Source organism: Zingiber officinale, chromosome 3B (assembly GCF_018446385.1).
Source record: "Zingiber officinale cultivar Zhangliang chromosome 3B, Zo_v1.1, whole genome shotgun sequence".
NCBI lineage: Eukaryota > Viridiplantae > Streptophyta > Magnoliopsida > Zingiberales > Zingiberaceae > Zingiber > Zingiber officinale.
The window spans coordinates 7,065,055-7,349,707 of NC_055991.1; the positions used below are offsets into that span (position 1 = coordinate 7,065,055).

Consider the following 284,653-nt stretch of genomic DNA (forward strand, 5'->3'; position numbering starts at 1 on the left):
AGGACGTGAAGCCCTCAATTGCGTCGCTGGCTTGGCTGATGCGTGCAAGGTTTGCTTGTGGTGATTTAAACAAGGTCAGGAGGACAATGGTATGATACTGTGTCACATACTGAGAATATTTAAGTTGATGTGACCTTTTCTTCTTCAATTTCTTATTGATGTTTTGTTCTGTGTTTGTGGAGCTGAATCTTTGTTTCTACTTGCAGCGTTGTGGATGAAGGCAGGCTACATATTAAGTGGTTTTTATGGTTCAGATTGGGAGAAGAGGCTTGAGGTATAAAAGGCATTCCTTACTTTCTGCTATCTTGACTGAACAACTGGACACTGATTTTAGATTGTTCTCTTCTTGCACATATGGTTCCATATAGTCAAACCCCAGATGGTTGGAACTCATGTCTTGTTGTTGTTGTAGTTGGATAGGTGAAAGAGCTACAGGCAAACATTGGCCACTTATGTCTTCTTAGGCCTTAGCAGGTGCTCTTTCAATTTTACTTATATAGCGCAGCTTGTGCTTTTGGCTGTCAGTACAAGCATTACAAGATTATGTTTATGCAGCAACATTTGCTCTGCAACTATATAGCTGATAATCACCACTGACATTTTGCTTGTGGATAAAACTACAATATAGACAACTGTATTGGATCTGTGACAAGGAAACTTGGTATTGTTGACTCAACTGAATTGGATCTCAAAACACTAGTTGAAAACAAATTTATACATCACCATTAGCTCCTTTACATTACACGTTTATTAGTGACCAACTGATGAATAATAATATTATACAGAGCAATTTATTGTTGACAATTAAAAATAATGACTTAAAGAGTGGAGGATGAAGTACACTCACCCAAGGAAAAGAACTTGATGGCATCCTATCTTCCTGACATCAGATTGACTAGCGATTGGTTCGCGAAGGTGCCCATGTCCCAATCTTCGGTCGCCGAAGATAGTGTCATCAACGATACTACTATTTGTCTCATGCTTGGCCTCTGCAGGGGATTTTCTTGAGTGCAACACTTTGCGAGCCAGGCCATCTAGAATAAGTGAAGAGATCATAAATGACCTACTGTTTAAGAGATAAAGCTTACATCCCTTCACTGTGAAGGAGGCTTAAAATAAAAGCGGATAAATTTATTTGTGCCAATGTTAAAGCATTCTAATTTATTATTCTATTTGTACTACTAACAAGTAGGAGTCACCTAGGTTGTAGTATTTGGGTAAGCCTATTATTCATGCAGGAGACTTGGGTTTGATCCCTGGCAACATTAATTTATGCTTATATCATTTTTTTTTCAAAAAAATACAAATGGGCAGGTGTTTTGATTCTTGCATTAATTTTAACGATGTCTGTTTTTACCACTTGTAAGCAGGTGTCATAGTTATATTTATTTAGGTGCGCTATGGTTCCATTTAACTTGGCTACTGTTTAAGCATATATCTATGGTAAAAATAAAAAATAATACATTTCAGTTGTTTGGTGAAGGAAGGTTTCATATTATCTCCTATTTGAGTGGCCAGTTCCTCACCGCAAGAACAGAGTCGAGTGGATAGTCCTGACCGAGCCTCGGATCAACAAGCTTTTTCAGTTCTTCCTTTGGATCAGGTTTGCCAAGGGTCTCATCAAACTGCAGTATTTTGATATAAATGTAAACAAAATACTTTTTCTTAAAACTTCCTAAAGATCAAAATATGGATGTTACGGATAAAATGCTTAGGGAAGTGGAATACAACCAGAGCAACCAATCCCCTTGATTCTGTAGCCGAGCTATCGGTTTTCACAATTGCGTCTTTCGCAGAAATAAGTTCATAAAGAACAACTCCAAATGCATAGACATCCACCTTTGGAGAAACTTCACCATACTGTGCGTATCTACAAGGGAAACCAACCGTTGCAAATTAGTTATTTTATTTCTACATTATATACATGAATATGTGGTCAAATTGATAATAAAAAACAAAAACCAGACTGTCATTCATTCCTAAAGATGAAAATAGTGAAAGCAAATATGTATCTCAAAGTAGAGAAAGGCTTCCATGCTTCTTACTCTGGAGGCATATAACCAAATGTACCAACAAGCCTTGTTTGCAAAGATGCACCTACTTCAGTGAGTTTTGCTAAACCAAAATCTGCAACCTTCAAAATATGTGAATTATCAACGTTTGACGGGAGCATTTATCTTCCAACTCAACAACAAGGGCTACCTTTGCTCGGAAGTTCTTGTTTATCAAAATATTAGGTGATTTAATATCACGATGTATATACACTGGAACTGTATGCTCGTGGATATACTCCAGACCCCTGGCTGAATCAAGGGCAATTTGTACCCTTGTAAGCCATGGCAAAGGCTCTCGACTACCTACATGAAAATATATAAATATATGCAATGAAGATACTTCATCAAGGATTTTTTTTTCAAATTAATAAATTCAAGGTAGGTTTCGTGCTTTGAGTATACTCTTTACCTAGCCCACGCAAATGCTCACTTAAGTTACCATTTTCAATGAACTCGTAAACAAGGAACAAGGAAACCTCAGTACAGTATCCAATCAAACGCACCTGCATAACATGGCAACATATTCTAAAAAGTTAAATTATTTGACAAAGTGATTGTGAAGGATTTAGTTTATAAAACAGAAGTATTCTATCCACTTTAACAGTCCTAAACATTGTTTAAATTTTTAAATGCCGACTCGTGCAGGTCAGCACAGGCAGAATTTACCATTCCGCCCGCTGACTTGTGCAGCATCGTCGAACCATGAGATCCGCCACGACCTCACAGCCAGGGACAGATTTAGGAATTAAGATTTGGATGAGCTTGAAATTAATATAATAAATTATATATTATTATTTAAAAATTATAAAAAATTAAAAAATCACTACATTATATTATTGTATTGTTCAATAAAACAACTATAAAGATGAAAGGAAAAGAGAATGAAAATCTTATCCTCTTTTTCCAAGGTCTCGATAAAACAAGAATGACTCTTGTTGAAGAGGAAGGAGGACTAGTGTTTCTGTTGGTAGGCTAAAAAACAACAAAAGGAATGGAAGGAGGAGGATTGCTGCTCTTGAGAAGAGGAAGAAGAAACGAGAATTGCCCTTAAAGCGGTGGGAGCAAGGGTGCTGGGAGATAATAAAAGGAAAAGAGAGGACAAAAATAATCTTTTCAAAAATTTCTTAACTCAGTTTTAAATCGATTGAACGGACTTAAACCAATTAATCTTGGTTTGGTCATAACTTGACCAAATAAAATCCAAATCACCCCCGATTTGAATCAACATACTCCTTATCTTCGCACCTACCCATGGATTTTGTTTGACCTCAATCTAATTTTAAATTAACATCTTCATTTCGTGTTTGCTCATGTTAAATCAATTGAACTGACTTAAACCAATTAAACTTTGTTTGGTCATAACTTGACCAAATAAAATCCAAATCAACCCCGATTTGAACCAACATACACCTTATCTTCGCACCTACCCATGGATTTGTTTAACCCCAATCTAATTTTAAATTAACATCTTCATTTCGTGTTTGATGATTCGATTCAATTCATTTATTTATTTATTTTATTAAAAATTTAATACTTAATAAAATTTATGAATGAAAGGTCAAGGAAGGTGCAGCCACATAAGGGATGGGCAATAGCCCAGGACTGCCCTTACGTGACTCTGCTCACGGCGGATCACGGGGTCCGTCGCAACCTTGTCCTATTTATCTAAGATTAATTTTTTTCCTTCATGCTTCCACAAGGTAAACAACTTCCACAAGGTAAATAATGAAAAAGTTATTAGAAAAAGCTAAAAAAAATATAAAAAATTTCTAATCTTATCAAATATACTATTATTAATAAATTAAATTATTTTTTATATAAATTTAATTTAATTTTAAATTGATCAAAATAAATCCAAACTCAATCCAATCTAAATCTACTTAATCATGCCATAATTTACTTGGTGAACTTCATTTAACCCTAAATCAACTTTTACTCCATAAAGATCAAATATTTCACAAGACAATATCAAATCTAATTAAAAATAAACATCTATAGTAATCGAATATTCATAAAAATATTTCTAATTAATATATTTTATATTTAAAAAAGTACCAAAACCATCTTGGTATAACACGATACGGTACTGAAATCATATTATTCCGGTCATAAATCAAAACTCTGACACGACTTGAAATTTTAAACCTTGGTCCTAAATATAAAAAATTTATAACATATAAAGAAATGGTATGCAATCTCAGACTAACATGGGATCAAATTCCAAAATATATGCTTTTGGGAAAATAATGATGTGCTCAACTTAATGATTCCCTATGAATTCCCACAGAATTTACATTCAAATATTTGATTGCAAAAATAAACTTAAAATACTAAAGCTCATGAATTATGATTCTTAAAAACAATTATTTCTTCTCTATTTTATTCAATACATATTTTTATTCAATTTAACCCTTCCAAAAATATCTACTATGGATGTCGACCAGCACAGTGATAAAAAAGTGATCAGGCATGCCGAGGCATAAGATGGACTAAGAGAGTCAGACAGTCTGAACAAGCCTAGTGGGTTGAGCATGCTAGCTGAACCAGTTTGGTCGAGCACACCAATAATGTTCGGCATGCCAATGGTCTAGTAGGGCTAGGCACATTGGTCATGCCAAACCGATTAATTGGGACACTCATGTTGAGCAGGCCTCTGAGGTTAGATGAGTCAATCGGCCAAGAGGGCACCTGACTAGCTTAGATCATGCTAGCTGAGCGAGTCAAACAAAATATTTCAGGTGGAAATTTATTATTGTGAAAACAATCCCTTATCTATTCTACATAAGATTCATATTACTAACATAAGAATTGTTATTTTGTGTCTATTCCAATCCACGAACCAAACTAAGGTACTTAGTAAGTTCCTTGTCAATTCACTTTGGCAAACCATGCACACAAGTCTTTAGCTTACCATGATTTAAAAATAACGATACAGGGTGGGGGCATTCCAAATTCACCTTTTTTCTTTTTAAATTTTTTTTCAAAAGATGGAGTGAACCATAAGCCATTAACTGGAACAGGGGCATTTCAAATTCTACTTAATCAATGAGGTTATCTAAGGCTATTATTGAGTGGTGCCATATTATGTATTCGTTGCAACATGCTGGATAAAATAGAATACAAATAACAAGTAACTTAACTATTTCAAATATGTTGACAGGAAGTATCATGGGTTGGGCGGTAGAAACTTTTTTTGTGTCCAAAAAAAATAAAAACTTAAACATATAGATAATCCTTGGTGAGGGAAAAAACTTGCTGGAGGGTTGCAACTGTATAACTGGAGAAACTATATAAGGTAAATGTTCACCTGTTCAATATGACAGGTCAGCTTGGTAAAACAGGCAAACAAACATATTCCAACATTTAAAAACATAAGAAAAGTGTAGTTGAGTAAAAATACTTTTTAAACGTGGTTAATCTAGTCATACAGGTCAATCACTAGGATTCATATATGATTGGCTTCAGATGTATCCAGAATTTTTTAAAAGTCATGAAGCTAGAACCAATTGGTTTGATGAGATATCATATAAGTATGACAACTGACACTACTGAGGTTTCCAGCTGCTATTTAGGGCTAGCTATATCAATTTTATCCAACCATTGGAATAAAATAAAAGCCAATTTCAGAAATTGATTTATATCAAAATACTTCCGCAAGATTTGGCAACAATCAGGATCCCCAAGTGAAAAAATAACTCTCGAACTAGAAAATGGAAGATGAAAAAGGCCAAGCAAAATGTGTAAGTCAACGCATGTTGTATAGAATAATTTAAAACTTACCAAATTCAAGTGATGGACATTTGTTAAGACTTTCAATTCAGCAAGAAATTCATTAGTTGCCTGCATGTCCATTTTCTTGATTGCAGCTTTCTGCAGAAGGAAGATCAAAGATTAGGAGAAAGATTCTGTAATGAAGAACAAGATAAATTGAGTAGAGGAAAAGAAAAGTAAACATTCTTGAGGTGCGCTTACAGAGAAGTGATCTTAAGATAAAAACTTATTGGATAACAAATTACACTCTTAATAATCCAAAGCCCATACTCAACTTGTAGCCTTTTTCCTTCAAAACTCCTTAACAGAGTACTTTAACATATTCAATTTCCTAAGCTATAGGCATTATTACACAAACTTTCCATGGATGAGAATATCAGACAATCATTCAGTGTTGTTACGTAAAAGCAGTCCAAGAAATCTCTAATTCCCACCTCAAGAAGTTTCTGCTCACAACTAAAGAGTACATCTCTGACCTTGCAAGTTATATGGAGGTTGGTCCAGTAGTCCAACTATTGATGGTATAGTGAAACATATAAATAGCAGTTAATGAACTACTCTAAATAGTAAAAGTTGATCCCTCAAAGCTTTGTTATCAAAAAAAAAGATATTGAGTGACTAATAGCTACTCTTTTCATTGAATCTGAACAGAGAAAAGACATTATGACCCAACACCTCCTCTTGGCATATTCTTCCCAAACACATTAGCCCCTTTATAGTCCTTTCTATGAGAACATGGGGCAACTGGTACATCCTACAGGACCACATGACCCAAAGAAGAGCTAGACAAAACCTGAGAATAATACTCAAGACTCATAAGCATCTCCCAATACAGGAACAGATTTGCTACAGGTACCTGCACCCTCCAGCGTTTGTTATCATAATCATTAGCGAATCTAGTAGCCATGCTATAGAAAAAAAATAAACCAAATAAAGTGGTATAAATAAAATAATCTGACTTGGTTTTGTTGGTGGGTGTCACCCCACAACCTAGGGGATTCATTGATAAAAGCAGTTCAAATTCAATGGTATTGTAATTGCATCATGCAGCTAACCTCTCCTCTAAGCTCCGCATAATAAACAATTCCAAATCCACCCCCTCCAATTTTATTTGTCAGGCCAAAATCATCGGTAGCACTAGCAAGCTCTTCATAAGAGAATTCCACTGATCTGTCAACAGTAATGCCTGCAAATGGGGAACTATCCACACGGGATGTAACTCCTGCACTGTATATTGAAGCTTCTGCTTCAAAAAGAAAAAGGGTGTGTTAGCGACCAACAAAGTATTATGACCATACACTCTGAAGCAAAGTTAGAGATAATGAATTAATGGTCTTCATCACAAAGGAGTTTAGAAAGTTTTTCCAAGGTGGATAATCCAAAATTTAGAGACCTGAGTTAATTTCAGGATATTCAAATGTGATCATTCACAATCCCAACATAAACTAATCTCACCTATATTCATTTGACAGAAAGTTTCCAATTGAGGCAAGCTGACCAAGCTCATAATGATTCAAATAAGCCTCAGCCCTTCCATTAAGATTACAATATTTAATTATAATAATGGCTGGAGTATCAACTTAACTAGCTACGCTAACACTAGTTTTAACCTTACTAATTTTATATCCCCATTAAATGGAAATGGAAAATACATTGATTAGTTCTAGTAAGTTAACACTGATTTTATCTTTTATAGCCAATTTCTTACAGAGGATCGGTAACAGGAAATGCCTATTCCCCACCATTTTCTTAGCGCAAAATTGGCAGAATGGAAGCAATGTGCTGGGAAATGTTTGTGCAGCACATGCCCAAATCGAGCAAAAGAGATACTATGCAAACTTTGACCAGAGTCAAAATCTGACCAAAAACATTTTTTAAATCTGATAAATAAATTAAATTTTTACATTTTTAAACAATAAATTTTGTGAATCTAAACTTTCCCGCTATCTTTCTTTACTTCCAAGGAATCACAAATTAAGGAAAATTTTCTTTATTCATTTCCGCAAACTTTTTTTATTACCTACTTTCTTTCCCTAGCTTTTTTACCTCAATGTAGGGGACTGGCCCTAAAGTGATAGTATCTGATTGGTGATCCTAGCAAAGAAAAAATAGTATGTGCTTGAGCTATTGTTTCAGCTATTATTGCTAAATTATTTTCATCACTAATTCCTTTTCTTCCGTTGTTTTTACAATAAAATGCTCATCAGTAAAAATCTCTGATACTTCAGTTTGGAACTTCATCACTGCCGTTTACAAGGAGAATCCTTATATTAGATCAGAAGTTCAGAACCAGATGACATATGTCAAAAACCTCTCAGACTTCTACAACATACTATTGTTTGTAAAGAGAGTTCGATGCTTGCATTAGCTGCATCTCTGTCTAATCATTATGCAACTGTGTGGTATGTAGATTTGGGATCTTGACAAGAGGTCCAGAAGTACCAATAAATACTCCTTTGTATGCAGTACATAAATTATAATGTATCAATAATGTGCCGTAGATGTCTCAGTACATATAAAATATAGGTTAGACATCTTGTCACGATTGGGCATTCCATACCTGACCGCATCCATTTCCTATTTTGTTTGCATGCAAGTCCCCAAATAGTGACACATGGCAACAGCCTTTCGGGCAGCACATTCTATGATGCCATATTATGCATAAACCAAGAATTGATTTTTTTCAGTATCATAGTAAGCGTAAGGTGAAACAAACATTCCTTTATTTTCTTTTTTCTTTTAAATCATTGTTCTGCCATAAAAAACTGAACGAAATTGAAAATGTAGAAAACACCAACAACTCTGAATTTCCAATTCTAATGTAGTCTCAATATAGAATTATGATGGGCGTGTAGCATAAGATACCTTCTGTTGGTGACAGGAACAAGGCTTTCTTTGTCTTCTTTCTCCTTCGATGGTATATGTATAAACAAATTCCCAATAGTAATGCAACAATTACAGCTACAATAATCCCAGCAATAGCACCCCCAGAAATTCCTGTCGATTTTCACAACAGCAACAAAAACCTCCACATGAGTTAGTAATCCAAGGAGATTTACTTTTCCATGACAGATTTATACCCTTCTGCTACACAGATAAAAAATCTTTTAAGGTAGAACAGCTAAGAAGACCTATAACCTGCACTGAATAGCATAGTGCAAAATTTGTATTAGATTACATTTAGAACCGTGAAAGTCACTACCGGTGAACATCAATATTTACCTTGAGGAAAGAGGGCGATAGCTTCCAGTTGGGTCTGCAAAATCAAGTAACAAATATTGTAGTCAGTATAATGAAATGAAAATGAACAAAGAAAGATAAGAGCCTGCTACTCTGGAAAAGCAGATCTACAAAATGAAACACAGTTACACTTCATTAAAGTCAGTGGTATGGTTTAAGAAAAGCTACTCCAACAGCCAAATTTCCAACAGGGTCCAATAAGCTATATCCCAGTGCACTGAAAACCCTATGTTTGGCGGATGTGCTCAATCGGGTGTGAATTTTCTTACTGCCGGAGCACCCTAGACTTTGGAGCTTAAGAGGCACATTTGAGAGCATATGGTGGCTGTGAGAAAATAAGAGACCTGTAGAAAAAGAAATTTTCTTCTTGTGGAGAACTTTGTTGTTGTATAAAGAGCACTTGAAGTGAGGTTTTCCACTTTTCTGAACCAATGACGGAGAGAAGTCTAGGGTTGACCAAGAGCCGAGAGGGACATTATATAGGTTGTATAAGGTGGCATTGTTTTCTCTTTTCATGTATTATTATTCATATATTATAGTGTTGTATTCTACCCATCTTAAATTTCTCTTGTTTTGTTCATGTGTGTTTGTGTCCTACTAAGGAGATAAAGATTTCAACATATACCCTTGTGGTTTTTAGCATGTTTTTGAGGTTGTGATGAATATGCACATGGGGGTTGTGAATTTCTTATCTAAGAGAATTATGGATCCTAGGAGATGCTTTAAAGAGCATATAGAGATTATTAAAAACCAAGAGGCTTCTAAAGAAAAATGTACTTTCTTTCCATGGAGAGCTTTTCTTATGTATGAGGAACACTATAATTAAGGTTTTCGCCTTCTTCATCCTAAGAGACGCCTTAATGAAGTATTTTGTCTATTTTTCTAATATTAGTGCTCTCATATTATATAGACTTAGATTCATGGACTTCATGAATGTAGGCTTACACTGAACCATATTAAATTGCTTTTGTTCTCTTTTTATATGAATGTTCTATTTTACCAAGGGTTACAAAAATTACACTATGTGGCCTTGTGGTGAAGATTATTCTGCAACTTAGATATGCTAAATTTGGATTTATAAGTGTGCAATTTGAGGCAGTGCAAGTGACGTTAAAGCAGTCTTAAACTCTACATTGTGGTACTAAAGACATGCAATCCCATCAAGTAATGCCACTCAACAGTCATGAAGTTTCCATTAATTGAGTCAGTTCCTTGTTGAGGTTTAACAGATTGACAATCCACGTACATATTATTATTGTCACTTTTACCAGGGATATGTACTCAAACAGTGAACTTACTAAATTTCATCCACTCCTATGAAATTATAGAGGACCTAAAATCTTAGGCCTTGTTAACTATAAATTAGGAAATATAATCCAAGATTCCTATAAAAGTTTTAGGGATGCCCTAGTATTCATAAAACAATTTTGGCAAATCCAAAAAATAGGTATATTGTAGAGATACTTAGTTTAATTTCCAACACCATTAATTGATACCTTATACAATTATGCTTCATTAACTAGTCACGGAAAAATCATAATCATAATAGCATCTCTTAGATAGGTTCTTTAATCCCGCCACCTCATGAGATTTATAATTTTTTCAAGTCTCAGAGCATGCTAACCAAACATGGATTTTATTCCATCACATTAATAAAACTCTCAGACAGTAAATCATGCAGTGCTATCTCGTAGGAAGCAGGGTAGGTGATGAAGTCGATTAGGCAAACATTTTTTAAAAAAATGATTAAAAAAAATCCTACTTTCTTGCTCGAGCGAAGTTACTAAATGTCTAAATCGGAATCCAATTTTCTCCCAACATGAAAAGGCCTCACCTGTGGTTGGTATAAACACCGTTCCGGAAGTGAAATTTGACCCGGGGTTATAATTCTGCAGCAAAGCCTCCTGCGAGGTGAAGTTGTAAGCGGCGGCTATGGATGACAGGTTGTCCGGCGGGTGGATCGGGTAAGTCTCGAACAGGCCGTAGGCACTCGACACCGCCTTATCTCCACAAGAGCAATTGACAATCACATTGATGTTCGCCCCAGCCTGCACGTTATTCTCTGGGAAGCTGTTGAAATGGGAAAGCGCAGCCACCGTTGTCAGGCTGCCGTACACGTCGCTGGCGATGCTTGTGTAGGTATCCCCCGAGACGACTTGGTAGGAGAAATTGTGGCCCAGAAATTCGCCATTGATGCAATCGCAGCTGAAGAAGACATGCAGTCGGTTACCGCTCAGGATGCTGTTGAGGTCACGGACGCTGGGGTTGTAAGGTCCGAGATCGTTGAAGCCGGGGATGTCGAAGAGGGGTGCGATGTAGCTGGCGTTGACGTTGGGGGTTACGTAGTAGGCCCCGAGGGCGAGTTCGCAGCCGCTCCGACAGGCGGATTCCAACGAGGGAAGGAAAGGGGCGAAGGCGAGGATGAGGATGAATCCTAGCGAGCGAAAAGGCGCCATCTCGGAATGTACCTGGAGGAGGAGAACAGGGCCGATCGGAAACCCTAGCGAGTTTCCATGACGATGCTGCGCTGCTGCTTCCCGGGGACAGAGAGAAAGAGAGCGTGAGACGCAATCACGAAAGTCGTCAGCGGAAGTGAAGTCGTCGGTTGAAGATATTTTAAACTTGACAAATGAGAAACGGCCACCTACAGAGGGGGAACTCAGTACCTTGGTCCGATGGAGCACGGCAACGGATTTCTCGTGCCGGCGCGCGTCCTTTGCTTTGGCCGTCAAACGAAGTTAGTTGCCTTGACTGGTAAGCGTAGATTAGTAGCCGTCAGGAACTCGGACATATGGGCCCCATAGGCCAGCACCAATTATAAAAGGGTAAGAAGTATTGTATAGTGTTGGGTTCTGGTCGTTTTCAAAATATAATTCTAACTGAGGAGGTGAAGTAATTTTTTGGGGAAAAAAAATCATAAAATACACGGTTGCTAAATTGGGCTAAAAACAAAATTATTGATATAATAATTTTAGACTAAAATAATATTAAACTTTTATTATAAATCTAATCATAACTATGAAAAATTTAGATGAATGTAATATGTTTATAGGTAAAAATCAAAAGGGCTCATCCTTTTTTTCTATTAACAACTAATGATCGTCACATTTAAAGTAGACTATATAAAATATCTTTGAATTAGATTTTAATATTTAAATCGTAACAATAAGATGCACTGAGATAATTTTGATGTTCATCAATAAAATTAAGTTATGTTCTGTTAATTTGAAATCATATCAAATTCAACGTGGGATTTCGATCGATTTTAGTTGAAATCTATTAATCGATCTAAAAAGTTTTGATTGTGCTCATTTTAGGTCTTGTGAATTTTTTAGGTTGCAAAGAATCCAAATATATCCTTCATTATTTATTTCGATTTCTCCGAAGGTGGAATTTTATATCAGGCCTAATGTTTATGAGATATCAACCGATTCTTTCAATATCATTTTAATACCTTTGGAAAAACCGAAATAGCCAATGGATAATATATTTGAACTTCTTGCAACCTCAAAAATCCATAGAACCTGAAATAGATGCGATCAGAACTCTCTAGGTCAATTAGTGGGTTTTGATCGAAACTCACTGATTGACCTAGGGAGCTTCAATTGCACTCATTTCATATCCTGTAGATTTCTTAGGTGGTAAGGAGTTCAAACATGTTATCCATTATTATTTTTTGTCTTCCTTGGTGGGGATGTTTTGAAAAAAAAAAATTGAGTCAAATAAATCGATAGTTGAGAGAGATTAGCTTTCCACGAGTGGAGAGGGAAGGGAGAGAGAGATTGAGATTGCATGCAGTTGGCAAGAGGGGGTAGAATGAAAAAATTAAATAAATTAGTATATCTTTTGGTAATTACCAAAGTATAGTACGCTTTTGGTAAATTCAAAAAATTTGGTGCACCTTTTGATAAATTGCCACAGAAATAATATTTCTCATTTTAATACTATTTTATCATGAAAATAGGAAGTATGATAGGATTAAGGAAAAATATGTAGTGTATCATGCTAGAATTACCTTACCTAAGAATAGGAAGGTGGAAAATAATTTAGGTAAGAAATCTAAAAAAATAGATATTTGCCTAAAAAGAAAAATATCCAAGGATTTAAGGAAAAATCTAAATTTGAGTACTTAAACAGAGAAAATCAAATCTTAAAGTCAAGACTTGAAAAATTAGAAAGAACTCTTAAGAAAATGACAAATGGAGAAAAGGATCTAAGAACAAAAATCTAGGTTAAAATAGACAAGATCCATCAAATGGTTGTAGGGGTTTGGAATACAAACTTAATGCAAGAAGGATATACCTTCTTATCATAGAGTTCCATTTAGCTATGGAATCAACTCTATGTATAGAAGTCAAGTCAAAGTTACAAGGAAAGTTATCCCTAAAGTTGACTTTGAGGAGACTAGTGTGACTAAGACTTTAAAAAAGTTTAGGAAAGTCATTATGAAGGTTTCTAGGGAAATGATCCCTAGTAAGTACCTAGAACACCTAAGGAACATCAATAGATTTTGGATTGCTGAGAGTGTATTCTCTACACCCTAGATGAGTTTAAAGGATGTCAGTCCTAATTAGAAAGGTAGTTAACCTAACCACGAAAAAGTTGGCATCTAAAGGCATTTTCAAGGTGTTGTGACACTTTGAAAATAAAATTTTGATTTTTACTCTTGAAGAGTAAATGTATCAATTAAAATATTTGAGGAATTGAGTTTAATTAAATTAATATAATTAGGATAGAAGGTAAAATGTGCTAAGTTGGGATTTTAGCATATTTAATGAAAAGGGGGGCTTTTAGGTCAAATTATGCTTAGCTTAGTAAAAATGGGTCAAGGACAAAACTTAGATAAACGTCTAGGTATTCTTATTTATACTAAATTATCATGCTTTACTGACCCTATCACATGTCATGCTATTATGACATCATATTTAATATTCATACTTCATTATGAAAAATGTCATGATATTTTTGATACATCTCATATATATATCATTTCATTTATGATATATTTAGAGTGCATTTTTTGAAAGTATGCATATGATGTATATCATGAACATTTTCATGCATTATTTAAATTTTTTATAATTAAGGATAATGACATTAATTATCAAATGACATCCTAAGTGGATAATCAAAATTTTAAATACCTAGTTAAAAATGTATGATCCCTTAAATTAGGAAAAACCAATATTTACATCTCACAAGGGCAAAGTTGGCTTGTATGTATTTTGATGCGTATAGATACAAATGAGATGTTAGGAGGATGAATAAAACTCAAGATATTGAGTTATTGCATTTATTTGAGTTTTAGTTTCATCAAAACACATAAATTATGCGTTATTCAATTATGAGAAAAATAAGTATACAAGTCATATGCATTTAACCCAAAGATCATGGTTGGAAATTAGTTTTTGAAAACCTTAGTGAAGACTATTCATTGATAGTAATCACCATTGAATAGTTAGATACAAACTTAAAAGAAACATTGAAGTTTTCAATAATTTCTAATTACGTGTCAATCTTTAGAAATGAGGGTTATTATCATAGATTTTTTCCTTAATAGTATATGACATAAATAATGTCTACCCAAAGTTTCATGATTTTTAAAATTTTATAGAATTATTTATGTATTTTTGAAATTCAGTTTGAAATTGAAATCAGAAATTCAATTATGGTAATCGATTAGATCAATTAATTACCACACCCCTATCAATTAGGACAATCGATTAAAGTGAATTTTCGCGAGCACAAAGGCTCACGGAATCGATCAAGTGATCGATTAAGAGGTACTAATCAATTAGGTCAATTGATTAGAACTACGGTAATTGATTGAAACTCAACTTTAATATGTTCAGAGAGGTTATGATCAATTAGTATCTAAAATCAATCGATTAAGAATGTTAATTTTGGTTGAAATGATCTAATTTTAGTCCATTAAGTCATGTTTAGTCAAGTTAACCATCCCTAACTCTATGAAATATATTTGTAAGTATTTAAGGGAAATTTTCTTAATGAAAACAAGAACGAAATGGTTAAGGAAGACTAACTTGGAGTTTAGGAAGAGATGTAGTTTCAAAATTAAATTTTGAACCTCAAAATTTTAATTTTGGATTTCCTAAAGGTTTAGGAATTCTAAATTATTATTGGTACAATGATAGAAGTTTAGAACATGTTTTGAGGGGGAGTTTCTCTATAAAAGCATGATTTAGATGTTTTTTTAATGAAAAATTGGAAATCTTCATTAAAACGAATGAATGCTCTAGGGTGAACATACAATATATACTCAAGGGTGAATATAGGATAAAACGAAGGGTATGAGACTTTTATTGAGTTACTTTGACAAAATTGGCTCTTAAGGGAAATGGTTTTTGATGTTTGTCAAAGGGGAGAAAATGTAGGATTTAAGTTAGAAACTCACATTCATGCTTCGAGCATGGGATACAGTTGGAGTTGGGCTAATATGGGTTATCCTAACTTAAAATGTATTATTAAATATCAAAAGGAGGGAGATTGTTGATACAATTGTCCCTAAGTCAAAGTTGACCAATTTGACTCAAGCTTAAGTTTTAATGTTTGACAATATATGAAGATTGCAAGTGTAATTATCCATTTGAAAGATTATTGGTGCAATTTTCCACTGGTCAAAAGTTGATCAGTTTGATATGAGAGAGTAGTCAAGTAGGTCAAGGTCGACTAGATACTTGACTGGGAAAATCCTAATTGGAGGTTAAGGGCAAGTAAGGGCAAGACTGACGAGATGGTTAACAGAGTAAGTCAAGGTTGATTGGATACTTGACTGAGGAAGTTCTAACTAGAGGTTAGGCAAGGGCATGACTAACGGGATAGTTAGCAAAAGAAGAAAAACTAAGTGAGTTATGGATGATCGGACACTTGGTGTGAGAAGTCTTAATGAATGAAGTCGGGCAATGAAGAAAGTCTTAGTAAATAAAGTCAGGCAGATGGAAAGTCCTAGTGAGTGAAGTCAGACAATTAGGAAGTCCTGGTGAGTGAAGCCAGACAGATGAAAAGTCCCGGTGAGTGAAATAAGGTAATTGGAAAGTCTTGGTGAGTGAAGCTAGACAGTGAGAAAACCCTGGTGAGTGAAGCCAAGTGGAAAAATCCTAGTGATTGAAGCTAGGTGGGAAAAAGTTCTAGTGAGTGAAGTCAAACATTAGAAAATCTAGGTGGGTTAAAAGTTGATCGGACACCTAGTGTTTCGAAGTCCAAGTGGTTTATGGAGGACTGGACACTTGACACGAGAAGAAAAGTCCAGGTGGGTCAAAGGTTAATCAGACACCTGATATTTGGAAGTTCAAATGGGTCATTGAGGATCAAACATTTGGCACGAGGAGAAAAGTCCAAGTGAGTCAAAGAATTGACTGAATACTTGGTGGAGAAGTCTCAATAGGTCACAGTTGACCGAAGATTGGATAAGAGAACCCTAGACTTGGATTAAACAAGTTAGGGTTGGACAATCGATTGACCCTAAGTTAATCGATTAGGAGGTGTTGGTGTAGGTTGCATTAATAATCTGATTTTGATGTATGACAAATATGTTAAAGTTAGATGTAGTGTGTGTCTAACCTTTCTATCAAATGTGCAGGAGTTGACTGGTCTGAAGGACCTGACATCAGACTGAAATCCAGCTAGATCTGTGGAACCAGATAGCTGGTGTGAAGTCTAGATAGGTCAATGAGCTGACCTGACATCGGGCAAGAAGTCCGGTGGATAACCGACAGAAGTCCAGCTGGGTTTGTTGACCTGACAACTGACATGAAAATCTGGTGGGTCAAGAGGCTAGTCAAACCGACTGCAAGTTGGTAAGTAAAGGTAAGTTACTAGAGAAGAGTGACTCAGTGAGGACATGCCTCAGTTGAGGGACAGTAGGCGTCGATCCGGTTTAGGACCATTTCAGATCCTTAAACTGAAACCTTGACTAGATCCTGGTTTTAGGGAGACAAAGTCTAATTACTACTCAGTATTATTACGCCAACACTTGTCTTGCAGGTTATTATTTGATTTATTAGACTAACACACTCTGTTGGACAAGAAGAACGAAAAAAATCTTGGATGAATAATACCCGAGGCGCTTTCCAGAGGATGGAAGGCGCCTTCAAGCAGTGGAAGGCGCCTTCCACTGCTTGAAGGCGCCTTCAATAAGTGGAAGGTGCATTGGCACTATTCATAGAAGGCGCATTTAATTCTTTGAAGGTGCATTCCGCAAGATTAGTTTTGGACCTCGTCACAGATAAGGCGCAGCAAAGTCATTATAGAGTTTGTCATATTGAAGGCGCCTTCTACACCCTTTATAAGGGGGACTCAACCAAGCTTCAATATACAACACTCATACGATCATCTGCGCTTCCGATTGGACTTTTGAACGCTCCGGCTTTCTGCTACAACTCTGCTGCAACACTGCCACACTCGTATATTGCTAAGAAGCCGACCAAACACCGAGCTCAAGCCGACCCTATTGAAAGAGTGGTTGGTAATCTTTTTTCATTTGTGTACTTAATTACTACAAAGGGATAAGTGCAGTGTGTTTCACTTGTTCCGAATTCCTTTGTATTCAATTCCCTCTTCCGGAGGTATCGAAAGATGTATTTTAGTGAATTACCCATTGATAGATCTGCGGGACCTGGGTCTTGGAGTAGGAGTCATCGAAGGCTTCAAACCAAGTAAACCGACCGTGTCTGATTCTGAATTCTTACTTGTGTTTTCTTTTAAATTTTCGTGTCTTCCACTGCGTGTATTTTATTTTTCAAAATCAAAAAGAATGAGTTTTTCAAAACCATGTGATTCATCCCCTCTCACGTGCGACTCGATCTAACAGGAGGTTCTTGAGAGAACATAAAAAGAGCATGAATCAATTGGGGAGAGCCTAATTGATTAGGGCCAAGAGATTCATGAAAGAGGAATTTGTTAAAAATAAAGTTGAATCGATTGACCCAATCAATTCAACCCTAATTTTCAGCCACTTCTAATCGATTACAAAGTGCTTTGTCATGAGAAGAGGGAATCAATTAAGAAGACTTAATCAATTGGGCTAATCGATTAAGATTTTTTTTTTTAGTAAATAGAGAGTTGCGGAATTGATTTGGTAATCGATTAAGACTCTCTGAATCGATTGGAAAGACTCACCATTCAATTAGCTTTGAAAAAAGAGTCGTTATACAGGTTCTGAGCAGGTTGCTGATGTGATAATCGTTTAAGGAGAAGCTTAAGCGATTAAGACGACTGAGGTAACCCTAGAAAAGGGTTTTTCGTGACCGTTCTCCACAGAGCTTTTGACGCCAGTTCTTGAGATTTGGGGAAGATAAGTGCCATTGCATTTCCCACCTTCAAGAGGCATTCCAAGGCAAGAAAAGCTCAATCAAATCAAGGTTCAAAGTGCTAAGTCATGTTTCGATTTGCATTTGCATTTGTTTCCTTATTTTGAGTTATATTATTGTTCTTGAGCTTGTACGAGGCTTCTTCGCCTCCGGATTATTTCCAAGAATGAGCTCTTTCATAATGTATGTGTGAGAGAGAGCTGAATCCTCGGATTAGTCATCTCGAGAAGATGTATACCAAGTAAATTCTCGTATTAGCATTGAAGAGTTCTTCATTTTAAGTATTCCGCTGCAATTCATTTTCATCGAAGCGAGAAAAGCTATTCACCCCCCTCTCCTTGTAACTCTCCTTGGTCCCAACACTTTCAATCCGCCAAAATTAGAAAGATGTTGGCTATGATAAGGATGAAACTTATCCAACTAGAGGCACCTCCAAGTGCTCGAGGTCGATGTGTCATGTCAGCAAATAGTCACTTCAACTAATGACCTATAAATAGCATCCTAAAGTCAGTTATAAAAAATACATATGTACTTATTTTCTATAATTTTTTTTTGAACTTTCAACTACTATAAGGGGTTTATCTGTTTTGACCTTTGTTGAAAGAGTTAATTAGTGTACTTTTAAATTACCTTAAATTAACAACCATTTAGGTTATAACCAAGTAAAATCTTTATTTGTTTACTATTCTTTTTATGTTAATTGTTTTTAATAAATCAGCATGTCTTTACTAGCAAGTTAGCAAGAGAAATTTCAATTTTAATTGTAAGTCGTCTATTCACCCCTTCTAGTGTCATTATTTTATGTTGATTTTACTTATTAGAGTGCGATAATTTAGTTAAAATAATATTTCAATAAATGAGACAAATTAAAAGAGACTTCATGACATCTATTACATTTCAACTGAACATTATATGATTTTGATCAACTGTGTAGAAATTAACAAGTAGCTACTATGATGTGTCATGCATCAATTACTTGTTAGCTACTATAACAATACCATTATTTTATATTAATTTTGCTTAATTGAAAATAACAACTTTATTAAACTAATATTTTAAATTATAAAACAAATGAAAATGCTCCACAACATTGTAAGTAAATGTCATTTTTATTAAATATTATTTTAAAAAATAAAATAAAAGGGCACCTTTACTAGTGTTTTCACTAGGGTGTCCTTTTCAAAACTATATCCCAATGTATATCCAATATCAATTTTGATTAATTTTAAATTATTTTAACTAAATGGTTGAAGAGTTTATTCCATGTATATTAATTTGGATCAATTTTGATTAATTTTATTTTATGTCATAGTAATTATAATAACATTATTTTATTAGAATAAAATATTTCATAATTTATTTATCTGTATTTTATTGTGGGACTGATAATATGGACAGCTTGATGATATCATAATTTTATCTCATTAATAAAAATAGTTTTAATAAAAATAGTTTTTAATAAATAAAATGTTATTTTAATAATAAAAAGGTAACTTTTATTTTTATATATATTTTTAAAAATATTTAAAAATATAATATTTTTGCATGGCTCTTAGAGATGTAGAACCTTCTCTGACTAAGCCTTATGTGATGGTGCTATGTTATCATTAATAACTTTAATTCACAATTTTCATTTTACTCTCATAAATGCTTTCGTTTATTTTTTAAATAAAGCGCACTCTAATTTTCCACCAGGACGGGTTCGATTAGGCGTTTCAAGCACAGGTCGCACATGGCGGCGGAGGCGGAGGCCAGCGTGAGGAAGCGGAAGGCCGGCGAAGATGCCGACCACGGCAGCGGCGTCGACGTCCACGTCGAAGCAGTTGACTCGGCAACGGCGGAGCCGCCCTCGACGGAAGAGATTCCCAAATCATCGGACGATACGGCCTTCAATTCCAACCCTAACCCTAGCGAAAGCTTCCTCTTCGAGGACGATTACGGCTACTCCTGTTCGTGCGTCGACGATGGTGACATCATGAAGCAGTACACCGATATTCGCGCTGTGGAGGCCGCCAAGATCCCTTACCTCGGTGACAAGGTAGATCAACCTCTCTCGACCATATTGACATCGGGTTGCTTCTTTGAACTTTTGACTTTGGATTTGTACATCACGTTATTCTTCTTCTTTATTTCATAATTTTAGCTTTTTTAAGTATGCCTGTGTTTCTGTTGACACTATGGGAAAGAACTTTACCTTTCTTGGGAAGGGAATACTCTTTTTAGGAGAGCATCTGGAATGCAATTCCTGACTTTTTTGTTAACTTGAAATTGACTTCCACAAAGGTAAAAATTTTGCTATATCCTTCTTGTGATAAACTGGGCAGTTGAGAATTGCATTTAAAGCAATGAACTATTTTTTTTTCTTTCTGAGCTGCGCCACATGATACTGGAAAGCTTTGCAGTTGAATTAATATCACTACTATGGCCTTTTAACCTAGCTATGGATCTTTATACCCTGGCCTATTGAACACAGTGATTTTGTGACTTTTATTTCAAAGGAAAAATGAAACATGAAGAAATTTGTAACACCTAAGTTGCTTGTTAAGTTGACTTGAGAGTTTATTTCGAGAATACCTTATATTATGCTACATCTTCTATCTTAGTCCCGGAAAAATTAACAGTGGTATTTAGACCAGAAGGCTGGGTTTACTTGGATGAACTACTACTTAACTAGTAGGGGGGAGGGGGGAGCGAGGAAAAATATCACAAAATTCTATACAAGTGAAGAAGTGATCCATGATTATATGATCTTCTCCCTCACTTCCATCTCCTGTCATTTTTCTGCCTAAGTAAATCATGCCAAAGTGTACCTAAAACAGAAACATGGTTCTCATTTAGAATGCCGTACAAAGTTGAACGCACATGATTTTTTACTTTATTTAGTGAAGCCCACAAAATTGGCTAGAGTTTAAATTAATACCACTATCTGATAAACATAATTTTCTTGTATTGCACAACTACATTCACCATCCTGTAAATGGTCTTATCTTTTTCTAATTTCACAGGAACCCCTTTCCTCATTGGCTGCTGAGTTTCAATCTGGTAGTCCCATTCTTCAGGAAAAGATTAAGGTTTCAGTCGAGATGATATTTAACAATTCTGGTGTTAAAGTATTTTCTTTGCACCGACTTTATGTGAATATATGATTTCACTTGCAGCTCTTGGGCGAACAATATGCTGCAATACGACGAACACGAGGAGATGGAAATTGCTTCTATCGAGGTTTTATGTATTCCTACCTGGTAAATTTATGGTTCAATGGGCATTGTAATTGCTGTGTCCTAATTTCTGTGCATTAGTCAATGATATTTTTAAGATGTAAAACCAGGAACATATCCTTGACGCACAAGACAAGGCTGAAGTTGATCGTGTTCTTTCAAATATCGAACAGTGTAGGAAGACATTACAGTTCCTTGGTTATGCAGATTTTACCTTTGAGGACTTCTTCTCAGTAAGTTTTGTTACTTTGGTATTGGCTTGTGACATAATTTCCTGCTCCAGGCATGCGATTAATAAGCTAATTGCACTAAAGAAAATGGTGATTACTAGTGTTATTTTCATTTTTCATCTCAGATCTAATGGTGCACATCTCAAGATTGAGTGCTTTCATGAACTCTTTGTCTTCTCATTCAGACCTCCTTATTTTATTGTAAACAACTAAACATCTGTCTTCCATCTTTTTAACCAAGTCATCATGATAACCATGTGGCTTTTGAAAGATTGAGCTTGCAGATGCAAATGTGTTGGCCGTACTTTTTATGTAATTTTGAACAATCATGATCTACCAAAAATTGTTTCTTTAGTTAACTCGGGGATTTCCCTTTTCTCCCTTGCAGGTAGATTTTGCATATGCAAACACAGCCATTTAAATCTGCAACTAGCATTAGTAGAATTTGGCTCCACTGTGAATGAGCTCGTAGTTTGATGACCATTTAAAGACAATTAAACTGCTGCAAATAGTATATTTCTGCAGATGCTATTTGCAATTGACCAAATAATTCAAAAGTGTCAGACCTTTATGATATGGATTACTCTTTGGAGGTTTTCTGTTGTCACTTTGAATTCCAGCGAAGGATATGCTTAGAACCATCATAATGCATCATGGAAATAGAATAACTACAATAATTTATACTTTTATTTATTTTATTCATCCTTGGATGACTTTTTTTTTTTTTTTTTTTTTTTTCTATTTCACCTACTGCCCTTTGCAGCTCAGCTCTTTGATGGGCTGTGCCATCTTGCTTATCCTATATTTTGGTTCATAGGAACACCTATTCAATTCCAAATGGGATTTGATCAAATAGCTATTCTTATATTCAATATAATGGATAGATTTGGATTATGCTAGAATAATTTTTATTTTTAGTACAGCTTAGTTATTTATTCCTCCCATTAACCTAAGTAATTGTTAATCTGAGTTTTCTGGTGGAAATCAATACAAAGAGTAATCTCAGTATTCAAATACTGACAAAATATTTTTTATTTTTAATACAGCTTATTAAAAATAGGAATGAGAACAATACGAATGAGACCATGCTTATTTCTATTTTCATTACTACTATTCTCCATTCACCAAGTATATAACTATTCTTTTATTGTCATTTGATGAACTAGATATGGTGTTAGATTTTCAGTATCATCAACACAATGTTAATACAAGATCTAGAAGAAATTAAGCTTCATGGGCAATGATTCTAACCGAATCTGTTCTCCTGACTGTTACTTTAACTATTAGCTTATTATGTGTGATTATTGCTTTCAGTGCATTCATCCGTGGCCTTTTTCATGTTTACCGTAGCTTGTTTGAGTACCTTTAATGAACACAAATAATGCCTTTGCTGGGCTTGATAATATACCATCTGGGCTCGATAATATAGCCTAGAAGAAAATGCTCTTTATCCTGAAGCTATCCTGATGCTGTCTCAGATATTCATTGAGCAGCTGGAAAGTGTTCTGCAAGGAAGTGAAACCTCCATAAGGTATATTTTCAACAAGAACAATTTGTTCTGTATTTGCCACCAACTAACAATATCTTATCATGTTAACCATTGAGCATACTGTATATCAGCGCAACTAACATGCTTATCTTGCATATTAAGTCATGAAGAGCTTCTAAAGAGGAGCCGTGATCAATCAATCTCAGATTATGGTGAGATAAACTTCATCGTGTTTAATCCATACTTATCCTTGACAGAATAATTTCATCTAATGTTATTTCCTGTTCAGTCGTTATGTTCTTCAGATTTGTAACTGCCGGTGAAATACGCAGACGAGCAGAATTCTTTGAGCCATTTGTTGCTGGGTTGTCCAATATGAGTGTCAATCAGGTTGGTTCTGATTTCTGATCATTGATTGATTTTCCAAAATGGGTTTATTTGATATGGATCTCATCATGAGTAATATATTGAGAAACGAAACAGTTTACTCTTTCAACTAGTTCATACAAGCAACAGTCGGATTTCTTTGATGGGTTTTATTGTTTACAGTTCGTCAAAGCTTCTGTGGAGCCAATGGGGGAGGAAAGTGACCATGTGCACATTATAGCTCTATCCGATGCCTTAGGCGTGCCTATTCGTGTTGTCTACCTTGATCGAAGTTCATGCGATTCGAGTTCTCCAACCATAAACCATCACGACTTCATCCCTTCATCATCATCATCGTCTGCATCTGATCACCTGACAAAATCTCGAGTGACTTTGCTGTATCGGCCTGGTCATTACGATATTCTGTACCCTAATTAAAAATTCAAGTTGGGTTCTTTCTTGCAGTGTGTGAGTTCCTTACTTAAAATTGTTATTTGACTTCTGATCATTGACTTGCACTCACCAGCTATCTATAGTTCGGCACTAGTTGCTCATAATTGTGATTTGTCATCAATTGTCCGTAATGCACCTTTATGTTTTCATAGCAAGACTTTTGTGCCTTAGGGTTTTGGTTTCAGTACTTTAGGTGCTCGTGTTAACCATCCCGAATGCATGCTTCAAATCCTTATATACCACACTGAAGGGATATGAAGTTAGAATTTCAAAGAAATGTTAGGATGACTAAGAGGGGTTTCAATAATTCTATACAAGATTGATTTAGCTGATTAAGAGTAAGGCAGATCTAAAACAATAATATTTTCCCACCATGTTCTTTTTCTTTTTCTTTAAAACTGTCGTCGCTTTCAATCGCTGCTTTTGATCCCTTGCTAATCCCCTTAACAGTGGGAAGACAAGTTTTTGTTGGCTGGCTTTTGCCTTATTACATTGATTTAATCCTGTATATTGTGTATGCGTGTGTGTTTTTTTTAATGTTTGTTCTAAAAAATGAAAAATAAAATTTTATTAGCAGATGCCAATTAATCATCATTATCAAACTTTTTTTTATATAATATAAGTATTTACATCTTATGATTAGACTAATCTTTGTGATGATTGATTCGAGCTCATAATTTTTCATCGATTACTAAAGTAAATTTAGAAGTATAAATAATAATCCACATACAACGACTTTTGTCTTGTGATAACAGTATTGCAAATCGCAAGATCTCCAAATCGAGGAAGCTTCTTGAACTTTTCAATGTAAGAATGCAATGCTTACTTTGTTGGGAAGGAAGTGAGTGAATGAGTATGTGAGAGACTTTATTTATACATATGAAAGGGTATAAGAACCTCTTGGTTCAATTAGATCTCATCCATCAATTTCAAAATAGGTGATGTAGATCGCTTCCTTTCCTAAGAGGCATACTACCTCTGTTAGGATATATACTAAAAGTCTAGTTTTTGTATGAACATTTATTTTGAAATGAGAATCACTTTGATCAAATGTCTGCGTTTATATATTAAATACAGTTGTCTATTTAATTTATATTGTAGATAACATGGTGTATGGTGTCACACAGAAGATCATGTTATCGGTTCCTTATAAATTATAAATAACAGCTCACAATCAAGATGGATTGGGACAAATCATTGGAATAGTTGTAGTGTAATTTGGTATTAGTTTTCTTGACTATAAAATTACACTAGTACACTATGTGTGTATTGAGCAGGACCATTTGAGGTTGTTCCTTTTATACTGACCGCATAAATGAACAAAACTTCTGTTATTATGGATGTGCATACTCTTAATCCTGATATAATAACAAGCACATATACTTAGTATTTATTTATTTTATTTATCAATGGGTGAGATTTATTTCGTTAAATTAAGAGGCCCGATAAGTTGGGAAATAATATTATTTATATGGTGTATTGTTGATTATAAAATGAAATTATGTCTTAGTAATCTAAGTTGATGATGTCCCCTTAAGGAGCTCATAAGGATTGTCATGTAAACCCTGCAAGTGTGCTTAGTCTGACATGACAATAAAGTTGAGTAGTACTACTCTTGGAGCTAGATATTAATTAAGTGAGTTGTCAGTAACTTATTTAATTAATGGACATTCGACATCTTAAACACAGGGAGATTAATGCACTCATGATAAAAAGAAGCTCATAATGTAATATGAGATTGGTGCGGTAGTTCAATAATAGCTCTTTAGTGGTATGAGTTATTATTGATGAACTTAATTTGAGTGTTCGGGGCGAACACAGGAAGCTCAAGCTCATCAGGAGGTCAAAATCAATTCCTCCTCTAGGTCCTTGTTGTAGCCTTTTATTAAAAGTCTTTTTATCTACCCAAGCTCAACTTCTTACCCAAGCTTAGGGGTCGACCACATCCTTGCTTGGTGCCCAAGCAAGGGGGCCCACCAAGCCTTGCTTGGTGCCCAAGTTGTGGGCTGGCCAAGCCTTGCTTGGTACCCAAGCAAGGGGTCGACCAAATAAAAAGGGATTAAAAGTTTTTTTAATTTTTAAAATATTTCTTTTTGTAGACATCTACAAAGATTTAAAAGAGAGATTTTAAATTTTAAAAAGTTTCCTTTTTTGAAGGCATTCACATGGTTATTAAAAGAGAGTTTTAAATTTTAAAATCTTTTGTTTTTTTTTGCCATCTATAATGGTTTAAAAAGAGAGATTTTTAATTTTGATAAAACTTTCCTTTATGGTAACCATGATTAAAAGAGAAGTTTTAATTTTAATCTTTCCTTTTTTGTAGTCATCTACAATGTTTAAAAGAGAGATTAATTTTTAAAAGTTTCCTTTTGTAGTCATCCACAATAGGAAATTTAAAAGAGAGAGATTTTAATTAATTATTAAAATTTCCTTTTTTAAGAGCCGACCACAAATAAGGAAGTTTTATTTTTATTTAAAACTTTCCTTTTTAGCATTCACCAATGATTATAAAAGAGAGGTAGAGGGTGCCTCATGGGGTACAACCCAAGCCTTGCCTCCTCTTCTATTGTGGCCGAAACTCTTCTCTTTTCCTTGGTGGACGACCCCTCTCTTTTTCTCTTCTCCCTTTTGCTTTCTTCCCTTAAGGCCGGCGGCACATCAAGCTCCATCTTCTTGTGGCCGGTTTGCTTGGAGGGGAAGAAGAAGAGAAGGAAATTTCTTATTTTGGCATCCCTTGGTGGCCGAAACTTGTAAGCAAAAAAGAAGGTTCGGGTGGATTTCATCTTGGTAGATCGTCGTCCACACGACATCCAAGAGGAGGAGAGGAATACAACAGAAAATCAAGAGGTCTTTAAGCTACACAGAAATGTATAAATAATTATTTGTTTCCGCTGCATAATTAGTTCATGTTCTTTGTATGGATCCTGAAATACCAACACAAGAAGTTATCGATTTTGTGTTTCTATTGAGGTCTCTGTAGTTAAAACTAGGGTTACTGTAAGAAGTTTAAATATTTAATTTCTTTGAAATACTTTGTCTAGGAAGTGGTGGATGATCCCATACCCAAGAAGGCCTAGTGCCTCGTCATGTTTAACCTAGAAGTTAATCCTTGAAATAGATATTTAATCAACTTCTGTAATATGGTTTAACTTCTGAAGAACACATAGGTTGAATTTGGAGTAAAAATGTTAAGTTTGATTTCCAATCCAAGTTTAGCTTCTGAAGAACAACTTGGATTAAAAATATTAAGTTTCGTTTGCAATTCAAGTTTAACTTCAGTAGAGCACATGAGTTGCTAGGAAAAATTTTGTACTTGTACAAATTTTTGAACAGGGGAAACAAAACGGAATTCCAAGTAGCAACCAACAACCTCTTCATTAGATGCACCCTTTAATCATCCAAAAGGCATTTAAATATTTTTGATTATTTTTTCATTTATAATTTCTAACAATCTCTCACATAAATGAAAAATAATGCATGCATGTTATCACCTAAGGAGAGTTCAATCGATAAGTTAATGCATCGGGAGAGGTAGCTTGTGACTTTAAACCTTCCGTAGTGGAATGTTATCGAGCATACTAGGCTACGCAGTGACCTTGATGTCTTGAACTGCTCAGCTGTTTGTGTATACTAAGACAATAACACTCACACAAAGATTTATCTCACTTACTTTGGGTTCTTATGGTTGGCTCCGTTTTGGCCATGGATACCATCTTGGATTCATGAGTGTTTCATTGAAATGGCTAGTTTTCACACTCACATAGGTGACACTTCTATCAAGAGTATCGTACCATACTCCACCTTATAAAGGTATAGAAGTCATTAAAAGCATAAGTTTAACCTCACTACATGTGGTAGGACAACACAAGTTCATCATAGGATTGAGATAGAGATAATGATAATATATTTCGTGTGCTGTAATACAACTTCTGTAACTTCGTTGTCCTATTGAACCAAGATCTTGGGATCTCCAGTCAACAAGGTTGGGTTACCGCTACAGTCGTTTTTAGTTGTAGATTTTTAATCTCATTCCTCTCGATGAGCAATATACTTGATCTCAACTTAGCCCCTTCGTAAGAGGATCTGCCAAATTATCTTTGGACTTGACATAGTTGATTGTAATCACTTCGTTCGAGATCAACCGCCTAATGGTATTGTGTCTACGACGTATATGTCAAGACTTACCATTATACATACTACTCCATGCCTTTCCAATCGCCGATTGACTATCATAGTGTATAAGTATGGCGGGCACAGGTTTCGTCCAACTCAGAATATTTTCCAAGAAATTCCGCAGCCATTCAGTTTCTTCAGCTGCTTTGTCTAATGTTATAAACTCGGATTCCATAGTTGACCGAGCTATGCATGTCTGCTTTGTGGATTTCCAAGATACCGCTCCTCCACTGATCGTGAATACATACCCACTAGTGGATTTGGAATCTTTTGTATCTGATATCCAATTAGCATCACAATATTCCTCTAAGACAGCGGAATACTTTCTGTAATGTAATCCATAGTTCATAGTATATTTCAAATATTTAAGAACTCGCATCAGTGCTTTCCAATGGGTGTCGTTTGGATTACTCGTAAAACGACTCAGCTTGTTGACCGTACAGGTAATATCCGGACGTGTGCAGTTTGTGAGATACATCTAGTTGCCTATTATCCGAGAATATTCCAATTGCGATATGAGTTCACTATACTTTTTCGCTAAGTGTTGACTTAGCTTCCATAGATATTTTTACTATAGAGAAATCGTTCGCATTGAACCTTTTCAATACTGACTCGACATAAGAGCATCCCTCTCACCTTTTTGACATTGACTTGGTGCAAATGTATGGTGGCTGAGCTGTGGCTTTGGAGTATTCAAGATGATATAAGATGCCTATGTGACAAGATATGAATAAAGTATGTTTAACTTTGAAAAACTAGGATTAATGTGATAAGTTTTTAGGGTTTTCTGTAGATAAGTTGTGAACAAGTATAACATTCTAACCTTTACTATCATAAGTGGTTTAAGCAATAATACAACTGTTCTTTTCCACAAGATTACCAACTGAAGCATGCAACTTCTCGTGAGATAGCGAATCAATGTGCAAGGATATACATGCCATGTGCTGCATCACTAGTTGCTCCATCTAATTATTTATTAGTAATAATTAATGAAGTGTATCAATGGGTTAATACTAGAAAGGGGTAACTAAGTGGGTGATCATTTTGAGTCTGTGAATTGAAATGAGTTGTCTAATTACTTTCTTCAGTAATTACATTTGTCTTTCATATCTCCGTGCATGTTTAAATAGCTTATATTTTCACCAAACCATTGAGCAACAATTTAACATGTTAACTATCAAACTTAATATCCTTCGCCTCTCATTTGATTTATAGGGATTGCGATATTTAATTTGTAGCGGATGCTATTGCCTATAGCTGTAGTATATGTTATTATTCTATGTTGTTAGGATACTATGCACAAGCTAACTGTGTTGATGCTAAAATGATGTTGTATGAAACAAATGCAATGACTAAGAAGAGGAGGATTTACTTATGCTTGAAGAGAGGAGAATTTAAGGTGTCGGAGGCTGCAATTCGAGTGCAATGAGCATTGCTAATCCAAATGATGACAGACAAATTGTAGCATATATGATAAAGATAAGTGATAGTGATACCAACGATAAATTAAAAACACTATATATGTTTATCAAAGTGATTATATATATATATACACACTATTTTAAGTTATTAAAACAAATATATGTACTATTTCAAATTGTTAAATGCCACATATTTTTAGATTTCAAAAACAATACATTTGTAAATTTTGATAATTTCATTCTAAAAATGATTTAATTTTAAATTTTACAAAAAATTAAAATTATATATATATATATATAATTGATACCCTGCACACCCACGGTGCACCACAGTTAGGGCTGCAAATGAATCGAGCCGACTCGCGAGCTTTTCGAGCCGGCTCGAAAAATATTCGATTCGTATTCGAATTTATCGAATTCGAGCCGAACTCGAACATGTTCGAACTTTTTCTCGAGCCGAACTCGAACCCAAATTATATTGTTCGAGCCGCTCGCGAGCCGCTCACGAGCCTTAATATTTATTAATATAAGTTAAATATATATTAAATAAATAAATTTCGAGCCTTTCGAACCTATTTTCGAGTAATAATTCGAATAGTTCGCGAACATGTTCGAATATTTTGAGCCGAATTCGAACCCGAACCCTAATTCGAATCAAACTCGAACCAAACATTTTAAAATTTTCGAGCTTCGAATTGAGCTCGAACTCGAATATACCTATTTCGAGCCGAATTCGAGCCTTAAATTTTTCAGCATATTCGGCTCAATTCGATTTGTTTACACCCCTAACCACAGTTATGGATGATTGAGTGCACATTTGGACGCTTCGTATACTCAGTCGCTCATAGTGGGTGCACATCGTGGGTGTGTATATGTGTGAGATTTGTTATCTTGGACGACGCGCAGTGTGCACTTGTGCGTTGTCTATTTTTTAAAAAAGAATTTTGACTTGTGGTTAAGTCATTGAGGATTTTGTTTTTATGGTTAAGGTCGAGTTATAATATTAAATACTCACAAGGTGTATGACATAAGGTATGCGGGGTAACAAAACCTCTCTCTACCTATAGAGATAATGCCCTACACACACTCTTGTGTGCATGACTGAGGGCAGGTGCCACGTGGGCATCTTTTTTGGTGCTTGCCACGTGGGACTTGCTATCGGAAGATATCATTCCATTTAATGTAGTTCTATAAGCATGTGAAGCCAAAAAAGATTGACTATTTTAGTAAAAGAACTAGCCTGGGACAGGAAATCAAGTGATAAATATAGATCCGGAGATTCCCGAATAGGTCAATCTTTTGAACTATTGCTGAATTCATGGGCAATTAAGAGACAATCAACTAAAACATCTTAGTAGTTAGAGGAAAAGAAAATAAAAGCGATTCCTAGTAATAGCACCGAGCAAAATACCCATATTTCTTTTCAGGTCATATATAAAACTAACTCAAACAGTCAGGACCAGGCCGAGACAGTATTACAAACAGTGCCAACCATCAACCATATTGTTTACTTGTTTCCAGATAGACGAAGTCGTTAATGAACCATAAAAAACTTGAATTAAAGATATATAGTCCTATGTTTGAAAGGCACATACAAAAATATCAAATTAATAAACTAAGCTATTATTATATATTAAAATTTCATTGGTCACATTAAGATTAAGCATCCTAAACAATTCATACTTCAATACAAATTATTTTGCAGGTGACAAAATATATAGCACAAAAATATAGCATTTATCATGCATGTCAATTATGTAACACAAACAATACATATATCACAAAACTCATATCATTTAATAAACATGTCAACCAATCAACCAGCACATCTGAAGGAAAATTTACAGGATAAGATAACCAATACAACGAATTTAGATCTTGTTTATCAAGATGGCAAGTAATCAAGTCATTAACGTGGACATGACTTCCATTTTAATAAGATAGGGTTAATTTGGCTTGCATAATTCTTAAATGAGCATGAGAATAGGCAATGTGATACACTCATAGCCGATGCATCCATAGAAGTTGTTTTTGTGAAAGCATTTAAAATAGTAGATAGAAGAGAACAAAATAAAATATAACTCTAAATTACATTTCTCCTTTGGAAAATAAGGTAGTCTAGTTAATAGGAAGCAATTTGATACAAGGATTAAAAAAAATAACATAAAATAATAAATAGATCTTGTAACCTTTCTCAAATAAGAAATTCATGTCATTATTAGAGGTTTAGTGACACAATCCTGTTTCACAACCATCTGAAGATAAAAAAAACTCAAACTAACTGGAAAAACCATTGCATAGAAAGGAAATATGTTAATGAAACATATATCGGTATTAATTGTGGTTATATATTGCCTTGTAGCAGAAAGTGGGAAGATAAACAGTGGTCTTCAGGTGATGTTTCATGTCATTTTCCCCCCTTTGTGTGGAGCTCAACTAGGGGAGTTATATAATGGGATTCATCCTCTCAGCAATTGTCCATATTTAAGGATACATGGATAATTAGAATATATATGTCTGAGATGAATGCTTATGCAATGAAGTGACATTTCTTTGTTTATTCTTACCACTACATTTTGTGAATGTTAACATATTTTCACCATATATCATCAATACTAAGCATTATAACAATTAGGGATGAGCATTCGATTAATTCGGTCCATAAATTAATTGAATTAATCGAAAATCGATTTAGTGTTGGTTAACCGAATCAAATCAAAATTTTACTAAAACTGAATTAACCGAATTAACTATTTCAGTTAACACCGAATTAATTAAATTTGTTTAAAATAACAATAAAAAGAATTTATACAAAATTAATATCAAATTAATCGAATTAACCGAATATTCACCCCTAATAACAATAGAATAACTACATTTATTTTCAACCATAATAAAAAAAAAATCCTGAGAATTAGCAGGAACTTTACCTTTCCAATCATCATCAACTGAGTGACCGTATGAATCTGTTCTCTTATTTTCTGCACAACAGTAGCATAAATTACCAAGTGTTGCACTAAAATAGGCATAAAGATTGGTATATGGGACTCATAGCTACCATAGTAAGAAAACATATTTGACATATATATGATGATATGTCATCTTTATCTTCAGTTCTTTTCCTTTTTCTCCTATCCATGAAACTTTTCCAATTGTTTCGAGATGTGAAGGGCACTGATATAGAGATAAAATTATTCAACGATAATCTTTGACTGAAGTTCCTTTCCATGTTGTACATCGTAAGCTCCTTATCATACATTGAAGCTTGTGAGAAAAATTGTTTCATGCGTAACTCACTTTATTCTTCCTGGAAAGTTGCTTGTCATGTCAAATTTGTTTAATATTGGCCATTTCAAACAACAAATTCATTTAGGAAGTCAAGAGATATTTTAACCACTGAACAACATGCATAACTAATGGATTATATTGTCATGACCATCTTTGAGGAAATTAAAACTGAAGAATCCTGGGTTTATTATACAGACTTTTAATACTGAGCACAAAAATTTACTTCATATAGATTTATTTCAAGAAGGGAAACCTTTATGCAACGATAAAATTGTTTCAAGTCGTGGAAATACCCTTTTGTAATACAGGATAAGGTTACGTACAATAGACTTAATTAATATGGTCTGACCCTTCCCGGGGACTTCGTATTGACGGAAGCTTCATGTATCGTGTTGTCCTTTTATACAAGTTTACCACTAATCGACCTTAAGTTATCATTTTTCACATTGTTCAGCTTTGTAGTTGCATTTTCCATAGATTCTTTTCTATGACTACATGTATTTAGAATTTGTTTATTTGATATACTAAAAAAAAATGGTGCATTAACTTGTAGGAGTAAGAAGTGATAATTAATAAGTGAATTAGTATCTGAATGAATTCTAGAATGTTGATAGATCTGATAAAAATAGGTAGACTCATGGAATTTTTTCAATGAGCACTCACTTTTTTCTTCCAGGAAATTTATTGTCAAAGTTGATATAGGCCATATTTAAAAATAAAAAATCATTGTAAATGTGAAGAGTATCTTTAACCACTGAACAACAATCATTGCTAACTTATTCAAGTTATATTTGTGTGACCAGCTTTGTGGAAATTAGAACATGATCTTTTTTTTTTCTTTTTATAAGAAGTTAGTTCACATAGCTTATTCTCAGATCTAATTATTTAAAGTTATTTTTCCATCTCGTGTGTTTTTCAGACTTGTTTGGGTTAATATTTAGGGTAGTCATAAGAGCAAGGATGGAAATTGTGTTAATTAAGTGGGCCAAAATTTACAAGGAATGATAACCAACCTGAGTCAAAAGAAGTAAACAAGGTCAATCTCATCCCCTTGTGACTTCTGGTACCAACCCCATCTCACGAGGAAGCAGCAGTGATGAACAGTGGCGGATCTAGAGGGGAGCGGGGATGTGCTCCCCTTGTTCCCGGAAAATTTCATCAGTATACTGCAGTCCGAAGGGCAATGGAAAACTATATTTTTGTAACTATATATATATATATATATATATATATATAGAAACAACTCCTACACGCAGTCAAAGGAGTGTAGCATATCAGAGGAGGTCATTCAATCTCAACAATTAGGAAAGTTGCAAAATATCGAGATTGCATATAAATTGAATGGAAAAATTGATCTCAAGCGGTTCCAGCTTGTTCATACTAAAAGAAAAAGAAAAGCTAATTCCTCTTACAAGTATGGGGCTAAAATTTACAAAGATGATTTAACTTATACGATATATTCAATAATAATTTGCTAAGGATATAATTTGTTCACTATTAAAATTATATATATATATATTTTGAAAACTATCATCGAATACATATATATATATATTGAAAACTAGTGTCCACATCAAAAAATAATCAAAAGATATAACTAGTGTGATATATAACAATGTTAATGTTGGATAAAAAACCATTGACATCAAGTGTCCACATAGTCTTGGTCGATAATACATTACAATAGTAAAAGTGAAGATAATTATAAACCATTGACATTCAAAAGATCAAAACTTGAGATTATTTTACATCTTCTTTGATTTCAATGAAACAAATAACGGGCTATATTTCGATATTTTACTATGGTAGTTTGATTTCGATGAAACAAATAACGGACTATATTTCAATATTTTACTATGGTAGTCACAGAAGACACAAAATTATCCCATACTCTCTATCATAGCAAACCTTGTCCGGTGTCAACTATATCTCTAGAACAAATATTTAATTTCAAAGGTAGTATCTTAGATAAAAGGCAATCTACTTTTACTCCCAACTCTTTGAAAGCTTAAATGCAACTTGATTAGACGAAAGCTAAAAAAAAAACATAAATAAAAGGAATGCTACTTTCAAAGGGCGAAGTAAAAATATTTGATACAAAAGAAACTATCAAATTATGTGGCCTCTTAATAAGTGGATAGATAGTTAATTTAAATAAGTTCATTTATTTTATAAAAAAAAATCACACGCACATATATATATAATCTTGAACCGTAGTGAACTGAACCATAATCAGTGGTTCCAGACCATGAATCATAATCGAATCGTCGAACTGTCAGTATCAAACCGTGGTCGGATCTAATTTATGATGCATCTATTGCAAAAAGACACACTATTTGTGAGCAGTGTTGGGAACTTCATAGTAAATTGCACAATTGAGAGTGTGAACATATAGCGAATAAACAACATAATGAAGCAACACTAAAGGGGTCGATTGGACTCAATCAAATAAAAGTTGAGAGGTTGACATCCCTTATTGATAACCTTAAGAAGCTTCTAGGTTCTAATTTATTAGTGTAGTCAACTATGTTTCTAATCTCAAGTAGATTAAATGTTGTCCTTAGGGCGTAGCGTAGACGGTGGGCGCATGGTATCTCTGGCGTAATGGCCAGGGGTCGATTCTCAGAAACTGACGACCTGGGGTTTATCCCGCCATGCGTTTATGACCTATGTACCTGCATAAACCTCCCTCCATATCCGTGGGACCGGCACTAGGGGATCGTGGCCGGTAAGGTAACGGATCTACCTTTTCTAGTAGATTAAATGTCTTGAGTACAACCCTTTTCAACCCTTGAATCATCACATGACTCACACATCAAATATCTTTTCTGCATATTTCCCATGTCCAAGCAATAAGAAATTAGACACAACCGATGGTTCTTTGACTAATGTAGCAAGAGTAGATGTTAAAATAAGTCCATAATTTATGTACCCATATTATCCACAAACTTTATCTTTATTAAAAAGTTTGCTCTAGACTTATGTTGCAACGTGATCTTTCATTATAATTATCAAGTATTTCACACAAGGATTCAGGAAAGATGATTGTAATAAAGTACGAGATGGAGATCTACCATCTTGAGACATAGATTAGTCAAACATTACCAAAAAAAAGACAAGTTGCCTTCCTCTATAGTTTAAGAACTTTTTTATTTAATAATGATAAGATTTAGCTCATCATCAATGACATACATCCATCATTTACTACCATTTTTATGATCTAAAGCATAGATAAATGTTGAGAGTTTCCATTATAAAGTGTGTGACTTGCTAAACACAAACGTGTCTTTTCCATTAAGTAATAAAAGAAGCTCTTTTCTCTTTTATCTCATTTACAGTGATATTTGAAGTCTTACTACTAATGTTTCTAGGGCAAAATAGTTTGTATCATTCAATGATGATTGTACTTATATTACTTGGATTTTTTTACTTAAACATAAATCTGAGGTTAATAATGTTATTCCAATTTAGGTTCAATATCAAAATGTTTAAATAAGATAATACTAGATATTATCTCAATCATGTCCTAACTCCTCATTTTAAAAAAGAATGCATATTGCATGAGTCATCTTATGTCAATACAACACAACAACTCATAATTGTAGAAAGAAAAAATGGTCATTTCTTACGGGCAACTCAAGCCCTTTTATTCTTCAAAAATGTGCTTAAATCTCTTTAAGGGAAAGAAATTCTTACAATTGTTCATCTTATAATTTGTTTGCCTTCCAAAATCCAGGGATTCAAGAGTAATGGAAACATTTTCAACATTCTATCCAAACATACACACTAAAACTGTCCCTAGCATATTTGGATGTGTCATTTTTCATATGCATAGTTAAAATAGAGGGAATCTAGACACAAGAGCATTAAAATTTGTATTTGTAGGTCATTCCTCAACTCAAAACAGGTGTTATGATATCAATTAAAGAAGTTCCATGTGTTAACAAGCGTTCCACAAGCATCTTACTTTAGCACACTGCACCTTATCTTCAAGCTTATTTTCAAAGAGAGAATTTCATAATGAAAGATAAGGACACAAATTTCTATTATTATTTCCAACGTCTAAGTCAGTCTTAATATATATCAAATTCTGTGTAAATTTCTGTCAAATTCACTATGAACTTGTGTCTAAGTCTGTGCATGAAAATCCTCTTATCATTGAAAATCCTCAAGCCCTCTTATTGTTGTTTCGAAGAGGCAGATCGATGGTGTTGCTCAATTGCGATCCCAGGATTACAAACCGTTTGCTTTCCATTTTAATACATTTATATTAAATTTTAATTTTTCTTATCAAGTGAAATATATAAAGTAATATTACTTACCTCTTTTTATAAAAAAGATTTTAATTCTTAAACACTCTGTTAAATATATTGTTTAAGTCCCTCAAACTTAAAGTGAATATGCGACAGATCTTCTTGGTCTTCTCTTCGTTCTTTTAAATTTCTATATTGATGTTGAAAATAAGGATTATGGAGGTAAATTGACTAGATTACATTTTTTTTATTATTTCTGTGTTAGGATTTTATGTTACATTACTTTACTTATCTCTTTGCATTTTTGAGTTGAATTTTTTTTCATAATAATGTTCTTTTACTAAGAATTCATGATTGTTCTTTGTAAATACTTCTTTCATTCAGAATGAAATTGATTACAAATATAAATATTATTCATGGATGATTTAATAATGTAAGATGAAAAAAAAATTTATATCCATAGTTTTAAAGTTTTCATTCATATTTTTATGTTAAAATTATAGACAATTATGTATAAATAAAAAAGGGACAACAATAAAAAATTATTTTTACAACTAAAAGTCCAATTATACTTGCAAACCAAACATGTATTTAAATTTTTACATATACTTACTTTTAATTATTGATAAAAAATAATATTAAATCTATCACAAATAATGCAAACTCAAAGAAAGAAGTCGTACTCAGAAAATAAAATTAGAATATAATTTATAATTTCACCTAAACTAAAAGACTTGCTTTTTGTAACATGAATATTATTATAATGTGATTTAGAGAATTAAGTCTCAAAAATAATCTCATAGGTAAAATTACATATAATTGATAGACTTTTTGTTGAGATTGTCCATTGACAGCAGTTAAGTTCACGCTCTAACTCTCCCGTTACAATGTAACGATCTGATTTAAATTAATAAAAATAATAATAATTTCCCACCATTTTCTTTCTCTTTTTCCTTTGAACGGCGTCGCTGTCAATAGCTGCTTTTGTTCCCATGCTTACCCCTAAACAACATTGGGGAAAACAAATTTTTGTTGTCTAGCTTTTGCCTTGGGTGTTTTTGTCTTTTTTATTTTTTTAATATATCTTTGTTCTAAAATTTGAGAAAATAAAATTTGATTAGTCCTATCTGATTAAACCCATTAATCATCATGATAACTCAATAATGGAATAGAAAATGATAGTAAAAATTAGAATCTATCATTCTAATCTTTTTACATAATCAATTTCATAATTATTTGTGAAGAAATAAATTAAAAAATTATAGTTGGCCAGTATGAAAAAGGACTTTTTTTCCTCCTCCACACTGGTCAATTACAACTAGATCCTAATTAATTTGATTTGATAAAAATTAGTGGATTAGAAAATGAAGAAGGGAGAAAGAGAGGATTAATTTGATTTGATAGAAATTTTTATTGATCATCAGTATAAATCGAAAAGTACAGATAGATTCTTTCAAACAATTCAACATCATAAAATTTTTAAACTCCCTCCGAAAAATATATTCGGAATAAAATTCAAAAACTTATTGTCTAAGAAGTGTACCCTACCTCTTATCATTGAACTATAGCCCCGGGACATCATGACAAGGAGATGGCAATTAATCATCATTATCAAACATAATTGAGCTTTGATTATAATGATGAAGTTTATGATAAGGAGGATCCTTGGTAGGAAATCAAATGGAGCCCATCGAGTACAGATAAGGGTTCCCTTTCATCGATTTGATGGCTCCTTCATTAATTTGATAGGTTAAAGCTAATTTCAACCGGTTGTTCCATTGAACGGTAACGGAAAGAAATTAGGGCCCCGGATCCTCCTCGCTGCTTGAATTCCCCTCCAAATGCGGTCAATAATTTAATCGCGCTTGGATGAAAAAGGAGGACAATAACAAAAAAGAAAAAGGAGCTTCCTTTTTTTCCCCTTTCCTCCTCCTCCCTCCTCCTCCTCACCGTTTTCTTTGCGTCCTTTTTCCTCTCCTTCGTCCTCCCGATCTCTGCGATTCTTCCCTGGACCCGTCCCGCGGACGCAGTTTTGGTTCTGGATCGACGTCGTCGATCTCCTGCGACCGAGCAATTTGGCGGCGAAGGACCGGCGTGTTCGACTTCGTGGGGGACGGGGAAGGAAGCGGATTTGGTGGAGAAAATTAGAATTTTTTTTTATCTTTAGGTCATCTGCCGGGATCTCTGAACGCGTTCCGGTGGTAGCTCTTTCCTCATTTTGGAGAGCGTTTTTGTTCGATTTTGTGGTCTGCGGGAGAATGCCAGCGCGTGGCTCGGGTTGAGGGCGGGGTGGAGTGTGCGTCCGCGTTGATGAGGATTGACTCCGGGGAGGCAAGAAAGGTCAACGCTTCGCCATGTTCTTCGCCAAACTTGACGATTCTCCTATGTTCCGGGAGCAGGTGAGAGGCTTCTTAGCTGATTCGGTCTTGATTTTATGCAAGTTGTATGGGGATTGTGGTTGATTGACTCTTGGATTTGGGAAAGGTGATTACTTTCCGGATGAAATTCTGCAATGTGGCTACTTCGTTAACGCAATTTAGCAACTTCTTGGCATTTTAGATTCTTTTGCTTCGCCGAAGGTGAAAATTAACACCTGTAGTTTTCAGCAACTTGACTATGATCATTTGTGATCCAGCAGAAATGTGGTGTTTGAAGTCAAGTCTAATCACTCCATCACTGGGTCATAATTGTTTTCACTTTTCTTCAGGAGGGTTATTTTCTTCAAATTGAAGGGCTCTTGGGATAAGTCGTTCTATGTTCATCAAGTTTTGGGGAATCAAGCACAGGATCTCATACCGAGTACTTGGATAATTCAATATGGGTTCCATCTGAGTGGATGGAAATATGGTGAAAAAAAAATTAAAGGAATTGTAGATGCACATTGTGCATATGTCATAGTAATCTAGTTCCCCTTGAGGCAAAAAAATCCAGTGTGAAGGGTGACAAGAATACTCATTTAGTGCCTTAAGTAGAATTTGTTGATTAACTATCCTCGAACTGAAATTTAAGGTTCAGCCCAAGGAATGCACTGGTAGGGTACAAAGAATGTTTCAAAAATCCAACAGTGACAAAGACTCACTTAACACCATAAGTAGACTGTGGTGATTAACTATACTTGAACTGAATCCAGCTCAATTAATGCTGTGGTATGGTACAAAGTGAGCTCTTTAGTACTAAAAAATAAGTAAACTGTAGCTAGGTTTTTGAATTTTTCTTACATGTATTAAAATTTATTATATTTTCGTTTATTTTTGAATTTTTTTCATTGGTTCAAATAATACTGATTCGAATATCTTTTCAAGTGACCAATACCGATATGGCTACCATGATCTGATAATGGCACAACCTCATAGTTTTACAAGTGCGCCAAGCTCACTTCCACACTGCCCATTTTAAAATAAGTCTTGCTGCAGTTAGGTTTGATATATCTGATAATGAGCTTGGCTGAGAAAGAATTTGTTTGCCTTCTTGTGTTTTGCTTGCTTTGTTACAGTCCATAAACTAATTTTAGGACATAATAGGGAAAATTTACTTCTGTAACTGTTGCTCAATACAAATATTAGCTTTTGTGGTGCCTAGTCATAGCATGAATAGTAGACAACAAACAGTTCTTTGGGTTTCTGCTTTTCAATTTATTTCTTGTCTTTGTTATACTATTTACTGTTGCTCTTCTGCTTGACAGATTCAGTCACTCGAAGAAAGTGCTGAGTCATTGAGAGACAGGTGTCTAAAGTTTTACAAAGGCTGTCACAAATACACGTATGTTCATATTTACAGAAGTTGCAAGTGTCTTTTTTTAGCTGAAATTAATTAATTTTCTCAGAGTAAGAATACATTAGAAGTATACTTTATCACATTTTTCGGTCTTTGGTGTTCAAAATTTCTTGCTGGCAAAATAAATTGTAGGCCTTCCTGCCCATTTTTCTGATAGTTTCCTAAATTCACAAAGTTTGATGGCAATCCTTGTACCCAATTGAAGGCCTATCCTTACCAGGACATTTATCGACTAAAAACAAAGGTTGTATAATTGTATGTTATTTTTTTTTATCTGAGAACCTTCTAATCAAACTGGAAACCATCCAAAATATGATACCTATTTGACAGGCTGTCAAACTTAACCATCTGTGCCGAATGTAAAATAAATATATGTTATTTTCTCCATTTTTATCTTTGTACTATGACATTATTGGATTGCATGGCATAAAATTTTTTCTCTTATAACATTATTGGATTGCATGGCATCAATCCTTTCCTCCCATACAATGACAATGTTGGATCAGACAACAGTTGCAGTTCAACACTCAAGCCAAAGTCTTCACCATACTTTCATAGTGCCTTTTAGTTATTTTCATTCAAAATTGTTGTCTATTGCCTTGTAGTGAAGGACTTGGAGAAGGATACGATGGCGATATAGCTTTTGCAAGTTCTCTTGAAATGTTTGGAGGAGGCCATAATGACCCCATTAGTGTTGCTTTTGGAGGTCAGTATTTTAGTTGCATAATTTCCTCTTTTCTTTCATTTCTTTATTTTTCAATATTATGTGAACATTGATTGTTTTGGATATCACAAGGTGGTAGAGCTTTGCATACTGTTGAATGGAGGATAAAATCTATATAGCTAACTCCAAATACTTAGGGCTTGCTTGGTTTGATGACGGTGAAGATGATCATGATGTCCACATTAACGTTTCCATTCCAACTTATTTGAGCTTAAATCAGGGTCAGCCACAAGTGCTGTATTATAAAGATGTAAAATATGTAACAATATAGCCTTTTTATAGAGTTCAATTGATGGATAAAATCCATGTAGTTGATACCAAATAATTGGCACAAAGAAGGCTTGATGATGATGATGAGCAGGAAATATATATATTTTTAAAACATTTTTTCTTCTACAGAAAATTCTGTTTGCTTGACCTGTAATTTCCATCTTGAGGTTTTTATCTACTCTAACTTGTGAAAACTTAGCTTTGTAAGAGCTATTCGTAACTCCTAATTTAATCATCTGATTGCAGGCTTTTCATAAGTACATATTTTTTCATGCTTGGGAATCTGACTATTTAAACAATTATTTCCTTTCCTTTTCTTTTTTATCTATGATTTTAGTGTGGTATTTTAAAATAAGAATATCCTTGTTTACTTGTATGTTATATTATTTTCAGGGCCCGTCATGACCAAGTTTACTATTGCTCTGAGAGAAATAGGCACCTACAAGGAAGTATTACGTTCCCAGGTAACCTATCTGAATAATTTTATGCAAAATTTACTTATTTGATTGGTGGTGATTGGTTCATTGTCGTGTGGTCCTCATTTAGCAAAAACACAGCTTAGTTTCTGAATTCCACCAGGATGAAAAACTCCATTTTCCATTTCCCAAGTTTAGATTTACCAGGAAACCTTTTGATGCAATTGGAATATATTGAAAGTGGGGTAGAGCCCATTCTGTTCCAAAATGACTATCCATTTGGGAGGAGATGTCCCTCAATAGAATGCCATGAATTGGTACAGTTATTCAGTATTCACTTGGTACTAGGGCATCAAATGTTCAACATTAATTCATCCCCTCACGCCCATCATAGCTCAATTGTATGAGTCTGATTTTCGTACCATGTTGAGGCAGGAAGGTAGTCATTTGATCCAAATTTATAGCTACTTGGGAAGGGATATCCCTCAATATAAACACTATGGACCATATGGAGCTTTCAGATATCTTTAATCGTTAACTAAAAAATGGATCTCGTCAAAATAATGGAGACTATGTTTCTTGCAAAATTGTCAATCTTTAGGTTGAAGTCATTGAAATTTCTCTTTTAGGGGGAAAATGAAAGTTTGATCATCAAGTTAAGATTTATGAATGAAGGATAAAATCATTGAATTATCCCGTTTTGTAGGCATATATATGAATATGTGTAAGCAAACCCTACAATGTTGACCTAAGGTTTAATATGGTATTTGTTGTCCCCATGTTTTAATTGATTTTAGTATTTAGATTGATCATTTAAGCTATTATTATCCTAGTTACTCCATTTTCTATGTCTATGCTGATTACTTACTAATCAATGCTTATTTAGTTTATAGTTGGGGAGTAAGACGCACAGGAAAGGAAATGAGGGAAGAAAAAAAAAATTGGTTACATTTTGCATACGCTCTCTTCTAAAAGAAAAGGGAGAATTATACCATGGATACATTTCTTCGCAAGTGGAACTCTTTAATAGCATGTTAAAACTTAATTTTGCTTTCTTCTTCCTGGTATTGTATAGTTTAAGTATGACATTTATGGTTATCTACATTTAAGTGATTAGAGTATGAGGACCTTCTAATAAGAGGTTGAAGGAGACTAAGAAAACTCTAGTCAAGTCAATATAAATAAAATATGATTTAATTGATTTGAATATTTCAAGCGACTGTGATGTAGCTATAGATAGATAGAGGTAAGGTGCATGTAGCTATCTAAATTGTTGAAGCAAACTTGGTTTCATAATGTTTATGATTATCTATGAAAGTTTTTGTAGTATGCAAATGTGTTTGCCTGCTCTAAAAGTTCAATTTTTAGATCTATGTTTGATTTTTGTTCTAAGATGTGAAAATATTGACTTGACCTAACTTCATTTGAAAAAGTTAAAATGAGTTGTTTTAAAAATAATTCAAATGATTGTATTATGAATATGCAGCATTTTGTTTCTTCAGGTGTGCTTGTGTATGCACATGTAATCACATATTTCTGTAATCTTTAATTGGTTCACTCTACAAAGTCAATTGTTCACTTCAATGAATCTAACTTAATATGTTTGGAATAAATTAGAAAAGAAAATAGTTTTCTAGTTTTTTTGAAGAGTAGACAAGAAGGGAATACCAGATAGATTTTGATGAGTCAATGAAAAGAGATCCCTTACTTGAGATGCAATATTTAATGGAACTATTGTTTTATGGTTTACAATAAACTGAGACCATACTAGCATCTAGAGCCATTGAGCAACTAACTAATATATACTGGATTCACTCATTGATGCAAATAATGATGGATCTGTTCAAAATTTATTTTGCTTGGAAGCTTAAATTCTACAGACCAACATAATTTTGAAAAGTTGAGGTTGGGCCTGCTTGGAGTTACTTTAATTTGGATCAAATCTCTGATTTATCTTTCAAATGTGTTGGATATTTCTCCTATTAACACCTAATCTGTTCCATGATACTCTTAAGTGGTTGTTTACATGATTCATGATGCTCTCCTTTCTATAGATAGTGTGCATCTTCAGTGCGCTTGTATCTTTTTTAAGTCAGATATTTTTCTTCCCTTTGCTTTTGGATTTTTATGCATACATTGTATTTTATTTGCTTATCTTGTTGATCATTCCAGATTGAACATATATTAAATGACAGATTGCTGCAATTTGTTGAAATTGATTCACATTCAGTCAAGGTACAGTAATAGTCACTAGTTTCTGTGAATATATTGGTAAAATTTTCAAACCAATGTTTTCTGTACTGAAAATATCACCTGATGCAGGATGCTCGCAAGCTCTTTGACAAAGCTACCCTCCAGTATGATCAGGTTTCTTATAAGATTATGATTTGGTGTAATCATGTTGTGTTTTGTTGAGCATCATTACTTATTCCTGTGACTGCATTCAAGTATCCTTGATTTCTTTGACAGGATTAGATGGCAAATCACAATAGCCTTCTGAGTTATCAACCTTTAATCTTATTAAAGTTGTTTTTACAATGAATAATGTAGTTGTTGTACTTAATCTGGAACTGCTGCTTGGAAGTCCATAATATGTCATTGCTGTTGAATCAATTCAACAATCAAATTGCTGCAGATTAAAATGGTTACTTTATTGCAATTGGTAAACCTAAATGAAATTTTGGTTTACTTTGTTCCTATGAAGAGCAGGGAATTTACTAGTGCTCAATTTCTTATGAAAAGGAAAGAGTAGCGGTTATAGATCTACACAATAGAAGATATTGCCTGGACTTCTAATCTTAATAACAAGAATCAATAGATAAAGTCAGGCCAAAGCATAATACAGAAGAATAGAGTCTATATTGAGTAACCACAACTCTCAAAAGTTATGCACAAAGAATTTGACATCCATATCTGAAGATGCTTTGTAGAACTTCAGTAAGGAAGGGTGCATGCATGTTAACTATCATAAGATTGCAACAACATCCATGCATTTTGCTTAATAACTTGACTCCATTAATAATGATGATAACCATGCAAACCAATAAACATGATAAGTGCAAAACATCACAACTAATGTGATACATCCAGAACCACAAGTGCAACAATGGTATTGACAAAATGCAACATATCAACTACCAACAATTTAAAGGACAACACCTACAATAGTATAACCATATCAATAAATGAATAACACTGAGCAAAGAAAAAGTGGGATCAACACCCACAAATTTGAACCACAACTAAATATACAAACTCAGTTGTTGATTACAGTAAAACCACCCTAATACAAATTGGATGGATTCAATCTGAACAAGTTCTAAATCTCATATTGAAGAAGGTTCAATGAGCCACACTAAGACATCTTGTGAGATCATGGTGGATCAACAAAAAATGGCAGTATTCAAGTCCATCAAGAGCAATGCAAAGGTCGTATTTCTTAAGTCTTTCTGCTACCCTAGCTTTCAAAAAGTTTATGTAGGTAGTATACAATGGAGTCATTGTATAACACATGTGGTATGCTAACTAATATGGTCTAACATTTTTTTATTGAAAAAATACATTTATTATATGGCAATAATGTATAATATCATGTACTAAAAACTATGAGTTTATATATACGGTATTAGATAAATTAATCAACCTAAGCAATCAATTTATAAAATGCTCACATCTGTTGCTTTTCATTTAATTTAATCATCTTAAGAAAACAATAATCTCATATACAATATCTATATGAATCTAATCAAAAGCAATACATATAACAAAAAAATATATAACATTTAATTAATGATGTTCACCAACTGATGTGGCATAGATATATATATATATAATTTGACCTAATGAATACATAAAATTCCCATCTTCTTTTTTTATTACTTTATTATTCCTTTTAATCTAGCTTAGATATTCCTGCCATCAACATAAGATAGTTATTCTGAACTATCAAATTTGTTGTTTTTCAAAAATACTCCTTTGAGGTCACCCATCTTTTGCCTATTATTCACACAAAACCTGCAAACCAAAGATAAGAATTATGTTATTCCTGCTCAGTTCCATTTGCCGTTCCTAGCCAATTTCATTCCTTGAAATAAACATTAACTTATATCATTGCTACCATCACACCACCCTTAGTATTTGGTAAATGTCATCTTGATTTTGATTGTTTTCTTATGCACTTTTGATATGAAGAAAATTTTCTTGTCAATGTTCTTTCTCTGGTTTATTAGAAACTTTTATTTGTAGTAGAATATGTGATATTGATTTTTATAGAAATTATTCAATATGGCTTTCTCTATTTTCAATACTTAGTTTTTGTTGTTTTAATTTTTGCCACAGGCCCGTGAGAAGTATCTGTCATTGAAGAAAGGCACAAAAGCCGACATAGTGACTGTCTTAGAGGATGTAAAGACAAGACTTTACCTTATATATTTTTTTTGTATTAGTCAAATTGATTTACAGTCCTTTCATTACCCTTACCTTTCTCATAGTTATATCAAAACTTTTGAATCTAAATGTAGCTTATGTATTGTAGGAGCTCCATAATGCAAGGTCTTCATTTGAGAAGGCTCGTTTTAATCTGGTAAAAGCATGCCTGCTGATTTAGTAGTTCTCAAATTGACATTCACTTTGACTGTTCTCATGTGATATACTAAGTTACTAACTACTAAGTTGAGATCCTTGCTATGCTCAGGTTACTGCTCTTTTTACAATTGAGTCCAAAAAGAAATTTGAGTTTTTGGAAGCTGTTAGTGGAACAATGGAGGCTCATCTTCGCTATTTCAAACAAGTACTATCTGTTTGGCAATTTATTGTGTTAATCTTCTTTGTGGATCAGATTTGGACCTTTTTCACTGGCCACTTGTGCAGGGATATGAGTTGTTACGGCAGATGGAGCCATACATCCATCAGGTTCATTCTTTATTCTTAATAAACTAACTTATTTTGTTGGTTGCCTTTTCATCTCATACTTACAAACTCCTTGATATCCAAAGATATGTTTGTGGAACTAATAGCTAAATAGCTTTTAGCCTTTGTTTGACAGGAGAAATTCACTTCTACTTGCCTGACAATTTTATATGATGAATGATTCTTTTCATATTGGTAAATAATTATTTTGGCTTTTGTTTCAAGAACCATTTAATCAGAAGTTCTAGAAGATAACTTTATGATTTTGTCTTATATTGATTGAATTGTTGATCTGAAGGTAACAATACATCTTAATTATATATGTAAGTCTCGCTGAATCCCCTTGATGAAATGTCAGTGAGGGTACTAAGTGAAACACGGATTAGATAAGAAAAGGACTGTGAGTAATAAAAAGAAGTATGATTTTAATATGTAGGGATATTATTGGGCTTAGGGGCCCTTTGTCCCACTTGCATCATGTGTAGACATGAGAGCTCTATAGTGCCTTGAAAGAAACATGGTTATGCTTTTGGTTTCCTTATCAGCCCAGGCATTTGGAATGTTTTATTACTTGAAGGAGCACTATTGACATTTCTTTTTTTTGAATAAGTAAACATGTATTAACCAAATGTAATGTACAACATCAACCTTGAACATTTTATTACGTTTGACAAAATGCCCAATCTTAGTAGACGTTCAAGGTCCTGCATACATGAATCTGTATCGTTCTGAAGATACTCTCTACATCCATGAGCTCCCTCTAAATAAGACACCTGTTCCTGGTCATCCATGTATAATGTATCATGCATGGTGCTTTTGTCCAAAGTCAATTGTGTCAATAGTGTCTCTTAAAGACTCTGAACATTCTTCTATATTTCCTGCATCTCTAACCAACCTCTAACTTTCCTCCAAAGTACCCTGGGTTTCCTCCGCCACTGCAAAGAATGCATATTTTCTCTATAACATGTGGCAACCAGTCTCGAGTAGGTAGCCTCCCATGTGCAATCAGATATTACTCCTATTTTCAACCTAACATCGAGTGTATAACTCCTATTTTGCTATTGGTAATGGAGATGAAATGAAGCATGGGATTCTATTCCTAGATGATGACTGTGGCATTCATTTCTCAATCTGAATCCAACCAGATTGAATTTGTTTGGGTACTGTACAAAAAGCAAACAAAAATGAGTTCCTACAAAAAACAAAAAAAAACTAAACCCTTTGTCTTGCTGCTATTTTTCATTTGTTTTGGTTTTGAATTCGATTTGGGCTGATTCAGTTCTTTGGTTTGAACTGAATAATGGACTCTTCTAATGATGATAAATTAATGCCTTTTTTGTTTATATCTTGGCTTATGGTATGTGTCACTATGTAGATGGAATTATGATTCTAAAGATCGGGAGTCTTCAATTACTAGGCTTAAACTTTTGAACAAACCATGTTTCTAAGTTGGTCGCTATTCTTCTTAGTCTTACACAACATTCTTGCTATTATGCTTGAAATTTGAATCACAGCTATGATTTAATTATTCGATCCCTTGTTTCTTTCATTCCTCATCCAGGCTCATATTTGTTATGACTTTATCTGAAATTGTCATGCCACTCTTATTTGCCTTTCTGTTGAAGGTTCTGGCTTATGCACAACAATCAAGGGAACGGTCTAACTATGAGCATGCAGCTCTCATAGAAAGGATGCAAGAATTCAAGAGACAGATTGACCAAGAAAGTCAGTGGTCTCCAAATGGGTTAATGGATTCGTCTAATGTTGATGGTATGCAGGCCATTGCTAGAAGTTCTCACAAAATGATAGAGGCAGTGATGCAATCAGCTGCTGAGGGAAAGGTATATTGCTGGAAAAGTCCATTTTATGGCTCTAATTTATTAGCTACTTTTGTCCATATCATAAATAAGCTTAACTACAGTTATTAAACCAAACTGTTCTACTTTCAACTCTTTGTTTCTTAGTTTGCTTTCCTATTAAGCTTCTGAATATTATGTTTTTGTAGGTTCAAACAATTCGCCAAGGATATCTATCAAAACGGTCATCGAACCTGAGAGGTGATTGGAAAAGAAGGTTCTTTGTACTTGATAGTCAAGGAATGCTGTATTATTACCGGAAAGAGTGGAGTAGAGCCTCTGTAGGTCTTTAATCATGATTAATTGAGGTTTATTTTGTTAGATATGCATTTATTTCTAGGACTTTATGAGTTAGCCCTTTTTAAACCTATCTATCTTTGAACCTTGTTTGCACTTCAGGGAGGTAATAATTCCGTTCAAAGGGATCAGTCTGAACATGGTCCTGGATTGCTAAGCCGTTGGTTCTCTTCTCATTATCATAGCATACATGATGAGAAGTCTGTTCCGCGTCATACTGTGAATTTGCTGACGTCAACTATAAAGATTGATGCTGACCAGTCAGACTTGCGGTTTTGTTTCAGAATTATTTCTCCAACAAAGAATTACACTTTGCAGGTGATGTTACCATACTGAAAAACCATTGGTAGTTTCAAGGTCATTCATTGAATTTTTTTTATCACTAGATCTAAATTTTAGAGTTTTGCTGTTGGATATTTCTGTTGTTGACTATTGTCCCTCAGGATGTAAGACATCTCCAACTATCTTATGATATCAAATACTTGAATTAATATTTTACTAATGCAGGCAGAGAGTGCAAAGGATCAAATGGATTGGATTGAAAAAATTACAGGCGTTATTGCTTCTCTGCTTAATTCACAGTCACCTGAACAGGTCTGTAACTGAACCTTCATGAATCTTCTTGTCCTCAGAGTTTATAATAACACCTCCATATTATCTCCAGCACCTCGCTCAGCCTACAAATATTGGCTATCATCATTCATCTAGTAGAAGCAGCTCATTTGGTAATCTTGATGATGCTGTAAATGAAGAATTAACAATGGAGAAAAACTCTGCTAGCAGGAACTTTGGATTTCATGGTAGAAGCTCACAGAATCACAGGTTCAACTCAAAGCAAGAGAGGACAATTGATGTTCTAAGAAAAGTACATGGAAATAATGTTTGTGCTGAATGTAGTGCCCCTGATCCTGACTGGGCATCCCTGAATCTTGGAGTGCTTCTCTGCATTGAGTGCTCTGGGGTTCATCGCAATCTCGGTGTGCACATCTCTAAGGTAAGAATCACTGATAATGCATATTGCACACTATGAATAAGATGTTACATTCGAAGAACAACAATTATGCAACCAACCATGCAGCATGCTGAACATATTAGACTTGTTCTTCCAATTCTTGCAATTTATCGTGTTCCATTATGGTTTCTGCCAATATGCTGCCCCAACTACACTTTGATACTGTGACTGTGTTTTTGGTAAATGGATGATGCACAACTAGAGCTGTCTTTTTTCCATATTATGTTGGTGTGCTATTGGCACATTGTTGGTGCAACATAAATGTTCTTAATTCCAACCGCGTTTGCTGTTTTGACTGGGTAAGAAATATGATACTTAAAATAAGAGATCTATGGAAGACATATAAGCTTAAGGCAGAATATAGAGTTCAGAGGTAGAATTGGAAGTTCCTTTGCTGACCGAACTTCAACCGCATTTTTTTTACTCATCTGATTTTACTGTCTAAATGCGTATTATAACCCTGTATTTCTAGTCTTCTTTATTTTTTTGGCAGAGTTGGTGTACCTCAATTACGAAATATTTGAAAAGTCTTGCTAATATATTCACTTAAGCATGAGCATAAGGATTTGCATGTGTATTCACATAGAAGTGGCAGGTGTTCTACATCTGCGCTTAGGATAATTTTAAACTAATAATGGCCATGAACATTCAGTAGTATTGAGATTACTGTTCCATGCTTATTTTAATGAATTATCTTATAATTTGTTCTACAAAAATAAAATTCTTTAGTCCTGTGGGATTTTGCTTTGAAGTTTATGGGAAACCGTTCTTTGATCAGTGCCTACTGTGAAGAAATACTTTTACATTGACAAAATGTTCATTGATTGTGGTACAATTCTCTATGTTTTGTAGTTTTGGCATGCCTTTGCATATTATTATCATGTTTTATTTGTTCCAGGTGAGATCTTTGACCCTTGATGTGAGAGCATGGGATCCTTCAGTTATCAACCTGTTTCAATCGTTGGGCAACACATTTGCAAACTCCATCTGGGAGGAATTGTTGCCATCATCAAGGAATGGAACATGTGAGAATGATACTAGGTAAAATTTTATCTATAGAAAGGAGGGAAAACACACACAGGCACACTTGTATATCTACTAATGTAGATGCAAAATAGAGTATGGTTATGTCACACTTTCTGGATTAAAGATAATGAAATTCCATAATCATTCCATGTAGTTCCCTTGATATTGACAAGAACCAAGAGCACATACCTATTAGCAAGCCCAGGCACCTTGATCCTATTTCAGTGAAAGAGAAGTTCATTCATTTAAAGGTACGTTCTAATTTAATTTCTACATGCACATTATTTTGCAAAAGGTGAAATCCGTCATCCTTGAGGCCCCTCACAACTGCCCCCACATTATTGGAAGGGAGTAAATCAGGTACCGAGTAGGCCCCATGTGGGAGGGTATTTCCACGGCTTTCTCAGGATTCGACACTTGCTCAATTATGCAAATCTACCACATGGTTACCGGCTCGGCTATGTCCTGGGGCTGACATGCACATTATTGATTATATTATGGATTGATTGAAATTATCTTTTTATCATTCGATTCTTAACCTTTACATTTGGATTATCAAAATTATGAATTAGAAAAATTAGAGTCCATAGAGTACTTAAATTCTGATGAATATGTGGTTCTGGTGATGGTGGTAGTCAATATAACACTTAAATAATTACAACACAAGCATTCTATGTTGGAGATGTGCCAATAACAGTTAAGAGGATATTTATTTTAGATACAAGAATTCTATACTGTCGTACCTTGGACATAATCAGCAGTAACTGTAGATGATTATCTTCCTATCCCTAAATGTTTGAGATGTGCTTTGTGCTTATTATTGTTCTCTTTTGATCTCATGTCGCTATATTGAAGGGAAGCCTTGGCGCAACGGTGAAGTTGTTGCTTTGTGACCAAAATGTCATAGGTTCGAATCCTGAAAACAACCTCTTGTAACGAGATAGGATAAGGTTACGTACAATGGATCCTTCCCCCGGATCCCGCATGGCGGAAGCTTCGTGTATCGGACTGCTCTTTTTTTTTTTCTTTTTTTTTTTGATCTCATGTAGGCATTGTTTATATGCTAGTCCCTAGTTATAGCAGTCTTGTATCTTGCCAAAGATTCTGCAGCCATTTTGAACTGAAAATTCTGTGTTCCTTTTGATTTCTTGGTGCTTCGATTCTTCCAGTATGCAGACAAGTGTTTTGTCAGTAGACCAGACGCAAATCAGCTTCTAGTAGCACAACAGATGTGGGAGAGTGTCAATGCAAATGACAAGAAAGCAGTGTACCGCCTCATTGTAACTTTCAATGTTGATGTCAACATTACATATGAGCAAGCTTCTTTGAATTCAAGTTAAGTCCTGTGAATTTATGCTTCTGCGAGAGTGACCAACTGCATTGCTTGATTGAATATTATCTGTTTACTAGGTTATTCTCAGCAAAAGCCTTCCACCACAAGTGTTTTTAGTTCAACAAGCACAAACGATGACAGAAACGAGTTGGATGACTGTTTCCAAGGTTTCTCCCTACTTCACCTGGCTTGTTGGACAGCAGATATTGGAATGATAGAGCTCCTCATACAATATGGTGCAAACTCAAATTCTACCGACTCGAGAAGAAGGACGCCTCTTCATCATTGCATTCTCAAGGGCAGGCATTTGTTTGCTAAACTACTGCTTTCCAGGTGCTATGGCAATTCTGATTTCCTAGAATCTTGAAGTATTTCAAAGTATTTGAGATACTTCTAACTTTTCTATGTCTACTATGTTTAATGAATGATCATGATGCAGGGGAGCAGATCCACACGCGACTGACGACGATGATAAGACCCCCCTACAATATGCAATAGAAAGCGGCGACATTGACTATGAAGATCTCCTCGCCCTCTTGGATAGATAGTTCAATGGAAAGTTGCCAGACTTTCAGCTAGAAAAAGGATTTCCCAACAGCAGGTGAATTACTATCACTTGAAGCAATGCTCCGGCCTTGGAAATCTGGACATTGACTTGAATGTATACGGCGAACATATCGGCTACTGGCTTGGCCCTCCGTGCGTTAATTGTATGCAGAGTTTTTGAGTTTTGCGAATTTCATTCTTCTAATTGTATCGAACTACCTGGCCTCTTGTTCAAGATTATCGCGAAGTTTGTACATATTGTTATGATGGATTAGTACTAGTGTGAATGTGTTGTAATATCAATGCAAAGTCTATGTCGATTTCGTTTACTTTCTTGTGACTCGCTGTGTTTGTTTTGATGTCGAATGAGCTTGAATCTCGCAATTGAATATCTATGGCTAACAAGGCTTCATTCTCACAGGCTACAGAACTCCCTGAGCCAACCCAACTTACTCAGTCCGGCTGATACGATCGATCTATTTGGCTAACCTGATTAAGGATTGCTGGGTTCCTAAGCCACAAGTCAGACCAACCTGCTACTGAGTTTAATTGAATCAACTGACTTAAACCGCACCACTCAGCCCCGGCTAGCCTGATGAACTCAGCCAGATCAATCAACCTGCTTGAACGAGGATGAAAGATAGAGATTAGAAATTAGAAAATCGATCACCTACTTCAATCGTTATTGCAACCATAAGTCATTGCAACAATAGATTATATCATTCGAACTGACATCAAACAAGAAGAAAAAAAAAGTTGAGAAATGTTGTAAATCAGTTTACACTTGAAGAACCATTAGGACATGAATCTGCTTCCTCTACTTGCGATAAAAATCCATTCTCGAAAAATGCCAAATGCAAAGCTTCGGTACACTGCTTTGCCTCATTGTCATGAACTACCAAAGAAATGTTCACCTGTAAAAGAGACAGAATCGCAGCATCAGAAGGGACCACAGCACAAGTTAATAAATCACACAATCAAGACCAACAGGCCGGTCGGTTTCAACTCAGCCATAGGCCAACCCGATCCTGTTGACGTGGTAGAATACAGATTGTTGGTTAATACCTTCGATGCTCCCTGAGAGATCATTTGAACATTGATTCCGTTCTTGCGAAGAACATTGAACGCCTGAAGACCAAAAGCATTTCATTAATCTCTATCACTGGCATGATGATGAATTGACATAGAAATTGATCGGCAAGAAAGCAAGGGAGAGTCGATAGTAAAGAAAAATGAAAGTGCAAGTGTCTGCTTTAATCGATAAATGAGATCCAACTCGACCTTCTCTAGTACTAAGGAAGATCTCTGCACGTTCCCAATAAGAGAGATTATTGATCTGTGTTGAAGGAGACGAACCACAGCAATCTTCTCCAGCTCTTCGATCACATGATCAAGCTCCTGCATTTGGTTGTTCGAGATGCATAAAATTTTTGGTCAATCTCAAGTGTCTTATGATAATAAGTACAACTGTGTAAGGTTGAATGACTAGATATTGACAAACCAAAACAGTATCATTTGGCAAATGACTCCCGTAGACTTGGCAATAAACACACGGCAATATTTAGAGACGAGTTTCTTTTATAGTTCACTAGAGGCAAGTGAAGATTTTGATGGAAATCAAATTTCACAAACCTGTTGAATTAGTTCTCTACTCCATAGTTTCGAAGGATCTAACGTTAACGATATACTGACTTCGCTCGTGGCCACACAGTCGACAGAGATTTCCAAGTCTTCAAATATAGAGAAAACCTAAATGATATCATCAAAAAACAAGTGAAACTGTGATTCTACGATACCACTAAGCGAATGAAACGATCATAAACCTACCTTTGCTAGAAAACCGTACTGTCCAAGCATTTGAGTGCTGACAATATCCAACATGGTAACGTTCGACTTCAAAACAATGCTCGTCAATACAGCCTTAAATGTCCAAAATGAAGGTCATGTGTGAGGAACAAATCAAAAACCAATATCATTTCTTCAAATAATCGGTATTAAAAAAATATATATTTCACTACTGACCTTGCTCATGTCTCTCGCTTTAGTGATGACAGTTCCAGGAGCTTGAGAATTGTAGGAATTCTTGACCCTAACAGGTATATCACCTTCTCTGGCAGGCCGCATTGACTGGGGATGCAACACCTAAACTCGCAAAATGACTAGCATATTAGAAGATATATAACTAAACAGTCAAGTATAGAACATTGATTAAGGAACCAACACACAAACGGTTTCAAGCGTAAGAGGTAGCTAGGCTCTTGAACCATCAAATAATCTGATTTTCCTAAAATTTCTGAAGCAAACAAACCAGGAATATACCTGTGCTCCAAAATAAGCAAGCTCAGCTGCCTCTTCAAATGTCAAATGAGGAACAGGCTTCGCATTTGGACATATATTAGGATCGCATGTCAATACACCATCAACATCTTTCCAAACCTGTTGCATTATTTTTTAAAAAAATGATAGAAATGTGAGATATTCTGACACACACAAACCTGTCATGTATACAAATTGCTCGAGCAAGTAACATTAGAACTGACCTGGATTTCGCGTAAGCCCAATGCTTTACCTATTGCTGTTGCAGTCAAGTCACTTCCACCCCTGCCTAAGGTAGTGACCGCACCAGATTTCCACCCCTGTAGTTATCAAAATATGCACAAGCATTTCGGTGTTTCAGTGTCCAATTATAATATTATATCAGCAAAACTACAAGAAATTAGGAATATGTTAACGACCTTTCCAAGAAAGCCAGTGACAATGGGAATTGAAGGGTCGATGGCCCAATCCCCATGCAATCTCTTTGCAACAGCTGGATAAGTTGCTTCCAAAATATCCGCATTGGTAAAATCATCTGTCGTAATAAAGCCAATGTCGAATGCATCGTACTGCAAATGGTTTAAAGTCATGTAAATAGCAATTCATTACATTTCGAGTGACAATTCAAACAGGAGAGGTTGGTAATACAGGACTAGATGAAACACACATCATTTATTTTCCATCCTTATCACTTTTTCACTCGTCAAGAAAACTGTTTTTCCAAACATATGACCAACTGGGTTCGTGTGCACACAAGAATTTATGCTATAAGATCAAGGATTTCATTTGTCAGTGTGATTTTTCCATGTCAAGAATGCAGACAATCACATGGCGAAATAGCCACCAGAAAATCACTAGTAAAGTTGACACCAATTGTTTCTACGTTAATATATTGTTCATGAAATAAAAGCTATGTAAACGGCAAATTCACCATGTCAATATTCCAAAAACATGAACTAGTACACCATATTATCTAACATTACCTGTCGTGCTTTGATACCCATTTTGTTCAAATATGCAGCAAAAATCCGTGTAGACATACATTCACCAAAAGAAACTAGATAATCGCGTGTACGAGGTGTTAACTCTTTCATGATGGCAATGCCTTTCAAAAGTTGCTCTAGCTGAATCAAAAAACCTGCAACCATTTATTCAGATGCTTTTAAAAATAGATTACTCTGCATAAATCCCATTCTTTTATTGACACTGACTGGGAACTGACTATTCATGTATACAGAAAAAAAAATTAAAAGGAGAATGAGTGATAATTTAAGGATAGAGATTTTCACCCTAGGATCAATTCAAGGCATTGAAAATTTACTAACGCTACCATTGGTAGACTGAAACCAAGTACACCTCAACAGACCAGTTGGGTAATCGCTATCTCAGTAACTGCCATTTGGAAGTCTGAAGTAGCTGAAACAGGCAATTCCATTGTCATCATTGAAATACTTTTAGCCATTTCGTTTAACAAATAAAGCTACAAGCATTTTGCAAGCTTTGGATGGAGCAAGATTTGTGTCCCTATATACATTTTTACAATTTCGAAACTTATTTCTGAAATCACAGGACTCCTGACACCGAAGTTATGTAAATGAATGTGCAATGACAAATATATAGCCTGAACAAAGTGTATTTTGGATGATAGATCAAACTGTTTGTACACGCAAAGATGAAGTTGGTCTGGATATGGATAGGGAATTAGAACAGAAGTGCCAGGTTTCTCTCATAATATCACTACCAACATAACATCACTAAAAGGCGGTTCTTTGATCTTCAAAATAATAATGCTAACAAAATAATAAGAACATTTATGAGACTAAGGTTAATTTGATAATACTTGTCTCAAAAAGAGGTTGGCTTAATAATAAACTGTACAAACCTAACTAAGTGATAAGATAAAGCTTCATCCTAAGCAAAGATGAGGAGCCAAATTGATTATTTGTGAAACAATCAATGAACTCACCAGAAATAACCGATTTATCAAGTCCAAGTTCATCAACTGTTCTGGACCATAAAACAATATAATCATCAGAAGAAAATCTCTAGAGCAATTAAAAGAACCACTAGAATCTAAAGAATGCATAGGTTCATACTTGAGATGCAACTCTTGCACGTGAAGAAATTCACGCAACTCAGACACTTTAGAAACACCACAGCAGACAGCTTTTTCTCCAGCCTAAAAGCCAAAAAATATTTCAGAAGACGAGAAAAAAGATCAAGGCTCGGACCACAAGCACAAGAAAGGATAACTATATCACCAGAAGAAGATTGTTTGTTGTCTTGCCCATTGCGGATAGGACAATCACCGGCCGTTCCTCCGGAAAGCTGAGAATGAGACCAGCAATTTCTTTCATCCTCTCAGAAGAAGCCACGGACGACCCACCAAACTTCATCACGACGCTGAGCTGTGCGGCATTTCCAACAGCAAGCTCACTCAAGGAGGCATCTTTTTCCACAATGGCAGAAGTCCTTTTCTCGCAACTCACTTTCAAAGTTCTCCTTTTTCCAAAGCTCCTTTCATCGTTAAACCTCGAATACAGCTCAAATTCAACCTTACTGCGCAAGCTCGCCGACAAAGCGAAAGAAGTCGATAAATCCCTCTTAACTCCTGGGCAATAGGTTCGGCTACCAAACCGCGCTGTGGTCACTGCCATGGCTTAGTGAAAAAACAAATTTTTCAGGTGCTCCTGCAATCGAAACAACTCAATCCGTAAGAAAAAAGATTTAAGTATAGCTCAATCACACCTCAAAATCCATTTAGTTCCGATTTTAAAAATATAGACCAAAAAACGAACCTAAAAAACCTAAAATGAGATATAAAGAAAATGCATCGCATTGGAAACCCGTGAGGTAGGATGAGAAAACCTAATTTTTCATAGTGAGAACGATGATGATCAAGGAGGCAACAGAAAGCGAGAAAAAAACTTACTTTTTGAAGCAGAATCAGGAAGAGTGTGATCAAGGGATGAAAGGATTAAAGAGAATGGCTTCTTCCTCTTCCACTTCCTCTCCTCCCTCTCTTCTTGCTAGAGCGGGAGAGAAGTTGAGTGGGAAGGAAGCGCGGCGGCGGCGGCGAACGTGCTGTGTGACGAAGAAGCCTATTCAATATTCATTTCGAGAAAATTTCATTTCCCCCCCTAAATTTTAATTTATTTCACATACAATTTAAAAGCCTTCAGATCATTTTTTAAAGGCAAATTGCTCAAATTAAATGAATTTTTTATTTCAAAATTCAATTATTTGTATTTCCTTCTGTATTTTTCTCCCATGAAAATTATTTAATACTCAGAAAATCAATTTTTCTTTTTTTAAAAGAAATGTTTTCCAATTTGTTATAAAATATTCAAAACTGGTATTAGGGCAGCTTTGGGGTTTGGATTCTGATTATTACTGGTGAATATTAATATTAAATATTAAGGAAGTATTTAAATGAAAAACAGCAGAGATCTCATGCCAGTCAAAGTTTGCTAGCGAAGTCTATTTAAAAATACCTTTGATATTTAATAAATTTTAAGAATACTTTTACATTTTTAATTAATGATTAGAATACCTTTTCTAATTTTTATTTGAATAAAAATATTATTTAATGTCTATATTAAATCAATTCCACATATCAAAACAACTCTAAATTAGGGTTGTTGGGCCAGGACAAGTCCTCACAATTTTTTTTTTCTTAAAAAGAATGAGAGTCTGTCGTCCGATCGGTAAAGAGATACAAAGATAAAGATATTTCGAGATAGAGGATCTGTCAGATTCTTTGTCCCAAAATAATTCTGTTCTGTGTTCCTTTATTGATTGGACGATCATGATATTCTTAAGATGTGTGTGGTATCCTCCTGATGTGTAAAACATCCATAAAATGTAATCTGACACATCCGATCGATAAGAATACACTGGGACATAGATGTTTTGGTACATAGATAGAATCCGAATTCCTAGAAACCGCTAATATAATTAAAATTTCACAACTTAAATAATATAAATTTAGACATAGTTTTTTCTCTCTTTGTTTCTTTAAAAAAAACAGCATTTTAAAAAAAATATATATTAAAATATTTTATCATTTTTAAAATTATGAAATATTTTTATTAGTATTATTATAATAATTTTAAACAAAAGTATTATAATAATATTTAATTTAATTTAATTTAATCAAAATAATTTAAACTAAGTTAAAAAAATATTTTACTATAATAGTTTTTTATGGGTAATAATAATAATAATAATTAATAAGTAAGAGCAATTTTAATTTTTTATTAGAGTAGTTTTGGTTAAAATTATTAATATTTTTTAGTTGAAAAAATAAGTAGAGGTTTTGTTCTGATATTTTTATAAGTTAAGCCCACCAAAAGCCTACGTATCTCTCTCTCTCTCATGTGTATAATATAATACATTGAAATAGTCATGTGTATAATATAATACATTGAATTCATATTGACTCTTTATAATGAAATTATATTAATTAAAGTGTTTTAACATTAAAATATTAAAGTAGAGTCATTAAGGTAAATACATGACTTTTGAAAATCTGAATTATTTGGATCTTTAAAAATATAAATTGTTTGGATTTTCGAGTATTCACGACTTCCTATGAAAAAAATTAATTTAATTTAATATTATACTTATCTTAATAAAAAAAATTTAAAAATATATATTTTTTAACATTGTCAGCCTAAAATATTTATAGAAACTTTTTTAATCATAGTGTTGTCAATTCTAAGATGTGGGACTAAAAGAACTATATTTTTTTTATATAAAACAACCAGAGAAAATGATCACTGATTGTTTCACTTATGGAATTACTAATAAACTTTGGAATTACTTTTAATATGAATAGAAAAAAATGATATTAACTTAAATTCATTTTAGGCTCACCAAAATTAGTTAGTAAAATGAAAAGATTTTTAATAAAATATAATAATAATAATAATAAGATAAGATATATATAGAACACTCCAAGTATAAAAAAAAAATCCCTAAGAGACATTTTGGAAACACGGTATTACTATGTTGATAAAAGGTATCATTGTCGAGATCACAACACCTCAATAAACGGACTCCTTCAAAAAAGAATTTATTTATTACTAAAAAAACTCGAATCTGAAATTTAGATAACATGTATCTCTATATTTACCATTTGGAATAAGCCACTTCGACAATAATCCAAGTCTATCACAGTCTGACCATATATGTTACAGTCCGTCCACTCGATCCATCTGTTGCTTAACTTATTTAATGGGCAAATCAATTCGATCGACCCAATTTAAATACGACTCTAATGATATCACACCAGTCATCTTCTAACTTAGTTGGTGCACAAACACATGGATTTTGACTAGACATTTAATTGTCGGCCAACCTGAAACAAAAGTTAGTGGACGAATTGACCACCACATTCTCACTATAATAATAACAATAATAAAAATATATATATATTTTTCGAGAATGTAAATTGGAAAATCATAAATATATTTATAATCCAAATTCAACATTTTCAAAAAAATAATAATAAACTGAGTTTCATGGGCAACCTCATTTTCAGAAAGCTCCATTGAAAAAAATAATAATTAATTTACAATTGCAGAAAACCTGATTCATGTTCTTGCTGCAGAAAACCACTGTCCTCTGCTACACTCATCAGCTTCAAATTTACACAAATATTATGATGTAATATTCTGATTTATTTTGATGATTGATGAAAAATTTTCATGGATCCTTGGGTGAATCAAGAGGAAGGAACAGAAGAATCCAAAAGATTTAGCCACAGCCATGTGGTGGGAAGGCATCCATGTGCATGGTTTGTTCCCCCAGCATTATCTATCCTCCTCCCCTGTCTCATGCCTCATTTCAGATCTACTTTATAGCTAGCTCCATTTGTGTTGGAGATGCAGCACGAACAAGCTTTTCAAGCTTGTTTATGTTGAAGAATTAATCGCCATGAAGATCCTGTTCCAGTGCCCTTGCTGTTCCTGCTTCTGCTTCTTGGACAGAGACAGAGAAACAGAGGAGGAGGATCGATGAGGAGGAGAAGGAAGATCGAAATGATCGAGTGAGTTGCTGGCGTTTCTTCTTCTTCCTCTTCTTCATCTCCTCACCTCAACTCTCGCGTTCATCTGTAAAATGGTTGCAAATTAAATAAAGTTTGAATTGTTAAGAGATTATAGGCTTTGAATTTGTGTGAGATTGATGTGGAGTTTGCCCAACGCTAGCTAACTTTGACTTAATTAATAGGGGAAGAAGATAAAACTTAATCAATTTAAATCTAGATGGTAGAAATTTGAATAGAAAGTCGATGAGATGGATGCTGAGGATGTGATATTTTCGTTGACCTCCTCCGAACTTCGCTCCGATCTACCACATAAGTGGCGTCAGTGTCGAGTAAGGGAAGAGGTCTCCGATGATGACCCTCCGATATTCAAGTCAATCTCCGACGAAGAAGAAGAAGTAAATAGCGAAGCAACAAGAAAACGGTAGCGCAATAGTAAAATATCACATATTTTAACCGGTGCTTGAATTCCCCTTTATATACCACTAATGTAGCACGTGTGCATGCTTCCCAAGATAGGCGTGCATCCCCAAATTTTCCTTGAAAAAACTAGTCAATAAAGTATCCCTAACATAGTAATTTAACAGGTCGAGCATATATCTGAAGTGACAGTAGAAGCTTCCGCTACACGATCCTATGTCTGATCATGCTACCTGTCAGCGATACCAGCTCACAAAAAGATGTCAAAAGATATCCTGTTGTGTTTGTTGCTTGGCCGAGCAGAATAGCCGCTCGGTCGGAATTCCACCGTCCGCGTGTTATCTGTTGCTGGGCCGAGCGGGATAGCCGTTCGGTCGGAATTCCACTGTCCGCATGTTCTGTTGTTGGGTCAAGCGAGATAGTCGCTCGACTGGAAGTCTACTGTCCGCGTGCTCTATTGTTGGGCTGAGCGGGATAGTCGTTTGGCCAGAGATCCACTGTCTGCGTGCTCGGCTGATGTCGAATCTGCTGCTAGGTCAAGCGGAAGAGTTGCTCGGCCCGATTTCTGTATACTGCTCCCTTTGTCGTCCTCCTATTTGAGCGTCGGGTGCTCGGCTCATGGCCGAGTCAAAGGTGACATCGGATCGGACCTTTTCTTTTCCCGATCGGGACATGCTCATCCGATCGATAAATGACTTCTAAACATTGATCGTCTTAACTTTGACCTCCACATAATAACCATCCTTCGAGGGGTAGAGTCCCTCATCATCACCGCATCAAGTATTATCATAAAAACCTTAAAAATTATCTCCATATATTCATGCAGTTGATACTTAACCTGATAATTGCTCTAATAAATTTTAAAATTAAATTTTAACGGATACAAAATATTATAATTTATTCTCTTTCAGATAGCGTGAGAGCATTTTAAACGACCCGCTAAGTTGATGGTTCTGGATTTATCCGGAGACGAACCAAGAGGAGCTGTCTAAATGTAGGCACGAGGAAATAGTGTGGATATCTAGAATATGATCAATTTAAGTCAAACTAAAATCTTATCATTTTTTGACTTTGGTAACTGCTTTATCATGCATTTGCTTCTGAAAGAAACACAACGAGCAAGCCTTTTCATTTGTTTCAACTCATGATTCCATCGCTGTTTTTTTGTTTAACTAAAAAATAAGAAGAAGAAGAAACAGAATTTGCACGTTTACCACGAGGGATCCGATCCAATCCCTCCGAGACACGATATGGCTGAGTGAGTGGCCTTTCCCTTTCACAACTTGTCTTTTGTCTTCCCCTCCTTCATTCTTCTCGTGCCATATTTCTCTCGATATATATCTTCTTCTAAGAATGACAAAGAAGAAGAAGAAAAAGAAATAGTGATAGCATAATGGATTCTTCTACAGAGCACGATTTCTTAGGAGCGGAAATTAATGGAGGCCGGCCAAAGAAACCCATCATGGAGAGGAAGAAGTCCTTCAGAGGTACTTCATCAAATTCTTCTTTTTCTTCTTCTCTTCTTTACTAAGAATTTTTTTGACAAAAAGGAATTAATATCAAATATACAAAACTATTTCCGATAATATTCATGAAGAGATATCGAGGATGAGTCCCGAAATCATAAGAAGTGTGATGGCGACGACCTCTTCCTCCTCCCCAACAACAAGGAAGCCCGCACCACCTTTGCCACTTCTCACCTCCTCATCAAGGTACTAATCACCTTAATTATCTACTAAAGTAAACTCTTAATTATTTTAAAAACTTAATTAGCGATTAGTTGGCATTTAATTGAGTAGTCTTAATTGTAGATCAAAGAATGATAATATTTGGGGTCCAGTGGCTCCCTTCACCATATTCTACAATGGCTCTGTCTTAGCGTTCAATCTTCCACATGACAAGGTAGATAACTACTAATCACTGTTAATTAATTAATTAACTATCATTAATCCACTTTTGGGCATGTGTTTACTTTGACTTGTGTAGGCAGAAACCCTTCTGAAGCTGGTGGAGGGAGAGGAGATTGCAGGTCTGGTTGATGAAAGAAATAATTAGTTAGGGTGGTAAATGAGCTTAAGTTGTATGATGTTTAAATTTATTTGATAAGGTAATCGAGCCTGAAATAAATTAAGTTGTCGAAATGATTGTTCAAGTTTTGTTTAGTTATTTTTTTTATGAGTTTGAGCTTGATTCATTTACATGTTACTGAACTTTTCATTCAAGCTTGTTTGATTATATGTAATTTTGATATTTCTAAATTTATTTTATTAGTTAGTGAGTTTAATAATTAATATAAGTATTTTTTTGTTCATTTTAAAAATTTCTTTATTTATTTACTACGTCGATAAAATTTTTATTGATGAACATGATTCACAAATTTTTATTCATAAACATAAATGTGTTTAAACTCATTCGTTCAACCTTGTTCATTTAATTGACACTGTGTGTATTTATCAAACAAAAAATAAAATTTTATCAAATCGAATATCCAATTTATTCATGAACGCTTAATTCATTTACCGGCTTACAATTAGTAGCATTTTTAATTCATTAGAATTTGATTGTAATTTGCTTGAGTTGTGTTATTGCTCTCGAGTGACTAGGGTTGATTTAGTTGATCTAGTTGAATGGTTAGGTCGAGAACAAGCGGATCGTGTTAGATTATATATTTATTTGTTTATAATTTTTAGGACAATTTAATCCTTTTTCCTTTTATATTTAAAATTTAAGGTTTCTTAACTGAACTATATAAAATTTTATACTCTGTATTTTTAAGTATCAATTTTGAAATCAATAATATAGTTAGTTTTTTCCTTTTCTTAATTTCTACATGGTATCACAACGGTTCTCCTTCTCTGATCTAATTTTTTCTGCCGCCCTTGTTACTACTTTCTGTTGTCGCTGTCGTCTCCTACTGCTACTATCAATTCGGCGCCGACGCTCTTTTCTACCGATTTCGACGGTGATGCTCTTTTCTACCGATTTCGACGGTGACATTCTTTTCTACCGATTTCGGCACCGACGCTTTGTCCTGTCGATTTCAGCGTCGACGCCCTATCCTACCGATTTCGGCGTCGACGCTCTTTTCTGCCAATTTCGACATCGACGTTCTTTTTTGCCGATTTCAGCACCAACGTCCTATGTTGCCGATTTAAGTGCCGATATTCTTTTTTATCGATTTCGGTGTCGACACCTTGTGTTACCGATTTCGATGTCTTTTCTACTAATTTTGACACCGACGCCCAGTTATGTCGATTTCTACGTTTAACATCCTTTTCTGCCTCTGATTCTTTATATGACCACGGGTTATCCTGACACCAATTTTTACGGATCATACAAATGTATGTCTTTACAACTTGATTATCCTAAGCATTATTCGTTCTGTCATCATACCTAGTTGTGCATATGCTTCATGGAAATCTAATCCGTATATGTTGGAGTAGTTTCAACAATTCCTTGTTTCACAGCATTTTGTCATGTCAGCTTTCCCTTATATAGGTTTGTCATCATCTGGTATTTCAGGTATATCTTCATCCTTGTGGATTTTAGACTCTAGTGTCTTCCATCATATGTAATCTAATTTATCATCTTTTGTTTCTTTTTCTCCCCATTCTTATATATCTATTGTGACTGTTGATGATACTCCTATGTCATTAGTAGATATCGGTTCAATTGTTACATCTTGTTTATCTCTTACTGATGTTTATTATATTCCGAGTCTTACTTTAAATCTTGTTTCTGTTAGTCAATTATATGAGTCTGGATACCTAGTTTTTTTTCTTCATCCAATTGTTACGTTCAGGACCTACAATCTCAGAAGCTGATTAAGATAGGTCGTAGGCAAGGAGGACTCTATGTTTTAGATTAACTCAAAGTACCAAAAGTTGTAGCTTTGAGTATGGATTTATCATCTTTTCATCTGAGTCATTTATCTTCTAATTTTTATTTATGACATGCTCTTCTGCTCAATTTGATCTTATCCATTTTGATATGTAGGGACCCTCTCCTATTCCTACAAAAGGGGGGTCAAGGTGTTATGTTTCATTTATTGATGATTGCACTCGTTACTCTTAGGTCTACCTTATGAAACACGGGTATGATTATTTACCCTTTTCAACAACTTTAGAGCTCTTGTGAAAACTTAACATTCTCGTGTCATAAAGTATTTTCGTTATAATTTAGGGGTGAATATACTTTGAATCATTTTTCACATTTACTTATTTCTGATGGTAACATTTATTAAACCTCTTGTACAGATACTCCTGAACAGAATGGTATGGCTGAATGAAAATATATGCATCTTGTTGAAACAACCTATTCATTTTTATTGTCTGTTAGTGTTCCTAGTACCTTTTAGGGGGGGAGCAATTCTTACCGCTGCTCACGTGATTAATAGAATTCCAAATTCACATAATTCAGGCTTATCACCTTTTGAAAAATTGTATGGGCATGCTCCTCTCTATTCCTCTTTACGTCTTTTTGGTTGTATTTGCTTTGTCCTTTGTTCACATGTTGAGCTTAATAAATTAGTTTCTCGGTCTACTCTTTGTGTCTTTTTGAGTTATGATGTTACTCAAAAATGATATCATTGCTTTGATCCCATTAGTCAAAATTGTATGTCTCTCGTCATGTTGTGTTTCTTGAGCATATTCCATTCTTTTCTACTCCAACTAGTTCACATAATATGACAAAGTCAGATCTGCTTTACATTGATCTTTTCAATACTGACACCGAGGAAGTTTCACCCATGGCTCCTACTGGTAGTTTAATTGAATCTGGTACTTTGATTTCTGAGATATCCGCTCCACATGCTCCTCTTTCTACCACTACCCAATCATCTCTCGAGGTTGTGGATGATCCTTCTCTCTATCGTCGGCAATCCACTCGTGTTCATAAGTCTACTAAACTACCAGATTTTACTTATTCTTATTATTCTCATTCTTTGGTTCATTTATTGCATCTATTCATTATTTTTGGAGCTTGTATCCTATAGAGAAGTTGTTTGTTGTTGGTGCAACGGGCTGGCAAGAGGGGAGGGGTGAATTGCCTGAAACAAAAGAAAAATACCCTCCTCGCTCTTTCAACTCTTAAGATGCAACAATAATAAATAAAAATAAAAGAACAGAATTAAAGAAGAGACTCATGGATTGACTTGGTTGCAATCTAGGTGGTTGTTAATCCAAGGCGGTTGAAAAGCTCAGTCAGAATCTCTTTCTCTGAAGGCGGAGAAGCCTTTTACACAATAAAAGCTTAAGTAGTTGCTAGGAAGTTAGTACAAGAGTTGATGATTAATTTCCTAGCTCTATGGTCCTTTTTATAGGATCTGGAAACTCTATCTTCGGCTTGAGGGTGCCTCCCATAAGCATGGAGGCCGCCTCCAGCGTGGCATTTGGATAAAGTTTTATCCAAATGCGAAACGATCACTTTTGCTGGTTTAAGTCTATGGAGGGCGCCCTCAATTTGGAGGGTGCCCTCAATGCTGCAGCGTATAAATAGCTCCAGCTTTTCTTTGGATCTTCTGTTGCTCCGTTCGCTTGGATGATTGAAGCCAACCGAAATAAGGTTCACCCGAACCCAATTTCCGGCCTTCTCCTCGAGCAGGCTTCCGACTTCTCATCCCTCCAACATCGCGTACATTCTTCTCGTCCACCGGTGTACTCTTCCACAGCTCTTTGTCCCTCGGACGCACCAAGCCCGTCAGCTCCCTTCCCGTGCCGTTCTTCTCACCAGTTGCGTCTTCCGCTCGACTTCCTGCGTTCCTAAGCTCCTGCACACTTGGACACAGGGATTAAAATAAATCAAGACACAACCTAACTTGGTTGATCACATCAAAATAACCATGGGGTCCAACAATCTTCCCCTTTTTGATGTGCATCAACCCAAGTTCAAGTTAGGGTAAAACAACCAAGTAATCATTTAAAGAAATTACAATAAAAGAAATTGTAACATTTAAATTAAAAATTTTCTAAGCTAAAATAAAAATATTCTCTGAAGTTATAATAATTTTCTCTCCCTAAACTTGTACCTATTTCTCCCCCTTTGATCACATAAAAAAAATCAATGTACAAAATTTTAAAAATTTCGAATAAAAATTTTCAAGTTACAAATTTTCAAGTTAAACAAAATTTGAAACAATTTCCAAAAAGAATTTGAAACGTTTAAATAGTTGACAAGAATTTAAAAGCATTATCTTAATTGTTTATCAATTTGTCAATTAAATATTTAATTCGATAATCGGCTTCCAGACTGTGGCAAGGCACTAGGCCTTCTTGATTATTGGAGCATCACCACTTCTAGACAAAGCCTTTTAAGGAATTTAAACATTTAATTTCTTCTGAAAGCCTTGATTAACAGAAGGTTTAATCTAGATATGATTTTAGAACCCAATAGAGGTTCCTTCCTACTGGGTTAGTTAGATATCTGGGGGTACATATCCTTTAGATATTCTTCTAAGTTATCCTTGATGTTTTATAATGTACCAGTTTAATTTTCCATAAATCTTAAGTTTTGACTTTTGAAAATTGTTTGGTTTTTGACAACATGTATTTTTTTTCAAATTTTCAATTTGGAATTTAAATTTTTCATTTTCTGATTTTAAGTTATCTAACATTCTGTTTAACTCAACATTCTCTTTTTCTATTTTTACTAAATATTTTGAAAGTACTTTAATGAACTTAAAAGAGTGCTCAGGTGAAAGAGTACGTACCTCACTTACTGTAAGTGCTAATGCTCCCTCTTCATTACTACTTTCTTCTGATGATCCTCCCTCTTCTTCTATGCTCATCTTTGAGCTGGTCTCATCTTCTTCTTCATGGATTGCCATTAGGGCTAGTCTCGCGTATGCTTCGACTTCAGATTCGGAGGATGATGAATCATCCCACGTGGCTTTGAGGTTATGTTTGGACAAAGCTGGTTTCTTGTTCTTTTCCTTATCTTTGCTCTTCAATTTTGGGCAGTCGTCTTTGATATGTCCTTCTTCATTGTAATTGTAGCAACATACGATCTTTTTGTTTCGCTGATACCTTCTTGACTGTGATTTAAACTTATTAGACTTAAGAAATGTATTGAACCTTTTTACCAGTAGAGTCGTTTCGTCTTCATCGATGGATGTCTCATACTCTTGATCTTTCATTCTTGCCTTTAGGGCAATGTTGAGGTTTGTCTTTTCTATGTCTTTTAAATCAGTGATTTGAGATTCGTGAAGTTTGAAAGTAGAAAATAGATTTTCTAGTGTACTTACCTCAAAGTCCTTAGAGATGTAGTATGCATTTACTAAGGGCGCTCATTCTGAAGTTCTTGGAAAGGCGTTGAGTGCATACCGGATCGAATCTCGGTTTGTTACCAATTCTCCGAGATTGTTTAGCTGAGTTATCAGCTCCTTGATTCGTGCTTGGAATTGCGCTACCTTTTCTTCATTGTTTATCTGGAGATTTGTTAGTTGAGTTCGGAGAATGTCCCGGCTTGCTAACTTCATTTCTGAAGTACCTTCGTGGAGCTCCAGGAACTTCTCCCAGAGATCTTTAGCGGAGACGTAGCTGCCGATTCGATTGACCTCCTAGGGAGGAAGGACGCTGAGCAGATGGAACTCTGCTTTACCATTCGCCACGAAATCGACTTGCTCTTTCTTTGTCCACCGATGTTCTTCTTTCTCGGCTCCTTGCTAATCTGTAGGTGCTACAAAATAGTATTTTATTGTTAATAGAATATCGAAATCTGTTTTAAAAAATACCTCCATTTGGCATTTCCATGTTGCGAAGTCTCCGTCGAATTTTGGGGGGTGAATACTTGCATTGGCCATTGTCTTGATCTTTGTTGCTTCAAACGACAATTAGTCCTTCTGAGGTTGTTGGGCTCTGATACCACTTGTTGGCACAGCGAGCCGACAAGAGGGGAAGGGTGAATTACTTGAGACAAAAAAAAATCCTCCTCGTTCTTTCAACTCTTAAGGTGCAACAATAATAAATAAAAATAAAAGAACATAATTAAAGAAGAGACTCAGGGGTTGACTTGGTTACAGCCTAGGTTTTTGTTAATCCAAGGCGATTGAAAAAACTCAGTAAGAATCTCCTTCTCTAAAGGCGAAGAAGTCTTTTACACAATAAAAGCTTAAGTAGTTGCTAGAAAGTTAGTACAAGAGTTGATAATTAATTCCCTAGCTCCAGAGCCTTTTTTATAGGGTCTGGAAACTCTATCTTCGGCTTGAGGGCGCCTCTCATAAACATGGAGAGCGCCTCTAGCGTGATATTTGGATAAAGTTTTATCCAAATGCGAAACGGTCACTTTGATTGGTTCAACTCTATGGAGGGCACCCTCAATGTGGAGGGCGCCCTCAATGCTGCAGCGTATAAATAGTTCCAGTTTTCCTTTGGATCTTCTGCTGCTCCGTTTACTTGGGTATTGCGGCCAACCGAAATAGGGCTCACCCGAACCCAATTTTCGGCCTTCTCCTCGAGCAGGCTTCCACTCCGGCTTCTCGTCCCTCAAACGTCGCGTACATTCTTCTCGTCCACCAGTGTACTCTTCCATAGCTCTTTCGTCCCTCGGACACACCAAGCCCATCGGCTCTCTTCCTGTGCCGTCCTTCTCGCTAGTCGCGGCTTCCGCTCGACTTCCTGTGTTCCTAAACTCCTATACACTTAAACATAGGGATTAAAACAAAACATAACCCAACCTAACTTGGTTGATCACATCAAAATAACTACGAGGTCCAACATTTGTAACACATTTTGGCAGAGTGCTCTGGATGAGGAACTAACTGTTTTACATCAGACTCATATATGAGATTTGATTTCATTGCCACCAGGAAAATATACTATTAGTTCTCGTTGGGATATAAGATCAAAACTAAATCTGATGGATCTATCGAATGATACAAAGTTCATCTTATTGCTAAAGGTTATTCTCAAGAGTATGACATGGATTGTGAGGAAACATTTGCTCTTGTTGTAAAAATGACAACTGTTCGTACTCCGATTGCTATTATTTCTATTTGTCGATGGAAAATATCTCAATTGGATGTCAAGAATGCATTTTTTAAATGACGATCTTTATGAAAAAGTTTATATGACACCTCCTAGTATTTCACACCAACTTGGTGAAGTTTGCAGGCTTTGTAAAACACTTTATAGTCTTAAACAAGCATCTCGTGCTTGGTTTGAGAAGTTCTCTACATTAATTACTTCACTTGGTTTTCATCCTAGTAATCATGATTCAGTATTGTTTATCAGATGTATGAGTTCATGTCGTATTCTTTTATCATTATATATGGATGACATGATTATTACTGATGATAATTCTGATTGAATTGCTTCCCCGAAGTATGAGTTGACTCGTTGTTTTGTTATGAAAGACTTAGATATACTACGCTACTTTTTGAGCATTGAGGTTGGTTATTCCCCAAAATGTTATCTTTTATTCCTGTCAAGGTATATATTTGATCTGTTTAAGCGTACTCGTCTTACTGATAATAGAGTTGTTGATAGTCTTATTGAGACTAATGCTCGATATTCTCCATCTAATGATTCACCTTTGTCAGATTCTAGTTTGTATATAACTATTGTTGGAAGCTTGGTTTATCTCACCGTGACTCACCCAGATATTATGTATATTGTTTATGTGATTAATTAATTTGTCGATGCACCAGCTATAGTTCATTGGGTTGCTATTCTTCATATTCTCATATATCTTCGGGGCACTCAATTTCAAAGTCCTTTATTTCCTTCTACTTCATCTCCTGAGCTGCAAGTATACTCTGATGCGAATTAAGTTGGTGATCCTGTCTACCACTGACTTCTACATTTTTCTTGGTAATTTCCTCATTTCTTGGAAAAGTAAGAAATAAGATGTTATTTCTAGTTTTTCCACAGAAGCTGAGTATCGTGTCATGACCTCAACTACTTGTGAGATAGTTTGGCTGCGTTGGTTGTTTGCGGATATGGGTATCTCTTTTCATCAACCTACTCCGTTATATTGTGATAATCAAAGTGCTATTCAAATTACACGTAATTCAATTTTTTATGAGCGGGTGAAACATATTGAAATTAATTGTCACATTACTCTTCATCATCTTCAGATTGATACTATTACATTGTCTTTGTTCCTTCAAAGCTACAGATTGTTAATATATTTACCAAGTCGCATTCCGTAATTCAATGCTTCTAGTTGTAGCATCGTGAGTTTGAGGGGATATTAAATTATATATTTATTTGTTTATAGCTTTTAGGATAATTTGATGTTTTCCCCTTTTATATTTACAATTTAGGATTTCTTAATGACTTTATACTCTCGTCTTTCTAAATATTAATTTTGGAATCAATAATATAATTAATTTTTTTTTTCTAAATTTTTACAGATCGGATGGTTGATTTAGTGGATGCCATATAGAAATCGAACCATGTTAACTCGGTGGATCGAACCAGGTTTGATGGATCTAAGCAATTTGGCTAATTCAACTTTGCCGACCTGGATGGCAATTTGAAAAATAAGGCAAAGGACTAGGGTAAAATGAAAATTTACTTACCAAAAGAATCAAAGAGAGGATTGGAATTTTTTTTTTTAAAAAAAAAAAATCTCGAGCGGCTGCGTTCCTTCTCCTCTTACATCGCCTATCTGCTCCCAATTTCTGCACTCTCGCCTCTTCTCGCATCGCGCCGACTTCGATCTCGAGGTATTCTCTCGTTTTCCTCTTCTTTGTTCGTCCTGATTTTGTTCTATTTTGTTTTTTCCGTCTTTCGACGCCGCAAATCAAGGGTTTGAGATCACGTTGTTTTTCTTTGCTCCCTTGCCCTGTGTAAAAGGACAACCTTTGTTCGATCCTTGATCGATCGGATTGTTAGTTCTTGAAAAAAACGTTTTTTTTCCTTGAATGTGTGTTTATGCAATTATCATGATGTGATCCTCTTGTAGCTTCCACTCAGAGGAAGGATGTTGGGAATTGTCAGGCGCAAGGTTGGATGCGAGGTTTTCTCCGCGATGGTGAAGAAATTATTGTCGTTTTCCCCCTGTCTCATTTCTCAGCCTCTTTTCTCTCTCTCTTTTTTTTTTTTTTGCTGAAAAAAAAATCTGCCTTTTGAATGTTTTACTTTAGAAATTTTCCCTGGCGCTGCGGAAGGTTCTACCCACGGGATCAGCTCTGCCGATGAATTACTCGACAGCAACAAAAGAGGTGAATTTTTTTTACGCTTGTTTGTGGTTTAGGGCGACCAGGGAGAGAGAGAGAGAGATGGTATCTGCTGATAAAGATGCATGTCGTGGATATTGCTTTATATTTCAGCAATAATAATTAAAATTGTTTTTAAGACCATTACTTTAGGGCACTCTATGATCATGGCTGTGTTCAGATTAGACAATGTTGGGCCAATCCTTCTGATAAAGATGAACGGTAGCCTTTAGGCAATCCATCCAATCCAAATAAGTGTGTGAAATATTAGTGTCATTCTGGTTCTGTGTGTCTCTATTATTGAACATAATGTGGAGCTTAGTTTCATCTTTTTTTTGTTCTCAGATTACAGTGCGTGAAGCACTTAACTCTGCCCTGGACGAAGAGATGTCAGCAGATCCCAAAGTTTTCTTGATGGGTGAAGAGGTAACTTACTGAACATAATTGTTGAGGTATTACATATTTTGATTTTTTGCCTAATAGTATTCCAATTTGTTAGGTCGGAGAATACCAGGGTGCCTATAAGGTTAGAGATTCATGCATTTTGGGCTTGATTTAACTTGTGCAAATTCTTTTGTTCAAGTAGATTATCTTTTTGAGTGGTCCTTGCTTATAGATATCCAAGGGTCTTCTCGAGAAGTATGGTCCTGATAGAGTTCTTGATACCCCAATCACAGAGGTTTGTTTAATAATTATTTTTGCCTTTCTTTTTTAGAATTGGATGTTTTCGCCATGTAACCTTCTTCACTAAGTCTCTATCTTTTTTATTGCCAGCACCAATATGAAGTGTAAGATGTATAGTATCACTCTTCTACTTATCTCATGCATTTATTTGTGCTTTCAGGCTGGTTTTGCAGGGATTGGTGTTGGTGCTGCTTACTATGGCCTTCGGCCTGTTGTGGAGTTCATGACATTTAACTTCTCTTTGCAGGTTAGAGTTGTCATTCATCTTTTTATCAGCAGACTTTTTGTCAATGATTCTTTGTACATTATAATGGAATCTTCTTTAGGAGTAGATTCGCTAATCCAACAAATGTTAATCCTTATCTATTTTTACAAACCAGCTAGTGAATGAAAAAGAAGCACTATACAAAAAATGACAGTGTTTAACCTTGATGCCATAAACAAAAACAAAATTTGTCTATCAAATAATCTATCATGGTTTATTAAGTTATTCTATTCTAAAGTTAGAGAATAGTACTAGCAAAGTGGATGAATTGGGATAGTTGTGTTTGAGACAACCCAACAAGAAATGAGAGGAATGGGGTGAATGTCTTTACAAGCTCATGCACACCTGATGGTTTGAAAAATTAGTTCACCATTTCACATCAAATCATGGTTGTTTCTATTAAGTTCTGAATTGAGAATTGAGATGTAGCCTTATGCATTATCATTGGAAGTGTTTTGGTTGCAGAAGCTACCTTGAAGGAGCTGTCTTTCTTCCATTCCACGAGGACATTTGACAAAATGCTACAGTTAAAGGTTCCTGAATCATAATCTAATCATGAATGCCACACTTTGCCAGGGGACTTCCCATTAATTTGGAGGTCAACTGTATCATGTGACAAAATTTTCAAAAAAATGGTGAAAAAATAAATCCTTGTTTTAATGTGAAATCACATACATGTATAGTTTAATTGTTTACATAAATTTTACAAAAACATATATATCAGCAAGTAACGTCATGATATCAACACTGCAACTGCTTACAACTATTACTTCTGCATAAACCTTACAATCACACAAACTACCAACCATAATGTAGACATACACTAGAAAACAACAACGGAGGACAATTGTAGTACAAAATAATAGCATATACTGAAATTTGTAACTCAAGGAGCTCAAAGACATTGGTGTATCCATGAATGACCTTCTAATAATTACCAAAGCATCTATTGTTCTGCACTAGGTCACTATATGCAAAATGTTTGAGGCAACAACAAATGGGTTGGAAAAAAAACACTGAATAGGGATGCAACAAGTATGAATGCTTGCATATGGATAACAAAATTCAGTAATAAAAATATTAACCAAGTATCCCCTGATAAGTCATGGAAGCCTTTGCATTAGTATTATAATCATCCCATTTCATTTCTATAGAATAGAAGTGCCCCTTCTTCAAACTAGAGAAGAAAAACAGACGTGACAAAAATACCTACATTTGCTACTTGTACATAACTTGGGATCAGGATATGGGATAAATATCACTATTATAGTGGTTAATTCAACTGTCAGCATGTATCACATCACTATCAACATAATATCCTACCTGCATGTTGACTCTTATGTTGCTAGCATAGTAGAACCGAGGGTTTCTCCATCCTTCTTGCTGCTGATCGTGAGTGTTACTTCTACTCAAGCATGAGTTTGACTACTAGCCAACATAGTTAGAGATAGTTGTGTCCATCCCTTACACTCAAACTCTTAGAATGTGTTCCATTGTATCTTGCAACTTTGCAAATGGGCCAAATGATACCATATATAATCAACAGGAACTTTCTGACACTGCATTTCAACTTGCATTTAATGTTCAATGACATGAATAAAATTGCTATCATGTGCTATATTACAACGCATGCCATGTTTTATCTTGTACCAATGTTTGATTGCATGGATATTTACTTTGATTTAATGACTAGAGTAACATGCATTTACATGGTCATCAGTATTATTATCTAATCGGCACATTGTAAATGGTGCATCTAGGATATAAATCATCATGCAATATAAAAAAAAAAAAACGAACAATGCATGCCATTTTATACAACACACAATTAATAGGTATATTAATGGGCAACATAAGTAAATTAAACAAAAAATAGTAACTGAATTATCCAAGTTTATTCTTGGCTTAGTGGAAGTAACACTCACAATTATTCTTGATGTTCCAATGATACAGAGTTCTATAATTATAATATTATCATGGTAATTGTTGGTAGCTTCTAGGGATATATGTGGTTGGTTGGATAATATCACAATTCTCTTACCAATACACCTAAACTCTCTTTTCTATTTCCCCCTTCCTTTTGGAAGTTAAGTTTTTTGTTCTTTCTTTTTTCCATTAGCTTTTTGTAGATTGTACATTCTACTCAGAATTAAATCATTTGGGTTTAGGATCTGCTAACACTTTAAGCAACAATAACTTGCTATATCGGTATGCTGATTGTCTTCAAAATGTCCTTTATGATTTGTCATCTTATGTCAAAATTGTGTTTATTACAGGCAATTGATCATATTATCAATTCTGCTGCAAAATCAAACTACATGTCTGCAGGCCAGATATCTGTTCCTATAGTATTTAGAGGACCAAATGGTGCTGCTGCTGGAGTTGGTGCTCAACACTCACAGGTGACCTAAAGTCCTAGGTTTTGTTATTAGTTATTTCTTCTAATATTTTCATCAACACATTGAATAATCCACTGTTCATTGTTTAAAACATCTATTTATTTTCATCACAAAACATTTTACCATAGTGTGGGCTTCTTACTAATGCTATTGGATTACATCAAAAGGCAGTGATATTATTTGAAAGCCATCATCAATATACTGGATGTAGATGTTACTTTTACGTATTTTGAGATTTTGATTGCCGTCAATTAAGTTTGCCTCTGCAATATTATCTAGCACCTTAGCTACCAAGGAAAATCTATTAGCACATATCTTAGAACTAAAAAATTTTCCATCTCATTTCTTCATTCTTTTTTCCGTGAGATGGAATTGTGATTACCCCTAAACCTTCTTTCAAAGAGGAAAAGGACATGAACATGTGCTCTCGTTTGTCCTTTTTGCCCTTGCACTTTAAGTTCTTAGCAAGATTTTTTGACTTTATACAAAGTGATGCATGTCTTCCACCTTTTACTATATGCATCTAATTAGCAAGTCCATGCTGATATTCCATGGAAATAGTAGGTCATATGTTATTGAGGATCTGTCATCTCTTAGCTTTTTTTCAAAAGGGCGAATGCACCATAGAGCTCTTACATTATTGCAGACAAATAACTGCTTTGCACATAGATCATTTTAATCCTAATTTTCCTTTTTGCACTAATTTTAAATCAAGAGTGTCACTAGGGATTTTAATGATAGATTAAGTAGTATTTGAAATATTAAATTCTTAATTTGCGAATTCTTCAGTGTTTTGCAGCATGGTATGCCCATGTTCCTGGTTTAAAAGTGTTGACTCCATATTCGGCTGAGGATGCTCGAGGTTTACTAAAGGCTGCTATTAGGGATCCTGATCCAGTCGTTTTTCTCGAAAATGAGCTTCTGTATGTAGCGCCTATCAAATATTTACATTTTATTTTGAGCTTGGTAGTTGTATTTCACATTTTCTTTCATTTTTATTTTCAAGATATGGAGAGTCATTCCCTGTTTCTGCTGAAGTACTTGATTCTAGTTTTTGTCTTCCAATAGGCAAGGCTAAGGTATGAATTGCTATGCGTGTTAAAGTAATGGTCATTTTCCATGTTAAAAGGTCTATTTGAGTTGATTTTTAAGATCTACGTTTGACAGATTGAACGGGAAGGAAAACATGTAACAATCACTGCATACTCAAAAATGGTTGGGTATGCTCTGCAGGTGTGTAAATAACCAAATTTGATTGATTTAACTAATATTGATCTGCGATCTTATATTGTTAGACTTTGTTTTTCTATTCTCCTATTCATGCTCCATTGTCTTAATTTACCTAGCGCATGGTGAGATAAACAATGATTCTGCAGTTAATGACTCTTCATTTATCTACTTCTTTTGGTTTGTGGGGAATCTTTATTTTCTAAACATAAATCTATTTTCCTTTCGAATCATATTAAGGCTGCAGAGATACTTTCGAAGGAAGGAATCAGCGCTGAGGTAAACTGTCATTATGGAGTTCTGTCGTCCTTATAGTCCTTTAGTTCATCCTTCTATCTTGTCGAATTATCTAAGAAACGATATTACAGGTTATAAATCTCCGGTCAATTAGGCCGCTAGACAGGGCTACTATCAATGCTTCCGTCAGGAAAACAAACAGACTGGTTACAGTTGAAGAAGGTTTTCCTCAGCATGGTGTTGGTGCTGAAATAGGGTAAGCACTTCATCTCTCCCATTCATGTCTCGCTAATACATGCCTGACGACAATGTTATCCCGAGTAGCATGTCCGTGGTAGAGGAAAGCTTCGAGTACCTTGATGCGCCGGTAGAGAGGATCGCTGGAGCTGATGTTCCAATGCCCTACGCTGCAAATCTTGAGAGGATGGCGGTTCCACAGGTGATTGTGTAACACATCATATCAGAATTATCATATCCTTGTCGACAGTGTCTGAGAGACATGGTTTTCTTTTGCTTATAACAGGTAGACAACATCGTTCATGCAGCAAAGCGGGCATGCTATCGATCGGTTCCATTGGCTGCGACAGCGTAAACCCGAAGTTCCGAACTTCACTCTCACTTTTGCCCTTTTTAGCCGCGACAGCCTTGCCGCGAAATAGTGTTTCACTTCAATAATTTGGATATCGATATCACAGAATCAAATGTTGGTTTGTTGCTGAATGGCTTGAGCCACTAAATTTTTTCTCTCTTGACCATTTGCCATTTTTGAGTAGTTTGCTTAATAATGGAACCTTTGGGAAGTGGCTGCGTGCTTTTTTTAAAAAATATATTACTTAAATGTTCGAACTACCTTTCCTCTTAGTTCGTCTACTAAGTAAATTTAGAACATAATTTATGCATATTCAGAAGTCGAACTTTCGCATATTTGTTTCATTTGAGATTTGAATTTTGATTTTCTTATTGATGCAATGCACCTACTTTTGCACTTCACTACCAATCCAATAAGGGTGACGTTTGGTTAAATGATAGGAATGATTATGAGTATGAGGTTGATAGTAAGGTTGAATGAAAATGGGAATAGAAATGAAATTCATTTAGTTATATGGGTTTTATTGATTCCCATAAATCTAAAAATCATTTCCAAATTATTATTTTCAAATTCACAATCCAAACATTATCTTTTACTATCATTCTATTTCCTCATTCATAAATTCATCAATCAAATACCCCCTAAATTTTACGAAGGAATAGAGGATTTCACATCACATAAATGCAAATGCAACTACTCATCTATATAAAATCATCACTCTTTGTCATCATAAAATTATTATCGTGTGATGTTATGGTTATAGATTCAAGTCGCGAAAATAATTTTTTTGTGATGCTGCATTTTGATGGATAATTTTGTTGTGATGCTGTATTTTGATGGATAATCCAAAAGGTGGATGGTCTTCCTCTGATTGATCTATCAATAAATCGGGAAGCGTTCGTGACATTGGGCTGCTACTGTAGAATTGGCTCTCACGACCTTTTCTATCCCAATTAAGAATTGAACGACTGGGTATTGGAAGTTTTTTTTTAAGATGATTGATAAGACACATCTTGTCAATCAAATTGTCATTACCAATAAATAATTAAAATGCAATTTCTGTGAATGTGTCGCAAGATTTAATACCAAAAGGTTGGATTACCCATGAATCGGTTATTTATTTAATTTATTTTTTACTGGAAGCAATCGGCAAAAAAAGGAAAATTGGCTATATAACTGGTTCTTGCAGGGATGGGGAAAGGGTAGACGATGGAACGGGAAGAGAATCGATTTGATACGCAGTCTTCGGTCTCATCGGGGACTGATTCTTGCCACTTTTCGCTCTTGTTCGATCCAAATCAATAGAACAAGAACCAAACGATCCATTGTGAGCTACGTAGGTCCGTGAAACGCTCGGATCGCCCAGTTTGATTCGTTCACTTGCGCATTCTTGTTGATTTGTGCGTCCTCTCTTCAATCCCTCGGTTCTGCGTCAGATGAGCGGATAAAGATAGGATCTTGGGCAGAAAAATGTGATCCGTGAAACGGATGAATCGTCTTCTTCTTTTTTTTTTTTTTTGATCGGTTCTTGGCAAATGACTCTTCGATCTTTCTTTAAGTCACTTCTTTGTTTTTTCCCCCCTTGAAGCTATCGATCTTAGATTCTTGTAGGCGTTGCGGATTGCCTCTCCAGAGAGTTTCTCCCAATTTTTCTTTTGCTGGTTTACACTATCGTTTTGATTTCCGATGATGCCTCTTGAGGAGTTGCTTTTGGCTGTTCTTCAAGTTCTTGATAGTAGTAATAGTAAGTAATTGTGAAGAACATCGTCCTGGGAACAACAAACACCCAAATGACTGGAAAATAATTGTTCTTGAGAAGTTGGATTACTTATTGAAATGTTGGTTCTACAATCCATCAAAAGAAGATTGGATTTCTCCATACAAGTAATAAAAGATTCATCTGACTAAATCTTTCAGCTGATCTTATTACTTGTTGTTCATAATCCCCAGTTACTCGTTTATTGAATAGAAGAAGATTGTAATCTGAACTAAGTGATATGTTTCCCCTTACAGACCATTTCAAGTTACCCTCTAACATCTGAATCTATCTCTTTCAGGTTTGACATCTTGCTTGCTGCTTTGGGATACAATGCTGATCTTGAAGTTTGCATTTGCTTCTTCCACCGGTCCGCTATGGATTCGCAAATTTGGGAATTAAGAGCTTATCGTATAGCATATTATTTTGATGGTTTCTGGTCATATATCCTAAGTAATTTTGTTGTGCCCGATTAAATCCGTGATGATCCTATATGTATCACTTTGCCGAAGTGGGGATTGTAGATTTGGTGTGTGCCAGAATGGTAGGAGAAAACCATTTGCTTCAATTCGCTATAGGGGATCAGATATAGGATAGTCTATAAGCAACATAGTCCCAATTTTATAGGGAAAGTTTCGTTAGAAAATAGTTTGTAGTAGGATTTATAATTGTCCAAAAGTGGGAACTGTTATGAACAATAGTAGTGGTTAGGCAAAACAACACCCACATTGGAAATAATGGGGCTTTCCCAACTATCAGCTGAACTGCCTGATGAGTCAAAGGCAACATCGAATCCATTTTTAACCAATTCTCAATTTGATTATATTACTAGCTGCGCATCAGGTGTTCCACTTGAAGGAAACACTGCTAGTGGTAGTTCTCGTGCTTGTACATTCTCATCCATCGATGATTCTCAGAGAAAAACCATAATGGATCTTCCAAAGCTCACAGATGGCTTGTTCAAGTGTAGACGTGCCACCAATGCAGATATGGATATTGAATGCCTGAAATTTGATTTAACTGATGCGAATTTGCAGATGCCTATGAGATTGGATAACACTAGTCAGAGACCAGTGATGAGGATCGTTGGTTTTGAATCAAGTCGTTTAGTTTCATATGTAAATGGCTCTAATAATGTCATAGAAACTCAAACTTCTGATGCTCAAGATGATTATGTCACCTCAAGGCCTCAGTTGAGGAAAAGGATATTATCTCCTCAAAGTACCACAGTTAGTAAACACTTCCATAGTGATCCTATAGATGTTTCTTCTAGTAACTATCAAATTGATTCACATTGCTCAACTAGGAAATGTAGCTTCTTGTCGTTCCTAAATTCAAAGAAAACCAATTTGGAGTGTGTTGATGTGTTTCCAGTTTGGCCTGTTTCGAGTTTGACCAGCTCTTTAGAAACTAGTAAAGAGACTGCTGATGTTCTTGTTGATGGCCCCTTGTCTGATAAAAAGGTTCCATTTTTTCATTGTGCGAAGTTATCATCATGGGAAGCTAATCAAAGCAAAGAGACTACAGAGGTGAGAGTCGATGCTGGAGCTTACCAAGAAAATGCACCCTCAATACCACCAACCATGTCGCCTCTTGGACGTTTATGGTCTGAAAGAATGAAAACTCCAAGAGTTCATAGGAACATCTCAAAAGAGGATGAAAGTGACTTTTTAGATTGCAAGTCCTTCGAGGCATACAATGCTGTAAGTGTTTTGACATTATCATCTGAAGGAAAATGTAGCAGAGCGGATAGATGTCCACATGAAAAAACATCGCCTGATGGAATAGATATTAGTCCAATTAGAAGGTTCCAGACATCACAATGTTTGCGTCCTAGATCTGCCCCTACACCTCAATATATGAATCATGTTAAAAGCTTTAGAACGCCTCCTGTAAGGAGGTCTTTGGTTGGTTCCTTTGAAGAGTCTCTCCTATCTGGTCGATTTTCATCAGGAAAAACCGGTCAGGTGCGAATTGATTACTAATTTCACTTTTAGATGTTTTAGGTAATTTAGTTGTTGTTTTTCTTGGAATTTGACTATTCAGTTTATTTTTGCTTCTGCCTGTTTGCAGAGTTTTGATGGTTTTCTTGCCATACTAAATGTGACCGGTGGCAACTTCTCACCACCACCTCAGAGACTTCCTTTCGCAGCCACTAGTATAGATGATTACAACTCAATGCTGTACTATGCATCAATTGATCTTGCTGGAAACTTGCCATCAAACAAGGGAAGAGGCCCCAAGTTAAAACGAAGTTTGAGCAGTAATGAAGATTCTCAGGCAGCCAAAGGCCGCTTGCGTATACCTATGAAAGGCCGAATACAACTGGTACTAGATTTTTTAGCCTCCAAAAATTGATTTCTGATCAAGTAAGTTTACACCTTGTATCTTGTTTATGTGCCAATGGGTCCTACACTTGTTTCAGGGGCATTGAATACCCACATAAATATGAAGTTACATTAGCAATATCGTAGGAATTTGTTTCTTTGCATGTAATATATATTAAGGTTCCAGTTTGTCAGTGGATATCTGTAGTTGCTTCAAATGTTCATTATCACTCGGACAGAGTTGTCAAACATCATGTTTGTTTGTTTGTTGCACCTGTCATTTTTATTTCATTGGCCTCTAAGGTGTTTGTTGCTAAACTCACCAATCTGTTGCTTCTGATAGGTTCTCAGCAACCCTGAGATGACTCCTCTTCACACATTTTTTTGCAACTATGATTTGAGTGACATGCCTGCTGGTACAAAGGTACAACCATTCTCCAACTTCTTTAAAGATATGAAGCTCTTTTTCCTTTAATTTTGTATGGGTTTGACATTCGATTATTACCATCCATTAAACAAGTTGACATGATGTTAAGATGAAGGGCTTTACTGATCTTCTTTAATCCTCACACAATTTGTGATACAATGATTTTCTAAGCCATAAACTGTACTCTTGATGACTTAGTATTGATACTGCAAAGATCTTCCCATTGTTTAAGTTGGCACTAACTATACTTCGAATTTTACATTTCATATTCCAGAGTTATTTCTATATATACTTAACGATACATTTTTTGCTGATTACACGACGATTTTCAGTGGTAGATACAAAGAAAAACCATATATTCATGCTTGCCATAGCATGAGGAAGGCCCGTGATATTTTGATGAGTTTCTTAAAGACTTTGTCAACACCGTATAGCTCCTTAATTTAAGATTTGTTTGGAGAACCCATCCAGTATACTGTTCAAAAAATCAAAATCTCATTTTGCTCAGGTTGTCATGGTCAATTGTTGGTTGATGCTTATTGCCTTTGGTCATGAATTCCTGTACTGTTTTGCAAGAGTGAAATCTACATCAGCTATATCTTTATCAGCCATTGCCTTCCTGCTCCATCTATACCATCATTGAACACAAGAGAGGATTTAAGAATGTAAAACTAAACTGAATGCTTCCTGTAAGCATAAACTTTGGGACAAGCAGTCATCGTTACTTAATAGGTTTAACCCTTTCTCAACCACAGAACAACCAATGATGATGATGAATTTTTTTGTCGTCAAACTGACATTAATATTGGGTTCAATGAATATGCTTTTGTCTGAAATGACATGAGGTTGTAGCATAACTATTTTGAGTTCATGATCAATTCCAGAGTAAATGATTAATTTTGATCTCATTATTATTTTTTTTAGTATTTTGATGAACACTGTAATGATTTGTTCTGCAATTAAATGAACCAGACATTCGTTCGTCAGAAGGTCACACTGGCTTCTCATACATCCTCATCTACTTCGAAAAAAGGAAGAGGAGTTGCTGAAGTCAAACTTCACTGTAAGATTACACCAGCTTCTGTAGAAGTCAATTCTATTGATTGTTCGATAAATCTGCTAAGCATGGTAAATCTTTTAGCGCCGATAGAAATCTGGTTGCTTTGAATTTTCAGGCTGTTTTCATGGTAACAATGATCAGCCGAATGAGATGGCAAACAAATCAAATGGCAGATGGGAGATTGACTCCAAGTATCTATTATCTGATAGCCATTCGAGACTATTGAATCAGTTTGATTCGGTAATGAGTGACAATCGTTTTGAGGACGATGGCAAGTTGACACCTTGTCGAATGGATATCTCTAGTTTAGCGAGAACCGAATCTGCTCATAGCTCTCCCAAGATCAACAACAGGGGCACTGGTGCTCTTCGTTATGCAATGCACCTACGCTTCCTGTGCTCCCCTTACAGGAAAGAGTTGAAACTAATACATAGATGTAAATCTGATCCTTCCTCACTTCCTGGTTGCGGCAGAAGCACTTCCAATCATGATGAACGTCGCCACTTCTACCTCTATAATGATCTTAGAGTTGTTTTCCCTCAGAGGCATGCAGACGCAGACGAGGGTGAGGTATGGAACTTAGCGAAATGCACATTCTTTTCCTTGACACATTCTACTCTAATTAGGCAGACACTATGTATATTGTTAGTACGATTACGAACAGATCTAAGGCTGTGTTACTTGTCCAAGCGCTCGAGTACTTGTATGCATTAGTATTCAGATTCATTAGGTAGGTTATGAGCAAACCTCAATTGTTTCCCTGATCTCCTAGAAAGATTTCTCTAACATTCTTTGGCAAAATTATTTGTTCTTGCAATCATAAAAAATTCAGAACTAACCACATCTACTATCTCAATGCCTGATGTCATTTTAAGTCTGCTTGCTGCTGTTTGATGCTCTTCTCTGTGCAAAACTTTGATCATTTGTTTACTGATGGAACATTGGCAGCTGAGGGTGGAGCACCATTTTCCAGCCAACCCAAAGTATTTTGACATCGGCAACTGATAAGGTTCAGCATTTGCCATCTCAGTTAAGTTCGATATCGCCGTGCCCTTGTTCATCCTGAATCAACAGCTCCTTTCTTTGTATTTTGTTGTTGTTGTTGTTGTTTATCATCCTTCCTATTTGTACAGAAACTTGTTCATTTATTTATGAAATTTTCATTCCATCTGCTTGATGGTTGTTGATCCCAGTGGTTGACTTTATATAGTTCTGAATCCTCTAAATAATAATTTTAAATAATTTAAATTAATAATTTTGTAAAATTTCAGCTTTATTATTAATATATAGTTTCATTTTTTTTAAACTCTAAGGTAATTATAATTTCATAACATTTTAATCAAATATTCTTTTTAAAAACTAATTTTTTTTATACCAACCCTTTTTTTTATCTAAAAAATTAATTGTTATAGTAAAATTATTATCGCGTGACTTACAAATCATAGGTTCGAGTTTCATGCACCGAATTGTTCTTTTAAAAATTCTTTTTAATATTCAGCTAATTATAATTCATATTTATATTTAAAAAGATCTTTAAACTATAATTTAAAATACTATTAAATTTAGAATCCTAAAATATATTTTAAATTCAAAATTAAATTTCTCAATTTTTTTACCTTTAATAATAATTCAATCTATTCTGTGGTATTATTTTTCTATGTTAAATGATATTAAAATTTGTGTTATCTATCATTCTACTTTCTTCTTTCTGTTCTGCCATCAATCAAATAATTCCATTTTTTTTCTTGAAAAATTCACCCCAAAATTGTAAATGAAATAATTTATTTTTAAGTCAGAATTATTATTCAAACATTGCATCTCGATAGCTATAGATAGCTAAGACTAAACATGCATAAACACAATTTGATTTCACAAATCAATCTGTGCAATGTATAGTTAAACCTCATAATCTATTAATCCAATTTCATTACAATGAATAAACCAATCAAACAATATCAAACATTAAGAAAATGGCAATGAAGGACGACCTCAAACTCAAAGCCTTCCAAACAAAACACATGTTGCTAAAACACATCCATATAAAATGAAACAAGAACCACTAAATGTTAACCTATGACAATCAAGTAAGCTTGGACTAGCTGTCCCGATTCGATATAAGAAGAAGTCGAGATGTCGAGCCAGACTACTTAAGAGGCTTTTCCAACTACAAGGCTTGGGCAATCCGTGGCATGAGGAGTTTTTCTTAATACTCTCAATTTCTTCCCTTTCTTTTCTTTTCCTTGACTAGTATCAGAGTCCTGATATCCAAATAAAAGAAAGAGGAAAAAAAAACGATTTTAAAATATGTTTCTGGTGTTATTGATGTTAGAAGCATAAATTAATTGCTGGAAATGCATAATAATAATAATAATAATAATACTAGTAAAGTTTTATTTGTCGGTACCTTGCTTGTTGTTCCATCCACAGTTTGCTTATGTTTCTCAGTGTTCTCTGCACATTTTGAAGCCCCTTATTGACAAAATAGTCCCTATTTAAAATGTCTACTTTTTTATTTAAAATTTTTTAAAATAAGAGTACCTTTTTGGAAGATTTCGGAGCCGTCGTCGGATTCGTCGGCGTCGGTGGATCCGGCGAAGTAAAACCTAAAACTCGGCGATCCGGGAAGCTGCTCGTCCCCGGCGACTCGCTGCCACAATCGCCTCCCCTTCTCCTCCGGAAACTCCTCCACCGCCGCTAACTTCTCGACTCCATGCTCGCCGTCCGCGTCCGAGGAGCGGAGCAGCTCAGTGGTGGAGACGGTGCTCAGGCGGCGCCCCCGCCGCGGGGGCCGCTTCACCTCCATGATCTTGCGCTGGACCGAGTAGGGCCCCGGCCGCAAATCCTCCCCCTCCAGCTTCGACGCGGCGCAGCCCATGGAATGGAACGAAACGAATCGAGGTCGGTAGCGATGCGATGCGACGCGCCTCTCCCTCTCTTGCTGAGGCCTCTGCTTGATTTCTCGCGAGAGAGAGGAGGAGAAGGAGAAGGGGGAGGGACAGGTGTTAGGTTTTGAAGGCGGCGGAGCAGGCGGCGGAGAGAGTTTTCAGGTGGCCATTTGCCATTATTAGAGCTACTCCCCGCTCGCCGTCGCGACAGGGTGGCGCCGCGCGATCACGTTGGCATGGTGGCGGAATGGGAATGTCTTCTGGGCATCTGTTTGGGCCGAACTGGATATCCCGCGACTCGGCTACCAGGATTCGACACGTGTCAAGTTGATCATTTATTTATTTCTCCATTGCCCGCCTGCGATGGATGAAATTCAATCCGTCCAATAATAGATAACTATCAATCGACTTTGATGTCGCACCAAAGGGGAAATGGGCAAGATTCAAAGTAAGATCCCACAATATGTTTATACGACTTACTACAAAATTTCGTTACAATTTAATTTAAGAAATGACAGTGGAGAATTAGGAATTATCTTTGAGCATCAATGACAGGCCAAGTAGCTCAAGTCACATAGAGATGATCTTTGCGCAAGAGAGGATGCTGATGTGCATAAGGATGTGCAAAGAGTGCTAGTTAGGTCACGCGGATAAGAAGAACAACCATGAAGAAAACGCAAGTCATCACGAAAATCACAATCCAAGTGAAGCAAGAAGTCTTGAAACTCTCTGAGTACACCTCCATGGCTCGTTTATTAGCACGGCTAGTGCTCGCCAAGCTATGCTCCACAGCATTTTCTGTTGAATCCAGAATCTGCGAGGACAATAGGCAAAGTTTAAGGTTTTGTTAGTTGAACAAACATGAGCAACTCATGAAGGTCAAATGCAATTTTTGTGAAATCCAAAGAAACTGACGAAAATGTAATTTCTCAGGAGTAACACCACGCGAAAATGAAGCCATGACTCGAATCAAAACATTTTGAATAAATCAACCTATCGAAACTTTAGCACTTCAGTTTATAGTACAATGCATTATATATCGGCATTAATTGATAAAACACAATCAGCATACAGAAACGTGAAGTGGATCTATTTATATCATAATGCGGGAATATCAAGCTCATCTAAATCCTTTAAACTTGTAAAAGCATTTTACATAAAACCCAATTGTCAGTCTGATGGCAGAGCTTTTGATCCACTTTTTAACCCAGCATTTTCACCAGAGTTGTGGCATAACTCATGGCACTTTAGAAGTTGAGCTAGTTTTATAACTTGTATGGTTAAAAATCCTCTTTCACAACATTATGAAATTTTTTACATTGATGGTGAAGGCCTAATACACATTCCAACTTCACCTCCGCTGATGAAGGTGAATATTGTCTATTGTCCAAACAGCTAAGATTCAGATTTTCTCCCCATGATAGAATATCCAATACATTCTTACATTAAGTACTAGATCTATTTGTGAGCTTTGTAACAAAGTTGGCAGAACAGAATGAAGGAAAACTAAAGAATTGACTTGCCTTCTCCGTATCTTGCAAAGATTTATTCATCAACAAACTGCTTTCCTTGAGCTGCCGAGCTAACCCAACCATTTCATCGGTCAGATCTTCTTGAAGTTTTCTGTTTTATTAAAGAAGATTAGTGAAAATACAAGAGTATTTTTCACTAGGTGAATGGTTCCCTCAATGGCAAGATATTAAAATGACACTTTGGAAAGTCTACTATAGAAGTAGCATGAGCCAGCATCTTTATTGGCTAGAAATTAACATTACATTACAGAAACTATGTCAATCGGTTTGGGTGTGTCTGATTTTACTTGACTACATCAACTGTGAGATAAATTAGGGATCATATCTTCATACCTACTAAATGGTAACAACATCTATTTACTTCTAAACTATATACTAGTAGAGTTGAGGGGGGGGGGAAGGGCAAGCAAAAGCTATGTATGACCAATTTAGAAACTGAGATTGTGGATGGCAAAATCAGACAATCAGCATGAACTTCAAAATGGGTTATTATGAAGTCAAACAAAAAAATGGAAGAATTGAGAGATGAAAAAATTACTATAAATATGTATAAGAGAACTTGACAAACAGTAAATAGAAAGGGGAAAAAAGTGAAGATGCTTATAAAAACTAATATATAATAAAGTACCATTTTATGGTTAGAGATGTATGCCTAGCTCAAGATTTTTGTGCCTCATTTACTTCATTACGGTGAGACTTTAAATGGTAAGCTTTACAACACATGGAAAGGCTCCTGGCAGAGAAGTGACAAAAACCTACACACGGCAACTGAGTGACTCCCCAGTCAACTACCATACTCATGGAATATAAATTGATCCTTGTAGCAAAATTGTTAGTGTTTTTCATTCAACTAGGCACTGACAATGATATTCCAGGTCAGCCAGACTTTTGAACATGAAAAGCATGATTCATAACTTGTTTGAGCACATCAAGGGCCAGATGACTCAAGGCATTTTTGTATGTCTGGTACAGAATGACTAGATCATACTATTTTGGTGGGATTATTTAATAATCTATGAAAATGATAATGAGGCCAAAAGATCAAAATGGTAAGGCAACTACAATAAGGATGAGCAGAACACAACATTACCAGTCTATGTAATACAAATACAAATAAACAAATACAAGTTGATGCATTATATATGCATAATACAATAAACAAACCCATTTATGACATAACATATATTTATAAACAAGCATAAAGCATACCTATGTTTCTCAATATGAGCTATAGCTGGTGCATCCAACTTAACTGGTTCTGTTGAATCCCTCTCCTTAGCTTCATCTCTGCTTTCCTTGCTTTCTAACCGTGCTCTATTAAGCATTTGAGATGTCATCCAAGTCAAAAATTACAGTTGAAATGTCAGATACAGGATTGTCAGACACCTACGTAGGAGATTTGTCCAACTCCTGAATTACTTTTGTGGTCCTTCTCCTCAATACAGAAGAAGAGCTAGTGTGGTTCGCAACCTCATGTGTTCCAGAAGAAGCCTCCTCAGATACATGAGAAACCTCTTCAGTTTCTACCTGATCAGTGCATTAATCACTAAAATCCATTAAGGGAAGGATATATGGAACAGTGAATGCCAAAAAATAATAATAATAATAGTTGCAGAGGATCTATGAAATTCTTGGAAAAACAGGGTATATATCAGAAAATTTGCTCAACAAGAGGGAAAAGGTAAAGAACACTAATTGGGGAGCTAGATATTGGAAACATAATTTTTTTTTCCATAAACCTGCCCTTGAGAAACACTGATTTAGCCAATTCATGGTAGCACCATGGCATAGTTCTATGCTAAAACTGAGCTAGAATTACATGTAGGATATGAGCATGTATAAAGTAATAGCAGGAAAGAGTTCTTAAATACACCCATGTCCCTGACGTTAGCACTACATGCATGGGCATGAACACATCCGCAATCCATCACTCTTTCGATGATAGAAATCCATACAATTTAATACCATCATCAAGATGGATTCACCCAGAACTCCTAATAATCCATTTTTATTTAGGCCATTGAATATAGGGAGTATATTATGACCTCATTTTCAGAAGTACCATATATCTGCAGTTAACTATAAAGCTTTCTTTTACAGCTTCTAATTCAAATATAGTATCCATATTAAATCATATTTCTAATTCAGAGAAGAAAACACACTTACCAAAGGAGCAGCTAACTTGGCAGCAAGGGCTTCAATCTTTTCTGAATATTCATTCAATTTTGCTTTTGAAATGCTGGGAGGAGATTATAGTAGATCGGAAGTGACAAAGATGAAATATGATGACAAAACCACAAAGCATCCTACTTTATAGCAAATTAAGTAGTGTAGAGTTGATTGGTTTGGCATTAATACATATAACTGAGATCTTTATTAGTGGAATTGAACCACAAAAAAATCATATAACTGAGTCTATTGGCTTGGCATTAATACATACAACTGTGAAAGACCACGTTGCAACTTTACCAAATTATACTTGAATAAATTATGGAACTACAATCCTCAAGACTGAATCCAGGTTAAGTTGGGAATTGACACAAAAGATAGCAGTTTGCACTTGACACAAAATGATTCAACAAGTTCATCCTTCTAGCTTGTGTTTAAAATTTCGTGGATCATCCATGCCATGCTGAACTTCCTGAGTAAGATTAGTTGCTGATCAATGAAGGTTTTCAGTCTTACACAACTTGCACGAGTACCAAACTATTTGGCAAGAAAATGCAAGACAAATATTAGATGGTATGACAAGTTTTGTTTTCCATAAATGATGCTTGGTTGAGAGACTAAAAACTTAAACAAAACCTCTCCTCATTGCCAACAAAACAACTCCTTTTATCTCCTTTTTATGATAATTTCCCCACTAGCATTCCCGCTTTACTCAAGACATAATGGATGACTTGCACTATTTTCCCAAAAAAATATTTGTTTTCGATCAAATATTTTCAAGATGAAAAAAAAGAATTGAAAAGACCACAACAAACCTGTGCGTTCCATTCGGTGTAGTCTCGGCACTTAATTGCTCTAATTGTTCCCTTAATGTTGTGATATACTGTCAAATGTCATAAATTGACGACTTTGTGAATTGAAAAATAATAAAAAACGTAGTAATACAAAATTCTTTAATCATCAATTTATGGAAGCAGAAACAAATTAATGAAGTTCATATAGATTTCTACCAAACTGAAAAGCCTCAGATATGATAACAACTGCATGTAGCGTAAGTTGTGGCGGTTTCCGAAGAATTACAAACTTTCAAAATAGTCAAAGGAAAATACTAGGGAATAAGAAAACAGTGGAAGAATATCAACTTGCAAGGAATGCGTGAGTATCTGGTTTTTGCCTTTAATGTCTTAGTGATAGTTTTATCTTCTAACCAAGCTATGTGAACATAATTATGTGAATATAAAGATGTGCATAAAGTAGGGGTAATCCTGAATCTAAAACTTTTTCTGTCATTAGACCAGCTACTCAGTTGCTGACTTTTTACTGGGCAGAAAAAAAACCTAATTATATTTGACTTTTAAACCAAAAATAGTTGTGGAAGTATAGAGCCATCAAAGGAGAGCATATGCAGCTACCTAATGAAAGCAAAATCATAGCTAAAGGTGCTATCATGGAAGACTACTACAGCCAAATACATGCAGAATTCTTAGTAATGAAGGCATGACTCAAGGGTTATTGTAGGAACTGAGATCCCCTACTCCAGATCTATTCCAAAGTCTGTACCAAGACATAGTGGGAGCCAGTCTCTTCTGTGGGGATCAATCTAAATTGTGGTACGGTCAGTTTAGTAGATTTCTGTTCAATGGAAGAGCTACCTGATTTTTGATGCCTATCATGTTCCAAAAGGAAAGAACCATGTATCTAGCAAACTCCAAACACTCCCTGATTTGGTACACTATTATAATCATCGTGGTTGTTAAAATAAATTCAGTATGTTTCTTTTGCTGTTATAAATACACATAACTTACAGAATAACAGGGAACAAACAGCACGCACTGTTGATGCCAGAATTGTGAAGAAACAAGAAAGCATCAATCAAGGTCCCCCTTTAAGCAGGATAATGAACCATGAAATTCACTAAACTACAGGAGAAGATGCAGAGTGAAATGCTCCTCAGGTTACATAGTACACTTACATGTATGAGTTTTGTTTTATTCTGCTGCCTCGGAGCCGCTTCCAACAATCTTCTCAAATTGACTTCAGTCTTACTGAGACCCATTGCTGGCACATAAAGATAAAGAAACAAAACTTCATGAAACAAGTTAAAGTCCAATTGTTCATCTGGTGCTCTGAAATAAGGAAAGAAATATAACACCACACATTCAAACCATTTCAAGACAAATACGAACAAAGTGATTCCCTTTGAATAGAGCATCAAACGAGGGAAATCGTTTTTTTCTATCAGTTGAGGATCTCTTCGGATCCGTCGACGGAGATACCTTCTATTGATCCTCACCGATCAACTAACGAGCTCCGATTCAATACTAGAGGAGTGTTAGGGTGTACATACAGAGGAAAAAAGCCGTTCGTCGCCGCCCAAAGAATCGTCGGAGATAGCGTTGCGGTAGCGCAGCTTTCTGGACACTAGATCCTTGCTTCCGCCTCACCAAATCGTCGCCGGAGGAGAGCCGCAGAAGGATTCACCGTGGAACCGTCGAGCGGATTGAGATCCCATTTTTCCCTGTGTCGCGGTGTCCAAACGACAGCACACGGCCCAGCCCGGCCCGGTCCATGATGTGAAGTTAGGCTTAGGCGCGTGCTTGGCGCCGTTAGGCTTAATATCTATAAAATAATATGTAAATAATTTAAAAGCTAAAAAATAGTTAAGAATCTGAAAATTCAAAAAATAAAAAATAAAAAATAAAAAATTGTAAAATAGAGGAACAAAAAATCATAAATAGAAAGTAAAAAAAGACAAATATATTTAAAATTTTGATAATTTTTAATTTTAATTTAAGCTTTATTAACATGTTAGGAAAATTTTAAAGCTTTTCTATAATTATTTTTGGATCAAATTAATAATTTAGATGACCCCAAACAAATATTTAAAATAAATAGACATTTTGTTTGTTTATAGAATTTCATTCTTAGTATTTATCCCTTTTCTCTAAAGTTTCACTCTAATCGACCATCACGCATACACACACGCACACGTCTGCACATGCACATGTAATATTACTATTCATCAAATCTCACATATAGATACTCTTAAACAGAATGGTATGACTGAATGGAAACATAAGTATCTTGTTGAAACAACTCATTCATTTTTACTGCTTCTTGTTGTTGTTGTCATCTCCTACTATTGTTGTCGATTTCGGCGTTGACATCTTTTTCTGTCGATTTCGGCGTCGACGTCTTGTGCTACTGATTTTGGCACCGACGTTTTTTTTCTACCTATTTCGGGGCCAACGACTTGTGATGTTGTTTTCTGTAGCAACGCTCTTTTCTGTTGATTTCGGTGTCGACCTCCTGTGCTGTTGATTTCTACGCCGATGTCCTTTTCTACCTTGGATTCTTTGTGTGACTACGGATCATTCTGAAACTAGTTTTTACGAATCGTACATATGTGTGTCATTACAGTTTAGTTATTCTGAGCATTATTCGTTCTGTTATCGTACTTGATCGTACAAATGCTTCATGGAAATTTGATCCGTATATATTAGAGAAATTTCAACAGTTCCTTGATTTACAGTCTTCTACCATGTCAGTTTCCTCTCATATAGGTTTGTCATCGTCTGGTATTTCAGGTATATCTTCATCCTTGTGAATTTTGGACTCTGATGTCTCTCATCATATGTCATCTAATTTATCATCTTTTATTTTTTTTTCTCCCAATTCATCTATATCTTTTGTGACTACTGATAGTACTCCTATGTCATTAGTAGGTATTGCTTTAATTGTTACATCTTGTTTATCTCTTACTAATGTTTATTATATTTCAAGTTTTACTTTAAATTTTATTTCTGTTAGTTAATTATGTGAGTCTGGATACTTAATCTTTTTTTCTTCATCTAATAGTTATGTTCTTGACCCGTAATCTTAAAGGTTGATTGGGACAGGTCATAGGTAAGGACTCTATGTTTTAGATCAACTCAAAGTACCAGAAGTTGTAGCTTCAAGTGTGGATTTATCATCTTTTCATCTTAGTCATTTATCTTCTGATTTTTATTTATGACACTCTCGTTTAGGTCATGTTTCAACGTCTCGTTTGTAGTTTTTAACTTCTACAAGAGTATTAGAACCTTTAAAAAATTCTGATATTTCTTATTATAGTGGTTGTAAATTGGCCAAATTTTCTGCCTTATCATTTTCTAAAAAATTTTCTTTTTTCTTCTGCTCTATTTGAACTTATCCATTCTGATATGTGGGGACCCTTTCCTATTCCTACAAAAGTGGGGTCAAGGTATTATGTTTCGTTTACTGATAATTGCACTCATTACTCTTGGGCATATCTTATGAAACACAAGTCTGATTATCTTACAATTTTCAACAACTTTAAAGCTATTGTGAAAACTAAACATTCTAGTATTATAAAGTATTTTTGTTGTGATTTGGAGGGGGTGCGTGAATACACTTCGAATCAATTTCACATTTATTTGCTTATGATAATACTATTCATCAAACCTCATGTACATATACTCTTGAATATAATGATGTGGCTGAATGGAAACATAGACATCTTGTTGAAATAGCTCGTTTATTTTTATTGTCTGTCAGTGTTCCCAGTGCTTTTTGGGGGAAACAATCCCCATTGCTGCTCACATCATTAATAGAATTCTAATCTCACACAATTCAGGCTTGTTACCTTTTGAAAAATTGTATAGGCATGCTCAAATCTATTCCTCTTGTGTGTTTTTAGTTATACTTGCTTCGTCCTTCGTCCACATGTAAAGCGTAATAAGTTAGCCTCTCGGTCTGCTCTTTGTGTATTTTTGGATTATGGTGTTAGTAAAAAAGGATATCAATGATTTGATCCTGCTAGTCAAAAATTGTATGTCTCTCATCATGTTGTACTTCTTGAGCATATTCCATTATTTTCTATTCCAGTTCGTTCACATAATATAACAAAGTCAGATCTGCTTTGTATTAATCCTTTCAATACCGACATTAAGGAACTTGTAGCTCAACTGAATATAGTACTTTGGTTCCCGAGATATTCGCTCCACATGCTCCTCCTTCTATCACTACCCAATCATCTTCTAAGATTGTGGATGGTCGTCTCCACCATTGTCAATCCACTCATGTTTGTAAGTCTACTAAACTACCAGATTTTGCTTACTCTTGTTATTCTTGTTCTTTTGCTTCATTTGTTACATCTATTCATTGTCTTTCTAAGACTGTATCCTATAGAGAAGTTGTTTGTAATACATTTTGGCAGAGTGTTATGGCTGAGAAACTAACTGCTTTGCATCAAACTCATATATGGGAGTTGGTACCTTTGACACCAGGAAAACACACTATTAGTGCTCGTTGGGTATATAAAATCAAAATTAAATCTGATAGATCTGTAAAATACCGAAAATTGGCGAATAATGATAAGGAAATTTTCCAAAATTTTTTCGGAGCTCGCATGGATGAGTTTATGGGGATAAAAATAGGTTCCGGGAAAGCCTATTTAGACTACCCATTTAAGCGAGGAAAAGTTGATTTTCTTTATTTATTTTCCTTTCTCATTTTCTTTTCTCCGTTTCTTTCTCTCTCGCGCGCCCGACGCCCATTTGCCCTAACCGACGTCAGACGGTTTCCCTTCTCCTTCTCCTTCTCCTTGCGATTTAAGTCGTGCCCGACTCCCTCCTCCCCTTTCCTCACCGAGCCCTTCTTCCGAACTCACTGTCTCCTCCGCCCCGAAGCCAGGCCGCCCGACCTCACGCGCACGCCCTCACCCCTCTGCCGCCGGCGACGAGAGCCCGGATTCCTCTCATCTAGTTGACGCGACGTCGACCCCCGATCCGCCGACATCCGAGCCCTAGCACTGCTGTCGTCACCACAGCCGATGTCGCACGGAGTAGTGCCGACCCAGTGCCGCCGAACTCGCGTGCCCTAGCCGAATCCCTTCCACTGCCCGCACCAATTCCTCCAACGCCGAACAGCATCCCCCCCCCCAAATCCAGAGCCGTGCCCTAACCTTCTCCTCTGTCACCCCCTCTTCTTGTCCTCTACACTGTGCGCCGCCGCCCTTGTTGACACGGTGCCCTAGATCGTCGGAAACCGGAAACTCGAGAAGACGACAACGAGCGGCAGTAATCTGACAGTGGGATTGAAGGTGAGGGTTTAGGGTTTGGTTTTTGATTTTGTACTTTGTTTCGTGTCCTGCCGTGAGCAGCACTGTGTTGGGTGGAATGGTTATGCTAATTGAGGATGGTGGTCTCTGGTTGTAGAGTCCTGGTCTCCGGTAGCGGCTACTTCTTTCGGCGACACTATCCCTAGGTGTGGATCAATAGCAGTTGTGAATTGAGGTAAGGTATAGGGTTTTGATCATGTTGTCGATGATTGATAGATAGGTTAATAAGTAACATTAACCTAGGTACATGTATTGAATTAGGGATAAATTGGATTACTAGATGGTTAGATTGATTAGGGTTTTACCCTAATTTAGCATTAAAGATTTTATTTAGCTATGCATTTGAGTTGTACCTAAATAAAAATGTATGTATATTGGTGACACAGGACCTTAACGCGAGACGAGCATCTCGACGTCGGATTTGGATCGGTTTGACCTTTCTATTGGAGGTGGGTACTTTGACTTTATGTCATTTGATATGCATAGTAGTTTTTTTAACAAATAGCAATGATTATGTTTCTTATTTGTTTCGGTTGGCCACTACCCGATTTGTTACATGCTTGTTTTGTTTACTTATTATGTACTTAATGTTAGTACCTACCTGATTATACATGCTTATAGGGGTAGTGACACAACCATGTTTTTATTATGTTCAGGACCTAGGTTTTGATACCTTATCTGGCCTGTGTACCTAGACCATTGATTAGGTCAATTTGTTCTAGGGTACACATTATATATATGGATAGGTTCAGAATATTTTCTTTATGCTTAGTGTCATGCATCATCTCGCATGATTGCATGCTGTGCGATAGTCGCCTCCATTATTGTTGAGCACATCGCCAGTTACATAGATCCCACCACCACTCATGGGTTAGTGGTATGTCAGACAAGTGTGTGGCAGTTCTGTTGTTAGGCTCCGTTGGTCCGGTAACTCAACGCGGTAGCCGACAGACAATTCTGCTCTGTTAGGCTCCGCTGATTTAGAGACGCAGCGTGGTAGCCGGCAGACAGTTTGCTCTGTTTGGCTCCGTTGGTCTGCTCATGGGTAGTGGACGCAGCGTGGTAGTCGACAAGGATCTCTCTTCTGAACTAGCTCAGGGAGATGAGAGCATTGAGCTCCCCCACTTATGATTTGGGGTAGGAGGATAGGTGTACTCCGACAGCATCCCGTCCACTCGGTCACTTATCAGGAGCAGTGATGTTAGAGTGCACGGTTGTCACAGCCCTACCCACTCGGTCTCACCATCGTGTGTGAGATGGCTGACTGGAGTCAGGGGTGACCAGGACATGTCATTGACATCATATGCATTGATGCATTTATTGTTTGTGTTTGCTGTATTTGGATAGATGCATATGATTGACATGCATACAGGATTTATGACACTCTCGGTCTGATGATCTTGTTATACTTATACCCAGGTCCTGGTTATGACAGTTTTCTCCTGTTTATTTCAGTTGCATTTATCATTCTTATATCATGAGACTGTACGCATGATTAGTGTTAGTTGTTATTTTCTTTATTATGCATATCAGTTATTACCTGCTGAGGAGTTGACTCACCTCGTGGTTATTATTACATTTCAGGTTGAGGCTGTTCGGAGAGTTCCTGTCGCTAGTCCCCTGCAGATCGCAAGGATTTTCATTTGGGTCTTTTGGTTTTATTGCTTATTGCATTTTATAGACTTGTACTTGTTTTGTCTCTTGGATATTGTATGGTTTTATTGTCGATGAGTTTATGTGGATTTGTTTTACTACATGCCTGCCTGGATGGCAGAAGAGGTGAGTGAATTTTGTTTCGTCATGTTTTGAGCTTTATGGGTGTAGTTGAGTAGGGTTATTTTTTTTAGTTTTCTTATCACTGCTTTTGTTTGTTTACTATTAAACTGCATGGATGCTTGGTTGTTGCATTTTTATTATTGTTATTGTTCCGGCCGTATTGGTCGAGGTATATGTGGCCCTGAGGGCAATGTATAAAGTTTTAGATTGTCACCCGTACAGGGGAGATGCTGCCGAAATTTTATTCGGGCAGGGACTACCTGGGGCGTGATAAGATCTATCGAACGATACAAAACTCAACTTGTTGCTAAATGTTATTCTCAGGAATATGATATGGATTATGAGAAAATATTTGTTCTCGTTGTAAAAATGACGATTGTTCGTATTCTGATTACTATTGCTTCTGTTTGTCAATGGAGAATATCTCAAATGGATGTCAAGAATGCATTTCTAAATGGTGTTCTTCATGAATAAATTTATATGACACCTCTTCCTAGTATTTCACACTAACATGGTGAAGTTTGCAGGCTTCGTAAAGTGCTTTATGGTCTCAAACAAGCACCTCGTGCTTGGTTTGAGAATTTTCTATAGTGGTTACTTCGCTTGGTTTTCATCATAGTAATCATGATTTAACATTGTTTGTCAGATGTAGGAGTGCAGGTCGTATTCTTTTATCATTATATATTGATGACATGATTACTACTGGTAATGATTCTGATGGAATTGCTTTCCTGAAGTCTGAGTTGGTTCGTTATTTTGCTATGAAAGACTTGGATTTACTACGCTACTTTCTGGGCATTAAGGTCGCTTATTTCTCAAAAGGTTATCTTTTATTTCAGTCAAAGTATATATCTGATCTATTTGAGCGTACTCGTCTTAATAGAACAGTTGATACTCTTATTAAGACTAATGCTCGATATTCTTCATCTGATGGCTTACCTTTAGCAGATCCTAGTTTGTACAGAACTATTGTTAGAAGCTTGGTTTATCTTACCATGACTTGTCCAGATATTACGTATGTTGTTCATAACTACAGTTCATTGGGTTGTTGTTCTTCGTATTCTTAGGTATCTTCGGAGCACTCAATTTTAAAGTCTTTTATTTCCTTCTGTTTCATCTCTGGAGCTACATATATACTCTAATGCTAATTGGGTTGATGATCGTACAGATCGTAAATCTACTACTGACTTTTGCATTTTTCTTGGTGATTCTCTCATTTCTTGGAAGAGTAATAAACAAGATGCTATTTCTAAATCTTCCACAGAAGCTTAGTATCGTGTCATGACCTCAACTACTTGTGAGATAGTTTGATTGCGTTAGTTGCTTGCGGATATGAGTATCTCTCTTCATCAACCTACTCCGTTATATTGTAATAATCAAATTGCTATTCAAATTATGCGCAATTCAGTTTTTCATGAGCGGACGAAACATATTGAAATTGATTGTCACATTACTCGTCATCATCTTCAGATTGACATTATCATATTATCTTTTGTTCCTTCAAATCTACAAATTGCTGATATGTTTACTAAGGTACATTTCACTTCATGTGTTCGATTCTTATCTGACAAACTCTCAATGCTTCTAGCTGTTGCATCGTGTGTTTGAGGGGGAATATGAGATTATATATATATTTATTTGTTTATAATTTTTAAGATAATTTGATCTTTTCCTCTTTTTATTTAGAGTTTAGGATTTCTTAACTTAATTATATAATAATTTATATTATGTATTTTGACTATGAATTTTGGATTCAATAATATGGCTATACGTTAAATTTATAATATAATGTACAAATATACATAAATTATATAAAATAAATATTTACGGTCAAGTAATTGAATAACATTATTCAATACTAGTATGATTTATTCTATAAAATTTTTAATTAGAAAATAAAGTAAAAATTAGGTTATTAATCATAACTCGTTATGTAGCATGTCTTATTTCACCTGAAAAATTGATGAGATTCAAAGATGGATAGATATAGTTATGATTTTTTTCAAAGAATCAATGAGATATAGGTGGATTAATGTGGCTGTATCGATATGTAGAAAAGCCAAAATAGATGAATTGATGTGTTGTGATATAAAAAGAATAAGAAAGTTGTAATAAAGAGGAGGAGCATACAATATCATCATGTTGTTTTTTTTCTATATTTAATTTGGATAACTATACAATATCATCATATTTAGAATTGAATCAAGAGTAATATGGTAAAATATTATACTAAATTATACACTAAAACCTCAAATAATTTTTTTTATTACATTACTTAAATTGAACCAACTAACATTAAATTATATTTCATTCTTCATGAACCAAAGTTACGTGATTACTTAATAATCGCATAATCAAATTTATGCATGATAATCTTAAACAAAACACACCATGAAAATTTATACCAAAGTTATGTGATTACTTAATAATCGCATAATCAAATTTATGCATGATAATCTTAAACAAAACACACCATGAAAATTTATCATCGGTCATAAGATAAATGAGTAAACTTAAGCTTAACCCGGGACAAAAAAAAATTAAAACAATCAATTAGACTTCCTTCAATCCACATGAACAAAATGCAATTAATTAGACACCAATGTATTTGTTAACAATAAAAACCCTTCGTAATTTGAGATCAAAACTTGTGGGTCAAAACATCCCAATAAGGAAAATTACTAAAACATATCGAGAAATAAAAATACAAAAATTGAAAATGAAAAATAATGGACCATTTTAATTATCAGACACAAGTACCATTTTGCAATTTTTTTTTTAAAAAAATGTTTATACAGCAACAAGAACTCCATCATAAAATTATGTTATTGATATAAAATGAACACAGCAGCTAATCTGTTTCATTCTTACATGAGGAAAAGAAATAATTGTAACCGTCATGAACATAGTTTTAAATACTTGCAATAAGATCTTTCATCAATAACGACTTCACATCATGGATTTCTCACTTGCAATTCACATCCTGCTCTCGCCGCCAAGGGGAGTGGTTGAGACCCATATGAACATATACCAAATCCATAGCTTGGCCAACTGAAAGATGAGCAAAAGGGAAAAAACTGTCGCTATCGTCTTCTTTGATTCCACCAATCAGGGATCTTCAACCTCCTGCTCCGATGCACCGCGAGGTTGGCCGCAGGAAGTTTATAACGCACCTGCCGCCATATCATGTTCACAGCATCTTCGCTTTTTGTGGGGTACTGGAACTCATAGTGGCGGGTGATGCTCTTCAACTTTTTCCACATATCCATCCATTTATCCTTCTGGATGTTGCGGAGTTGATTGACCATGTAACCAGGCCGAAGGGCTTCTTCCACAGAGAAGAAAAGAGAGAATTCACTGTAATCAATCTCATCCTCGAATGGGAGCTCAATCCGATCACTGACGATTACAGGGACGCAGTGACTTACAATGGCATCGAACAAACGGCATGAAGAGGGAGTATCGCCAGCAGGGTGCAGGCAAAATTTGGATGACCGCATGCCTTTAGAGGACTGGTGCACCAGGAGCAAGTCAAATACAATTGGTTAGGGAGAAATTGACAGACAAAAAGCACAACTAAAGAGATTATGGAGTCAGTATCTCACTGCTTTTATTCCTTCTCCAGAGGCCATGCTATTTTCATAGTGCACATCGTCATAGCCTTTGAGAATCTTTTTCAATTTGGACCGAACAATTCCTTCCTGTCAATTACAATGCCATTATTTTAACAAAAATAAAGGAATAAAAAAATGGCAAGACCATAAACCAGAAACATGGCAGACCAAAACTTAACAAACATATATTAAGGATCATAGAACTTACATACATCTTTCCTAACAGTTCTTCCTCGAAAGAAAAGAAGAGTAGGACGAGATTCAAATGGATCAGGAAGATCATCATCGAGAAAAGAATCCACAACATGCACATAAGGTGCAACGACATCTTTGCTAAGGGAAGATAAATTCCTGGGATATCGTCCAAAATCTGCAACTACCAGAATGGATGCATTGACCTGATCCCGCAAAAATCTGAAAGCATTTGGATGATGCATAGGAATTACATGGTCACGACCCCCTGAGCGTTCCCAGTATTTGGATTTCTTTAAAATATCTAGGAGGTCAATCTACAATCAAGAAACTTCAAAATGGTCACAAGAAATTCTATCAAAAGAATATTGCCATAATAGTAATAGAATTTCAAGCAAGATAGGGAACTGTTATTGAATAATAATTTCTGATTACTCAAACATTCTATGATACGAGAAAACAAAGAAAAATAATATACAAGAGAAATGAAATGAAATGAATAGATAGCTTCAAGTGGGTCTTAAAGTGTAGGAAACATGCAATCTATAAGAAATGACTTCTACTCCTACATTAAGCTTTTAGGTAAGTCATTGAATTTATGGACAATTTGTAGAAAGCACAGCAAAACTGGCAAATAAAACCTTGTGAAACTAGCAAGTTAAAATTCATTAATCAGAAGCTAACTTATCAGAATTTTCTATTATCTATTTTACTACGCAAGGCTGCTGACTACTTAATTGATATTTAGATGCACAACAACAAGATCACTGAAAGTTCCATAAATCAAAAGTAACCACTTTGCTATAGGCTTTCAGTTTATGTAACATATCGATGTGGTTATTCAAAAGGCAAATTTGCATAAGTTAAACTATCTCCTAGGTATTCCTAGAAAATTGAACAAAACTCAATAGCAAAACTAAGCGCAATGATTTGAGATCTCATGCAGTGTTGGACAACACAAACTAAGCGCAATGTTTCAGTAAATTACCAGAACTCAATACTAATGCCTCCTATATTGTCTATGTTGATCGTATCAATAAGTATTGTGTTGTGCCAATGTTATAGAAACTTAAGGACATGAAACATAAATCTTCATTAACCATTGAAGCTTATTTCTCTAAAATTCTAATTCAATTAATTATCTAGTTGTGATGCTTTAATTACAGTAAATAAGTAGAAGAACATTATATATATATATATATATATTGCTAAAAGAATGATGTTGATGCTTTAAACATTAGTCAAAATTATTATAATATTTCTTAACTTATTGCTCCAATTTTTTTTTACTGAAATGATTTTTTTAATTGTTATAATTTATATCTAGAAGGAAAAAGTCAAGTTGAAGAGGATTCTCAAGTTGTTCCCAAGGTAAAAAAAAAAGATATCTTTTAGAGAGATAAGATCTAATAAATTCAACAAACTCTATGTCAATTAATGAAATTTCACAATGCCCGATGAAAGACTTAAAATGTCCTCTAGCCCAATTGTAATCCAAGAGTCTACTCTTTGAAGGGATCCAACACTCTTAAAATTTCAAGCTTTACGCATATTCCTTGAGTGTCAAGTCTCCTACTTTTTTGAAGTAACGTGAAAATTTTTCTTAGGATTCAAGCAACATTGAAGAAGGTGGGGTGGGATTGAGGATCCAACGGAGGAAGAGTTTCAGAGAAAGTATCCCGGGATTTTTACCTGTAGTTGTCGATCAATTTCCGTGTCCGGATCGGTCATATTATGCCCATGAGTGTTGAAACTAAGCGACGAGAAGAAGGGCACAAAGAACACATCCGCAGCCTCCCCATCAGAAACCCTAACCGCCTCGGCGCGCCCGCCCGCGCTCCCGCCGGGCACAAGCGACGCCATCATCCAGTACTCCACGCTGTGCTGCCTCTTGAGCCCCGACGTGCGCGGCCACCGCGGGAACCCTCCGCCCCTATCTCCGGCTCCACCCCCGAGCATCTCGATGTGGAATCGAGGCGGGAGGTCGTACATGTAGACATTGAGCGGCGGAGTCCGTTCCCAGCCGCCGGCGCAGCGGGGGGAAGAGAAGGACGAGGCGAAGGAGGATAAGGGGGATCGGAGATCGCTGGAGAAGAGGACGGAGAATGAGAATAGGACGACGACGACGAAGGCGATGGAGGCGAGAAGCTTCTTCTCCGCCATGGCAAATCTCCTCTCGCTCTCCACCGCGGTGGTTCTGAACTTCTGCGGTGGAAGGGATCTGGGGACCTCACGTGGGCTGCTGCTTACTCGAGTTCAAGATCTTTTTCCTTATCAACTTAATACACACGCAACTTCCCATATTTCAATAAATCGGATGGAACATTTCATTTGCCCCCAGTTATTTTGCCCCTTTCAAATAATCCCTCAAACTTTTCAAATTATCATTTTATAAATATAAGATATATTAATAAATGCTGAAATACAAATTGGTGTTTGAAAGTTGACCAGTAACGCATTGTGGATCAGAATTATTATTATTATTATTATTATTATCAGAAATAAATAATTTCGATGAAATTTATGTATGGTTTTATGTTTTATAGTTAATGTATATTAGATTTAAATTTAAAAAGGATAAATATTCAGATAAGTAAATAAATAACACGAGGGTCATAATTTGATTTATCATATACTATTTTGTCGGGGCGCAACGGAGAAGCAGGTGGCCCGTTTGCCGTCTTGCGTGCCGCGGAGAGTAATATATAAAAACCGGCACTAGATGCCCCTCCTCTGCCTCATCGCATTCCATTTCGATTCGTCGTCTTTAGGGTTTCTTCCGCTTGCTCAAGATCCCATCTCCCTCGCGAGAGATGGCGTGGGGGTCGAGGGATGCGGCGGCGTTCAAGTGCTTGATCCTGCTCGTCCTCCTGTACGGGACCTTATCCTACGTCGCCTACTGGATCATCCACATGAAGCACGTCAGCCCGCTAGGGGTCGACGCCCCGCTGGATCGGTTTTCGGAGGCGAGGGTCGTCGAGCACATCCGGCGACTGTCGGTCGATATTGACGGGCGACAGGTGGGTGGCCTCGGATGAATTTGTTGGTTTCGTGTGGAAAAAGAAATGGTTCCTTGATGAGATTTGGTTGGCAGGAAGGGCGGCCCGGATTGGAGGCGGCGGCGAAGTATATAAGGAAGGAGTTGGAGGCGGTGGCGGCCCGAGCCGGAGCTGATTACAGGTGAATTGGTTTGGTTTGAGAATCGAAGTTATTGTCTTCGCTAAAAAATATCGCTGCTTGACGTTCTAGATGACTTGTTTTTTTTTGTTTGGAATCATTGCCTTCGCATCCCTACCATTATTAATCCAGCGTTATGTTAATTTTATCTTTTTTTGGTGAATATAGTTATTTGAAATTGTTGCTTTTCAGTCTTTCTGCTCAGGATTCACCGGTATTATGGTTCTTCTTCTCTCACCCATTCCTTTAAACTTATCAGTGAGCTAACCTGCTTTGTATGGAAATTAATGTATGTCTGTTCTAGTCTTCATATTAACAGAAAGCTTGTAAAAACCTCTTAAGTCGGCATAGGTTCATTCAACAAACAAAGGAAGACAATACAACTCACTGAAAGCTAAAGTGTAGCGACAATATGATCCCGACTCCCAAGATGGGAAAATAAACGTCAAGAAGAGAAAATGAGGAATACAGGACCACTTTTTATTCCAACACCCAATTAGACTGTTAATGTTTGTTTCAGCCACCACTATCCTAAAATCTTGAGTTAATAATAAAGGAAATAGTTTTTGTATTTGATAAACCTCATAATCTGATTTATAAATTATAGTCTAATACGGATACCTCTATTATTTATACCCACTTAGAATTCAACCATGAGACGAGAAGAATCAAGAGAATCGTCCGGGAAATAATTGAGAAAAATCACACAAAGGGTTTTAAACTCATGACCTTAGCTTGAAGATGTGATTTAAGATTTGTATTATTATAATGATGAAAGATTATTTTTTTTAAGAAAAAATGGCAAAGGCAACCTTATGTATTCAAGGCACTGTACGCCATCATGTTGGTAAAACCAAACATAGGATACATCTTCTACATTTTTTTGGATAAGTAAATTTTTTGTTAGCACAAATCATAGTACAAAAATTGGTCTTTAGGAGTTCCTCATGTCTAACGAAGCATCGGATCAGAGAAAACACACAGGATCGGTATACATAAATTTGCTCACACTTAAAGATCCTTGCAATGTCTAATTGTCCTTCGCCAAAGAAACTTCTATTTCGATCCTTCCATACAAAATGAATCATAGATGACAAGGCAAGATGGCGAGCTTTTGTCCGTATCGGCTCCCATGGTAGTGTCTTCTGAAGACTCTCAACATCCGTTGGTAGGTGGACATCCTCGTTCGCTTATAGAGCCTTTGCGCCAATATCTAGAAGGTGACTGCACGACTCGGCTGTAAGTAAGCCTTCCACACTATCCGAGCCCATGGCTTCTTAGGACTAGGATGCCTAAAAAAAATCATATGTTTGTGCTAACTCCATCCTGACACAACCAATTTGTCAGTCTCCTTTGGGGACCAATAGCCAATAATATAAGATCCTGTATATGTAGCAGTCGCTTGATCAAAGGGGAATCCGAGTGAATTGCCTCCCATGTCCATACATGCCTCAAATAAGTATGATGGACCCATTTGATCCAAAGGGCATCCTTCTTCGTTTGTATCCGTCACAGAACCTTAGCTAGGAGTGCTAGGTTCCAAACCCGCATGTCCCGAAATCTCAACCCACCTTCCTCTTTAGGCCTGCACATATCTGCCCATGACATCGGGGAATACTTAGAGGTCTACATGAAAGACCTACACATGTTATAGATACGGTCAATGATGCCCCACTGTAGTGGGAAGATGGATAGCACAGAAGTGATGAGTTGTGCCTTGCCAGTGTAGGATAATGTCTTTTGTGGCCAAACGTTGATCTTTCGGACGAAAGACTCAAGTAGGGGAATCCGAAGTTGATGAGCAACTAGTGGTATATCCCTAAATATTTGAAAGACATCATGCCCTCCTGAAAACCAGTGATGGAAAGCACCTCCCTTGTGTTGTGTCATCAACTCTCGCCAGATATATGTTCAACTTCAATCTATTCACCTGAAGTCCCACATCACCCCAAACTTCTGTAAACATGAAGATAATATGCCAACTGAGTTAGTATCTCCCTAACAAAAAAAAGTAATTCATTTGCATATGCCAAGTGTGCTAATATGAGGTGGACACACTGAGGGTGGAACTTGAAGCCTGGTTGTAATGTACTCTGCTATATCTGCATCCCAAAAATCTCGACACAAATACCAAATAAATATGACGATAATGGGTCTCCCGGTGCAGTCCTCTACTCCCTTGAAGAATCCAAATGTCCCCTTGTTGATGGCCAACAAATAAGAAGTGGTGGTCATATACTACATAATCCATGCAATAAACTACTCAGGAAAATTAAATCTAAGTCTAAGAAGAGCCTCATGTAAGAAATCTCAATGTACTGAGTCAAACGCCTTTTGGAGGTCAATCTTCATAATGCATTTGGGAGAGATGTGTTTCCTGTGCTAAGTGGATGTTATCTGTAATAAGGCGGTCCTGCACAAAAGCTGCCTAAGACTGGTGAAGGAAGTTTGGAAATAACCTTGTAGAACACCGTACAACAAGAGATAGGTTGGTAATCAATCGCCTTACTTGCATGTGTTGATTTTAGAACTAGGGCTATCAAAGTATGATTCCATCTCCGCAACAATTTGCCACTATTGAAGAACTCCAAGACTGCTGTAGTAAAATCTGCCTTTGCCGTCTCCCAAGCTTGTTTTAAAAACTTAGATTCGTATCCATCTGAGCCCGGGGCCCTCTGATCTCTGATATCAAAGAGCACCGTCTTGACCTCTTCTACTGTTGGTAACCGAACCAGCTGGGCATTCTTTTCTACTGAAATAAGCCAGCCAAACTGCATGCTGGAATGGGAGATGGCTGTTCGGTCAGGTGCTGTGCAAGCTGACTTTGAAAGTGGGCTGTGAATACACGAACAACCTCCTCAAATGACGTCGTGATGCTGCCGTTTGAGGCCTCAACTGCAGTGATTTCTTTCCTCCGGTTGTTCCTTTTAATTAGAGTATGAAAAAAGGAGGAATTGCGGTCTACTTGTTTGGAATACCCTACAACCTTTGCTCGCTGCATACAGAAGCTGTGTTCGGCGGTGCTGAGGCAAGCTACAGTTTGCTGTATTTCTCTGTAGTTGTTGGTCATGCTGCCAGGTGACAGTCTGGCATCCTGGACCTCTTCTAATCTCTGATGAGCAGCAACCACTCTTGTTGTAGAGGATACATCTTCTACAATTCTTTCTTTTTGTTGTTAAGCTGTTTCTACACTTCTGTTCACTATTTTCAGTTAGATATTTATCATTTGATGTGTTAACAAAAAATCCAGTGTGCTATTTTCTTCTGAGAGGTTGGACTAAATACTTGGGAGTTTTTTTTTCTCTTAGTTGCTTCTCAGTTCTTTCCAAGGTTTTAATCATAATTATGAAGGTATACTCCTTCTTATATCACTTGAAATTTCCTATAATTATGGGTCCACTACCTTAGGATTCATGTCCAATATAGTATACTCCTTCTTATATCACTTGAAATTTCCTATAATTATGGGTCCACTACCTTAGGATTCATGTCCAATATAGTGGAACACAAATTAAGAATCATGACCTAATCATAACTATTTGACATAAATGCAAGAAAACTTCGGCAAGACAATCCAAAAACCAACTTAGAAAGCACATATTAGCTACCAATTATAGTATGTAAAAATCCTTATGGAGCTTATGTTACAAACTTAAACATTAGCACTATCCTCTGAAGTGTTGATTGATATTGGTTGGTATTGCCTAAATATATTCTTTTTGACATCAGCTAATACTGCATCAGGCTATCATGAGTAAATATCATTTTTGATACTCATGTCGACATAGTTTTGGTGGTATTGATAGAGATAGAGCTTGGCTTGACCAGTATTGGCCAAGATTGGAAGATTCCCTTCGAATGACTTACCCTTCAATTTTGTGTTACGATTGTAAAAAGCAAATTCAAGCGCTGATAATACTAACAAGTTGTGACGTTGAAGTTAGAGAATCATGATGCATCTATATTTTGTTATTTAGTTGCAATTGTGTTAGTCCAAGTCTCACTCTCAACTTCAACTTTCAGTGGTTAACCATGATATATTATGTATATGTGGATAACCAATATCAATGCTAGATGTCTTGGAAGCCTTTTTTAATATCGGTTTCATAAAATTATATGGTTAATTTTACTAAGATGCTACAGAAATCAATGCTCCTAGCAGGGCTGATAGTGAGTTTGATACATTAAGGTATGATCATTAGCTGATATGTTTCTTATATTTTAAATTTGTTGTTCTATAATTTTAATTTAATTGAATTTTAAATTGCTATTAACTTATATTTGAAGATAAACATGTTAAGTCAAAGGAGGATATAAAAAATCTTATTTGAGTTTATCTTGTCATGCTTCTAAGAATGGCAAGTGTCGGCATGATACAATACCAAATTGTACCATCTGACTGAAGAGTGAAATGCTGCATAGAGTGATACTTAAACCTTGATTAGCACCATCAAGGAATAAATCAATAGTAGGCTAGAATTCATCTAAGATGTGTAATGGAAAATATACTAGACATCGCAATTCAGCAAGACTTGTTGGAGCTGATAAAACTAATCAGAATTCCATGGTTTTATGTCTTGCAACTTGTGTCAGCACCACTTTGATCATTTAAGATAATGTTGCCACTTATTAGACCTGAAGCTTTGAACATGCTATATCTATTTTTCTCAGTTATTTTTTTTTGTTGCAAAAATTTGACATCATGAAATGAAATATTTTCATCGATTATCTTTTGTACCACTGTCTCTGTTGTTTTCTTTTTTTATTTGACATGAGTTGTGACTTATTGAGTCTCTTCCAGTGCCATATATACTATTTCGCTACTGCTCCAAGTTTATTCTTTGGAAAACCTTCTGCGTGGAGGATTATGAGGTTTAACTTGCCTTATTATATAAACCAAAGAGTTGCAAAATCAGTAAATAGCACATCTGAGTTCATTAACTCTAGTTGGATGTACATTGGTAGTAGGTTAGTGTTTTCTACCTGTAAGAAGATTTAGTTGGTGGTGAGTTTTAAGTTTTAACATCCACTTGTGAATATATAAAACATTCATGCTTCATGCAGCGTTATCCAATTAATATGTAAAACTAAGGTGGCGTTTGGTTAAATGATGGAAATGACTATGAGTATGAGTTTAATAGTAAGGTGAAATGAGAATGGGAATGGAAATGAAACCCACCTAGTTATATGGGTTTGGTTGATTCCCATAAATCTAGAAATCATTCCCAAATTGTCATTCCCAAACCCACAGTCCAAACACTCTCTTTTACTATCATTCCATTCCCTCATTCCCAAACCCATCAACCAAACACCTCCTAATAGTTTTTAGTACAAGGATATTCTTGCTATCTTTTATTGACAATGGACGGTTGAGTTAGAATCAGATACTCATGTTGATGCTATCATGAATTCATGATTCTTCATGAATTTTTGAATTGTAATACAAATAATGGTCATCTTATATTCTTATTGTTATCTACTTGTGTAGTGTAGCTAACTCTATATCATGTGTTGCATAATTTGGTGATGCTAGTTAATGATTTAACATCTGCAGAATAGAGATTGATGAGTCACTTGTAAATGGTACTTTCAATATGTTATTTTTGCGCCATAGCATCTCACTTGGCTACAGGAATCATAAAAATATAGCTATGAGGTACATCCACTCTCTTTTCTTTATAGCTTAATAGTGATAAAATACTTTTCTTGTTGTTAATGTCTTGTTTGATGTTTATAAGTATACCTTATTTTTCAAAAGGAGGGAATTCACTAGTAATTTATTTTGCAAGTAAGATGGAAGTGATAGAGATCCTAAGAGCTGGGAATTGGATAGTATATATGTGTTCATAACTTCATATGAAAAGTGGTGCATCAGGTGTTAGTGTTTACATAAATATTCTGTGACTTGTCCTGTAGTTCGTGTTAATTGGCAAGTTCCAAATTATTTAGGTTATAAAACTTAACATCTGAACACTAGACCTGAATTGAATATTTTAAACCAAAAAAATATCTCTCTTGAGGCAGATTTCTGGTTTTCATTAGTTAACTTGGTTATTTAGATTTGTGCTTTGAAACAGCTGAAATTTAGTTTAGTCAGATTGAGTCTTTTAGTGGTTCCTTTTGAGCATGTTTAAGGCTTTGTGTGTAATTTTTTAGTTATGTTGGAATTGTGTTCAGTCTTGCAATATCTTATAAAAATATAAAAAACTTAAACCTGATCTGAGATTCAGTTCTTGAAAAATTAAGAAAAAAAACTTAGTTTATGGTTGAATTAGTTTGGTGGAATTATGCAACTCTCTATTGTCATACGTATCACTACATGTTTTATTATGCATGTTCATGCACAAACCTGTTTTATTATGCATGTTCATGCACAAACCGTAGTTCTATCCCATTGTAATAGGATCTTGTTGAGGCATCATACACTGTGAAGATTGATAAAACATGTTAGATATTTTTATTATGATCCTAAAATTAACCAGGGTTCTGTATTGAATTTTCAAATTCAATTAATGATGAAATATTATATATATACTTTTTGGGTATGTGAATATTGTAGTTTCATCTTCTAATTGACTCACCAAAATTACAGGATCTCGTCAAAATTTTCAAATGACCATGATCCATCTGTTTTAATAAATGGACATTTTGATAGTCCCCTTGGCTCACCTGGTGCAGGTGACTGTGGTTCTTGTGTTGGTGAGTCTTGTTACATTGATTGCATACACTTTATGTGCTAAGTGTATTTATGTTTGTTCTTTAGTTGCTTAAAAGATGCTTCATATTGTTTTTCTCTGTAGCCTCAATGCTCGAGTTGGCACGAGTTATTATTGATTCTAATTGGATTCCACCTCGACCTATTATCTTTCTTTTCAATGGTGCAGAAGAACTATTCCTTCTGGTGAGAAACTAGAAACTATTTGACATATTTGATTAATTCGCTTATGGTGCATTTGGTTTAGGGTATAAAATTGATAAGGAATAGAATAGAAATATCTAGGGAATGGATTGAAGGAATATAATAAAAAAATTTATTTATATATTATTTTAGTTCATAGAATCCAATAGATGTTTCATTTGAATTTTTATGTTTGATTTATAGAAATGTACTTAGACCTAGGTTTAAAATTTGTACCCGTGCCGAGATTTTGGTCCTAGGCCGGAATGATACGATTTCGGTACCATATCGTGCTGGTATAATTTCGGTATTTTTTAAATATAAAATATATTAATTAAAAATTAAAATATTTAATATAAATATTTAAAAAATAAACAATAAAAAAATTAATCTTTAAAAAAAGGAAAAGATACGAAAATAGATAAATAAATAAAGAAAACTTTTATTGTAATTTTTAAATTAAAATAAATGGAATATAAAATTTATTAGATAATTTTATTAAGGTTTAATAAAATCTCTTTAGATTATCTCTATCATAGCTAGGAGATGATTAAAATAATTAACCTAAGTTTAATTTAAAAAAAAATTCTAAAATCTGACACTACTCGCGAGCCTGTACGACTTCGGCGTTGTCGCAAGATTGCGCGACCAGCCATGGCCGTGGGGATTGCGTGACTCCTTCGGCGTGACTCCGCTGGCCGTGCGACTCCTCTGCAGCGACCGCAAGATCACACGATGTCTCCGCGGCGGCAGCGGAAGGATTATGCGACCCCTCCATTGCTGTTGCAGGGTCGAGTGACCCCTCCGCTGTGACCACGGGGTCGCGCAACACGTTGCACCTATCGCGGGTCTGGTGTCAGGGTCGTGCCGGTGTCGGTCGCCGAGCGGAATGAGATGTTTCACCCGTTTCGACCGTCTCGACACGACACTTTAAACTATGACTTAGACGACCAATAAATGCTCCAATTAGATAATGTGAAACTATGACAAATATACATATCAAATGAGGAAGACGAAAAAGATTTGATTAACAATAATAATTGACACTATCAATCTGTCTTGGCTGCATATTGTTACTGTGACTTAAGTAATCTTTCAATACAAAAATACATAATTTCTTTATATCATATTTTGGGTTAATCGTTAAATGTAGCCTATATCTAACATGTTTAACTAATAGAGCCTAGCTTTCATTTTCTTGACAAATCACTCTAAAATTTTTAATTATATAGCCTATCATCATCTGTATCACGTGGCACCAATTAACACATTTGAGATGAGTGACGACCATGTCTTATATTTACTTCAAAAATTTAACATACAATTCATTGATATTTTAGGATTTGCATAAAGGATAAATATTATAATGCATTCATGCATTAACTTAGAAAAAACTTATGATAGAGTCCCAAGAGAAATTATATGGAGAATTTTAGAAAAGAAAGGTGTTAGCGTAACATATATTGAACTAATTAAGGATATGTATGAGGATTTAACGATTAGAGTAAAGACTTCGGACAGAGTAACTGAAGCATTTCCAATAAAGATAGGGTTACATCAAGGATCAACTCTAAGTCTCTATCTTTTTACAATAATTATGGACGAACTCCGCACATTCAAGACACAGTACCGTGGTGCATGTTGTTTGCAGATGATATTATTTTGATAGATGAAATACGTGAAGGAGTAAATGCTAAACTAGAATCTTGGAGGGAAACACTAGAAGGGAAAGGTTTTAGGCTTAGTAGATTAAAGACAAAATATATGAAATTTAAGTTTAGTAATATTAGAAATAATGAGATAATTGTTAAGATAGGAGAGGACGAGTTGTTCGGAACCGAGAGATTTAAATATTTAGGATCATTTTTGCAAAACGATGGAAGGATTGAGAGAGATGTCTTACATAGAATACAAGCAGGATGGGTGAAATGGAGGGGTGCGTCGGGTGTTTTATGTGACCGTAAAGTACCTCTTAAACTTAAAGGTAAGTTCTATAAAATCGCAGTTAAACCTACTATGTTATATGGAGCTAAATGTTGGGCTATGACTCGAGCACGTGAGCAGAAGATGAGAGTTACAGAGATGAGGATGTTAAGGTGGATGTGTGGACATACGAGGATGGACAAAATAAGAAATGAGAACATTAGAGAGAAAGTCGGAGTTGCATCTATTGAGGAAAACTCCGAGAGACACGTTTAAGATGGTACGGATATGTACTGACGACTAATAAATGCTCCAGTTAGGCGATGTGAAACTATAATAAACATGCATATCAAACGAGGAAGAGGAAGAAAAAGACTTGGTTAGCAACAATAAAACAAGATAAAATTTATTTAAATATAGATGATGATATAATAGGAGATAGAGCTCAATGGCGTAAAAGGATTCATACAGCCGACCCCACCTAATGGGAAAAGGCTTGGCTGTTGTTGTTGTTGTGTACTATTATATATTTAGGATTCTAGACATAATAGGGACTCTAAAAATCCATGTGGCCCAAAGTCCACTACATTATACCCAATTAACCTAAGACTCTTAGCACTTCTCAAGTTGGAACTTAGATATTGGTCACGTCCAATTTGTTACATGAACTAGAGATTGGAGACTAAGACATGATGGTAATAAGTGAAAACATATTACTCACATACAAGCCAAAAAAATTAATGTAAATAAAACACACAACTAATGACCCCTTAGACCTTATATTAACAAAGTTCTAAAACTAGTTGGAGTGCACAGGTGGGAGTCCTTCGACATCAAAACACTATGACTAATAAAAATAAATACTCAAGGTTCTGGTGGAAAGATGCACAACTCAATCCTTTGCTAAAAGTGACAAATTGAGAGTAAGATGGTTTCTTTTAAGTCTTCATTGGAGAGGAATAGTACAACTTGACTCTTTGATGGATGCAGTAAAATGAGTGTGATATTTTCTATGTGCTTGTTTACTTGTTTCTAAGCAATGCTTATGCAAGATGCAAATAAAATAGAGTCAATTTTTGAAGGATGATGATAAATCAAGTGTGATCCTGTCCGAGTCACTGAATCAACGAACGCTGGGTATGTGGCGCTCTCCGCCGGTTGACGTAGATCTCCGGCTACTTGTGCTGACTTCCGGCGATCCCGCAAAGAAGTCGAGCCGGGAAAGGGTTCCCGGCGACGACCCTCCGACGCTCAAGTCAGGCAGATGGAAAACAAGAAGGTGACTTCCAGGATCAGAGATTTTCCCCATACCTCCGGTGAAGTCTAAGGGGTCTTATATAGAGCTATGGGAGCTTGATGCACACAACCCGATGTGTACACGTGTCCTGTACCATACCGCAGCATGGGCTTGTCAGAAGAGCATGTCTGACACCATACTGCTACAGTCTGAGCGTCTCCCTGATGGGACAGCAGAATCCCTCGTCGTACGATACTGAGTGTGGTCTGGTCCTCAAACATGCCTGGTGTCAGCAACGGGGGTTACTAAGATGACGTACCCGTTGCCCCATACTCTTTGACTTCCTCTTCCCGGATCGGCTATCAAGCCGCTTGGCCAAAATATTCACCTTTGGTCCGGCGTAGGTGGTCGTCCGTCCGGGAAGGTTCAGAGTCGTCACCCGCTCGGCTCGCCTAGCCTGACACCCTGGCCGAGCGGACAACCGCTCGGCCGTTGCTCTTTCTTTGCACCTCGGCCGAGCGGACTATCCGCTCGGCCACATGATTTCCCTTATTGGAAATCTGGGCCCACGGCCAAATGGTTGCTCTCTTGGGTGAAGGTCATTGCCTAGTGATCGGCATGTCCTGTCCGCTCGCCGTGCCCTGGGGTTGACCCCCCTTTGACTGTTGACCTCCACGTGTCGTTGACCTTGCCCTCACGCGGGCCCCCCGGTCTTATCACCGGATCACTTGCCTCCCCTTTAAGTCCAGTCGAAAGAGGCGAAGTCCGACTGACTGGACCGCCGTTCTGACTGAGTAACGGCCGCTACCCTGGTCCGCTCAGCCGGGCTTGGGAATGCTCATCCGCTCGGCTCACATTCTTTGTTACGCCCGTTCGGCGATGTCTTGCCCGTGCCTTGGTATTCTTTTGGAACCCTCGCCGAATCTTCTCCCTTAATGCCAAGCACGCGCGCTGCACGCAGTAAGGGGCGTTTATTAAATGCGACCTGTGTCCTGCTGGCACGTGGCGATCTCGCTGTCGTCAGCGTATGGCGGTGGCGTTACCTCCGATGGGACAGCCGCCGTTTGAAATGAACGGTTTGATGACAGTTTCGTTTTTTGCGACCTGAATCCGACGGCTGGGACCGCTCGGGGCCAATACTATAAAGCTCTCGATTTCTTCTCTCCACCGCATTTCTGCTTCCTAGTGCCCCGAAGCCTTGCTGCCCTTTCTGCTCCGGCGATTTCCTCCTTTGGCTCTCCAGCGACTTCGCAGCCTCCTTCCTCGATCATCTTTTCGCTAGTAAGCCTCCCTTACCCTTCATTCCGTCGTTCCTTTACGCCTTTTGTTAGCCGTCCTTTCCGTTTTATCACCATCCTTCCTCGATTGCTTGCTTGTTTCTTTTCTGCCCTGCATTTCTTCCTTGCTTTCGACCATGACTAGCACTTCTCAGCCGACCGCCGGCGCTCCTGGTCTATGGTACACGACCATGGAGAGCCGGTTTGACGAGGAGGATGCGCTGCGCCTCGCTCGGACATATGAACTCCCTGCTAACCACCACATAGTATTGGTCACCCCCACCGACCGGCCTCATGACCCGCCGCCCGACACCGTTCTCTTCTTCCGAGACCAATTTTTGGCCGGGCTGCGATTTCCTCCGCACCGATTCTTCTTACAACTGTGCAACTATTTTCGCATCCCGCTCGGCCAACTAGTTCCGAACTCCATTAGGCTGCTGAGCGGGGTGATAATTCTTTTTAAATTGAACAACATCCCATTGGACCCCAAAGTTTTCCACTACTTCTACTATCCGAAACAATCCGAGTGGGGCACTTTCATTTTCCAATCTAGGATAGGTTTTGTTCTTTTCGATAATATGCCGAGCTCCAACAAGCACTGGAAAGAACATTTCTTCTACTTGCGTTTTCCCGAGCTGCCGACTTTCCGGACGGTGCCGACCCAACCGGAGCTTGGCAAGTTTAAGAGCGATCCAGCCTATCTTCATGCAGCCAACCGGCTAGTCGGCCAGCGATACAACATCGATAAGCTGCTCCTTCCCGGAGTGCTATATATATTCGGCTTGTCCCCTGTCCAAGCCGACCTACCCTACAGCATGAGTAAGCCTTCTTCTCGTCCTTTTTCCTTAGTTCTAACTGATTTATTCTTCGTTTCTGCAGCTGAAGTCATGTGGCGCGCCAAGGCTACCGAGCGGCTTAAGTTGAGAGCTGCTGAGATTAAGGCGACGAAGAATAAGGAGGTCGTCGAACGGGGGTTGATCTTAGCGGGCTTGGCACCTGAAGGGGATGAGGGGACTCAGATTGCCCCTGAAGCCCTAACCGCTTCTGCCTCTCTCAACGAGGCTGGGGGCGATATCGCCTCCTCTGCTCAAGCCGAGGTAGAGGGCCGCTCGGCGGATGAGGTTCCTCTAGCGACTCGGAAACGCAGACGGCCAGAGCAAGCCTCTCAGCCGACCCATCCAATGAGCAGCGTTCCGAGCGGGATGATGATGCTCCCGTGATCTCCGGGGCGGTTTCTACAGAGAGCACCCCTACACCGCTCGGCTCTCCCCGGGCTGCCTCCGAGGTGCCGCCTACTAGTCCTCCTCACACCCTGTGTCGCCTCAGGCGATTGGGCGACCTTCCTTCCACCAGTGGCGAGCCATCTGGCAAAGCAGCTGCGCCCCAAACTGATCCGAGCGGCCCGCGGTTGATAAAAACTGTTCTGCGACTTCCGTCGGAAGAATATTTATTGGCTGCTGATCGGCCAACGGCTCCCGAACAGCAAATCACTCTTACAGGTCCCCTCGCCAAAGCCTGGGAGGACGCTCGGCTCCGCATCGCTCTTATGACTCCCAGTCAACTAGGCGACAGCAACTTGCAGCAGGCTACTGGGGTATATCCTTTGTCTTATTGGTTACGTTGGTTTAGCTTCTAACTGGATTATATCCATTCGCAGAACTGGGTGGAGCATATCGCTATCAGCAACCGCCTGGCCGAGCTGGAGGACGAACTGAAAAAGCTCAAAACCTTGGGGGAAAGCAGGGGACCATCCACGACTGCTTTGGAGAAAGCCAAGAAACTTTTGGAGGCCGAACGGAATAGATCCTCTGACTTGGCAGGTGAAGTGACTCGACTCAACGCTCTGGTCAAGCAGCGCGATAAAAAAATAAAGCTCGCGACCACCCGGAAGCTCAAGGCCATCGACGATATGGACTTGATGAAGGTGGAAAACTGAGGGCTGGAGCAGCGCGTGAAGGACTTGGACGCCTTGCTGGCCACTGAACGAGAGGGCCGCTCAGTTGACCAGGCAAAATCTGAAGGGGCTTTGAGAGATCTTTAGGTTGCCCTTGACGCTTCTCAAGCCACGCTCAAAGAATATCAAGATGGGGAGCTCGGTCGGTCGGCCGAAGTGCGGAAAGCTTTCGTCCGCTCGGACGAGTTTGGCGAAAAGTTCAGCGACAAGCTGTCCCTAACCTTCGAAGAGGCTATCAAGGTGGCAGTTGATTATTTGAAGGTTAAGGGCCACCTACCATCCGAGCTGTCCGTTCCTCCTGAAGATCTGGCAGTCATGATGGGCTCTATCCCGGATGCCCTTTTTAACTTCGATGAGTGAGGCGTATTTGAATTGTTTTTTGTACGTCTGTCGTTCGGCGCTAACACCCTTGTTATTACTACTCTTATCCGTCTGCCGTTCGGCGTGAATGAAATCTTCTTTTGCTTGTTAGACCAATATTCATCCTTAGCCTTCGTTTCAGTCATAATAATTCTTTATAAGGGAGTCGCTCGGCCGTACAATGGCCTTATTCTTGACTTAATAGTAGGACCAGTTATGGGTCGGCGCTTACAACCGGGTCGCATCATGCGAACAACTATCTGTACGGAGGCTTTATAAGCGCCTGTTCATCGCTCGATTTTTAACGTCGGCGCTCGACGGTTTTCCGACCAGCGGGTTTATAGACGCCGGCTCGTCTCTCGATTTTTAACGTCGGAGCTTGACGGTCTTCCGACCGGGGGGTTTATAGACGCCGGTCCGTCTCTCGATATTTAACGTCGGAGCTCGACGGTCTTCCGACTGGAGGGTTTATAGACGCCGGTCCGTCTCTCGATATTTAACGTCGGAGCTCGACGGTCTTTTAAGCCTAATTAGGACAATATCTACTTGGCCGAACGGCGCAGGAGTTTCGGCATCGAGTTTGGCTCGTATAATATACCTCCGGCCGAACGGTCCGGGGTCTTCGAATTCGCTGATGATGCCTTATACTTGCTCTAGTCTTCCGATCTTTTATTTCTGCATTTCAAGTATACAGCTGAAAAAAAGTATACAGAATGATTTACATTGGCGCACCTTTCATCCCGCCCGGTAAGGCTGGAGGTGGTTCGCGCTCCACGGTCTCTCTAGTTGCCTTCCATCTTCATCCTCCAGATAGTAGGCGCCCGAGCGGAGCCTTTCGATGACTTTAAAGGGGCCCGCCCAAGGAGCCTCCAGTTTGCCGACGTCGCCGACCGGCTTTACTTTATTCCAGACAAGGTCGCCCACTTGGAATGCCCTAGGGATCACGCGCCGATTGTAGTTCTGCTTTATTCTTTGCCGGTACGCCATCAGTCGGACGGACGCCTTGGCTCGCCCTTCGTCGACCAAATCCAGCTCCATGTTCCTCCGCTCGGCGTTGTCATCATTATAGTTCTGGATCCGGGCGGACTCGACGCCGACTTCGACAGGAATAACCGCTTCGCCGCCATACACCAAGTGGAAAGGCGTGACACCCGTTCCTTCCTTTGGGGTTGTTCGGATGGCCCATAGGACGCCCGGCACTTCATCCACCTAGCTTCCTCCTAAATGATCGAGCCGAACGCGCAGAATGCGAAGAATTTCCCGATTGGCTACTTCGGCTTGACCATTGCTTTGGGGGTACACCACGGACGTGAAGTGTTGCTCGATGCCATAGCTTTTACACCAATCTTCAAGCAACTTTCCCGCGAACTGCCGCCCGTTATCGGAAACAAGTCGACGAGGGATGCCAAACCGGCAGATGATGTGCTGCTAGATAAACTTCTTGACCATCTGCTCGGTGATCTTGGCTAGCGGTTCGGCCTCCACCCATTTGGAAAAGTAATCGACCGCCACTAGTAGAAATTTCCGCTACCCGGTCGTCATGGGAAACAGACCCACAATATCCATTTCCCATTGGTCGAACGGACAGGACACAGTAGCTGCTTTCATTTCCTCCGCCGGTCGGTGTGAGAAGTTATGATACTTTTGGCAAGAAAGGCATGTCGACACGGTCCGAGCAGCGTCTGCTTGCAGGGTTGGCCAGAAGTATCCGGCCAACAGAATCTTTTTAGCCAGTGATCGTCCGCCTGGATGCCCTCCACATGATCCTTGATGTACTTCTTGGAGGATGTACGCTGCGTCTTCCGAGCTCACGCATTTCAAAAGCGGGCGAGAGAAAGCCTTCTTATAGAGTTGCTCTCCAATGAGTGTGAACCGACCGGCTCTCTTTCTTAATTGCTGGGCTGCTTCCCGATCGGTTGGTGTTGCCCCCGATCGAAGAAACTCCATGATGGCTATTCTCCAGTCGCTCGGAAACTCGAGGCCCTCCATCCGGTCGACGTGCGCCACCAAAGATACTTGCTCAATTGACTGCTGGATGACGACTGACGTTATTGCACTTGCGAGTTTGGCTAACTCATTTGCAGCCTGGTTTTCCGCTCGGGGTATCTTCTGGATAATGACTTCTCTGAAATTGGCCTTGAGTTTTTCAAAGGCCTCAGCGTAGAGTTTGAGCCGAGCGTTGTTAATCTCAAAAGTACCAGAGAACTGCTGAGCGGCCAACTGAGAGTCTGAATGCAGCTTCACCCGTCCGGCTCCCACATGCCGGGCGTCTTGTAAGCCGGCTATAAGGGCCTCATACTCTGCTTCGTTATTTGTAGCTCTATAATCCAGCCGGACGGATAAGTGCATCTTTTCTTCTTGTGGAGAGAGCAATAGCACGCCAATCCCGCTACCGAGCCGGGTGGACGAGCCGTCCACAAATAATTTCCACATAGCTTCGGGCTCTGGCCTTTGTACTTCGGTTATAAAATCCGCCAAGGACTGCGCCTTTATCGCCGAGCGGGGCTGATATTGAATGTCAAATTCGTTCAACTCCGTGGTCCATTTGATGAGCCGTCCGGACGCTTCTGGATTCAACAACACTCTTCCCAATGGACTATTCGTCCGGACGATGATAGTATGAGCCAAGAAATAGGGGCGGAGGCGCCGAGCGGCGAGGACCAAAGCGAAAGCCAGCTTCTCGAGCCCAGTGTAGCGAGATTCAGCATCTTATAAAATATGACTTAGAAAATATACAGGTTCTTCTCCGCTCGCCCTTACTAGTGCCGAGCCGACTGCTTGCTCAGTTGAAGATAAATAGATACAAAGTGGCTCACCCATAGTTGGCTTGGCTAGCACAGACAGAGAGTTCAAGTATGCCTTCAGATCTTCGAACGCCCGATCGCATTCTTCATCCCAGTGAAACTTAGTGGCCTTGCGCAAGATTTTGAAAAAAGTTAGGCTCCGGTCGGCGGTCTTGGAGATGAATCTGGACAGAGCAGTTATCCGACCGATTAAGCGCTGCACTTCCCTCAGATTTCTTGGGGGCGACATGTCTTGTAATGCTTTCGCTTTGCTGGGATTTGCCTCGATGCCCCGCTCGGTCACTATGTATCCCAAGAAACGCCCACCCTTTGCTCCGAACAGACATTTCTGAGGGTTGAGCTTAATTCCATACCTCCTCAGCGTTCGGAAAGTCTCCTCTATATCTTTAAAGAGATCTGCCGATCGGACGGATTTGATGAGAATATCGTCCACGTATACTTCCAAATTGCGTTCGATCTGCTCCTTGAACACTTTGTTCATCAAGCGCTGGTAAGTTGCTCCAGCATTCTTCAGTTCGAACGGCATCATATTGTAGCAGTAAGTACCGTCGGCTGTAACGAAGCTAACTTTCTCCTGATCTTCTCTGGCGAGCGACACTTGATGATAGCCTTGATAAGCGTCGAGCATACATATCAACTCGCAGCCAGCTGTGGAGTCAACCAGTTGATCGATCCGAGGCAGAGGATAAAAATCCTTCGGGCAGGTTAGATCCCGAAAATCTATGCACACCCTCCACTTGTTGCCTGGCTTGGAGACTAATACTACGTTCGCCAGCCAGCTCGGGAACTGAACCTCGCGTATATGGCCGGCCTCCAGGAGCTTCTCAACCTCCGCTCGGATGATGAAATTCTGTTCAGCGCTGAAATCCCTTTTTCTCTGCTTCACCGGCCGAGCGTCCGGTCGGACGTGGAGCTTGTGCTGCACTATACTCGGTGAAATTCCGGGCAGCTCATGCGTCGACCAGACGAAGACATCACAGTTTCTCTGGAGACATTTGATCACTTCCTCTTTCTGGCTTGCCTCCAGGTCGGTCGCAATGAATGTGGTGGCCTCCGGTCGGGTTGGGTGAATTTGTACTTCCTCTTTTTCTTCATAAACAAATGAGGGAGGTTTTTCTGTTATAGCGTTCACCTCGATCCGTGGCGCCTTCCGGGTGGCATTAGCTTCAGCTCGTACCATCTCGACGTAGCATCGCCGAGCCGCCAGTTGATCTCCTCGCACTTCTCCCACTTTGTCTTCGACCGGGAACTTGATTTTCTGGTGGAAGGTGGAGACGGCCGCTCGGAACTCGCTGAGCGCCGGTCGCCCCAAAATGACGTTGTATGCTGAAGGAGAGTTGACCACGACGAAATTTGCTGTCCGCGTCCTTTTGAGCGGCTCCTCTCCAAGCGAAATCGCCAGCCGGATCTGTCCGACCGGCAGAACTTCGTTGCCCGTAAACCCATAGAGGGGGGTTGTCATGGGCAGAAGGCTTTTTTGAATATGATATTGACCGAGCTTCCTGTATCAATGAAAACGCGATGAATAGTGTAGTTGGCTATTACCGCTTTGATGAGGAGAGCATCGTCATGCGGCACTTCGACTCCCTCCAAGTCCTTGGGCCCGAAGCTGATTTCGGGTCCGCTCGCCCGTTCCTGGCTGCAGCCGACCGCATGGATCTGGAGCTGTCTTACGCTCGCTTTCCTTTCTCGGTTGGAGTCGCCCCCGGTCGGCCCCCCAGCAATAATGTTGATTTCGCCTCGGGAAGTGTTGCTTTTATTTTCTTCTTCCCGAGTGGATGGCCTTGGCAGCTCCCTAGACCTCCGGGGATTGTCTTCACGCCTTGGAGTATGACGCCACTCGGGAGTCTGTCTTTGTCGCTTGTCGAGTTTCATCCGCTCGGCTTCACGAGATCTTTGTCGCCTGTCGGATGATGGCGATCGACGGCCGCCACTCCGGGGAACGGGATGAGCGATTAGAGGAAGACTTCGGCAATCTCTGGTGTTATGCGTGTCCGTCCGGTGGAATGAGCAGAACATTGAGGTCCATCTCTTCTTTTGCTTGGGTCGTTCGGCAGCTACCTCTTGCACCTGGGACCTAGTATGGGGGGAGCGGATTGCTTCGGCTCTAGGTCCTCTGGGCGGGTGATGAGCAGTGTGCGGCTTCCGCTCGGAAGGTGGTGGACGCTCAGTCGACGCTTCCTTCCTCCGGGCTACCTGGGCTTCCTCCACATTGATATATTCATTAGCCCGGTGTAGCATATGATCGTAGTCTCGGGGCGGCTTCCGAATGAGCGAGCGGAAGAAAATCCCCGTCCACGAGGCCTTGCGTAAATGCGTTCATCATCGTCTCGGAGGTGGCCATTGGAATGTCCATGGCCACCTGGTTGAATCGCTGGATATAAGCTCTGAGCGACTCTCTGGGCTCTTGCTTGATGGCGAATAAGCTCACGCTAGTCTTCTGGTAGCGCCGACTACTCGCAAAATGGTGGAGGAAGGCCGTTCGGAAGTCTTTAAAACTTGTGATGGATCCGTCCGGAAGCCTCCAAAACCACCGTTGAGCCGATCCCGAGAGGGTGGTAAGAAAAACTCGACACTTCACTCCATCCGTGTACTGATGAAGGGTAGCGGTGTTGTCGAATTTGCCCAAATGATCGTCCGGGTCGGTGGTACCGTTGTATTCACCGATCGCAGGAGGCACATAGTGCTTCGGCAGAGGGTCCCGCAGGATGGCCTCTGAGAATTGACGGTTGATCCGTTCGGGCAAGGTATCCGCTCGGGGAGCCTTGCCTTTTCTGCTATCTCGTCTTGGCACTTCATCTGATGAAGATCCTCGATCACGATTAATTGCTGCGGTTTCAAGAGGAGTGCGAAATAGGGCCCGAAGAAATGGAACTGTGGCCGCGGGTGCTTCCGCTCGGCCTCTAGATGCGGACGTCGCTTGTTGCTCCATTCGCTCGGCTTGCGATTTCTGCCTTTGTTGTTCCACTAGCTTGGCTGCTCTAGTTTCGATCAGAGCATCGAGCTCCTCTGTGGAGAGCATCACTGAGTGCGATCGTCCAGCTTCGTCCATTGCTCCCGATCGGATGCAGGAGCATTCCCACAGACGGCGCCAAATTGATCATGTCCGAGTCGCTGAATCAACGAACGCTGGGTATGTGGCGCTCTCCGCCGGCTGACGTAGATCTCCGGCTACTTGTGCTGACTTCCGGCGATCCTGCAAAGAAGTCGAGCCGGGAAAGGGTTCCCGGCGACGACCCTCCGACGCTCAAGTCAGGCAGATGGAAAACAAGAAGGTGACTTCCAGGATCAGAGATTTTCCCCATACCTCCGGTGAAGTCTAAGGGGTCTTATATAGAGCTATGGGAGCTTGATGCACACAACCCGATGTGTACACGTGTCCTGTACCATACCGCAGCATGGGTTTGTCAGAAGAGCATGTCTGACACCATACTGCTACAGTCTGAGCGTCTCCCTGATGGGACAGCAGAATCCCTCGTCGTACGATACTGAGTGTGGTCTGGTCCTCAAACATGCCTGGTATCAGCAACGGGGGTTACTAAGATGACGTACCCGTTGCCCCATACTCTTTGACTTCCTCTTCCCGGATCGGCCATCAAGCCGCTTGGCCAGAATATTCACCTTTGGTCCGGCGTAGGTGGTCGTCCGTCCGGGAAGGTTTAGAGTCATCACCCGCTCGGCTCGCCTAGCCTAGCCTGACACCCTGGCCGAGCGGACAACCGCTCGGCCGTTGCTCTTTCTTTGCACCTCGGCCGAGCGGACTATCCGCTCGGCCACATGATTTCCCTTATTGGAAATCTGGGCCTACGGCCAAATGGTTGCTCTCTTGGGTGAAGGTCATTGCCTAGTGATCGGCATGTCCTGTCCGCTCGCCGAGCCCCTGGGGTTGACCCCCCTTTGACTGTTGACCTCCACGTGTCGTTGACCTTGCCCTCACGCGGGCCCCCCGGCCTTATCACCGGTTCAAAGTGGATAAGAAATCTCTCTCTCCATAGATCCAGATCTGTAGCTACTAGACATGGTGAAATAGTCAGATACACTACAATTCAAGAGCAAGATGAGTAGTTATAATGATTTAAATTTGAATGCCTTCAGTAATCTTGAAGAAATCTAAGCTGATGACATTGAGATCAGCAACGCCATATACCAAACAGAGGCAAGCTTCACAGGATATTGGATTTTGTTGAAGGGCCTCCTTCTTACCCTTTAATATATATTATTGATAAATATAAATATTATAATAAATCCTCACTTTTATATATTTGCATTATTCATTATAAGATTCAAATATACTATAGAAATAAAATATATTCATTTGATACAACCTACAATACTTATGTGGAGATAATCGAGAAGTCTACGGAATGATGCCACATAGGGATTAATTGTCAGAATAAACTTGAGAAGTCTGTCATTGGAATGACATGGGAGAGGAGGGAATAGATTCATTTTGGAATGTCGCACAAGGAGACGAAGGAAAAATTCATCTTGAAATTTTTGCAAAATGACACAGAAAGGAGAGATGAAATCCATATAACATATGCAGAGAGAGTAGAGATGCATGTGATGATGCACAGAATGATTTCACACGGAGGCTTAATCAAAGATGATGATGTGTGTAATGATCTTGTATGGAGGTTCAGTCAAAGATGATGATGCATAGATAAGCTGCAGGATAACGATTATTTTGCGGGTTGTATGGATTCCGTGGAAACAATCTTCTAAATCCATTGATTTAGAAGAATATCAAGAAATAAGGAAAAGGGGATAAACGGTGCGGTCGAAATTGTTATTCATCAACAACTAACTCTAACATTAACTAAACAATTATTTAAATAAATCCAAAAGCATAAGACAACTTGCAAAGACGGAAATACCCTAAATATCAAAAATCCTGAAAATTACTAAAAATCCTGAAAATGACTAAAACTAGTAAAAAAGATGTTCGGAACCTTTGAAAAGCCCTAAATGATGTTTTTTAGACCCGAGAGTGTCCAATTACAGGTTGCACCCAATAATAAATATAGATCTCCGAATGAACTTCGATTTGGCACGTAGATCGTCTTTCTGATACCCGAGTCAAAAGTTATGGCCCGTTGAAGTTTGGCTCCTCCTGTGTCAGCTACATCAATCACCCCGGGTGGAAAAAAACTCGTCCTCAAATTTACAGTAGCCTCATCAAGACCCATAGCATCATGCCTAACACCAAGCTGCATTATTAGTTTTTTCCAAATAGCTTTGGCAATTGTTAGTGCATCCAAAAGTTGGATTTCGACCATGCATACATGGTATCTGGGGATAACATTTGGCACCTCATCTAGAGTTACCTTGTCGATGATTTTCTACCCTTGTCTTGAACTTGGTGTTGCTAAAATTGATTTGTGTTTTTAATTTCTCCCATAAGCTCTTCCAAAATTGATTGATAGTCTTGGTATAACGATCTGAAGTGATGGATTGAAGATGTTCATGTAAACACACGATGTCCTAGAAGTAAAGATGGGCAATCCAGACAACATTCATAGTTTTCCTTAAGCTGCAATATAGGCCATCTAGGGAAAACTGTCAACTACAACAAGGATAGAATACGAGGTTCATTGGTTGCGGAATAAACCCATTGCCTCCTCTTTTTCCCAATGCCTTTCCAATTGTTCATCGAATGCTAACTTCAAGTTTATCTCAGGTATTCCTTTCAAACTGCCAATACCTGCCACAACAGTCTTGAATTGCTCACATGTCCATTGATGAAGCAAAGTAATTTTTCCAATCTTCACTGCATCTTTGATTTGGGACTTGCCCTCATAGCACTGTTTTTCAAGTTCCTCTACAACATCTTCAAACAAATCTTTATCTGTGAGCCTGATGAATGTGATGCTACAGCCAAGTAAGGTGTCAAATCTTTGACCTGCACAAAATAGTCACGCCATTGAGTTTTAGCTCTAAGAACACTTGAAGCAACATGGTCTTCCATAAGCTTGCGAAATTCATCACGGTTTTTGCGCTCTGCTTGTCGAATTTGTTCCTTTTGTATTTTCCTCTTTTCCTCCTCTTCTTTCTCCAGGTCATGTACATATTCTTGAAAATTGTCCAATAGATCAATCTTTGTACTTTTCATTCGTGGATTGAAAAACCACATGTTTAGATTCTTCCTCGTCTTCAAGATACTTCTTCTCCGCATTGTCCTCCGATATGACATGCATTGCATCCTCAGCTAATCCACCCTTCGGAATCTCCTCTTTCTCATCGTTTTGAACAAAACTCAAACATGAAAGCTCTTTTTCGCGAACGGTGCCTCCATTGGGGGAATTTTTAGTGTTCGAAACCTTCGACACGTGTTCACCAACTTCATCCACCTCATCATCGTCATAAACTGGATTACCGACTATTTTGATCTTGTCGTCCACATCTTCCTTATAATAAAAAAATTCCTTCCACCTTATCAATCCAATCAAAGAATTCCTCGGTCCGAAAGTACCTCGGGAAGTTCAATTAGAAACCTAACATCTGGGTTCAGTTTATCGTACCACGGTTCTGGCAATTGTGATAGAGTTTTGCAAAAGTGGAATCTGAATTAAGATGGGATAACTTATGACCTTTGAGATCTCAGGCCACTAGACGCTGGGATAACTTTGTGACTTGTCTTCGTAGATCTTCAAGTATCTCGCCTTGGGTGCTACAATCATGGTGCAAGGCATCCATGGGATCTACAGCTCCGAGCAAGATAGCGATTATCCCGTGGGTTGTATCTTTTGATTCTACTACGAATGCCAAAAATAATCTTCTAAAATCTGTTGATTCAAAAGAATACTAGGAAATAGAGAAAAGGAGATAAACGGCATGACCGAAAATATTATTAATCAACAACTAACTCTAACACAAGGTTCTAAAATTCGCTAGGCACTAGTCGAGCGGCAGACCAGCGCCTAGGCCGCCTAGGCGGGGACTAGGCGCCGCTAGGCGGATTCTTTGGTATCCCTTGTTTTATGTGGATTGTGGACAATGTCATATGCAAATCTAAATGTTGTCTTAAACAATTTCATAGCAATGGCGATCTAACTATGTATGCTGAAATAAATGCATACTTTCCAATACCAAAAAATGAAAAACTATAAAAGAAAACTAACAATTTTGTGCAATGGAAATATACTAGACTTCATATTTAAAAGAAATAGTTAAACAGTAGAATATGCAGTAAGTTATCATAATCATGTAGTAAACAGTAGAACATATATCCAACTTGAATTTTAAAACCTTGCTATAAGCTAAAACAACTTTAGTGGTGGAAAACATTAGAAAATAGTAGCAATAGTTCAATTCAAGATTACATCATTGTGAACCAGTAACCACTAAGCAAAATATAATTGTTGAATCACATAAATCATGTCTTAACAAAATGAGTTCAAAATTACACAACTAATAATATCTCATAGACTCATATTTATTCTACTTCTTCTCCATAATTTTCAATAACTTGTTTTTCATCGGACACAAACTCAATATCATTATTGTGATCCTCCTTTTCTTCTTCGGATGCAAAATCATCTTCATGAAGTTCTCTCACTCTAGAGCTTCTTCGGGGTTGTAGATTTTCATCTGCTCCACTTGCTTCATCAACCATTTGCCAAGTGATCCCTGAACCTAGTTCAACTTCATTATCTTCCCCACCATCCACAATCCAACCTTGTGCATTTGAAGCATCTTTTACAAAAAGGACATCGACATTCCTTTCTTTTTCTCTTTTTTGTTTGTTCAACAATCTAGCATTAAATTGGACAAATACTAGATTGTTCAACCTATTGGCATACAACCTATTTCTTTTCTTTGTATGAATAAAAAAAAAACAGAGAAAGTAAATATTATAGTTAGTACTTGAATATAGAGTATAGACGTTAAAAATTATAGTTAATTTAATTAAAGATTGAAAGTTTAAAACTTACTCCTTCAAATGTACTCCAATTTCTTTCACACCCAGATGAACTTGTAGTTAATGAAAGTATCCTCAATGCCACCCTTAGCAAGTTAGGTACGTGAGCACCGTATGTACTCCACCATGCACATGGATCAAATGTATCATCATTTTTTTCACATGCTTTTGCTATCAATATTTTTCCAAATAACCCAGTCTTATCTCTATATTTTGGAAATTCCTTGTTAATAATTGTATCTTGTAGATCTAACTCATTGGCATGCAAAGTTTCCATGCATTCAAAAATCCCTGTCGCGACCTCCTCATAAAGAGCAATAGAACTATCTTTATAGTAAAAATAAGGATTCAACAAAAAAGTAGTTCTATCATTCATTTTTGACTCAATAATGACTATAATAGGCTGATAATTTGATTTCACGTTGTTCAGAGCCACCTTGATATCTTTTTTAGCTTAAAGAAGCTCCCCACATAGAAACCCCATCGATGACTTTCTATCTCCATCTACCAATCGAAAAACTCTTACCAAAGGAGCAAATATTTTCAAATAAAGTGTCACACCATTCCAAAAACTCATGCTCATCACTGTAGAGTAAGCCAATTTTTCTTTGTTTGTTTTTGACCATTTACATTTCTCCCACATATCATTTGTAAACATGGCCCTTAAACTAGCTTTTTTTTCAATCAAACTTTGCAATATGAGGAAATTTGATGCAAACTGGTAACTCCTGGTCTCTCTTCTTTGTGAAACTTCTCATCAATTATAAAGTCTTATGGTGAGCATAAATGAAAATGGTAAAAGCCTTAGATTGCTCAATCACCTTTTTATATCGTAGAAGTTTGTCAATACTTTCAAGCATGAGATTAATAGTGAGTTGCACATGAACTCCAAAAGATCCCGGGTCATTTTTCTCTCATCAATTTTGCTGCAGCCATATTGTTGGTGGCATTGTCTGTTACAATCTGAACAATATTCTGAGCTCCTACTTGTTCAACACACTTGTCAACATACTCAAAAATAAGTTCAGCTATATGCAAGGTTTAAAATTTTGACCCGTGCCAAGGTTTCAATCCTGGACCGGAACGATACGGTTTCGGTACCGTATCGTGCCGATATAGTTTCGGTATTTTTTAAATATAAAATATATTAATTAAAAACTAAAATATTTAACATAAATATTTAAAAAATAAACAAGATAATAATCATTTAAAAAAGGAAAAGATATGAAAATAGATAAATAAATAAATAAATATTTTATTATAATTTTTAAATTAAAATAAATGAAATATAAAATTAATTAGATAATTTTATTAGGGTTTAATAAAGTCTCTTTAGATTATCTCCACCATAACTAGGAGTTGATTAAAAAAATTAGCCTAAGTTTAATTAAAAAAAATCTGAAATTCGACACCACTCGCGAGCCCACATGACTTCGGTGCTATCATAGGGTTGCGCCACCAGCCATGGCCGCGGAGATTGCATGACTTCTTCGGCGTGACCACGTTGGTCGTGCGACCCCTCTGTAGTGACCACGGTCGCACGATGCCTCCACGGCGGCTGCGGAAGGGTTATGCGACCTCTCCGCTACTGTTGCAGGGTCGAGCGACCCCTCTGCTGTGACCACGGGATCGCGCAACACGTCGCACCTGTCGTGAGTTTGGTGCCGGGGTCGTGCCAGTGCCGGTTGTCGAGCGGAACGAGACGTTTCAACCGTTTCGGCAAGGCACTTTAAACCATGGCTATATGCGCCTCCTCTGAAGACTCCTTAAATTCTAAAAATGTAGTACCCTCCTTGCAATTAACACACAAATTTAAGATGTTTCTTCTTTTTCTATCACTCCATACATCTGTCATGATTGAGCACCCATTTCTTTACCTATTTTTCATGTTTCTTCAGCAATTGTTTTGTTCTTTCAACTTCGGCTTTCAACAGTGGCTCCCTAAGTTGATATTGAGTTGGAGGCTTGAATCCTGGTCCAAATTGATCCACTGCCTCCATTAGTTGCTTGAAGCTATCATTATCAACAGCATTGAATAAGATTCCATTTTCATAAACCCATCTCCCAACATATTGTTGAACTTGTTGAGTTCTCTCTTTAAAAAGAGCCTCATTTATATTTTTTTGACGAAGCACTTTACTCCCACTTGAACTTACATTTTCTGGAGCAATTACTGATATGTATATCTATCCATAGGGTCAAGTGGAAGAGGTTTTTTAATTCCATCCATCCCTTCAATTTCAAGACCTTCTTCTTCGTCTAGAGAAATAGCAACCTCTGCTCTACAACTTTGCTCTTCCATTATTTTGTTCTTCTTTTTGTTCCTCCCTGTTTGCACTTATTTTTGTATTCTTGAGATGCTTTTCAACAACCAGATATATTTTCAATATGCTCCTTGATCCTATAAACTTCCTCCGACATTGTTTTTCCACATAACTTGCATTTAATTTTGACTTTCTAATTTTAACTTCCAAACTCCCATCCGATGTCATTTGACTTTCTGCTAAGAATCTCGGATTCGGATTGAATGACGGATGCTGTCGAAGATGGATTGTTTGCCATTATGATAACCTGAAAAAATTATATATAACAATAAAATTTAATTATACAATACAAAATATAGCATTAACAAGTCTTAGAATATTTTTTATATATCTTAGTTTAATTAATAAAATTTATTAGATATTTATCAAAAAATTAAATTTTAAATATATTTTTAAATCTGATTTAATATAAAAATTTTAAATCTGATTTATATAAATTAATAATATTTGTTATAATTTTTTAAAATTTTAATATAATTTTTATATTTTTAAATCTGATTAATATAAATTAATCATATATATTAAATTTTTTATTTTAAATATAATATTTATATCTGTTATATAAATTAATAATATTTTTTAAAAAAAATAAAATTTAAATATATTATTTATATATTTAAATCTGATTATATAAATTAACTATGTTTATTAGAATTTTTAATATAAATTAATAATATTTTTTAAAAAAATTAAATTTTAAATATATATAATTGGGATAATTTAATTAGGCTTTACTAAACCCTATTATTGAAATTATCTCGGTTAGGAGTTGTTTGATTTTATTAAATCTAAAAAGACAAATTATGTACCGTACCTATGTTTTGCAGACGACGCCGCGATCAGACGCCTTGTGAAGCGTCCGGCGCTGCCAGAAGCGTCGCCGGACGTGTCCAGCGCTGTCGGAAGCGCCGTCGGACGCGTCCGGCGAATTCCAGTGTTGCTTCCAGCGGCGCCGAAAGTGTCGCAGAAAACTTCCATTGTCGTCGGACGCTTCCTGCGACGCTTCCAGCTGCGGACGCGTCCGGCACAGCCAAAGACGTGCCGTGACGACGATTCAACAGGAGAGAAACAAAAAAAAATTAACAGAAAGTAAGAAAAAAAATGTAAAATCTTACCGGAGCCACATAGCAACGAAGCCTTACAACGACGCAGCAACGATGAGAGAAGACGAAGACGCAAACAGCAAATTAGGTACAAAATATTAAAACTTAAATATCTGTGCCAAGGTCCCTGTGGCCCGTCGAGACCACCAAGAGCCGTCGAGGGTCGCCTAGGCGGCTGGGCTGCCTAGGTCACCCGCCTGGGGGGTTTCCGGCGCGGCCTGCTGCCGCACAGCGCCTAGGCGGCCCGCCTAGGCCGTGTTTTCGAACACTGCTCTAACATCAAATAAACAATCATTTAGCCCTCGGGGCAATGGTACAGCGATAGCGCCGTTTTAGTTTCCCTAGCATCTAAGGATGGAGTCCCAATTTCGGCAAATTAACAGATGAATTTCTCTTAATGGGCAATTGACCTAAGAACGATGGGTTGTTGGCCCCACTGCAAGCGCTTCTCGATTTACCTAGTGGCCAGTAGGAAACTTCCGTGAGGTCAGGCCGGTCACCCTTAGGATTAGTCGACATAAGTTGGATATCTGTTGCCAATTCAAAAAAAATATATTTGAATAGACCCAAAACCCTAAGACAACATGCAAAGACGTAAATACCCTAAGTACCAAAAATCCCAAAAAATATCAAAAAGAATAAAAATGATGTTCAGATCCTCTTAAAAGGGCCTAAACGATGTTTTCCTACCTGAAAGTGGTCAGTTACAAGTTGCACCCAGTAATAAATATAAATATATGAACTTCGATTTGACGTGTAGATGGTCTCATTTTGATACCCGAGTTAAAAGTTATGGCTCGTTGAAGTTCGGCTCCTCCTGCATCAGTCATGCATCATGACCTCATGTGGAAACTCAACAAGCAACATTGATGTGTGGAATGACACACGTAGGAATAGAGGGCGATGATGAATATGAGATTTAGAGACTTGACAAAGAATTGCCAATCCAAAGGGATTGTTGAATTAGCATATAAACAATTGATAACAAGCAACAACAATGATTGTTGTTAGGATACTTAAAAGAAACTAGAAGAACAACACACGATGGAGATCATGGTATGCAATTTCGAGATATGCCAATCAACACGGGTTTGCGGCTGCCTCGCAATAGTGTAGAGGCAGTTGTGACCCTTCGCGACCTTACGGCGGCCTGGTGCAGTCACAAAAGTAGTCACCACCTCGTGGTGGCCTCACGAGATCGCAGAGGCAGTCACGGACCTCACAACAGCTTTGTGAGGTCGCAGAGGTAGCCATGGACCTCTTGGTGGCTTCGTGAGGTCTGCGTTTCTTTTTATTTATTTTTAATCCTATTCCTTTACATCTCTTAGTTTTTTTCCCTTCCGTTGATTTTTTTCCTCCGACATCGTTATTTTTTTCTTCTACATTGTTATTTTTGTCCTTCATTCGTCCACGAGGGTAAATAGAGAGAGAAAACCTCTTTACCTTTTCAAGGATGGTTAATTTTTCCCTCCATCATCCATGAGATGGATAAGAAAAATAAAAAATTCTTAAAAGATGGTTAATTTTTTTCCCTACATCTCTTCATGAGCTAAAAAAAAATGAGAAGATAGATTCTTAGAAATAATAAATATAATATAATTTATAATCTTAATATTTATTACATATATACATTTAATTTAATTTTAAACTAATTAAAATAAATCCATATTAAATCTAGTTTAAACCTACTAAATCCTTATATATTTATAACAATTAAATATTAATTAAATATCTTTTAATTAATATATTTATATTTAAAACAATACTGAAACTATATCAGCATGGCACAATATGATACCAAAATAATATCGTTTTGGTCATAAATTAAAACTTACGGCTCAAAATTTTAAACCTTGATGGAGATATCCTATTTTAAGAGGAATAGTTTTGAAGATTTGCAAGCCAAAAATGTTAATACAAGAAAGGTGAGAGAGAACAACGATTCGGTTACTAAGACAACCGTAAAACGAAGGGTTCTAGTAGAAGGTGATTCCCCCCTAGTGCTAGAAGGCAAATTCCATTAGTCGATGAGCAAGATGATTTTCATGGTGGTGAAGTAGTTAAAGAGAGTACCTTTTATAAGAAAGGGAATGCATAGATTGAGAGTCACGCAAGCGTGTAGATGGACACAGATGAAAGTGACAATAGAAGTTCTAATGCACAAAGGCACGCAAAAGTGCGTGGATGGGTACACAGACAAAAGTGAGGAAATGAAGGAGACAATGAATGGGCAAACACACGTGTAGTGCATGTGGATGGAGGTGAAGCGTAGACAATCGCGCATGAGGTCGAGTAGCGCATAGGTACATACTAATTCACATGGAGACACGCGTATCATTATGTCACATGTGTGGGCTGAGGCACCGTGAGCAACATTAGATACCTCGCTATTGGCGCTAGAGAATGTCATGAACAACACTGGAGGCCCTCACGATTAACATTGGAGGGTGTTGCAGTGCAAAGGATCATGTGAGTAGAGGTATTACAAGCGACATTGGCGCAAAGAGAATCATAGAGAGAAAATAGATAAGACGATACACTTGAAGGATTGACATAGAGGATTGGGAGGAGGAGGTGGCTCATATGAAGCTAAGAGGAAATGTAGATTTCTTCATTCTCAAATCTCTACCTTTATATAAATATTATTGATAAATATGAATAGCATAATAAAACTCTTACCTATTATACATTTGTATGATACTTCATAACAAGATCCATTCTCCCTTCAAGTAGAATGCCATGGTCTTCAAATTAGGAAGATGGAGAGCTCATAGCCTAATATGAAGAAAGGATCAAGAGCATGAAGTCGGTAGAATGATGTCGCCCAAGGCTAGAGATGGATATTGTTAGGCCGAGGAATTATGATGCCTTCTTGTTTGTTGATCAATGTCCAACAATTGACATTGCTTGCATCACAAGAGAAAGTGAAGGAGACATCAACACCACTAGTGGTGGGAGAGAGTGCTCACATATTGCATATAAGCAATGGATGCAGGTGCCTCCTCATGCTCTTCATAAGGGTGTACATGTTGCATAAGCAAGCTCATAATTTGTTACTCGGACTCTAGTATGAGTATCTGACATGGGTATGGTTTCAAGCGTTTGACATGCTTGTTTCTAGATTCGTTTATACATAATCAATATAAATATTGTCTACTTAGTGTCGATGTTTGAGTGTCTAAGCATGAAGGATCCAACACGAGATTCCGAATAACAGAGGATAGAGTTGCAGCTTCGAAGAAGGCTAGTGATATCGCATGGAAAAGTTGTGTTGAGAAAACATCGTGTGGGACTTGGAAGGCTCACATATAGCATGTTGCAATGAGGCATTATGTTCTGAGGAGATTGGTTGCATGGGTGAGGGCGTTGTGGCATCAACCCATAGGCATGTAATAACAACGGTGTGAGGGAGAAAATGGTAGGATTAGGAGAGATCACGGAAGGGGCAACCTCTCCCTAATGCTCTTTTTACCAGGAGTGGATTATGGATGGATGAAACAAACCTAGAGGCTTGGGAAGGGAAAGGAATCCATAGTCTGTTGTGTTTGTTTACCTTGATCGAGGAAGGTGTGTAAAATCAATCCCTTAAACTGTTTTCTTAGATAAATGGAAAGAAAATTAAATTGTTTATTGTCCAAAAATACCTTATCCTTCTCAACCTAAGAGCTAATACTATATAAGGCTTAATTTTTTTTTTATTTGGAATTAACTACGTGGATGGATTCACGTCAATAAGAATAATATTATAGTTCCCCAGTTTGTCTAAGTTGGTCTGAAATATAATGTTTTTCATATAACGTCCAGGGTTCTCATGGCTTTGTCAAGACACACAAGTGGAGCAGTACAGTTGGGGCTTTTGTGAATATTGAAGCATCTGGAACTGGTGGTTTTGGTAAGACAGTACTCTTGGTTGATTCTTGTTTCTATTTTGATTAAATATTAATATTTTGTTATGCCCCTTTTCTTGCATCAAAACAATTTGATTCAAAACTTATGGGAAATGAAAGTAAAGTCTAGACTAATAACTTTCTTTCAGAAAATTCATTTAGGAGATAGTACTTGATCGTGAAGAGAATTTTGATTGAATTTATGGTGTTTGACAAAGATTAACAACACATGCTAAAGTTCTAACTCGGTCATCTAAGATACTTTAATCTCTCAATAAACACTACTTTAATTGAGACCTAATACTAACCAGATGCCTTTTCTATTAACCTTTTTGAGAAAGGGAAAGGAAAAAAATTCTATGCAAAGGGATTGAAGAATGGAAAGTACAGGGTGATATTTACAATCCAGGAGAGAGAAGTGAAGCACTGGAGAAGTAAAGAAAGAATAAATGTCTTGGAAAAAATTAGTCTCGCCAAATTGCTGACATCTCAATGACTCAACTAGCTACTTAAAGATTTGGTGAAGATCTCTTGCAAGGCTAGCAAATATGCAGTTGTTTTTTAACACCAAAATGCAGTTGTTTCTCTCAATCAGATTGTCCAAATTCTGCCAAGTTCAATGTCTCTGGTGATCTTAATTTCAAGTTGTTTCTCAAGGAGAGTTAGGTGCTTGGTAAGAGCATTCACAACAGAGGCAGGAGCAGCGGCTGCAGTGGTAGAATTGTAGCCAACGGTGCTTTGCTAACTGACAATAAAGAGAAGTCAATCTTCATTATCCTCTTGAAGCAAACAAAGTATATTAAGGATCCTTCATGATTTGAATTTCGTGTAAGACCCCCTATGTAGTCTACTTTTGGGACCCTCTAGAGACAATGGTTTTAACCAAGAATTTTCCTGAGCAGTTCAGGGACCCGGAGGACTTCTCTTGCTTTGTTGAGTTTTGTTGTCCAGAAAGTTTTTGTGAATTGATGCTTAAGCCAATTACAAGAATATGCTAAGAGCATGTGTAGCTTGTGGGTCTAATCTTTCTCATCCTAAAAGAATAGATATAGTTTGTTTCCATATTGCATGCCCGTGATTCCACTTTATGTACAAAAAAAATTCCACAGCATAGGTCAAGCACATTTGTTGGTGTTATTGAACAGTGCTAGGAAGACTGTACCCCAAAGGAATCCTGTATCACCACTTAAACAATTTGCTCTTGAAAAAGTTTCGGCACCTGCTACTGAGGTGAAAACTCCTGTAAAGTAAGGTCGTCACCTGAGACCTCCACATTTCACTGAAACCTATGACCTCAATGCATGCTTTTAGTGGTTCCCTAATCATCAGCAGAAATATGATTCAGGAACAAGACACGATGGGTGTTAAGAAATCATCAAGGAATCTGACATTGAGATGGCTTTAGCATGTACAAGAGATGTAATCTTCTAACAAATACCAAGGTTGATATTTCATGCTTTAGTGGTTCCCTAATCATCAGCAGAAATATGATTCAGGAACAAGACACGATGGGTGTTAAGAAATCATCAAGGAATCTGACATTGAGATGGCTTTAGCATGTACAAGAGATGTAATCTTCTAACAAATACCAAGGTTGATATTTCAAATGTTTTTTTTATAGAGTTTTTCCCATCCCAAAGCCTGATGTTGTAGTTGTTTATATAAATATTTTCTTCATCCCAAAACCTTTGCAGAATTCATAAAAGAGCTATAGGTTTGTCTGATTGGAGGATAGCTGATGTCGTCTCCTCCAAAGTGAATGAGGATTCCAGGTGGGCATTGAAAGCTTAGTTGTGGCAGTAAGAATATCCTATTTGAGAACCATCATTTGAATGGGTGACATGCCCAAATTTAAGTGGTTTCAAAATGCCAAGGCAATTTGTCGTATATAAGTGGTGTCCCCCATGGAAGGAACTGATTCTGTTGTTGTTATTTAGAATTACTTAAAGTTTTATCACTCAGATAAACTATAATCTTTAAGGATATAGCACTGCTTTTACTTGCAACCAGCAAAGAAGCTTAAAATATTCATCCTTTTGAAATTCTATTATAATATAAACCCTGTTAATCTTTTTAGACATGATACATCATCAGTTATTTTATTTTTACGTCTTATTCAGCATTTATGGTTGCACACAGTTTCAGAGTCATTTATCTAGTAGCATTCACCAAATTACCAAATTGTTGGTGTTTTGAATAGTCCAACTGCATATCTCTGTATGTGGCTAGTTGAGGATGTTGCCATTCAAAATTCTAATTCAGTCAATTGAATTATTCCTAGTATTAGAGTGGTCGGGCAGTTTTAAATGCTACTTAGTCGAGTTAAATGATTTTGCATTGATACCTCCTCTACCTTTATGGCTCATGTAATAAGATAGAGTTTCTAGTTTCGAGAGAGTCATATCATCAAGTTCTTCAACTGCATATCTGAGCTTCCCAAAATGCAACATAATGTACTGAAAAGTTAGACAATTTTATGGTGAAGTTTAGTTCCATTTGGAGTCTCTAGTTCTTAGTTGCACAAGAATTATCAAGACATGAAGTTTGACAATTTTCTTTGATATGGGAATTCACTGATATAGTATTAAGTTGTATGATAGATGACATAAGAAGTTCTTAGACCGTAAACTGACCATTCATTCGATGTCACATATTTTTTGATGAATTTGGACGTTTTTGGAGTTGCTTTGTTGATTTATTCCCTATCAAACAGATTTGGTTTGTCAATCGGGACCTGGATCCTGGCCTTCCTATATCTATGCCCAATCGGCAAAATATCCAATGGCAACCAGTGTAGCACAGGTAATATTGTCTTCTATACATAATGTATCCTGGCCTTTGTATATTTTTGGAGTTGCTTTGTTGATTTATTCCCTATCTTGCTGTGTTTTTACAAAAGGTCTGCCTTTACCTCATTTTAACTAGATTTACAACTGAAAGTGCTTGGTGATTTCATGGATATCGACTACTTGACTTTTCAGACATTGATTAGTTGGTAATTAAAGCTGTTAAATTTGGGGAAAGGGAAATATTCTATTTGCATATGTTCTAAAAGGATAATTAACTGTATATGTAGGATCTCAATATAAAATCCTAAATATCAACATGGGAATGAACGAACTACGCCAATGACTCTATTTATCTAATACCATTGACACTCCTCCAGCTATATATATATATATATATACCAACTTGTTACATGAATAAAAACTAGACTAACACATAACACTATAACACAAAATGGAAATATAATAGTTGTGCGCAAATGAAATAAATTTTAAAAAGAGTAGAGCACACAACCAATGATCCCTTTGACCTCAAATTAGCGCAAAACTGACATTGTCTTTAAAATGAGCACTTCAACAAAGAGAGAGAGGATGAAGTGAAACAATGATGAAAAGAGAACTCAGGAACAAATCTCTTGAGTGAGCTTTTCCTTAAAGCTGCACATACAATAACACACAATAGATTGAGCTAAAAAGATAGTACTTGAGGATCTTTAAAGAAGTTGGATGGCACAACTCAACCATTTGTCAGAACTAGCAAACTAAGAAGATGATGTTTTTCTTTGTTCAAGTCTTCACTGGAGATGAATAACACTGATACTTAAGGATTTTTTCAACTATCTCTATGGAGCCCTGCACTACTTTCAAGTTTCAAGAACAGGTAGAATAGTTTTGATTAATAGCGCACTTGATCCACCCCTGGTGACTTTCTCCTTCTCTCCAGTTCCGAAGTGGGTAATTTACTTAGTTGTCATTGACATAGTTTTCCTATGATGCAGGGAATAATCATTGTGAAAATATCTGTTACTTGGTTGCGTGGAATAGGATAATTTTATTGTACATAAAATGTTGGTATTTTTGGCTGTGCATAACATTGCTCGCCTTGGGAGGTGGTCAGCTGTAATAGAGGACAAACAGAGAATAAAAAAACAAAAAGGTAACCCGGTGCACGAAGCTCCTGCCATGCGGGGTCCCGGGGAAGGATCCATTGTTTGCAGTCTTACCCTACTTTTTGCAAGAGGTTGTTTCTAGGATTCGAACACCTTTTGGTCACATGGCAACAACTTTACCGTTGCACCAAGGACAAGCAGAGAATATGGGTGGAAATACTTTGTAGTGTTTATTTTTCTGGTTGGAAATGATTTGAGATTACTAACTGATTCAAAATAAAATAAACTAGTTTAAATAAAATCACCGGGTCATAGGTCTGGATTAATATTATATCTATGTTTGTTTGACTTTTCCAATTTACCCTATCCATGTTTTTGAATTTATAAAAGCTTATGTTAGAAGCTCAGATCTATTGTTTGAGGCAGTTTAAATAAACTTTTCTAATTCCTCTTGTTTCTTGTTTCAAGATCCAACACAACTTCCCCCCATTAGAATTCATTCCATGACTCGTAATATTAATTCTGTTAAAACTTTCTTCCTTATACACCAGCCACAACTCTGCCTCTACTTCCTTTGTCCACCATCTTCAATCTTCCTTGCCTGTGATGATAGCTGCAGACTACTTGCACACTTCCACCCTGTGAAACCACAAATTTGATCAATCACCATCCTACTTGTGAATAGATATTTTGCTACTAAACTAGAAGGAATCACTAGAGAGAAATAAATTTTGTTTGTTTAATAATGATTTTGCCTATTATATTTCTAAGATCCTTCAGTTTATTTATTTATATTGTTTATGGTTTTGTGGGTATTACTCTTCATACTTTATTTTGTCTCCAGTTATTAATTATACTTTTGTAAACAGGATATGTTTGGTATTATTCCTGGAGATACAGACTACAGAATTTTTGCCGAGGATTATGGGAACATTCCAGGACTTGATATTATCTTTGTTTTGGGGGGTTACTTTTATCATACCTCTTATGACACTGTGGAAAGACTATTGTATGTGTCAATGATTTCATTTATCTTAGACCTTTTAATTCTAATATGACTTTGATGTGTTCCAACATATTTATTGAAAATACTTGAATGCAGACCTGGAAGCATCCAAGCACGTGGTGAGAATTTGTTCAGATTGACTCAGGCATTTGCAAATTCGTCTGATGTGTTGAATGCTAATGAACGATCTCTAAAAGTTGCATCACTAGAAAGCACGGAAGGTCGTGCTGTTTTCTTCGACTATCTTTCTTTATTTATGGTATGCATTTTTAACTTGGTTCTGCAGCCCAATTATCATGAATATCTGCTTGAGGCTCAGGATAATTGGAGGAGACAATGAATTTAGTATATTTACTTGAATTATTAAAAAAACATTTTTTTCTGTTTATTTCAGGTATATTACTCAAGAAAGTTGTCCATCATTCTTCACAGTATGCCTGTTGTTATCTTGCTTCTTGGGGCATTTTTTCTGCACTTCCCAAATACTTCAGTTAATATCTGGTTTACAACCTTATTTGATTTTATAAAAGGTATCTTTCCTTATCAATACAGATGCAATTTTTTGATGATTTTTTTTATTACAACTATGTAGTCTTTGCATTCTTGCATTTAGAATTACAGTTGCGCCTATTTTCCTTTCTTAAATCTGTGTGATGGTTAAAGTGTTCATGTCAATATGTGATTGGCAATTTGGCATTATATTTAACCAATAGCTTGACTTTTATTTTCTCATTCTCATAGATTGTCACTAGTCTCATCAATTAATGCTCTAGCCAGGAAGAACAGATAACAACGTTGGGTCCTTTAATTATTCAATTACCCTTTCTGTTGGATTTTGAGGAAATGAGGAAATGAATTCAATAAAATTCAGAAATAATTCTGATTGTAATTCAGCTGATTTAATTCTTGTTGGAAAGAACTGACAAGAGTATTTGTAGAATGAAAAGTTGGGTAATTTGCACTCACCTCTATTTGATTGTGTGACTCACTTTCAAATTGAGACCTCTTAAGATTCTAAAATTGTGTGACACACTTTCAAATGATTTAGTTGGCAAAAAATAATATATTTGTCAGCAAAATCTTGAAATTCTTGCAAGCAATAGATTTAATTACTTGGATCTATTAAGATCTTAAAGAAAATAATTAATAGGATGAAGAATGGATGATTGAAAGGAAGAAGAGCCTTAAGAGTCTTGTGATTGATGTGCATCTCTTTTAGCTAATGTTTATGACTATGGTGCAACCGGACATAATTTGGTTAGAAGTGTTGAGCTGCTAGGAAACAACATCTACAAAAAATGTAGTAGTAGATACAAGGATGGGAAGATGGATTTCTGTCATTACTAGTTTGACAATAATTAAATATAGACGCGATAGATGATAAATAGGAGAAAATAAGTTGATGTAGTTAGAACATGTTCAAATGACCGACAAATTCTGTAGTTAGAAGTGATGAATTAATTGGTTGGAAGGTGTAAGAGATAAAAGCAAACCCAAAAAAATAGTTGATGTAATAAAAAATTGCTTATATAATTTGAATAAATTACTAATAATATAACCTTGAATAAAAGCTCAATGGAAGTGATATTCATATGACCAACCCCAAATAGTTAGGACAAATGATCATAATGATACTAACCCATTGAACAAACAGATGTTGACTAATTGTTTAATCAACAACCTTATTTTAATAATTATTGAATTGTTTAAACCTCATTTCCTGTTGCTGAGCTATCTGAACCATCAATGGGGTTTGGCAGATCTCAGTGGACCACAGCAGGAGCTCGCTGAGACCACTGAACCACCATTGGGGCTTGTCTTCCACTGGAGGTCATTGAGGCTTCATTAGATATTTCTGGAACTTATTGTACTGTCCCCAAAATTCATCAGACAATAGCCACAGATCTTTGTCAGCTCATCTGCTGATTTTGTTTCACATGGTATATACTATAGAATTAAATTTGAATCGGAACCAATTAAACCTGAAGTTTCAATTTTTTGTATAGCAGTATGCTTTCCTGTTTAAGATGTTGGTAGTTTTCCTTCATATATTCTGATATGTTTACAAGTTAAATAGATAAAAATTGATATATAGGATGATGCAATCATATTGCATTCATCAATATTTGCATTTCTTCTTCAAAACTAAAGCTGAAGTTCTGAGCTGACAGTTCCGTTTTTCTTTATATATAAGTTTGTAATCTATCAACTTATATAATGGTAATGAAGCTTCTATGTGACCCTTTCGGAGTTTTTACTTGTTTTATGAACTTAAAATGTCATGCTTTCACTACATTGCTTTCTTTATTTTCTTGCAGGAATGTTGTTTCATGCTCTTAGTCTTGTGTTTGCAATTGTTGTCCCAGTCATGTTTGCTGTTTTAAGATTATTTTTCTCAACCCAGGCGATGAATTGGTAGGTAGTTTTTCTCCCTGGAAATGATTCTGTCATTTCTTATTTTTGAATCTTATGTAGGAGTCTGGTTGAATAAGAATGTGCAATGCAATAACTTTGATCAACTACCGGATTTTTCATTTAACCTTTTCATTATCATTGTTGGGAATTATGGTGCATACACTGTGAGTTTCTATTTTCTTCATGTTGATTATGATAATTATCATCGTAGAAGTTTATTGTCTTTTTCTAATGGAAGTTAGCAATGTACATCTTAATCGGTGTCATACTGGTTCATTATTTTTCAAAAGTTGTTTTCTAGTTCTAGTCTTGGCTCTAATATTTTCATGCTAAGCATTCAATGTAATTTAATTGCATGGCTACGAACAAGAACAAATTATCAACAAACCAGGGTGAAGTACCTTAACTGCAACATTTCATAATTTTAACTCAGAAGTGTTAGTGTTTGAAAAATTTTATTTTGGTGATACGCAACGATAACACAAGATACCTAAATCTCACATCTACATTTAAACCACTCATTTTGTTGCCTCCTTTCTTTGTTGCCAGCATGGCGATCTGTGTCTAAACAATTCCAATCAACATCAATTTTTCTAGAAAAGCAAGAATATCAAATGTTATTATTTGTTAAGAGTATAGATGTAGGAGTCCTTTCATTAACGAATTGGAGTGAAAAAAAAGTGATATCACTCACCCCAAGGGCCTAGTATCACCAGTCCCATGGCAATCATGGGGAGCATTTTGGCCTTAGGAGAAATCACGCAAACCCCCCACCCCCCAAAACTGGCCCACATCCAATTGGGAGCGAGTAATTCAGTAAACCTGCCATGGGATGACCCTCGGCATGACCTGAGGGTGTCCTTTCATTAACCAAGCTTTTGTATTAAGTGGTCATCCATCAAATTTATTAACCAACAGGGGATGTTATACATGATTGTTGCCAGTGTCAGTTAAATATTTGTGTTAAGTTGGGTTAATCCACATGTTCAGCTTGTCCGGTCTTCCTGCTCAGGTGGAGTGTTAGAAATATGAAAGTATGAGGCTTCCTCCTCCGTGATCCAGTCAAAGGCTATCCAACAGTCAAATTTATCATCATTCATGAACAACTTGTGTAACTTCCAACATCCAACTAGGGGAGTTTGAATGTTTCAAGATTGACCTATATTGCAGGGCAAAGTGAGTCTGTCTCAGGATTAATGCTATAAGACAAGATAGAGAAAGCTTAGAAAAGTTGTCAAAGTCAGTTTGGTTTCTTAAATTTGGAACTGCCATTTTTACTCTTGATTTTTTAAATTTGCCCAATTACCTTGTTCTTGACTACTTTATACAATCGGGATAATTTGAGTCGATGTAAAGGCAACTATAAACTTCAATATGTAAATTGAAGTTTTTAAAAGTTGAGGTGCTATCGCAATAATAGGGTCTGATCCTTGGAGCCTGCATGAATTTTCTTCAGTATTTTACTAGAACCATTAAAGAATAAATAGTACACACTGTTGGTTTTGTTTCATACAGAAAACTCAATTCTATTCAGTACTCTAATTTTCAGAGAACAACTGTCTCTTTCATGTCTCTGATACTTTACAATATGATGCAGGGATGTTATCTATTGATTGTTTTGAATTAAAATTTGTTGTCACTTTCTCTTTAGATGATCTTGTATTCTATATTTTCTATGCATTTTAGATTTTGGCCTTCTATGTTTCCTGGATTTTTATTGGGAGATATAAACTAATCGTTCATGGTTATAGGTTTGCTCATCCAATTTTGGCATTCTTGATGTTTGTGCCTAGTTCCCTTGTTGGTTTATTGCTTCCAAGAACTACCTGGGGAAACTTTGGGCTTTCACAAAAAGCTTCACATTTCAAACTGTCAATAGAGGTTTGATGATTCTTCTTAGTACGCTTGCTGAATATTATATACAATTTTGATACTTTTCTCAAGTTCTCTGATCACATTACATTATCTCAAAATTCTAAAATGTTTCCCATGAATTTTTAGATCATATCAGATGAAGTGTGCTTTTGGGGAGCCTTCGCGTTATATATTTCAATGACAATGGTAAACCAGCTTTCATTTCTATTTTATGCAACTCCTAATCACTAAATCTCTATGCAGATACCATTTGCTTTATTCAGGTTTGGCTTTATTTCTTATGTGCGTAAATCAATCAAGTCTATTGTAGTTGATTATAACCTAGCTGATATTTTCATATTATTCAGAAATAACAGGGAAACAAATTCTTTCAATGTCCCCACTTGATTCTTGTCATGGATCTTTTCTCCTTAAATATCTTGTGCAAATGAAACAGATAAGAAGGGATATTTTCTTCCAATATTTAGTTTACATGCTGAAAAAGAAAATTTTGAATTGTTAATCTATTATTGGAATGTCTATTTGTTTTTTATATATCTACCAACACTTGATTGATCACAAACTTATGTATAATATACTGATCTTAAACGGGGTACATGAACAATGACAACTATTCAATTATTAACTGTGAATTAGTGGGTGAAGAATCAGGACTCATATATATTTGATTATCTAAAAAAACCATGCTCATGTATATTTACATAATGATAAATAGACCCTCAGCACTCTTCAAGTTGGCCCAAAGATGTCCAATAATTCTTGCTTATAAATGTGTGAATCTATGACTTCTCAAGGATTTAGTAAATATGCTGATTAAGTAGTTATAGACGTATTAATCTCCTTAGGATTGCAACTGTATCTTTCCCTTTGATGGAATGACAATCTATTTGAAAGTTGTCCTCTCATGAAGACTGGACCAGGGGCAATTTGCATGACAACGTGAATATTATAATGTTGTTTCATTGGTTCAGGAGGACCCATGCAGCTACACAATAACTATTTGAGCCAACAAGCTCACATGTGCTTTGGGTCATACCTTTCTATTTTGCTTTACATCATGCATTCTGTTTTTCATTTTACAAAGATATTCAATTCCCTCCAAGAAGAACATCATAACCAGGTGAAGATCATCAATCTTCATAGCACTGCCAAATTTGTTTTAATTGTCCAAGGTGAGCCTTTTGCATGACCTTTAGTGACCAAAAATCCCTTGAGAGTTACCTCTCAATGACTTGGATAGAAAGTTCATGGAACTAGTTGGCCACATTGAGTACATTCACAATAAGGTTGTGGTCTTGGCAAGCAACTCATTCAGATTCCCTGCTGATCAAGCTTTTACTACACATACGGGATCTCATCCTTGAGATTGCTGGTCACCTGAGGCTTTTAGACAATGATTGGCATAGTGGTTTTCACACGATGATGGAGTTGCCCAGGCTTATGATTTTTTCCGAAGTCCTAGTCCTAGGGTGCCATGAGCCCGTACAATGTGAAAGTCTTATGTTCAGTCGAGTCATGTAGTCACTTTCTAAATACTGACACGACGGAGGCTCCCTACCTGAGACCGACGGGAGAATCAGGAGGATCGACCATGTTCTTCCAGTGCCCTCCGATTGCAGACCTATGGCAGAGGATTCAAGGTTGGTTGCATATGCGTCCAGAGATGTCCACCTATCGGAAGACAATCCATGCCTTTGGACGGTATTATAGAGGGAGCAGGATGGTGACAAAGGATCATCATTTAGCTTTATCGTTGCTAATACATTATGTGTGGAGGGCCCGGAATCCTAGTTTTTTTTGTGAGGATCATTTAGATGTAGAAAGGATATTCAGGAGCGTGCAGATACATGTATATAGGTCTTTAGGTATTTATTAAGATTTGATATTACATTAAACATGAATAGACTCTAAAATCTCATTTTCTACATTTTAGATATATGATATACCACTTTTATTTATCAAAAAACAATAAGGGAGGTGTCGATGTATAGGTGCTACCCGCATAGGTGTGGTGCAATGGTAAAGCACTCAGAGGAGCAGTAAGTGGATTGGGGCTCAAATCCTAAATGGGATGAATATCCTAGAGGTCAGCTTGTAAGTGTGCATAAGCTGTGCTTCTAAGTGTGCATAAGTAGTGCTTTGGATTTACTTGGTAAGTGAACTAGGGGGGAGGTTGTCTACCTCTATGATTAGTCAGGCTTAGCCTGGACACCTAGATTATCAAAAACAATAAGGGAGATGTATGGACTAATAGTGTAAGATTGTTTTCTTTGCTAGCTAATTTGTTGTATGTATTTTTCTAGCTAGGATAATGATTCCTCATGTAGTAGTATTAGTCTAACATTCTAATCTATAAAAGTGTTTAGATATACCGCCCTTTTTTGTGGTACGTACTTTTCTATTAGATATATAAATATCTCCCCTTTTACTAGTATTCTCAATGCCTAGAAATACCCCAACGTCCAAAGTACTTGGTTTATACGTGTTGGTTGTTGACAGAGCTAAGGTTTGAACCTCTTGGTTTCTACAGTATCAGCACCCAAAAGAATTTTCTTCCTAGATTGAGAGGTGACTTGGCATGCTAAATGTTAATGTAATATGGTATACTTCTGAATGTCTGATGATATAAAATTGAATTTACCAAACCATGCCCTGAGATGCTCCGGGAGAATGCTTAGCGCTGGTTAGCTAAGTATAAATTCTCTCTCATATTCCCTGCTTTTTTAAAATGCAAAGATGTTTTCCCATTATGAATTGATAATTCCATTCAGCACTGTTTTTATCTGAGTTGTTAAGTACTTGTTGCCATTCTGAAAGCTAATTTAAGTTCTTTTTGGTGTCATTATACATTGTTACACCTTCAATTGGCATCGGTCTCTTTCATGTTATTGCTGCCTTTGAGCCTTGGACTAGCTTGATTTTTTTAGCTCTCTTTTAACAGATTCCATATGCTCTATTGAAGTTGGACATCCTTTAACTAAATACGACTGCCAGTTTCTAAATAAGATTCTCATAATGCTAATCATTGCCAAACTTTTATGCTCACTTGATTCATGAAAACTTGCAAATTATTCAGAATACACGTTTATTTTGAACAGACTTATCTTCTGGCTCAGCTTGGAGGTGGTTTCTTAACATATTTGATATCATTATCTATGCTTATTTCTTGGTTCTCCTATCGAATAGCAAGCAAGCATTGTGGCCTTCAATCAGTCAAGTAATTCCACTTCCCACAATTTCAGTGAAACATTATTCTTGTTGAAACAAGTAATTATTTCTCAAGAGAGAATTTTTTCTAGATACTGCTTGGAACAACTAACTAATTGCAAGTTAATATTTAGTATGATTCTGCCCAACTAGGAGTAGTTGATTACATTTTAAAAAATAGGTTAGTGAATGGAAAGCAGAACTAATTGATCTTAGATAGCTATTTGAAGCATTTTATTCATTTGAAGTTCAAGCCATCAGATTATTACTCGCTATTCTTCAATGGTAATTTGACTGAATCTCATGTATAGGGAAAAAAAGTATTCAATTGTGTTGATCAAATACCAACTATCACATAGGGTTTTATTGGGTCAGACCTACAATAGGCCAGCACGGCAGCAAGGGAAAAGGTAATGATGGGAGGAAAGCAAGAGATAAGGGTTTAGGACAACGGAGTAGAGCGGAATACACTTGAATGATCCACATAAGATTATCAACTTGTGATGGGGTTCGATCTGTCTTCAATTTAGCAACACAGGCAGTTTCGGTTAATGCAAAGGTCAGCTAATGATGAGAACACAAAAGAGAGCAAGCATGAGGAGTTCAAGAATCCTAATAAAACCAGTATTGGTTAACATGTATTATTATATGTTATATTAATAACCTGGTTCAGCTTGGTTTTGGCTCTTGTTAGACCTAATTGAACCTATATTTGAGTTTACACACCAGACAGTCCCAGATCCACCTATTAAGGAAATATTAATTGAAGCTAATTAGGTCTAAATTTAACTCACTCTATCCATGCCAAATGTAGGCACGACTTGATATAGAGCCAATTCCACTCCATGCTGATAATGAAATTGTGACCAAAATTAATAATTTTAAGCTGTGTCTTTATTTTTCTTTAAAGTTTGAACTGCTGCCTTTCTTCATGAAATCTTCTTTTTGTTTCCCTTGTCATTTCATTATTAAAAAGCCAGTAACTATTTGGCTCTGCTTAGGCCTGTTGTTCACCTGGTATGGGCTTGATCTGCTGGATTTGTGCCTGGGTGTGATGTTGTTGCAGTTGGTGTTCCTAGTTCAGCAGTTGCTATTAAAGTTGGGTGGGTATGATGGGTCTGGTAGCCTCTTTGGAAATTTTGGTAGCACAGATCTTCATTGATAAGGGAAGGACAATGGTACATGGACGGTGCACTGTAGATGAAAGCCAAGACTCTCGATGATATAATGAGGTGGCACTATGATTAGCATGGGATGAGTTGAGGGCACCTGGACATGAGTGGTTGATCATAGATCTTCTATGAGTTGAGGGCTACCCTGGGGTGTGAGAATGAAATGGGCATACTTGAGGTTATACAGGGGATCCCTTGTGGTTGCTGGTGCATATATATGACAGTGCAAGGGATCCAGTGAAGAGGCAATCCTTCCGTTGTTGCTAAGATCCAAGAGGAATTAGCCAATGTAATTAGAGCAGAGGGGAGGAGATGCTACTTAAGAGGAAGATGGTATTGATATGTTCGGAAATGGATGATGAACTAAGTTCCAGAGGTGGCTGATTGTGTACTTTTTTCAATGTGACTGATTGTGTGTTTTTTCTAGATGGCTGCTCATACATTATGAGTGGAAACTTTAGGCTGTGCGGAGATTAGGAACTAATTGGGGATGTCGGCTGCTAGTGGGTGGAGATTCTATGCCGAACAGCTTGGGAATTGGGCTGTTTGGTCACAATGGGCTGCACAGCTGCAGTTAAAGATGGCTGTCATAGAGAAGGAAGTAGTCAGTGTGGGCCCTGGAAGCTAGCAAAATAAATTCTGTAATCTGTAGTAGGTTCCATAGAATTTTGAAGGACGAAAAGGTAGACAATAGGGTACAAGAAAATTTTGAAGGACAAAAGGGTAGACAATAGGGTACAAGGAAATCATGCCACTACTACAAACTCAGTTTCTCTTTCTCAAACGTGGAAACCTTGGGATTTAGCTGCTTTGATACAAAGTTGATCTATTAACTTCTAGATTTTTTTCTAACAATTTATGATAGGTCATAGTCCCACTTCTCAAGCCTGCTGGATAAGATAACTTTTGGATAAACAAACAGTATGTTACTTTGAGTCTTTTATTGGCTACGATATTGTGTTAAACATGAGTTATCAAACTTCTTAAACTCAGTCATTGTGATACTGACAGAGTCCAAGAATTGGAGATCAATTTAGTCATGCTGCATCACGTACATACTAATGCTATATCAGGAAAAATAATATCATTATAGGAAGTTGATCTGATGCATAATCATTTCTACTACAAGAGGTGGAATGCTTTGGGGTCATTCTGTACTTGCTCTGTTTAAGAACGTATTTATGCAATAGAATAAACCCAAAGACTAAATGAGTCCCCAACAGTCACCTGGCATAAGTTTACAAATCAATGGTCTAATTTCTGCCATTATTTACTGATATGCTTTGCTTGGGTCCAAAGCACGAGCCTGAAAAAGGATATCTGATAAAATCTACAACTGAATCAAATCATTTCTAGTTTCTCAGTGAAACCTGAAAGACCAATGTTTTATGATGAACGTCCTGTTTAGAGACTAAAGGATGATAAGTAAAATTTCCTAGATATTAAAATAGCCTACCATCCAAGTACATAATAGGGAACTCAATTTCATATGATAAGGCATTCAAGAGCTCTGGATATCCTCCCACTGTACTTGAGCTTACCATTACACGGTATCCAAAGTAACTTAATATACAGCAAATTTTCACCGTTGCTTATTTTATTTAAGATATTCTTTGGCTTATATGGAAGATTATATATTTTCATTTTTGCATGGAACAAAGACAATTCCTTAGGCCATGCTCTTATATGGTCGTGTAACAAATTTACAGGTCATTAGCAGGCTATTTGATTCCCATGATCCCTAGTCTTTTATACTCGGTTTATTATGGTGGGTTTCTTGTCCAGTTTCTGATTGAAAAGATGGGTATGATGGGATCACTTCCACGACCTTTCGGTTAGTTTTCTGATCTTGTTTTTTTTTTATCCATAGGATAATCATGATTTTAGACCCAAAAATTCATATAAATAATGCTAGTTATGATAATTGCTAAAGTATCTTCTCTATAAATTTTAACCGTGCCTTCTTGCTTCTAGATCTTCCAATTTTATTTTTTTTAAAAAAACAATTGTCTGCAAAATCTGTACTCATCGTGTTTTAAAAAAAAATGATGATGTCAAATTTTCAAACCCAAGTCCCATTAGTTATTATTGCTTGGATGCACTCTCTGCTCATGCTGGATCATGCTTCTTGTAATTTTTGCAGTGATTATTCTCACATGATTTAGCTATCGTTTGTTTTATCATGTGATTGTTATACCTTATAGTAGGTAGGACCAATTAATGAACAATTCAATGTTCTGTATTTATTTATTTTACTCAAACTCTTATCATCCTTTACCCGTGTTGGTTCCCACTATTTGGGTGATCTACATGAACCTTTTCTCTCCAATGAGATCTATACAAGATTACATCAATATTGAAATCTCTTTATTTTTAATTCTATTACCTATAGTTTTCTATAGCCTCTCTCTACCCCCTATTATCTTTAACTCTCATCAATTCCACTTATCTAGCTATAATATAAATTCTTGTCTATGTAAATGTCTATATGACCTTACCTATTTTCTCTCGTTCTTTAAACTTGCTGCTGGATCTGACAACTTCCAAGTGCCTAATTTTAACCCAAACTAGCAATTGAAATACAAAGAACAGAAATGAGTGGGATCTAGTTGTTGATAAAGTGACTCTTTTGCAGGATATTTTGTGCAGGATGCTGTAGTTGCAGCTGTAATTGGACTGGTGACTGGTTGGTGTGTTGGCCCACTTTTACCAGTTGTTGGTCATTGGTTGGGGAGGTCATCTGTTTTGCAGTGCTTGGTACAAGTTACTATCCTTGCTTTGGCTCTTTCATCCCAGTTTTTTCCATACAGTGTTGATGCACCAAAGAGGGTTGTGCTTCAGCACACATTTGCTACTGTAGGTATGTTACTACAAAAGATATACATGCCATATGTTAGTAGGTACCAATTTTCTGTTTTAACTGTTTCTTTTGATAAGATCTTTAACAAATCTGCTTTTTTTTCATTATTTTTCCTGATTTCCTCAATTTTCCTGAAACAGCATTTTTGTTTGAAATTCATTCTAGATCAATGGGTTTCAACCCATCATCCATCTGAATGTGGCACCGCAAAACAGTTGAGAATCTGTTTGATTCAGCAACTAAATGGAGTGGTCATTATAAATGCCAGCCTTTCACTTGTTTCCGTTACTTACTGGAATATATTACCTTTATATGTTTAACACACTGGACCATACATTCATCATCCTACAGCCTGAATTACAGTTAAAAATATTTTAAAATTTGTTATCGCCTGTTTCCAAAATGATACCAGTAGGTTCAGTACACCAAACAACCCGCCTACACTTACAAAATCATTTAAGATAACATTATGCAATATAAAAAAGGGTAATGGAAGGAAGAGGAGAGGAGGAAGACAGGAATAGGAAGGCCAGCCATTTTATCTCAATTTATTTCTAAGCTGAAGAGTAAATACAAATATACACCCATTCTTTGCCCTCTCTCCCATTCTGCTGCCATGCTGTGCCAAGTTGTGGGAGCAGCACAAACCTTACCCTACCCAGATTCTAAACATAAGGGCAGAAACTTTGTGCAAATTTTAGCATTTGCTACTTTCAATTCAATGTAAAACACAAAAGGTTACTTCAGTTTAGGGATATAATTGAACCGAACATTCGTAAACAAGCTTGGTGTTTGGCTTAGTAAGAGCTTGTTTATGTTCGTTCAATACACAAGATTAATTAAATAAGCAAACTTGAATGCATATGTGTTCAACTCATTAACGTTCGTGAATAATGTTCACGAACCATGTTCAATATTAAAACTCTTATCAGCATGCTAAATAAACAAAGAAACTTTTAAAATGAACAAACAAGTTTGAATTATCAAGCTCAATAACCAATCAAAAAAGAAAAAGTTTCAAACAATCAAACAAGATTGAATTGAGGGCTCGATAACATTTAAATGAACCAAGCTCAAGCTCGAGCTCATAAAAAATAAACCAAGCCAAGTTTGAACAATCATTTCAATGGCTTGGTTCATTTTAGACTCGGCATGGCTTATCAAACAAGTTTGAACAATCCAAAGCTTGGCTCAGCTTGATTTGTTTACAACCCTACTTTAGTTGGAATGCTCAAGATGTTGACTTCATAACTACAATAACTTGTTGGCATTCTGATGTTGGGCAGGATAGCGATTATCCTGCGGGTAGATGCGAAAAGGAAAATTGAGAAGACAAGAAGAGGAGCCTTCGAGAAGGAACCTTGTTATTAAAACTTGAGGGGTTAATCCCTCAACATCTAAACATGACTCTTATATAGACCACAATCTAAGACTCAAATAAGGAAAGAAATTACAATAATTACAATTAACAAATCTTAATTCCAATCTTGTAAAAACAGGAAATAGATTTTTACTTGAAAAGGAAAGTAATTAACTTAACGATCTTTAACTCAAATGAAGATGCGGATCAAGACAAATCCTCTCTAAAAAATAATAGAAATATGAAAATTATCATAAATATCTAAAAAAATTAAAAATTACCAAAAATAGCAAAAAGGCCCTAAAAAGAGTTTAAACGTCGGAATTTGGGGGCTGAAAATTGACAGTTACGGTTACATAGGTAACAAATGTAGGTTTTCGAATTCTGTATGTGTGACGACAGACAGAGCCTGATTCTGAGTCCCGAGTCAAAAGTTATACCCGTTTGAAGTTTGAAGACTCATATTGGACTTCAACACGGGTTGAGCCTGCATCACATTCCTATGTACTTGTTGGACGTATACACTAGTTTGTGATATGTGTTGAGATTGAAGTTGCTTTAACTACCCAACAACATACTGTGCAGCTTTTAACCTTTGAATTCCATAACAGAAATGTTCCTTAATTCAAAAAAAAAATTCTTGTGAGGATCACAGGTTAAGTTGTTGGACCACCTCAATCCATTCATAAACCATGATGCTTCAAAGTCCATTTTTTCACTATCTAAGACGATGTTTGTTTTTCATATCTGCTTGTATTGTATACCTGTTGCATTTATATTTTCTAGTTTTATGTGGTTGCTTATGCAAGTGCAATATTGCTCCTTTATTTTGCATTGATCAAATTGCCAGGTTCTGACAAGATTGTGTCTTCAAGCTACGATTTTGCTGTTGTGGATGCCAATTCCTTTTCTTTCCTCTTTAAGAATGCTCCTGAAGCTTCAAAATTTCTGGGCATCAGTTCAGGGTTGTCTGAAGAGAACTATAATTCTGATGGTGGCACTTGGGTGGTATGTGAATTGTTGAATTTAGAATTAAGCCTTACTAGTTGTTGAATTTATATTCAATAATTAGCATTTATTTTTCAAAGGCAAATAATCTCTACTATTTAATTTTATCAAACCCCTCTTCATGGTTGCAAGTGCTGCAGTCAGGTGTTTGTTTTGTTTAAATACTTATTATGTGTAGTTTGTAGTTCTACCTACCCGTGTTTTGGGATAATTATTGGAACTTATGACTTGGAAACTTGCTTCCCTATGGTTTTCATGGATTGCTAATGTATTTGCTACAATTGCTACGGTCTTCATTGTCTCTACATTTGCTTGTCTTTCCACATTCATGAAAATCTTGACTATAATAACTGTTGCCTTAATAATTGTTTACTTTACTTTCTGAAATTTAACAAATTCAGCACCATGTGCTTGATTAACTGATGAATATTTGTTTAGCATGCAAATAAGAAACTTAAATAATCTTTTTATCCAAAAAAAGACAACATGAAAACTTACAGCATCACGAGTTTAACTGGTTCCTCATTTTGCAGGCGCTATTCCCTGTTTCTTTCTTGTTCTCTGAAAGTTTGAAATTCCCCACCGAAGGTTCTAAAATATTAAGTCACTATGCAATTTTGCCACATGTGTCTGTTCGTGATTCTGTTTTGATTTCTGAGACTGGTCATCGTAGGCTTCATTTGGAACTTCATCTAGGGTAATTTTCACTTTGAAGATAATGTTGTATTGTGTATAGAAGTAGAATTATACACATGTCTCTTTAAATTCTTCCTTCTATATGAAGTAGAGATTTATTCTGTTTGAAACTGGTACAGCTCGGTAGGCGAGATTTGGGTGACTGTCCTCAACATTACAGGTCCATTGTCAAATTGGTCTTTTGCAGATTACAGGCTTCCAGGTGAACGCCATGGTTATTCGCTTCTTTTGCCTCTAAATCCATTATTCCAAAATTTAACCTGTTGACCTTTTTTGACCCTCCAGCTCCTGAGAGTTTTAATGGTGGTCCCCCATCATATATATGCAGACTTAGTGGAAGTAGCAAGGATAACTGGACTTTCTGGCTAGAGGTATTCCTTAATATGCCTTTATTTGAACCAATATGGATGTTCTCATGTTATATTGAACCTCGAAACCTTTAATTCGCCTTGCTTGAGTGATCTATAAACTCAAAGGTTTCTCAAATTAATTTCACACGCATGTCGAATGAATTACAGGCCAACAATTCCGAGTCATTGAGGATGGATGTCGCAGTGCTTGATCAGTATCTTGTTGATGACACTCAAAGATTGAAGAGCTCCTTCCCGAGTTGGGCAGACTTAACCGCATTTACAACCTTTTTCTCAAGCTATTACTTGTAGGTACCCGAATCCAACTTTAGTGACCAAAAAGCGTAACCTTTGTTGCAAAGTCCACATGTACATTAGCTACTTTAAAGGAAAATGATATAGCTTCTTTTTCTCTCATTCTTTCCTTTTCTCCTGAAATAAAGATTTCAAGTTGGGAGACATTTTGCTAGTTGTTACTGTTTGGAGCTTTTTAGTTCCTCGTATTGGAAAAAAGCATCATGATGAACCAATTCATGATTTTGAGCACCGATCTTATGAGATTATTTTGTGATTGGAATATAACAATATAACTGCAGCTAGTTATCTTGTAATGGAATTGTTCTACTAATTTTTGCAGTGAATATGTCTGAGTGTTGCATGTGTTAACATTGGGTCATGTCATTTTCTCGCTGATTTTGTTTTGAAGCGTGGTGTATATTCTTGTTGCTACTTGAACTACCAGCAGCAAGGTTTCGTAATGATATTGAAGCTGACAAAAGCAACGTTGAAACATATTCGGAAGATGTTGGTACTCATGGACATGGGACGATATCATTGCATTCTATGGACACTTAAATCTGCATTCTTACTGTCCTTGGAGACTTTCATTTGCCAAGGTAATTAGGCTGACTTGGGATGTAAATATGGATATTAACCCACTGTTTTCTGATTGCATTTCTAGCCATACCTGTACCGCCAGAAATAGCTTTTTGAGCAACTGCTTGCTCCTTTGTAAAAAGCTCAAAATGCAATGCAGACTACATCTCCATGACCAACTAGAAGTCCAACTTTCTGATTATAAGACATGCCCAGATAAAGCCGAACTTTCTCAGATCCAATTAAGGGTTTAGAAAGCATCCCTTCGTGATCAAGTTCCACTCCTAGATCGATCTTCTTTATCACAATTATTTAAAAACAACTCAAACACAATACAAACTGAGATGGTAAACAAAAGAGAGTCCTTTCCGTGATAAAGATACGCTCACGAACATCAGCAACTCTGCTCCCATGCATATGTTTTGACGGTTCTTACATTTGTTTGGACTGGGACTAACTTGACCTTTGCTAAGGACTCCTTAATTTTTAGGCACTGACATTTTATTGAATCGTGAGAAGTTTCTTTTAGCGAAAAGGATCTTATGATAGTCAATCATTCGTCTATCATGCCTAGCGCGTTATCTCCGCAGGTTCGTGCCGTTACTCATTAGGACTTTCCACCCCTGGCCAGTGGATTGTTGCCTCTCAGGATTCGAACTCTAGACCTCCAGGCTTAAGTACTAGAGGTCGCCAGTTGGGCCGCCACAAAGCGGCCATAGGGTCGTGTTGTTACAATAAAATGACGTCTTTTTATTGTAACGACCTGGCCCCTCGGCCCCATTGGACGTCCTAAGATGGCCCCTCGGCCGTGCCGTTACTCACTAGATCTTCCCACCCCTGGCTAGTAGATTTTTACCTTTCCCAATATTCGAACTTTAGACCTTCAGGATAAGTACTAGAATTTATGAATCATGATAGCCAAATGAACACTTAATTTTTAGGCACTAACATTTTATTGAATCGTCTCCTGGTGCACAGGATCGAAGGAGAAGTTTCTTTTAGCGAAAAGGATCTTATGATAGTCAATCATTCGTCTACCATGCCTAGCGCGTTATCTCCGCATGTCTTAGACAGGATCACAAACCAATATTAGTATATCTCTACCTTAACACATTGACTAAAAATATTTGAATCTCTCATTACCTCTTATGTCATCCACTCTAATAAATTTCATGATAAAATATATCAATTGTCACTGAATTATACCATCTCCATGTAATTTCTTTAGTTTCACTTCAAGATGGGATAACATTGCAAAAAAGAACCAGAAAACAGAATCTGTGATCTGCTACAGATCAAGTATCAAAGAACAATTATCTGGAAAACAACAACCATCACAGAAATAATTTTGTATAAACTTAATAAACCTAATGTTGTGCTGTTTCCATGGGATTTACATGTCTCAAGGCTGCACGGCTTCCAGTAACTTTTCGTAAACCTGCCTTGCGGATAAATCCTCGATCTGAAGCAAGCATTCAAATATATAAGCATATGCACCATGTGATTTGATAATTCAAGTCATAGAAATTGATCTAAAAAATATTTGCAGATTTCAACATCGTGATTATAATTCCTTTTTTCCCTTTCAAGGTTAGTAGATTACAAGGGGGGTGTAGATGAGTGCTGTGTTGTTATATATTCGAGTCAAGATCTTTATTGACAAGTAGATTTAACCACCATCAAGATAGTTCTATGTGAATCCATAAGGCCATACCTGTGCCACTTAGAGCATCCACACCAGTTTCCCTATCTAAAATGTATAATTTAGGGTAATTCAAGTCATAGAAATTGATCTAAAAAATATTTGCAGATTTCAACATCGTGATTATAATTCCTTTTTTCCCTTTCAAGGTTAGTAGATTACAAGGGGGGTGTAGATGAGTGCTGTGTTGTTATATATTCGAGTCAAGATCTTTATTGACAAGTAGATTTAACCACCATCAAGATAGTTCTATGTGAATCCATAAGGCCATACCTGTGCCACTTAGAGCATCCACACCAGTTTCCCTATCTAAAATGTATAATTTAGGGTAAAAAAATTACTTTATTAAATTTAGATAATCACTTTTCAAAACATCATATATCAGCTTCCCTATTTCTTCTCTCTCCTCTATAATGTTTAGGGAATGGAATCCATTCCCTAAATTTAGAGAAGTACTATTCATAAATGCATAATTTAGAGAACGGATAGGGTAGCTGATGCAAAGATTTTTTAGCTATCCTATCCAAAATTTAAGGTAAAATCTTTGAATAGGGTATCTGATGCAGATGCTCTTACACTCTTTCAGTTATGTTAAGATCCATAACTACCATTTGATGGACCTAGACTCCTCGTAAATTTAACTCAAGGTCATGTTTAAGCGGAGAAGAGAGAAGGGTGATGAAGGGCAAAAAAGTTGTTTACTTGGAGGGAAATTTACAGGAAGGGAAATGGGAAAAAAAGGAAGAAAAAAAAACTAAGTTCTATAACAACTGCACATTTACTTGGATCCTACTACTAGTACATGCCAACTTGAGAAGGTTATGCTCCTATTTCATCTGATTTGGATGGAAATAAAACTAAGGAAATGGATACTACTTATCAATTATTGCATCAAACAATTAATGGACTCATTTTTAAAATTTATCATAATGATATGTGAACTCTTCTTAGCAATTATTGCCTACTGGTTTTTCTAAGTTCATAACAATCATCTATATACCTGATATTTTACAATAATTATCCTACTGTTTGACGACTCTTTATATGACAGTCACTGACATTTGAAGCTCATAATACTTCCTGACATATAAACGCATCAATAAGAAGGTAAATAAACCAAGGGAAATGGCTGTGAGTATATTTTATATATAGTCTACTTTTTATCTTTCATTATGTTAATGAAGTGGCCAACAAGTTGAACCCAGAACACAACTATTGGTAACCAATATTGGATTGTAATCGAAATAAAGTTTATTAGAAGTAAGCTTCATCATCAATTGTAACTCCTTTTTCCACATGAATGGCTTGGTTGGGCTGCCTCTTCTTAAAAGCAAGTTGCTAGAGTAGGTAATGCACTTTCAAAATCTTGGTTCTTCACCATATTTTGGAAGGCAGAGCGTGGCTTAATCTTTCAGCAAGAAACATGGAGTCGAGAGAAGCTGCTGCTAGCAGAGGAATGAGTTGTTTCTTGGGCTCGCCAAGGGAAAGAGGACAGCCTCCATCTATGGAGACTAGTCAGTTGAATTGGCAATTGGTTGTCTTTCCTGCCTAGGCATATTTGTGTTTTTTTGGAGCATGTTCTGTGTCAACATTTCTTGATTCTGTTATAGTGCTCTTAGCTCACATGTTTCAGGTCTGGTTGAACTAGTTTACTCATGTAATCCTTTTGGACAATATATTTTGAGTGAATGATTTTAATACATGTGTATATTGGATCATTATCAAAATCAAGAACAAAATTACAGTATCTTACAATGAGAAGCTTTGACTTGTTGTTCCATCCTCTCTGTAGGGTCATTTGGCTCAATCTTAAGCCTAACACCTGTGGAAAAGAATAATCCGTATGACTCCAATTATATCAAATAGAGTTTGAGATTTTAGCATTTATAAACAAATCAAACCTTGCCCATGAATTCCAAAAGCTCACTGTTAGCTTCTCCTCTAGCAGCTGGAGCAGCTATAGTAACTCGAACATCATCAGCATTGACTCCTGATGAAAATAATGTCAATTCAATATGAGGAAAATAGTCATTATGCACATAGCTTGCTTGCAAAACAAATGCAAAGGATATACAAATATATCAGGAAAAAAAATCATAAAAGAAAAAGAAAATTTGTTAGACAATTTGCCAAGTAGAAAAGAAAAACCGAGTTGCCAATGTGTGAAACTATTTTAAGATATACACTGAGTCTTGCACTCTACCCAGCCACATCATGGCAAAAACAAAAAAAAAATGTCACTTTAAATCGTATTGTCCAGGTCACTAGGAACGTCAGGCCATAGAAATTAATAGTATGTTTGGTGAGTATAATTGAAAGTGAACATGTATTCCTTGGATTGACTCGCCATATAAAATCTCATGATATCTTGATAGACATGGACTAGGTGTCACATTCTTCCCCCTCACAAAGACATATGATAATTATGATTTCTTGTACGCCAGGTGCAACTCGCTCTTGGTTATTAAACCTCCCCTCTGGCTTCTTCTCCAGAAACCAATATACTCTCTTCATCTCCAGTGGTTCTCACTACTCTGGCAGAAAGAGCCTCCAACATCTCCTCCTGTAGCTTCTACGTTCTCCATGTGAAATGTTATATCTGCTTCCTCAAAATTACACAATTAAGAAATCCCCGATCTAGTAAAATTGTTATTTCTTCTTCCAAACCGCAGAAGAACCCCAAAACCCTTCTTCCTTAGTAGTTTCCTCCTTTTTCATGATTCCACCCTCCAAATAGGTGCACTGGCACCATGTGTTGGCTGATGACTGATGCTCTGGCTCAAAAAGCTTGGATTGGTTCACAGAATAATAATCGCAACATATGATACAGGAAATAGCAAACAAGGATTTAGAGGGAATAACAATTCTGTGAGGATTTTATTCCAAGGTCACTTGTAATCAAATGAAGGAATAGTTATTCTGCCAAAATAAAACAGAACGGAATAGATATTATTGCAAACCAAACACGGTGTAAAGAACAAAGAAAGGCTAATTTATGTTGTTAATATTCTGACAGATATCACAATTTCCCCAAAGATTGGGATGGCACAATCATGATCCAAATAAATCAGTTTTCACATAATGCTTAAATAGTAGCTACCAAATAAGTACTCAAATAGAACCAAACTCCAGAATGTTAATGAGCATCTGAATAGTAGAATCAACCAAATGGGAGATGGATAGTTACTTATTATGGCTGAACGTTGAGCACGGTCTTCTACTTCTATTGCTACTTGAACAAGGCCACCATCCAACTGAGATATGCATGGGGGTACAGGAGCATCCTGTAATTATTGTTTTTACCATGATGGCGCATATATGAAGTTTATTATTATTATGGCTAGAAAAAAAGATTTCAATATCTATAAACAAACTGCATAAAAGAAAAATCGCAACAGATGATGTCACACAAATTGGGATGTAAAATTGAACTTATACATAAACCAGAGATTAAAACCATAGCAAGTAAAATATTTCAGTAAATACACATCCCCAAGGGTAATGCTGACACAGTAATAGTTTTCAGTTGGAAATGTCAGCCTCATACAAGTTCACTTCTATATTGCAACTTTACTTTTCTTCCTCTTTATATAAAATCATAATTCATAAGCACTACTAACACCAACAGAAAAGAAGTAACAGCATCAAAATCATAAATACACATTATTAGGTTTTGTTATCAATCATTAGGATAAAAAAGTTTATGAATACCTAGTACGAATCACAAATGAAAGAGCATTCAAGTAAAGACCGATAAGGCTTAAATGATGCATAAATGAAGTTTGAAATAACAAAAATCAGAGAGCTGGCAGTGTGATACTCATTTTCCCAGTCTTGTTATTGGTCTTAAGGATTCACGTGCTTGAGTTTTGAAAAAAGGAGACTCAACCATCATTCTTAGCTTCAGGGGGTGACTTAATTTACATACAGAGAGAAATAGTTGCAGCCAGAGCATAAGTCCTAATGAGTTATGAAATGTATGGTTTGATTTAACTTGCCTAATATGAAATACACTTTCAAGGGAACTTTTAAACCTGTCAGTATGCAAATTTCTATTATGCTCAACAATGGCATATAGATAATATGCCAAAGAGACTCATGCCTAAGCATCAGAGCAGAAACACAATGATAAAAGTAATAAGGAAAACAAATAGTGCTAGCCCGATCGAAACAGTTCGAAATGTAGTACAAAATAACCTTTTAGTAACAACAAGAATGCACCTGTGGGTTTGTTTCTGCAGCAATTGAACTCAGTGCACCATCGACAATATAAATGAAAGAGGCATGTTCCAAAACTTCTTCAGAACGGTAACAAACAAAAAGTTCACAGCCGACACAGTTCATGCGATATTGCTTTTCCAGTTTTCCTTCACCACTACAGAGAAAATTCATATGTTCCATAAGCTAAGTATCATTTCAAACAGTGACTGAAGCAAGTCATGAGAATGTTAGACCTATCATGATAATGAAAAAACAATATGGTATAACTATAAAAAAGGGCAGAACCTAACAATATGTTACACCTATCGTGCTGAGTCATGCACCATCATCCCCTAACATGAGTGGCTTATGCAATTGTCAACGAGGTAATGTGGCCCTTCATTTGTTAGCATGACTACATCCCCTTTCCCTTGCTTTTGAGCAAGTAATACATGATAAATACTGCCTTATAATGAGCATTTGAGGGTGAGTACTGAGTTAAGATGAAACTTCTTTTAGACATTGCCTAAATAACTCCCTTCCATGTCAGTGGGTATTAAACAACAAATCGTGGAGCATACCAGTGAGTGAAGTGTGTTGTGGTCTTGGTTGTTTTGACCTTGTTATTCTTATCTGCATGTGTTGTTGCTACAATTCTTGACCTCCACGATATTCATCATGGTAGATATAAGATAATTCTTACTTATTGCTTGCTAATTTAACCACTTAATATTAGTATTATGTCTTATCTGTTTAATTGCATCAGACTATAGTTATAGTTCACTTTTACTGCTATCATTATTTTCAGTTCATGATTATACATATGCATCATAGATAATAACACAATGTTTATTGCTTAAAGTTTTAGCTAGCCCGTTGGCTTACTCACAAGTGCTCATTTTTACAGTATCTCACCCTCAATCTCATATTGATGAATGTGTGGATTGTCTGACAAGGACAGTCGTACCCATGATGAGCATACACAGAGTTCCTCTAGTTTGGAGCTCTACTTTGAAGAGTAGGGGAGACTCCAAAAGTCACACACTCAATTTTGTTACAAGAATCTTAACATGTTATATAACAATTCATGATACTATTAGCTTATATGTTTCCTTGCAAGCTACATCACTCTTCCTGCTATTACACATGATATAGTGTGCATTCCTACCAACTATTTCCCTAGTTGACATCTTTGATTGTCTTGCCTCAAAATTTATCCAAGGTAAGTTTCTAGGTCATAATCTTGATCATTAGATTGCTCAGAGATGGATTGCATGAGCATCTTGAAGGTTTTGGTTTTCACAGACTTGTCAGCCAAATTTATGCAGACTTGAAAACAAAGTTGATTTGAAATAAATAACAAAAACATTTCCCACAAATTATTGATGCTAGATAAATCAACTGGAATTCAATGTTTTGAAGCAAACGATTGATTTAAGGCCTCAATAACAACCTGTAACTAAGCTAACCGCTTAGGGCATTCACTAATTTCAGTAGACAAGGAAATCAATTTATTCCATTACAAGCACGTTCAATATCCAAGTACAATATGCCATATCATTCCAATATAAGGAAAAAAACAACAAAAGGATCAAAATATTTAAGGGATTGTATATCAATCCACCCAATGTAAATATGTACCGCTTTAGAAGAACTTTTCCTGCCTCCTTAACGTTCAACCTAGAAAGATGTTTCATCTGGTCCAGTACATGTGCTTTGTCGGTTTTTCGCCTAGGCATCTTCTGCAATTGAGTATCTTCATAACAAACACATCAATATAGAAGATAATTGATAATTTGTTTCAACGACTGTAGAAAGTAAGGAACAACCATTTACCATGTGTAAACAAAGTTTAGGTTTATGGAAAGTAACAAGAGACTTCACCATGTATAAACAACTTTTTTTAGGTTTAAGAAAAGCAACAAGAACCTTCCATAGCCTCTTGAATATTCAAGATTTAGATACAGAAAACTGGTACAAAATGTTTACTTAGAAATCACAATTTAAAGACATTTCTGTTATGGAATGCAACTAAACTAAGAAAGACCCGGACCATAATGGCCTAAGAGCTATTATTCATCATGACTAAGCCAAGTTAGTCCCAACTATTAGGTGTGTTACATGATTTGTTTGTTGAACTCTCTGTAAGGCATATTACAAGTAGTATTCAGATTTCTTAAATTGCTTTGGCTAAGCTGACTAGAGAATTCCCCTTCTAAGCCTTACACCTTTAGTTCGACTTGTTAACTAACTGTAGACAAGTTGGTTGCATTGTTGTAAATCTTTTATTTATCTCATAACCCCAAACATCCATCTTGGCATATTTTCACTGTTGCTATATTTTACAAAATTTTCCTTTTAGTTTGAATAGCACACAACAATCACAATGCTCCATGAAAGATTAGCTAGAACCAATTATTTGTCTTTTTTGCATGGTACATATGAATAGAAATTTCTAGAGAAAAAAAAATATATATATTATTGTTAATCAAATCAAACATTGTCAGCAACTAGCACCTTACTCTAATTTATTCTGCTACATAGTCGATTTACACTTGACATGAAATAGTGCATAATACTAGGTGCCCCAAAGCATTGGAATGTTGCACCATTTCATTCACTTCACATATATCAAGATTATATTTCTACAAATTTTGGTCACTTTTCTTCTTTAGGATATTTCCATTTTAACATTTACAAAGATTTCTCCTTGAATAAATGATCCTTATAAACAAACAAGAAGAAAATGTGAGTTTGAACTATTAGGGGCCAGCAACATAGCCATCATCTTTATGTCAATGTTCTAAATTTCGCCCTAGGCGGCCGCCTAGGCGTTGTGCGGCTGCAGGCCGCGCCGGAAACCAGCCAGGCGGAAGACCTAGGCGGCCCTCGGCGGGCTTCGGCGGCGAACGCGGGCTTCGGCGGGCTTCGGCGGGCTTCGGCGGGCTTAGGTATTTTAGGTACGTTTTTAATCACTAAATCAGATTTGCGGAGAGGCTGGCGCTTCGTCTTCTTTCTTTCATCGCCGACTTGTGTCTTCTCTCATCGCCGCCTGCAACTTCCGGTGAGTTTTTATTATTTTCTTGTTCTGTTCATTGTTTTTTTTTGTTTCTTCGTCGTCGCGACGTCGCGGCAACTCTCCGGCAACACCGGACGAGTCGCAGGGCATCAGACGCCACCGGAAGCGTCGCCGGAAGCGTCCGGCGCGTCCGATGAAGTCTGCCGTTGCTTCCAGCAGCGCCGGTAGCATCGCGATGCGCCAAAAGCTTTCCGCGACGCTACCGGCGCCGCTGGAAGCAACGCCGGACTTCGCCGGACCACCGGACTCGTCCGGCGACGCTTCCGGCGGCGCCGGAGGCCTCCCGCGAGGCGCCGGTGGCGTCCAGTGGCGGCCGGTGGCGTTCGACGTCGCGGCATCGCGGCGTTTTTTTCTTCGAGATTTAGTATTTTGTATTTATTTTATTTAATAATTAATAAATTAAAACAATTCCTAACGGGGATAATTTCAATAATAGGGTAGGCTATAGGGTTCGGTTCATAAAGCCTAATAGAAATATAGAATTCAATAATAATAGTATTATTATAATACTAATAGATTTAATTTTTTTAATAAATATTATTAAATATTAATTTATATAACAGATTTAAAAAAAATAAAAATCATTATAAATATTTTCAATTATCATTTATCAGATTTAAAAATATAAAAATAAATAAAATTTAAAAAATCATAATACATATTATTAATTTATGTAAATCGTATTTATAAATTTTATATATTATTAATTTATATTAATCAGATTTATAAATATTAAAATTTTAAAAATTCTAATAAATATTATTAATTTATATAAATCAGTTTTAAAAATATGAAAATTAAATTAAACTTTTAAAAATTCCAATAAATATTATTAATTTATATATAAAAGTATAAAACAGATTTAAAAATATAAAAAAAAAAATTAAAAATCATAATACATATTAATATATTATTAATTTATATAAATCGTATTTATAAATTTTATATATTATTAATTTATATTAATCAGATTTATAAATATTAAAATTATATTAAAATTTTAAAAATTCTAATAAATATTATTAATTTATATAAATCAGTTTTAAAAATATGAAAATTAAATTATATTTTTAAAAATTCCAATAAATATTATTAATTTATATATAAAAGTATAAAACAGATTTTAAAATATAAAAAATATATTTTAAATTTAATTTTTTTAAACAAATATCTATTATCTAATAAATGTTATTAGTTAGATAACTTAGATACTTAGATTAAGATATAATGATATATAAAAAATATTCTTAGACTTGTTAATGTTATATTTCATTATTTTGTATCGTTTGGTATAGTAAAAAGGTATAATTAAATTTTATTATCATGTTATGTTATTAACTTGTTAAATTGTTATATATAATTTTTTCAGATTATCTGTTAACATAATGGCAAGCAATCCATCTTCGACAGCATTTGTCACTCAACCCGAATCTGGAATGCTTAGAAGAAAGTCAAACGATATCGGATGGGAGTTTGGGATATTGATAGATCCTAAAAATCTCGACAAAATTAAATGCAAGCTATGTGGAAAAACCATGTCAGGAGTGTATAGGATAAAGGAGCACATTGGAAATATACCTGGAAATGTATCTGGTTGTCGAAAAGCATCTGAAGAAGATAAAAATAAGTGCAAACAGGCTATTTTAGAAGGGAGGAACAGAAAGAAGAACAAAATAATGGAAGAACAAAGTTGTAGAGCAGAGGTGGCTATTTCTCAAGATGAAGAAGAAGGTCTTGAAATTGAAGGGATGGATGGAATTAAGAAACCTCTTCCACTTGGCCCCATGGATAGATATGCATCGGCAATTGCTCCAGAAAATGCAGGCTCCAGTGGAAGTAAAGTGCTTCGCCAAAAAAATATAAATGAGGCACTTTTCAAAGAGAGAACTCAACAAGTTCAACAATATGTTGGGAGATGGGTTTATGAAAATGGAATCTCATTCAATGCTGTTGATAATGATAGTTTCAAACAACTAATGGAGGCAGTGGGTCAATTTGGACCAGGATTCAAGCCTCCAACTCAATATCAACTTAGGGAGCCACTATTGAAAGCCGAAGTTGAAAGAACAAAACAATTGTTGAAGAAACATGAAGAAGAATGGGCAAAGAATGGGTGCTCAATCATGACAGATGCATGGAGTGATAGAAAAAGAAGAAGCATCTTAAATTTGTGTGTTAATTGCAAGGAGGGTACTACATTTTTAGAGTCTAAGGAGTCTTCAGAGGAGGCGCATACAGCTGAACTTATTTTTGAGTATGTTGACAAGTGTGTTGAACAAGTAGGAGCTCAGAATATTGTTCAGATTGTAACAGACAATGCCACCAACAATATGGCTGCAGCTAAATTGATGAGAGAAAAACGACCCGGGATCTTTTGGAGTTCATGTGCAACTCACACTATTAATCTCATGCTTGAAAGTATTGGCAAATTTCCACGATATAAAAAGGTGATTGAGCAATCCAAGGCTTTTACCATTTTCATCTATGCTCACCATAAGACTTTATCATTGATGAGAAGTTTCACGAAGAAGAGAGACATAGTCCGACCAGGAGTTACCAGGTTTGCATCAAATTTCCTCACATTGCAAAGTTTGATTGAAAAAAAAGCTAGTTTAAGGGTCATGTTTACAAGTGATATGTGGGAGAAATGTAAATGGTCAAAAACAAACAAAAGAAAATTGGCTTACTCTACAGTGATGAGCATGAGTTTTTGGAATGGTGTGACACTTTGTTTGAAAATATTTGCTCCTTTGGTAAGAGTTCTTCGATTGGTAGATGGAGATAGAAAGTCATCGATGGGGTTTCTATATGGGGAGCTTCTTCAAGCTAAAGAAGATATCAAGGTAGCTCTGAATAACGTGGAATCAAATTATCAACCTATCATAGTCATTATTGAGTCAAAAATGAAGGATAGACTTGATACATCATTGCATACCACTGCATTTTTGTTGAATCCTTATTTTTACTACAAAGATAGTTCTATTGCTCTTTATGAGGAGGTCGCGATGGGGATTTTTGAATGCATGGAAACTTTACATGCCAATGAGTTAGATCTACAAGATACAATTATTAACAAGGAATTTCCAAAATATAGAAATAAGACTGGGTTATTTGGAAAAACATTGGCAGCAAAAGCATGTGAAAAAAATGATGATACATTTGATCCATGTGCATGGTGGAGTACATACGGTGCTCACACACCTAACTTGCTAAGGGTGGCATTGAGGATACTTTCATTAACTACAAGTTCATCTGGGTGTGAAAGAAATTGGAGTACATTTGAAGGAGTAAGTTTTAAACTTTCAGTCTACTCTTTAATTAAATTAGTTATAATTTTTAACGTCTATACTCTATATTCAGGTACTAACTGTAGTATTTACTTTCTCTGTTTTTTTTAGATTCATACAAAGAAAAGAAATAGGTTGGATGCCAACAGGTTGAACAATCTAGTATTTGTCCAATTTAATGCTAGATTGTTGAACAAACAAAAAAAAGAAAAAGAAAGAAATGTTGATGTCCTTCTTGCAAAAGATGCTTCAAATGCACAAGGTTGGATTATAGATGGTGGGGAAGATGATGAAGTTGAACTAGGTTCCGGGCTCACTTGGCAAATGGTTGATGAAGCAAGTGGAGCAGATGAAAATCTACAACCCCGAAGAAGTTCTAGAGTGAGAGAACTTCATGAAGATGATTTTGAATCCGAAGAAGAAGACGAGGATCACAATAATGATATTGAGTTTGTGTCCGATGAAGAACAAGTTATTGAAAATTATGGAGAAGAAGAAGCAGAATAAATACGAGTCTATTAGTTGTGTAATTTTGAACTCATTTTGTTAAGACATGATTTATGTTATTTAACAATTATATTTTGCTTAGTGGTTACTAGTTCACAATGCATTGTAATTTTGAATTGAACTATTGCTACTATTTTCCAATGTTCTACTGTTTACTATATGATTATGATAACTTACTGCATGTTCTATTGTTTAACTATTTCTTTTATAGTTTTTTATTTTTTGGTATTGGAAAGTATGTATTTATTTTAGCATACATAGTTAGATCTTCATTGCTATGAAATTGTTTAAGAAAACATTTAGATTTGCATATGACATTGTCCACAGTCCACATGAAACAAGGGATACCGAGGAATCCGCCTAGCGGCGCCTAGTCCCCGCCTAGGCGGCCTAGGCGCTAGGCGCTGGTCTGCCGCCCGACTAGCGCCTAGCGAATTTTAGAACCTTGCTTTATGTTGAACCCATTATATGAAACATAATCCTTGGTTAAATTATTCTCAAACATGAAAAAGGGAAATAACATTTGAAATATTTATATGGATTGAAGAAGACTCTATGCTTGTAAATTATTGTGGATGGTGATTCTAGAACTAGACGCATAAAGTTAGTTGAGTGAACAGAAAAAACACAGGAGATTAATTCTTGCACCAGTTCCTTTCATTAGGCTTTTTCCAAGATTTTGAAAACTATGCTAACTAGAGATAACTAAAATTATCAAAGGGAACTAGCATAATTTAGGCATCATGTAGGGTATAATAGCAAACATGAAAAAAAAAAAAAAAAACTCGCCTAATCAACTCTAGTATCGTACTCACTTAAACAGACCTGTTTCATCTATGCACCATCAACCCTCTGGTAATATTCTTATGTAAAAATAAGCAACAGAAAGGGCATACAAGCCATAGAACTGGCAGACTTGGTGATGCCTATTCAACTACACTGCTCAACGGGAAGGAATACTACTGCAGTTGGGAAAATTCACTGCTCAAGACATAACAAGTCACCAAGCAGGTATTAAGAATGCATACTCCTCCAATTTATCCATCGTTAAATGATAATTCAGAAAAAAGGAACTATTTTTTAGAGCAACCTCCTTAAATACACCGAGTCTACAAACTGTTCGCCAGCAAAAAGACCTCTTCTGAGGGAGCACAGCCTGCGTTGGTTCAGATCGGAAGTAGAACCAAACTTACAACGCCAAGAGCCAAGACCTTGCTCATAAATTAAAGATATCAAAAACCCTAGAAAGGAGAAGGGGGAGGAACAACGTACCCGTGATGAGCACGTGAGAGCTGCAGTGCTTGCAGTAGTAGACGAACAGATCGGAATCGGGACCGTCCGGCGCCGCATCTTCGCTGGAGTACGTGTGCGTCGTCCGCTTCGGCATGCTGCTTCTTCTCGCCGGAGTCGCCTCGCCTAGTTCGCTGACAGCGTTGCGGGCTTGGGCTCGCTCGAACGCGACAAAACGGTTCCTTAGGGCTCTCTTTTATCGGTTTTTTAGCGCTTTTTTTTATTGAAATAAAATTTACTCCAAGGTTAATCGCTCTTGAATTATTCATATCGAATTTAAATTTTAACTGTCACCTTTCTATTTTTAAAACTTCTATTTTCGAGGCCATAATACCTTCAAAAAAAAAATTACTTTTAAAATAGTTTTTTTATCTGTGGTTATGTTTACTTTGAAAGATGGTCGTGGGAAAACAATCTGCTCGGAAGAATAAGACAAAGGAAGAAAAAAAATCCAATAAGAAAGAAAAGAAAAAATCTGCACGGATGGAAGGGAAACAGATGAAAAAGAAAACAGTTTGTTACTGAACTGTAAGTTTTTAGAATATCAAAATCATTGTATCATAATTCTAAAATTATTAAATTACGTACTTATTTTTTATTTTACTGAAAAAAATTAGTTTTTTCTATATGTTTGAAAAATTTATCAGTCGATTTCGATCTAGACTAACTGATATATCTAGAGACCTCAAAATAATACAAAATTATTTTTTATATATTTATTTAATTTTTATAATTATAAAAATATTATCAAACATCAATTTAATTTAATATATTGAGAGTGATTGATTTTTTAAACATCAATTAATTTTTTAAATATATTCATATTCAAAAATTTATTATTCTCGGAGGTTCGTGAAGTTAAGGTCGCGAGTGACCTCGGAGGTTGCTCGTGTTCGCGAGGCCGAGTTCACTTGCGAGGCCACCTCCCTCTTACCCTCTGTTTGGGAGGAGGTGAGTAAAGGGGAGGGAAAGGTAAACATGGGTAAAAAAAAATTTTACACTTATTTGAGAGAGAGTGAGCCATGAAGGGGAAGGGGAGAGAACGGTAAAGCTTCCCCTTGCATGCTCGGGAATCAGCGAAATTCCTTACACCCCAAATTGAGGTGTAAGGAAGGGTAAGGAAAAATTATCCCAATTTTATCCTTATTTATATTTTCACATGCAGATTTATTAAAAAAATAAGAGGATATTTTTATAAATTTGTATATTTAACCTTCAGTTTCATACTTTCCCTCCCTTCCAAATAAGGGCAAGATAAATATATTACTTTCCCTCCCTTCCCTTTCCATCTCCTTCCATTAATGAACTTTACCTCACCCCATCCAAACAGAGAGTTACGCGTGCACACTTGTAGGGTTGCCTCCTCCCTATTGCACACAGTGCACTCGTAGAGCCATCGACGTGGCTACAAGAAATAGCTTTGCACATTTCAACATTGAGAGGAAATTATTTTCCATCCGATTTGAATAGAAGTAAAAAATAAAAATGATCCATGGATAAATTCATTAATTTATTGATTCATTAGGTCAAAAAATAATGAAAAAATGATATGTTGATGGATTCATAAATCTATCAATTCATTAGGTAAAATAATTTATCATCCTTGGAAAAACTTTTGAAGTACCTAAGAAAAAATTTATACTATGGAAGTAAACAGAGTATTAGAGCATCAAAAATTATTTTCATCTTATATAATTTTTTATTTCACATAAATTTTTTATCTTCTACAAATATATATTTATATATTTTTTATGTTTAATAATTGTGGTATGCAACTCTTTCACCAACTAATCTTGCAGATAACCCCTCAATCCCATATAATTTCATACTAGCCATTAAGATAAATTGGAAAGAGCTTATGCAACTCCATCAAAGGCCAATATTCTTAGATTTTTTTTTTAATCTCTTATATTGGAGGGTTTAATTATTGCTTTAGATATTCCGAAGTTAAAGAGTCTCTATTTGTTTGGTATATATTTTTTTTATTTACTTCAATTTATTTGAGAGGATGAAAATAATAACTTTTTTTTAGAAAATAATGATTTTTTTACCTAATAATACATAGATTTAAGAATTCATTTATAGATTTTTTAAAAAAAAATTTCTTTCCTCCTCCTAATTTAAGAATTCATTTTTTTTTTAAATCTTCTTCATTTTTTTACCTTCCTTTTTTCCTTTTTATTTTCTATTCCATTTCCCTTGAGATTTTCATCTTCTATCTTCTTTTTCTTGGTTTTTTTAAAATTTTAAAATCCTTCTCCAATTTCTTGAATTTTCATTCGGCATCAAATATATTAGTAGAAAATTAAAAGAGTATATTTTTTAAATTTATATCTTTAAAACAATATTTTTAAAAAAAAAATTATTATCAAAACAACAACCTGACTTATATAATTTGATATTTAAAATACTCCGGACTTTAGGTGGAATAATTTTGTTATCTTTAAAAAGATATTATATATATAATAATAATAAACAGAGATCTTTTCTACTTCACCTATAAATCTATAACATAAGTATGTACATTAAAAATTTAATTTTTAGAATATTAAGCCAAATCTCAATGTATTGTTTCATGTATAATTCTAATTATATGCTTATTAGATAATATGGTGTATATGGTGTAGAGTATAAAATATAGCATAATATTATTTTATTCAATCTTTAGAACACACTAACCTTATCATAATTGTCCTTAATAAAACTGTTATTGTAGCCACCAGTAAAGATGTCCAGATCCCTCTCGAGGAAGGATTGAGCTTAACCTAAACTGAAAGGGTCCAAATTTATTTAGTAAATTATTCCTCCACCACCAGTTGATATAACGATGGCGACGACAATAGTGATGTATGAGGAGACTAAGAATGGGGGATGAAGGTGAATCTCTGTTATAACAGATCTAAGTAGTCGTAGGCGGCGAAGGATGAATCTAGATTAAGAATTGACATCCGGGTGCGGGACTCATCGGTGTCGATGGTGACTGATCTTATCTGAAGGTTAGGGAGATGGTACGCTGGCTCAGGTGAATGATATGTTAACCAATGAAAGATTTCTTTAACCGGTGATAAAGCTCCTCAATGATCCTGCGCACAATCCGACAATTCAATAAAACGTTAGTGACCAAAGACCAGGGAAGGGGTCTGACAAGGTCCTCCGACACTCAAGTCAATACGTCTTCTGGCAAGTGGACGAAGAAGAATAGTCGAGGATACGCGCGAGAGTAAGGTTTAGATGTACTTTGCCAACAAAGAGGATCCCCTTTTTATACCACCCCTCACAACTTTCGTGATCGTAAGGTGGTCCCTTGCATCGGAGTTTGTTAGGTGATGGAAAGAGTACAGTCTGGGTGATCTATAATGATGGTATGAGAAATTTTTTTTACCAACATATATACCTCTTTTGTCGCTTATTGCTTAGGCCTTTGGTAAAGTTATTAAAGTATGTTGTTATAATGGATCAATTAGTGAAAAAATTCTCAAGGAATATTCCCCGACATCTTTGACAGACTGTTAGAATATTGTCTACTACTTGTCTGCTAAATATATCTCGGTCGATCCTTAAGCCGGCTGCTTAATTGACAAGTCTTTCACTTATATATAATTCAAACGATCTTTCATTTGGCTAGGCATTTATAGTAAGCCCTATCAAATGAAACATCTTTAACCTGTATTAGTATCAATATACTCTGTTGTGCTAAATACCGTGAAGATTTGTTTAAAGACGAGTATGGTGCCCATAGTATGCTAAAGATCTATTCAAAGAGCCATATAATAAATTATATATGTTAAAGTCTTTATTTTTAGAGACAATATGACCTTAGGTAGTTTTAAATTCAGTCGGCCTCTGGCCGACTAGCTATATATGTAGAGCCTCTTAAGGATAAGTATCTTTAAGGTCGCCCGATATTTGCCCAGCCGAGCATACACAGAGAGTCTTATGTTTGACCGACCTTTATTTGACCGGTCATATATTAACAACTTTATAAGACTAAGTGTCTTTTAGCTCGCTCAGTTTTTAAAAATTATCTTTATGTTTTTTTCCCAAATATATCCATTAGAAATTATCAAACACGTTGATCCGGTGATAAGGACGGGGGACCCTCGGGGGCGGAAGGTCAACGACACGTGGAGGTCAAAGGTCAAGAGGTCCGACCTGGAGACCCAGCCGACCGGGGCGAACAGGGCGACCGACCGGACATTTCTGGCCGACCGACCGGTCGACGCAGGGCGATCGGCCGTGAATCCCCCGAACCGAACGAAGACAACCCGACTGGGGGTCGGGTTTCCGATGCTCAAGGTAAAAAGGTTTTAAGGCCAAGCGGGACGTCCGTTCGGCCGTGGCACCCGACAATAGAGGCAAGAGCAATCTCATTCGAGCATACGACCGAGGTAGAAACGGCGTGCTCGCCGAGCGGACGAACCGCTCGGCCCTGGAACAGACGGGAATCACAAGAGGACAAAGGAGACAGAAGATAACATCATCCTCGAGACGTCTGCCGCCGACAAGCAGCAGAGTTGGCGGTCGAGCCGTACACAGGATTGTACGGTGGAAGCTTCCACCGTCACATCCGGGATATGCTCGGACGATTGCGGAATGACGCCAGAGGTACTTTTCTTACACAGGATCGTTAAGGTATGTTTGGGGAAGCGTGCACGCATCGAGAAACGTGCCCGCATTTCCCCGGGGTCCTATATAAGGACCCCCAGACGTCGACGAAGGGATGCACAACTCTTTACTGTAGCCACACTACGCTGCCTCTCTCATTGCCTGACTTGAGCGTCGGAGGGCTGTCATCGGGAAACCCCTCCCGGCTCGGCTTCTTTGCAGGTCCGTCGGAGAGCTACACCACCAGTCGAAGACAGCGGAGTGTGCCACGTTCCCAGCGTCCATCGACTCAGCGCTCGGACAGGATCACACGTGATAAAGTTTACTTTTACAAATATAAAAAAAATTTAAAACTAAATAATATCATTCACATTTTATCATTTTAAATTTCATGAACTCGATCATAATTTACCAGTTAAATAATAGGCCCTGCATTTTCTATCAAGTTATAATTTGCCCCCCTTATTTAAAAAATAATACTTAACTCTTTTGACCTCAAGTTAAAATAAAAAACATGATAATGACCAAAATAACTTTGAAAGAGAATAAATCCTAATTATGTTGAAAATTTATGTGTTGACCTAAAATCTTAATTCTGAACGTTAAAAAATTGGTATTAGCCAAAATAACCTATTATTGGGACCTTGACGTCCGCTAGAAGGGGGTGAATAGCGTCTTACCTAAATCGTCGCTTCCTACGCTTGTTAGTGCACAACAGAAACAAAAATACTAACAAACAAAAGGAAAGCTAACCCTAGAAAACAATAAACAAGAAGCAAACCCAATGACACGTTGTGTAACGTGGTTCGGAGATTAAGCTTCTACTCCACGGTTGTCCTTAAGGTGGACGATTCTGATCCGTCGGTGGATGACTCCCCGGAAAACCTTTGGCTAACTCGTGTAGCTCCTTGTGGGTGGATAAACCTCACCACAACCTTGTACAAACACGCTAGATCACTTGGGCACTAAGAAACTCTAATTAGGGTTAACTACCACTAATTTCGTCAATCTTTACCAAGCTTCCAATGCTTGGTTATATATGTCACAAGTTAGAAAACCCCGCCTACCAGTCGACTGCCTTTTGTGAAAATTCGATCGTTGCAGTCCAACGGCTCGATACCAGCCCTCTGTTCGCTCCCAATCGACTGCACCAGTCGGTTGATGAAACCATCAGTCGACTGCTATAGTAACGCTACAGTACTGCTACAGTACGCTACAGTGTTGCTACAATAAACCCTAATCCTAGGATTTAGCCCCCGAGTACATTCACTCAGCACTCGTCCTCACCTGACCAACTTAGACCTAGCCTTCTAACCTCCTCCATCAGTCTTACGTGTTGGTGCAACCTTAGGTCAAGGTTGACCTGGTTGACCCGACTCGAGTTGACCTGACTCGAGTTGTATTTTGATGTTTGACGAGAATAGAAAAGTTGTATCTTGATGTTTGACAAGAATACAAACTTGGGAGATTGTGGGTGCAACCTTTGGTCAAGGTTGACCTGGTTGACCCGACTTGAGTTGACCTGATTCGGGAAAAGTCCAAGCAGGAAGCTTGGCACGAGAAAAGTCCAAGTATGGAGACTTGGCACGGAAAAGTCCAAGCAGGGAGATTGGCACGGAAAAGTCCAAGTATGGAGACTTGGCACGGGAGAAGTCCAAGTATGGAAGCTTGGCATGCGAAGTCGGAGAGGGCTCGGCAGCTCGTTCTCCGGACTAGGTCAGAGAGGGCTCGGGAGCTCGTTCTCTAGACCGGACGAAGTCGGAGAGGGCTCGGTAGCTCGTTCTCCGGACTAGGTCAGAGAGGGCTCGGGAGCTCGTTCTCTGGATCGGACGAAGTCGGAGAGGGCTCGGTAGCTCGTTCTCCGGACTAGGTCAGAGAGGGCTCGGGAGCTCGTTCTCTGGACCAGATGAGGAAATCGGAGAGGGCTCGGTAGCTCGTTCTCCAGACTAGGTCAGAGAGGGCTCGGTAGCTCGTTCTCTGGACCGGATGAAGTCGGAGAGGGCTCGGTAGCTCGTTCTCCGGACTAAGTCAGAGAGGGCTCGGTAGCTCGTTCTCTGGACCGAACGTGGAAGTCGGAGAGGGCTCGGTAGCTCGTTCTCCGGACTAGGTTAGAGAGGGCTCGGTAGCTCGTTCTCAAGACCAAGAAGGCCTTAGGATTTAGGGATGGGAAGCTCTAAATCCACATGGGCATTGGATCGGTCAGCAGACCGATCCAGTGATACTATGGGTTTTCTGATCGGTCTGGTGACCGATCAGTAACCAAACAGTGGCTCACTGTAAGTTATCTGATCGGTCACCAGACCGATCAGGAAACGATCAGGAGGCAGAGAGAAGGTAGGGGGATCGGTCTGTGGACCGATCCACCTATAGCCTGATCGGTCCACAGACCGATCAGGCTTCGGAATCGACTCTCACAGAGAGTTGGGGATCGGTCTGGGGACCGATCAGACTATAGCATGATCGGTCCACAGACCGATCAGACTATAGCCTGATCGGTCCACAGATCGATCAGGGTCCTCCTGGACCGATCAGGATGGAGCCTGATCGGTCCAGGCTTAGCCATTGTGACTCAACGGCTAGATTTCTGGATTCTTCTTTGTCTTCTTCTTCGCAGGTGCAGATATAAATCAGATGTCGAGGGCCTCTACAGCAACTCTTCTTCCTCCTAACTGCGATTTGAGCTTTGTTGAGCTCCTCTTTGCTGAAGCTTCGTGTGAGCTTCCCTCGACTGGTTGATCAGCTGCTGTTGGCATCATCCGTGAAGTTGCTGCTTCATCAACGGACTCCAGTCGACGAGAAGAAGGCAAGCAAATTTGGTAGAGTGTTTTTACATTCATATTGTCCATTGTTTTCTTGCTCTATCTTGTACTCTTTTATTGCTGTTGCAAAAGAGTTTGTGGTGAGGTTTCTCCACCCAGAAGGAGTTGTTGTTAGCCGGTTCTCCAGGGTCTCATCCACCGACGGATTGATAGGCTTCGTCCACCTTACGGACACGCCGAGGAGTAGGAGTATCATCTCCGAACCTCGTTACATCATCGTGTTTGAGGTTTGATCTTCTCCACTTTCGTTTCTACATTGTATTCTAACTCAAATTGTAGGAAGAAACGAGAATTTGGGGTCGGCTATTCACACCCCCCCTCTCTAGCCGCTATCCAAAGGTCCTAACATTACGTCCCTCGGATGTCTCCCCATCCTTCACGCCTTGTCTTCTGGAGCTTCCATCGACCTTGTCATTGTTGTCGGGTCTTCTTTTGCCAAGAGGTCCTGCCTCCGGGACTTCATCCATTGGCAAGTCACACTAGGACTTACGTTGCCAAGACTACATGCTTGGACTTACACCGCCAAGACATCCTTGGACTTTCCTCCTTTGCCAAGATCACACTTGGACTTTCCTTATTGTACCTGTATCCTGCACACTCACAATGCATATCAAATACAACAATAAACCTAACTTAAACCTTTGCCCAAACATCAAAACCTAGGGTACCCAGATTGCTCCAACACCTATTACTTTTGTTCATGTCCGAAAACTGAGAAGACGGCTAGCTAGGAACGTGATTATGGTGTTAATGGGAAGAAACTCTGCGCTTTCCTGCAAAACTATGAACGTTAGTGTCGGGTCAGGGAAGGAGTCCCTGACATTGACTATCCGACGCTCAAGTCAATCTTCAGATCGGGAGGAAAGAATAGTAACAATGAACAATAACAAAGAGCATGTAGAATAATGAAACATTGCATACCTTTATCTATATATGGAGACCCCCTTTTATAGTGCTTCTGTAATATTTGTGCACACATCCTAAGTATATGCAAATTTTCCAAAGCTTCTTAGGAAAAGACAAGTCAAAAAGTATCCCTGATACCTTTCCTTAAGTGAACATGCAAATCTCTGATGTGACAAACTAGAAGCTTCTAAAGGGCGATTTGCCTGTAGGATATTCTCTGTTGTCGACGGCACAAACTTTTAAAAGAGTACGATAAGACGTGTATGTGAGTCCCATTGTAGGCTGACTGGGAGCCACCCGGCCGGGATGTCATCATGCTGAATGGAGCTATTGGTCAGTTCTTCACTTGACTTTACTTTTGTTGAGAGGCGTATTGCGTCCGATGGGCTGAGGCGGTGGATCATTTAACTTAGTATTTTCCTCTTAACCTTGATTGCAAGTGCGAAGGACGGTCGCTTAGACGATCTGGTCGGCCCTTTACGTCCGACTGCCTCTCAAGGCCTATTCAACCAACTTTGTCTGATCTGCATTATGCAGTCTCATAGTCCACCCAACGCTAAGATTTTGACCGTTTAACTTTGATCTCCACGTCAATTGATCTTCACTGCTTTGACATCTATTAGATGTTAGTGGTTTTAGATTTACGTGGTGTCTTAAAATGTTTGAACACTAACCTTGTAGTCATAATAACCTATAAACTTCTTTCCTAGATTTTATAATGTCTTTCATGTGCGTATTAGTATAATTTTATCACACTAACACTTCACTCCTACTTAATTGTATGCCACATTTGATGATGAGGAGAAGATTTTTAATGATGAACTTTGTTTCATCTTATTTGATTTTAGTTCATCAATTTAAAATTTTGACTTTTTTTTTGTTTTGTTTAGTGAGGATGGTAGAATGAGTTTTTGGATGATTATCCCTTTTAGAATTATTATTTTTCTATTATTTAAATAAGTGCATATAAAATTTTTGCAAGGGTTTAGATCAAATGAGTATTTAGATTTTGTGAGGTTTTTTTTATTCTATTTATTTATTTTTTCAGAATTATTTTGGTCATTATAATTTTTTTTTTCATTTTGACCTCGCTATTTTTTAAATATAAAGTGATAAATTGTAACTTGGGTTTAAAGTTATTTAGCCTAATTTAGTAATTTATCTATGTAAACCGACCCTCTTTTGGATTCAAAACCCATGATCGACCACTCCGCATATTTTGCCTATTAGAACCCATGATCGACCGTCAACGCATATTATCTTCTCATCATCGGACGCTCAGGATTAAACCGCATACATTTTCTCTAAACACAAGCGTCGTAGCCCAAAACCACGAATCCCGGACGGCCACTAGTTTTCCTAATTTACCCCCACCGTGGTGCTCTTTTATAGTTTTGCATCGTGTGAATGCTATCATTTTTGTGTCTTTTTTTGTCATTCCGCCTATTTAAATTCCTGAGCCCCATTTTGCGAAGGAGTCTTCGATCTGCCTCCTCTCTCCTCCGCTCGATCTCTCTCGAGGGTTGCTGCCGCCGCTGAATCCGACTAGGGTTTTCGGAGAACCTCCCTCGATCCGCCCCCAAACCCCTCCCGATCCCGTTCGCCGGTACACGACCGTATGGCCGAGGATGCGACTGCCGCGCAAGCGGCGTCGTCCCCGGGGGCGATCGGGAACAGTTTGATCCCGATCGTGAACCGGCTGCATGACATAATTGCCCACCTCGGGAACTCGTCCAGCGCTGATCTCCATCTCCCCCAAGTGGCTGTGGTGGGGAGCCAGAGCAGCGGCAAGTCGAGCGTCCTTGAAGCGCTGGTTGGCCGGGACTTCTTGCCGCGGGGGTCAGATATTTGCACGCGGCGCCCGCTGGTCCTGCAGCTGGTACACAGGCCGAGGCGAGCGGATTCGCCGGAAGGAGGGGAGGAGTGGGGAGAGTTCCTCCATATTCCTGGGAAGAGGTTTTTTGACTTCAGAGAGATTCGCCGGGAGATTCAGGTGGTTTGAGTTTTTGTTTTAGTGAGTTTCGGGTTGTTATTTTTACTGTTCTATTATTTATTCACGATTTGCCAGCCTTTTTTGTTCTTTGGGCTGGAAGTGCTTGCTTCAGAAATGCTGACTTGCGTAATGCTGTATGATTTTTTTTTTTAAGTAACCGAAAAGAAATTGTTATGACGAAGGGTTCATTGTGGTTTTACTAGTTCCTGTTGGAGATGGTCTTTCTGACGTTTAGTCTGATTGAATTTGTTATTGTGCTGTTACGCCCAAGAAGCTGCCCGGTTTCATTTTCACCACTTGAAAAAAATTGTCCTTTCATGATTCCCTCCAAACAATTAAGAGCCCCTACATTATGCTGTCCACTGTGATGAAAGATGCTATCTTTCTGTTTATTACTAAAATCTCTCAGAGGCTTAGAGCCCATCTATTTGTAAATTGTTGCAGAGGTTCTTTATTAAAATCAGGTTCAAGTTTATTGAACATAAGATGGTTTGATTTTGTGTTTGTGTTAGGTGCATCTTACCACTTGTTTTATATGTCAATGGATACGATACTTTGTTATCTATCTTCTAAATGCTTTCTTCACTGACCATTCTTCACTGACCACCTGACGATATTTCTTTTGCATCATTTATTTATTTATTTTAATTTCACACCTTGACATGGGAAGTTGTAGTTTTAGTCACTGTATTTTCAATTATTTGAAATACTATTTAATTAATATACTGTTAACTTCAGGCAGAAACAGATAAGGAAGCTGGGGAGAACAAGGGTGTTTCTGATAAGCAGATTCGCCTAAAGATTTTCTCTCCAAATGTCTTGGATATTACTCTCGTTGACTTACCGGGAATTACTAAAGTACCAGTTGGCGACCAACCTAGTGACATCGAAGCAAGGATTAGAACAATGATATTTTCTTACATCAAGCAAAAGACATGCATCATATTAGCAGTCTCTCCTGCAAATGCCGACTTGGCAAATTCTGATGCACTTCAAATGGCAAGACTTGCTGATCCAGATGGTAAGGGCTCTTACCATTGTCACTTGAGAATGTTTGGAATACCTTTCTCAAAGTAACCAATCGCCATATCACTAACTACTGTCAATTGCTTTTTGTTAGGATCTCGAACAATTGGTGTCATCACTAAGGTTGTGTTTTGGATATTTGAGTACCGACTATACTGTAAAAGAGTTGTTTATCAGTTTGAGGCTAATTGTTTGCCTTTTCTGCAGTTGGATATAATGGATAGAGGCACTGATGCACGCAACTTTTTATTAGGAAATATAATACCACTTCGTCTTGGTTACGTGGGTGTAGTTAACCGTAGTCAGCAGGTATCTTTGTTCTTATAATTAATATATATTTTCCCCTTCGAATTGACCCAGTGATAGTGACCATGCATATTCTGAAATATGTTGTTGCATTTTAGTTAGTTTATTTCTTCAAATACATCATTGGATCACTTTCGTGATCAAGAAACCCTAAACCCTATATCTTTTTATCAAACCTAGATGTGATATCTCAAAGGTTTGTAGCTCAATTAAAGTCAGGGTTATCAAGTAGTCTCTTATCAAGTAGCTCAATTAAAGTCAGGGTTATCAAGTAGTCTCTTATCAAGTAGCTCAATTATATACGGTTTGATGACTATACTTTCACTAGTTACCATATAACTGCATTTGAAAGAACTTTTGTTAATTATTTCACTTCATTCTTTTTGAAGCATCATTCCCTATTGTTTTTCCTAATCAATATCTTTTTTTCCAAGTGTCTTGTGCAATATATTTGAGGTTCAATTTGATTTTAATTTATTGTTCAGGATATCAACCTGAACCGCAGTATCAAAGATGCATTAGCATTTGAAGAAAATTTCTTCCGCAATCAACCTGTATGTTCTGTTTTACATCTTTATATTTATATTGTTTTCTTTTTAAGAATATAAGAAAGAGTAAGGGTTCCTGCAGGCTTATCATGGTCTTTCTCATTGTTGTGGGGTCCCACAGCTAGCAAAGAAATTGAATCAAGTAATTTCTCTACTATCTTCAATTTTGTGCCATTTTATTTAATTTTGTTGGAAATTAAGTCAAAAGGAATGCACTGACTATGTATTTTTTTCTATATAAGGACTATTTTATAATGGATTTCAAAGTTTGTTTCCCTTTGCCATGTAGATCTAATGTGCTATTATCTTTTTGCTATTTAAAAATTATACTGTGCCCCTGCTTCATAATTTTGCCTCAGAAATACGTATCCATTTGTAATCTTGATTAATCTGCTTTTTCTGTTTTTTGTGCAAATATTATTCTATATTGTATTTCATAAAAATTCAAATAACCCATTTGCTGTCTTGTTTTATCTGCAGATTTTGGTTCAACATATTAGGAATGTGCTTCCAGGATTGAAGTCTCAGATAAATGCAGAATTGGTTACTGTAGCAAAGGAGCATGCATCCTTTGGTGAAGTTGCTGAATCGAAGGTTTTAATATGCATCATAATATAACACCTAGATTCTTTTTGATTGAAATCTATATATTCTTATATTTCTGTTACTTTTGCGCTGTTGTTCGAGGAGAGTACTGATTCCTATTTCCTCCCTTTGAGTTTGTAAAGTTGTGATATAGCAGATTCATGAATGTTGGAGATGCATGACCAAAATTTTAGGAGCTTGATTGGAAACTAGTAAAATGCCAATTCTACTTTTTTTATGCAGATTAATTTATTCCACATGCATCTCCTTGTTCCATTTTGTTAAATACATTTATCCTTTAGTGTTAGCCATGTCCAGATATCTACGACTAACACAATTTGATAATAGTAATGATAGTCCTCCTTTAGTTATTATTACTTTTCTGGAAGATGAGGTTGCAATTAGTTTGGTACATTGTTCTAAGTTGCTATCAAGATATTTGAAATTACCTGTGTAATTGGTTGAGATTAGTTTGACCATATATCTTGCATGATTGAAATGCATGGAAGAACAACCCTAATTTCTTAGAAGTAGTTTTATTCTCTCCTTGGCGGGGAGTGCTCATCTCATCTCCTCTGGTCCCTATTTTCCCTATTTTGCTATTAAACTTCTTTAAAGAGAATAAGTACACTTGAGATCCATGAAGGAGTTTCGTTCAAATTCCATTGTTTCCACACATTGACACTTGTTTTGACTGTCTATTGTACTGTTTTGGGATCCTCACAGTGCAAGAGGTTGTTTCCACAACTCTAATCGGTGACTGATGTCAAGATATTAGATTAAAAAAGTATACCTGTTTTTGATTGAGCAGATTAGTTTTTTTCTTGTCCTAGTGTTTGAACTAACAAAAATGTTTATGAAACGGGAGAGGTTTTGATAGATGAGAACATAAAGTTTCTTGTTAGGAACTTGATTGTGAAACATTTATGATTTTATTGTGTTATTGCATCCAAATGTTTTTTGTTTTTGATTGTGTCTTTAATACTCTCCTCTACAAAGTGTTCTCAAAACAACTAATCTGTGTATTGTTTTATGTGCAGGCTGCAATGGGAGTTAAACTGCTAAATATCCTAACAAAATATTGTGAAGGTAGTTAGAAATTGATTAATCAAAATTCTGTTCGTTTTCTCATGATATGTCTTTTGACATTTTTTTGTTTCATTAAAAATTTATGAAGTCAATGATTTAAAATTTTACCCAATGATATTCCTATTGGAGTTTTTAAGAATTTGAGATTTACAATCAAACTAATGGAGAAAATTTAGAGAAAGGAGGAACGGTTTCTTTGTAAATTTTGTTAACACAATAGAGTTCCTAGATAGAGAAATTCTTGGTTTCAGTGAATGATGCAAAATCCAGTACTTATGTTGATATGCTATATTGATGTGAAGAAAGACAGGCACAATAGTCTACGTAGTATTTGAGCTCTCATAGCTACTAGTTTTCCTATAACTCTAATTTACATGAAATATCAAAGTCCTCATAATTTTCACATTACTATTATCAGACCATATGGCGTAAAAAGATCCATATAGCCGACCTCACCTAGTGGGATAAGACTTGGTTGTTATTGTAACATTATTATTAGAACTTTTTATTCATGTTCAATATAAAAAATATTTAGTGTTGATTATGCCCCTATAGGCTATATTATCATGCTAATTGATGAGAGTCTAAATAAAAGTAACTTGAAGCTTTAAATATGTGGAGAAACATAAGAAACTAAAGGTTTTATATTAAATAGATTACAATTGAGTATATAAAAAATATTGTTTCAAAAATATGAAAAGAAGCAAGAATTGTTAAAGTATGCAATATCTTCAATTTATTATTTAACAAGAAAAAATAAATATCGTTGATAATTTTTTTAAAAAAACAAACGTGCATTTGAAATTAGGAGCTTTGGGGGTTTCACATGATTGGCATATTATCCTTAGGTTAAAAGCTAAGATTTGCAATTTGTGGTATGGTCAATCATAGTTTATGAGTCATAATGTTGACACTGGTGAAACAACATTTATAAATTGTACATATAGCTTTAATGTAAGATATGGTTACTATTTTTTCCTTTAGATTACTCCTTATAGCTTACAAATCAATATCTCTCATTGATTTTTCACTTCCCTTGACTCATATATCTAGTCAAATTTTGTGATTGTTGCAGCTTTCTCATTTATAGTGGATGGAAAAAATGACGAATTGTCAACAACTGAGCTTTCTGGTGGTGCACGGTTACATTACATATTCCAGTCTATCTTTGTCAAGTGTCTAGAGGTTATTCATTACTTTGCAGCTGAGCTTTGTCATGATTGAATGCTTGATATGCTAAATTTGGTCTTGTAAATTAAATGCTCGTCATCTTTAACTTTTAATTTCAAATACTATTGTTTTACTCTTGCTACGCATCTGAATGTCATGAGGTTGGAGTCTTAATTGAAACCTCAGGCTTTTGAATGTTAATAAACTTTATGAGCATCTGATTTTTTGTACAGGAAATTGATCCTTGTAAGGATATAAGTGATGAAGACATCCGCCTTGCTATTCAAAATGCAACTGGCCCAAGAAGTGCACTCTTTGTCCCAGAGGTGATAGTGAATTGGATGGTGTTGCATGCTATTATGTGATTATTTCCTTGCTCTGATTGGATTTTTTGTACTTTTATCGCTATATTGTGCTTTTAGACTTATCAATAACAAATGACCAGGTTCCGTTCGAAGTTTTAGTGCGAAGACAGATAGGTCGCCTACTGGATCCAAGCCTTCAGTGTGCAAAATTTATTTATGATGAATTAAGAAAGGTATACACTGTTTGAAATTTCTTACTGATTTTTTCCCCCCTGAAATGACATGATCTTTTGTATTATTGTAGATGAGCCACCGTTGTTTAGCTGGCGAATTGCAGCGTTTTCCTGTCCTTCGTAGGTGTATGGATGAGGTAATTGGGAACTTTTTAAGAGATGGCCTTCAACCTGCAGAGACAATGATAACTCATATCATTGAGATGGAGGTATTAAATTACCCTATTCTTGCCTGTTATTTTCCAAAGCCTGCTAGTTATTGACTACATTTCTATTTATTCAGTCATCTCTTGTTTGCACCTTTTCATAACCCAAGTAGTTGTGATGGAAATTGAAAAGAAAGAGTAACTGTGAATAGGTCGAGCGTTCAAGCATCCAGTGACATCATTGTAGACAGTCTCTTTGACTATAGTTTTAAACATTAGATGCTTGGCAGTTGGCACCATCCTTTCTTGGTTTTTAAAATATTTATAACTTCCTAATTTAGTGATACTGGCATATTAGTATTATGTTGAAACTATGTTTGTTTTCTTCTACATGATCAACAAGGTTGGTTTCTGTGCATCATTGAACTCAGACATCTTATTCCTTTTCTTTGTATGCATTAATTGACGGTTGGCTTCATTGAACTCTGACACCTTTTTCCTTTCCTTTGTATGCGTTAACTGATGGTTGGTTTCATTGATGAAATGTTTCCCTAGTCTAAGTATATTTGTGGCATTAAACAGCTGCTTTTGATTTGGGTCTCTATTCTTGCAGATGGATTACATTAATACTTCTCACCCTAGTTTTATTGGTGGAAGTAAGGCTGTAGAAAATGCACAGCAGCAGGTTAAATCTGTTAGATTGGCAGCGGCAGCATCTAGAGTAAAGGTATGTGCATCCGTCTATCTTTTGGTATCGTTCCTTCTAGTTTCTATAATAGAATATAAATGGTCATAGTTAATGTTTTAATTTACAAGTCCTTATCCCACACTTGTTAGACTCTTAATAAATGAGCATGACATGACGTATTTCACAATTATGATATTCTTCACGCTTGTATACATGGTATTAGTAGCATTCATAATATGGATTACTTTTTTTTTTTAAAGAAGCTACTTTTCAAGTATTAGAAATATATATATTACAATTGAGGCTACATATTAATAAATCACGATATAAAACTTGTATATATGTTTCATTGTTCTTTATCCTATACATATTCCACTTTGATTGAATTTTCTCTATTTGTTCCCCGATTTTGAACCTAATATGTACCTAGAAAGACCAGAAAATTAATAAACGAACTTTTAAACAAGCATACCAATTTTATTGTTTCTTGAATGAACAAAAACCAACCCATGACCACAACAACATGGAAAAAAAATCCATATGCCAGGTTGGCACTAGCTGGAGCAACCTTTCTCATGGACACCAGCAGGGTAAAAGGCTACTAACCATGCATGTCTGCCTCCACCCTTGAGGATGGTTCAATGTAATACACATGCAGAGAGGAACAGGGAAATATCCCGAGGAAGGCTAAGCCTCTTTACTGTAGATGGAAGTGATATTGTAGCCACGGGGGCATTTTGGATTCTCTCACAACAAAGAGGCGATCAAAGGGAGTTATTCACATGTAAGTGCATTTCATAGAAATGAAAGAAGATGGAAGGTCAAGAGATAGCTGGCGCTATAAAAATACACAAGATAAGAAGGAAAAAAAAATGGAAAAATGCACACCTTTAAAAGCCTCCTTGAAATCCAAGCAAGCCAGGAAAGAAGATAAAAGGTCAAGAGATGGCTGTGCAAAAATAATACACTTATGGGATGAACAAAAATTCATGAAGGGTAAACGAAAGAAGAAAATCTCCCTAAAACCTTTGCAAGCCTGGAAATTCTTTGGTTTTTAGCTATATAGACTGATAGTGTGTGCTTACTTGTTTGAAACAACGATGAGGGTAGGGGGAAGGTTGTCAATTTTGCTTTTTGTTATGCCATATAGTATTATTGATATTGTTCTTCTGGGTTGGGTGAGGGAAGAAAAGTGGAAGTTAATATTTTGTGTTATCGCATCATTCTAGGGTTTCGGCCAACTTTAACCCACTATATTGTCTCCTATGGAACCAGAATGTTCTCAAAACATAAAGTGGTGACCATTTGCATTTGAATACACAGGACGGAACTGACTCAGATAAGTTGCAAGCTTCTGAAAAAAAACCCCGGGCTGTCCTTGCTAGATCTTCTGCAAATGGAGTTGTTCCTGATAATCAGGTCATTACTCTGATTCATGAAACTTCTAGCACAAACAGAATTTTTAATATGAAGCCATGCCTAAGCTTCTTTTGACATTCTTATCTTCTTTCTGTTCTGTTTAATGATAATAGGGTGCTCGAACCATTGGGGACTCTGAACGACCTGGTTCATCTGGTAAGAAGCAAAAATTATTTCCATTATTTAAAATGAAATAAAGGACCCTTTCAGAAACTTGTTTTCTTGTTTAATTTGATATTTCTTTGGAAATGATAAAAGACACTTGTTAGATCCCTCAAGGCTTAATGCTAGTAATTATTATATGTGGCCAGTGAAGTTTGTTAATACGCTTGTTTCCTGAACAAAAGTCACCTAATGCATAAATCTTTTCCACGCTATTTAATTTTGGTTCATAGGAAGTTCTGCGATCTTAAATATTAATCCTCAAAACCATTATATCCATCCACTTAGTTCTGATATCCCTCAGGTGGTACAACTGGAACTAGCTGGGTTTCATCAATCTTTGGAGGTGTTAGTGAAGAACGAGCACCCCCGGCAAAAGACGTTCCTTCGAATAAGCCATATAACATGCCTGTTCACAGTTTTGAAAGTTCACTATCCATGATCCAATTGAGAGAAGTAAGCCTATCAAATCAATGAATAGAAATTGATATTTTCCTGATTTTTAACTGCATCAATTTATTAAATGGCTTTTATTGTTGTATAGCCACCAATAATATTAAAACCCTCGGAGAATCAGACAGAGCAGGAGGCTCTGGAGATAGCCATCACCAAATTATTGCTGAAATCATATTATGATATTGTGAGAAAAAATATTGAGGACTCTATACCAAAGGCTATAATGCACTTTCTGGTAAGTGTTGATATTCTGGCTGTTTATATATCTATACTCTCGTCGCCACGAGATGCTCAGTTGGCTAGAAGGTGACAAACTTGCTACAATGGGGCAAAGGGATCAATTCCATGCGTCCGCCTGCAAAAAAAACCCTCCCATCCCGTAGCCAACTTGGCAGTCGGCGATAAGCCGACCTCATAATTTATTTGCCTTTACATAACATGGGGACAAGTTATGAGGGGTGCTTGGGGTGAGTGTAATCACCTTTTGTTACAATATATCTATACTCTCAAATCCAAATGCTTCCCCATGCCTCTTCCATCAATTCTAGATATTATCAATAGAACTATGTTGGATTTCAATTGTAGTAGTAAATCAATCTCGAATAAAAAAAGCATGGCCTGAGAAGTTGATGCAATTCAACCATTCTTTTCTGTCAATTCCTTCTGAAGACGAGTTCCACTAGGCAATACAATCACTTCCACGATCATTTGAATCCTTGTCATTTTTTTTTGTAAATGGTTGCAAAACATAACTAGTAAATTCATGAGCCCAACAGCTTCTGCGGGGCTCTTTCAAATCTCTCTGTTGTCCCCTATTGACATTTATGTTCTTACTATGTCATTACAGTTCTACATTTGTGGGTTCATTTTTTTATCAACCTCCGTTGATTTTTGGTTATTAGAATGGATTAGCCATTTTTGAACTCAGGTAAAGAACTGTTTACATTTCAATTCTTGTTCAGGTAAATCACACAAAACGTGAGTTGCATAATGTGTTCATAAGAAAGCTCTATAGGTAAAGAACAAATTCCTTATTGCATAAGTAGATCCACCAGATGCAACTGTCAAAAAAATAATACGTGCATATAATTATCTAAATAGGGAACACCTATTTGAAGAAATGCTACGGGAACCCGATGATATAGCTGCCAGAAGGAAAAAATGCCGAGAAAAGCTCCGCATTTTGCAGCAGGTTTACAAGGTAAGCTTGTAGCTTAGCAATGCAATAGCTCAAAAACAATTTGCTCAACTTTCACTGTTTACATTCACTCATATCCTGATGTCCTTTTTTGATTGCTAGACGCTAGATGAGATACCGCTTGAAGCTGAAAGCATTGAGAAAGGATATACACTAGATGCCAGTGAAAGTAGTCTGCATGGCCTGCCTTCATCTTTCTATGCAGGAAATAATGACCTAATGTCGCCATACACAGCTTCACCTAAGAATCCAAAAAGTCGCAAGTCGCATCACTCTGGCGAGCAACCATCAGCAATGTATTCCAGCTCCGACGTCAATGGGCTGGTATCCTATCCTGTTGTTGATGCATGATCACAGTGTTCCTTTTTAGGCCAGTTTGGATGTTTGCCTCGTGTATAGTTTCCTGAGTCGTAGTAGATAAAGCTGTTAAAGAACTGTGGCAGCTTGCCATTGGCGTTGGCACTCATGCTTGATGCGGATCTGCTACTGCAGTATCCAAATTCAGTTCGATTTTTTTTTTGAGCAAGTATGAAGCTAATCTATAGAGTTCATTATTTTAAGTATCTTTGGCAGTGACATATTCCACTATCATTATATCATTTGTTTAGAACAATCTCAAAATGTTTTTGGTTATTGTAATTGTTATTTAGTCAAATTGATGTTATTCTACTTGAAGCTTAATGTCCAAGATGTGATTATTAGTAAATTATATATATTTTTTTCTTTATTAAAATGATCTTCATTTTTCTGCCTAAATTATTTTATGATTGATTTTCTTATGAATATTCCTAGTTTTGCAATATTTTATCTACTTCAAATTTGGTAATAATTGTTTCTTATTTGTTTTACTTTTGACAATGTATTACGGTAATTTAATTTCAGATTGTCAACTAGATCATTGTGATGCTAAAATGAAGTTTACTTTGGTCTGATTATTGTAAGATTGAGTTTATAAAAGAATTATTAGTTTATGGTCGACTAGCTTGTGAAGCTGTTAATTAATGTCCATGCCAACACTCCACCTGCAACTAATTAATGTTCTAGCTAACACTCTACCTGCCTGCTGTGAGGGAATCCATTCATTTATTATGTTTTTCGATTTTCAAGATCATTTATATTTTTAGGGGCTGCTTGTTTGGGGGGTTTGGAATGGGAATGGAATGAAATTTGATGTTTAGTTTGGGGAAATGATGATGGGATCCATGGATTTCTTTCTCTAAATATGAAAATAGACCATTACTAAATAATATGAGGGTATGAGAATCATTCTCGTTTCATTAATATTTGTAATCATTCCTATTCTCTCATCCGAATCAAGAGCCCCTGAGTATTATTTGTTTCTCTTGAGCAAATACCCATCACTGACAATGAATAAGCACTTAAGACCTTGAATAAAGTATCCAATTTAGGTCTCACCCAATTTGTTACACAAAAATACCATCACTACAAAAATGATTAAGTTGTTTAGTGAAATAACTTAATGATGGATTTGCCAAATTTAAACTTTAGATAGTGTCTTCGTATAATTGTAATTTAGTATGTTTGAGAGTTTTGGCATAGTCTACCAACCTGTTTGATGAAATAATTTGATTGATTGAAACCATTTTCGTAGGTCAATTTTGACTTATGAATATAATTATCGTGAAAGGTTTTGGTCAAGTAATTTTGTCTCTCAAAAGGATTCTTATTTTTTATAAAATTCAATGGGAGGACAAAAGGTGAGTGGGACTTACACAGATTATGATAATGATGTAACACTTTAAATGCTCACGTGAATATTTCAGACATCCTCCCTTGGGATGGTATAGTGATTATACATGAGGTACTATTATCATTATCATAAAGTTTAGAATTCACGATATAATCGAGAAAAATACTTCCTTTATACGTTGATCACTATTCTAAAAGTTAGTAGTTGATACGATGATAATAAAGGGCTCCACTCTGCTATCAAGATGGAGATCAAAATAAGACAGTTAAGTAGATGACATCGGTTGATCGGACGAAGCATGCCTCGATCGAGGATAAGTCTCCGACCCGTCGACGTCTTCGACACGGGAAGCAATCAAACAACTGACGCTCAAAGGAGATAATATGTAGAAGCCGAGCTGAGCTGTTACCCTACTCGGCCAAACAACATAGCTCAATGTGCAAAATTCAACTTTGGCCGAGTGGCCTCTCCGCTCGGCCTGGTATCAACTTCGGCAATAACAAATTAGACCTTTGGTCGAGCAGACACACACTGAGGGACAATGAGGTTCTAGTTGACCAGACGGGGCACCAGGGCGGTAAAATTCCGGGCGAGCGGCCAACCTGCTTGGCCTACTGATATCCAGTAATATCCTTTTGGGAGTTGGTGCCGCCGACACCGGGCATGGACTGTCAAAAGATCGTACGGCGGAAGCTTCCACTATCACTTCAGAGATATGCTCAACCCGTTAAGGTACTGTGTCAGGGACACTTTACTGACAGGTCTTTTCAGGGAAAGCTTTGAGAAACGTGCTCGTCTTGGGAAGCATGCACGTGCGCTATCAGAGCTCTATATAAGGGGGGGAGGATCCAAGCAACGGTGGAGGTATGCAATATTCACTATTTGCGCTACAGTCTTCTTGTTGCTCCGCTTCATTCTTCATCGCCGGTGATTGACTTGAGCGTCGGAGGGCCAACGCCGGGGACCCCTTCCTTGGCTCGACACTGACGTAGTCTGTGTTGCAAGTCCGCGCGTAGTCCACAGGAGGTCAACGTGAGTGCCACATCCCCAGCTTTCCGTCTCTTCGACTTTCGGACAGGATCATATTTGTCGTCGTCTGTGGGAACACCACCTGCATCCGAGCTGAGAAGATGGAGGACGTTGGACGACTCACCATCGTGACGCTCACAGGAGGAGCTTGAGATGCTCGTTCAAGCCCGAGCAGTAAAAATGATCGAACAACAACAACAACAGGCGCTAGTCGATCGGCAAGCGCCACAGCCTGCAACATCGACGGCCGGTAGGCGAGCGAGGCAGGAAGACCGAGTGGAGCAAATCTCCGTATGGGGGCAGAACAGAAGGCCGACCGGCACACAGGGGGAGGCACCACCCGCACCGATCCCTTTTCATCACGCCCGGTTCCAAACCCCCTTAGAGATAGCTCAGGCGTAGCAAGAGCGGGGATCGTCTTCGAATGATGCTCCCGTTCGGGATGCACGAAAAGGCAAGGCACCCCGAAGCAACGCGTCGCCCAAACGAATCAATCGACAGTTCTCAGAGGAGATCTTACAAGACCCTCTGCCCAGACACTATTGTTGGATCGTAAGCGTTCAATAGAAAGGGGGGGGGGTGAATATCGATTAAAAAAATTCGAGAGTAAGTACGCAGCGGAAAGAATAAACAAGGATGACACAAGTAATTTTTTATTTGGTTCGGAGCCTGTGTCGACTCCTACTCCAAGGGCCGCACACAAGGGTGCTTTCGATAGGCAATTCACTAGCAATTCGAAAATATTTACAAATTAAAGTACACGAACGCTAATAAAAAAAATAATACTGTCAAGAAAAAGAAGAATGAAAAAGCAGAGCGTTGTCAGCAGCGTCGCAGGAGCACCAGAGATTGAATCGTGAGTTGTGTTGGAGCTTCAGCCTTGACCTTCCTTATATAGGAGGTTCGTGATAGATCGTTTGAAGCGATAGGGGGGGGGGTGAATATCGCGCTTTTTAAAACTAATTTTTTAACCTTTTGAAGTCAAAGTCGTGCAGCGGAAATAAGAAAGAGACACAATTCGGTTACTTCGTTCGGAGCCTAGCTCGACTCCTACTCGAAGGCTCGGAGTCCTTGACCGCACCCATGGGCAAAGCACTATAATTCTTCTTTTCGAAATCCTCGGAAAGAAGTGAATCGTACAATGGAGTAAGATAGTAACACCCTACTATCTTGCTTAATTAAAAGTACAGAGCAAGCTTTAATTAAATTATACCGACAATGTATTGCAGATGAAGGTTAGGTCGGTACTTTGGACGATGTTGCTTGCTGAGTTGACGAAGATGAGTAGCGTGAGCAGCTTGCAGAGTAGCACAAGAATTGATCAGAAAGTCCTCTTTGGCCTCTGACTTCGAGCCTCAATTTATAGGTATGATGGATGTTCGGTCGACCGATCCCTCTGTTCGGTCGACTGAACCAGCTCCGATCCCTTCCAGCTGGAGTCTGATGCTGGCTCGATAATCTGCATTAACTGGACTTCAATGGTTCGGTCGACCGATCCCTCTGTTCGGTCGACCGAACAGGCTCCTTCCCTGTTCGTCGAGATTTGTTGCGATCTGCATTTACTGCACCTTTAATATTGATGGTTCGGTCGACCGATCCTCGGGTTCGGTTGATCGATCAGTGTATTTTCCTTCTGCATCTGATCGTTGCTGATTAAACTGATCTGTGCTGAGTCATCTTGGTTCGGTCGACCGATCCTCTGGTTCGGTCGACCGATCCAGCCAAATCTGTAACACAGTATTAAGCAAAGTATCCCTGCAACACAAAGGTTAGCACAGTAATATATAATGCATGAGTATGACAGTTAGGACTGTCTTGATCTCAACTTGGAAACCTTCTCGGTTGCTTTAGTTGGATCAGCGACCTTAGGTTGTTCCCTTTAGGAACCCGACCTCACTGTCGCTCTTCCAGTTGCATACCTCAACTTACCTGCCAAACATGATCCTCCAGACATGTTTGGTCTTTAGTCTGCTCAGTGTCTGATCGCCTGATCCACTAAGACTTTTTCTGCAAGACCATATTAGCCAACAGCAATAATACTAATACAGAAAATAATGATAAACCTAAACCTAGATTTACTGAGATCCGTTGGTCCGGTCGACCGGAAACCATCCGATCAACCTTGCTTGGAGTTCACTCCTCCAAGACTTCTCGTTACCTAAGGTTACCACCCCCTAGGGTTTTCTCCACTTAGCTTCACTCACCAAGACTCAGTATTCGGCTACCCAGGGATCAAGTCCTCCAGACCTATCCACCTGGCTTCCACGACATACCGAGATTTCCCTTACCTAGCCTACAACTAGGACTCAGTATTCGGCTACCCAGGGATCAAGTCCTCCAGACCTATCCACCTGACTTTCACGATATACCGAGATTTCCCTCTCCTTGCCTAGCCTACAACTAGGACTTCCCTTGATCAATCTCCATACTTAAACAACTTAAGCATACTTAAACATATTTGTCTGACATTAAAACCTTGGAGGTCGATTGCACCAACAGTTCGGAGCGCCCGAAACTTTCAGGGCGGCCTTAATATAACGTAGCCGAGCCAACTAGGGTGTTCCATGTGGCGAAATGATGTTGCGGATAGAAATTCACCTCTGGGCGCCCAGAACCCTCCCGGCCGCCCGGACCTCCGGGCGCTGGACCTCCGGGCGCCCTGAACCATCCCGGGCACCCATACCCTCATTTTCCAGCAGATTCCTTCCTACAAGAAACGTTAGTCCGGAGGCAAATATAAGATATATATCCTGCAAACAGAGTATTAGCACAGTTAAAAATCAAACAGAATATTAATTAGATTCCGTTTCCTCGAGACCAGAATCTAGTCACGATCTCGACTTAGATATCCAAAATGGGTCTAAGTCGGATCGACGCCTAATGTTCCCTTCCCGGGAATGCGTCCTCACAGTCACTCCCCTCCAGTGACTTACCTCCACTTACTTGCCAGACATCTGGTCAGCCCTTCGACTAGTCTAGATTTCGTGCTAGCTATCCGGTCAGCCCGTCGACCTAGTTGAGCTTCCCTGCAACACTGAGTTAGTACAATATTAACAGAATTCAAGTATAACATAGGGTACCTCCTAGGGTTACCTAACTTCACTTACTAGGACTTCCATTGCTTGGCTTCACTCACCAGGACTTCCTCTACCTAACTTCACTCACTAGGGCCCGACTTCACTCACCGGGACTTCCACCACCTAGCTTCACTCACTAGGGCCCGACTTCACTCACCAGGACTTCCACCACCTAGCTTCACTTACTAGGGTCCGACTTCACTCACCAGGACTTCCACCACCTAGCTTCACTCACTAGGGCCCGACTTCACTCACCAGGACTTCCACCACCTAGCTTCACTTACTAGGGTCCGGCTTCACTCACCAGGACTTCCACCACCTAGCTTCACTCACTAGGGCCCGACTTCACTCACCGGGACTTCCACTTTGCCTAACCTTTGGTTAAGACTTACCTTTGTTAGTCATCTAGTCCTGACTAGACTTCTCTCTCCCAAACATCAAGTCCTGTTTGGGTCAACCCTTGGTCATATTGTCAAACATCGAAACCCTAGATATCAATTGCACCAACAACTATACCCTGCTGGTGATCGGGACGTACAACGGATCGACCGATCCAGATAATCACCTGGATCGGTTTGACAATGAAGCCATGTTGCACTAATATATGGACGGCGCAGAGCTGGTTCTGAAGACTGTTGGATGGATCTATACGTAGCTTCAAGGACTTTCGAGTTGCCTTTCTACACCACTTCGCCAGCAGTCGACGTTATCAAAAGATGAGCGTCGAAGCAAGGATCGAAAGAAACGCTCTGAGCGTACATACAGTGTTTCAATCAAGTAACCATGGACATCCCCTCGGTCTCATCTTAGACAATGATAAAGGCCTTCACCCAAGGGCTTGTCGAGGGAGACTTCTTCCGATCGCTCATCAGAAAGCCGCTCACGGACTTTGATCACATGCTCAAGAAGGCCAACGAATATATAAATGTGAAAGAAGCCCAGGCAGCAAGAAAGAAGGAAATGCTGGCCGAGCCCGCCCTGGCGCCCGAGCGACGATATGCAAGTAGTCACCAACCGACCAAAGGGCCAAGAGCGAATGGAGCACGGCCAAACCCGGATGCTAGAACGCATGCCGTGTAGCATGGGGCCTCCGGTCGGCCAAAGTCGACAAGTGGCAAGGTATGGACACCTATGTTCTGCTCCTTTCACTAGTCGTCGACCCACAACACGCGTGATTGCCGCGGTCTGACACCAATCGTCAGCCCACCGACTCCAAGAGGATACCACCGCTGATCTCTTTCTCCTGATCGGCGATAGAGGCATCGATCTACTGGGCGGCGAGAAGATGAAAGAAGGGCACCTGAGCGGCACCATCAACATCAGCGGGACGACACTGATCCCTCCCAAGTCCCGGTCGAGCGAAATAGACCCTCCTCTAGGGGAGAGGAAAATAGAAGCAACGTTGCTAGGGGAGAAATAGGCATGATAGTCGGAGGACCGATCGACGGTGACTCTAACAGAGCTAGGAAGTGGCACGCTCGGTGGCTAGAGATCCATGTGGTGGGATGCAGCAGGGAGAGGGCCGAAGGGCCCGAGATCAGCTTCGGCCCCAGCGACTGGGGGGGGGGGTGAAAATCCCTCATGACGACGTGCTGAACATCCGAGCAGTAATTGCTAATTACACTATTCATCGAAATTTTGTTGATACATGGAGTTCGGTGAACATCATCTTCAAGAAGGTGTTCGACCAATTACAAATTGATCGGAGTGAGTTGCTGCCCATGACGACCCCACTCTACGGTTTCACGGGCAACGAGGTACTACCGCTCAGACAGACTCAACTGGCCATCTCACTCGGGGAAGAGCCACTGAGGAGAACAAGGACCACAAATTTCATCGTGGTGGACACACAGTCGGCCTACAACGTCATCCTAGGCCGACCGACCCTCAACGAAATTTGGGTGGTAGTGTTTACCTATTGCCAAAAGATCAAGTTTCTAGTGGACGACCGTGTGGGTGAAGTAAAAGGCAATCAACTGGCCAGGCGATGCTATGTCGAAATGGTCAAGACCGAAGCTAAAAGCGCTCGGAAGAATCCGCGTTTGGAGGTGAACGCCGTCACCAAGAAACTCCATGGGTTGGTCTACGAAGAAAAGGAAAAGCCCAAATTCACTCAAGCCGGGCGGTGCCCACCATATTAACCACGGACGATCGGGAAGCTAAGTAAAAGGTAGAGCGGCCGAATAGTGCAGATCAGCTCCAACCCTATAGGGCCGAATGAGAGGTGCGCGAGTGAATTTGTATTTTTGTATGTTTCCTGAATGCAGGGCAAATTATGAATAGAAATTGAAGAATGCCTCTTGAGAAATGACTCCATCAACGGTTGAGAGGCGACCTTAAACTCTTGTCTCCACCAATGGTCAAGCGACGATCTTAAACTCGTGTCTCCAATGACGGTCGAGCGGCGACCTTAAACTATTGTCTCCACCAACGGTCGAGCGACGACCTTAAACTCTTGTCTCCATCGACGGTCGAGCGTTAACCTTAAACTCGTGTTTCCATCAACGGTCGAGCGACGACCTTAAATGTGTGTCTCCACCAATGGTCGAGCGACGACCTTAAACGCGTGTCTCTATCAACGGTCTAGCAGCGACCTTAAACTTTTGTTTCCACCAACGGTTGAGCGACGACCTTAAATGTGTGTCTCCATCAACGGTCGAGCGATGACCTTAAATGCTTGTCTCCATCAATGGTCGAGTGACGACCTTAAACGTTTGTCTTCATCAACGGTCGAGCGACGACCTTAAACGCTTGTCTCTATCGACGGTCAAGCGATGACCTTAAACGCGAGTCTCCATCAACGGTCGAGCGACGACCTTAAATGCTTGTCTCCATCGATGGTCGAGCGACGACCGTAAATGCGAGTCTTCATCAAAGGTCAAGCGACGACCTTAAACGCTTGTCTCCATCGATGGTCGAGCAGCGACCTTAAACGTGAGTTTCCATCAACGGTTGAGCGACGACCTTAAATGTGTTTCTCCATCAACGGTCGAGCAGCGACCTTAAACGCGTGTCCCCATCAACGGTCAAGCGACGACCTTAAACGCATGTCTTCATCAATGGTTGAGTGGCGACCTTAAACGATTGTCTCCATCGACGGTCGAGCGACAATCTTTAACGTTTGTCTCCATCGACGGTCGAGCGATGACCTTAAACGCGAGTCTCCATCAACGGTCGACGACGATCTTAAACGCATGTCTCCATCAACGGTCGAGAAGTGACCTTAAACGCGTGTCACCAGCAACGGTCGAGCGACGACCTTAAACCCGGGATCACAACGACGGTCGAGTAGCGACCTTAAACCGTTGACTCAGTGAGAGGACAAGCGTCGATGAATAGCCGACCATGAACCCGGGCTACGCAAAAGCTCAAAGTCTTCAAAGTAGAGTGATCATTTGGCACTATTCTTCAAGACATCCCCGGGATCGATCGGAGGTCCATAGAGTCATGACGACACTGTACACAAAAGGGATCGGTCGGCTGGATAGATTAATTACGGACGATCAGAGTCACGAGGTCACGAGTGTAGGTCCCTTTGGAGGCCGGCAAGAAGGGAGGGGTGAATTGCCCTACAAAATAAAACTCGAACCTTTCTCGGATTTCAACTATATAATGAACACTTGTAATAAATAAATAAAAGAGACTAAGTAAAAAAAAGCAGACACCAGAGTTTTACTTGGTTTGCAATCAGGGGATTGCTAATCCAAGGAATGTAAGCGCACTATCTGATTCTCCTCTGGGCGGAGTAGTCTCTTTACAACGTTGACAGCACAAATGAAAAGAACAGAATTGAAAGCACAGAAAGAATTGATTACAAGTTAGTTAAATGATCTGTGCAAACCAGTGTTATATTTATAGCACTGGTCGGGGCGCCCCGAAGGGGTTCCGGGCGCCCTGGGGGGATAAAACTTTATCCCCCAACGTTCAGATCGAGTTTGACTCGATCTGGTCAAAAACTTCGGTCCGGGCGCCCCGGACCCCAAAAGTCAACTCTGGTTGACTTTTTCCGTCCGGTCGCTCCGCTTCGGTTCAGCTCGTCTCGGTCCGGGTCTTCTGTTCCGGCTCCACTAGCTTGGGTGATCTCGGCCATCCGGAATAGGGCTCACCCGAACCCATGTTCTGGCCTTCTCCTCGAGCAGCCTTCCTTCCCGGTTTCTCGTCCCTCGAACGCCGCGCACGTTCTTCTCGTCCACCGGTGTACTCTTCCGCGGTCACCTCGTCCCTCGGACGCACCGAGCCCGTCGGCTCTCTCCCGTGCCATCCTTCTCGCTAGCCGCGTCTTCCGCTCGACTTCCTGTGTTCCTAAGCTCCTGCACACATAGACACAAGGGTTAAACAAACGCAGGACCTAACTTAGCTTGTTTGATCACATCAAAACACTTTGGGTTCCAACAATCTCCCCCTTTTTGATGTGAGCAACCCAAGTTAAGTTAGGGAAAACACATGCAATTAAAATAATTTATATTCAAATAAGTCCAAATATTTTTCAAATGAAAAATTATATATTACCTTCCCCTAGACTTAACATACTTCTCCCCCTTTGATCACATAAAAATTGGGGTTATAAACAAGTCTAAGGTAAATTCAAAAAAACTTTGAGTGTAAAAAAATGTCTAAGTAAAGACACTCTTCAGAATTTTTCTTTCGAGAAAAATTAAGTAAAGCATTTTTCAGAAAAAAACAGTTATAATTGTTAATAAAATTTTAAGTTTCAAACTTATTTTAACATTCCCAAAAAAAACTTTTCTAACAAAAAAAATTCTAAGTTAATATTCATAAAAAAAATCAATTTTAAGAAAAAAATTATAAGACAATATTATCAAAAAAATTCTAAGATTTCTAAGTCAATTTTCATAAAAATTTCTAAGATAAAAAAATTTAAATTTTTTTTTAAAAAATATTTTCTAACACAAATTGAATAACTTTTTTAAAGCATTAAGTAATTAATGCTTTTTCAGTTAGTCAATTAAACTTTTCATTTCGATACTTGACTTCCAGGTCGTGGCGAGGCACTAGGCCTTCTTGGTTAATGGAGCAACAACCACTTCATTAGACAAAGCCTCATAAAGAAATTAGTTGTTTAATTTCCTTGCTGAAAATGCTAAGTCTGACTTTAATTTTAAATTAAACAGGTTTTTGGAACCCAGTAGAGGTTCCTACCTACAGGATTAACCAAGTATTTCCTAGGTATATAGATTTTTGATATATTTCTAATTTGACTTTGATGAAATCTATAATACCAATTTAAACCTCTATAATTCCTAAAAGTAGAAATATTTGAACCATTAGATTTTTTCAATCTTTCTATTTCTTCTTTTAGTTTTTCATTTTCAATTTTCAGTTTTTCAAAATCCTCTATAAGACATGATTTTGCCAAAATTCTCTTTGTTTCTAAAATTTCATTTTCTAATTTGGTATTTTTATTTTCTAATTTGTACATGGATTTAGTCATAGCTTTGATACCAAAGTAAAGTTCATCAGGGGGTAAGAGGCATACCTCACTTACCATATCAGACTTGAAGCCTGAATCTCCCCCTGCTTCGTTACTTCCATCTGAGGTCGCTCCCCCTTCATTGATGCTGGGTTCTGATGTACTTTGTCCTTCGTAGCTTGCCATCAGTGCTATCCCGACATATTCTTGAGCTTCTGATTCGGTTGAAGAGATGTCATCCCAAGTTGCTTTTAGGTTGTGTTTCTTAGGTGCCCTCATTTTGACCTTCTTGAGTTCTGGGCAGTCTTCCCTTAGGTGTCCCTCCTTCTGACACTGGTAGCACCATATCTTTCTTCTACCTTTTTGATTCTTTTTATTCTGCATTTTAAATTTATTAGATCTAAAAAACTTTTTAAAGTTTCTTACCATGTACGCTTCTTGATCGTCTTCGGAGTCTGACTCGGGTTCATCCTTGTTGGTTGCGTTCAGCGCCATAGTCTGGGTTGTGTCCTTTGATATCTCTGCATATCTAGTTTCGTGTAATTCAAGGGTAGAAAACAACTCTTCTAAAGTACTTACCTCCAGGTCTTTTGAGATGTAGTAAGCATCGACGATTGATGTCCACTCCGGAGTTCTTGGAAACGCGTTGAGCGCGTAGCGTATAGTGTCCCGGTTTATTACCGTTTCACCAAGGTTTTTGAGACCAGTAACTAGTTCTTTTACCTTTGCATGTAGACCGGCTACTTTCTCACCTTTCTCCAGACGGATGTTCATCAGTTTGTTCCGGAGGATGTCCCTTCTAGCGAGCTTCGCTTCGGACGTGCCTTCGTGGAGTTCCAAGAACTTCTCCCAAAGTTCTTTAGCAGATAAATAGTTTCCGATTCGGTTGACCTCTTGAGGCGGTAACACTCTCAGCAGGTGATGTTCCGCACGGCTGTTTGCTACCGACTCATTCTGCTCCTTCTTTGTCCAATTGCTCTCTTCTTTTTCTTTTCCATCTTTATCTATTGGAGCTACAAAACCATATTTCATAATAAACCGAATTTCAAAATATGTTTTTAGGAATACCTCTATACGACGCTTCCAGTCTGCGAAGTTCCCCTCGAATTTTGGTGGAACAATGCTTGGTCCGACCATCTTTGTTGCTTCGATCGGCGGTTAGTGTAGGATCGAAAAGAATTTAGATATCTCCACAATAGCATGATATTGTCCACTTTGGGCCTAGACCCTCATGGCTTTGCTCTTGGGCTTTCCCAAAAGGCCTCAAGCCAATGGAGATATCTTTTCTCTTATAAACCCATGATCTTTCCCATGTGTTTCCAATATGGGACTATGTTTGCAACCTTGCAACTCCAACAATCCTCCCCTCAAACAAATGACCATAGGCTTCCCACGTCCGATCCTCGACCCACCAGGTCTTCCTGCCCCTCGGTCTACCCGACCTACTAGGACTTCCTTGCCTAGCCGCAACTAGGACTTCCTGCCTGGTGTCTGATCCTCTTGATCCGAACATAGGAGCCTCCACTTTCTTTGTTCGAGGTCAATATTGTACTCACATGGTTCAATCAGACCATAGCTCTTGTGCACAGTTGGCGGTTAAACCTTCTGACAGTCCGGGCTCTGATACCAATTGTAGGATCGAAAAGAATTTAGATATCTCCACAATAGCATGATATTGTCCACTTTGGGTGGGCCTAGACCCTCATGGCTTTGCTCTTGGGCTTTCCCAAAAGGCCTCAAGTCAATGGAGATATCTTTTCTCTTATAAACCCATGATCTTTCCCATGTGTTTCCAATATGGGACTATGTTTGTAACCTTGCAACTCCTCCAATATCTGAATGGAGGGAACCATCATTCAGATATTGGCATGAAAGGAGATTGAGGCTATGAGATTAGCCTAACTTAAATACGGTATTGTCAAACATCAAAAAGGGGGAGATTGTTGGTGCAATATCCCTCAGGTCAAGGCTGACCTGGTTGACCAAGCTTGAGTCTTGGTTTGGGTTTCGATGTTTGACAATGTAGTTGTTCATTTGGGGAGATTGTTTGGTGTAATTCCCCTCTGATCAGGGTCTGATCAGGTTGGTTGAAGAAGAGTCAAGTAGGTCAAGGTTGACCGGAACTTGACTGGAAGTCCTGGTGAGTGAAGCCAGGCAGAAAGAAATCCTGGTGAGTGAAGTCAGGTGAAAGACCTAGTGAGTGAAGCTAGGCAGAAGGAAAATCCTGGTGAGTGAAGCCGGGTGAAAGACCTAGTGAGTGAAGCTAGGCAGAAGGGAAGTTCTGGTGAGTGAAGCCAGGCAGAAAGAAATCCTGGTGAGTGAAGCCAGGTGAAAGACCTAGTGAGTGAAGCTAGGCAGAAGGGAAGTCCTGGTGAGTGAAACCAGGCACGAGGAAATCCATATGGATCAAGGTTGATCGGACATCTGGTGTTGGGAAGTCCAAGTGGGTAATGGAGGACCGGACACTTGGCACAAAGAGAAAGTCCAGATGAGTCAAAAGTTGACCGAAGTCTTAACGGTCGTAAGTCCAATAGGGAGTTGGCATGGAACTAGGAAGTTCGGACGTAGTAAACTTCCGAAGACCATAACTTTTGACTCGGATATCGGAATGAGGTGATCTCGGATGCGAAACGAAGCTAATTTCAAGATCTGCACAGATTTCTTCTTCCCAATCGATTGGCTGATCGATTGGGGGGTTGAATCGATCAGTGGATCGATTGGTTGACGCGAATTCATGCAGAAATGGGCTGAATCGATTGGGTAATCGATTGAAACTTCCCCAATCGATCGGTCGATCGATTGGGAGAGTTTCTGAGCGAACAGTAAGCTTCTGAATCGATCAATTAATCGATTGAAGCCTCCAATCGATCGGGCGATCGATTGGAGCGCAGGAAATCGCTCGAGAAGCCTTGAATCGATCGGGCAATCGATTCAAGGCGACTCCAAAGAGCACAGGGGCGCTCTGGATTGATCGGTCGATCGATCCAAAGCCTCCCCAATCGATTGGGAGCAATCCAATCGATTGGGATTCGACCGTTGACGCAAATATAGACGTTGGCGAGCGTTTTCTTCAACACGGCTTCCTCTTTTCTCCACAGACCATTACAGAACTTCTCCACAGCGATCTTTTCTTCCTCACCGCCAGTTCTTGAAGGTTCTTGGAGGCTCATCCAAGTCAAGAGGCGATTTGCAACAAGAAGAAGAAGAAGCTAGGGTTTTCATTGTAATCTTGTAAGATTCATTTGTATTTTGCTTCTTTCTTTCTCATTGTTGTATTGTGAGGTTGTAAGGCTTCTCCGCCTTCGGTAGTTACCAAGAAGGAGTGTTTTCATAGTGGAGGGTGCGTGAGTGTGTGGATCCTTGGACTAGTCACCTCTTCTTGAGGTGGATACCAAGTAAATCTACATGTTAGCGTTGTAGTGTGTTGTTTCTTATATTTTCCGCTGCACATCATCACAAGAAGCAAGCAACGACGAGCACGAGATCGCGCCGAGCTATTCACCCCCCCCCCTCTAGCTATATTTCGGTCCTAACAGTTAGTCCTCCTGAAGCGCCTTGCTCTAATACCACTTGTAGGTCTCTTTGGAGGCCGGCAAGAGGGGAGGGGTGAATTGCCCTACAAAATAAAACTCAAACCTTTCTCGGATTTCAACTATATAATGAACACTTGTAATAAATAAATAAAAGAGACTAAGTAAAGAAAAGTAGACACCAGAGTTTTACTTGGTTTGCAATCAGGGAATTGCTAATCCAAGGAATGTAAGCGCACTATCTGATTCTCCTATGGGCGGAGTAGCTTCTTTACAACGTTGACAGCACAAATGAAAAGAACAGAATTGAAAGCACAGAAGGAATTGATTACAAGTTAGTTAAATGATCTGTGCAAACCAGTGCTATATTTATAGCACTGGTCGGGGCGCCCCGAAGGAGTTCCGGGCGCCCTGGGGGGATAAAACTTTATCCCCCAACGTTCAGATCGAATTTGACTCGATCTGGTCAAAAACTTCGGTCCGGGCGCCCGGAGGGTTCCGGGCGCCCCGGATGGTTCCGGGCGCCCCGGATGGTTCCGGGCGCCCCGGACCCCAAAAGTCAACTCAGGTTGACTTTTTCCGTCCGGTCGCTCCGCTTCGGTTCAGCTCGTCTCGGTCCGGGTCTTCTGTTCCGGCTCCACTAGCTTGGGTGATCTCGGCCATCCGGAATAGGGCTCACCCGAACCCATGTTCCGACCTTCTCCTCGAGCAGCCTTCCTTCCCGGTTTCTTGTCCCTCGAACGCCGCGCACGTTCTTCTCATCCACCGGTGTACTCTTCCGCGGTCACCTCGTCCCTCGGACGCACCGAGCCCGTTGGCTCTCTCCTGTGCCGTCCTTCTCGCTAGCCGCGTCTTCCGCTCAACTTCCTGTGTTCCTAAGCTCCTGCACACTTAGACACAAAGCTTAAACAAACGCAGGACCTAACTTAGCTTGTTTGATCACATCAAAACACCTTGGGGTTCCAACAACGAGTTCATGCAAGACTCAAAGAAAAGGGTAGTCGAAAAAACATTCAAGGGGATAAAACTCGTCCGAATAGACGAGCATTCATTAAGACTTCAAAAATTCTTGGAATTTTACAGGGACTCTCAGCCTCGCTGCAACGCTGTAGTGAGCTATCTCGGTTGGTAATGCTGTTGGTCAGAGTGGCCGATAGATAGCCTCCCTCACGGAGCTGGTCGATCATCCTGTCAATGGTTAGGTCAAAAAGGTGCAGAGCCCAATCGACGAGCTTCTCGTTGAAAACATCCGAGTGGAGGTAATTCTTTTTCATAGCCTCAAAATGGCTAGGCTTGACTTCTTGGTAGGTCTTCAAGGCCGCTCGGGAGGCCTCCAGCTCATCTTTGGCGATGGCCATCGTAGAATCCTTGGAGGCGAGTTGGCCGTGAAGGGCCATTTCTTCGGTCGACCAGCTATTCCGCTCGGCGACCAAGAAGTCTTCAGCTTCCTTGAATTTTTGGGCGAGGATCAGTGCCTCCTTATTCTTTAACTCGAGGTCTTCAATGGCCCGATTCTTCCTTGCGTTGGCCGACTCGATCTTATTCTCGATGGTGGCGACCTGCTTATTAAGTCGATCCAGCATCGTGGCCTGCCCGACACTCTTGGGCCGTTCGGCCTCGAGCAGTTTGTTGCTCTTCTCCAGAGCAGCCCACAATTTGGCCACCTCGGCGTTTGTTTGTTCTTGAGTGGCGGAGGATTGGCCGCTCGACGCCTTCATTTGCTTCACTGCCTCCTCCAAAAAGGCTAGCCTTTGGCACATGGCCAGGCTCTCCACCTAGTACTGCAAATAGCAAAGCGGATATAAGCGCTGATCCGAAGTGAACTATGCAAATGTAAATGTAACACTTACCCCAGTAGACATCTGGGCATGGCTATTCGCGAGTGCCCTTTGAGGCATCATCGCCTCACGGGCCCGAACATCTTCCCATATTTTGGCAAGCGACTCTTGGATGATGATCTGGTGTCCAGAGCTCGGGACTCGGCGCTGGATTCGCGTCATTCCTCGGTCGACAGATGCAAAATCGTCGTAATATGGCATTGGCCGTTCGGGGTTGAATGTGCAGAAGTGGCCCGCCCGGACGACCGTGATGAAGAAGCCGGCCCGATGCCCGACTTCTTGGTCGCCATGTCGAGCTGCCAATTTGTTGGGAAGTCCGACTGCTCGGAAAAGCACACGAAAAAGTAATATTCTTTCTAATATTTGTTGGAAGTCGACATTTTATCAAAGAAAACCAAGACCACTCGGACTTGGAAAAGAAAGGTCCCCGACTCAGACGACTTGGGATAATAAAAGTAATGGAAGAGCCGAGGAGTGAGTGGAATGTCGTGTAGGCGAAAAAGAACAACCACCTCGCACAATAGCCAAAAGGAGTTCGACACTAACTGATGGAGGGAGACTCGGAAATATTTACACAGGGAAGAAAAGAAGAGGCGGATGGGAAACCGTAGATCAGCTGTAAAATGGTCCCGAAAGAAGCAAACACAGTCGGGCAGAGGAGAATTCGGTCGATCGGAAGGAGAAGGAAGGTTGACTTTGTATACGGGAGGAATCTCAAAAGCGACTTTCAGACTTTCAGCGTCATCGGCATCGAACCGAGACTTGGTAGAAGTGTACCAGAGCCCCGGGATGCCAACGGGAGGTTGTGATGAACTTGCCATTGCAAAACGAGAAAGCAAGAGAAGGAATAAAATGGCGGAATTGTCGCTGGAATGCAGATGCCGAAAAAGATGAAGATGAGGAAACACCGAAGTCGAAAGACATGAAAGCAAAAGGTCGACGTATGGAGCTTACTGAAAATGGGTCGCCGATAAAATAACGAAGGAAGAAAAATCGACGAAGAACCAGGGCGGAAGGGCGTCGGAGGTCGAAGGGTGCACAGGAGCAGAGAAGGACTGTCGTCGGAAGCGCTTGAAGATGGCAAAGCCTAGAGGAGGAACGCGACGCGATGGGCTTATAAGCCTCGGGGTCGGCCGACCGGAGTCGTCCGATCTAGGTCGCAGAAACCTAGGCCGAGATCTGACCGTTGAATTTAAACCGCAAAATGTCACATCGGTACCTTGTCACATCAGGTGTGTGGCACCAGTGGACAGGACACGTGGCACATTGCCACATGTCAGCATTTACTGATGATATGGGAGCGCGCTCAGCCTTAATGCGCAGAGATTTGTACGATTTTTTAGAAATTTAGGTGACGTAAGTCTCGCTCGCGCTCGCCCAAGACAGTCCAAGCAAAGAGTTTACAAGTGCAAACCTTCGTTGTACCGATCAGATTGAGGGAGCATACCTACGGTTGAATGACAAGCTTCAATAGACCGATCAGCAGGGAACGATCGCATCTCGATCTGAAACCACATAGCGTCTAAAGTCGATCGGGAGGAAATCTTCTCAGATAATTTTTCAGTCAGTCGGACTTACAACTTTCTTCGACTAGACTTGAGGGGGAGGCTTGTGATACGGTGATGATGAAGGGCCCCACCTTGCTGCCACGGTGGAGTTCAAAGTCAAGGCGGTCAAGTTGATGGCATCGGCCGATCGGACGAAGCATGCCTCGACCGGGGATAAGTCTCTGAGCCGTCGGCATCTTCGACACGGGGAGCAATCAAACAACCGACGCTCAAAGGAGACAATGTGCAGAAGCCGAACTGAGTTGCTGCCCCGCTCGGCCAAACAACATAGCTCAATGTGCAGAATTCAACTTCGGCCGAGCGACCTCTCCGCTCGGCCCGGTATCATCCTCATTAATTACAAATCAGACATTCGGTCGAGCAGACACACACTGAGGGGCAGCGAGGTTCTGGCCGACCAGACGGGGCACCAGGGCGGCAGAATTTCGGTCGAGCGGCCAACCCGCTCGACCTAACAGTACACTCCTGATATCCAGTAATATCCTTTTGGGAGTTAGTGTCGCCGACACCGAGCATAGACTGCCAGAAGATTGTACGACGGAAGCTTCCACTATCACTTCAAAGATATACTCGACCCGTTAAGGTACTGTATCAGGGACATTTTACTTACAGGTCTTTTTAGGGAAAGCTTTGAAAAGCGTGCTCGCCTTGGGAAGCATGCACGTGCGCTACTGAAGCTCTATATAAAGGGGGGGGGGTCCAAACAATGACGGAGGTATGTAATATTCACTATTTGTGCTACAATATTCTTGTTGCTCCGCTTCATTCTTCATCACCAGTGACTGACTTGAGCGTCGGAGGGCCAACATCGGGGACCCCTTCCCTGGCTCGACATTGACGTAATCTATGTTGCATGTTTGCGTGAAGTCCACAGGAGATCAACGTGAGCGTCACATCCCTAGCTTTCCGTCTCTTCGACTTTTGGACAGGATCAGTAGCCAAACGTGATTTACCTCTTTCGTGTTGACCCTGAGACTAGTTGGCAGGATAGCTGGGGGTGAACGTAGTCATCTTTTACCACCGTGAATATTTTAGACATCGATTTTTAAATAAATAAATAAATATATATATATATATATATATATATACACACGTTGGTTTTTAAATATACACAACTTGTATTTTAAATTTATTCAATAAGCAAATTAAAAAGAATAAGATTTACCAAAGTTGAAAAAGGCCCGACCTTTATATTTTCACAAATTTATGTATTTATTTATTTTTAAATAATGTAAGCGTTCAGATTTTGCTCAATTAAATCTCCAGATCCTATGCAACTTATCCCACCATTACTTACCCTCTCGGTTGTCATAATTTACCTCTCTCGTGATGGCCAAGGGTTGGGTGCGACAGGGGCGCTGAGAGCTAACGATTTCACCTTTTACCACATAAACCGCCACAAACTCGATCAATTCACCTCCAACTCTGTCTCCTTCGCATCTCTTCTGCCAACAATGACGAAGTACGTAATCTAAAAAATTATTATTAAAATGGTCATGTCGTCGTGCATCATCAATCAGATGAAATGTTGTATATATGATTCTCACTAACATTCGTGCATGCTTGGTTTATGTTGGAATGAAACAGCGATGAGCAGAGCAGGAGCAGGTATGAACAAGGTATCTTCAAGGCATAGGCTATTAAGACTATGACTATATATATATATATAATTTAAAATTTTATGATTTTAAATATTAAATATTTAAAATTATTACTAAAATAAAATTTGCTCCAAATTTATTTTTATTATTAATTTTATTTTTTATAGTCAAATTATTTGATCAATAATTTTTAATTTGTTAGATTTAACCAATCATTTTTATTTTTTTTATAGATTAAAATTAAATTTGATTATTTTTATTTTTTTACTCATAATAGATTTAATTGATAATTTTAATTTTTTAATATTAAAGTTAGATTTGATTGTTAATTTATTTTTTATTAAAATTTAATTCATAATTTTAAATTTTTTACTAATAAAATTTAACTTACTAATCAAAATTAAGTTTGGTTAATAGTTTAAAAATATTTGTTGGTTATGTTGGGAATGGTTAATATATGGATCGTCGAGGTTAGTGTTCGACACTATCTCTGTAAATGATATTGCTCCGCTACGGTGCTAACGGATAGCAGCAATTCGTTCCCAAGATACAACGACGAACGTCTCAGAATCGTAGCACTCCGAATTCCGAGACCAGCGAACTTTCTCGTAGGCTATTTTGGACTCTTTATGCACAAGATGAGATGAATGCTCAAGAGAGAGTAGAATAGATGAATTTGATGATTCGAATGAATTTTTCAGCATCTGGAGGGTTCTATTTATACCAAATGAAGAGGTTGAATGCCTTTTGGGTGAGTGGATGTGTTCTTTGGGCTGGATCGATCTGGATCGTCAAGAGTTATAACCCTTCACATATCCCACTTTAATCTCATCCATCAGATCTGAAGAGTTGTGACCCTCAGATCTCGCCTATTGTCATCAGCCATCGGATCTGAATTTACTGATCCATTCGATCTAACGTTTCAGATCAAGTCTCATCCCAAGTGGTCAGATCGTGACTCTTCGCGATCCAACGCTCCAGATCGCATCACCGGCGATCCATCACACCTCTTTGATCAACGGTAGCCATCCGTTTGCCCCAATCAACAGTCCAGTCATCTCTTCTTGCCCACGTGGATGCCACATAGGCATTGCCATGTCAGATACGAGTCTGATACGTCACCCGATGTCATCTGGAGCATAAATTTAAGCTCCTCAATGCTCCTCGCAACGATGCGTAAGTGCAAAGTGCGCCTACAAAGCGCCCATTGCGCACGTGGCGGGTGGCGAGCTCACAGGTGGGAGCACCTGCTCGCCCCTGAGAAGAGAGCACCTGGTCTTTTTCTGAGTTAACTCCATTAACACAGCATCATTAATAAGCAAAGAATGCACATCGAAAATTTTCGATGTGGGACTATTCTCCCATGCATTTCCTTATATATCATTAATGAGTAATTAATGTTTATTTGGGCCGACTTCAAACAATTAATTTCTCATTCACCTTTAATCGGTTTTGAGCAAATTAAGAGTCTAAATCTATCTACGCAAAACGTAGATTTCAATTTTGAAGTCAATTATGACTTCTATCTATTGATGGCATTCCGATTTTCCATAAAACTGATATTGGTCCATTAAGGCTCCAATATCCAACAATCCCCCACATGAATGAAAATTAATGCAATGCGTGTATGCATGCTGACACTTTACAAGAGTCCAATCGATAAGTCACTGCATCGGGAGAGGTAGCTTGTGGTTTTGAACCTTCCGTAGTGGAATGCTATCGAGTATACTAGGCTGCACAGTGAACGTGATATTTTGAACTGCTCAGTTGTTGGTGTATACTAAGACAATAACACCCACACAGAGACCTATTTCACCTACTTTAGGTTCTCATGGTTGATTCCGTTTCGGCCATGGACGCCATCTTGGATTCATGAGTGTTTCATTGAAGTGACCTATCTTCATACTCATATAGGTGACACTTCTATCAGGAGTATCCTACCATACTCTACCTTATAAGGTATAGAAGTCACTAAAAGCATAAACTTAACCTCACTACATGAGGTAGGACAGCACAAATTCATCCTAGGATTGGGATAGAGATAAAATATCTCATGTGCTGTAACACAACTTCTGTAACTTTGTTGTCCCTTTGAACCAAGATCTTGGGATCTCCAGTCAACAAGGTTGGGTTACCGCTACAGTCGTTTTTAGTTGTAGATTTTTAATCTCATTCCTCTTGATGAGCAGTATACTTGATCTCGACTCAACCCTTTCGTAAGAGGATCTGCCAAATTATCTTTGGACTTAACATAGTCGATTGCAATCACTCCATTCGAGATCAACTGCCTAATGGTATTATGTCTACGACGTATATGTCGTGACTTCCCATTGTACATATTACTATGTGCCCTTCCAATCGTTGATTGACTATCACAGTGGATCAGTACGGCAAGCATAGGTTTCGTCCAGCTCGGAATATCTTCCAAGAAATTTCGCAGCCATTCAGCTTCCTCAGCTGCTTTGTCTGGTGCTATAAACTCGGATTCCATAGTTGACCGAGCAATGCACGTCTGCTTAGTGGATTTCCAAGATACTACTCCCCCACCGATCGTGAATGTTGGTGCAATATCCCTTAGGTCAAGGTTGACTGGTTTGACCAAGCTTGAGTCTTGGTCATAGTTTCGATGTTTGACAATACATGTAGACACATGGACAATGCAGGTGCAGTTGTTTATATGGGGAGATTCTGATCAGGGACTGATCAGTGTGATTGAAGAAGAGTCAAGTAGGTATACTTGACTGGAAGGAAACCCTGGTGAGTGAAGCCAGGTGAAAGTCCTAGTGAGTGAAGCTAGGCAGATTGAAAACCCTGGTGAGTGAAGCCAGGTGAAAGTCCTAGTGAGTGAAGCTAGGCAGATAGAAATCCTGGTGAGTGAAGCCAGGTGAAAGTCCTAGTGAGTGAACCTAGGCAGTATGGAAGTCCTGGTGAGTGAAGCCAGGCAGAAGGAAAATCCTGGTGAGTGAAGTCAGGTGAAAGACCTAGTGAGTGAAGCTAGGCAGATTGAAAACCCTAGTGAGTGAAGCTAGGTGAAAGTCCAAGTAGGTCAAGAGAGTGACCGGATACTTGGCATGAAAGAAAAGCCCAAGTGGGTCAAAGGGATTGACCGGACACTTGGTGAGGGAGTTCTAGCAGGTCAAGGGAGTGACTAGATGCTAGGCATGACGTACCAACAGGTTAAGGTTGACCGGATGTTGGTTTGGGAGGTTTGGGACTTGGTTTTGGGCAAAAACCAAGTGCTGGATCGATCAGTGGATCGATCCAGACCTTTCCCAGCGAACAGAAAGCCTCTGGATCGATCAGTGGATCGATCCAGAGGTCCCAATCGATCAGTGGATCGATTGGGACGCTGCTGCTTCGCGCGATAAGCGCTGGATCGATCCGTGGATCGATCCAGGCATTTTTCCAGAGCACAGAGGCGCTCTGGATCGATCCGTGGATCGATCCAAAGCCTCCCCGATCGATTGGGAATAATCGAATCGATTGGGATCCGACCGTTGCGTCGTATTTGAGTCGCAGGTGAGCGTTGTCTTCGGCATCTCTTCACAGATTCATTTCAGATCTTCACCAGCTCCTCCACAGCTCTTCTCAAGCTCGAGATCGCCAGTTCTTGAAGGTTCTTGGAGGCTCTTCCAAGTCAAGAGGCGGATAAAAGCAAGAAGAAGAAACTAGGGTTAGGGTGTGTGCACTCATTGTAAGCTTGTAAGCTTGTATTTCTTTACTACCCTTTCTTCTTCTTGTATTGAGTCTTGTAGGGCTTCTCCGCCCTTGGTAGTTACCATAAAGGAGAGTTTCATTAGTGGAGGGTGCGTGCGTTGTGTGGATCCTTGGACTAGTCACCTCTTGTGAGGTGGATACCAAGTAAATCAACCGTGTTAGCGTTGTGTGATTTGTTTCTGTATTTTCCGCTGCACATCTTCGAAGAAACAAGCAACGCCGAACACCGGGCACGCGACGAGCTTTTCCCCCCCCCCCCCCCCCCCTCTAGCTACTTTTGGACCTAACAGTGAAAACATATCCACTAGTGGATTTGGAGTCTTTTGTATCTGATATCCAATTAGCATCACAGTATCCCTCCAGCACAGCGGGATATTTTTCATAATGTAATCCATAGTTCATAGTATATTTCAAATATCTAAGAACTCGCATCAATGCTTTCCAATGGGTGTCATTTGGATTACTCGTAAAACGACTCAGCTTGTTGATCGCACATGCAATATCCGGACGTGTGCAGTTTGTGAGATACATCAAACTGCCTATTATCCGAGAATATTCCAACTGCGATAAGGTCTCACCATGGTTTTTTGCTAAGTGTTGACTTAGATCCATAGGTGTTTTTACTGTAGAGAGATCGTACGCATTGAATCTTTTCAATACTGACTTTACATAATGGGATTGTGTTAGAACTATCCCTTCTGATGTCCTGAGAATTTTAATTCCCAATATAACATCTGCTTGATCCATATCTTTCATATCAAAATTTTTTGGTCAACATTTTCTTTGTAGTCATGATTATATCATGATTACTGCCCATTATCAGCATGTCGTCTACGTATAGACAGATGATTACATAACCTTTAGGTGTGTCTTTGACATAAATGCATTTGTCACATTCATTTATTCTGAATTCGTTTGACATCATTACTTTGTCAAATTTTTCATGCAATTGTTTAGGCGCTTGCTTAAGTCCGTATAACGACTTAACAAGTCGACACACCTTTTTCTCATTTCCTGGAGCCACAAACCCCTCGGGTTGCTCCATATAAATTTCTTCTTCCAACTCACCATTTAAGAACGCAGTCTTAACATCCATTTAACGTATTTCAAGGTCATACAGTGCTGCAATGGATATTAGCACTCGTATGGACGTAATCCTTGTCACCGGTGAGTAGGTATCGAAATAATCAAGGCCTTCCTCTTGCTTGTACCCCTTGGCTACAAGTCTGGCCTTATACTTGTCAATTGATCCATCAGCTTTATACTTGCGTTTTAGTATCCACTTACAACCTAATGGTTTATTACCAGAAGGAAGGTCTACTAATTCCCAAGTATGATTATTCATGATGGATTCGATTTCACTATTGACAGCTTCTTTCCACATTGGAGCATCGGGACTAGAGAGAGCTTCACTTAATGTTCTTGGGTCCATTTTCGACATGAAAGTCATGAAATCTGGCCCGAACGATTTCTCAGCTCTAGCCCGTTTGCTACGACGTGACCCTTCGCTTTGATCGTCAATAGTCCTTTTATAACAGCTAAGTTCGGTAACGTCATTTTTGTTTGAACTTCCGTTGTTATCATTTTCAACGTTTCCCTTCTTATTTGGGAATTCGTTTTCAAAGAATATCACATTCCGAGATTCTATGGTTGTTCCCACATAAATATCAGGAATGTTTGATTTGTGAACTAGGAAACGATATGCACTACTATTATGGGCATACCCGACAAATACCGCATCGAACATTTTAGGTCCGATCTTTACTTGCTTTGGTTTACGTACTTCGACCTTTGCCAAGCACCCCCACACTTTCAGGTATTTGTATGATGGCTCGCGGCCTTTCCATAGTTCGTATGGAGTTTTATCACTTTTCTTATAAGGGATCTTGTTGAGAATGTGATTTGCCGATAATATTGCTTCCCCCCACAAGTTTTGAGGTAAGCCTGAATTTATCAACAAGGCATTCATCATCTCTTTTAGTGTCCGATTTTTACGTTCAGCAACACCATTTGATTGAGGTGAGTAAGGCCCCGTTGTTTGATGGATAATGCCAGAATCTGAACAAAATTCATCAAACGGTGCACCATATTCTCCACCTCTATCGCTACGAATTATTTTAATTCGTTTGTCAAGTTGATTTTCAACTTCTGTTTTATAGGTTCTGAACGCCTCTAAGGCTTCGTCTTTACTTCTTAAAAGACAGACATAACAGAACCTCGTGCAGTCATCGATAAAAGTAATGAAATACTTTTTACTTCCTCTAATTTGCACAAATTTCAAATCACATATATCACTATGTATTAATTCTAGAGGAGTCGTTGACCTTTCCACCGAATGGAAAGGTAGTTTCGTCATTTTAGCTTTCACACACACTTCACATTTGTGTGTTTCGTCAAGATTGACGTTCGGTAATAAATTTAGTTTGACGAGACGTTTCAGAGTATTATTATGCACATGTCTGAGTCGATCATGCCACAAATTAAAACACTCAACCGTATAGCTGGAAGCAATTATTTTATTACCATCAAATTTTCGGAGTACAGTCATTACAACCATTTTGAATAGACTTTGTTCTAAGTACCCCTTTCCTACGAAGACACCATTCTTCGTAAGGACAAAGTTGTTGGACTGGAACACTAGTCTAAACCCGGCCTTAACAAGTGCCGATCCAGAAACTAGGTTCTTTCTGATGTCGGGAACATGGAGCACATCAATCAGAGTTAGCTCCTTTCCAGACGTCATCTTCAGAACAACTTTTCCGAGTCCAACGATCGGAGATGTCGTGGAATTGCCCATATAGAGCTTCCTTCCATTTATCGGAGTATACTTGGAGAACATCGTTTTATCTGAACAGATATGACGAGTTGCTCCGGTATCGATCCACCACTGCTTCGGGTTATCCTCCATTGTATTAGATTCAAACACGACCGCAGTGAGATTCAAGTCCTCAAGAGAGGTTGTGACGTGGTTTGCAGCATCTTTTGGCCCCTTGGTCGGCTTCTTCGGGCGTCTGCAGTCCTTGGACATGTGTCCTGACTTTCCACAGTTGTAGCAAGAGCCCTTGAACTTCTTTACTTGAACCTTCTTCTTGAATTGCTTTGGCTTTTTGACGTTTGGCTCGACCAGGTTGGACATTTCGTCAATAGTCCGCTTGGTTCCTCTATTCGTAGCCTCAGGATCAGGTCTTCTAGTCTCATCTCCTTTTGCTTGTGCTTGAGGTAATTCTTGAAGTCCTTCCATGACGGAGGGAGCTTCTCAATTACTGAAGCTACTGCGAATGACTCGTTCAGCTTCATGCCTTCGGTGTCCAGATCATGCAGTATTAATTGCATATCTTGGACTTGAGCTGAAACGCTTTTAGAGTCCATCATCTTGAAATCCAGAAACCGGCCGACGATGAATTTCTTCAATCCGGCATTTTCGGTCTTTATATTTCTTCTCAAGTGATTCCCACAAAGATTTCGCCGTCTCTAATGAACAATACACGTTATACAGCGTGTTGTCCAAGGCGTTGAGAATATAGTTGCGGCATAGGAAATCTCCGTGTGACTATGCATCGCAGGCAGCCTTACTACCTTCCGAAGCGGCTGGCGGGTTTTCCTACAAAAACTGTACAAGGTTTAGCGTCGTTAGATAAAACAACATCTTCTGCTGCCATCTTTTGAAGTCGGCTCCGGTGAATTTCTCCGCCTTTTCTCCATGCGGAATTGATGTTGGCGGAATGACGGTCGGAACGTCGTTGGAAGTAGCCATATTAGTTTGCAGAATCCCTCTTTGATCAACTAAGTGCAAAGTGCAGCGCCTACAAAGCGCTCATTGCGCACGTGGCGGGCTCACAGGTGCGAGCACCTGCTCGCCCCTAAGAAGAGAGCACCTGGTCTTTTTATGAGTTAACTCCATTAACACTGCATCATTAATAAACAAAGAATGCACATCAAAATTTTTCGATGTGGGACTATTCTCCCATGCATTTCCTTATATATCATTAATGAGTAATTAATGTTTATTTGGGCCGACTTTAAATAATTAATTTCTCATTCACCTTTAATCAGTTTTGAGCAAATTAATAGTCTAAATCTAACTACGTGAAACGTAAATTTCAATTTTGAAGTCAATTATGACTTCTATATATTGATGGCATTACGATTTTCCATAAAACCGATATTGGTCCATTAAGACTCCAATATCCAACAAGTTATACTTAATTGATATTATCTTATAAAAATATTTTTGAAAGACAAAACATATTTAATATTATACTATCATTTTCTTTAAATTTTATTATCCTTTCTTTCTTCAACTTCATTATCAATGTTTATACTATTACGATAACTTCATTATCAATGTTTATACTATTACTATCGTGTCCTTACTCTTCCATGAAGTACACTCTTTTATTTTTAATAATTCCTCATTTATGTTTAATAGCTAAATATTTTTAGCTAAATAAATTTGATTGATGATTTATCAAAATTTAAAATTGATAAAAAGATAGTATACTTCACGAAACTCTCGTCTACTCAAACTTATTACATTTAGGTCACATCATAATAATTTTATTGAGTTAAGGGAGTTATGATCATGGAATGAGAAGTATCTAGCCAATCTGAGCACTGCTCTCCATCATCCTGTGAGCATCAGCAGCTTCAGACAGTGGAAAGGTCTCGCATACAATAGGTTTCACCGCCCGCGGCAATGGCTGGCCAGACGTGCTTCTCCACCTCCGCGACTATCTGGGCTTTATTTTCACTGCTCCTATTTCGCAGAACAGCAGCTGTTCAAACAAAAAAAAATCAGCAAGAACAATCCACGTCAGACAACTAAGAACATAGCCTCTCCCATAAGTTAGTAAAGCAACCATATGTTTGAATTAGAAACGAATGATTTTAAGAACATAGAAGACAAATATATATATATATATATATATATATATATATATATATATATATATATATATATATATATTACAAAATAGTTGAGGTTGCTACTTGGATCGCCTCCGCCAGAAAATATCACAAGTCAAGCATGGACCTATTACAAATATGAACAGTGAAGACTTGCATCTGATCTGCTACCAACATGTTAACTCCTAGCAGGATTGGGGATCTATGAATGACATTCGAAGGTTGAGCAAAATTTAACAAATTATTCCTGAGCAAGTCCGCCATTAGCTGTAGATATACTTTCTATAAGCTTTTGAGAAAATTTACTGACAAGGGTAACTAGGGGCAAATTCCTCTAGTACTTGGACTATTTGTCTGTTCCCACTATCTTGGATCCGGACATTCTGAGTGGACACTCAGCGACTCAATTGATCACGTGTACAGTTGTTCAAAGTAGTTGTGTTAGACACTTAGATCTACATTCGTGTAGTGGTGTAGTGTAAAATACTCATTTGAGTCCACACAGACAAGTTATATGTGCACGAGTTTCAAAACTTTCTAAGAATCAAGTAGAATAAGAGAATGAACACGAAATGGCAGAGAGGATACATTGAATGGTAAGGCGCTTTGCCAATAGGCAAGACAGATTTACTTGTGTCAGTGCTCCTCCCATGAAACCAATGATAAAAAGTCTGCCATCAATGGCCAAGCTCGCAAGATTTTTCTGCAAGTACGAACCACAAACATTATCCAATATAACGTCTACACCTGCATAACAGATTTTTTACTGGTTTTTAGATAGCTGCATTGCAACGCAGCTTTGTGTAGTATCAATGGCATACCCTTTCCTCCAGTTTCTTCCATCACCCTTGCAACAAAATCTTCTGATTTGTAATTGATGCAAACATCAGCGCCAAGATCTTTGCAAGCAGCCAATTTTTCTTCAGTACCTAGAATCCATATGAAGGACATGGAATATTTTCTTAAAATTTAGTAAATAGACAAACCTCTAGACTAAATCCAGCAACCCCATGAATAGGATCAAAGCTTATTCCTTGATATTTCTACGAGATAACCCATTATGCTTCATCTTTATTTTATTTTCTTACTTATCAAAACTGATTAATAATTAGGTGAAATACTATAAAAAAATTGTTCCAAGTATTGTCAAAGGTGGTCAATACATACATGCCACGATGTTTCTTCATGGTTGCCATATACGTTCATGCTACAATATGATTTCCTTCATACAAGGTAAATTTTCTCTGTACACTATCGTACCTGCCGTGACAAATACTCTAATTCCAAGGTGTTTAGCAATCTGAATAGCAAAGGTACCAATTCCACTAGATCCACCATGAATCTGGAAGTCAATTGCATATGATGAGTGATAGTGAAATACAAAGATAACTATCAGTGTAACCTTATCTGTTTATCCTAGTTCATGAGAGTTTACAGTTCTTTTCCAGGATTATGAGGAACTTTATCACAAAGAAGAGCACTCAACTTCTAGTAGTCAAATGAAGCTAACAAAAATTCTGTCATGGTCAAAAGAGATTGAAATGATTACAATATTAGAGGGAAAGCCTATGGATAAAATTTGTTCTCATTGCTAAAAAAATAAAGGTATAACAATTCCACCTTCTAACAGATAGTTCATGTGGTCTTATAATCAAATGTTGATGGATAAGTTTGTATACAACTTATAAAGCAAGTTCATCGAGACAATGATTCCTTTGATATTTTGGATTTGGTTTTCGCTTACAAGTGTGCTTTAAAGATAACAAAATAAACTGATCACCTGCCTCTATGCATGTTTGACAACTATAATGTCACTTATTTTTTAAAAATTTCTCCATGCAGTTGCTACACAAGCAAACAAAGTGATTTGATTTTGAAATTTCAAATATTTGAAATATTCAATTAATTCTTCTGCAATATGAGGATAAAAATGAATAACAACCCGACAGGAACACAAATTTAGTAGGTTTTCATAGTTCGTAGGTATCAACTAGCATTAAGTCTTTGAATGTAGTTCCAAACAAAGGCCATGCAAATCTACTAATCTTTTACAAACTAAATTTTTTTTTTATATTATCTAACTCATTACATTTGGGAAAAAAAAATCTCAGCTGAATTTGATTTTGGGTCAAAACAAGGTGATTTTATTTTGGGGCAAATAGAATTAAACCTGAGTTGAACCTTAAGACCCCAAATTTAAGTAGGAGAAACAAGAAATTTGATTGGATGCCAAAAAGGAGCATACTTAAGTCTGGTCCCAGAAGGATGCATTAGAGAAAATCCACCTAGTACAAACTAGTATTAGCTGATTTGGCCAAAGTTAAAGACAATACCTAGTGCATTAGTGCCCTTAAATTTTCAATTGTTTAATTCTCAAGACATTCTTGTTAGTAGAAGTCAGTATTCTTCTCTTCTCAACATATATCTCACTAATCTAATCAGCAACTGAGGATAGCACCATAAGAGATAACATCTAAACTACACCGAATATCAAGAATCCTACATAGCAACATATTACCTATTTCCTAAATAATGATCTAACTATCCGTCAATCAAATGCATTTCTACCAATCAGCTTAAAGAAACAACAAACAACTAAGATTTCATATTTCGTATTGAACCTTCAAGGACACACCAAAAGCTACATATATAAAACAATACAACATAGAATTGAGAGAAATTTACTAATAAGGTCTCCCCTGATGACAATCGGCTCATCATGAATACAGTTGACCAAACAGTGCATGCAACTTCAGGAAAACTAGCTGCATCTCTCACGGACACTCCTTCTGGGATGGGAAGTAGCTGCCCAGCAGGTACTGCTACCTTCTCCGCATATCCTCCTCCACTTAGGAGGGCACATACCTGCAGGATGGAGCAAACTAGGTCATATGTTATTCACAATTCATTATCAAAATTTTGATCCTAAAACTGAGAATAAGACAATGTAACGACGATAGACACCGAAAGCACCCAAATTATGATTCAAAATCAAGGTAGATCTAAAGGAGACAAATAACAAAGGGCTTGTTACGCCAGAAACCCAAACTTAGCCAGAAACTGAAAATTGACTACTGACCTAGCTTATTAAACGAATTCTTGCAAGAAAATTCAATCAAATAAATGAAGACCAACAGATCCAGCAATCCACCAGGGAGGGTCAACATACCTGATCAACAACCTTCCAGCGCGTAACGGACTTGCCTACTGCGATGATCTTACCAGAGCATTCGAGGCCTGGGTAAGGGCGTGCGCCTTTGGGCAGCGGGTAAAAGCCCTCCCTCTGGACCGTATCGGAGCGGTTGAGGGCGGAGGCTTCCACCTGGATGAGGACCTCGTTGTCACCGACCGATGGATCGTCCACCTCCTGCACCTTAAGAACCACGGCCTTCATCTCGATCTCGCAGCCAAGAGTGACGCTGTTTGACAAGACAAAATGGCAGAAGTGCAGTCGAACTGCAGAAGTAGAGTCCTGGACCCACCGAGGACGGCCACTTATTTGTAGGACAAGATTAACAAAGATTTTGTTTTTAAAAAAAACATTTTAGTAAATTAAGTTATAATTGTCTAAATCAAGAAGTAATGTGCGGCCGAGTGATACAACATATCTCAATAAAAAAACGAGACCAGATCATCTGGGCAAAAAAAACCCTTGGCTCAGAAGCACTTTTGTCATCTTAATCAGATGGTTGTGATGAACCCTGAACATCACTGAAGCGCAATAATCCTCATCGCCAGAGAATGTATGATGGGGTGAGAGAGGCTCGAACTCTCGACCTCAGGATGACTCATCAAGCTATGAGACCTACGCGCTAGCCAACTGCGCCACCACCCCTGTTGGAATGATTTAAAATATTTAAATATATATTTTATTAAATTAAGGCACGTATACATTAAATTTTAGCCGGTGGGATAAAGGACTTTTTTTTATATAATTTTAGATTTTACTTATTTAAATGTTTAATGAGTTAGTGGTTTTGATCTAAACTTTTGTTTTATCTAATACTCTGTGATGGAGCTGACTAATAAGAATAAGGTAAATTATCTGTCAAATAAAAATATCTTTTTTATTTTTTTACTCATATTAGTAATATAATTAAATTAAAATAGAGTTGAACAATTAATAAAATAAAAGAGATAGAAAATTATTTGATTACAACTTAAATAGTTGTTAGCAAATGAAAAACATTAGAAAATCTTCTTTTTTAAAGGTAAAGAAGCCTCATACATTCGTTGGACGCTCATAAATAAATTAGGAAATTAATAGAATATTTCCTAGGTGCAGGGTTCTTTTTATAGGTCTTAGAAAATATTATCCGCAGCTTTATCGAAGTTAAAATTGATTTAAATTTTTTTAAATAATAAATAAAATAAAAATATATATTAATAGTATTATAATAATTTATTACTGGTTGCCAAATTAGTTAACATAAGTGATATTGGTATAAGATAAAGTTATTGCAACATAACTTAATTGGCCGTTTCCAATTATAAAAATAATCATTAACAATCTATGAAATTGTCTTTTTAAATTTTACTAATAAAATTAAATATTGTCGGGCATGATTGAGTTTAACTATTGTGGGTGAGCAAGGGGTTGAATTTCAAAAAAATAAGAAAAATGTCATCCCCGCAGTGGTCAACTGTAGTTTCTCGATTTACCTTCTCATAGATGGTCATGAGACCAGCTATGTGGATCGATAGGGTGGCGAATTTCACCTTTTGCTACAACTAATAAGATTTTTAATATTTATTTTTTTTTTAAAAAAAATTAAGACTTACTTTTTTTCTCGCCTAGGGCCTCAAGAATAGTCGATAAACTAAGGTCCTAACTCAATAAAATTATTATTATGTGACCTAAAAGTAATAGGTTTAAATAGTAGATGTATGTACAAGATACCCTTCCTCTGGATCTCACATTGACAAGAGCTTCGTAAACCTAACTATTTTTTTATCAATTTTAATTTCGATAAATTATTAATCAAATTTATTTAGCTAAAAATATTTAGATATTAAATATCAATAACGAATTATTAAAAATAAAAGAGTGTACCTCAGGACACAATAATAATAGTATAAAAAATGATAATGAAGGAGAAGAAATAAAGGTCAATAAAATTTAGAGAAAATGATAGTGCAATATTAAATATGTTTTGACTTCCAAAAGTATTTTTATAAGATAATATAACCAATAAATATTTTTAATTTATTAATCAAACTTAATTTTTATTAGTAAATTAAATTTTATTAGTAAAAATTTTAAAATTATGAATTAAATTTTAATAAAAATAAATTAACAACCAAATCTAACTTTAACAGTAAAAAAATTAAAATTATCAATTAAATTTATCACGAGTAAAAAAAATAAAAATAATTGAATTTAACTTTAATCTATAAAAAATTAAAAATTATTGGTTAAATATAAAAAATTAAAAATTATTGATCAAATATAATTTGACTATAAAAATAAAATTAATAATAAAAATAAATCTGGAGTAAATTTTATTTTAGTTATAATTTTAAATATTTAATATTCAAACTTTTATATATATATATATATATATAGAAATTTTAGCCTGCGGTGCGGTTGCTGCGGTTTCGTGCGGTTTGCTGACATGGCAAGTTCCACGTCATCGCGAGAATAAGGCATGTCAAAGCCTTCAAACAAAACAAAAAATCGCGGCTAGGGATGGCAATTTTCCCCACGGGTTTGGGGCCCCGCGGGGAAAACCCGAAATAAGGGATGGGGATCCCCGATTTTTCGGGGATGGGGCGGGTTTGGGGCGGGTATGAGAATACTATCCCCATCCCCGAACCCGCCCCGAATACTTGTGATGATGGGAGATACAATGATGTAATTTTGCCAATTCTTGTCAACATACTTTCTTCAAACTTGTGTGTTCATGAAAAAGAACTATAGTTATACAATATCCCTCTTGAAGGAGGCCACAGTGAAGGTCAGATGGAGTATATATTGTTAACTAGGACAAAATTACTTTGGACCTCTAACACACAAGTTTCGACTAATGACATGGGGCGGGGATGGGGAATCCCCGAACCCGTGGGTTCGGGTTTGGGGAATCCCCGAACCCGAAAAAATAAGAACGGGGCGGGGATGGGAATGGCAAACCCGCCCCCGCCCCGCCCCATTGCCATCCCTAATCGCGGCCGAGCGTTTCTCCTTCCTTCCTCTACGCTAACCCTAGCACAAGAGGCGCCGCGATTTTTCTCCTTCCTCCCTCTCCTCGTGTCGCGCCTCTCCACCCTCTCCAAATCCCCTCCTCTCTCGCCGAAGCTCGTCGCGAAGCAGAGCCGCCCTCCTCTCCTCGTCTCAAAACACCTCAACACGCGAACCCTAGCCGCCGAAGAGAACCCCCTCGCGAGACGTCTCCTCTCCTCTCCGCGAGACGTCTCCTCTCCGCGAACCCTAACAGAGTGCGGCGCCGCTCAACCGTCTCTAGCCGCAAGCTCTTCCTCTTCGAAACCTGTCGCAAGTCGTCTCCTCTCTGTGAGCCATCTCCTTCCTCTCCGCCACCTTCCTCTTCGCGAGCCACCTCCTTCCTGGTCGTCGAGCCGTCTCCAGCTGCAAGCTCTCCCTCTCCGCGAACCCTAGCAGAAGCGGCGCCGGCGCCTCCCTCTCCTCGAACCTTAGCAGAATCGGCTATCACCTTCCTGTTTAACTCTCCGCACACTTACCTCTTTAAATTTTTATGTTTAATTGAGAAAACTTCTTCCTGTTTCAAGTTTCTATTATCTATTTGTGACAAAGATGTTTCATGCCTATCCAAATGGGTACAATCTTGATACTCAGATCACTTTTACAATTAAGATCTGTTCGATAAATGAATTCAATTTAGGGTAAAAATACTTATGTTTATGGCACTAAGAACTATGATACCTGAAAGAGATGAACTCATGTAATAGTCTTTTTCATTTTTGGATTATGATATCATAGAGATTGAATAAATATAATTAGATGCAAATTATATTTGTTTCTTTTTTTTCTTTTTACCTTTTATAATACATGTTATGCGGAGAGAATGATAAGTTTGTATGTTGTTTGACCTTTTATGATAAGTTTGCATATTGTGTGTCCTTTTTATATTTGTTTCTTGCTTTTTTTATCTTTTATAATACACATCAGTTTGCATGTTGTTTGATTCAAAATTTTGTAACTTTTATATCAAATAAAACAGGTTGGTGTTGTAGCTGGATTTCAATACTCAAATGGTAAACCCTTTGATTTGATTTTAGCTTCCTATTTGAATTTCACAATCTATATTTTAATATTAGAATTTATGTTTTAATGTTTATTTATTGTAATGTATGGAAAAACATATGTGGTATTTGTTGGACGAAACCCCGGTGTTTATGATAGTTGGGAAGAAACTCATACTCAAGTTAACAAATATAGCGGTGCATTGCATAGATCATATCTCAGTAAAGAGGAAGCATTTCGAGCTTTTATTTCATACAAGGAGAAACAACATGCTTTCATTGCCCCTACTGTCCAAAAATGTTCAAGCTTAACTTCGAGTTCAACTTCAACTGCATCTTCAAATTGTGGTGAAAAAATGAAGCAAACAGAGGAACTAGCGAAGTTGATAAAAAGTCAACTAGATTTAGCTGATGAATATCGTCGTAATACAGCTAAGATCGCCAAGATGTGTGAAGAGATTCAAAAAAATTGGACTCTGTTCATATAAGTGATTAATTAATAGACTTTATTTAGTTGGATGAATGTATTTGACGGTAGACTTTTTTATTTAGCTGGATGAATGTATTTGACAGTAAACTTTTTTATTTAATTGAATGAATGTATTTGAATGTATTTGATTCTGGTTGTAGAGAAACACTTACACTTCAAAGTAAAGTTATGAATCCCTTTTGTCTCCACTATTCTGTTGCTAAACTAGTAAACAAGGTGACCATGAATGGAGGACCATTATATAAATTGTCATGTAACTTTAGATGTGTCACAATAGAGTATTCCAATGCCTAAGTTTGTTGAAATTTTTACCAATGGCCACCAAGGGAAGAACAAGCTCCTGGATCCAAAGGCATAACATGATAGAGCATGAGAAAACTCAGCATCACAATACATGAGCTCCAACACAAGTTATTGATCGATTTTGGACGGAAACTAATACCTCGAAAAGATCGATATTGCTTGGGATCCCTTCTATCATAGCGGCATCAATTGTTGCTCGAGTCTTCTCCATTATTTGACTCTTCTCTTTACATGTCAAAGCTGCTCTTTCTACAAGACTAAGTTCAGCTACAACCATGTTTTTAGCTAACACAATTGCATGTTTAACTAAGCAATTCTTCCAGAAGGTGATGGACAAGCTTGACGACCAACTAGTAGATTTCATCCACTTGCGCAAGTAGGCACTTCCATCTATGTCAAACACATGAGCACTGCTGCCTGAAAGGTCATCAACAGATCGAATCCATTGGACAGGTTGATCGTTTGTTTGCCTAAATTTTGTTATATTTGTATGCTTAACAAGGTGACCATGAATGGAGAAAAGTATGTTTCCGATGGCTTTGTTGATACAGTCTGACCTGGCTGTTGTTTTGATGTTGACACTGATTTAAGTTTGTATCAGATAGTAATTAAACTCAGACTGATTAATGATCAAGGTTGATCATGAGGAGAGGAGAAGTCCAAGTACGGATACTTGGCACGCAAGTCAGAGAGGGCTCGGTAGCTCGTTCTCTGGACCGGACGAAGTCGGAGAGGGCTCGCCAGCTCGTTCTCCGGACTAGGCCAGAGAGGGCTCGGTAGCTCGTTCTCTGGACCGGACGAAGTCGGAGAGGGCTCGGCAGCTCGTTCTCTGGACCGGACGAAGTCGGAGAGGGCTCGGCAGCTCGTTCTCCGGACTAGGTCAGAGAGGGCTCGGTAGCTCGTTCTCTGGACCGGACGAAGTCGGAGAGGGCTCGGCAGCTCGTTCTCCGGACTAGGTCAGAGAGGGTTTGGTAGCTCGTTCTCTGGACCAGGAAGACGTTAGGGTTTAGGGCTGGGAGGCTCTAAAACTAACACAAGGACATTGGATCGGTCTGTTGACCGATCCAGTGATACTCTAGTTGTCTGGATCGGTCGGCAGACCGATCCAGTGATACATTAGTCATCTGATCGGTCTCGTGACCGATCAGGAACCACACAGAAAGTTTCTGTGGATTATCGTGAACCACACAGAAGTATTCTGTGGGTTATCTGATCGGTCTACAGACCGATCAGAAAGAAGACGCTGGACTCAAAGCGAGAGGGGGATCGGTCTGTAGACCGATCCACCCATAGTCTGATCGGTCCACAGACCGATCAGACTCTTCCCAGACCGATCAGGATGAGTCCTGATCGGTCGGTTGACCGATCCACAACTTGTCGTTTGTTTCTGCTGCTTCTCTGATTTTCCTGATTCATTATGATTCACCTGATCAAATCATCTGCTGTCGTTTGTTTCACTAGAATCGGACCACTAGAATCATGAATGAAGGACCATTGTTCACAGTCATCCAAAATATTCAAGCAATAGGTTCGAATAACATTTATGCAAGATAGCAAACTTCATAATAAAAATTTGTAATGTTTGAAATGATAAATGTACACAATATTTGACACAACTAGAAGAAAACAACAAAATGTAGCAAAATGTCATCCAAAAGTTCTTCGGTTAAAGTTCTTTAGGAGCTTTAACTAACTAATGTAGCAAAATAAAATCAAAAGTCTCGTGATTAATATAATTAATGCAAGAAAACAGCATAATTTCATCACAACTAGAAGAAAGAAAACAAGGTTCTGCCAGTGTAGCCAAACAACTTATGTACATCTTTCTTACACGAATTAAAATATAATTATGCCTAAAATCAGAACAAAATCAGCATCCCATTACAGCATCCCATTACATGAGGTAGCAACCTAAAACTCCAAGCTTGGTTCATCAATGCGAATCATCAATTATGATCTGCGAGAATTAATGTATGCAAATAATCAATTAAGCTTGAGCAAATAATGTATGCAAGAATTAAGACTAGATATAAAGCATATTATATTTTTCACATAAAATATGCCACTAAGTGAAATAAATTCATATACAATATTGTTACATAACTAAACATGCATATTACAGAAACAACAGTAGCACAACAAATACAACGGTTGTAAGTTATAAACTTTGTTCCTATATTTGTTACATGCTTATGTTTCAGCTACATTCAGTAAAAACATTATAACATTAGATTTTACAGCATATAGACTTAGCAATGCATCAAGGGCTACGTGATCATCTAATACTATCTTGAATTCAGATAACTAGATAGGTATCAATCTATTTCAGCAATTACATGCTTGACCTAGAACCTCCTCTTCCCTAGTTTAGTTCCAAGCTCCCAATAAAAAAAAAAGTTATACAGTATAAACAACAGACATGTCTAACACTTCTGATGTCAACATACATGCGTAGCACTAAAGCAACACAAGGCACAATATATAGACACGACAAAACGCCAAAACAAATATCAAAGTAAAGTTACATCTTCATACTTACTTTTCCCTTGATGCATTGCATTGAATCAAATACAACATACCACTCAATTATTTTGAAAGGTAAAACTGGAAATTAGTGCACTCAAAGAAGCATTGAATTGTTGTACACATAATAACTTTTCAAAAGAAAAATACTTACTTTTCCCTTAAAAGTTTTGATGACTTTAGCATACTGGGAGACAGTAGCTGGATCATCAGGATCAATTGTGATATTTTATTTCCAAAGCAGAAGCACACTGAGGGCAACATCAAATTTGTTCTTCACCTCGTAAAAGATGCTCTTCAAAATCTCTTCCAACACAAACATTTGATCATGAGCAACAAATACCACGCAAGACTGACCACGCAAGATCACATGTTTAGAAAATCTTAGCGCATGTTATTAGAACCTGTAACAATAAAGATAATTTATTAATTTTATTATCTCAATAAACAATAAACTACTATAATTTAAAAAATTTAAACTTTGATAGTACCGGCTATAGATCCCAAATCCGGTTCATATGGGTCGTCAAGACTGATATGATTATTATCTTCAATTGATCTGATAATTGGCACATTGTCATATACAAAAGATAATAAAATAAATTTGTTTGCTAGATAAATTGAATCAACACATACCCTTGTTGCAAATTGGGATAGTTACGCTTATCATGTGACACTCCTCGAAGTCCGCACCCACGACAAAGCCTAGAATTTGATGTTGATTTCTCCTTTGATGATTTTAATCTCTTTCCACATCCTTTAGTTCTTACTACAGAAGGATCAATAATACTAAGAGTCTCATCCATTGATTTTTTTCTTTGACTTCTATCACTGCATGTTGTATTAATGGACATCTCTTGAATTTTGTTGTAGATACAATCAAATTGTTCTTCCAAGAAGGTTGTCCTCTCAGTACTCAAAGATGCATCATCAACTAACACTGAAGCTTTATAGGATAACCTCGAGTGCCTCGACATTAAATATCTTTCTGAATCTGGATCATCAATGACATTTTGCTCTCCTAAAGCATACATTGCTTCAAGTTTTGTATATCGCGTCTATCGTTTGAGTATATACATATCAGGCAAATGAAACACTTGGTTGATACGAAAAAAAACTAACATATGTCTACATGGAATGCCCTCAAACTCAAATTTTGTGCAGTTGCACGATATGTAATCCCTTTGTTTGTCATGCGTGAGCACTCTTGATTTTGAGGAAGAGAAACTTTGAAATTTCATCACGTGGTAAACTGCTGAGGTAACTCCTGCACATGTCTGTTGCACATAATAACTATGACTCTCGATCATTTCACTTTGAAACTCCAGCCATTTCTTTTTTGTGTACAGCTTAACCATTTGACTTTCCATTGGCCAGGTTGTATTAACTTTGGGATTCTCATTCATATCAATATGATCCGCAACTAACTCATTGTGTCTTTGGTGTCTCAATGCTCTATTAAAATGTGTGATAAAATCCATTAATGAGTTCTTATTTGAGATATATTTCTTGAAAAATGCATGTGACCCTTCAGATCTTTGGCTACTTGACATTCCTGCAGAAAAGACATGACTAAAATATGCTGGCACCCATCTATGTCGTAATTCATACATCAAGGACAACCAATCATTTTTCTCTAAGTTAGCTTCCTTGATAGTCTCTTCCCATGACTTCTCAAAATCATCAGGTGTTGTAGAATTTGTAATGACATTCTTTATGCTGTGATAATGGTTTTGAAAATTCAAAGGGTCTAATTTTTCTGGGAATTTGTTCAATATGTGCCATAAACAATATCGATGCACTGTTTGAGGCAAAACCCGTGCAATAGCTTTTGTCATTGCAGGATCCTGATCAGTGATGATAATGTTTGGTGCACCTTTAGGCATGACTTCTAAGAACTTTGTAAGCAACCAAACAAAAGACTCAGTTTTCTCATCACTAAGAAACCTGCAACCAAAAAGAATTGTCTGATGATGATGATTAACTCCTACAAATGGTGCCAAAATTAAACCATATTTGTTGATGTTATAAGTTGTATCAAATACAATAGCATCACCAAATACACTATATGCCCTTCTTGAAACATGATCAGCCCAAAAGCACCTACTAAATCTGTTATCTGAATCAGTCTCGTAGGCAAAGAAAAAAGCTGAATTCTTCTCTTGCTCCGATGCAAAAAGCTCAATAAGTGTTTCAGCATCAATACCCTTTTGTTCATCCCTTAGATTTCTCTCAAAGTTTCTAATATCAGTTTCTGTACAACCTACCCGTTCAGGGCCTCCATACTCTATCTCTAATAAACGGATTTGTTGGCAAGTTGGTACATTGGCCTCTGAAAATTGTGTTGTCAATGCTTTTTTGGCTGCCGAAACACTGCGATGTGAGCGTAGCAAATGCACCTTTGATGGAGTTGAGAGTGGATGATTATGACCTTCTATAAAGTTACAGATAACCCAATCTGGTCCCATCTGGTTCTTGACAAATGCAATATTTGCCTTACAACCCGTTCTAACTGTGCCACGTGCTCTTTCCCTTATTTGTTGATCAGGATTTGGATGTTTATTGTGTCGCATTAGATCTGTATGCCCTTCTTTAAAGCATACAATTTGTTTCCATGTCACTTCATTTGTCATTTTGTTTTTCTTGCTCGTGCTATTCCTTGAACTAAATCCAGCTTCTCGTGCATATTGGTTATAGAATGAATATGCATCCTCTAGAGATGAGAATTCCATTCCAATTTTTTATTTTCGATCATCTGCAACTTGGGGAATGAATTCCTGATCATCAACTCTATTTTCTTCCATTTCTGGGCGCCCTCGCATTTTATTTGACAATAGATAAATAAATAAAAACTGTTTTAATTAACAAAATAAAACAAAAGTGATTTTATATAGATGCAACATCAAATCATAAACATGATATAAATAAAAACTGTTCCAATTAATAGAATAAAACAAAAGTGATTCTGATATAGATGCATCAAATCCTAACAGAACATCATCTAAGTTAAACATGAAATTGACACATTGTATTGTTTCCATAGGATTTTCAACTTAGAATTTTCTTATTATTTAAATTTCCATGGCACATTCTCATATAAACAAGGAGATATGTATATTTGAGCAGAAAATAGATTATAATGGAACCACTAGTTGTAACAACAATTATAATCACCATTATTGTAATTGCAATTGACACCAGGTAAATCAACAATAATGGATCCAGTAGTTCCAAAGACTCAACTATTAGCTTTGACTATATTGATTGTATCCCACCATTAATCTCTATGGAAGACAATTGTTGTATATCACATCCTTTTAAATTTAGAGACTCTCCAAAAGTCGAAAATATAAAGGAAAAACTATGTTTAAGCTAGCACAATAGATATATGTTCAAGAAAATAAACGAAACCAGCCCAAACTAGATAACCAGTTACATGCACAGATTGAAAGTGATAATACAATAAAGTTGCAGGAAACCATTCAACAGTCAACTTACAAGACCCTTAAAATGTTGCGATTGATGTTTTCAGCTCACATCAGTTTACTAGGGGCGAACAGATAATATCCAAAGAACCCTAAAATAGGGGCGAAATGGTTAGAGAAAGAGCTATTCACCGTATGCGGATCAGAAAGCCAAACAGCGCAGGCACGGAGGAAATGGAACCACCCAGGCGAGCAACGGATGAGATCACAAAACCCTAAATAAAATGGGCAAATAATCACTTAGAAATACATTGAAACACGCACGGATGGAACATAGGAATAAATCAAGTATGGCAGTCGAGCGAAAATCGATCCATCACCTGGAAAGTAAAACGATGCGGAAACCAGCGTGATGAAAGTATTGATGAAGCGGAAACCAGTCGAGGAAAGTATTGATCAGCAACGGAAACCAGTCGAGGCACCGGCCCCCGCTTCTACTAGGGTCCGCGGAGAGGGAGAGCGTGCAGCTAGAGACGACGTGTAGCTGGAGATGGCTCGACGACCAGGAAGGAGGTGGCTCGCGGAGAGGATCTGGACCGCGGCAGGTTTCGGAGAGGGAGAGGAAATCGGCTTCCTCTGGTTGGCAGAGAGGAGGTGGCTCGCGACAGGGAGCGCGAGGTGGTTCTCTTCGGCGGCTAGGGTTCGCGTGTTGAGGTATCATAAAGGAAGCTAACTTGTGCGGTAGGGAGCGCGAGGGGGTTCTCTTCGACGGCTAGGGTTCGGCGAGAGAGGAGGGCATTTGGAGAGGGAGGAGAGGCGCGACACGAGGCGATGACGTGGAACTTGCCATGTCAGAGCCTGATCGGTCCACAGACCGATCAGGCTTCGAAGACAACTCTCACAGAGAGTTGGTTGATCGGTCTGGGGACCGATCAGCCTAGGGCCTGATCGGTCCACAGACCGATCAGGAGACTCCCAGACCGATCAGGTTGGAATCTGATCGGTCCAGGCCGATCAGAGGAGAGCAGCGTTGATTTTTTTTTTGTATTTTCTCGCTGACGTGGCAAGTACCGCAGCAAAACCGCACATAAGGCACCGCAGGCTAAAATTTCTCTATATATATATATATCATTATGTGGGTCCTAATATAATGAAAAATAATATGCTTAAGGAAAAAATCTCAATAAAATGTTCAAGGATAGACACATAAAATTATGGGACCCACAAAAAATGAAATGGTGGCCCGTGAATTTATGTATCTATCCTTGAACATTTCATTGAGATTTTTCCTTGAGTATATCATAACTTTAATATAATTGGGTCTTAAGGATAGACCTTAATTACCTATGCCTTAAACTGACCCTGCGTACTTCTTCATCCTTGACCTTCTTAACTAATCCACGCATTGTGCAACTGATTGGAAACGATAAGGCTTCCATTTTTCCTGATCGTATTCGAGTGGGATCAGTGTGCTGAATTTCTGACTGCCAGACATGAACGAGGCTGATGACAGCCGAGGTCGTGGATGTGAGAGAGGGGATACATGAAGATGGAGGTGCAATTCTGGGGCTATAAAATGACGAGGGCTCTGTTTAAAATTATTTTAATGGGCCTTGACCCATTTAATCTTTATAAAAGTTTTCATCAGCAATTACCAGGGGCGTAAAATTCTCAAAAGTTCATTTAACTTTTAGATTTTCTAAATAGACTTATTTATTATTCTATCCCTCTTTTCAGTTACTATGTCACTGAATTTTAAAGGATAACATTAGTATGACGTTGGATTTTAAAAAATCAACACATAATAATTATAGGATTTATGCAGACTAAATTGGTGCTAATTTTTAAAATGGGAACTATCTCTTCAGATATTATAAAAGATATTTTATTAAAAATATTTTTATTATTGGTTCGACTCATATTTCTTCTAACGTGAATCTTGCTCTAATAATTCTAAAATGGATTATGCTCTAATAACTCTGAATAAATTCAATATATGCATTAAGATGCGAAAATTTCTTATTTAACAACAACGAAAGCACTTCAATTGGAAAAGAAAATATTCCATACTAACGGATTCAGGTTGATAACCATGGATTCCAATGCACAAGATCTTGCATCACTTATTCTTAATTAAATATTCCATAAGATGTTCTTGAAAATCCATTATATATATAATCTATAATAGAATTTACATCTATATTCTTAATTAAATCTCGTTCAATATAGAATGTCAAGTAATCTTTCAAAAAAACTCTCTTTATTTTATTGGGAAGATCTTCTTATTCTTCATTGTTAAAAAAAACTCCGCTCAGTAGCGGCGGTAGAAACAAGTAATGTCAAAACAAGATGAATCAACCTAATCAATATAACATAAACCTTTGATAGTCTGCTCTTAGTCAATTCTAACACAACTCAACAAGTGTAGAAGCCTTCAAATTATGCATTACATCAAGTTTATAATGTATCAATTCATATTCTAAAGCAACGATGTCTCAATCTATGAAATTTTAAGGATAAAAACTTTATTGAAAATTTGCAAATATAATCATGGTTAATTAAGTCAAAGATCTAAAGTTGTACTAAGAGAAAAAAATCTACTGACGACTCATTGAATCGAGTATTTAACTCCGTCAAGATAAAATCTATAGTCGCATTAAAAAAATCAAATTGGTAATGATGCTTAATTGTAGCTTGCTGACAGGAATTATTGATCTTATATAGACAATCAAGGTTATACACATCAATTTCATTTCTCAAATAAAAAATTTTCACTTCATGAAAAAAAATTCTTATTTGTAATCTCTAGTTCTTGAAGGATAAGTTTGATAGTAGATATACATTTAATAACAGTCAAAATGTCTTCAGATTTTCAACATAGAGTATACGTCGTTTTCATAATTTTATTCATTAAGTGCAAAATTAAATGAACACGAATTCAAAACTTGACATGTTTCTATAAATCCCTCTAACTTCAACATTATCTCTTCCATTAGGAGAATGATCACAAAGAACTTCAAAATTTTTACGAATTGCAGTGTATATACCTATCAAACTTTTTTATTGAATCATAATTAGAAACCCTAAACTCCAACAAGTAGCTCTTATTTATTGTAAATTACTAATCTGATTTGCTCCACTTCCAAAATCACATTCTCCAATTACCAACATATATTCAATTTCATTTCTCTATATAGTATGTAATTCAACAATGCGCTGGTAGAAAAAGTGACAATATTATCTAAATGAGAAAAGAATTCTTAAATAATATTTTTGGCTGAGAACCCAATGTCAATTATAATTGATAGGCTAAACAATGTACATAATATGCATAGGTATAATCTTTGAGAAATAATGTCTGAAGTTTATTCCATGTGCCACACATATTACTATAACATCATCATATCCTTGATCTCTTATTTTCTTAACTTGGAGGTCGAGGTTAATAAGAATATTTTATATCTCTTTTTTCAAATTTAATGAGGTAATGTCACTAGCACTTTTAATGATAAAAAAATATTCTGTCAAAATCTCATGATTGCTCACAAACCTCAAGATAATAGTCATTTGGCTCCCGTTTAGATATATCTTATGCTTCATCAATAAGAATATATAAGCATTGACCTCTAACTTCTTCACAAACTATCAGTTATATTCTATTGGCCATAATATATAAAATATCTTTTTGAATTTCTAGAGTGATATATTGAAATTTTTTTAGAGCATTCTCAAGTACAACTTCATCAATTTTTGTACTCATTTTTTTAAAAGTCTTTGCCAATTTAAGAAAATTCCCACGATTAGATGAAGATAGAAATTCATTATTACCTTTAAAGGCACAACCTTAAAATGTTAGCTAGCAAACAGTACAATTGAGGACCTCAAACGCAAATGATTTTTCTTTTTTTCCTCTTTAGATTGGGCATGCATCACATTATCAATATATTATAAGGGTCTCATCAAATTTTCAGTTCTTCTCTCATATATAGTATGAGGCGAAGAAGCTGCAGAATCAATATGAGCGAGAAATGCACATGTTTCCAATTGTTGAGATATTAGATGAATTAACATCATTTAGAAAAAAAAACAAAATACCTAATTTGTTAAAGGTGAATATTACAACCAACGAAATTTCTAAAACCATTTTTTCTAAAATCGACGATTTTGATTTCCAAATTTTGTACTTGGATGCTCCAATATATTTGGTTGATAAAGCCTTATCTTTAGATATGAAGATCTTTGTTGGTGCAATTTCCCTAGGTCAAAGTTGACTAAGCTTGAATTGGCTCAACCTTGAGTCGTAATGTGCGAGTTTCGATTTTTGATAATATATAAAGATTGTTTTGACAATGTATGGAGATTGCAGGAGCAATCGTCCATTTGGAGAGATTGGTCAAAATTGACCAGTTTAATGTGAAGAAGAGTCAAGTAGGTCAAGGTTGACCAGATACTTGATTGGGAAGTGCAACCGGAAGGTTGGCAGAAGATGAAAATCCAAGTGGATCAATCTTGACCAGACACTTGGTGGGAAAGTCCTAGTGATTGAATTTAGGTAGAAGGAAAATCCTGGTGAGTGAAGCTAAGTGAAAGACTTAGTAAGTGAAGCTAGGCAAATGAAAATTCTGGTGAGTGAAGCCAGGTGAAAGCCCTAGTGAGTGAGGCTAGGCAGTAAGAAAGTCTTGGTGAGTGAAGCCAGGCATGTGGAAATCCAGGTAGGTCCAAGAGGACCGGACACTTGGTATGAAGAGAAAAGTCTAAGTCGATCAAAGGATTGACCGGAACTTAGTGAAAAAATACCAACAGGTCAAGATTGACCAGATATTGGGTTTGAGAGCCCTAGACTTGAGTTAGGCAAGTTAGGGTTGATTAAGTTGATTAGGAGATCAATTGAACTAGAGCTCAATCGATTAACTGATCGATTGGGAGAGTGTTGTGAGAAAAATGGGTCTAATGAATCAGGTGATCGATTGAGAGACATTCTCACGAGCATAGAGAGGTTCCCAATCGATCAGTCGATCGATTGAGGTTGGGTTTCTCACGAGGTTGTGAGGAAGCCTGAATCGATTGGTCAATCGATTTCGGGTATTTCCAATGAAGAACATAGAGGCGCTTTAAATCGATCGGTCGATCGATTCAAGCCTCCCCAATCGATCAGCCGATCGATTGGGATATGACTGTTGCGCAGATAGCGACCTTTGGACGGTTAAGATTGTGATGATCTGACGTGACAATCAATTGGGAGCAGGTCCAATCGATTGGGAGCCCTAGGAGTGCAGAGTATAAAATCGTTGGCGAGCTTTCTTCTCCGCAGACTTCTCCCGATACTCTTCACCGAGCTCACATCTCTTCACGCCAATTCTTGGAGGTCTTGGGCACAAGTGCTGCTACACTTTCAAGGTTCAAGAGGCAATCTACATCAACAAAATCAAGCAAGAAGAAGGTTTTATTTGTATCCTTGTATATGTTCTTCTTGCGTGTATTGTATCTTGTTGTGAGAGTCTTGTATGAAATTTTTCCACCTCCTATTGTATCCAAGAAGGAGTTTTTTTCTTAGTGGAGAGTGCTCATGTGTGTATATTCTTGGATTAGTCATCTCTTCTTGAGGCGGATACCAAGTAAATCTACTTGTTAGCATTGAAGAGCTTGGCTTCAAGTTTATTCCGCTACACATCATCATCTACGAAGCGAATGAGCACGATGAGCTATTCACTCCCCTCTAGTTCCAGGGTGACCGAACACTTATCTCATCTCATACATTAATATCCTATTCGCATATCTATTTTTTTTCCTGGATCTTGTCAATATAAATAGAGGATGACCAATGATTATCGCTAAGAAAGGAATTTAAAGGGATTTAGACACTTATAATTGGAAAATTTTCATTAAATTGATGTTGCATTGTAGAGACTATAAGATTTGAAGTGCTTTCAGTAGTTTGATGATTCCTCTTCTTAAAGAAAGAGGATATCAATATCTTTCCGTTCTTTGCAATATATTGATGTTCTATTTTGAAATAATTCAAATTATATTCCTAAACAAGTAAAAAATAACAATCAAATAAATATATAATAATCAATTAACTTGGCTCAACTACACAGGTGAAAGGAAAAAAGAATAAAAGACCTTTTTTTTTACGATCTCGATTAGCTCCAACAACAAGAAAATGCAAAACAATAGCTGCGCTTGCTAGAGAAAGGAAGACGACTTGGCTTGCTATCTGTAAGTTAGAAAACAATAAAATGAAGGGAAAAAAGAGGGTGCTACTCTTGAGAGGAGGAAGAAGAAAAGAGAGTTGCTATTGGAGAAGAAGGAAAAAAACAACTAAACTACGGTTGGGAAGAAAAAAACAAAGAGAAGGAAGGAGAACAAGAAGAAGTCAACGTGTGGAGACTTGCTTGTGAGGTGATGGGAGCGAGGCTGTGTACGTGGAAGAGTGGTTCATGCGTTTTTCATTTTCATTTTCTGAAAAACATGTTTATAAAAAATAGTGTTTGATTTATATTTTCTATATATGTTTTCTAAAAAATTAGATAACATTTATTGGAAAAATAGAGAATATCTAAAAATTATTTTCTATTTTCTAGAAAACGTACGTTTTTTAGAAAATGAAAATAGAAAACACGCAAACCAAATGCACCCAAAGTTTTCTAAAAAATTCTCTAACTCGTTTTAAATCGATTGAACTAGTTTAACCTAATTAAACTTAATTTGTGTTGAATAAGTGTGAATGGAGAAGAGGTGGAAGAGAAGAAGTTCCATTGTGAATGAGACTTTAGTCTCACATTGGAAGTTTCAAGGCAAGTTTGTTGGTTTATATTGATTCACATGCATTGAGGATGTGAACAAATGCATGGGGAGAGACTCTCTCTCACGCGTGGGTGCGCAGGGGGGGTGCAAATCCAGGGCCCGGATTGCATTGAACCAAGTTGACTCGTGTACGAGCGCGACCTGCGCACACGAATGCCGGACCAGTCGGGGCAAAAATTTGCACAAGCGGAACAACCAACATTTTACCACATATATCTTTTTGCTGCTTTTTGTAACGGATGCATTAAAGGAAAATTAATGCATAATCAAAACGGCCAAGTGAAAAGCTGGCGTTAAGTAATGACCATTAATGGTGTCCTTTGGTCTTGAGCTCCTATATAAAGAGGCTGCGACCTCAGGCAAAAGGGTTACGCAGATAACACAGCAAAAGCAAGCAGAAGCTCTCCTCCTCATTCCCCTTCTCTGTCGTGCAACTCCTGCTCGACAGATTGCCCGCGGTAGCTTTCGGGTACCACTCAGTTCGCCGTGACCACCGGTGCTTGGTGGAGTTCGCGGTCAGACCATTGTATCCTGGGAAACAGACTTCCTAAATAAGCTTCGAAGCACAACCGGAGGTGGGGGCGAATCTGTTTCAAGGAAACTGCTACTTGCAGGCCTCGGTCAGCTTGCCCGGTCGGGATTTTACCCGATCTTACTGCTCTTTCGAGACTGCTCTGCAGACCTGGTCTTCTGTTCTGCAGATCTACTCTGAACAGACCTGGTCATTCTACTCTAAACAGACCTGGTCTTTCTTTCTGTCAAGACCTGTTCTGCTGCACGCCGACCCAGCCGACCGCCGACCCGATCGACCGACTGACCCGCCGACTCGCCGACCCGGCCGACCGACCGACCCGCCGACCCGCCGACCCGGTCGACTGACCGACCTGCTAACCCGGCCGACCGACCGACCCGCCGATCCGGCCGACCGACCCGCTGATCCGGCCGACCGACCCGGCTCGGCAACACAGACTAGTGGCTCAGCCGATCTTCTTGCTCGACAATTCTTCGGCTCGGAGCAGAAACCAGCCCCTGCTGGCAGCCTGAGATTATCCGCTCAGGTCATCTCTACTGTAAGTTGAATTTAAATCAGTGCTATTTGAATTCAGCTAATACCCCTAAAATCTCCGGCAGATTGTTTGTGTGTAACAATCTTGAAACAGATTCGTTTCTGTTGAGATGGCCACGGAACAAAATGTTGAGGTGCAACAGACTCAACAAGTGCAGGCCCCCTCTGCCCCAATTGGAACTGTGCCAATCAGTCATGGGAAAAAGCCAGAGAAGTTCAGTGGACTGAACTTCAAGAGGTGGCAGCAGAAGATGCTCTTCTACCTGACCACGCTCAACCTGACTCGGTTCTTGACTGAGGACCCTCCCAAGCGAGCTGAGGATGCTGATGCGCAGACCATCAGTACAGTGGAGGCATGGACTCATTCTGAGTTCTTTTGCCGAAACTACATCCTCAACTGCCTTGCCGACTCGCTGTACACTGTGTATAGCATGAAGAGAACGGCTAAGGAGCTGTGGGAGTCCCTGGACAAGAAATACAAGACGGAGGATGCAGGGGCAAAGAAGTTCATCGTGGGCCGATTCCTGGACTACAATATGGTTGACTCCAAGACTGTGATCAGCCAAGTCCAGGAGCTTCAAGTGATCTTGCACGAGATCCACTCAGAAGGGATGGTTCTGAGTGAAACCTTCTAGGTGGCTGCTATCATTGAGAAGTTGCCTCCCGGCTGGAAGGACTTCAAGAACTACCTGAGGCACAAGCGGAAGGAGATGAATGTAGAGGAACTCATTGTTCGACTTCGCATCGAAGAAGACAACAAGAGTTCAGCGAGGAAACTGTTCTCTCAGGCTACTATGAAAACCAACGTGGTCGAGCACGGTCAAAGCTCGAAACGGAAGAACCCCAAGTCTTCCAAGATGGGACCCAGAGGAGGCATCAGCAAGAAGAAGTTCTCTGGGAAGTGCTTCAACTGTGACAAAGTTGGTCACAAATATTCGGAGTGCAGAAAGCCGAAGAAGAAGTAAGAGGCCAACCTGAACGAGGGACCAGAAATGGACGACCTCTGCGCTGTGGTCTCATAACTGAATCTGATTGGTTCAAACCCGCGACAATGGTGGATCGATACTGGAGCCACCAGACATGTGTGCTGCAACAAGGAGCTGCTCCACAACTTCGAGGAAGTCACTGGAGACAAACTGTTCATGGGGAACTCAGCAACCTCGGACATCATGGGCCAAGGAAAGGTGGTGCTGAAGATGACCTCGGGCAAGGACCTCACTCTGAACAATGTGCTGTTTGTTCCGGAGATTCGGAAGAATCTAGTGTCCGGATCACTTTTGAGCAAGCATGGCTTTCACATTGTTTTTGAGTCGGACAGAGTTGTATTGTCAAAAAATGAAATATTTGTAGGAAGAGGCTATGTATCTGATGGGATGTTTAAGCTCAATGTAATGGTCATTAGGCCCAAGATAAATAAAAATGAAAGCTCTTCCACTTATATGCTTGAGTCTTCGTATTTGTGGCATGGTAGACTAGGACATGTTAACTACGATGTGTTGCGTAGATTAATAAACATGCAAAGCATGCCTACATTACACCTTGACCCAAAACACAAGTGTGAGATTTGTGTTGAAGCAAAAATGACAAGGTCATCCTTTCAACATATTGAAAGAAGTAATGAACCACTTGACCTAATCCACACTGATGTGTGCGACCTAAAAGGTACACCAACACGTGGTGGTAATAAATACTTCATCACTTTTGTAGATGATAACACAAAATATTGTTATGTATATCTTCTCAAAAGTAAGGATGAAACTATAGAGAAATTTGCTCTTTATAAGAATGAGGTTGAAAACCAACTTAATAGGAAAATTAAGGTGGTTCGAAGTGACCGAGGCGGTGAATATGTGTCACCGTTCGCTGAGTTATGTGCTGAACATGGGATCAGACACGAAACAACAGCTCCATATACTCCTCAGCAAAACGGAGTTGCTGAGCGAAAGAATCGAACTCTTAAGGAGATGATGAATGCTCTTCTATTAAGTTTTGGATTGACAGAGTCCATGTGGGGGGAAGCTGTGTTAACAGCTAATTACCTTTTAAATAAGGTGCCCTGGAAGAAAATAGATAAGAGCTAGCACTTATGAGTTGTGGAATGGAAGACAATCGTCCTACAAATATTTACGAATGTGGGGGTGTCTTGCCAAAGTGTTGGTACCTGATCCGAAAAGGATTAAGATAGGACTAAAGACTGTTGATTGCATATTTATTGGATATGCACATAACAGCAGTGCTTATCGATTTTGTGTGTATGAGTCACACGTACCGGAGATACACAGGAACTCGATAATCGAATCGAGAAATGTCTCTTTTTTCGAGCATGTGTTTTCGTATAAGACCCGTGAGGATACTAGCTCCTCAAAACGGGCAACCGAAACACAAGGCGAAGAAGAAGATGATGATGACGAGGAACCCATGGAGGTTGAGCCTAGACGGAGCAAAAGAGCTCGGGTAGAAAAATCCTATGGATCGGATTTTATCACTTTCATGTTGGAGAGTGAGTCCCGAAGTTACTCAGAAGCTGTAGGCTCTTCTGATGGACCTCGCTGGAAAGAGGCAATTGTATCTAAGATAGAATCTATCTTGCAAAATCACACTTGGGAACTTGTGGATCTTCCTCCGGGAATTAAACCACTAGGTTGCAAGTGGATCTTCAAGAAGAAAATGAAATCAGATGTCACAATCGATAAATACAAGGCCAGATTGGTAATTAAAGGATACCGACAATGAGAAGGCCTTGACTACTTTGATACATACTCTCCGGTATCGAGAATAACTTCCATTAGAGTATTGTTGGCTATTGCCGCTCTATGGAATCTCGAAGTACATCAAATGGATGTAAAGACATCATTTCTAAACGGGGATTTAGAAGAGGAAATCTATATGGACCAACCTGAGGGGTTTTCTGTGCCAGGACAGAAAAACAAGGTCTGTAGATTAGTGAAGTCATTATTTGGCTTTTAACAAGCACCAAAGCAGTGACATGAGAAATCGATAATGCCATGAAGGAATGTGGATTCAAGATCAATGAATATGATAAATGTGTCTACATAAGAGCCACAGAGAGTGATTATGTCATCTTGTGCCTCTATGTAGACGACATACTTATCATTGAGAGCAATGATAAGATAATCAAATCCACTAAAGATATGTTGAACTCAAGATTTGACATGAAAGACATGGGCCTAGCTGATGTGATTCTAGGAATCAAAATTCTTAGAACGACAGAAGGACTTGTTCTTGGTCAGTCCCATTACGTGGACAAGATTCTTGAGAAATTCACCAAGGGTGATACTACGTTGGCACGAACGCCGATAGATACGAGTCAACATCTATCGAAAAATCGAGGTGAAAGTATCTCGCAGATAGAGTACTCTCGAGTAATTGAAAGTCTGATGTACTTAATGAGTTGTACTCGACCAGACTTGGCATACGCATTAAGCAAACTGAGTAGATACACGAGTAATCCCGGTGTTGAGCACTGAAAAGGGATAACAAGAGTACTGAGGTACTTGAGATATACTCGTGAATATGAGCTGCACTACACGAGATATCCTGCTGTGATTGAAGGATACAGCGATGCAAGTTGGATATCTGACATAAAAGACTCTAAGTCTACGAGTGGATATGTCTTCACTCTAGCAGGTGCAGCCATTTCCTGGAAATCTTTTAAGCAAACCGTAATAACCAGATCCACGATGGAATATGAGTTTGTAGCTCTTAACAAGTGCGGTGAAGAGGCTGAATGACTACGACAATTCTTAGAAGATATTCCTCGATGGCTGAAACCTGTGTCGGCGATTTACATACATTGCGATAGCCAATCAGCAATCGGTTGAGCACAGAGACATCTGTATAATGGTAAGTCTAGACATATACGTCGAAGACATAATACCATTAGACAACTACTCTCAACTGGAGTTATCACTGTTGACCATGTGAAGTCAAAGGATAACCTAGCGGATTCGTTAACCAAGGGGTTAAATCGAGAGTTAGTAGCAAGCTCATCACAGGGAATGAGCTTGATGCCATTGTCAGCAATCAGTGCAGAGGACACCCAACCTATGCTGACTGGAGATCCCAAGAACTAGGTTCAAAGGGACAACTAATCTGCACTGACTAGACACACTGTGGGGGGTAGCCCATTGAAACAGTGACTAGAGCAGGATAAGCTAAAGAGCTTTTAATGATCAAAAAGAGTAGATGGTAACTCTTGAGGGATCACCTATGTGAGAAAGAAGTGGGGCCGCTTCGAAGAGAATTGGAGGCACAATTCTTAGAGCTTCTCACAGAACCAGGCGTGTTCATGGCCAAGAACGAACACACTCATGAGAACTGAGTTGTATCAGGGAGAGTCTTGGGTGAGATTTGTCACTGCTTACACAGACGGCAGTATAGTTCAAGGACATCGTGTCTACTATCAGCAGGTAAGCAACCAGATCTTCACAAGGGAAGGTTCAAAGGGTAAACCCTACTTATCCTATACTTGACTCAACTGCTGAATGCTATCACATACCCTATCTCCATTCATGTGGGGGATTGTTGAATAAGTGTGAATGGAGAAGAGGTGGAAGAGAAGAAGCTCCATTGTGAATGAGACTTTAGTCCCACATTGGAAGTTTCAAGGCAAGTTTGTTGGTTTATATTGATTCACATGCATTGAGGATGTGAACAAATGCATGGGGAGAGTCTCTCTCTCACTCGTGGGTGCGCAGGGGGGTGCAAATCCAGGGTCCGGATTGCATTGAACCAAGTTGACTCGTGCGCGAGCGCGACCTGCGCACACGAATGCCGGACCGGTTGGGGCAAAAATTTGCCCAAGCGGAACAACCAACATTTTGTCACATATATCTTTTTGCTGCTTGTGTAACGGATGCATTAAAGGAAAATTAATGCATAATCAAAACGGCCAAGTGAAAAGATGGCGTTGAGTAATGACCATTAATGGTGTCCTTTGGTCTTAAGCTCCTATATAAGGAGACTGCGACCTCAGGCAAAAGGGTTACGCAGATAACACAGCAAAAGCAAGCAGAAGCTCTCCTCCTCATTCCCCTTCTCTGTCGTGCAACTCCTGCTCGACAGATTGCCCGCGGTAGCTTTCGGGTACCACTCAGTTCGTCGTGACCACCGGTGCTTGGTGGAGTTCGCGGTCAGACCGTTGTATCCTGGGAAACAGACCTCCTAAATAAGCCTCGAAGCACAGCCGGAGGTGGGGGCGAATCTGTTTCATGGAAACTGCTACTTGCAAGCCTCGGTCAGCTTGCCCGATCGGGATTTTGCCCGACCTTACTGCTCTTTCGAGACTGCTCTGCAGACCTGGTCTTCTGTTCTGCAGATCTGCTCTGAACAGACCTTGTCATTCTACTCTAAACAGACCTGGTCTTCCTTTCTGTCAAGACCTGTTCAGCCGACCGCCGATCCAGCCGACCGCTGACCCAGCCGACCCGTCGGCCCGGCCGACCGACCGACCCGGCTGACCGACCGACCTCATCTCGACCGATCTGCTTGGCTGATCTGCCCTCTGCTCGGCCGATCCGCCCGCTCGGCAACACAGACTAGTGGCTCAGCTGATCTTCTTGCTCGACAATTCTTCGGTTCGGAGCAGAAACCAGCCCCTGCTGGCAGCATGAGATTATCCGCTCAGGTCATCTCTACTGTAAGTTGAATTTAAATCAGTGCTATTTGAATTCAGCTAATACCCCTAAAATCTCCGGCAGATTATTTGTGTGTAACAATTCGATCATATCTTGGCCAAATCAAGTCCAAATCAGTCTCAATTTAGACTAGCATACTCTTTATCTTCGCATCTACTTGATGGATTTTGTTCTACCCCAATCCGATTTTAATCTACCTCCTTCATTTTGAGTCAGCTTGTTTATTTATTTATTTTATTAAAAAATTCAATACTTAACAAAAACTTATATAGATAATTATAAAAAAAAGGATTGAGCTATAGCCCAGTCTTTACGTGCATCCATCTCTGGCAGCTATGATCATATAGCTGCTACGATATAATGTTAACCAGTGTTGAATATAAATAAATTATCTACATTGTAGCAACTATGATTCATAACTGCTTATGTTGTCCAATATTAACCAGAGATGAAGTATTCATATTGTAGCAACTATGAACTGTAGTTGTTACAACATAATGTTATTAGTATTGACTAAAATTGAAATGTCCATATTGTAGCAAGTATGATCTCGCAGCTATTACAACACCACCTAATAAGGATAATTTTGAAAATAAAAAAGTACTAAAGCAAGATGAGAAGTTTTTTTTATAATAGATAAAAAAGATGCATCCTTTTGATAATTCTAATAAAAGGGGTGATCTTTTAATTTTTGGCCATATCTGTTTGTGTAATATATAATTGGAGTTTAACAAATATTAAATATAAATAATCACCAATATACACACTCATCTATAAGCATCCTATGAGCGCCTACCTAGTATTATTTTTTTTAAAAAAAAAAATTTCACTTCCTTTAGCTTAAATATTATACCTTAAACTGTAAGCCTTAAAAAAAATAACATTAGGTACTCATGGATAATGTGTAAGATAACATTTCACACATATATATATTGTGTACAAGGTAACATTTTACACACATATATATATATATATATAGGGATTTGATATATCACACCATTACGTGGTACACCTCATGAACACTTAAATTATTTTTTTATTTTGAATTTTTTTTTACTTAATACTATAATCCAACCTCCAAACTCTAAAAGCAAATTATGATTCGCATAACTAGGAGAGCTCCAAAAATAAAATAATAAAATAATAAAAATATATATAAAGATATGTTGGGCGCGCCCAGCACCGACGCCTAGCGTATATATATATATATTTTGCGCACGTGTGTGTATATATATATATGTATATGGGCAACATCATATATGGTCATCTGACGCGACTTTGAGCGAAATTTGTTAATCTCTCTTATTTACATGTAATAATTTTTTTCTCCTTCCTATTAAATTAAAATAAAATTATCTCTCAATTAATAAACCAGCTACCGCTGAGGTCAGATCCTCTGGTCCAAAAAATTCTGGATCAGAAGAGGTCTTGTCTATTCATTGGTTGGATGAACTGGACCCCACCTGTTAAACAGGTGAGATCTAGTTCATCCAACCAATAAATGAGTAGGAAATCAGGGATGATCCAAAGATCCTAGACTAGAGGATCTCTGTCCGCTACCGCTATGATATTATTTTTTAAAAACTAGCATTACCTTGGCGTGGTCTTTAATAAGTTGTATTTTCTCTTCTGTTTCGCCGACTTATGGTCTTATTTAATTTACAGATGGAGTTTTAACATATTTATTTTTATTGAGATTTAAATTTTGATTTTTTTATTTTAAAAATATGTTATCACTTCGGGCCATAAATTTATTATTATAGCCGTGAAGTCATCACCTTAGTGAGGAATAAATTATGAAATATTTATTCTAACCTTTTAATATAAAAAAGATTTTTACATCAGTTAAAAATTAATCTTAAAATTTATTATAATAAATACTTAGATATCAACTACAACAAACTCATTGATTGCGCGTGAAAGCAAGGTGCATTTATTTATTTTTCAGGTTTAGAAAGGTCGTTATATCATCAAAGATCTCCGACAGTCAAAGCTCCGTCCTACGAAGTGGTCTCTCCGCATTAAAAGTGACCAGCAATCAAACATCACTTTCATCAGGGGACAAGAACATTAGATTTTGTCTGATGTCACCGTATAATTTCCCGTCAATTGTCTACCTAATTTAAAAGTCACATTTTTTTTTAAAAAAAAAATCTAGTATCCAATTTTTACTATCTAATTAATTTTCACGATGATCCCACTAAAGTTTTGTGTTGATCAACAAAATAAATCAAACAATATAAATAAATTTTCACAGACGGCCTGGCGTCGTAAATCATTCAAATTACTCATATATCATGTGTGATGAGGTGATAATGACGATTTCATCCTACGGAAAATAATTATCACGGTGGAGATTAAAATCAGGGCGATTAGATATCATCGGTCGGTCGGATGACCATACCTCGACCGGGGGAGAAGGCTTCGGTCCGATCCTACATTCGACACGGGATGATATCAAATGACCGACGCTTAATAGATAATGAACTTCGAACGAAGGAGGAGACGAGGTGCAGAAGCCGGATCGAGCGACTTCCTCACTCGGTCAGATAGTAGAACTTGATATGGACAGAGTTCAACTTTGGCCGAGTGGTTACCTCGCTCGGCCTGGCAGCAGGTCTCGACAATGGCAAAGTGAACCTTCGGTCGAGCGGATACACACTCAGGAATAGCAAGATTCTAGCCGATCGGACGGGACACCAGAGTGGCGAAATTCTGGCCAAGCGACCAACTCGCTGAGCCTAGCAGTACACTCCTTCTGACATTCATCGATATTTTTTGGGCGTTGGTGTCGTTGACACCGGGTATGGACAGCCAGAAGATCATACGGCGGAAACTTCCACTATCATTTTAAAGATATGCTTGGCCTGTTAAGGTACTGCATCAGGAACACTTTACTAATAAATATTTTTAGGGAAAACTTTAAGAAGCGTGTTTGTCTTGGGAAGCATGCACACGCGCTACGGGAGTTCTATATAAAGGGGGGTCCAAGCATCAGCGGAGATATGCAATACGCAGATATTGTGCTTTCTATTGTTCATTTTTGCTCTGTCTTCTATTCATCATCGATGACTAACTTGAACATCGAAGGACCAATACCAAAATCCTTTCCCTGACTCAATACTAACATAATTTATGTTACAAATCCAAATAAAATTTATAAGTAATTAGTAAAAATATTATATCTCTCTAACTTTCTATCTCATCAAATTTAGATGGAATGAATGTGAATTCTAAAATTATGTAAAGATGTATCGTGAAAATCGAAATGGATAATATTGAAATTTACTCCCGCGTCCAGTAAAATAGTATAGTATTTAAATATATAATCGTCAAGGGCAAATCCGTAATTTCATTGCGCATCTCATTCTCGTCCCCTGTTAATCTTTTTGACTTTTGACCGTGACAGCTGAAGAGCGGAGCCAGCGAAGGGCATCTCTGCCGCTATCTACCGGCCGGATCTCCAGGAGGAGGCGAGAGACGAAATCAGGGGCTTCGATGGCTTATCGATTGGCGTTACGGCCGGAGACCTTCCTCTGCGTCCCTCAACTGAGCGGGCGCCGGAATGCCAGATCGTACAGGGCGCGGATGGCCTCCGACAGGTTGGTTCCCTCTCCCCGCCTTCCTTTCTGCTTCCGTTCCCCGATCTATCTCCTAGTCGGAAATAATACAGGAATTGTGCGGTATGGCTAGTGAAGATTCAATTTTTGGACGTTTTAGATGCGCTCGTCTTTACGGACTGTTCTAGATGATCTTGATCCAATGCTGGAGGCGTTGTGGTGTAGAACCATTGAGATTCATGTTCTAAGCGTTCTAGATGTGCTTATTTTGGTAGGGTGGATGCTCCAAAAAGGCCCTTTACCCCTCCCCGCGAGGTACATGTTCAAGTTACCCATTCCATGCCGCCCCAGAAAATCGAGATTTTCAAATCATTGGAGAATTGGGCGGAGAACAATATATTGGTGCACCTGAAGTCCGTAGAGAAATGTTGGCAACCACAGGATTTTCTTCCACAGCCTTCATCCGAGGGTTTCTATGAGGAGGTTAAAGAGCTGAGGGAGCGCTCTAAGGAGATTCCTGATGATTATTTTGTTTGCTTGATTGGAGATATGATTACGGAAGAAGCTCTTCCCACTTATCAAACAATGCTGAACACTCTCGATGGCGTTAGGGATGAAACCGGTGCAAGTCTTTCTTCTTGGGCAATCTGGACCAGGGCTTGGACTGCTGAAGAAAACAGACATGGTGATCTTCTAAACAAATACTTATACTTGTCTGGAAGAGTGGACATGAAACAAATTGAGAAGACGATTCAATATCTTATTGGTTCGGGAATGGTAAGCTCTCTCAGTTGCTGAAATTGCTGGCTTGTTTACTTTTCATAGAGGTGCATTCATTGTCTTAAAGAAGTTTCACCATTAGAACAGTGCCTCCACTTGAATTTAACATGGCATGAGATTTTTACCTATGCAATTAGAGATCCATCATCATTTTGGCTAAAGAAGCATGCCATGTATATGCAATCTTTTTGAGTTTCACTGCATCAATTGTAAGTGGTATATCTAGTTTACATGTCCAATTCAATCCTTCAACTGTTGTTTTTTGATTGTCTTGAAACTTAATGACTTGTATTTGCACGAGACTTCTGAACTCTGTTGGAACATTTTGTTAACTTTTTCCTGGTGGAAGTTTGAGTCCTGATTTGGTTATAAGTTTGCTTGTGATGTTGTTTGCAGGACCCCAGGACAGAGAACAACCCATTTCTTGGTTTCATCTATACCTCATTCCAGGAGCGAGCTACCTTTATATCCCATGGAAACACTGCTAGACTTGCTAAGGAGCATGGGGATCTCAAATTGGCACAGATATGTGGAACAATTGCATCAGACGAGAAGCGCCATGAAACTGCATACACTAAGATAGTCGATAAACTGTTTGAGATAGATCCAAATGGCACGGTTCTTGCATTTGCTGACATGATGAAAAAGAAGATCTCGATGCCTGCTCATCTGATGTATGATGGTCGTGACGACAACCTTTTTGAGCACTTCTCAGCAGTTACCCAGCGGCTTGGCATCTACACAGCCAAGGACTACGCGGACATACTGGAGTTCCTCGTTACAAGGTGGAAAGTAGGCGAGTTAACAGACCTCTCTGGCAAAGGAAACCGAGCTCAGGACTTCCTTTGCACTTTAGCTCCAAGGATCAGAAGGCTCGAGGAGCGAGCACAGGGAAAGGCCAAGAAAGCACCGACCATACCTTTCAGTTGGATTTACGACAGACAAGTGCAGCTATGAAAAATCAGCAAGATTTTATCTTTTGATGTTTTCTTTTTACCTGTGAATAAACTACTGGTTTAGCTCAGTGCAAGAATGAATGCCTGTGGGTTTATGTTTCTTCATGGTGAATTTTCTATTGATTCTAATTCATAAAACTTGCTTTGAGGCAGCTTTCAATTCATTTTTGAAATAAAACATCTATTCCAAATTCATTTTGTCTTCAGATACATGCTTTGAAATATTAGAAAGCACTTGTACACCATTTTTTTTCATGGTCTCTGTTCTTGTCAACACTCCATTTACACTGTCTTTAGTACTTGCTGCTATGAGTTCTCTCCTCTTGTTTCTTCAGGAGATGAACATGTTGTATGATGAGCTCATGGCGTGATGCCGAATAGAAACTATATCAATTAAGTTCGTATGGATTATTCGTTCCGAGGTTTGTATGGATCAGTCCAGCACAAGTCTTTGTCTGCAGCCTGTTGCCATCTCTTGTGAAAAGTATTCATCTCGGCGACGCATCTCTTTATTACCTGCACAAAAAGAAACCAAGTGTTTGATTCTTGATACATACCGACCGACAAACACACACGACTAACTTGATGTAACAATGGTTGATCCTAGAGTGTCACAAGTTTTGATATTGTCATGACATTGGAACTTTGAGATAATTTTGAAGAATCAAGATGATACTAAAATTTTTAGGGGTACTTCTTGAAAGGGTATTACGACTACAAATGAAAATTGTGCTTGCTATATGGCATCAACAAATGAGTAAGCGAATTGTGATACATACAGCAGTCCTATTGGCTTCCTTTTGGCTTCCTTTTGAATCCTACAAATACAAAAATATATATATAATCGTTGAGGTTCGATACAAGAATCCAACACGAATGTGAATCCAAGTGTTTGACACGACCATTTCTAAAGGGAAGTCGAGCATTGACTTACTTTTCCTCCGAGTGTAGGAAGCCCCTTGTGCACAATGTATTCGCTATCCACCACGCCAATCTTTTCGGTCTTGTCGCCCTATCAAACACATCTTAACATGTTAGAACTCCAAAATGGCACAAGAAAGAAAGCGCATCACTAGTATCTTTCAAAATTCGCCCTTTATTATGTTACTCAAGTGGCTCTCAAACTTACCGCCAAATTTTGAATCTTTAGTCAGTGTACCATAAGCATTGGCTACAAATTTGAAATCTTACATGATATACTTCACAAACAGACTAACTTTGGAGGTGTATGTTATCGAACGAAAACTCGGTGGATACTCTATGATAAGTTTAGCGAAAAAGGAATAGAACGGGTAAACAAAATCCATTTCAGCACTTAGTTTTGTAGAATGTTACCTGAACACAATAACCAAACTTAAAATCTATGCCCCAAGCATGAACCAAATCATTCTGTAAACAAATACAACATGCAAAGATCAGCTCTAGAAGTATTGTAAATTTTAGGATACAATATGATATAGCGATATACATACTTGAATCATAGACCATACACATCTCCATGCAACTCTTGAGAACACAGGAACCATAATTTCTGCAAACCTACAAAAACAAGACCAACTCACAACTCAGTTTTTGTTTCTGAAAAATACTAACAAGATCCAAGTTCTTCTATACTTCGAACGAGTAGCTCACCCTGTGCATGGAAATTGAGTAGCATTCTCGGTGCAATTCTGAGAGAGATCAAAAACTCTCCTGCTCGATGAATATTTTTTTTATTTCTATGTCTCTATTTTAAGTTAAAACACTGAAAATGGGAACAACACATGCCTGTGCACTTCTCTTTGGCTTTGACGTTTCGTGAAGATGTAGTGAAAAGAACTCTTGTCACCAAGTGCAGGTTGTGAAATATCAAGGTCCTCCCTTTTAACAATTTCCAAGTATCTATGGTCATCATCGAAAATGTTTTGGAACGATCATGATCACATAAACCAAAACAAAGAACTCAAAGTTATTTATAAGAGTTTGAAAAATCTCTTCAAAATGCAATTCTAAGAAGAAGTACCTTCTTTTTTTTTGTTCCTTCTTCGAAAAATAGCAAATGGTGTGTGTATATTTTGTATTCGAATAAGGATAAACAAGACTAACCTTCTAGGATGAAAATGTTCAACTCCAATGTCTTCATCCCAAATAAAGATGTACTCATACTCCGCGACTATATCCGGGTGTAAGAAACGTTTAGCAAACCACCTACATTAGATCAAGAAGATAACCTCTATTTCTAGCATGAATAGTCTACATTCGAACATTTACCATTTTGCTTCAAAGCCAAAAAAACCAACAACAGAAAAGAAATCATTTAGAAAGAAAGTACCACTTTGTTTGATACATAGCTGAGACATGCAAGACTTGATTGCTCCATTCCAAGTCGTTCCATTCATCGACAATTCCATCGTAGTGTAAGAGCATTACAGTGAAATTGTTGCTGAGGAACTAAAGGAAAAGAAAGTTAACAAGAAGTTAGCAATGGTAAAAGGGAGTAAAAATTGACGTGTGTTGTTTTTCATGTACCTTTTCAACAATTTCATTCACAATTTGTTTTTGTGGGATTCCAACTGCTAGAGCAAGTAAGCTTTTCGAAGAACTTTTGTTTTCCTAGAGATCCAACAAGAGTTTATTAGGAAATCCATATGTTTTTTTAAACAAATTTAATTCAAAATTTAGTAGTCTAGTTCATTTTTTACATATATAAAATTGTTACTTTTAAGGATCAATGTTGATAGTTTTGCTATTTGTGAATCTTGTTACTCTTATAAGTTTATAGAAGTTGTTTATTGTTGTAAGGGGACCAGTGTAAATACATGGATTTCTTACTCGTGCAAAGGAATTCTTCCTTGGCAACTTGGACAAAAGGCTTTATAAAGATTTCATTTCAATACATATTGGCGATTTTTTACGTTTCACTTCTTTGACATTGTCTTTTAGGTTAAATAGGCCTCAATGCATTGTATGAACACATAATTTACTTGGTTGTGTCTTTTAACTTACATAGGCCTTGATATGGTGAATATGGATAACCCCCGCATAGGACCGGAAGGTTAATCTTCTGGTTGACATAGAAGTCAAGGTCTAAAGATGGGTCAACCCAAACAAAGTGTCGATCGGACCATCAGAGACCATCGGCCGATCGGACAACCCGATCCTAAGGGTCTTGCTCCCTTAGTACTTCACCCTGCCAACTCGGAGGATCCCCGACTCACTGGGTTGCGCTCCCCTATATCATCCTGATTGAATCTCCAACTCACAAGACTTTGCTCCCCACATCCTCCCGACTGGATCTTCAACTCACTAGGCTCTGCACCCTTCAACTCCCTATAAGATGGGAAAATATATAAGTAGACCCGTTATCCCATAATCAGAGATTGAGTCACCTTTTACCAACCCATTATCCCACTATTTTGGCCAAACCCAAAAAGCCCAATGGACCCTTTGACTCATGAGCTCATTTCATAATTAATGTTGCGCCTAGAGCATTTACTTGAGCAACGCCTAGGACTCCCTAGTCTGCTTACTAACACCCCTTCCTCCTCCTCTACTCCTTGGTTGCGCAGGTTTTTTTCCTCTGAGGACTTCTTGCGGTCAACTTTAAAGTCATCTCACCGGTAGTCCAGCTTTCACCAATTTCAGACGGGATCAAGCCGCAACACATTGTATGAACACATAATTTACTCGGTTGATCACTCTTATTTTGAATAAGAAATAGCTTTATATCCAATGTGATATGGGGATACCTCGTGGTCTAAATAAAGGGTCTTGCTAATGCAGAGTCTTGAAGAAGGATTAAACCACACTAGGTTAGTTGTATGCAGTTTAACCCTGCATTGCAAAAGGGTACTAATGCAACAACTTTATTGTTGAGCCAAGGCTCCCTTTCAATCCTCGTAGTCTAAATAAAAAAATATATAAATAAATAAATAAATAAAATACAAACTCACTTTTGTATGAACACGACCTCCAGTAAGTTTCTGCATCTCCAAGTCGGTCGTTAGGGTAACTATGCCTTTAGGCAAAGCTTCAACTCCCACACTTCTATTTTGCTCCTAAAATGCAAATATCAACAATACAACGAGATTAACAATGAATACAATAAAAAAAAAAAAACTTTTTCAAATGCACACAACGGCATAGCCGAGCTGATATTCGGGTGGTAGAATTATATCACTTAGAACCGAGTTGGTATTCGGATGGTAGAATTGCATCACTTAGAATGCCCCCCAAGGCTTCCCTTTTACCGTCAAAATTCCTATCTAAACCACTCACTTGTTAATAGACAAGGCACATTTTGACGATAAAATAGAGATCACGGAGGACACTCACGTCAACCAAGCCTCAAGAGCATTTTGAAAAGACTAGTAAATGTTAGGAGTGACTTGGAATATCATAACTACTTCAAAACAAAAGAAAAATACCATGCAAGGATCAATGACACTCCGCACCTCGTCCGATCTGAATTGAATCCTCTACGAGTAAACAATCACATATATCGCAATCTATTAGATGAGGGCGATACCGATGTGCATTAATTCTTCGACAAATGAAAGTATAAAGTACCTTTATATCATCAACTAAAATGAATGGAAGATTTCTAGCGAACAACGATATGAAGAGGAAGAGAGCGCCGGCGAAGAAGATGCAATGACATAACTTTCTCTTTAGGGACATGGCACTGGATGAACCCTGAAAGAGTAACAAAGGAACAAGGAATGAATTAAAATGATCGTTCGTGCCACTTCTCAACCATTGTATAGTAACTTCTTTTCTTATTTTAGGGGAAGAATAAGTGGCTTTAATTCATGTAAACAAACAATAACTATAACTGTTTGAACACATCGAATTCGTTCCTTCATTGAGCCCTATGCGATATCATTACGATCATGAGCCGATAACACGGCGAGCGATAACAAATTTAAATCCCCAAAAAGGAGGGAAATGACTCACAGAGTTGCATGCTTTCATCTTCTTTTGCACAGAGACTCTGAAACAAACACAACATGCAAAAAACTTCTTTGAGTTAGAAGATCAACAAGAGAAGAAAAAAAGCAAAAAAAACATGATAAAAATATCAACCAAATAGGAATATGAATGTTGAACCTCAGGACTTAAACTGAAGGGTTTTGATTAAAATAAGGATTAAGATACAGTGAAGTGAAAACATATTTATACATTTTCAAAATGATTCAAAAAAAGACTCTTAATTAATATATTAATTTTCTCTAAATGAAAATAATTTATTTGGTAATCAATTGCAACTTGCCTAGTGAGAAAATAATGAAAGCATGAATTAATAATCAACGGCTGAAATAATTATTTTTTTTCAAAGAAATATGTTAAAACAATTAACAATTTTCTCTGAAAAAAGGGAAAATTGGGAAACTAATGAAGTTTCTTTCTCCACACGTGTTCATAGAATTATTATTATTATTTTTGAATAATTATTTTTGGTAAGTTTACTATCAAAATATTCAATGCACTTTGTTTTATTAATAGAATGCGTATAAATGCTGATAGAATTAATGAATATATATTAATTGTATGTGCTTGCATATTATAAGAATATAATTGAACTTTTAAGGAAGATTAATTGATTATTTCACAATTGTTTTTGGTAAGTTGTGATGGGATTTTAGCTGTAGTTCTACCCTTTTATAATTGTCGATATATATATTTTTCTTATTTTTAATGGTTGAAAAGAGAAAGAGGTATTAAGATTTTTACTACAAAATATTGTTCATCAAGATCAAGATATTAACTTAATGGCCTAAAAGCTTCTCAATTGCACACAAAAAGCACATCCAATGCCTTTTCTTATAAATCAAATATAACACAACAGCTCAAATACATTTGCACATTTCCTATGAACTCTAAATGCATATTTAATTGCTTCCATATCCAAAGCAATGGCAGACAATATCAACTAAAAAGAAAAAGAGAGAAAATCAAAAGCAAAATGAAAGAGGCCCCAATTGGAGATTGTTTTAATGAGGAAGGTAAACACGGTGGAAATTTCTCATGTTAAGTTTCCTCCTGCAAGTTGGGCACTTCTTCTGTGTCCGAATGGAGGTCTTTGTGCAGGTCATACAGAAAATATGCCCGCAAATAGTCGACGCCGCTTCGACCAACTCCTCCATGCAGATCAGGCAAGTGTAGGGCTTCACGATTACTTTTGCAGGCTGAGGCTGAGGCTCAGGCTCAGGGGACATCAATCTCTTCCTCTGCAATTTTCAAGAAAAAAGTGCTTGAGATTTGCATAGAACTCAATAGAGGGAAAAGATTCACAAATAGTTAGGACATGAGCAGTTTGACAATGACGATGAATAAAGTTCCAGATTCCAGACTAAAAGTGGGCTTTCCAGCACTACCAATCAGTTTCAAGAGCTTAATTGCATAACTGATTTTCCAGTAAACCAAATTCTACGACTGTCATCACTGCAGGAAGTTATCAAAATCTTTAGTGAATAGCCTCAGCCAATATCTAACATAAAGATGGAGATTTCGGGAGTGGAGGATCAACTAGTAAGAACACTTACCGATGAAAACACTTACTGATGAAAGATTGCTGACAAATGCACTATAAGACTACAATATCTGTCGCAAAGTCTTGGCATGACAAAAACGTCTTGTTTTCTGATTTTACACTAATTCATAGTTAGCATTGAGCTAAAGTTTCTTACCAACATCTGACTGAAGCCAGTACCATATGTAAATTGGAGGATCACTGGTCAAATTAACCTATAAATTGCCTTGATTGTTCAGTCAGTTGAAGGACTATTACATCTATTACCTATTTAAATATTCTTTAGAAAATAAGCAAGCAAGTGGAAAGTTATTCAGAAAAAATATATATAAAAAAGATGTAAACAATACAATGAAAGGAGACTAACAATGACATCTAGTAGAAGGAAAATAAACATTTACCTTAGCATCATGTCCATCCTCTAAATCGATGTAAGGATCCCTGTCAATACTTGTCCTGCTATTAGAACTTCTAAATGGTCTCTTGCAAGCAAACAAGGATGAGCTTGCAACTTGTTCCCCTACAATGACTGAAAAATGGATGGATCAGAAGAACCAAGAGAGAAAATGAATAAAGCCTGATGAGTTCTACAATACAGCATTTAAGAGAATATCAATCATCCTCCTCCTGATCTAAGTCCATTCTTATAAATGGAAGTTTGCAGATATAGACTAGTGGCAAAAAGGCCAGAAGGCACCTTGAGAGAATGAACAATTGGAATTAATGCTACATTTTACACTATTCTAAAAACAAATTATAACTGCTTATAGCACTAATGGCTCATGGTTCTCCATCATAGATAACAATGGCATACACTAACCTGAATTTCTCATATTTAACTCCAGATCATCATCTAATATCACTATCACTGGTCGGGTCCTTTTGGTAAGACTCCTCCCCTAAAACAATACAAATTTAACTGATAAGAAAAAAAGACCGTGGTATAAAGACAAGGATAACAAATAGGCAGATTAATTAAATCAACCACAAAAAGAAAATTTTCAAATAATAAATCGAGCTGTAGATTGCAACTATTTGGCATTGACAACCTTCAAAGGCAAAGGAGGATGAGATTAAAATAAATGACAAGATTGGTATTAGCTAATTTAATTATTTAAGATATAAAATTTTCACAGAATATTGATAACTATGGTTTATTAATATTAACTTAGATTTCAGTTACTAGTCGCATTTATGAGATATTTGCATATGTAGAAGGATATATATGAAAACAATATTTTGTAACGGCATACACAATCATAAGACTTTTTTGTGTAAACTATATTTTGTAAGGACTATATACATAATTGCTTTTCATACATAAGATTAACTCACCGGTCCATCTGAACATCCTCATACTATACCAACCTTTTGTGGGAGTGGGTAAGCATGGTTGATAGTACCTATCCAATAGATTTTTTTCTCTTTAAACAAAAGGTTTACAAAGTGATATGAAGCTCAAAAACCAACCCATGTATTCATTTTGAAAGCACAATCTTTGGCAAATCAATAACAACTCAATCACCCAGTGTCGTTGGGTAAATGTTAGGGGTCAACACTAATTCACATCCAACCCAGTAAAAATTTTGGTTCAGCGAACCATTGGGCAACTAGACAAGAGGCTGATTTGCACTAGCAAGCAGAGGGGATACCTTTATGTAGGAAGTTGGGTAAAGTGCGTCCAACCAGGTATAACCTCGTGCTTCTACAAGGAGTCTGATGTGGAAGGGTCCAGGTGTGAACCTTCCCAATGCACAAGTCAATTCAAGTACTAATAGGAGAGGTTGGACATGCCAAAGAGATTAGTAATATACCTCTCCAGACTTGCATACCCCTAGGCAGGCATGTTTCCTCACCTTCTGGAGATCTGGGATGGTAAGGTCAGACTGTCCATTGCCTAAAAGGTCAGGCCGTATTGAGGGATGTAAAGATGAAAATTTATTCGTCCTCGTCTAGCTGAGCATTGTGAGCAACACAGCACGGCACATTGATCGCAGAGCATCACCTCACTAGTAATGCTTTCTTGTGTATCATGCTTCAAGCCCCCAAGGCGTAGCGCAGAAGGTGGACGCATGACATCTCTGGCGTAATGGCTAGGGGTCGATTCTCAGGAACCGGCTGGAAGTACCTCGTGGTGGTTTTGATGTGATCAACCAAGTCGAGTTAGATTCTGCGTTATTTGATATCTTGCGTCTGAGTGTATAGGGACTTAAGAACACAAGAAGTCGAGCCGAAGATGCGGCGGACGAGAAGGATGACACGGGAATCGAGTTATTGAAGGTGCCTTGAACCCAATTGAAGGCGCCTTCTAGCTTCGGATAGAGTTTTCCAGGAGCTATAAAATGACCCCTGGAGTTAGGAAATTGACAACAACTTCAGTATTCAATTCCTGGCTAATACCTGAACTTTTCAAAGAGTGTAAGAGGTTTCTCCACCTTCAACAAAGAAGATATTTTTAGTGGAGCTTTGCAACTATCTTGGATTAACAACCACCTAGGTTGTAACCAAGTAAAAATCCTAGCCTTCTTATTTATTATCTTTTTAAGTTGTCATTCCTTTATGTTAATCAGTTTTGTTTAATTAAATTGTGCATCCTTGCTAAGCAAAAGTAAGAGATTATTTCTAACTATTATTTTAGGCTATTCACCGTCCTCTAGCCAACCGCACCGGAACCAACACTGATGACTTAGGGTTTACCCCACCATGCAGCTAACGCTTGTATACCTGCATTTACCTCCCTCCATATATGTAGGATCAGCACTAGAGGGTCGTTAAGGTAGCGGATCTACCTTTTTTTTTTGGTGTAGCATGCTTCAAGGTTGCAAATATCTTCAGCCTAGAGAGGTGTACCCATCATCCTTTTGTAGCAGTCTGAAGTGCCCAGTCAAGTGGATGGAATGTAGGTCTTGTCACTTGGGCAGGGTTTTGGGTCAGGTCAGCCAAAATGTTGTGGTTGCTGGGGTTCATGGTCATCGGCCTATCTCAATCTTTTTCCTCTTCCAACTAAATCCCACACCAGTAATAGCTCCTACTATTTTGTGCATGAATTCCGCAGGTGTCTAGCTTAATTGATTCTTATTTTGTATTACTTAATTATTGTGTAAGCTATATTTCCTTCAGTTAGGGGTATTAATCTTCACAAATCACAACATGTTGACATTTGTAAATAAAGAACCAAGCATAAAGCAATCAAAATTTATTTAAAATCAAACCAACAGTGCAAGGTGCCCTAGTGAAGGTAATGGTTATGAGAGAGTTTTTCACAATGGAATCTACTTTATGTAGGTAAGTGTGATAAGATTTATGTTTGATATACTAAGCTACACTTTCATTCAATCAAAGAACACAATAGAGAAAATTATACCACAACCAAGAGAAGTAAAGCTATCCCCAATTCATGCAAGACATGGATCCAGTAATAAACAAAGATATGAAAAGTAAAACAACAAGAACTTACCGTGGAAAAATCTATTGATGACGAAAGAGCAACAACTTCATCCTCTAATTCATCTGCATCAATCAAAGGAATTGGTTGGGTGCAAGATCCTTGCTGTGGTCCAGTAGTATGGCAGGGGTTATAAACAGCGGAAGTCCCCTCTGAGAGATGGCTCTCTACTGGAAGGGAGTTGAGGTCTAGATGCAAAACCATCTCGCCTCAAATTCTATCCCGCAAGTGCTTCTTCGTGCCTCACCTGATGAATCAAAGTTGGAATTTGCACGATCAGTATATCGCTCAAGACCAATGTAGACACGGGACGATTTGTAGAACGATAAACTACAAAAGCAGATATGATTTTTGGCCTCTTATTCTCGTAATCCCGATTCGGAACGAAGGGTTAAAGTAGATCTAGAAACCCTAGATAAACGGACGCCAAGCGACGAAAAAATTGCAGACGATTCAAGGAAAAGCCCCCAAAAAAAAAAGAAAAATTCAGATTTCCACCCAAAAAAATTCCAAAGTAAAAAGATTAAGATGGTGATATGATGAAGAAGATGAATGGATTAGAAATCATACATACCGGCGATCAAAAAAATTGGGCCTTGTAGAGAGAAACCTCGAAGCTTTCACAAAGAATTCCTTCGATCGGAGGTTCAGGGTTTCGGAAGACGATCGAGATGGATCGTCGGAGAGAAAGGGGGATTTTTTGCGATCGTCGTGCGGTGGAATCGGCTTCAACGACGTTTAAATAGCCGAGCCGCCAGAGCAGCAGGAGGCCGGTTTTGAGGTCAGCGCATCCATGTGCGAACGTTGCTCCAGACGTCACCGTTGGGTTTCCGCCACGTGTAGATGTCCGTGAGATCAACGGTCCTCGTTGATTTCTAAAACACCATCCTAATTGATTTCTTAACAGTGTCAACGTCAATGTGGGTCCGACACCGGATTTTGCGTCGGTCTGTTCAGACCGTATATACGATGTTATTGAACTACTTTGGAAAATTTTCTAAATATTATCGAGTATCTAATTCAAATTTTATCCCTCCGAATCAATTATTTCAGGAAAATAATAATAATAATACTAATAATAATAAGTTTATTCAAATTTTGTTTCGTACAAACGAAGCATAATAATTTCTTAGATGCTACATACATGTAAGCACATAGCCCTAGAACACAAATTTCAAAAGAAAAATTATAACGGAAACAATATCAAATAATAAATTTGACAAAATTTACTTCTATTGATATTCATCATTGAGATATCTTCAAAATAATTTTGCTAAGATATAAATTTTGTCTGATTTTATACTAGCCAAATGGAGGAGACGATACGAACCGAGAGAGATCCTACGGCTCGATTTGTGCCTGACGGCATAAGCAACTACGACACAAAAAGGGAAAGGGCTCAGCCCTATTTTGGTTGTTGTTCTGACAGAATAGTAGGTCTTCACCTACTGTTCGATGGCCAAGGAGGCTGGGGCGGCCAGAAGGTCTAGCGGCTACAAGAGCTGCTAGCGGTGAGATTGTGGGTTGCGGTGTTGCCCTGCGCCTCTTGGACTTGCTGGTGGCCGGAGGTGGCTTCTAGCAGGTAGCCGGAAGTTGCTTGCCAGTAGCAAGGGAGGTGGCTGCCTGCTCCAATGGGCAATGACACAAGGAGGTCTTCCTCCTTGGTCGGCTGGAAATCCTAATCAAATTTAGTTATCCAATTCCAATAAATAACTCTCCTCGTGGAGAGGTATACATTACACTTGGTATAATGTGTCAAATTAGTACTTGAAAACATGAATATAATTAAGAGAACAAAATGAATGAAACTGATTGATAGACCTAGAGAATTCGGAATGATATGAAATTAGATCCTATGTATTCGTGTTATTCTCCTGATTATATTTATGTTCTCAAATATTAATTCGATAAACTGTATTAAGAGCAGTAAATTTGTGAACTAAGAAAATTTTTTAATGCGATTGCTACGTAGTACCCCAAAGTTATTGTCCATCCAATTTATATTTAAAAAATTATTACTTTCAATACGGTGTATCAAATTGATATTTGATGGTATGAATATAATTATGAGAACTAGATAAATATATAAGACCTAATTTCGTGTAATTCCAAGCTCTCTAGATTTATCAACAGATTTTGGTCAAAATAGTCAATGGAGCTAGAGAGTTCAAAATGGCACGAAACAAGGTCCTATATGGTTGTTTGGTTTCTCCGTATGATATTCATGTCCTCAAATATCATTTTCATACGTCATATTGAAAGCAACAAGTTTTTGAATACAAACATGTTCGAAAAATCATATTTGTATCCAAAAATTTATTTCAGTATCAAATTGATATTTGAGAGCATGAAAGTTTTGGTCGAAATAGGTTGATAAACTTAGAGAATTCAGAATGACATGGAACCAAGTCCTATATGTTCATCTCGTTCTCTTGAATATATATACCTTCAAATATCAATTCTATATATCATAACAAATTTTATGATAATTTTTTTTTAACTGTCCATTAATATTCCAAATGGATTGGACAAAATATAATTGGATACATAATTTTGATAATCTTAAAATGAAAGTAATTTAGATATTTCATAAACTTTCGTAAGTAGTTACGTAATTTGCCGTAGTATATATACAAGTTCATATCGAGCACTGGGTTGTGCTCGTTCACAGGTCTGAGCTAACATTACAAAAAAAATTTGGTTTACCGACGGAAAATTATTTCGTCGCTATTTTCTACAATTACCGATGGAAATTAGTTTCCGTTGAAAAAAATAAGATTTACCGATGGAATTAGGTTTCCGTCGGTAAATCCTCAGGGTTCACCGACAGAAATAAAATTTCGTCGGTAATTACCGACGAAATTTCGTTTCTGTCGGTAAATATGAAAATATTAAGGCACCGTACCGATCCCCTTTCTTTCCCTTGCGCACGCGTATTACTAGATCTCCAGCGGCGGCGGCGGCGGCGACAAGCGACGTTTCGCTCCATTTTCTCTAGGTAAGCTTCTTCCATGGTGATAGGTGACACGCCACCAAGCGCGACGGAGTTTCCGTCCGCCAGCACGGGGTTGGCAGCATCTCCCTCTGCCAGCACGTGGCTGACTGCGTCTCCGGCCGCTAGCACGCGGCTGGCGGAGTCTCTGGCCGCCAGCAAGCAGCTAGCTACGTCTCCGGCCGCCAGCACGCACTTGGCGACGTCTTCGGCTACCAGCACGCGCCTAGCGGCGTCTCCGGCCGCTAGCACGCACCCCGCAGCTGTGCAGGCTGCTAGAACGCGACTAGCACCGTGTCTTGTCGCCAACAGCGTGTCCGACCGCTAGCTGCGTGCCAGCGGCTGTGCCGGCCACTAGCTGCGTGCTGGTGGCTGTGTCGACCGCTAGTCGCATGCTGGCGGCTGTGTCAGCCGCCAGCCGCATGCTAGCAGCTGTGCCGACTGCCAGCCGCGTGTTATATTTTTTATTTTGGCTATTTTTAGTAATGATTGTTTCAGTTTAATTTTAGCTATTTTAAATTTATATTTGATAGGTAACTACATCTGCTATTCTTTTCTTATTAGCCAAATCTTTTCAGATATTTTTTCTTAAACAATACATTTATATATTTACTATATTAAATAGTTGACATGTTGAAATATATTTGTAAATTAATAATACATATATGTTTTATGGTGATTGTTATGATTTATTGTGATTGTTATACTTGTGTAAATTTATGTTTTAGATATTAAACATCTTGATTTTAATAATGTGAGTATTAAACATGTTAATTGATTGACTTACTTAGTTATCGGCATGCTTTAGATTGCTTGTATAAGGGATGCTTGTTTAATACTATTTTAAATTATATTCTCATTAGGTGATAATGTCTATGAACAAACCTTAGATGTACAATCGATTAGAAAATGGATTTATTAGAGATGATTTTATTGTTGAAGTTGAAGAGTTTGTCAACTTTGCTAAAAGTCATCTGGAATGTATGAATGATGCCGAATTAAAGTGTCTGTGCAATCATAACAAATGTCAAAATAGAGTTTTCCGTGATGAAGATATTGTAAAAATGCATATATGTAGAAATGGTTTTGTACCAAATTACTATAATTGATACTTTCACGGAGAATCTTATTTGTATGAACCAATTGGGCATTCTGTTGGTTCATCATCTGGCACAACTTTTACTGTGCCTGACTCATCAACTTATGATATTGGAATGCAATCAATGGTTCACGATGTAATTAATGCCACAGTTGATTATTCCAATATAAATGAAAGACCAACACTTGAATATCAACAACTATATGAAATGTTAAAGGCTAATGAAAGAGAAGTGTAGGAAGACATTCCCTCAGGTCACTCGCAATTATCAGCTACTGTAAGGTTATTAATATGAAAGCAGAACATCATATTTTTGAAAGATGTTTCGATAATATATGTCAATTGATGTCAGAGTTGCTTCCTACTGATAACATAATGATAGATAGTTTTTACAGTACAAAGAAATTAGTTAGAGGTTTAGATTTGCTTGTAAAGAAGATTGATTATCGTGTAAATAACTGTATGATATTTTGGAATGAAGATAGCGAACTGAGTGAATACAAAATCTGTACTCACCTTCGTTACAAGCATCGTACTCGCATACCAGAGAATAAGAAGAGAAATATTGCTTGGAAAGTGATGTATTACTTTCCTTTAACTGTTAGACTTCAACGCTTGTATGCATCTGTCGCTACAGCTTGTCACATGACATGACATCATGAACATGAGCATGAAGGAGGAATTATGTGTCATCCTTGTGATTTCTCTGCATGGAAACATCTTGATACTGTATTTACCTCGTTTGCAATGGAACCACATAATGTGATATTGAGACTTTCTGTAGATGGATTTTAACTATTTGGTCAGTTGGGATAGCAATATTCATCCTGGCCAGTTATATTAACACCATACAATTTACAACTATGGATATGCATGAAAGATAAATTTATGTTCCTTACTGTGATTATTCTTGGTCCAACCAATCCCAAAGAGAAGATAGATGTTTTCTTGCAACCCTCTACGAACTTGGCTCTCAGGCCAAAGTGGCATTTGATCGTTTGAGAACTCCTAAGGGTCATGCTAGTTCCTCTTCTTCTAATGAGATGCAATCTTTAAGACATGAAAATGAAGAACTGCACACTCAACTGAAGTCAATGGATAAGAGGATGACTTCTATGGACCAGTGGAGGGCCGCTGAGGAGAAGAGGAGAACCGATGAGGAGCAGAGGAGAGTCGAGCAACATCGGATCAGAGCTAAGCATGATGCGGATAATGATGTTCTCTTTGCCCGTATGCAAGAGATCATGGTAAATTTCGCCCACACCCAGACACCACATGGTTTTGAGTCACAGGAGACTTAAGACCCATCAGACCGTGGTGATTAGCATGTTTTGAGGTTTGTTCTACTACAATTTAAATTTTTAATTATCATACAAGTTACATACAAATATATTTGATTGTTTAATTCTAATATGCTTATTTCTAAATATTATATTATTATATGTTTTAGGCGTCAGAGTGTACATATTCAGCACGATCGTCATCATCATCCTTCTATCTAGGTATTTATTTTTTACATGTAAAATCCATTATACATATATCCAATATTTTGAATTATACATCAATCTGATCATAATCTATTGTATTTTACTTTCTTTAGGATTTTACACTATTAGTTATTTTTAGAGTATTTGTTATCATGTATGGATTTATATATTTGAACATGAAAATATTTAGATTCATATATGAATGTTTTGTTTATATTGTGTTTGTTTCTATAAGTTTTTCTATTCACAATACTATTTGTTTGCTTTTGATATATGAATTATCTTAATTTTGTTAGTTTGTTTGTATGTATGCATGTATTGTTAGGATTTGTAAATTGTTATTGTATGTATGGATTGTATAATATGATATTTATATGTATGAAATACCATCAATTGTGATGGTTTTATATGGATATGTAATTTGTAAACGTGGTTGATTCCGAATACAATTGGCTGCTGTCAGTTTTTTTCCATTTTCTGAAGGAATATCGATGGAATACCTATTTTGTTGGCATTGTGTATCGAAAGTTACCGATGGAAGTTCTAGTTCCGTCGGTAACTTACGATACATTTTCGTCCGTAATCCGAACCTTATCCCGACGGAAGATATATTTTCGTCGGTAGATCACTGATGGAAATTGAAATTCCGTCGGAGAAGCTGGCACTGGTTGCACAGTATTTTCGGCAAAAGTTTTCCGATGGATATATAATTCTGTCGATAAATTACCGACGGAATTATAATTCCGTCGGAAAATAAGGCTCCGACGTATATTTTCGCAACTGATGGTTTCCTGTTGGCAATCCGTCGTGATAATGATTTATCGACGGAATTCTGACGGATATTCCCGTCGGTAAACAAGAAAATTTTTGTAGTGTAAATCGAGTCCAACAGTTTGTTAGTTGAGTCTAACTCAAATGGAGTCGACACAACTATCATTAGAATTAAAGATAATAAAAAAGGGACTTATTTGTTTGTGCTGGAAGTATCAGGCGATCGAACCTGAATTTTGATAATGACAAAAGGTTCAAAATTAAGATTATTTGTTGTCTGACAAGGATGATTGAGCTTGCAGGAAAGTCCCAAGTTGTTTTTATGCAAAAGTCCTAGTGAATTCTAGGCAGGTGGAAAATCCTAGGGGCGGTAACCTAGGTGATGGAAAGTCCTAACTGAGGTTAGATAGGTGGAAGACCCTAGGGGGTGGTAACCCTAGGTCCTAGGGGGCGGTAACCCTAGGTGATAGAAGTTCTAGCTGTGGTTAGGTAGGTGGAAAACCCTAGGGGGTGGTAACCCTAGGTCTTAGGGAGTGGTAACCCTATACAGAAAGTCCAATCGATCTGGAGGACCGATTTGGTAACAGGTAAATTCTCCTGAGAGGAGTAGGTGAGGACGTGTTCTTCGGCGAGGGAATAGTAGGCGTCGGTTCGACCTAGTGTTTCCGGAGGAGAAACTCGAAGTCAGAACCGGACAGTCCAATGACTGTCAAATACTTATATTTGTATTTTATTGTGCTAACTTTGTTTTGTAGGGTATATACTATGTTTGGACTAACATACCTTGCACGAAAAGTGAATCACAATAAAATTACTCGGATGAACAGTGTCCGAGGCGCCTCCGAAGCTGTTGGAGGCGCCTCGGGCGCATTGGCTATAACTGTGCAGGAAGCAGGGCAGGAGACGCCTTCCAAGGATGCTGAAGGCGTCTTGAACGTTGGATGGAGGGCGCCCTCTATGGAGCTTGGAGGCACCTTCGGGTGGATAAGCAGCGGACAACGGGGAGGTTATCGATGCTGTGATTTCGGTATAAGTATCCCTGCTGAAGGCGCCTCCTATGGATGCTAGAGGTGCCCTCAATGGGCAACTTAAGGCGGTCTTGAGAAGAGGCTGGTATAGACTTGATTTCAGTAATCTTTCTACTACGCACTGCTCAAAGGACGATCCGACAAAACCGTAACTCGACTCCAACAACCGGAAACCTTAAATTCCCTCTTCTTACTTGTCGATATACTTTTAATTATTGCATTAAAATTGTACTTCAAGTTGTAATTTTCCGAAGCTATAGTGATTGTTCATCGAAAGTACTATTACATGCGAGCATTGGAGTAGGAGTCGACACAGGCTCCGAACCAAGTAAATTCTTGGTGTTTGCGATTGATTTTTATTTATTCCACTACGTGTTTACTCGACTTTTTAAAACGAATGAATTAGTCACGAGCGCTATTCATCTCTCCCCCCTCTAGTACTTTTCGATCCTACATTATTTTCCAAAATATTTTTCTCATTAAAAAATTAATAATAATAATCATCACATCAACCAACTACAACTGGGACAATTGCAATATCTGATTAGTAAAAAAAATAAGACAGTCGGACCAGGTCTAGGACTCGGTCAACGTAGATCAAGTCAAGTTAGTCTCGCTTACAGCAAACTCAATTCTAGATGAAACTTGGATCGAGTCATCTATTCATCATTGAGTTTGACTCAAGTAAACCCGAGTAACATCCATGTTAAGTCCAACTACCCCGATCTAGGACCAGGCTCGGATGCAACAAATATCACACCCTTAAATGAAAAAGAAAAAGATACCCCTTTCATAATTTGGATATGATACCCTCTGTAAATTGACTCTATAATTTAACTTTATTTTTTTAATAAGATAATTCAGAGACGAATTTTAAGGGACATCTACTATAGCGTAATATCTTTACTATAATATAAAGTAACTCTGATATCCCCATGAGAGTACCAAGTTAGTTAAAAGGGAATATTTAGATTGTCATCTAGGTATTCGTAGTGCAATTTCTAATTATAATATGTTTATAAAAATTTTTCCTCCAAATAAAATGAGTATCCAAAGGATGCTGGGCTCCTAAATTATCTATCACGCGCACTTCCTAATTTATTATGATGGTCGATGAAAATTTTCATAGATTCGGATCGATCACTCTCATAATTAAATCATTTAGCCTAACTAAATTTATCATTTTTTCTAAATAAGTGTGTAAGAAATGAATTTGATGTGTCAATTCATCTAGTCCAAATCGATATGAAAAATATAAGATTAGGATGGGAAATTTTAGGATTCAAATTAAATCGAATTAGACCCAAAATATGACTGAAAAAAAAAATTGGGTTAGATTGAATTAAATGTGGAGATTGAAATTTAAAAGTTATTTTACGATGCTCAAAGCCTTTATAATTTTATATTGGTATTGTAATTTTTCAGTGTAATATTTATTTCATGAAAGATTTAAATTTTTTAAATAATTATTTTTTAATGAAGTAATTAATAGTTTAGACAAATAAGTTTTTAAATCAACCAAATATAATTTGTTATTATGTATTTAAATGAATATATTATTGTGTATATTGAATTTTATTTAATTATTTTGTTAAAGAATAAAAGAATAATATGGTATAGTAAAAGTTTAAATAGGATTCATCAAATTATTGATGTTGGTCCGAATTTGAGCTCAGATCTATAGTTTTCAAGTTGATTCAAATTTAGTTAGATTTGGATTAGAATTTTTTTTTATAATACCCTTTTTTTTAATCTGACATAAATCCACTTGATCTATTTGAATTGGCACTCAAACTAAATATTATTAAATTCGAACTCAATTTACGAATTTAATCAAATAAACCTGAATAAACTTTTTATTCAATCGAGACCTCAATAGCTGGCTTGGCTCGTTTACACAGAAAAAACACTAAGTTAGTTGTTTTAAATATCAAATTGATTGAATATATAAACAATCTATCAAAAATTTTTAAAAAAATATTCAATGAAAAAATAGACTTTATAGATTTGTAACTCGTATTAAAAATCAAGACTTAAAAAAATCAATTAAATCTTATAATACTTTAGATAAAGGAAATAATAAATCTATAATTAAAATAAATAGTTGAGATGTTAAATCTTATTAAAAAATTATTTTTTTATTGGACTTGTAGAATACGACAATATTTGTTAATATAGTTTCATCGAAAAGAAAATTTTCAAAATTATAATTAATAAAATTTTATTTACTTTTAATTATATCTCAAGAAAAATTAAATAATTTGATAATTTTATCAATTAAAAAAATTAGTATTGAAGTGTGAATATAAAATTTTAATTAATATTTTACATTTCAAAAAATAAAAAATTATTTTTTATAAAATATTTAAAAGTTAATATTAGTTTTCTAAAAAATTATTGAAGATTTATTTTAGGTAGAGCCTCACAACTAATTGAGATAGCTAGGCTAAGAGTCAAGACCTGGATGGGATCCTCTAAGGGTGCGTTTGGTTCAAGTTATCATATATAACCTTAGTTATGTGATTACCTAGTAATCACATAACTAAGGTTATGAGGAATAAAATATAACCCTAACGTTGTTTGGTTCAATTAAGGTAATACTATAATTTAATTTAATATTTACTATATTACCCTTAGTTGAATTTGATATTCAATTAATTTTTTAAAATAAAATAAATTAAATTAATAATATTAATAATTAATAAGTTGATAAAATATGTAATAAATAAATTTATAATTGATTTTAAATTTACCAATCGTCTCTGACATTTGGTATCTCAATCAATCTTGTTACAAAGATTGAAGAGAGGGGAAAAAAAATCTGGATCGAGGCCGGGAAGATGATGGTCAGGATGCTTGAGGACGATCTGTTCTCGTCGACTCCGGGGAAGGTGAAGATTGAACGGACGCACGGGGTGAGCCGCAAACTTCAACGTTGTTTTGCTTCGGCGAGCACTCTTTTCCTGTGGGTTCTTTTTGTCATCGCCCTCTTCGCTTCGTATCTCAGCTTCCACAGCTTCGTCGACACCTCGTCCTTATGTTCTATTCCGCCTCGTGGGGTGACCTCCACTGGGAACGCCAGATCCGTGCTTCCGCCGCCGTGCGCCATCCCAAAGGGGTCACTGTCCTGGTCACCGGCGCGGCGGGGTTCGTCGGATCCCACGTATCGCTAGCCCTTCGCCACCGCGGCGACGGCATGGTCGGGCTTGATAATTTTAATGCCTATTACGATCCCTCCCTGAAGAAGGCCCGCAAGGTGCTGCTCGCGTCCCATGGGGTGTTCGTCGTCGAGGGCGACGTCAACGATGCGCACCTCCTCGCTAAGCTGTTCAACACTGTGCCCTTCACCCATGTGATGCATCTCTCCGTTGAGGCCGGCGTCCGCTACGCCATCCAGAATCCAGCGTTGTACGTTCACAGCAACGTCGCCGGTCTCGTCGCCCTCCTGGAAGCCAGCAAGTCTGCCGATCCGCAGCCTGCAATCGTTTGGGCTTCTTCCTCTGTCTCCCTCCTCTGCGAACCATCGTCGTTGCTCTATCCCGACGATTTGCTCCACAGTCGGCGAACCATCGTCGTTGCTTTGTCCCAACGATTTGCTCCACAGTGTCCGCTTGCTCGCCGTTTCTTGGAGGATAATTTTGGAATGAAATTTTTATTAACCCCGGAATTGTAGAAAACCTAAGGCTTCCAAGGTTTTCCTATTCCGGGTTATATTCCCTGATTGATGACGTGGCGAGAATGTTGCATTACCCGGAATCAATTATTACTTAAATCAAACAAAGTTATCCTTGATAACATACCAAGGTTATCAGCGATAACCCCCAACCAAACACGCCCTAAAGGTCTACTTAGGAAGCGTTGAAGAAGAAAAAATTTATTAAAAACCAACAATCTCTAATATATGTATGTTATTGTCTATATGATAAATTGATAGTAAAGTTGATTTTTGGTTGAGGGAGATAAATTATGATATTAGTTTATAATCGATAAAAAAAGGCATGAGGAAACTTTTTTTCCTAATAGTATAGAAATTAACTCTTTATCCTAAAATCATAAATTGAAAGTGAGAAAAAAAAGGAGTACGAGATCACATATTTTTGATAGATAAAAAAAATTAATTAGGTTTTAAAAAATAACATATACAATTGAAAAAAACAATAATAAAAAATAGTATAATTTAAAATTTAAAATTAATCTAAAATTAAGAATATGTATATATTTTTTAAAAATATAAATAATATTATAACATAAAACAATATGATCGTAATATATTTTTTTAATTTATATATTTAATTTTTTGAATTAACTAATTTTAAAGATAGTCTTATCAAAATTTATCTAGATAAATTAAGAAGCGTTCGGAGTGAAAAATTTCTTACAATATATTATAACTGAAATTCATATATTAAATCTCTTAATTATTTAAGTTAAGAGAGATCTAAATACTAGACTATTACTTGAGGGCATTAGTGACCTATTTTTGTAGGTGGCCTATTTAGCTATTTTTGAAAGTTACTGAGCGCTTTAGTTAATAAATGAAATGGATTTGAAAACTTTTGAAATAAAAAAATAAAATAAAATTGAAAAGAAAATAAAATTAAAAAAAGAATCAATACTGTATTTTTTTAACAGAAAATTGCAAGGACCGTGCTCATCGTACCAGGCGTTGTATGATTCGGCGTTTTCTTCGCTAGCCGAGTCGTCGAGGGACGATCAAGGAGAGGTCGCTCGCGGTTGTCTCCGATGTCCACGCTCCGTTTCGGTTCCTCCCTGCCAAATCCCTCGCCTTTCCCTCTCCTCCTCCTCCTCCTCCTCCTCTCTTCTTTTGGCTTCCCATGGAAGAGAACCGATCGATCTCGACGCGTTTGCACAATGTTCCACCGGATGCCATTTTGCGCGAGAGCCACTGTTGCGAGACGGCTTAGCATGTAAGCCTCCGAGAATCTCTTTTTTCCTTCGGAAGATGCTGGTTGGGATTCGATTCCTCTGTAGTTTTCACTTTCTTCGGTGTGGGCAAGTCTCCTCCTTGCAGCTGCTTCCAGTCCGAGTAGGGTTGGTCGCTTTACGGCAACATTCTCGCCTTTAGCACTGAATTTGGGTGATTCTTTTGGTGCTGTTTGATTTATTAAAAAAATTATTTTGAGGTTGGATTTGATTTTATTGAAGAATATTGGGATCCCGTTGTGTTGGAATTGGATTCAATACACATTGAGGATTAATATATGTAATAGTGTGGAATCCTTGACCGTATTTTGTATCTCTTTTGAAGATAATATGAAGTGAGTTCACATTGAATTGTCTTTATCCCCTGGTTTTGCTTGAATTCCAGGTCCTGCAAAGAATTAAGGATGATTCACAGAGCTGGGAAGTAGTTCTTTCACGGTGCGGAGCTTCATGCTGTTGGAAAGTGAATGGAAACTCCTGATGTCTATCCCTTGACTGGATTACAGATTGGGTAAGCTCACTTCTTGTATTTGTTCTTTGAGGTCTTTTGTTTTTGTAATTAATTCTTTATAGGAGATACCTTGCAAAAAATTTCTGGATAGAACCAATCAATTAAGACTGAAAAGATAATATCTAAAAATAATGAGTAAAGTATATAAAGAAAAGTAATCCTTCCTTGGACTGCTGTTCTTTAAAGTGCATAATAAATCCCACGAAGTTCTTCCTAACTCTTCATGATAAGTATTCACTCCATCTTGGTGGATAGTGTGCATAAATAAATCACTAATGTATAATTTTTTCTTCAGGGACATACAATCCTATGTTTCTCAGGCATTTCTATATGTTTCTTCAAGAAAAAGGCTCTTTGTTATGGTAGATAACCGACCTTGGTCGGTGAACAAGCAATCCAAGTCAACAAGGATATGGCAATTAATGGTCACAAAGGTCTGATTAGTTTTTCATTTATTTGTGACCATTCCTCCCCTTTTCATTACTTATTTTGCTTGTTTTGCTACTTAATATTCAGTATAGGATGTCTCCATTTATGAACACCAGGGCTGCTCAAAAAACACTAGCTGTAGGATTCAAGGATGATAGAAATGATGACTATGAATCTTACTTTGGGAAACTAAAGAAGGGAAAAAGATGGCTTCCTTTAGTGGATTCATCTAAATTGCAAGAGAAGTACTTTCATGCAGTCATGAGCTTGAACCAATCTCTGCATGGGTTTATAGTATTCGAAGTGGCATGGAAAGATGTTCATGGTATTAATTACCTAAATGAACTTCAGGTACTACCCGTTGAATATCTGCCATCTCTTTTCTTTGCTTTTTATTTGGACAATCTTGCATGTTGAGTGGAAATATATTTTGTTTTCAGACTGACACATATTTAGCTCTAGAAGTCAGAACCATGAGGAAGTGGGAATTCTTTGATCCTGAGCACGCCTCAAGTTGTATAACTTTGTGGTTCTCTGAGTGCATATCAGAAACACAGCCACTAAAGGACTTTCTAAAGAAGTTGTCTGATTTCGATCAGCAAAGTTCTAGCTGCCAATCTCCCACTAATCAGGAAGTATCTTCTCTAGATGATCCATTTGAAGACAATTTCTTAGATGTGCAAGAGGTTCCCTTTGCAGTAGGAGATTTGATTAATGGAGAACTATGTGATAAGGAGAATGCTGACGAAAAGAAGCCACTGGTGAGAATGGGCAAAGAGGACGATGCTTCTATATCACCTGCTCACTATTCTGACACGTTGATACTTTTTCGGTTCAATGACAGTTTATTACCATTCAAGTTGAATCAAATCATCATGTCTGATATCAGGCTTCTAACTTTGCTTGAGTCTGGTCTTCCTTCCTGGGTTATATTTTTCCAGTCTTACCCTCTGTTCTGTTACATTTATCGGCCGTGGATGCGGCTTCTGGTGAGAACAGTTCATATACTGATATCACTAGTTACAGTTCTTGTTGGATTCTATGATTTGTACAAAAATGTTCCTCTTCTAAAGGCCACAGCAGCTCGCCTTTGCGGCCCATTCTTTGATTGGATAGAAACATGGGATATGGTTACTAGGTTAAGGTACCTTGGAACAATGTTTTTCCTCCAAAACATTCAAAGGAGCTTGAATTGGCTGCTTCTTATGGCTCGTACAACCAAAGCATTAGTAGCTGTGATATCAAAACCATTACTTTGTCCTCTTGGAGAAATCATAGAGTTCATCTCTCCATTATTGAATATCTTTGTGGAGATCAGCGAGTTCTTTTATTCAACGGTATGGTCCGTGGTGAACTTGATCTACACCATGGTCACTGTCTTTGCTGAGGTTTTCTTGCGACCATTTGAGCTTGTATATAATTATCTCCACACTACTGGTACCTTTTTGAGCACAGTTTTTTGTTGCTACTATTAAAATCTCAGTATTAATCTTTCTTTCTTTTGCAATGCAGCAACTTTGCTTCTTCCAATCTTTGGTTGCATCTGGGAAATATTTCTTTTTCCTGTTCGTTGTTCTGTTACTTTTGCAACTTGCGCCCTATCTTTAGTAACAAAAATATATTATTTACTCAAAGATATTTGGGAGACCATCAGCAGTACTTTTGAGTTTTCATTTCTATCTGAGACGGAACAAAGTTCATTCGATAGTTCAGCGTTGAAAGACCTTTGGAATGATCTCTTCTCTCAGGTCTGCAGACTTTTGTTTACTCTTTTCTACTCATCTATTAAAGAGACTTCATTCCAATTGATGACAAGTTTCTTATCAGGTTTTTCGAGCAATTAGGAGCATCATAAATGGTTTCGCCGCCTTTTTCATTTCATGCAATCGTCATCGCTTGAGGTACGAACAAATTATCATCTTGCTATTATAGAATCCTTTGGATTTCAATGAGCTTAGTCCACAATAGAGTTACAAATGTTGATTTAATTGGACAGGCTGGAGACCTCTAGCTCCATTTTCTAGATTTCGCCACCTCCAACTACACCCACATACAAAAATTGGATTCCTTTAGAATGTTGAATAATCTCCACTATCCTCGTTATAAAATCTGTCTAAGAAAGAACACAATTAACATTTCTCCAAGTCCATAACAGAGCAAGATATTAAGAGAATTCATTGGAATGCATGAACTAACTGGTTCCATGCAGCTTATACAACCACATATGTGCACTGCCCCAGCACTTGACTCATTCCGTCGACTTAACATGGCATCGTCATCGTCTGTATCATCGTCACCGCGAAGCGCATGAACCAAAGCATAGTAACAAGGTAAACTTATCGTGAACCTTATCATGTCACCGCAAAACTTGATTGCTGAGTTTGTTGTGCTTTCTTTATCAAACTGTGCTACTTTGCCTGAGTCGATAACTGTTCTTCTTTATCTCAGGAACCTTATCATGAATGCGATCACTGCAAGTAGAGAGATCCTTAATTTTCAAGTTAGTTGACTCTATCAGAGTGTGTATCAACTGTACTCGTTCTGACGTTCAGAATGTGTTAATAAACTGTGAATGTTTAACTGTTTTTTTGTAACTTGCAGAAAGGAAATGTACACTTGGTGATTAAATATAAAGCAGATGAAGATTTATTTATTTTTAATCGAACTGTAAATAATCTACTTAGGTGATATTGTTCCCGTGATTTGCAAAATCACGATTAAGGTAGTAGGATCGTAGGATGGAGAAGTACTGAGTCTATTGTAATCGAATTTTTGGGATCAATATGATTTTATAATCTTACCATTCTATATTTTGACAGGTCATAATTTTTAAATCACAGGATATATAAGAAAAGGACAATCCTATATACAAAACTCTTGTCATACGGGATCCTGGTAAAGGATTTATTGTATGCAGTCTTATTTTTCAGAATTCGAACTTGTAATTTTTGATCACATGACAATAATTTTATAGTTATGCCAAGACTCCTCTTCGTCACAAAATATAATATATTAAATGAAAATTCGTTTAGAGATTTACTAGTCAGTGTGGCCTATCAATCGTTGATTAAAAATATCAATTTTTCTTTTTTGAGATTTTGAATAATTTTTATTATTGTATTAAGGTTATTTGCTAGGATTTTAAGACTATTTACAAATTCAGTTGATATTTGGCGGTTTTAATTATTACAAGTATTTTCGAATTAATAGTTGGTTGCCACGCCGTCAGTCAAAAGCGGAGCCCGTTACGAAACCAGGCTATCGCCATATCGGTACCCGAAATGTCGACCTGCTACGTTAGTGGAATCTCGTCGAGAGGCCCAACAATCCAATCTCTGGGTAGGCGATCCGGGTAGAATATGCTGAGTACTCTTAAGCTCGTCGAGTCGGCCACTATGCCCACTCGTCCCATAACGGCTCACTTATCGAATTGGTTCCTCTGGGACAACCCGGATCCGATATCGAACCGACACGGCCACCGCAACGACCACTACGTCAATGCCCTTCGCCTATTTATTATTCACTATATTGCCATCCCCTTTAGGCCTCGTTGAGTTTGAAAGAGTGGCATAATTGTTATTTAAGAAAAAGAAATGCCCATAATCGATCCTATAAGATAAACTGGTTCTACTTATTTTGTTCTTCCATTTTGAATGCATTTCTCTTGAATCGAATCAGAGAGAGAGAGCGGAGGGCCACTGATCCATGATCGCAATCTCGCTTGTATACAGTGATCCACGATTGGATTCGAGTTGTTTCGGGGCGTAAATGCCTGAAATCTGAAGAAGATGGAGTTCGACGATGACAATGACACCAATAACAAGTAGGTTTCTTCAATCTGTGCTTTGGTTTAAACTGTTTTGTTTTTTTTTTTCGATTGATTTGTCGGTGGCACTGTTTGATGTTACTCCGAGTGAACAAGGGTCGTGTTGCGATACCCGATCTGTAGCATTGGCGATTTCTCTAAAGTTTTTCAGCGCGCTGTTCAGATCTGATCATGTTCCCCCAATTTTTTTTTACCTTGGGCAGTTGGGCTCGATCATTCTGCAAGTTCATACCTTCTTGTTTTTTATGTGCATTTCCATTTATCGTGTAGTTGATTTTGTTTAATCTCTTATTTCTGTCGTCTGCTTGATCTACTGAATTCACCGTAAATATTCCCATTGATAATATTGATTTCCTTTTCTTGTCATGCATATCTATTCTTTTTTTTTGTCAAAGTCTTCATGAGCTTCATCCTGTAGTTGCAGCGCGATGTGGGAGTGGCAAGGAGACGAATTTAATCTGCAGATAGACACTAGAAACGGTTTGTTAATTTTTGAAATAAAATACATGTTTGGCTTCCTCTTATGATCAATGGATTCCGCAGAGTTGTCTCACTTGTTCTGGGACAAATTAAGCCAAAGTGAAGATGATTTGTGGTACACTCCGATCAAAGATTGCGCCGATTTCGGGCACTCGTCGCTCTCCGATCTTAGAGGTACGAAACCTTCTCCATGATGCTTCTCGATTTGTTGCTTTGACGTTGAACTTTCAATGCAATGGGAAATGTGTATTCAGGCGATGCGGCTACCAAGACATTGGAGGGCGGTAGAGACTCCCTGCAACCCAAAAGAAGGCGCATGCTGCAGTTCACTTCTGATACTGGTGAATCTCCAAACGAACAAACGAAGGTCGCAAATTTCTGGTTGATTGATCAGTTTTTTGTTTGTAGATTCACCATGACTTATTCTTATGGACTTATAGGTGACAGTGATGGAAGATCAGGTTGTAGAAAGTTTAGAGTGTACAGCCCAGTGGACTTCAGTCTTCTCTGGTTTGTCTTCCTTTAGCATTATGAAATGACTCAGTAACCTAAAGGTTTATTCTGAAGTTATTCCCTTCTTCAGAAGATAGTTCTGGGTTGAACTTTGAAGGTCTGGATCAACCATCAGATGGGTGGCTAGTAGATTGCTTGAATGACAGTGAGATTAAGCGCAGCCCTGATGAGATGTATGGAGTTTGGAATTTTATGCTTTTGATCTCTCTCTTATAAAATGCATGTCTTAAAATCATCATAACATGGCTTGTTCCAGGAACACTGTTGTGGCCTTCAATCAACAAGCTGATATTTCTGGTCTGTATATCATTTATTTCTATTTTTTTATTGAACTTCTTTGTCAATTAAGGTTTTATCTATTGACTCATGGCTTTTCATCTGTCATAGAGTATTATCAAGATTTGCCTGCAATGCAGGAGACTCCAGCTCCAATTAATCTGGAGGATTTGAAGGACACACATGGTGATTGAATCTTCTATGCTGATGTTCCCTATTTGTATCAGAATTTCCTCATTTTCTTCTCGTATTTCAGGTAAGAAGTCTGGTATCAGAAGCCCACGAAAGCTGACCACTTCAGTTGCGTATCCCTTTGCTCTTATCAAGCCTTGTGGAGTTCATGGGGATCTGACTTTGAGCGACATAAATAGACGCATTCACGCTCCGCCACCCTCAAAGTCGACGCACGAGAAGACTGATCTGTATCCAACATCGGCTTTTTCCGGGAAACCTGTGGTTGTGAAAACAAAAATCCGCACCGAAGGCGGACAAGGTAGCATCACGATCATGAGAACCAAAGGCTAGTAGCCCGTCGTGCATTCCGCTTCGATGTTGGATTGCCGCGTAAGCTCCGGCCAGGTTTTGTAGAAAAGTTTGCTGCTCACAAGTCTCATCTAGGTGCTGCATTTGTCACTTGGAAGAATTTGGTGAAGTTGGTTGTCTTTTGGGGGCTTATGCTTCACTCCTTCAGTTGATAATTAGTGCTTATCCTACTCTTTTTGAACCATGTCTAATTAATCATGAGGATTTCTTTTTAATAAATTTGAAAAACACAAATGGATTCTGAGGGTCACACTATCATGAGGGTCCGTATCACGAGTAGTTCGAACACCATAGGCGTATGATATATCTTGTGAGAGATTTGAATCCTCATGCGAAATCATTCTACTTCTGATCCCAAGGCATAAGGCATTTGGAAGGGAGGAGATTTGAATCCCGTAAGAAAGGCATTTGGAAAGGAGATAAATTGTGGTAGACAAATGACATAATCATGTGACAAAAGATAATTCGTTCGTCCCAACGATCTTGTCAATTTGTCTCTATGTCAACATAGAAAAGGTAAATCATGAACCATTAATGCATGGATTAAGATCTTCTTTCAACGTTGACTAGCATAACTTGAGAATAAACATAAACTAAAATTCAAATCTTTTTCTTCAAAAAAACCAAAAAGAAAAAAAAGACAAAAGAGAGAGAGAACTTATGAGTATAACTTGGGCTTCAGAACTCCAACGTAAGGCAGGTTCCTGTAGAGTTCATTAAAATCCATGCCGTAGCCCACCACGAAGCAATCGGGGCACTCGAATCCTCTATAGAACTTGCCCTCCCCCACGAGCTCAAGGCGAACTTTCCTTCTCGCAGGTTTATCGAGAAAAGTGCAGACCGAGACAGAGACCGCACCTTTGGAACGCAAGTGCGCGATGAGGGCGGAGAGAGTGTGCCCCGTGTCGACGATGTCCTCGACCACCAGCACGCGGCTCCCTTCCACGTCGAGCTTGAGGTCGCTCGAAATCCTCGGCGCGCCGCTGGACTCCGTGCCCGACCCGTACGACTCCACCCGGACGAAGTCGACGCGGAGCGGCAGGGAGATGCGCTTGACGATGTCGGCGAGGAACAGGAACGCGCCGGTGGCGACGCCCACCACTACGAGCGGCGGCGAACCGCCCTCGAAGTCGAGAGAGATCTGGGAAGCAAGCTCCGCGACGCGGCCGAGGATGTCGTCCTCCGTCCAAAGGACTCGCTCGATGTCGGGGTGCGACGGCGAAGCCATCGGAGGGGGCAGGAGAGAGGAATTAACGGGAAACCGAGAAATTGACCTCGAGTTAGGGTTTCCACGGTCCTACCATCCGATTAAATACTAATAGTCCTGGCCTCCTGGGCACGGGATACCCAATTAACGAGAAGAAAAATGATATGTAAAAAAAATTTAATGAAAATCTTAAGGATAGACATATAAAATGATGGGGTCTAATTTAGGGTTTAGGGTTTACCTGCCGTTCCGATCACAATTTAAACTGTATATAGTCCAATTGTTAAGATATTAATTTATTTAATTATCTTTCATATGTTTTTACAATATAAAAAAAATCTAAAAATAATTATAATTTTTTTAAATTTAATATATTAAATTAAAATTTAATATATTTTTTAAGACTTTTTTTCTACCTATAAAAAATATACCATATTCTTTTTAAATAATTCTCAATTGGATATAAAACATATTAAATTATTTTTAAATAATACTAAATTTAGGAAGAATTATATTAAGTGAAAAAATATATTTAATTTGATAGAAAATATATTTGATTTTAATTTAAAATATTAAATTTAAAAAGAATTATATTATCTAAAAAAAATGAGAAATAATTAGGTGAGAATTGAAGTAACAAAACTTTAGAATGGAAATAAAGTTTTGTTTTTTTAGATAGGAAGGCGTACAAAGTTGAAATTATATTTAGAATTTTTTCTCCCATTTACCCATAAATTAAACGTTTAATTTAGATTTTTAGGGTAAAGTATAGAGGACGTCTATACTACTAGACTGGTTAATTATCATACCAAAAAAGAGAATATATGTATGTATTTAATAATACTAAAAGTATATGGCCTTTTATTTACAGGAAAAAATAAAACAATTTTAAAAAAAAATCATATACGTTTTGTAATCAGAAAGGATATCACCCATCCCGGTATAAAATAACATAGCTATTATTAAATACATTATTCTATATTACCTTAAATCCGGAATCTATCCAATAAATGTGACCTATTCAATAATATTCGCATAATAATCATTACAATTTATTAGCTACTATAATTCACATTATAACAACATAAAAACTATAAAATACAATTACGATTTATAACTAGTACAACATATAATTTTCCTTGTTCGACAACATTACGTCTATAATGATATAATAATTACAATTTTATAACTGCTATACCATATATTTTTTTTATTCAACAACATTCATATTATAACAATTATAAATTATAATTAATATAATTAGGTAGCATAACTATGATGACACATATTTATCATATTCATTCAGCTGATGGGCTGATTCATAATTTAATAGTTGAGATAATAATATCAGAGAGTATATGAAAGATTACCGTGTCACTGATAGGCCGAACACTCCTGTGTACGCCCTTCTTATTTTTATCCTTTATTAAAAACCGACCAGTAGA

The 284,653-nt window shown here is 37.7% G+C and overlaps 20 protein-coding genes, 1 long non-coding RNA gene, 2 other non-coding genes and 1 pseudogene across 40 annotated transcripts; 12 read left to right on the plus strand and 12 right to left on the minus strand.

Moving 5' to 3' along the window:
- Positions 1 to 658: 658 nt before the first annotated feature.
- On the minus strand, positions 659 to 11,834 carry LOC122055727 (chitin elicitor receptor kinase 1-like). Of its 2 annotated transcripts, XM_042617301.1 has the most exons (13): positions 11,732 to 11,834; positions 10,900 to 11,595; positions 9,048 to 9,081; positions 8,964 to 8,968; positions 8,691 to 8,822; positions 6,881 to 7,071; positions 5,835 to 5,924; positions 2,464 to 2,557; positions 2,203 to 2,357; positions 2,046 to 2,134; positions 1,732 to 1,870; positions 1,527 to 1,625; positions 659 to 1,034 (listed from the first exon to the last, which is right to left on the minus strand). In XM_042617301.1, exons 2-13 carry the CDS (start codon positions 11,519 to 11,521, stop codon positions 873 to 875), a joined length of 1,812 nt encoding a protein of 603 aa, XP_042473235.1. In that variant the 5' UTR covers positions 11,522 to 11,595; positions 11,732 to 11,834; the 3' UTR covers positions 659 to 872. The 2 variants fall into 2 exon arrangements, with proteins under 2 accessions (XP_042473235.1, XP_042473236.1); XM_042617302.1 differs by lacking the exon at positions 11,732 to 11,834 and having other exon boundaries at positions 6,881 to 7,068; positions 10,900 to 11,670.
- An 8,229-nt stretch (positions 11,835 to 20,063) lies between these two features.
- LOC122055728 (OVARIAN TUMOR DOMAIN-containing deubiquitinating enzyme 1-like) lies at positions 20,064 to 24,254 on the plus strand. Its single transcript, XM_042617303.1, has 8 exons — positions 20,064 to 20,432; positions 21,400 to 21,465; positions 21,553 to 21,636; positions 21,723 to 21,845; positions 23,321 to 23,373; positions 23,494 to 23,543; positions 23,621 to 23,721; positions 23,881 to 24,254. Exons 1-8 carry the CDS (start codon positions 20,127 to 20,129, stop codon positions 24,133 to 24,135), a joined length of 1,038 nt encoding a protein of 345 aa, XP_042473237.1. The 5' UTR covers positions 20,064 to 20,126; the 3' UTR covers positions 24,136 to 24,254.
- A 14,908-nt stretch (positions 24,255 to 39,162) lies between these two features.
- LOC122055729 (ADP-ribosylation factor GTPase-activating protein AGD3-like) lies at positions 39,163 to 53,776 on the plus strand. Its single transcript, XM_042617304.1, has 20 exons — positions 39,163 to 39,684; positions 40,968 to 41,044; positions 41,665 to 41,765; positions 42,447 to 42,517; positions 44,642 to 44,704; positions 44,792 to 44,836; positions 46,808 to 46,873; positions 47,004 to 47,051; positions 47,163 to 47,258; positions 47,339 to 47,380; positions 49,003 to 49,218; positions 49,383 to 49,514; positions 49,633 to 49,848; positions 50,038 to 50,124; positions 50,195 to 50,524; positions 51,441 to 51,583; positions 51,723 to 51,819; positions 52,738 to 52,903; positions 52,979 to 53,234; positions 53,341 to 53,776. Exons 1-20 carry the CDS (start codon positions 39,640 to 39,642, stop codon positions 53,447 to 53,449), a joined length of 2,406 nt encoding a protein of 801 aa, XP_042473238.1. The 5' UTR covers positions 39,163 to 39,639; the 3' UTR covers positions 53,450 to 53,776.
- A 342-nt stretch (positions 53,777 to 54,118) lies between these two features.
- Positions 54,119 to 58,857, minus strand: LOC122055730 (aspartokinase 1, chloroplastic-like). The gene is made up of 14 exons (XM_042617305.1): positions 58,696 to 58,857; positions 58,025 to 58,453; positions 57,860 to 57,942; positions 57,730 to 57,770; positions 56,747 to 56,901; positions 56,183 to 56,332; positions 55,988 to 56,083; positions 55,767 to 55,883; positions 55,470 to 55,589; positions 55,275 to 55,367; positions 55,080 to 55,196; positions 54,729 to 54,845; positions 54,513 to 54,575; positions 54,119 to 54,361 (listed from the first exon to the last, which is right to left on the minus strand). Exons 2-14 carry the CDS (start codon positions 58,418 to 58,420, stop codon positions 54,221 to 54,223), a joined length of 1,689 nt encoding a protein of 562 aa, XP_042473239.1. The 5' UTR covers positions 58,421 to 58,453; positions 58,696 to 58,857; the 3' UTR covers positions 54,119 to 54,220.
- A 2,473-nt stretch (positions 58,858 to 61,330) lies between these two features.
- Positions 61,331 to 61,922, plus strand: LOC121968050. Its single transcript, XR_006107906.1, has 2 exons — positions 61,331 to 61,563; positions 61,652 to 61,922. It is a non-coding gene; the product is annotated as an uncharacterized LOC121968050 (long non-coding RNA).
- A 1,638-nt stretch (positions 61,923 to 63,560) lies between these two features.
- On the plus strand, positions 63,561 to 64,394 carry LOC121968051 (protein TIFY 9-like). Of its 2 annotated transcripts, none has more exons than XM_042518571.1 (4): positions 63,561 to 63,719; positions 63,830 to 63,944; positions 64,032 to 64,134; positions 64,219 to 64,394. In XM_042518571.1, exons 1-4 carry the CDS (start codon positions 63,626 to 63,628, stop codon positions 64,285 to 64,287), a joined length of 381 nt encoding a protein of 126 aa, XP_042374505.1. In that variant the 5' UTR covers positions 63,561 to 63,625; the 3' UTR covers positions 64,288 to 64,394. The 2 variants fall into 2 exon arrangements, with proteins under 2 accessions (XP_042374505.1, XP_042374506.1); XM_042518572.1 differs by having other exon boundaries at positions 64,044 to 64,134.
- An 8,364-nt stretch (positions 64,395 to 72,758) lies between these two features.
- LOC122055731 (pyruvate dehydrogenase E1 component subunit beta-1, mitochondrial-like) lies at positions 72,759 to 79,051 on the plus strand. The gene is made up of 15 exons (XM_042617306.1): positions 72,759 to 72,898; positions 73,138 to 73,206; positions 73,319 to 73,396; positions 73,736 to 73,816; positions 73,890 to 73,916; positions 74,007 to 74,069; positions 74,235 to 74,321; positions 76,616 to 76,741; positions 77,528 to 77,661; positions 77,745 to 77,817; positions 77,906 to 77,971; positions 78,206 to 78,244; positions 78,334 to 78,458; positions 78,527 to 78,641; positions 78,726 to 79,051. Exons 2-15 carry the CDS (start codon positions 73,156 to 73,158, stop codon positions 78,792 to 78,794), a joined length of 1,134 nt encoding a protein of 377 aa, XP_042473240.1. The 5' UTR covers positions 72,759 to 72,898; positions 73,138 to 73,155; the 3' UTR covers positions 78,795 to 79,051.
- Positions 79,052 to 79,903: 852 nt separating this feature from the next.
- Positions 79,904 to 85,547, plus strand: LOC122055732. Of its 3 annotated transcripts, none has more exons than XM_042617308.1 (7): positions 79,904 to 80,191; positions 80,849 to 82,514; positions 82,621 to 82,875; positions 83,218 to 83,298; positions 84,274 to 84,364; positions 84,477 to 84,931; positions 85,310 to 85,547. In XM_042617308.1, exons 2-7 carry the CDS (start codon positions 81,285 to 81,287, stop codon positions 85,364 to 85,366), a joined length of 2,169 nt encoding a protein of 722 aa, XP_042473242.1. In that variant the 5' UTR covers positions 79,904 to 80,191; positions 80,849 to 81,284; the 3' UTR covers positions 85,367 to 85,547. The 3 variants fall into 3 exon arrangements, with proteins under 3 accessions (XP_042473242.1, XP_042473241.1, XP_042473244.1); XM_042617307.1 differs by having other exon boundaries at positions 79,904 to 80,131; XM_042617310.1 differs by having other exon boundaries at positions 79,904 to 80,118.
- A 720-nt stretch (positions 85,548 to 86,267) lies between these two features.
- Positions 86,268 to 87,558, minus strand: LOC122055734. Its single transcript, XM_042617312.1, has 3 exons — positions 86,900 to 87,558; positions 86,766 to 86,812; positions 86,268 to 86,619 (listed from the first exon to the last, which is right to left on the minus strand). The coding sequence occupies exons 1-3, from the start codon at positions 87,234 to 87,236 to the stop codon at positions 86,509 to 86,511; spliced, it is 495 nt and encodes a 164-aa protein (XP_042473246.1). The 5' UTR covers positions 87,237 to 87,558; the 3' UTR covers positions 86,268 to 86,508.
- Positions 87,559 to 87,679: 121 nt separating this feature from the next.
- On the minus strand, positions 87,680 to 93,513 carry LOC122055733. The gene is made up of 8 exons (XM_042617311.1): positions 93,295 to 93,513; positions 92,920 to 93,005; positions 91,763 to 91,830; positions 90,945 to 91,017; positions 90,169 to 90,305; positions 89,988 to 90,092; positions 88,770 to 88,869; positions 87,680 to 88,060 (listed from the first exon to the last, which is right to left on the minus strand). The coding sequence occupies exons 2-8, from the start codon at positions 93,001 to 93,003 to the stop codon at positions 87,884 to 87,886; spliced, it is 744 nt and encodes a 247-aa protein (XP_042473245.1). The 5' UTR covers positions 93,004 to 93,005; positions 93,295 to 93,513; the 3' UTR covers positions 87,680 to 87,883.
- Positions 93,514 to 101,652: 8,139 nt separating this feature from the next.
- On the minus strand, positions 101,653 to 104,929 carry LOC122055735 (probable arabinosyltransferase ARAD1). 2 transcript variants are annotated; one of them, XM_042617314.1, is made up of 5 exons: positions 104,343 to 104,929; positions 102,671 to 102,967; positions 102,450 to 102,545; positions 102,273 to 102,356; positions 102,064 to 102,169 (listed from the first exon to the last, which is right to left on the minus strand). In XM_042617314.1, the coding sequence occupies exons 1-5, from the start codon at positions 104,811 to 104,813 to the stop codon at positions 102,092 to 102,094; spliced, it is 1,026 nt and encodes a 341-aa protein (XP_042473248.1). In that variant the 5' UTR covers positions 104,814 to 104,929; the 3' UTR covers positions 102,064 to 102,091. The 2 variants fall into 2 exon arrangements, with proteins under 2 accessions (XP_042473247.1, XP_042473248.1); XM_042617313.1 differs by having other exon boundaries at positions 101,653 to 102,356.
- A 406-nt stretch (positions 104,930 to 105,335) lies between these two features.
- LOC122055736 (endoplasmic reticulum metallopeptidase 1-like) lies at positions 105,336 to 157,776 on the plus strand. Its single transcript, XM_042617315.1, has 21 exons — positions 105,336 to 105,670; positions 105,745 to 105,830; positions 111,382 to 111,483; positions 112,420 to 112,526; positions 112,628 to 112,728; positions 137,433 to 137,520; positions 140,229 to 140,317; positions 142,280 to 142,419; positions 142,513 to 142,675; positions 142,811 to 142,946; positions 144,735 to 144,831; positions 146,583 to 146,712; positions 146,833 to 146,892; positions 149,805 to 149,923; positions 152,795 to 152,919; positions 153,721 to 153,945; positions 156,156 to 156,313; positions 156,847 to 157,010; positions 157,129 to 157,211; positions 157,295 to 157,380; positions 157,528 to 157,776. The coding sequence occupies exons 1-21, from the start codon at positions 105,464 to 105,466 to the stop codon at positions 157,669 to 157,671; spliced, it is 2,610 nt and encodes an 869-aa protein (XP_042473249.1). The 5' UTR covers positions 105,336 to 105,463; the 3' UTR covers positions 157,672 to 157,776.
- A 1,673-nt stretch (positions 157,777 to 159,449) lies between these two features.
- Positions 159,450 to 172,471, minus strand: LOC122055737 (UPF0235 protein At5g63440). Of its 3 annotated transcripts, none has more exons than XM_042617319.1 (7): positions 172,283 to 172,471; positions 165,779 to 165,879; positions 164,159 to 164,312; positions 163,125 to 163,221; positions 161,839 to 161,927; positions 161,691 to 161,759; positions 159,450 to 159,697 (listed from the first exon to the last, which is right to left on the minus strand). In XM_042617319.1, exons 1-7 carry the CDS (start codon positions 172,358 to 172,360, stop codon positions 159,638 to 159,640), a joined length of 648 nt encoding a protein of 215 aa, XP_042473253.1. In that variant the 5' UTR covers positions 172,361 to 172,471; the 3' UTR covers positions 159,450 to 159,637. The 3 variants fall into 3 exon arrangements, with proteins under 3 accessions (XP_042473253.1, XP_042473252.1, XP_042473250.1); XM_042617318.1 differs by having other exon boundaries at positions 163,125 to 163,191; positions 165,779 to 165,893; XM_042617316.1 differs by having other exon boundaries at positions 165,779 to 165,893.
- A 9,625-nt stretch (positions 172,472 to 182,096) lies between these two features.
- LOC122055738 (dynamin-related protein 3B-like) lies at positions 182,097 to 192,660 on the plus strand. Its single transcript, XM_042617320.1, has 20 exons — positions 182,097 to 182,623; positions 183,362 to 183,644; positions 183,744 to 183,772; positions 183,857 to 183,958; positions 184,441 to 184,509; positions 184,586 to 184,645; positions 184,984 to 185,097; positions 186,129 to 186,177; positions 187,253 to 187,362; positions 187,581 to 187,673; positions 187,793 to 187,885; positions 187,957 to 188,094; positions 188,645 to 188,758; positions 190,043 to 190,138; positions 190,252 to 190,294; positions 190,605 to 190,756; positions 190,845 to 190,991; positions 191,719 to 191,771; positions 191,858 to 191,957; positions 192,057 to 192,660. Exons 1-20 carry the CDS (start codon positions 182,249 to 182,251, stop codon positions 192,303 to 192,305), a joined length of 2,469 nt encoding a protein of 822 aa, XP_042473254.1. The 5' UTR covers positions 182,097 to 182,248; the 3' UTR covers positions 192,306 to 192,660.
- Positions 192,661 to 219,908: 27,248 nt separating this feature from the next.
- Positions 219,909 to 223,836, minus strand: LOC122055739 (quinone oxidoreductase PIG3-like). Of its 2 annotated transcripts, none has more exons than XM_042617322.1 (6): positions 223,531 to 223,836; positions 223,047 to 223,226; positions 221,622 to 221,703; positions 221,183 to 221,290; positions 220,993 to 221,108; positions 219,909 to 220,231 (listed from the first exon to the last, which is right to left on the minus strand). In XM_042617322.1, the coding sequence occupies exons 1-6, from the start codon at positions 223,753 to 223,755 to the stop codon at positions 220,187 to 220,189; spliced, it is 756 nt and encodes a 251-aa protein (XP_042473256.1). In that variant the 5' UTR covers positions 223,756 to 223,836; the 3' UTR covers positions 219,909 to 220,186. The 2 variants fall into 2 exon arrangements, with proteins under 2 accessions (XP_042473256.1, XP_042473255.1); XM_042617321.1 differs by having other exon boundaries at positions 220,950 to 221,108.
- Positions 223,837 to 224,014: 178 nt separating this feature from the next.
- On the minus strand, positions 224,015 to 224,098 carry LOC121968974. Its single transcript, XR_006108475.1, has one exon. It is a non-coding gene; the product is annotated as a small nucleolar RNA snoR114 (small nucleolar RNA).
- Positions 224,099 to 224,110: 12 nt separating this feature from the next.
- TRNAM-CAU lies at positions 224,111 to 224,196 on the minus strand. Its single transcript is given in 2 exon segments — positions 224,111 to 224,146; positions 224,159 to 224,196. It is a non-coding gene; the product is annotated as a tRNA-Met (tRNA).
- A 27,058-nt stretch (positions 224,197 to 251,254) lies between these two features.
- LOC122055740 (stearoyl-[acyl-carrier-protein] 9-desaturase, chloroplastic) lies at positions 251,255 to 253,337 on the plus strand. Of its 2 annotated transcripts, none has more exons than XM_042617323.1 (3): positions 251,255 to 251,452; positions 251,686 to 252,187; positions 252,587 to 253,337. In XM_042617323.1, the coding sequence occupies exons 1-3, from the start codon at positions 251,349 to 251,351 to the stop codon at positions 253,145 to 253,147; spliced, it is 1,167 nt and encodes a 388-aa protein (XP_042473257.1). In that variant the 5' UTR covers positions 251,255 to 251,348; the 3' UTR covers positions 253,148 to 253,337. The 2 variants fall into 2 exon arrangements, with proteins under 2 accessions (XP_042473257.1, XP_042473258.1); XM_042617324.1 differs by having other exon boundaries at positions 251,278 to 251,452; positions 251,524 to 252,187.
- Positions 253,338 to 253,554: 217 nt separating this feature from the next.
- LOC122054646 lies at positions 253,555 to 257,990 on the minus strand. The gene is made up of 13 exons (XM_042616094.1): positions 257,949 to 257,990; positions 257,695 to 257,820; positions 257,553 to 257,603; positions 257,091 to 257,183; positions 255,655 to 255,738; positions 255,458 to 255,576; positions 255,232 to 255,333; positions 254,905 to 255,027; positions 254,779 to 254,838; positions 254,619 to 254,685; positions 254,482 to 254,535; positions 254,081 to 254,158; positions 253,555 to 253,662 (listed from the first exon to the last, which is right to left on the minus strand). Exons 1-13 carry the CDS (start codon positions 257,988 to 257,990, stop codon positions 253,555 to 253,557), a joined length of 1,107 nt encoding a protein of 368 aa, XP_042472028.1.
- A 926-nt stretch (positions 257,991 to 258,916) lies between these two features.
- On the minus strand, positions 258,917 to 263,844 carry LOC122055741 (E3 ubiquitin-protein ligase RNF4-like). 3 transcript variants are annotated; one of them, XR_006132917.1, is made up of 6 exons: positions 263,677 to 263,844; positions 263,115 to 263,349; positions 260,478 to 260,556; positions 260,059 to 260,186; positions 259,671 to 259,872; positions 258,917 to 259,569 (listed from the first exon to the last, which is right to left on the minus strand). XR_006132917.1 is itself a non-coding variant. In XM_042617327.1 (5 exons), the coding sequence occupies exons 2-5, from the start codon at positions 263,304 to 263,306 to the stop codon at positions 259,801 to 259,803; spliced, it is 471 nt and encodes a 156-aa protein (XP_042473261.1). In that variant the 5' UTR covers positions 263,307 to 263,349; positions 263,677 to 263,844; the 3' UTR covers positions 258,917 to 259,800. The 3 variants fall into 3 exon arrangements, 2 of the variants coding, with proteins under 2 accessions (XP_042473261.1, XP_042473259.1); XM_042617327.1 differs by having other exon boundaries at positions 258,917 to 259,872; XM_042617325.1 differs by lacking the exon at positions 259,671 to 259,872 and having other exon boundaries at positions 258,917 to 259,355; positions 263,677 to 263,843.
- Positions 263,845 to 273,294: 9,450 nt separating this feature from the next.
- On the plus strand, positions 273,295 to 274,422 carry LOC121968052 (annotated as a pseudogene).
- A 638-nt stretch (positions 274,423 to 275,060) lies between these two features.
- On the plus strand, positions 275,061 to 279,016 carry LOC122055742. 5 transcript variants are annotated; one of them, XM_042617329.1, is made up of 10 exons: positions 275,061 to 275,407; positions 275,809 to 275,934; positions 276,230 to 276,368; positions 276,451 to 276,714; positions 276,804 to 277,800; positions 277,876 to 278,111; positions 278,191 to 278,264; positions 278,573 to 278,693; positions 278,812 to 278,863; positions 278,965 to 279,016. In XM_042617329.1, the coding sequence occupies exons 2-9, from the start codon at positions 275,891 to 275,893 to the stop codon at positions 278,842 to 278,844; spliced, it is 1,908 nt and encodes a 635-aa protein (XP_042473263.1). In that variant the 5' UTR covers positions 275,061 to 275,407; positions 275,809 to 275,890; the 3' UTR covers positions 278,845 to 278,863; positions 278,965 to 279,016. The 5 variants fall into 5 exon arrangements, 4 of the variants coding, with proteins under 4 accessions (XP_042473263.1, XP_042473262.1, XP_042473264.1 ...); XM_042617328.1 differs by having other exon boundaries at positions 278,812 to 279,016; XR_006132918.1 differs by lacking the exon at positions 278,965 to 279,016 and having other exon boundaries at positions 275,065 to 275,407; positions 278,360 to 278,693; positions 278,812 to 278,839.
- A 998-nt stretch (positions 279,017 to 280,014) lies between these two features.
- On the plus strand, positions 280,015 to 282,235 carry LOC122055743 (protein XRI1-like). Of its 3 annotated transcripts, none has more exons than XM_042617332.1 (9): positions 280,015 to 280,186; positions 280,608 to 280,669; positions 280,733 to 280,843; positions 280,924 to 281,036; positions 281,110 to 281,179; positions 281,253 to 281,355; positions 281,439 to 281,479; positions 281,570 to 281,644; positions 281,715 to 282,235. In XM_042617332.1, exons 1-9 carry the CDS (start codon positions 280,152 to 280,154, stop codon positions 281,981 to 281,983), a joined length of 879 nt encoding a protein of 292 aa, XP_042473266.1. In that variant the 5' UTR covers positions 280,015 to 280,151; the 3' UTR covers positions 281,984 to 282,235. The 3 variants fall into 3 exon arrangements, with proteins under 3 accessions (XP_042473266.1, XP_042473267.1, XP_042473268.1); XM_042617333.1 differs by having other exon boundaries at positions 281,256 to 281,355; XM_042617334.1 differs by having other exon boundaries at positions 280,614 to 280,669.
- Positions 282,236 to 282,532: 297 nt separating this feature from the next.
- Positions 282,533 to 283,299, minus strand: LOC122055744 (hypoxanthine-guanine phosphoribosyltransferase-like). The gene has a single exon (XM_042617336.1). The coding sequence runs from the start codon at positions 283,227 to 283,229 to the stop codon at positions 282,660 to 282,662; it is 570 nt and encodes a 189-aa protein (XP_042473270.1). The 5' UTR covers positions 283,230 to 283,299; the 3' UTR covers positions 282,533 to 282,659.
- Positions 283,300 to 284,653: the final 1,354 nt, after the last annotated feature.

What these genes read in the sequence shown, in the direction of transcription:
- LOC122055727 (XM_042617301.1), bottom strand. Translation starts at nt 11,521, where the DNA reads ATGGCGCCTTTTCGCTCGCTAGGATTCATCCTCATCCTCGCCTTCGCC. An exon ending in ATGCGGAGCTTAGAGGAGAG is followed by an intron (nt 5,925 to 6,880) that starts GTTAGCTGCATG and finishes TTCCTTCTGCAG; the next exon opens with AAAGCTGCAATCAAGAAAAT. An exon ending in ACAAGAACTTCCGAGCAAAG is followed by an intron (nt 2,135 to 2,202) that starts GTAGCCCTTGTT and finishes CATATTTTGAAG; the next exon opens with GTTGCAGATTTTGGTTTAGC.
- LOC122055728 (XM_042617303.1), top strand. Translation starts at nt 20,127, where the DNA reads ATGGCGGCGGAGGCGGAGGCCAGCGTGAGGAAGCGGAAGGCCGGCGAA. An exon ending in TTCTTCAGGAAAAGATTAAG is followed by an intron (nt 21,466 to 21,552) that starts GTTTCAGTCGAG and finishes TTTCACTTGCAG; the next exon opens with CTCTTGGGCGAACAATATGC. An exon ending in CCAATATGAGTGTCAATCAG is followed by an intron (nt 23,722 to 23,880) that starts GTTGGTTCTGAT and finishes TATTGTTTACAG; the next exon opens with TTCGTCAAAGCTTCTGTGGA.
- LOC122055729 (XM_042617304.1), top strand. Translation starts at nt 39,640, where the DNA reads ATGTTCTTCGCCAAACTTGACGATTCTCCTATGTTCCGGGAGCAG. An exon ending in CTACCCTCCAGTATGATCAG is followed by an intron (nt 44,837 to 46,807) that starts GTTTCTTATAAG and finishes TTTTTGCCACAG; the next exon opens with GCCCGTGAGAAGTATCTGTC. An exon ending in GCAAGCTTCTTTGAATTCAA is followed by an intron (nt 52,904 to 52,978) that starts GTTAAGTCCTGT and finishes TCTGTTTACTAG; the next exon opens with GTTATTCTCAGCAAAAGCCT.
- LOC122055730 (XM_042617305.1), bottom strand. Translation starts at nt 58,420, where the DNA reads ATGGCAGTGACCACAGCGCGGTTTGGTAGCCGAACCTATTGCCCAGGA. An exon ending in GTGCAAGAGTTGCATCTCAA is followed by an intron (nt 57,771 to 57,859) that starts GTATGAACCTAT and finishes TTTATGGTCCAG; the next exon opens with AACAGTTGATGAACTTGGAC. An exon ending in TTGCTTATTTTGGAGCACAG is followed by an intron (nt 55,590 to 55,766) that starts GTATATTCCTGG and finishes TTGCGAGTTTAG; the next exon opens with GTGTTGCATCCCCAGTCAAT.
- LOC121968051 (XM_042518571.1), top strand. Translation starts at nt 63,626, where the DNA reads ATGGATTCTTCTACAGAGCACGATTTCTTAGGAGCGGAAATTAATGGA. An exon ending in CTTCTCACCTCCTCATCAAG is followed by an intron (nt 63,945 to 64,031) that starts GTACTAATCACC and finishes TTAATTGAGTAG; the next exon opens with TCTTAATTGTAGATCAAAGA. An exon ending in TCAATCTTCCACATGACAAG is followed by an intron (nt 64,135 to 64,218) that starts GTAGATAACTAC and finishes TGACTTGTGTAG; the next exon opens with GCAGAAACCCTTCTGAAGCT.
- LOC122055731 (XM_042617306.1), top strand. Translation starts at nt 73,156, where the DNA reads ATGTTGGGAATTGTCAGGCGCAAGGTTGGATGCGAGGTTTTCTCCGCG. An exon ending in CATTTAACTTCTCTTTGCAG is followed by an intron (nt 74,322 to 76,615) that starts GTTAGAGTTGTC and finishes TGTTTATTACAG; the next exon opens with GCAATTGATCATATTATCAA. An exon ending in AGAGGATGGCGGTTCCACAG is followed by an intron (nt 78,642 to 78,725) that starts GTGATTGTGTAA and finishes TGCTTATAACAG; the next exon opens with GTAGACAACATCGTTCATGC.
- LOC122055732 (XM_042617308.1), top strand. Translation starts at nt 81,285, where the DNA reads ATGGGGCTTTCCCAACTATCAGCTGAACTGCCTGATGAGTCAAAGGCA. An exon ending in CATCAGGAAAAACCGGTCAG is followed by an intron (nt 82,515 to 82,620) that starts GTGCGAATTGAT and finishes GCCTGTTTGCAG; the next exon opens with AGTTTTGATGGTTTTCTTGC. An exon ending in ACATGCCTGCTGGTACAAAG is followed by an intron (nt 83,299 to 84,273) that starts GTACAACCATTC and finishes TAAATGAACCAG; the next exon opens with ACATTCGTTCGTCAGAAGGT.
- LOC122055734 (XM_042617312.1), bottom strand. Translation starts at nt 87,236, where the DNA reads ATGGGCTGCGCCGCGTCGAAGCTGGAGGGGGAGGATTTGCGGCCGGGG. An exon ending in CTCCGAAATCTTCCAAAAAG is followed by an intron (nt 86,813 to 86,899) that starts GTACTCTTATTT and finishes CAAAATGTGCAG; the next exon opens with AGAACACTGAGAAACATAAG. An exon ending in TGGATGGAACAACAAGCAAG is followed by an intron (nt 86,620 to 86,765) that starts GTACCGACAAAT and finishes TTTGGATATCAG; the next exon opens with GACTCTGATACTAGTCAAGG.
- LOC122055733 (XM_042617311.1), bottom strand. Translation starts at nt 93,003, where the DNA reads ATGGGTCTCAGTAAGACTGAAGTCAATTTGAGAAGATTGTTGGAAGCG. An exon ending in CCAAGTTAGCTGCTCCTTTG is followed by an intron (nt 90,306 to 90,944) that starts GTAAGTGTGTTT and finishes TGCACTGATCAG; the next exon opens with GTAGAAACTGAAGAGGTTTC. An exon ending in GAGTTGGACAAATCTCCTAC is followed by an intron (nt 90,093 to 90,168) that starts GTAGGTGTCTGA and finishes AATGCTTAATAG; the next exon opens with AGCACGGTTAGAAAGCAAGG.
- LOC122055735 (XM_042617313.1), bottom strand. Translation starts at nt 104,813, where the DNA reads ATGGCGGAGAAGAAGCTTCTCGCCTCCATCGCCTTCGTCGTCGTCGTC. An exon ending in AAATTGATCGACAACTACAG is followed by an intron (nt 102,968 to 104,342) that starts GTAAAAATCCCG and finishes TCTTGATTGTAG; the next exon opens with ATTGACCTCCTAGATATTTT. An exon ending in CTGGAGAAGGAATAAAAGCA is followed by an intron (nt 102,357 to 102,449) that starts GTGAGATACTGA and finishes CTGGTGCACCAG; the next exon opens with TCCTCTAAAGGCATGCGGTC.
- LOC122055736 (XM_042617315.1), top strand. Translation starts at nt 105,464, where the DNA reads ATGGCGTGGGGGTCGAGGGATGCGGCGGCGTTCAAGTGCTTGATCCTG. An exon ending in TATATATTTCAATGACAATG is followed by an intron (nt 146,893 to 149,804) that starts GTAAACCAGCTT and finishes TATTTTGAACAG; the next exon opens with ACTTATCTTCTGGCTCAGCT. An exon ending in ACTGGACTTTCTGGCTAGAG is followed by an intron (nt 157,381 to 157,527) that starts GTATTCCTTAAT and finishes AATGAATTACAG; the next exon opens with GCCAACAATTCCGAGTCATT.
- LOC122055737 (XM_042617316.1), bottom strand. Translation starts at nt 172,397, where the DNA reads ATGCCGAAGCGGACGACGCACACGTACTCCAGCGAAGATGCGGCGCCG. An exon ending in TCAACGTTCAGCCATAATAA is followed by an intron (nt 161,928 to 163,124) that starts GTAACTATCCAT and finishes TATTTTCATCAG; the next exon opens with GAGTCAATGCTGATGATGTT. An exon ending in TTTTGGAATTCATGGGCAAG is followed by an intron (nt 161,760 to 161,838) that starts GTTTGATTTGTT and finishes TCTTTTCCACAG; the next exon opens with GTGTTAGGCTTAAGATTGAG.
- LOC122055738 (XM_042617320.1), top strand. Translation starts at nt 182,249, where the DNA reads ATGGCCGAGGATGCGACTGCCGCGCAAGCGGCGTCGTCCCCGGGGGCG. An exon ending in GTGCACTCTTTGTCCCAGAG is followed by an intron (nt 187,674 to 187,792) that starts GTGATAGTGAAT and finishes ACAAATGACCAG; the next exon opens with GTTCCGTTCGAAGTTTTAGT. An exon ending in TTCATAAGAAAGCTCTATAG is followed by an intron (nt 191,772 to 191,857) that starts GTAAAGAACAAA and finishes TTATCTAAATAG; the next exon opens with GGAACACCTATTTGAAGAAA.
- LOC122055739 (XM_042617321.1), bottom strand. Translation starts at nt 223,755, where the DNA reads ATGAAGGCCGTGGTTCTTAAGGTGCAGGAGGTGGACGATCCATCGGTC. An exon ending in CATCAGGGGAGACCTTATTA is followed by an intron (nt 221,704 to 223,046) that starts GTAAATTTCTCT and finishes ATTGACTTCCAG; the next exon opens with ATTCATGGTGGATCTAGTGG. An exon ending in AAAGCGCCTTACCATTCAAT is followed by an intron (nt 220,232 to 220,949) that starts GTATCCTCTCTG and finishes TTGTTTGAACAG; the next exon opens with CTGCTGTTCTGCGAAATAGG.
- LOC122055740 (XM_042617323.1), top strand. Translation starts at nt 251,349, where the DNA reads ATGGCTTATCGATTGGCGTTACGGCCGGAGACCTTCCTCTGCGTCCCT. An exon ending in GCGCGGATGGCCTCCGACAG is followed by an intron (nt 251,453 to 251,685) that starts GTTGGTTCCCTC and finishes TTATTTTGGTAG; the next exon opens with GGTGGATGCTCCAAAAAGGC. An exon ending in ATCTTATTGGTTCGGGAATG is followed by an intron (nt 252,188 to 252,586) that starts GTAAGCTCTCTC and finishes TGTTGTTTGCAG; the next exon opens with GACCCCAGGACAGAGAACAA.
- LOC122054646 (XM_042616094.1), bottom strand. Translation starts at nt 257,990, where the DNA reads ATGAAGGAACGAATTCGATGTGTTCAAACAGTTATAGTTATT. An exon ending in GCTATGTATCAAACAAAGTG is followed by an intron (nt 255,334 to 255,457) that starts GTACTTTCTTTC and finishes GATCTAATGTAG; the next exon opens with GTGGTTTGCTAAACGTTTCT. An exon ending in GAACATTTTCATCCTAGAAG is followed by an intron (nt 255,028 to 255,231) that starts GTTAGTCTTGTT and finishes TGATGACCATAG; the next exon opens with ATACTTGGAAATTGTTAAAA.
- LOC122055741 (XM_042617325.1), bottom strand. Translation starts at nt 263,306, where the DNA reads ATGGTTTTGCATCTAGACCTCAACTCCCTTCCAGTAGAGAGCCATCTC. An exon ending in GTTAAATATGAGAAATTCAG is followed by an intron (nt 260,187 to 260,477) that starts GTTAGTGTATGC and finishes TCCATTTTTCAG; the next exon opens with TCATTGTAGGGGAACAAGTT. An exon ending in AGGATGGACATGATGCTAAG is followed by an intron (nt 259,356 to 260,058) that starts GTAAATGTTTAT and finishes TGAAAATTGCAG; the next exon opens with AGGAAGAGATTGATGTCCCC.
- LOC122055742 (XM_042617328.1), top strand. Translation starts at nt 275,891, where the DNA reads ATGGAAACTCCTGATGTCTATCCCTTGACTGGATTACAGATTGG. An exon ending in TTGACTGGATTACAGATTGG is followed by an intron (nt 275,935 to 276,229) that starts GTAAGCTCACTT and finishes TTTTTTCTTCAG; the next exon opens with GGACATACAATCCTATGTTT. An exon ending in ATTACCTAAATGAACTTCAG is followed by an intron (nt 276,715 to 276,803) that starts GTACTACCCGTT and finishes TTTTGTTTTCAG; the next exon opens with ACTGACACATATTTAGCTCT.
- LOC122055743 (XM_042617332.1), top strand. Translation starts at nt 280,152, where the DNA reads ATGGAGTTCGACGATGACAATGACACCAATAACAA. An exon ending in GTGGACTTCAGTCTTCTCTG is followed by an intron (nt 281,180 to 281,252) that starts GTTTGTCTTCCT and finishes TCCCTTCTTCAG; the next exon opens with AAGATAGTTCTGGGTTGAAC. An exon ending in TCAACAAGCTGATATTTCTG is followed by an intron (nt 281,480 to 281,569) that starts GTCTGTATATCA and finishes CATCTGTCATAG; the next exon opens with AGTATTATCAAGATTTGCCT.
- LOC122055744 (XM_042617336.1), bottom strand. Translation starts at nt 283,229, where the DNA reads ATGGCTTCGCCGTCGCACCCCGACATCGAGCGAGTCCTTTGGACGGAG.